Source organism: Xiphophorus hellerii, chromosome 4 (genome assembly GCF_003331165.1).
Source record: "Xiphophorus hellerii strain 12219 chromosome 4, Xiphophorus_hellerii-4.1, whole genome shotgun sequence".
Taxonomy (NCBI): domain Eukaryota; kingdom Metazoa; phylum Chordata; class Actinopteri; order Cyprinodontiformes; family Poeciliidae; genus Xiphophorus; species Xiphophorus hellerii.
This window is the reverse complement of record NC_045675.1, coordinates 24,415,365-24,671,907: the sequence shown is the minus strand read 5'-3', so window position 1 is coordinate 24,671,907 and position 256,543 is coordinate 24,415,365. Positions and strand designations below refer to the sequence as shown.

The 256,543-nt window shown below is 40.1% G+C and overlaps 8 protein-coding genes across 14 annotated transcripts; 3 read left to right on the top strand and 5 right to left on the bottom strand.

The window, feature by feature from the left end:
• Nucleotides 1–13,375: 13,375 nt before the first annotated feature.
• fbn1 (fibrillin 1) lies at nt 13,376–82,026 on the top strand. The gene is made up of 66 exons (XM_032560027.1): nt 13,376–13,679; nt 13,852–14,152; nt 16,660–16,742; nt 19,276–19,374; nt 20,087–20,182; nt 22,505–22,600; nt 31,728–31,925; nt 32,777–32,902; nt 34,413–34,538; nt 36,192–36,344; nt 36,450–36,686; nt 38,163–38,315; nt 38,393–38,512; nt 38,601–38,726; nt 40,489–40,611; nt 41,423–41,545; nt 42,866–43,018; nt 44,398–44,451; nt 44,611–44,736; nt 44,823–44,948; nt 45,433–45,552; nt 45,680–45,817; nt 46,900–46,950; nt 47,084–47,209; nt 47,295–47,522; nt 47,606–47,731; nt 49,408–49,536; nt 50,438–50,563; nt 51,762–51,887; nt 51,993–52,115; nt 52,749–52,874; nt 53,349–53,474; nt 56,521–56,643; nt 57,914–58,036; nt 58,132–58,257; nt 59,476–59,598; nt 59,679–59,801; nt 59,925–60,092; nt 60,900–60,968; nt 61,063–61,188; nt 62,635–62,757; nt 62,855–63,013; nt 63,094–63,165; nt 63,245–63,370; nt 63,496–63,618; nt 65,777–65,902; nt 66,011–66,127; nt 66,213–66,338; nt 66,429–66,548; nt 67,247–67,372; nt 70,139–70,291; nt 70,400–70,462; nt 70,559–70,678; nt 70,785–70,904; nt 70,979–71,101; nt 71,589–71,720; nt 72,618–72,743; nt 73,220–73,426; nt 73,515–73,640; nt 73,860–73,982; nt 74,441–74,557; nt 77,522–77,650; nt 77,736–77,855; nt 78,391–78,622; nt 78,701–78,884; nt 79,837–82,026. Exons 2-66 carry the CDS (start codon nt 13,962–13,964, stop codon nt 80,221–80,223), a joined length of 8,715 nt encoding a protein of 2,904 aa, XP_032415918.1. The 5' UTR covers nt 13,376–13,679; nt 13,852–13,961; the 3' UTR covers nt 80,224–82,026.
• dut (deoxyuridine triphosphatase) lies at nt 81,723–84,487 on the bottom strand. The gene is made up of 7 exons (XM_032560028.1): nt 84,270–84,487; nt 83,480–83,627; nt 83,155–83,246; nt 83,022–83,066; nt 82,854–82,928; nt 82,214–82,284; nt 81,723–81,869 (listed from the first exon to the last, which is right to left on the bottom strand). Exons 1-7 carry the CDS (start codon nt 84,382–84,384, stop codon nt 81,813–81,815), a joined length of 603 nt encoding a protein of 200 aa, XP_032415919.1. The 5' UTR covers nt 84,385–84,487; the 3' UTR covers nt 81,723–81,812.
• Nucleotides 84,488–86,569: 2,082 nt separating this feature from the next.
• slc12a1 (solute carrier family 12 member 1) lies at nt 86,570–100,308 on the bottom strand. Its single transcript, XM_032561412.1, has 26 exons — nt 99,768–100,308; nt 98,930–99,070; nt 98,608–98,683; nt 97,942–98,037; nt 96,316–96,455; nt 96,115–96,225; nt 95,907–96,018; nt 95,668–95,795; nt 95,500–95,584; nt 95,193–95,350; nt 94,950–95,057; nt 94,731–94,854; nt 93,853–93,954; nt 93,564–93,719; nt 93,372–93,471; nt 92,657–92,768; nt 92,265–92,405; nt 91,561–91,667; nt 91,377–91,459; nt 89,547–89,672; nt 88,852–88,980; nt 87,702–87,813; nt 87,492–87,578; nt 87,244–87,376; nt 87,076–87,143; nt 86,570–86,974 (listed from the first exon to the last, which is right to left on the bottom strand). The coding sequence occupies exons 1-26, from the start codon at nt 100,023–100,025 to the stop codon at nt 86,839–86,841; spliced, it is 3,129 nt and encodes a 1,042-aa protein (XP_032417303.1). The 5' UTR covers nt 100,026–100,308; the 3' UTR covers nt 86,570–86,838.
• A 5,774-nt stretch (nt 100,309–106,082) lies between these two features.
• ctxn2 (cortexin 2) lies at nt 106,083–109,032 on the bottom strand. Its single transcript, XM_032561413.1, has 2 exons — nt 108,545–109,032; nt 106,083–107,631 (listed from the first exon to the last, which is right to left on the bottom strand). Exon 2 carries the CDS (start codon nt 107,560–107,562, stop codon nt 107,317–107,319), a length of 246 nt encoding a protein of 81 aa, XP_032417304.1. The 5' UTR covers nt 107,563–107,631; nt 108,545–109,032; the 3' UTR covers nt 106,083–107,316.
• Nucleotides 109,033–114,968: 5,936 nt separating this feature from the next.
• myef2 (myelin expression factor 2) lies at nt 114,969–122,294 on the top strand. Its single transcript, XM_032560650.1, has 17 exons — nt 114,969–115,078; nt 116,096–116,298; nt 117,059–117,111; nt 117,985–117,992; nt 118,094–118,187; nt 118,982–119,173; nt 119,251–119,404; nt 119,490–119,539; nt 119,631–119,691; nt 119,898–119,999; nt 120,155–120,193; nt 120,280–120,366; nt 120,480–120,551; nt 120,697–120,741; nt 121,235–121,413; nt 121,728–121,779; nt 121,922–122,294. The coding sequence occupies exons 1-17, from the start codon at nt 114,969–114,971 to the stop codon at nt 122,083–122,085; spliced, it is 1,665 nt and encodes a 554-aa protein (XP_032416541.1). The 3' UTR covers nt 122,086–122,294.
• A 341-nt stretch (nt 122,295–122,635) lies between these two features.
• slc24a5 (solute carrier family 24 member 5) lies at nt 122,636–130,549 on the bottom strand. The gene is made up of 9 exons (XM_032560651.1): nt 130,198–130,549; nt 128,611–128,790; nt 127,142–127,225; nt 126,780–126,883; nt 126,529–126,629; nt 124,458–124,741; nt 124,160–124,366; nt 123,276–123,377; nt 122,636–123,202 (listed from the first exon to the last, which is right to left on the bottom strand). The coding sequence occupies exons 1-9, from the start codon at nt 130,352–130,354 to the stop codon at nt 122,880–122,882; spliced, it is 1,542 nt and encodes a 513-aa protein (XP_032416542.1). The 5' UTR covers nt 130,355–130,549; the 3' UTR covers nt 122,636–122,879.
• A 2,802-nt stretch (nt 130,550–133,351) lies between these two features.
• On the top strand, nt 133,352–136,072 carry rnf128a (ring finger protein 128a). Its single transcript, XM_032561198.1, has one exon. The coding sequence runs from the start codon at nt 133,786–133,788 to the stop codon at nt 134,869–134,871; it is 1,086 nt and encodes a 361-aa protein (XP_032417089.1). The 5' UTR covers nt 133,352–133,785; the 3' UTR covers nt 134,872–136,072.
• Nucleotides 136,073–162,348: 26,276 nt separating this feature from the next.
• On the bottom strand, nt 162,349–185,057 carry sema6d (semaphorin 6D). Of its 7 annotated transcripts, none has more exons than XM_032561192.1 (20): nt 184,865–185,057; nt 178,607–178,775; nt 178,042–178,153; nt 175,724–175,784; nt 175,450–175,512; nt 175,250–175,351; nt 175,016–175,106; nt 174,662–174,781; nt 173,393–173,481; nt 172,391–172,608; nt 172,181–172,312; nt 171,417–171,572; nt 170,167–170,340; nt 169,722–169,862; nt 169,435–169,512; nt 169,261–169,319; nt 168,634–168,690; nt 167,974–168,156; nt 166,198–166,454; nt 162,349–166,100 (listed from the first exon to the last, which is right to left on the bottom strand). In XM_032561192.1, the coding sequence occupies exons 2-20, from the start codon at nt 178,725–178,727 to the stop codon at nt 164,970–164,972; spliced, it is 3,345 nt and encodes a 1,114-aa protein (XP_032417083.1). In that variant the 5' UTR covers nt 178,728–178,775; nt 184,865–185,057; the 3' UTR covers nt 162,349–164,969. The 7 variants fall into 7 exon arrangements, with proteins under 7 accessions (XP_032417083.1, XP_032417082.1, XP_032417084.1 ...); XM_032561191.1 differs by lacking the exon at nt 184,865–185,057 and adding an exon at nt 183,918–184,201; XM_032561193.1 differs by lacking the exon at nt 184,865–185,057 and adding an exon at nt 183,918–184,200 and having other exon boundaries at nt 166,213–166,454.
• Nucleotides 185,058–256,543: the final 71,486 nt, after the last annotated feature.

The window sequence follows — 256,543 nt, the reverse complement described above, 5'->3', positions numbered from 1 at the left end:
GTAGTTAGTATGATGAGCTCAGCAGACTCACCAGGTTCCACCAGGAGTTTGCTAATTGCTGCTGCCGCTAGTCTGCAGGAGCTGAGTGGGGGAGTCATGAGTGGGGAAGCTGCAGGGGAGGGCTGCTCTGTGAAGGGGAAGCTCAGCTTGGAGACTGCAGATCTGAAGAGGAGCTTGGAAAAGGCGATGCTTTCCATGAGAGTAAGCATTTAGGCACTCCCAAATGGTTCTCATAGGAGATTAGAGGATTTTTTTTTTCAAACATGCGTAAAGGAATCAAATCAACACTCAATGTATGTTTTTATGAGAGAATAGCATTGAAACATGATATAAAACAACCCCCCCCCAATTTTACACAACGTCCCCCATCTAAGAATCTAAAGGAAATCGTTGAGTTCATCCTTGTGTTTGCATCTCTGTGTGTTTGTGTTCCTGTTTTTGGTTTCTCCTTGGGATTGTTACCATGTCCAACCTCGTCAGGACCAGATGTTCACTTTTGGAGTGAGGAGCATCCTGCTAAGTGTTGACATGCAGTAGTGGAAAGTCAAGGCTTAGATGTACATAATGAACACAGCCCATTGGGTTGTCCTAATAAGGAGAGCTGCACAAGTCTGTGGGTGTTTTCTGTGTAATACAGTAATGATGATGAGGTGGGGGATTCCAGGATACTTGTGCGAGGCAGTAGACAGATGTTTGAGACTAAAATCTAAACTCCACTGTTGGCAAGCTACAAAAAGAGCCTTTAACTCCAGCCTTGCTTTCTATTTCTCAGCTTGTGCTCTGGCCAGCAGCTCCAACTTTTCTCTTAGACTCTGACAGCGTGACTTGGACTGCAGCAACCAGCAGGAGAGAGGTTTCCATGATGGGGTTTTTTCCCCTCTCATTCTGCTCTTTTAATCAGTGAATATAACGACTCTCCACAAAAGCTTGTCTTCTGTTGTCACCTTGAATTTATTAAGTTTGCCTAATTTTTGGAAACTTTAAAAATGTGAAATGTTTATATCATATAGTGTTTCAGAAGCAGGAAAAAGAGAAGGTTGGTTTTATTACATGTGTTATTTAACAAAACAGTCAGATGTGATATTTTCCTTTCGTTTTGCCAGAGGAAATGTTATGGAGGTAAAAGAAAGAATGGTGGCAAAAATAACATTAAGGTTTTTTTTGTTTAACTATAGCATATTTAAACAAATGCTAACTAAGTAATTTGTTTCATAAGCTCTGGTCTAAAGACAACATCTTCTTCGACAAAGAAAATAGTAACATACCACCCAATTTATGCTCGCCACATTAAGGGAAAAATGTTTATGACAAAAAAATTATTCACACTTCTATCAAATTATGGTGATGTGGTAATTTTGGCTCTTGTAAATAAAAGTATATGTAAATGAAAAGAGAAGCCCCGATTTCTTTAACAACATCAAAAATACCAATAATTTCCATTTTTTGTGAAATGTTTTTCTTTAACTCCCAAACATACATGCACCTTTTGTTCTTTTTAAAAATGATCTTACTCAGTTGTACATTTCTTTGAATCTGAATATGCTATTTCCAATGCAGCATTTATTTCTCTTATGTTATAAAATTACCCCCCTGTACAGCCTCTTGTTCTTATTTTCTGTTTATATCATTTTTAATTTCGTGTAAATCCCTGTTTCTACTTTGCTGCAGGTACACCTGAATTTCCCCACCGAGGGAGAATTCAGGACATTTGCATCCTATTCTAGTTTAAATCTGTATGAAAAGTGGAAGGCATTTTTGTTTCTATGAAGTGAGCTCTGCTGGTCCTCTCTCTTTGACTCGAAGTCTCTTGCAGATGGTAGCTGTGAACAGTTGGTAGGAAAATCCAGCAGGGAATGCTTTCCATTCCTAAGATGGTCAGATTTGTGTGGGGGGCACAGACTGCATAAATCTCATGTAAAGGGGGGGTGAGGGTAAGTAGGCTGTTAGAGCAGCCTGGATACTATCCAGTTTGCCCCGCAAGGGATAGAGCTTGCATAAATCTGTGAGCATTCAGACACAGCATGTGGACAGCGCGACATTAACACCTGATATTATATTGCAGCTCAGTGTTACAAACTGAACTGCTGCATGCATGAATGGAGGACAATATGTCGTATACGTTCATCATTCACTGTTAAATATTTGAATTTTAGCGCAATAAAAGCTGCGGGTGCTTACCTAACAAAACATTTTCTCTGTACTGATCTAAGCATTTCCAGTGTTTCACACAATCTATGGATGCCAAGCAAATACCAGAGTAAAAATCTTGTTGGTTTCTGTTCATTGTGAATAAAAACAAATGTTAGGAAGAGATTTCAAGATACTTTCAACATCTGACAAGCGTCTGCTCTGTGAAGCTCAATGTGGATCAGCGTAGTGCCAACTCAAAAATGAAGTAAACCCAATGAGAGGAAAGATAAACAGTTATTGGAGTAATTAAAGCAGCAAGTTATATTAAGGTGGAGTCTCAGATTAAATTTGGCCTTTGTTAATTCCAGTACAAGCAAGCCATCCCATTCGTACTGCAGTTGAGCTGCTTGAGAGGAAACTCGGTGGTGAGGAAAACACTTGAAAGTGGATCAGTCAAATGTGCAGTGCTTGTTGCCACCTGTGGTTGTATTTTTGGGACGGTGAACGTCAGATGTGGAGGTTTTCTAATGGGGGAAACAGAATCATCATTTGCTTTGGAACAATCTTACGTTAAAACATTAGATCATTAGTTATTCAGTGTGTCATAGCAAGCGTAGTTTCTAATCATTTCAATCCGGTGCAGATTTTCGGATACGATTTAATGGCTTTTGGGAAGCTGTGATTCCAAAATGAGTCAGTTTTCTCTCATTTTGTTCCACATTAATCATTTCACAACGCCTCCTACTTAGCTGGGATCCTTGAAGTGCCGTGCTTCCCCAACGTCTCAGTTTTCGACTTATAAAAAACGGGGACAAGACGGCAACAAGCTTCCACAACTATGCTGCATTTTCCCCCTGTTCACGATTACTTTGTTTTCATTATTTCTTTTTCTATTGGAGCAAAAATATACTCTGACCAGCCTCTCCGATGGACACTGGTGTGCACAGACAGTTTGGGGGTCAAGTGGTAATAAAAGGGCACCTTGCATTAAGTGACCACAGGCTTCTTTAGCAGTATACATTTTTTTTTAGAAGAAGTGCTTGAACATTACACATAATCATGCTGTTTTGGGCCTCATACAATACATTGGGGGGGAAAAAGATTTCAGACGGGCACTTTTTTGTCCAAAGGAGAAAGAGCAAGTATTTAGCACCTGCTACTGTCTATCTGTGCAGCTCCTTTCTGGTAGTCAGACTTATTCAGTTCCTTAGTTATGAGCTACAAAACACGTAGCAGTTTATTCATGCATTTAGGCATCAAAGAGAGGTAAAGGGAACTTATTGAAGTTTAATCTGAGCATTACAATGGAGAAAAATTTTAATTTAGACGACTTTGAACATGTCACGATTATTAGTGTCACACGGGCTGGTCTGAGGATCTCAGGTTTAAAATGATAGAAAGGCAACAGTAGTTTAAGGGACTTCTCGTCACAACCAGTGTATGAGGAATACTACCTCTGATTATACAGCATAGCGAAACCAACACTCTGCATTTGTACCAACAAGAAAAGATGTTTTTTTTCATTTGAAAGCTCATATCTGGAATAGGTGACTTGGACCGCTTCCCTCAATCCATCAGGGAATAGAATGCAGGTAATCAGATTCAGTATCATTTCAGGGCGTGACGAAGCACAAAACAATATCCAGGTTAAGAGCAGCCGCACTTAAACCCTGTTCCCAGGACGCTCAAAGATGACTCACTATCCAGCCTCGTGCTGCTTTTCCGTCATTCCTCTCATTGCTTGGAAACATCATCCTCTTGGTATTTGTGATTCACTCCCATGGGGAAACCACGGAGAGGGTGAAAGAGTGCAGACAGCACATACAGGTGCACGCAAGAAAACTGAGGAGACTGCTTCAAATATTTATCATTTCTTTGTTTATGCTGGCACTGGGGCCTCTACTATAAGTAATGTTTGTGTTAATGAAGGAGAGCTTTCGGGATAATAAACAGACGTTCTTAAACTGCTCAGTATTTTACACTAATAACCCACATAAACCACCGAGAGCACCAAACTCGCCTGTGAGCCTGTTGCACACGATTTTACGCCGAGTTTGTGTGTGCATGTGAGTCACGGAGTCGGAGCAGGAGGAGAGGGGAGAGAGTTGTTTGTGCTGCAGCTCATTTTCATGAAATATTTCACATGAATATTGGCACCAGTTGTGCTGCAGAAGACAAAAGGAAATGAACCGTGGCTGCTGGAGCCAAACACAACACACTGTGTGAGAAAGTCTGCTCCAGTTGCTGCTCCCAAAACGGCGAGAGACAAAGCAAGCAACGCAAAGCGTCTTGGCATGTATTTTATGGACGATTAGTTAAAAAAGAGGTAGAGAAAAATTGTGCTTGGTCATGTTTCATCGAAAACGGATTAAATATACAAAGTTAATAGTTACTAACAAGAGAGAAATGTGGCGGGCTGTAAAATTCACAGCACAAACTAGCTGGCTGCTTAAAGATGTTTATCTGAACTCTGTTTCAGTCCTCAGACTTTTTAGCTCTGCCATTTTAGGCACCAAGAGTAAACATTTCCTAAAATGAAACCCACGCTTACTTTCCTGAAAGAAAGGAGATTAACCGAGGGAAGGATGGGGACACACTAGTGGGCGTTTGAGTGGGTGGAGTGAAATGGGAGGGGTGTGTATCTTCCAGCAAATGACACTCTTTGTGTAAAGGAAGAGCAGAAGGCATCCGCTTTCTCCCATACTACACATCTTGTTGATGAAAAGCATGACCTGAAGCTTCCGAAGAAACGTTTCTGACGTCACCGCTGTGACTCCAGCAGGGTTGCAGGAGTTGTTGTGTGGAAGCATTTATTAGACTTTCATTAGTCTTTCACAATCTCCAAAGCACTGTTATCTGCTTGGCATATTGTATTTCTTGTTTCTCTTTCTTTTTCCTTTGACGCAGAGTAGAGCCACTTATACATCGACAGGACATGTTTTTTGCAAAATTATTTGCTGGTAGTCCCGCCACTGAGCTGCCACTGGGTTCCTTCTCCAAGATCAGGAGGAATTCAATGGCAACCTTACAAACATTTTGGGATTTGAATTTCTCACATCAGTCAAACCGTGCAATTAATTTAATAAAATGGTTGCTTTAAAAATGTGAAAGAGGTCGGTGGATCACTTCTGGTTTCTAGGAACCGTTCTCTCTCAGGACATGAGCTGTTTGGATGAAGGCGGAAGAGAAACTGTATTTCCTGTAAGTACAAGCTTCCCCAGGAGCTGCTAGAATATTCTGTACTGCCATCATTCAGTCTGTCCTGTTCTCATCCATCACATCACTGTGTGCTTTGGCTCATCCACAGAACTGGACAGGTCCAGACTGCAACAAACAACTAGATCTGCAGAGAAGGCCGAGCTTCCCTCCGTCTTGGACTTGTGCTGGTCTTTGGTCAAATAACATTGCTACAGATCCCACACAGCCACACATAGTTGTTTTTTGTTGTTGTCTTTTTTTTTTGGTCTGATGTAATCTAATTTTAAATGTCATGTTTTCATGAGCTATCAGTGGAAAACCATCATAATTAACAGAAATAAAGAAAGAAAGGCATTCAAACATCTATTTGCGTGTAATTATTCTAATGTTTTTCACTTAGTGATAAAAGTTCTTGAAATAAATGGGCTTTCGATGATATCCTGATTTACTGAATGGATCTGTGAGTTCTCAAGCAGACGCAGTCTGCTGCAAATTAATGCTGGATACAACAGCAAGACTTCACATCTGTGAAATTGGAGGCTTTGTAACAGCAACCTTGAAGCCAGTTGGTGACATACTGATCCTCCCCACCCAGTTCATGTATATGTTGCACAGGTTGATGTCTGCTATACTTAGAGAGAGAGAGAGAGAGCGAGAGAGTTGAAGCTCTTATATGAGGGAGAGTCCATCTTATTGCCAAAACAACGCCTCTAGTCCACAGTGGCCACTTCTCCCCTCTGCCTCTTCTCCAGACTCTCATTCCAACTCTGAACCTATTATCCTCTGACCAGCTGTCTCTTCTGTCAACACCCACAGCTTCTCTTGATTTAGCTAATTTGTTCACCTTTTACAGTGTTTTGGGGACATTTCCGTTGTCATTCACTCTCTTATTTCTCCAGTATGAAGAGAATCTTAATTAGCATTTTGAGCACTGGAAAGTAGGTCAAAATAGTAGCTCAGGCACAAAACCATCATCATTTACAAAAGTACAAGATGATAGACTTTGTAAAAGTGCAATGATCATGTTAATAAATTATTCCAGATGATGTAACCAGTGACTCCAGTGCATGAAATACATGTAAAATATGTAATTTTCTTCTCTTGTAAGATAGAAAAATATTAAATATACATATACTTAAAACGGAAATTTATCATTAAGGACATGCTCCATCTGCGATGGACTAGGGATCTGTCCAGGGCGACCCCGCCTCTTGCCTGAAATGTCTCACTGGAGATCGGCACCAGCACCCCTGCTGACCCCACTAGAAACAAGGGTGTAAGAAAATGGATGGATGGATGGATGGATGGATGGATGGATGGATGGATGGATGGATGGATGGATGGATGGATGGATGGATGGATGGATGGATGGATGGATGGATGGATGGATGGATGGGCGCTTATTTTGATTAGATCAGTCTGAATCGTCTTGTTTCATTTCATTTTTACTTAAGTTCAGTCCTCTTTTAGGTATTCTAGTTTGTATTTTTTCCTTGTGTCTAGTTATTTTTTATATTTTTAGATTAATTTCCCTAGTCTCCTGTGCCATTTTCTCCCTCTGACACCTGCAACCCATTTCTAATTGGCTATTTGTTCCTTATTCCCAGCACATCTACTCCTCATTCTCAGTTGCCCCTTGTTGGTTCCTCCGTTGTACTTCCCTGGTTTCCCTGCTGGCTTTTTCCTTGGACATGTGGTTCTTGTTCTGCCCTGGCTCCCTGAAGTTTCTTGTACGTTTTGCTTTGCGATTTTGGACTCTGTATTAAATGTACATTTTTTTTCATCACAGTCACCCAGACTCCATCTCTCACTTTGGCCCATTATCCACCCACAAATCATGACATTTAATGAGGAAGTATTAATAAAGCAAACATTCACCATCCAAAATACTTGCAAGTAATTTTTGGCACTAGAAGAAAAACCCATCTCTTTATTTGTCCTGTTCTGTTTTGAACTAAGCAATATGAGATGAACATTTTTATTTCGCCACCAGTGAGGAGGAACTTACATGAGATTTAACCAAATCTCTGAGCCGTCTGGTTTCAGAACCATCACAAGGAGTGTCATCTATGAGTCTCCAAGTCACCATGACAGCGATTTGATGCTTTTATTTCAATCAATTGTTCAAAAGTTGTCCCACAAAACCCCCTTATGTATCCTACTATCACACAGTTAAATGTTTGGAGCTTGCTAAATGCTACAAATACTATAAATGGAGTCAGGCACCTTGGGTTAGATGAGTCTGAGTACGAGCTTTTCTGCAAGGTTCCTCCGGGTGAGTTTGGAGTAAAATAAAGGATCAGAATATGGAAAAGCACAGTGAGGGATTTGTTATGCTGTGGCTCTGTTTCTCTTTCAAAAGCCATGGGAACCTTGCGCACGTGTGTGACATCATAAACGTTTTGAAATACAAGGAGATTTTAAACAATATTCTGGTGTCTCCTGCAAGAAACTGAAAATGGCTCATGGTTTTCTCTTTGAACAGAATAATGAGCCAAAACATCTGGACAAATGGATACCAAAATGTTCTACCATTCTCCATTCGTAGAAGTCAAGAGGAGATGAGTAAGTAATACCCTACTGGTATAAGAAGTTTTTATAAAGTATAATTATTATTATACCTATGATAATATACACTGCTCAAAAAAATAAAGGGAACACTTAAACAACACAATATAACTCCAAGTAAATCAAACTTCTGTGAAATCAAACTGTCCACTTAGGAAGCAACACTGATTGACAATCAATTTCACCTGCTGTTGTGCAAATGCAATAGACAACAGGTGGAAATTATTGGCAATTAGCAAGACACACTCAATAAAGGAGTGGTTCTGCAGTTGGGACCACAGACCACTTCTCAGTACCTATGCTGTCTGGCTGATGTTTTGGTCAGTTTTGAATGTTGGTGGTGCTTTCACACTCGTGGTAGCATGAGACGGACTCCACAACCCACACAAGTGGCTCAGGTAGTGCAGCTCATCCAGGATGGCACATCAATGCGAGCTGTGGCAAGAAGGTTTGCTGTGTCTGTCAGCGTAGTGTCCAGAGGCTGGAGGCGCTACCAGGAGACAGGCCAGTGCACCAGGAGACGTGGAGGAGGCCGTAGGAGGGCAACAACCCAGCAGCAGGACCGCTACCTCCGCCTTTGTGCAAGAAGGAACAGGAGGAGCACTGCCAGAGCCCTGCAAAATGACCTCCAGCAGGCCACAAATGTGCATGTGTCTGCACAAACGGTTAGAAACCGACTCCATGAGGATGGTATGAGGGCCCGACGTCCACAGATGGGGGTTGTGCTCACAGCCCAACACCGTGCAGGACGCTTGGCATTTGCCAGAGAACACCAGGATTGGCAAATTCGCCACTGGCGCCTTGTGCTCTTCACAGATGAAAGCAGGTTCACACTGAGCACATGTGACAGACGTGACAGAGTCTGGAGACGCCGTGGAGAGCGGTCTGCTGCCTGCAACATCCTTCAGCATGACTGGTTTGGCAGTGGGTCAGTAATGGTGTGGGGTGGCATTTCTTTGGAGGGCCGCACAGCCCTCCATGTGCTCACCAGAGGTAGCCTGACTGCCATTAGGTACCGAGATGAGATCCTCAGACCCCTTGTGAGACCATATGCTGGTGCGGTTGGCCCTGGGTTCCTCCTAATGCAGGACAATGCTAGACCTCATGTGGCTGGAGTGTGTCAGCAGTTCCTGCAAGATGAAGGCATTGAAGCTATGGACTGGCCAGCCCGTTCCCCAGACCTGAATCCGATTTAGCACATCTGGGACATCATGTCTCGCTCCATCCACCAACGTCACGTTGCACCACAGACTGTCCAGGAGTTGGCGGATGCTTTAGTCCAGGTCTGGGAGGAGATCCCTCAGGAGACCATCCGCCACCTCATCAGGAGCATGCCCAGGCGTTGTAGGGAGGTCATACAGGCACGTGGAGGCCACACACAATACTGAGCCTCATTTTGACTTGTTTTAAGGACATTACATTAAAGTTGGATCAGCATGTAGTGTTATTTCACTTTAATTTTGTGTGTGGCTCCAAATCCAGGCCTCCATTGGTTAATAAATTTGATTTCCATTGATGATTTTTGTGTGATTTTGTTGTCAGCACATTCAACTTTGTACAGAACAAAGTATTCAATGAGAATATTTCTTTCATTCAGATCTAGGATGTGTTATTTGAGTGTTCCCTTTATTTTTTTGAGCAGTGTATATTGGTGTTACTTAAAAATAATGAATAAATAAATATTTTAGGGTTTTTTTCCTCTTAATTTAAATGTACCAGAAACTTCCCAAACTGCGACTTTAAAGCAAAGGTTCGTACCAAATGGACATTTTTTTGTGCTGTAATACTTCAAGCTGTTTAAAGAAACATCCATGTGCAGAAATAAGGTCAGCAACATGGGATAACATCAGTCATTTAATGTTTAGGAAGAGCTCCAGAGTAGTCCTAATAGGACTTAACTAAAGAATGAGTAACACTCTATTCAAGCCCTCTATTTAAAAAAAGAGCAAAGCAGCAGAAATGCAGAGGTTTAACTCTGGGTGCCCTCTGACAGCAGGCAGTCTTGTGGCAGACTGCCTGCTGTCTGGTAGGTAAACACGATCTTGTCAGCAGTGATGGAGAGGCCATGCGAAGGGCAGGACTTACTGCTGAAACAGCATTAGAGTATCGACGAGGCTCAGTTTGAGGCGGCTGACACACTTCCAAGAGAGTATGTCCGAAAGACAAGAGGAGATCTATGCCAAAATGACAACTTGATGAAGCGAAGCTGATACACATCAGACACAGTGCAGGTGAAAGAGGGATTTTAATCATGTGCTGAAAAACCTTTTGTCTTCCTCAGAGCTCTTTCCCACATTTCAAAACAGAATCAACTTGGAGGGAGTGAAAGGTGTCAAAGCCAGTTAGCGGAGAAAAGAGGAAGAAACGCAGCGCACAGGGAAGCTGGTGTGGAATATAATGAAAAGTGACTGACTACTGCTGGATTCAGATAGGAAACTTCAGACTGGGGCTGACTGTATATTTACAGGGTGTGGTGACAGACATCAGGCAGTGTGAAAACTATCACTGCGCTGAACAAAATTCCTCAAATCACAGTCTGTGCAAGGTAAATAGTTGCAGGGCCTCCTATTGCAGCTCCAAAAGGCAGCACCGAAACCTCTTTTATTGTGCGTTTGTTGCAGACGGAAAAAAGTAACACAACTAAAGAGTCTTTGATGTGGAAGTCTCCAGAAAACCCGTTGACGTTCGAGCGAGCGCGACCTTTGGAAAAAAAACTTGAGCTGCGGTAATTTTGTGAGCAGATGTGCTTTAAAGCTACACTTTGGTGCTACTTTCCGCAGAGTAAGATGTTTGCCAATCGTGAGCCTAAAAACGGCTCACAGTAAAAATCTGCAGGTGCAATGTCTTAGTCCATCCTCCAGCAAATAGAGATTATCAAAGATGTTAGTTGTCTGAAGTTGGCAAGCCAGTGATATTTTAAAAAACTGTAGAATGGGTTCATGAAAAATGTCACATGGCCCAGTTAAAACGAAATAAAACCTTCTTTTGTAGGGCTTTGGCAGTAAGGAGTTTGCCTGTTGCGCTAGATCCATTTTAAAGAAGAAAATATTTTAAAAGATAAATGAAATAAATCCAAAAGCTAATTTATTATCTGACCCGCCAAAGAAGAATTTGTATCTCATAATCCTAAGTCAGAATTGGAATATAGTTGCTCTGTATCTCACAGTTATGGGGTAATGAGATTACAAAGGAAGAGGCAGTTCTCCCACTGATGAATAAAAATTACAGATATCATATGTTCTAATTTTGCGATGGCTCAAGGTGCACACACACACCTAGGGAGAATTTAGAGAGACCAATTAAACATGTCATGTTTTTGGACTGTGGGAGGAAGCCGGAGTACCCGGAGAGAACCCACGCATGCACAGAGAGAACATGGAAACTCCATGCAGAAAGACCCCAGGCCAGGAATCGAACCCAGGACCTTCTTGCTGCAAGGCAACAGTGCTACCAACTGCCCCACTGTGCAGCCTGGTAGAAACTCTTCAAATAATTTAGAAGATGCTACTTTTGCATCCTTTAACGTTATTTAACGTGTTGCTAATTACTATTATTATTTGGTCTGATATTCTTATCTTAAATCTTGTGTTTTCATCAGCTGAATGCGGAAAATCGTCCTAATTAAAAGAACAATAGGCTTTAAGTAAGACTGGGTGTGATTATTCAATTTGTGTGTCATTTGGTGAATTGAGTACCTGAAAGAAAATGCCTTTTCAGTAATATTCAAATTCATTGAGTATGACTGTAACTATGATTAGCAGAGGTGGGGACTCGAGTCACATGACTTGGACTCGAGTCAGACTCGAGTCGTTAAAATCACGACTTGAGACTTGACTTGAAAAAATGCTCAAAGACTCCGACTTGTCTTTGACTTTCATGCCATTGACTTGGGACTTGACTCGACTTGAAGCTGTTTACTTGAAAAGACTTGATATTTTTTACTCAAAGTCTTAAAATTTAAAACACATTATTTATAAAGTGGCGTCATTAATTAATTTCACTCATTCCGTATCAATATGCGCAGACCGTCACTATGGTTTTCCTCTCTCCTTATGTATGTATGTGTACGTAGCTGCAGCACAACCAATCAAATTAACAGGATTCGGACGTTTAAAAAAAAACGCGGCAAAGCTACAGAGCTCAGGGAACGAAATACGAAATAACCGCTCGAATATGCTTCCGCGAGTAATTTCTTTTGGCTACGTAGGTTATGAACTTTCGACTAAAAAACGAACTGCAACTTGTAAAACATGCAAGAAGAGAATAGATGCCACGACGTCCAACTTTGTCCGGCATTTGAAGCTTCACAAAGATCGGTAGGTGGCGCTTTTCTTTTGCTGTAAGATAGCTGACTTTAGCTAACTTCGTGTTAGCATGTGTACTCCGGGTTAAACTGGTGATGATTTACCATAAATCCGGTCCTTCAAATGCCTCCACAAATAATGTGCACCGTGTTAGCTCAGGAAGCCGGTGGATAGTGAGCGGGGCTCCGGAACAGAAAGCAGATTCTGGACCTGAACACAGGGAACAGAGTCTCTCTGTCCCATCATGATGATGAGCGGGTCTAGTATCATCTAAGGATGGTTGGTGTATTTGAAGACATCTACGTTGGGAAATTATATTGACAATATATTGTTTACTGCAGTCAGTGCATTAAGTCAACTGTTTTTGACTTAATGCACTGACCGGCGTGACTGTCACATGTCGCACAGAACCCATTTCCAAGTAGTATAGCTTTGCTGGGAAAAAAAAAAAAAAGACCAAATACAGTGACTGTCCCAAATAAATTTTGTGTTTAGAATATCTGTCCCATATTTACGGAGGACTGAAACTAACATACTTAGAAATAAAAGCAGAAAAATGAATGCACCAGACCTTCCTGAGTTTACTTGTGATAACTTCATTTATACTTATTTCATTTTTTGAAAACTATGATTGTTGTAGTGTTGATGTTTATTTATGAATAGAAGGAGTAAACTGAAGTCAAATGTAATTCATGAAAGGCTGTAATTTATTTTCTGACATCTGTTTATTTCTGACAGATTTGAAGAATACCAGATGAATAAGAGGATCACAAATGAACCTCAAATACATATTTTAAAAAGAACAAATGGTCTAATATTTGAATTTTATGTATAATTGCAAATTATTAAAAAAATAAAAATAAAAACGACTCGAAATGACTTGAAATTAAAGGTTCCTGACTTGAGACTTGACTCGACTTTTGCGTGTCTTTACTTGAGACTTGACTCAGACTTGAGGACAGAGACTTGAGACTTACTTGAGACTTGCAACACAGTGACTTGGTCACACCTCTGATGATTAGTCTGGGGTGAGGGGACGGAGGGTGGAACACGCTTCCATAGCTCACTGTGAAAGTTTAGGTAAGATGCCGTTTTAAATGAACCCACGCTTGCTTTTGTATCGCGAGAGCCCACTAAAAAAAAAAAAGTTTTTGGGGAAAGTTGAGCAGAGCAGGGATGGGGAAAGAGCTCTGCGGAGAGAGGGGGAGAGACGCAGAGAGTTTCACTATCCTCTGGAATGCATCCTCTGCTCTGACTTACCAGTGCAGAAACCAGCGCTCAGCTACGCGCGCATGAGTCATCTCCCAAAAGTTACAATGCGCATCCACTTATAGCAGCCGCAGGCGAAAGCTTTAAGTGACTTTTCCTCCTCTGCGCAGTTTTTTTTTTCCTGCTCAGAGCGTTTATTCAGCTGTTACCTGGAAGTAAGAGTGAAGCGGTCCTGAGTCGCGTCCAAGGCGAATCTCCTCTGGAGAGAAGGTAAAGCACCCTGTTAACTTTGATTTTCTTTCTTTAAAAAAAAAAAAAAAGTCTTATTAGATGATGTAACTGCGAGTATAAGTTGATTTTATTTCATGCGGATTAATCATCTGCGTCTTTTTATTTATGCGTTTGTTTTGTTTTGTTTTTTTTAATAATATTGTTTTTCCAGCTTGCCTCCAGACTGCAGAGGTCCTACGGTGCTGGGGGGGAGAAACTAGTGGAGTCCGTTAAGTTATTATTATATCACCGAGCACCGCAGTTGCGCTCTGTGGAGAGGACATGCCGGGCAGAAAGCGTGCAGGACGGCTGCTGCAGTTGGCCGTGGCTCTGCTGGCCTCGCTGTCGCTCCTTGGCGGACTCGGAGGCGCTGCAGAGGAGGTGGACACCGAGGACAGCGAGGCGGTGACCAGGCACACGGACACCAGAGCCAACAGGAACAAGAGGAGAGGGGGGACGGATATCCTCAGAGGGTAATGCGTCTGTCGTTTCTTTTTCTTTTTCATTTGTTTCTTTTTTTTTCTTATTTTTTTTTTTTTTTGTAATTTAGATGGACATCATTTTAAGCTGTTTTATTTGAACCTCGGAGCAGGTGTCATTACCTCCCGTCCTGCTTTTTGTTTTTTTGAGGAGCACTGTAGGTCAAAATTCATTTTTGTAGGCGTGCGCGCGCGCGAGCGTGTGTGTGTTTTTTAATAAGGCATGCTGAGACCTATGGGTGACATTGTGTGTGATGGGAAGTTTGGAGCAAAGTTTAGTAATTAAATACTGGCAGGAATACCGCATTCCTGCTGACTGCAATAATAAATTACTTCCAAACAAAGAAGGCCATTGGTCTTGTGTGGCTGTGGCAGAAAGAGGAGGGGTAGGTGGAGGGGGTTGAGGGAGTGGAGGGGCTGGAGATGGGGGGTGGGGGAGAACTAACAGCCTAATCCTCCTTTTAGTCAAATACACCACACCCCAGTTGTGGATAAATCACATCTGCAGCTGTTCACAGTGGGTCATTGCTGGAGAGGTTGTGTGTAATGTGATTTTGGGTGGGCGTGTGTGTGTGACAGAGAGAGAGAGAGAGAGACAGAAGGAAAGCAATAAAGAAAGGAGCAAATGCATGCGTCCAGTGATGACAGCAAACAGCTGATGGAGGTCAGATAGCAGACAGCTCCATGAGCTCTCTCTGCAGGCGTTTCTATTTGACATGGCTAACTTTAATGTGTCGCAACATCTGGGTTCAAAGGCAGGAAGTGCATTCAGCCTGCACACTGTGTCACACTGACTTACCACTGTTTCACACACCCGAGCCGATCATTATTCACCTCACGGATCTGCTCCGAGTTACGACGCACATCGTCCCTCCGGGACCAGTGTGGGCTCAGCGGGTGATCACAAGTTCGCACATGTTGACATGTCCCAGGCCTGTAGGTGGCAGGATGGTCACGGTGTTTTCTAGGAGGATGTTTTCCTTATGCAGATGTGGTAAACAGGAAGTTGTTGTTTTTTTTTACCTTCAAGCTCACACCAGTCCGCCTTCTTCCTGCCAACACGTGCAATAATCGCTGTTTCCACTTATGACCAAATCCCATTTCTCTTAAGGACAGTGCCTCATGAAAGAGAGGAATGTGCTGCAATGCTCAGAGAAGGTAGTTTTGAATCCAACTACAAGATTGTCCAGATATATGCGTAGCCCAAACTTTTATACATTTTTCTTAAACTCCAAAAAGTGCCATCAAATTTTCATGGAAGTCATTTGGTGTTTTTATAGACCAAAAATCTTGGGAGTTCTTAGTTTTGATTGATTTTGTGAACTGAAATCAAAGGGCAGTTGACCCTTGTTTTAAGTTATAAATGATCTGCGTCTCAGTGCTAACAAAACCACCCAAAACAGTTTTTACCATTTGTAGATTTTATTAAGAGCAGAACAAACCACAAAAAACATTTTGAAAAAGAAAAAATAGAATGAGTTCAATATACAAATATATTATATGTAAAGCACAATAACTTAGAGGGGTTGTAGAGATGCTCCAATCAACTGGTCAGAGATTGGAATGGAACAACATTTGGGTCAAGTGCTGGTCCAAAGATTACAATGCTCAATCTTAGCTCATTTGATTTAGTTGTCCTATTCATTGGGCAAACCAATACTCAGATTTTGTGCCAAAATGATTCAATCCAAATAATGTACTTTGATGCACTTTTTCTGAGCATAATAAACATCACACAAGGATTAGAGGATTAGGGACGTGTTGTTTAATGCATAGATGGGGAAATTGTTTCATTTTCAGCTGGATTAAAAATTACTACTGCTTTCAAGAAACCTGCACCATTTTATTTTTTTTCATTTAGCTGCAACTGTCAGGAGAATGAAATAAACTGAAATTAGCCGGGCAGGCTTCAAAGAAAACCAAAAATTTATATTTATTTGGAAAATCCTGATTATTGGCTCTCTTGGGTTGCGTTTTTATTCTAATGTGACTGTCTGTTCGATTTAGATAAACTTAATGGCAATCTGCATCATAATTAATCAAATAAACTTTGGAAGGAACTTAGGATTTTAGTTACTTATTTAGAGCTCAAAAGTAACGGTGCATTTCTGCTTCTTACTGTCGTTGGTCTTAAATCACAAACATTCAAAGAAACTCATAGGCATTTGTCGTATTGTTGTGCATTTGCACAGGATATTACGAGCGAGAAATATTGTTGTCTGGCTGTGTGTGGGAAGGAAGAACAGTGTTTGATTTTTTAGCTCATTTCTATAAAGAAAAACAAATTCCCTACAGAACCTTGACAGAGATGAAGGTGAACTAAATCACTGGGATTAGAATTGAAATCCTCGTGTTATGGCTTTGTCTAATATGTTAAGAAACTCGAGCAGAGAGCAGCTGTGAATCCGGAGCTCACGGAAGCTGTCAGCGTTATACACTTTAGAGTCACTTTGGACAAATGTGTGGACAACAGAAACCTAAAATGGCCTTGTTTTTCACAGACCGAATGTGTGCGGCTCCAGAAACAGTGCCTACTGCTGCCCAGGCTGGAAGACTCTTACAGGAGGAAACCAGTGCATTGTTCGTAAGTACCTCCTCCCACCATTCACTGGTCTTTGATTCGAAATGTCAAGACAGGACTTAAGTCCCGCTTCGCAATTGGTTCAATTAGATCGTCTGTATTTCAGTTAATAATCAGCGGCAGCGGAAAAGTAGCCTCGGCATTCTTTGACTTGCTGCAGCAGTCAGCAGAGTTAATGAAAAAGAGCTGAAGTAGAGTGAAATAAAAACGTAGAACAGCAGCACCAGAGGTTCACTGCAGTTCAGAGTAAATTGTGGTCCTGTCCTTTCGGATCCATTGTGATCCGTTGCTTCCCGTTGCCACTCCCACTTGTACTGCCACACTTTCACTGACAAAGTGTAGGAAACGTCCTTGTTTATGAAATGGAGACAATAAATTAAATGCTTAACAATTTAAAATAGCGATGGATGACCTTCTTATTCTAATTTGCATAGTAGTTTTTAAATAGTAGAAGACATAAGTGAAGAAGACTTTATTTTCTAACTAATAGCTTCAAAAGTTTAAAAGAAAGTAACTTATTGACTTGTGGAACGTGTTCTTGCAGGACTTACAGAGTTACGTCAACTTCAGTTTTTTGACCAAACAAAATCCCCTCTCCACCTCCACAATTTCAAAGTTAAAATTGATTTCTTCATAATAATCACAATTCCATTTTTTTTTAACACAAAAATAAGTAATTGCATGAAAAAAATTCACCCCCTTCAAGTCAGTATGTAGTAAAAGCTCCTCTGTCTCTGCTTGGAGATCGGCTGTGAACACCTTTTCAAGTCCAGACACAAATTCTCAATTGGATGGAGGACTGGTCTTGGACTAGGCCACATCAGAGCAGCCTTTTCTGTTGCTATTTCATAGCAAAATTAATGCAAGCAGGTCCAGTTAAATGTTAAATACGGTCAGTTTGTAGTTTGATTCTTTCAGAGCATTTTGGTGCATAGCGATAATTAAGCTGCTATTCGTTAAAATCAAAGTGTGTCTAAGGAAGCCAAAAGACAATGTTCTGTCCTGAGTGTGGAGATAAAAGTAAAACTAATAGGAAAATACCCTTGATAGATGAGGAAATTTGTTTCAACTGCATGGTGACAGGAACGAGAAGGGACGAGAAAAGCTCAAAACGCACAAACACTTGTTACGCAAAATGAAAATGTAGTTAATGAGCAATAATTGAATACCCACATGAGAGATGTAAGTATTTCCCATGTGTGTCCATTCTCTGGAGGAGAACATTATGAGGTAACTCTAACTACAAGTGTAATTTCTAAGGAAATGCTTCAAGCCTAAATACAAAGATCCAAAACGTTCTGCTTTCCAAAACTGTAAGCTATGATGGCGACATGGACTTAAAATTTTATCTCTGTATTTTGTAGTATTTATTGGTTTAACAATAAAAGTGATAGTAAAAAGGCATTTACAACTTCTTTGGAGTCATTTTCTTTAGGCAAACTGTTTGGCAATGACATGCAGTCACAACCTCATAAAGACAAACATAGCTCCTAAAATCTGCAGTTAAGCTTATTTGGGAATTTATTCACATTTATTAGCCGAACCAACAGTGGAGGAACTAGAAAAAAATAACAATCCCAAGAATAGTGTCATTATTAATTGGAATGTGTTGTTGTTGTGATTAATCACAATCGTTATCACGGCAATAAACTTTTCATGACAACAAAGTTCACGATAAATGCCCGTCCCTACTGGAAATGCACAACCAGACTTAACTCCCATTTTACCTTTAACTTTAGGAAGATACATCTATCTTCCTAAATAAAACTCCTTTATCTTGGAGTTTTATAAGTTTTTTTCCTGATGTTTGTTCATGTGCTCCACATAACTGGAAGTAATACAGCTGTTGAGAGTTCGAGCAACGTTGAAGTTGGTTCTGATGTTACTTTTTTCTCCCAGGCATTGTTTACCTATTGCTTTTTCCCCCCCTCCTTCGTCTCCCGGTGTTTTAATCCGGAGACATAAAAGTTTGAGGAGTTTTCAGAGCTGTGTGACTGAGCTCAGGCCGTACAGCTGGCAGGACTCCGGACCCGGCTCTAATGACATGGTTTCTCAGTGGGATTCTTAGAGAAGGGGTCAGTGGCAGGACTTCACCTGACAGCAGCTGGGAGCAGTGGACCTTGCCAGAAACAGTCCGGGTGGAAAAAAAAAAAAAGGAAGCAAACGAACAGACTGTGACAACTGGAAACACTCTCTGGCAACTAAACTCTAAGCAGAAAATAGCTCGGCTGCCAGGTGTGCTTTGTCAAATTTGAATATTGTTTCTGCGATCCTTCTTGAGATTTTACGAATGAAAGCTCAGTCTGAGGTTGAGATCATTGTCTAAGCTGCACCAAAGGAAACTCGTAGCAGAAATTTAAAACCTGCAGTTGACAGGTTGACAAGCGACAGACACAAAACATACATTTTCTCACATAAATAATAACGACAAAAGCTGGCGCCACAGCTCTAGAATCCCACAATATTTTGTCATTTGAATTGCGGAGGACATTTCCACAGCGTGTTGTTTGACCAAGTGTTTTGTTCCCGTTTTCAGCAATCTGCCGGAGTACGTGCGGAGATGGTTTCTGCTCCAGACCCAACATGTGCACCTGCCCCAACGGACAGATTGCCTCAACCTGTGGATCGAAGTCAGGTCATTCAGCAATGCCTCTCTTCTTGATATGTTTAAAAAAATTAAAAAAAGAATTATATTTAATGCATCGGTCAGAGTTTAACTGGCTCTACACCAATAGATAAGAATGGAATGAATTTTAGAGAGTTCAGTCCAAATCCCACCCTTATCTTTACATTTTTATTTGGACGAAATAGTTTTAAAATAGCATTTAATCATCTCACAATCAGTAAGAATGTGTAGATCACGAAAATATGCAGGACCGCTAGATTGAGTCTTAGCTCTAGTAAATATCAAATTTCCTGAGCACTGACTAATGTGGCAAAAATAATACTAGGTCAAAGAATCGTCTGAACACATCCAGGACGCCGCCTCCAGATTGGAGCAATGGATACATGTTGCAATCACGTTTTTTGGAAGAGCAGCCAATCTCTTGGGCTGTTGTGTTTGAGTGCATGTGTGAGCGGGGCTATCTGCGGTTGTGTGTGTTTTGGAAAATGTCCACAGTCAACATCTCCTCCGTCTTTCTCTCTCGCAGCTGCCAGCACTTCAGCACTTCATATGTTTAACCAGCAAAAAGAAAATCTCTTGGATATTATGTCTCAGCTCAACTGTTGAGAAAACGCTTAGAGTCAATCTTGTTTGTGCTTTAAACATTATTACATGTTTGGGTAATCTGTGAACAGCTCCAACGTTGGTTTGATTGTGTGTTTTCACTTTGTTCAACCCGCAGTCCAGCACTGTAACATTCGCTGTATGAACGGAGGAACGTGTGCGGAGGACAACTGTCAGTGTCAGAAGGGCTACGTTGGAAACCACTGCGGTCAACGTAAGAACGACCGCCACTGCTTCCCATCTCCTCCGGACAAACAGTACAGACCAAAAGTTTGGACACACCTTCTAATTCAATGGGTTTTCTTTATTTTCATGACTATTTATAAGGCAAGAAATCCCACTTATTAACCTGACAGGACACACCTATGAAGTGAAAACCATTTCAGGTGACTACCTCTTGAAGCTCATCAAGAAAATGCAGAGTGTGTGCAAAGCAGTAATCACAGCAAAAGGTTGCTACTTTGAAGAAACTAGAATATAAGGGGTATTTTCAGTTGTTTTACACTTTTTTGTTTAGTGCATATTTCCACATGTGTTATTCATAGTTTTGATGCCTTCAGTGTGAATCTACAATGTCAATAGTCATGAAAATAAAGGAAACTCATTGAATTAAAAGGTGTGTCCAAACCTTTGGTCTGTACTGAAGATGTGCTCTCTAACCCTCCAACGAACTCCTACTAAGTATTTAGCACATTTATTTTGCTGATTGACCTACACCATCAGCTCCATTCAAAATATGGGCGTAAGCACTTGGGGGGGGGGGGGGGCAACACCCACTGGGTTGTGGTTGTCTTAAAGCTGTGGTTTTGGTGTTTTGGCTGTTGTTGTAGCTGATTTATGGAAACGGAGGAAAGGACGTTAAAGAACAGAGTTCATGCCTGTAAAGCAGTGACTTGGTCATCACAATAGCAGCATATTGCACAGCTTATCAGCTACTTGACTGTAAGTGGTGCCGTAATTTGATTTGAAACTGATCTGGGTTACTGAGTTAATAAATCAGTAGAGAATTAAGGCCACATTTTTCCAGACTTCTACACAACCTAATACTTATTTTGGCAACCACAGGAATCCAGGCGCATGAAGCAGACCTTTTTTTACAAGGGGTGTGAGAATAGACCGGGGGGACAGCAGGGACCTCACATTTATTAATCTCTTAACAGCTACATGATATCTGCAGAGCGGTAGTCAAAATAATTTCAGCCCGTTTATGACTCTTTGTGGGAGAAACCGTGTTCATTAATGACAACATATTAAAAATCCTGATTGAGACCAGTGAAATATTTATCTGCCAAAGTGGCAAAAATCAGTAAACAGGTCATAAGTAGTTCCATAAGTCTTGGTCTTACTTATTAAACACATTATGAGATTTTTAGAACAATACTTTTCTAACTTTTTATCACTGGTAACTGTACTGCAATGTGAACTAACTTGTCTTTGATTGTCTAACTAAGAAGAGCAGGAAAACAAGCTCATATTTGATTTCAAAGAGTAATACTCCATACAGACATCTGGTTTCTGCTTATCTGAGCTTATCCAATCAAGGCAGGTCCAGTTGTTTAAGATGGAAAGTGTCTCCTCCATTGTGATGTGGGAGGAGACACCCATAATGTCCTGTTTCTCAGTCAAACGCCAGAAGAATGGGCTTATTCCTGTTCTAACTCATCATGCTAACAACTGTTAGCAACATACAATCTCAACCACACATTTTTCCACATAAAATGTGGAAAAATGTGTTCATTGGCTTGTTTCAATGGATTAAGCTTTTTCTGAAGACACAAACAAGCGGACATGTTTATTGGACCAGCGTGAAGATTTCAGTTTTGTCAAGAGAGTAAAGGCATTGTTATGGAGACAAGACTGGCTAACTAAAATGTGAGCAGTATGCTTGAAATTCTCTGGTTTGTCTATGTTGATTGAAATTTTTAAAAAATTAAAGCGGGGAATTTAAACTCTGATAAAAGCAAAATGAGAATGAAAACAGGACTAATCCATGCACGGTGTAAGGAGCCGCACAGTTTGTTAGTAAAATGTAGTGACCTGGTGGAGCTAACATGAATTGTATTTAAAAACGCTGTCAACACCAGTTCAAATATTAGCAACATAAAAGCAGATTGTGAACAAGTTTTGATGGAAATGAAGCTTTAGCTATGCAAATAACAGGATGTTATATCTGACAGTATTTAGACTAAACGCGTCATCTTATACACAGAACCTAAAACCCACTGTGCAAATGTGGCTTGTTCTCCCATAAAAAGGAATAAGCTGTCTTGTCCCCTCATAATTCACAGAGATCCTGGGAAAGACTTTAGCTCAGCAAACAGCTGATTAAATCATTGAGCGCTTAGGTTTGAAGAGTTACTTCCCTTCAGGGATGCAGAATCAAACCGTGCCCCTAAGTGAAATGAAAACAGCAAAAACAAAAAACAAAGTTTATCTGCTTTACACACATGTTCACAATCATTGAGAAAACTTTAATTTGGAATCAATGTCTTCATGGTGTCTCATGGTTATTTTTTGCCTTTTTTCTCTCCCTCAGCGGTTTGTGAAAATGGCTGTCTGAACGGAGGAAGGTGCGTGGCTCCCAACAGATGTGTTTGTACGTACGGCTTCACCGGAGCCCAGTGTGAGAGAGGTAATGAATCCCACACAGCTTCTCTCTCCTCCTCCCCTTCATCCTACATCCATCCCACTTTCGATTTCCTCCACATTCCAGACTCGCTGCTGCTTCTGCTGCTTCCGGACAGGTTTTCAGATCAGCACGTGCGGCTTTTGTAAAAACGTGACTCCACGCTGATCGTTTTGTCGTTTCCTCTGACTGGTCGGTCACGCCGCACGATGCAAGAACTCGGTTTGTTGAAGACCATTTGTATGTCAGGCTCAGGTTCAGAAATGACCATTATTTTCCACATCTGCTCTGAAACGACACTCTGGGGAGCGTAACGACGCTGTGATCGTGCACTGTTTGGTAACTGAAGACCTCCCGTCCTCCTGTGGTTGCTTTTTGGCATATGTAAGCAAAGACTCCCCAGTATACAAGCACACTCAAAGTACGGGCAATCAGTGCTGCGTTTGAGGTGAACGTGCATGTGCTCGAGCTTGTTCTCGTGCATGTTGCAGCAGTGACCTGTAGGGGTCAGTGTGATGGCCTCATAACACCAATGTTTGGACTGACAGTACAGCTCTTAATTAGTTGCGTCCTTTTAACAAGACGATTCTTCATGGACCTCTCCGTCAGATTTGTCCTGTAGTTTACATCATTGTTTTCTTTAGACCATCTAACTAATGAGTGCAATCTAGTCGCCCCTCAGTTTGTTGCCATGCCTTATCTTGTTGAGCAGCCTGCTGCGCATTCTGGGTTTGTGCTTTTTTCATGTGAAAGTCTGTCTAGATGGTGTGTAAGGACTACTACACACATGTTCATGGCTACGGGCCCGAAAGCAGAGTCGAAAGGCACATCTGGTTTTAAAACTTAGATCTGCTAAGCAGAGTGAGGAGAATGCAAACAGACCATTTGCTCTCAGCTGTATTTATATCTTGCATCGAAATGTAACTTTGACTCTGGAATCCCGTCGTATTTTTTTTGCATAAACAGTGTTCTTGCAAACCCAACCATACTCCTTGACCTTGTTTCACACTACAACCTCAGATTTCAATTTATTTTATCTGGAATGGTATGTGACAAGCCAACACGAAGTAACACATGTATTGGATTTAAAATTATACGCGATTTTCATTATTTCTACAAATAAATACTTGAAAAGTGCACATCCGTCTTTCGCTGCAGTTTCAGCTGCGAAGTCTGTTGAGGTCTTTCTCAATCAGTCATGCGTAGCTAGAGGCTTAAATGTTTTGCCCATTTTTTAAATACTTGTGGCTCTCAGTCGGATTTGAGCAGAATGTTTTACGTTTGGCCACCGATCCCCAATTAGATCTAAGTCAGACCTTTACCAGACCGATGCGTTTGTGCGACTATAGGGTCTAGTTTGGCTATTAGTAACGATAAAAACATTCTTAGGCCAATTATTAATGGAACTATTAATTTGCCAAGTTGGACAAACACTTAATTATCAAGAAAATAACAGCAAAGTTGTTCAGTCTCAGTTATTGTCTATAAATGAGGCCTCATGTTTAGAATAACAGATGAAGGCGTAAGTTCAGCACTGGCATTTTTTGAGCAGAAAGATACTATATGTTCTTTTGATAATAAACATGAGTTTATTAACAAAGAAGACTTCAGCCTTAAAAAACACTTTAGTTAACAAATTTACTATACTAGTAGCCTCAAACTAAACTACTGAGAAAAAGATAAAACATAAAATAACATAAAATGATGAAACATATAAACTACTAAAAGCAAAAACAAAGAAAAAAAATATAAAAACATAGCCAATAAAATGATACAACTATGTCACATGAACTGTAAAGGTTGAGAAACCAGTCTTGTTGAAGAGGGATTTATAAGTGGCTAAGTTAGTTGTAACTAATTCAGATTACTTTGCACCAAAACGCTTTGATGAAAAATATTTCAGTGTAGCTCTATGTTTAAGCTCGTCGCCCTGCAGGAGGATGAACCTAAGATCTGCTGCAGTCTCCAGCAGCTTGTCTTCTGGGTTTACAGTGTATTTAGTGCCGTCTATCTCAGCATCAACTCTGACCAGCTTTCCCATCTCTGCTGAGGAAAATCATCGCCACAGAACGATGCTGTCACCACCATGTTTCACTGAGGGGATGCTGTGTTCAGTGCCATGAGGTGACGTTAAGTTTTCTGCCCACATAGCAGTTGGAATGTAGATCAAAACGTTTTGGTCCTGTCTAAACAGAGCATCTTCTTCTGTGTTTTCTGTTTTCTCACATGGTTTGTGGCAAACTGTAAACAGGACCGTATATGACTTTCTGTAAGCCAAAGCAGGCTGGGAGCCACTCATCCACAGCAGCCAGACTTACAGAGTACACAAACAATAATTGTCTCGTGTGATCCTTCCACCTAAGCTGCGGATCACCTCCGAAGTTCCCATGTTTATCTTGGATGCTTTTCCGATTAATGTTTATCATTATAGGTGGATCGCCAAAGCTCGGTAGGTTTGTGGTTGTGCCATGCACTCTTCCTCGTTGAATGATGACTTAAGCAGCGTGTTAATGAGCAGTTCAAAGACTGTGATCATATTTTATAACCTCAATCTGCTTCAAACATTTTCCATGACGTTCTCCCTCAGCTCTCTGCTGTGCTCTTTGGTCATCCTGAAACACTTTGTTCACTAATGTTCTGAACGAACCTCAGAGGTCCTAACGGAAGAGCTGGATTTATACTGAGAGTAAAACACACACACACACGGGTGGAGTCTACTTACTTATGGTTACTTTCAAAAACAATTTAAAAGCTAGAGTGGATGGGGCTAACTTTACATCACAATTTACAAATATGCATCTAAAAAAATCCATGTCACCATTTTGTGCTCTTGTGATGTGCTATTACATAAAATTTCAGTAAAACACATTGCTTATATTTGCAAAGTCACTAAATGTAATAAAAAGTTAAAGGGCTGTAAATATTTTAGCAAGTTTCTGTGATCCTTTGTTTTATAGCACGTTCTCCTGTTTTGGTCAAAATGTCACACTTTTGAGGCAAAAAAAAAAAAAAGCTTCACATCTTTAAATATAAATAAGATGAATTCATGTGATGCGAGGTTCCAGCTACAGGAAACTTGGACTGATTTAATCCAGCTTCACCGCTCTAGGTGTTTGGAGGAGAAATCTGGAGGCCTTGGCTGGTATCTGTGCTCAGCCCATAATATCTGTTCATTTAAAAAACCAACAACCCTTCAGGCTCAGGTAATGAGCTGCTTTCAGCCAATATTAAAAACAACAGTTTTATTTGCTGAGACGCTGTTTAGAGAATTTATGTCTCGGTGTTAACAATGCTATGGCAAAGGTTTTCGCTCTTTATCCTCTTCCCCATGAGATGACGTCATTGTGCATGGCTTCCTGATTGCTATCCTTTGGCTTGATATTCTGCATAATGTCCTGTGGTTGTTGTCCTTTCGATCATGCTGCAAAGTTGTGCTTAAGGTCAACCGGTCGGTTTCTTCAAGGAATCACATTCAACCGATCTCATCAATTACACAAAATCTTCCAGGTCCCGAAGCAGTAAAAACGGCCCCAGACCATCACAGCACCGTGTCTGACTGTCGGCGTGTTGTTGGGACCCAGTTCTTCCAAAATGTTCCACTTTTATTTGTCAATCCACTGAATATTTTCCGAAAACTCTGAGGGATCATAAAGAGGTTTTTGGCACATGTCTGTTGAGGGAATTTGTGTTCCTTCAGGTTCCTTTAGCGTTTTACACCTTTGTCCATTTCTGCCCACTCTCATTTTCAGCGTTTAATCATGACCTTGGACGAGTGGATAAGTGAGATTGTTCCATATTTTCTCTATTTGTGGATAATGATTTCAGTTCAAATTCACAAGCCACACCGTAAAATGTGGTAAATCTCAGTTAATTTATGATTTGAAAGAGTTTTTCCACAGACCTCAAGTTGGTTTAGATCACTTTTTCCCTTAATAACTGAAATCATTTGAAAACTTCCCTGCCATTTGCCTTTTTTAAGCTTATTTGATACCTTTAAGAGCAAAAAAACAAAACAAAAAAAGTGTGAGGGAGGAAATAACTTTTAAAGCGTCGTGTTTTGGGTGCGTCTGTCTTTCACATTAAAGTTACGTTTTAAATTCACAAATCTTGTAGCAAAATAGTTGTGAAGGGATTCCTCCATGACATTCTCTCATGTTCATCTTCATTTAGCATTTTGGCTAAACAAAAAGACCTAAAGGATGGAGATGTATGGATGCAGTGGTATTTTAGGCTGACTTTTCTTTCTGGAATCTCTTTGGCCGGAATCCATCGTCTCCCTGAGGGAAAGTCATTGTGCTCTCACATAAACACAAGCACATGCATAAAGCACATGTGTTTGCAGACCCCACTTGATTTTAATGCAATTTACAGAACTGTGCTCCATTATGGCTTGATCTTATCACATTAGCAAAGTCACGAGGTTTCTAAACACATGTGATCCGAGCAGCAGTCGCACTCAGGACTCCTGAGGTTTTCTTGGATGTAGGAAAATGGGACGAAGACTTCACTGCAGCAGAGAGACGCACGCTGCCTGAGTGACTGATGACCTGCTGACTGGGAACAGCTGACTGCTGCTTCAGTGTGCTCCTTTGTTGGTTGCAAATGCGATTTAGGTTGGAATGAGGAATTTCTAGAGACACGGCCACAGTCCGGCTCCTGTTGCATCCATCGCTGTTTCCTCCTGCTGCAGTCATTCGGCTAAGGGGCAGTAAAATAAAGCATTAGCTATGACGCCAGTGAGTTCACTTGGGATGGTGGAGGAAGACGGGCCAAAAATGTGCAAACATGTGAGCTACTCAGTCAAAAAAAAAAAAAAAAAAATAGAGAGAGAGAGAGAGAAAAGTCTGCAAACAGAGCACCGGAGGGAAGTCGGTCAGTCAGCTGAGAGACGCTTTCGGTTCCTATGCCTCACTGACTTTCTTCTGTCAGCCTCTGTTTTATTCTGATGCAAATCTCAGTGGATAGATAACTAAAGTGTGTCTTTTCCGTCTGTGATTGACTTCATGCTCAACTAGTTTGTTCTGGGAAAATGGAGAAATCTGTTGACCTGCCAATAAGTAAACCCCACCCGACTATATAACCCAATAATGGAAACACACAAATTACAAAAACTCATGCATGCACAGCTGCGAGGGTAGAAATTATCTTTATTCAGGGGCATCAAAGTAAAAGTGCGTGAGCACAATGTGGAACAACTCCGAAAATTATATGATTTTTGTGAGTATAAATAGATCATATTTTGGACTTCCAGGACCCTGTTTTGACCCACTTCGAAGCGGGGATTCCTAAATTTACCCCGGCAGAAACATTTCTGCATGGAGTCACCACAAACTTTCCTCTGTCCAACATTTCTATAAGTTTGTGGTGTGTTTTGAGATTATTGCTGGCTCTAATGAGCTGCAGTTCTGCATGCACACGTACGATTGCTCCCAGATGTACTTACATGACTCGGGTGGGTCCCCCCAGCTGCATGCAGCAGACAAAGACACAGAAGGATGACGAATGAAATGACACCATTTTCACCCTACAGCTGTCTGCCTCTCCCTGTTTACCTCAGCCGACTCTTAAAGTCCCGTGATTATATTTATTCCCCCTCTAATATTTCAACTTAATGTCCTTTTTAATCTCTCGCACTAATTAGAGCTTTAACATGTGTGTCTAGTGTCAAATATTCATGTGTGACAGTAAAACAAATATTACATCTGAAGTGCTCGACATACATTAGTGCCACATGAGAACTTTCCAGTTTATTTGTTATTACTGATCACACAGTACTTTGTTGATATTGTTCATTTAAAGTTGAAAAAGTGTACATCTAGGAAGTAGTTTGCAGTCGTGGCGCTGAGTATTCAGGAATGAAAAACTATAGCCAATGCTAAGACCTAAAAATGTAAATGCAATTGAGATAAAGTATTTGTTTTTTAGCCAGAACCTTTGAATGTGAGGTTAAAGAAATATAGCTTTTAGGTTTCCTTGACTGGGTTTTGAGAGTAACCTTTTGCTAGTACTTTTGATTTTGTTTCACCACCAACATCCGAAGCGTAGGGATTGAAGTACTTACCCTTCTTCTCATTTCCGCTTGATTTTATTTATGTCTGTAAGATAATGGGATCTGTCCGTCTTTACTCTTCTGTATCTTGAACAAATAACAACATGCTTAACAAAGGTGTCCAAGTCTTACTCATATTGGTCTCCTTTAAACATATTGACCATATGGATCTATTTTAAACAAAGTTAATGTGGCTTGAGATCTCCTGATATTGAAACTACTTGATTTTGTCATCTAGACACGAGGAAGCCTTAATCAGTGGCAGCCATCTTTACTTTTTGTTCATGAGCAGAATAAAGAAAATGTGAATTTTCCAAAACCAGAATTGGGACTGGAGAAATCAGAAATAAACAGAAAATCTATTAAATAAAAACACAACTAATTTTTGTATCACTATTTAGAATTGAAAGAATACTTTTGTAGATGTTGAGTTGATTATTGGTTGTGAAGTTCTTGGAATGTGACGTGTAGAGGCTGATCGGTTTGGAGAGTGATTGAAACGCCGCTACTTTGTAGCTGTTTGGAGACGGACTCGTGGCTGGAAGGAAAGTTGAGTTAAAATCAGAAAGCATTTGGACTCCAGTCGAGCCTGAGCGGGAGGGAGGGGGACAGAATGAGAGATGACCCAGTTCTGTTTCACACAGGACCGGTGCCAGAGGCACAGAGACCGTGGAGGCTGTGGTGCACGTGACGTGCCTGGGCTGGGCCCCGGTCCACACGGGAAACGCACAATGTCTCGTTTGTTTTAAATGACTGTGCTGTTGGAGCTGGTCTCCCTCTTCCCTCTTGCTGTCTGCTGCGAGCTCTGAAATGTGGAAATGATTTTTGCCCTTGGATCGTAGCCAGATCGTTTTGGGGACTGATGTGTTTTTCCTTGTCTTTCTTTTCCGCCATCAGTGTTTTACCATCTTCCAAAATCTTTCACCTGATAAAACTCTGTGATTTTGTCAAATCGGCTGGGAGTTTTCAACTAAGGAGTGGCATTTGGAAGGAGAATACAAATGCATACCAGCCGCTGGCTCAGGGGAATGAGATCTGAACCGGTTTGAAGGGGAGGAGAGGAGAGTGGTCTTGATGGAGGGACTTTCTTCACACTATCATATTTGTTGTAAGCCATTTAGTTTTACCTCTAGGGTGCTGCAGTTAGTGTGGAAATCACCTTCTATGTTCCAGAAACACACCCTGCCAGCCAGCCTCTGCTGACTTTAAGAACTTATCCCCTATATTTTGTATCATTGGAAAAATAAAAGTTCTCCAAACTACATGATACATGTGCCTCCCACCGGCCTCTGCCACTAGACACAACACAAGGACTGAAGTAGTGAAAGGGAGTTCTCACACCTGAGGTGTTTTGCCCATTTAAAATGAACTCTGGTTCCTTTCCCTCCTTGGTGTGGTTTGTTTGTGTACCCAGACCATTTGGAGGAGGTGGGCTCCGTATGCTTCCAAACGGAGCATACAGCAGTCCACGGTCTGTCGTGTGAATCTGATGGAGACGCAGCTACCAGGCGCAAGCTTGATCTAAGTGCCTTGCCGTAGTCAGGTTTGTGTTGCGTTGTGGGATGCGGTAGAGTAACCAAGCCAACAAACAGTGGCGGCGCACCCTTTCCTATGCAACTGTTAAGACATCTTCTCATAATCATTCAGTATGGATTTTTGCCTTGGATTTTTCTTGATCACCCCGCCCCAGCCCCCCGTCCTCACAAAAAAATGACTAGTTATAAAACTCATCAACTGATTTGGACTGATTTGCTGAATGTCTGTACACCAAGTGGTGAGGTTGCTGCTTTAGCAAACTGTGAGAGCTTCATTTTTTCAAAAACAGATATTATCTGAGTCGGGTGGGAAAAACACACCAGGTTTTATCTTGGCAAGCTTTGAGTTTGATCACAAAGGTGGGGAAAACAAACTATGGTTGTGAAATCATCCTTAGATCACACATTTTTAGGTGGTACTTACATTCTGCAGCTGTCTTCTCAGATTATCCAGAACTCCTCTCTATCTCTGGTTTTTCTCAAACACAGACAGATAAGTGCAATGTTATAATGTTACATGCACCTGAGAGTCTGGCCAGCACAAATGTCAAGAACAGACAATGAGTTCATTATAGAGAACCTTCCTATACAATCTGTGGCCCTTTCATCACGTTTGATGGAAGCGCGCTGCAGAAGCTGGATTCAGGCTGAGCGCTTCTGTTTATGCCTGACATAGATACTATGCCTGTAATCCACCGATGTTTTACTGTCTGAATGGTGAAGTGGTGTAGGGTGTAATGAAACATCCAGATCTGACATTGGCTTTCAGAATACAAAAGGAATCAAAATCTTCTTTTGGTTTAGTTTGTTTGTAAAAGGTTTTACGAGCCACAAAACATTGAATGTTCGAGTCGAGGTTGTCCCCATGTCAAATGCAGACTCAAACTGCAACATAGGCCTACGATGAGGATAGGAAGCTTGAAAGCAGATGCTAAATTAGCTGCTGTTAGCGACGAATAATCTATTCATGGGATTCTCACGGTGCTTCTAAATCATTATAATCTTGTAACAATATTATTGGCTTGCCAAGTGCCAAAAATACTTAGATATAGTATTTAAAAACGTGGGAGGTTTCTTCAGTGGCTTTACCAGGCGGAGAATGGCTTTTTTAGGACACCTGGTTGAGAAAATACTACAACAAACTACTGTTACAACTCTAATCAAATATTGACTGAGATTAAAAAATATTTAATTGGTAGTTCAGTCAAACTGCAGTAAGATTCTCACTTTCAGTAGTTTTAGATGGCAGGAGTTTACTCTGACATGGCCCTGCTCGGAGTAGGTGTTTGCTTTTCTCCCCAGGAGATTTTCCTCCTAACTCTGAAGTCGGATCGCTACCGTCTACTGCACTGCTAGGTTCTTCAACAAGTCCAACTTCAATCCCACTAACATATTCCTTTGGCTTTCTTATCACAGTTTGGATGGGTTTTTGTTGTGTCAACATGCCCCACTGCTTACTGAGTGTTATAACCTCTTTGCAATTAGTGCTGAGGGTAAAGAGGTAACTACTCATTTTGAGTTAAAATATATTGTTGGTTTCTCCTGGCAGACTACAGAACCGGGCCATGCTTTGCCTCCGTGAACAACCAGATGTGCCAAGGCCAGCTCACAGGGATCGTCTGCACAAAAACCTTGTGCTGTGCCACAGTCGGACGGGCGTGGGGTCACCCCTGTGAGATGTGCCCCGCTCAGCCTCACCCCTGCCGAAGAGGGTTCATACCAAACCACCGCACTGGGGCGTGCCAAGGTAAAGTCTGTTCATAAAGCCTGAATCTCTTGTTTCTTTTTCTAATTTAGTCCTGTTTCTTTGCCTCTGTCTCTTTTCCAAGTCACTTCTATCCCTTTGTATCTTAACTCGCTTTTCCTCCGACTCTTCCCCTCTTTTCCTCTGTCATGCCCTCAAAGCCCGCTACAGAGGATTAGCTCTAATTGGGTTAAATTGGGTGGGTGGCAGTGCCTCCCACATGTGCATGGAATGCCCACAGACAGACACCCGCTGTGACAGGACTGTCAGAATTGGTAACACGGGTCAGTGGCAGTGCCACGTGGGAGAGCTCATTTCTGGTAAGACGGCCCTGTGCCTCGCTGCCTCAGACCCAATAACATCAGAACCTCCGCAGGGGAGGCGGACCTGAGCCAGAGACCTACTGGAACATGGAGTACTCTGAGTCCACTCAAGGTCAAAGCGTCCTGCAGATTTTCTGCCTCATTTCTTGATTTTATTTGCTCGAAATTGTTAAATGAATTAAACTGAGTCATCAGCATAGCGCATAAACCCGTTGCACTGTCTCAGCGATGAGTATCCCTTCAACCTTGGTAATGTCCCATGATTGAGGGTTTAGCGCTCTGTTAAACTCGACACCCTGCTTCAAATACTTTGCTAATGTTTCTTCACTTTTCTTTGCTTCGCTTTCTGTTCCTCCTGCAGGAAATCTTCTTTTTCTTTCCTCTTTTTCCCTCATCACAATGATGAACAAAGAAAAGTCAAAGGAGGACAGACCCAGAAAAAACGTACGCTGCCTAATGTGTTCATTTTTAGTAACTATGGAATGGGAACTAGGCATTAATTACATGTTTTTTTGTTTCTTTTTTGTCCAGATGTGGACGAATGCCAGGCCATCCCCGGCATCTGCCAAGGAGGCAACTGCATCAACACAGTGGGGTCCTTTGAATGTAAATGCCCCGCTGGGCACAAATTCAACGAGATCTCGCAGAAATGCGAAGGTGAGTTTTAAGCTTTGAGTCGTGGTGGTGAGGAGGATCATGTGAACTGACTGACTTTCAGAGTCAGCTTGAATGACAGAGTACGCTAAGAAATATTTAAAAGAGCCTAAACATTAAGAGAGAACCACATCCGTCTCTGTGGTTTACTTCATCTCAGTAATGGTATTTGGGTTTTTACTTTGTGGGGAAAAGACCACACACTTTTCCCTTAAAATAAGTTTAATTAAACCAAAGTAGCAGTCAGTTTTCTGTCAGCTGTACAGCTCTTAAAGCTGAGGTTTAGAGAAATGCTGCTTTATTATCGTTTTGCTCTACATTAAAGTTCCCTCATAGTTACAGTACAGATCTTCTGTTTTCACTGTTTGTCGTACTAAAAATATTTCCGATCAGGCAAATTTAAGCTGACTAAAATACAAAAAAGCTGCTTTGACATGCTTATTTAATTTATTTAGGGTGAAAACTATCCTAATGGATCCGGCTCTGTTGGAAAAAAAACTTTAACCTGGTTGTGTCACCTGTAGTGGCAGATATGTGTTGTACTCAGTGGTGGGTATTTATCGCATCGCTTATCAGTTTTTGTGATAAATTTCTTATCATGATAAGTATTTAGATTTATTGTTGTCATTATGAATTCCAAATAATAATAATTTTAAAAAAAGTCCATATTGTCAAGATTACTTTATTTTCTCTACTGTTTCTTTCAATGAGTGTGTCAATAAATACAAATAAAGTAAAAAAAAAAATTAAAGTAAAATGCATTTAGTATGAACAGTCTAGTGATGCAAACCAGTCACATTTCTTTGTGTGACTGGTGTCCTAAAGAAACCAATTACAAATGGTTTCATGAACAATATTTGTATTTGTTGGGAAACGATTGCTGTGCCATGCAATCACAGCAACACAGTTAACTGCAAAAGAAGTAACAGATACCCCAATATTACCACAAAATATCATGAAAAACTTTAAGACCATATCGCCTACCCACTGTGGAGTTTTCTCAGCTTTAAATAAGAAAAACATGGAAAAGACAAAGTTTTTATGTATGTATAGATAAAACTGATTTGCTGAACATTGTGATTTTAATTCCACCCTATTTTATTAATCTCTAATTTGGCTTCAGAACGACCCAGAATGTGTTAAATGTTTCCATCTTCGTCATGACTTGAATAAAACATGTCTCCTCCTCTGTAAGTCTGTGAGAAATATTGGCTCTGAAACGCATAAATTTTGATCATTTCCAGACCAGCTTTAAATCTGTTATCCTGGCACTCTTCTTCAGAGAGAATATGTGCTATTTTATGCCCAATAATAATTGCCGGAAAACCTCTGGACTGTGTAAAACACATTTGACAAACGTCTAAGTTACAGTGTGTTCCCTAAAAGATGCCGTGTCTGATTATGAGCGCTTCAAGGAAAGTTGAGTTTTGCTCGCACAGGAGAGAATCTGCCGTGGCCTTTGGATTTTAATATCCTGTGACCATGTCTCGTTTCCATCCTCTCCTCTGTGCAGATCTGGATGAGTGTTCGAACATTCCTGGTCTTTGCGGCGTGGGTGAATGCTATAATACCATTGGCAGCTACTTCTGCAAGTGTCCCCAGGGATTTTACACCTCTGTCGATGGATCCAGGTGTTTGGGTGAGTTCTGGGTCACACCGACTCTCATGCCCCATTAAAGGACAAACAGGTTTATTGTGTCGTCCGCTTTGTCTTTGTTTGTCTCTGGCAACTCAAACACAGAAAGTAAAGCATTTCAGTCAGGAAGGTGATGCTTCAACCTCTTTCTTTTTTCCCATGAGTCCTATGTTTGGCACTTAGGGAAGAAAAAATTGAAATGCATCCATCGTTCCATCTGGAAGAATTTAGGTCAGTAGTCACGTCCCTGTCTGTAGTTCCCCAACAATGGACTGCAGTACAGTGCAAAAGTCTTTGGTCATTCTTTATTTGTTTTATATATGTGCATTTTTAGACTTTTATTGTTGTAAGTGATCTTCAGGAATAATTTATCAGGTTTTTCTTTTAAAGTTTTTGCTGTTATTTTCCTTAATTTGTAGTCCAGTGCCAAATCACTCTCTAAAGACTTGTTTTTGTTTTTTTTCTACTTGATTAACACTTAAAAAATTGAGAGATAAGTCCAAAACACACAGCTTCAGAACCAACTAAATTTGTTCTCTTTAAGCTTTTTATTTATTTTTATTTTTTACCAGAATACTGCCAAGAAACAAATTAAGTTTCCATTATCTAACCCTAACCCTCTATGAAAAGGATCAAAGATAGTATAGTTGTTAGGACAAAATTGAATCACTCAGCAGTGCTATACTGAATCTTGAAGACTCATTCCCTAAAATCCGACATATAGTAGATTGTCAACAGATGTTTAAAGACTGGATCGGAAATCAATAAAAAAGCATACACAGTTCGAAGAAAGATTTCGATTAACCTTCAGAAGGTTTGGGGTAATACTAAGAAACATTGGCTTCTTCGAAGCAAACAATAAAAAAGACAAGTTTAAGCTTTTGGGGGAAAAAATGACATATTATGAGACGAGCTTGACTTTTGGAGGAAGATAAATGTGCGTGCGTTTGACTGTCAGTCCACCGGAACTGCGATGATGATTTCCAGAAAAGCTGAAAAAGTCCCTCCTTAAGCTCAGTTTCAACCAAAACAGACCGGGGAAGAATGCGAGTCGGAATAATCCATTTGACCTTCAAGCGCATTATCACCCTCGCATGCATGCACACAGAAACATATGCAAACACACGCTCGCATTACCCCCCTCAGGAGAGCATGCTTGGAAGGAATGTCTGAGTCTTCCGTGCCAAAAAGCTGCAGTGCCAAACATTTTAGTCTACTTCCCATGCAGCAACGCTACAAGTCTAGACCCTGAAGGACAGATTTTTTTTCTTTTTAATGCGCATTTTTCAGTTCATGCATACCTGGAATCATTCAAATTAACCAACGATAAGGTGATGGAAAATAGCTCTATGCTGGCGCACACTGGTTTAGCTGGCAGGAAATGAAACAAGAACGTGAATTTTTATGTTGATAGGCAACTTCAGTGTGACTCATGCTGGAGCAAGGAGCCAGAAACTGCAGGATGGAGAGAAAGTTCTCATAAAATATGAATTGATGACTTTTGGAAGTTGCCTCCATCCCCAAATAATGGAAAGTCTGAAACGACGACCTCTGTTTGATTCTACTCTTGCCAGTTTCTCAACATGCGGACAGCGCAGGTCATAATCATGGAGCATGATTTGTTTAACTTACTTCACGCCGTGCCATTTTTCACAGATGCTCGCGGTGGATACTGCTACGGAAGCCTGGTGGACGGACGCTGTGCCAGCCAAAACTCACAGCTGATGACTAAAATGCAGTGCTGCTGTGACAGTGGGCGCTGCTGGTCTGACGGTTCCACGCCGGAGATGTGCCCCATTCGTGGAACAGGTGGAGTCTCGGATGACCTCACATCAGCTCAAAGTCTTAAAAAAAAGAAGAAATAATAACCCGAATATTTTACTTGCATTTTGTTTGTAATTGTGATCGCTGTAGAGGAGTACCAGAGGCTGTGCATCCAGATACCCGATTCTAACAACGGAGTGGTGATTCCCGGTCGGATCCCTGGGTCTCCTGACCTGCCCCACATCTACCCAATCCCAATACCTGGAGAAGTTCCTGGTCAAATTCCCATCCAGGTTCCAGGTCACATCCCAGTTCACAGACCGGTCGTAACTCCAGGCCAAGGTCCAGGGCCGTATCAGCCACAAGGACCTTTTCCTCCTCTTCCAGGTGATTTCTGGTTTTCTTACGAAAAAATGTAGTTCGTTGCTTAAGCTAACAAACTAGAAGGCATTTGAGATCATTAAACGGGTAAAAGTACTACAGGTTTATGGGCAGAATATGTCTAAAAACAGTTCTAAAAACATTTGAAGACTAATATTCTTAAGACAACATATTACAATTTTGTGCAACTCTGAATTATTTTATAAATGTAGAATAAACCAGCCTTCCGTCTCTGGAGACTTTTTGCTCTTCTGTCCACATTTGCTTCCAAAATATTCTTCGATTGTTCTGCTTATAGAAAAGCCATCAGCTGCATTACATTCTCTGAAATGGGACAAGACAAGGGAGCATGTAGGTTATCTTATTTTATGTTATTAAAATTGTTTAGAAATCATTATTTGGTGCAGTTCTGAATTACTTCTATGTCTCCATTTTGACGGTGAATTCTGCAAGTTCTTTTACATTAAAACACGTTTGGATGTGCCAAAGGACACTTAGCAGGCAGTCTTAGTTAGGATTAAATGGGGAAGATTTCACATATTTAAGCTCTTAGTTGTTGGAGAGGAAGAACTGTTTACTGGCCACATTTCCAAGTTGGCTAAAAGTCCGTGTCTAATTTAATGATCAGACATGGTTTACATGATCTGGTCTTTGTGTGAGAGTAGCAGGTGGATTCATATGGCAGCTCATATTGGAAACGTAATTTATCATCTCTGGATATTCCTGGTCCATTTCATAAGAATGCTCTTTCCTACACTAATGTAGAAAAGAGCATTGATCTGTAGCTTAACCAGTAATGTGTTGTTGACAAATAGTTAATTTTCCTGAAGGTATCAATAGGAAGTAGACATTGATTAATGTTTGATCTGATTTTTCCTTTGCAGCCTTCAATGGGCTTTAAAGTCTTCCATGTTTATTATATCAAAAATTATTAATCATAGGAATATAAAGAAACCTGCTCTTTTTTGTGAATGCAGTTGTGGACGGAAAACCGTATTTCACATTTCAGATACAGTTTATCGTGTTAAAAAGTCCTGGAACTGTTTTTGTTTGAAACAGCTTATTTTGTTTTGTGAATTTTGTACAACCAAAATTGGAGACTGGTTGTCTTATGGACATAAGATTTAAAGTACTACATAGAGACAAAATACTATAATTTATTTCAAGAATGCATAATTGTGCATCTCAACTCTAGATAATACACATATGCTTGATGTAAATATGTTTGCTTGCTTCATTTGATTGCTTTATTTCTGAGTTTCCATGTTTATAATGGGCTGTCTTAGAATTCATGTATTCATTTTGAGCTTGCACGTCCTCAGAAACTTGAACTCTATGCACCCTTGATTCAACAACCTTTTACAGCAACACAGCTCTGACTTTGTCTAAATGCTTTTTGGTACCGCATAGATTGTTATACAGTATGAAACTATGTTTATATTGCCAGTTGTTGAATGTATGTGTTGTTGTTGTTTCTGTCAGGTCCTGTTATCATCCAGACACAGAATATCACCAACATGTGCCAGGCTTTCCGTAACCTCTGCCTGAACGGCCGGTGTATTCCCCTGCCGGGCGTTGGATATCGCTGCGAGTGCAACATGGGATTCAAGCTGGACACCAGGGGCGAGTGCATTGGTAAGAAGTGTTTAGCTGCCTATTTTCAGCTAGCTTTACGTGAGAAAGCTTTTTGAACCCCAGTGTTTATTCTACAGATGACGATGAGTGCGACAGAAGTCCTTGTCCACACGGTGAATGCATGAACACCCCTGGTTCTTACATCTGTCAGTGTCCTCCCGGATTCCAGACTACTGCGACTCGGACAGAGTGCCGAGGTGACACCCACACTCACCCACCCTGCAGAAGCGCAGGCGTACGCTTTAAGAAGCTACGTGTGTTTACTGTACTTTTTGCCGCTTGCAGATCTGGATGAATGTGTCGCCAACGGGCGTATCTGCAACAACGGGCGCTGTGTGAACACCGAAGGCAGCTTCCACTGCGTCTGCAACGCTGGATTCGAAATTTCAACAGATGGCAAAAATTGTCAAGGTCTGTCAATTTGTGAGATCTACATTTCCGCAGCAGAGCCAGATTTTAAAGGGTGGTTCGCTTTAATGGTCACAGTAGGTGTGGCGTTTATTTTTAATGGAGCACGGATTCGTTCGGGGTCTGGAATACAGTAGAGTGGGTGGGATTTTAAAAGATCATGCTGGCAATTTTATGTGGATTTCAGCTCAATGAGCTTTATAGGACATGCAAAAGTCTTTACCAGAGTAATTAATGTTATGGAAATACTTGCACCATCTTTGCTGTCTGTGAAATCCTTTATTGTCCAAGACTATAATGTAGGCTTAATGTGAACATTTTGGATTTTAGTTGCATTACAACTCTCTCTTTGCTTAGTTGCTATTTTGTACGAGGTTGTCTTTCTTCCTTTTGGTTCAACAGTCTGTTAGTCTTTATCCAACAACTAAGTGCAAAACATTAAAAACCTTCAACCAGGTTGAAGGGTAAAATGATATGCTGCTGGCATTGTCATTTTATTATCAAAAAGCACGGCCAAAATAGTGTCTGTGTATTCCTTACAAAATGATAACTCCTAACTTTGAGATTTTCAAAATCCAACAGTTTTAGTGACAGATTGAAATCCAAAAATTATAAAACAGAGCAAATTTGAAACATATATTTCATTTACTCTTACCGCTATCTGCTGAAAGTCTCCGTCTCTTTCACTCCCCCAACCTTCTGAATGAACCGCAGACATGCCTCGACATACCATAGAAAATACTGTTTCCTGTAAATCGTGGGTGTGCAGCTCCAGTTGTCATGCCAGTTTTAGACGAGTCTCTGCCCAAACACAGCTGATCCTAATAGTCCACAAAGTCCTACAGAGACCTGCTGTTGTTTGATTCAGGTGTGTTGAACCAAGAAACGACTAAAACATTCAGGTCACCAGACCTTGAGCACTGACTCTGGACACCTCTGCTTTAAGTAACATCTTACATCTCGGCGCTTTCCTTCAAAACAGCCTACACTTACAGGAAATATCTAACCCTGAGTCTTTTTTGCACAGTACACCAAGTAAGTCAGCACATAGTAAAAACATATGGTTCAGCCACAGAACAAAAAGATCACGTTTTTACATTTCCGACTGTTTGGATTGAGCTGAAAACTTGCAATTTCTTTGTAGCCTATGTACAACCCATGCAGTTTTGATTTTTAGTTTAGCTATTTTGCCTTCTGATCTAATTAGACAAATTATTATTGGAGCAGAGGTGTTTACAAAAAGATGTTACTAATGTGTTAGCTTCGAATTTCTACATGCCTGTATTACCGAGGAGAGTTTTAAGAACTTTCTATTAAAATATTCTTGATTATTGATCTTCTGCATGTTTTTACTTTCACTTTACATGTAATCAAAGCAAGCAGGTTTGGTGACAAACACGTTGCAAAGAAAATATATGGAACCATGAGGCGGCACAGCTGTTAGCTCAAACCCTGGTTGAAGCCTTTTGGTGTAAATTGTTTCTCTGCTGGTACTGCAGCTCTCCCCATACAAAACCAAAAGTTTGTTAGGTAACCATACTAAGTTACTCATAGGTTTAGTGTATGTTTGTATAGTAGTCTGACCTGTTGGTTTGTTATTAAATGCTGATTCGCCTAAGTTGACCGAACTTAGGCGAATGAATTAGCCCATTGACTGATGAAAATAGGCAAGTTTCCCCAAAGATCCGGCTGGCTGGCTGGATCTTCAGACTCATTCAAACAATGTTACCTGGAACCTTCGCTAACAACCTCTGTTTTCCCACAGACCTGGACGAGTGTCTGATCAGAAACATGTGCCTCAACGGGCTGTGCATCAACGAGGACGGCAGCTTCAAATGCATCTGCAAACCCGGGTTCCTGCTGGACACCAGCGGACGCATGTGTGTAGGTGTGTTGGTGAGATGGTTTACTGTTCAGCTGAAAGTTTCCATCAGTTTTTCCTTTTGCATAGCATGTAGTTTGCTGGGTGGCTGACTCTCTGGTATTTTATTGCTGCTTTTAAGTGAGTCTGAACAGATGGGGTAAAAAGCAAAAAGTCCCCCTAAATGTCTTGGGGGAAAAAAAACCTTTTGTTTCCTGACAGGACCGCTGGACATGTCGGCAATCAGGATCTGCCTTTTTCTGCCTAACTCTGCCTCCAACAGCCTATCCAAACCTATTTGGAGCGAAGAGAAAATGCATCTGGCCTCTTTTTAACATTAAAACAACAAAATAACTATAGAATTCCTTGAACAGATTTATATACATATCTTTACTTGACATTATCAGATGCAAAAAATGAAATTCCCATGCCCTGTAGATAAATGGGAAACATTCTCCCTTCAAATGTGTCTTTCCAGGGTTAACTCCCCATACAGCCATTTGATCTCAGAGACGCTGAGTGCATCAAGTCATATTAGATTAAACAAACAGAACAAGGGTGTGGGAGAAGTGTGCTCATGTATGCAGTCACAAATTAAATGTGTAGCTTAAGAGGATCCTGGGGGGAGAGAAGGGCGGGCAGAGGGGCTCATTGTGTTTCAGTAAAATCTGGCTCAATTCCTTACACATAAACATGAACACAATGGCACACAGGCCACATCGCTGCTAGGAATTATGACTGTGACAGACTGCCGTTAAACAGTGAGATGCCACAAGTGTCACTGAGACTTTGCTGCAGAAATAAGAGAAGAAAATAAATGTTCTGCTTCTGTTTGTAGACATTGATGAGTGCGAAACTCCGGGCATGTGTATGAACGGACACTGCGTCAACACAGAGGGATCGTTCCGCTGCGAGTGTATGGCGGGGATGGCGGTGGGTCTGGATGGACGAGTCTGTGTCGGTGAGCTACCATACTAGAAGTTTGGATTGGATACGTGATTCATTTCCTTCACTGTAAAATAAATATGGCAAGCAGAAATCTGTCACTATTTTTTCCCTGCCACATGGTAAAAATTCGTCTCTTGCATCGTCTAAAGTGATTGATGTGGTTCAGTCATACTTATTCTACATGTAAGCAATGTCTGATTTTGATATTCTGAAGTGTTTACTGTACCATCACAGAACCACTACCATACTTTACAGATGCACTGCGAGAATGGTCAAACTTCCTGTAAACACGGGCTGGGATGTGAACCCACCTGTGAGCTAACAGCTCAGATAACTATTCTGCCATGCAGCCCCGCTCCTGAAGTTTTCCATCAACTCATTAAACTTTTATTGTCAACAGGGACGAATAAATGTTTGTCTGCTGGAGGTTTGTGTATCTCTAGTTGCTTAGTCACTGCTGACTAAACTGTTTACTGATACGTCAGTACACAGTTTAAATTCTTTGTGACTTCTAACCCTGAATTTTACCTTTTTTCCCTGACTAGTGTTTCCCTAAACTAGATGAGACGATCCGCCAGCCCATGTGACAAGTGAACAGTTTTTGCCGTTGTTGTTAAATTAGATATTATGGCCAATTTAATCTCTCAGGATGCTACAGTGAGAAAAATAAATAAATCTCCTGCTGATTCTGACTTCCAACAAATGTAATTGTATGCCGCAGAGTGAAATAACTATTTGAGCTCTCATAACAAATGGTGCACCTGTAGACAGAATCGGTTTCTTCTGACAATAGTCCGGAATATTTCAGACATGTAAGCAGATCTGCTCAAGTGTTTTTATTATTCTCCACTAAAATTAATTTATCCTAAAATTTATGATGATTCCTTTTTAGACAAGGGGAGCTTAATATGAAGACAAGAAGGATTTCTGCCAACTATCTGAATTGATCGTATTTGAGCCTCTTGGCGCTCACCTCTTGTTGGGTGCTTATTGAAAACTAGAACTTCTTCTGCCTTGATGTTTTCAACATTCCAACATTTCCAACAAAATGACACTGCATTATTATTTGTGAGACATGTCGAAACGCTGTTGTTCTCCGGGTGGGTAGTCATAAAGATGATATCAGTGCAGGAGAATGCCTTAAATCCAGGGAGAGTACGGATAGAACAGCCATTTGTTTTCGCTAGTGTGAATGTTTATTGGAGTTGCTGACTGTTGCCATTCTTTTCCCTCCGTGTTGGTCTATTTTCACCCGCTTTCAGGATCTTTTTTTTAACCTTAGTTTTGGTTTCTCACATACATGCTGTCATGTTTTTTTTCTTCTCCAAAACAGACACACATATGCGCAGTTCTTGTTACGGTGGCTACAAGCGCGGGCAGTGTGTCCGACCTTTATTTGGAGCGGTGACCAAGTCAGAGTGCTGCTGTGCCAACACGGCATACGCCTATGGAGAGCCCTGCCAGCCCTGCCCACCAGAGAGCTCTGGTACTGGAACTTAAATCTCTTTTCCTCTGCAAATGTATTATACCCGATTATACCCGACTCTTCAGACGGACTTTGAAAGCATTCTTTGCACAGTGCGTTTAGTAACTTTTACTCAAATCAGAGTAACTAGAATCCATTACCAGATGAAACAATCCTCAGTGAGCATTTTCCTGTTGAAAATCCAACCAAACGATGTCTAAACGCCTCGAAGCTTTTTAGGCTAAAACTGGTTTGTATTTGATTTAAAAGCAAAAGTTATTTTGGTATCTGAATTTGTTTTTAAGACATTATATAAGTTTAAATGTAGACCTATTTTAGCTGAGCATTAAAAATAAAGAATGAATTGCGCTGATTGAGAACTCAAACATCTATTACAACACGGCGTTTTTTTCTATGTTCACATGCACAATTAATCGCTTGTAATTGCCAATATGTAAATAGTCTTTGACATGCCATTTTATGATAAAATGAAGAAAAAATATAATTCTTTGTAAAAATGTATACATTATATCGTTATAAAAGCATCTTTTAATAATCTTTAAGTAGATAATAAGCATGGTTTTCATAAAGCCCACAAAAAGTGTTTTCATTTTTCAGTTTGATGTAATATTCTAATCTTTAGCATCATGTTTTCATTAGCTGTAAGCTGTTCACTATGAAATACTATGAAAAATTAACAGAAAAGGCTTGAAAACATTAGCCTGTGTGTAATTAATCTATATAAGTGGCTTCACTCAGTAAATTGAATTAATGAAAATAAATTAACTTTTCAATAAGCATCTATAATACGGAATACAACTGTGTTATATGAAAGGAAGAGGATGTTTTATTCCTCTAAATCAATGCTTTTTTGGTAATGTTTACATGGTTACCGACATTTTTTTTCGTCCTTAAAGATTTGAAGTTATTTTTAAACTCATCAGCCTACGTTAAACTAAATCTAGACTTAGACATATAGGTCTAAAACAGGGCAGTAGACTCTATATTGACTTTTATAAATAAGTTTTACATGCACTCTAGAAATCAGGTCTATTGTTCAGTGTTAGCTCACCTGCTGAGATCGACTAAGAGACATGTCATCTGGTCATGAAACGCAGGACACAACTGTGTATATCTCGTGTTTCTTGTGTTGCAATATAATTTGTTTAGTTGCCTCTCATTAGTCCTGCCAGTTAAAGAGTTTAAATTAAAGGACACCAGAGAAACACCACATAAAAGGTGCTTTATATATATTGCAGCAAAATAAGAATGCTTGTACATGGATAATGGTATGGTACGAAATGTCCTTGCATTTTCTTAAACTCTGGTAAAAGCTATGTTTTCCTGCATTTAAAATTATTTGCTTTCTTCATCCAATGTGTGTTTGTGTTTTGTTGCAGCTGAGTTCCTGGCTCTGTGTCCCAGTGGTTCCGGCACAACAGGCGACAGGAGAGGTGAGGAGAAATATCCTGACTTGTCCTTAACTGTTGTCCCGGTTAAAGAAAATAGCAAACAGTTGCATGTCAGACAGGCAGTGCTGCTTGAGCTGAAAGTGGGTTGTGATCTGATCATCTTCCCTCAGATGTTCAGCAGGCTGTTCTTTGCCTTCTCAGATATAAACGAATGTGCCCTGGACCCTGATATCTGTCAGAATGGAATCTGTGAGAACATGCTGCGGTCGTTCAAATGCAACTGCAATGCCGGCTTTGAGGTGGACCACACGGGCAAAAACTGTGTTGGTAGGTGAACTTCAGTAAACTTGTGCTAACAGAAGCCCAGAGTAGAAAAACTGATGGCATGTATTGGTTTTTGATTTGTCCTTCAGATATTGACGAGTGCTACACGAACAAGCTGCTCTGTGACAACGGCCTGTGCAGGAACACTCCCGGGAGTTTCACCTGTCAGTGTCCGAAAGGATATCGCTTTGATACCGAAACCAATGCCTGCGAAGGTTAGACCAAAGCTCAATCCCTGGTGCAGTGCATCGTTACATATACAGTACAGACCAAAAGTTTGGACACACCTTCTAATTAAAATGGGTTTTCTTTGTTTTCATGACTATTTATAAGGCAAGAAATCCCACTTATTAACCTGACAGGGCACACCTATGAAGTGAAAACCATTTCAGGTGACTACCTCCTGAAGCTCATCAAGAAAATGCAGAGTGTGTGCAAAGCAGTAATCACAGCAAAAGGTTGCTACTTTGAAGAAACTAGAATATAAGGGGTATTTTCAGTTGTTTTACACTTTTTTGTTTAGTGCATATTTCCACATGTGTTATTCATAGTTTTGATGCCTTCAGTGTGAATCTACAATGTCAATAGTCATGAAAATAAAGGAAACTCATTGAATTAAAAGGTGTGTCCAAACTTTTGGTCTGTACTGTATATTTTCTCTTTCTCTGTACAATAGTGAATAACTGTTTGTGCCCACAGATGTTGATGAGTGTGACTCTTCCCCGTGTATCAACGGAGACTGCATCAACAGTCAGGGGTCCTTCGTGTGTTCGTGTTCAGTGGGCAGCACCTTGGACAACACTGGACTGGAGTGCATTGGTAAACAAGGAGTGGCTTTATTTCAACGCCATAACCACAAATATTCTTTAAATGAAATGGGCACTTTTTTTCCCCCCTACACGTTAAAGTATTTGTGTTCACTACGAGAGTTTCTTTTCTGAAACAGAGACGACTAAGAGCACCTGCTGGCTGAAGATAGTCAACAATCGCTGTGAGGTCAACATCAATGGAGCTACCCTGAAATCGCACTGCTGCGCCACGCTGGGAGAAGCCTGGAACAGTCCATGTGCTAAATGTGAAAAAGGTGATCGGCGTTTTCTGTATTTTCATGATGCCAAGGCTTTGTCTAAAAAAAACACCGCTAGCTGAAAACTGACGGTATTTCTGGATGTCGATTGAGGAAATATTCCACCATATGATGCCTGACGAACCAACTGCTAATGTAACACATGTATATTCTGCATCAGAAGCTACTGAAATACTGAAAAGGTGGACTAGTACACACAGTATGAATCATATCTACATTTTGTACTGTTATTTGCCCAGGCATGTATAGAACAAATCATGTTTGAACAATTTCTAAGTGTTTTTTCCATAGCAAAAGATAGATTTGCTCTTTAGAAACATGTTTTCCACTTCTGTCACTATTACATGTTTGTCTTTAGATCTGTGAATATTTCTGCTGACCGTTCTCATCTAAAGTACCGTAAACAGCACCAGGGTAGAAATCAATAGCTTGGAATAAAAGCTTAGTGATAACAATCAAATTCTATACACATAAGCTGAATTAAATTGAACTGAATTAATACAAAAATAATACTTAGGTGATATAGTTTTATTATCAAAATTATTTCATATTAAATTAGATGCTGTTAAGTTGTAATAGTATGTCAACAATCTAGTAATTTTTTTTTTTAGTTTTACCATAAAATAGTCTCTCAGCATAATTACTGTATCATTTTTAACAATGTTTATTATTAACCAACAGTTGCTGTGAATGAATCATGTCTGTTCCCTCATTATCAGCACAAATTTCACTTTAGTTCTGTGCTCCTCACTGTTTTTTCTAGGTAATTTCATAGTAACAAGTTTATAAATTAGCACATATTAACCACATTTTAATGACAAATAGTATTTTCTCTGTATATCACCACAGCCTGTGGGTTTTCAACCCTTATTTCCTAACCTCGCTCATATCTACAGCAGTAATTAACCCAGTTTAAAACAACTAAAACTGTAAAAAGCAAAGCTGTGTGGCTCTCATAGTGAGCAGAACGATTACTTTGATTAGCCTAACATTGACTTCATCAACTTGCGGTGTCTTCTTTGATTCTAATCAGACATCACTAATGACTAGCTTTGCATTGTACCCCTTCCTCTCTTCAGATCCAATCTGCGGTAAAGGCTTTGCCAGAGTCAGAGGAAATAACTGTGAAGGTAATGGGCTGCTGTGAGGACTTCATGGTGCAGAACATTGTGCTTTTACCTTTGAGTTCAGTAATGTGGAGCACTCAGCTCGGCTCTCGATGTTGCTTTTTTCTTTCCCCCCTCTCTCCCGGCTGACTCTCAGATGTGGACGAGTGTCAAGTGTTTCCGGGTGTGTGCATAAATGGCAAGTGTGTCAACACACTGGGATCCTTTTTCTGCCAGTGCCCTCCAGGGATGACTGTTGACATCAGTGGAAGGATGTGCATCGGTAAACCTTTCACTCTGTAACTGAATGATGTATGTATTATTTAAATTAAGATATCTAATGCATGTTAACATTCTGTGATTGAAAGACCTGCGTACCGAGCACTGCTACCTCACCCACAACGACGAGCGCTGTGGGACGCCCATATCAGGGAAACACAGGGTGGACGCCTGCTGCTGCTCCGTCGGTGTTGCTTGGGGGCCCGAATGTGATGAATGTCCAGAACAGGGCACACCAGAGTTCAACCAGCTGTGTCCTCGGGGCCCTGGCTTCTCGCATAGAGGGGACTTCATTATTGGCAGACCCTTCCTCAAAGGTATTGTTGGTAGAGTGTGAACCGAGAAAAGGTGCCCCATTGGTTGAACTCTAACCGGTTTCTCCTTCCGCTTTAAACCTCAGACATAAATGAGTGCAGGATGATAAACACTGTGTGCTCTAACGGGAGATGCAGAAACACCATCGGCAGCTTCCGCTGTCGTTGCGACAACGGCTATGCCCTGGACTCGGACGAGAGGAACTGTACCGGTGAGCGACTTTTGTGAAAGTTGTCAAACAAAAATGTGGAACATCTGGTATCACATTTGTTACGATCCATCCATCCGCCCATCCACCCAACAAGCTACCTTTGGCAAATTACACATTTATAGCTTAAGATCTGTGGAAACATTCAACAATTCACTATGTTTTTCACACTTGTTCTTTTAAAACTTTCCAAATATCAAAATCAGAAGTAATACTAAATTTTGATATAAAAAATGGGTAGGAACTCTGTAAAAAATTCAGAAATCAGTGGTTCAAAATGCCTTTAGACCTATTTTTAGCTTCTATATTTGCGTTAGGAGTCTGAAGCTTATTCAGTTTGGCTGGCTTTCAACAATTTTAGCCTTTCTTCATCAGTTCTTTTCACTCCATCTTTCTGCCAGCTCTAATCACGTTAAAGCGATGTTAAGCCATTACTTACACTCAGCTCATTCAGTCTAATGGGAACGTGGCTGCTGAGGATATGCTGGAGCTGGTCCCACGATGTCTGGTTAACTGCGTTTCTGCTGTACTGAAATGTACACACATCACTTCAGGTTTAAATGGCCTTACAGTTTATGGATTCTGAGCTCTTTTAAAGGCTCTGAGTGATTAAATGATACTTGGGATGCGTTACCTCAGGTGAGTGAGATCCCAGCCTGATTTCTCAGTGTAAAGCGTTTCATAATGCGGCTTAAAATCGAAAAGGTCAAAGCTTTTAGACTGGGGAGGAATCTGAGAGAGGAGCCACCTTATCTTTGCTTAACTTCACTTTATGGTGTTCTTTTCCTTCAGCTAATTTGAACTTTTATGATCCATTAGCTTGGCATGCAAACGACCTACCTTGGCTTTTTGTGTTAATCTATTTTTTAACAAAATAGGAATTCATCTCCAATTCAGAAGCCAGTTTTTCTTCTTGCACACTTTCCTAAAATTTTACAGCAGCTTGTTTTTCCGTACTATTTGATAGTTTAATATAAAAATATAAGCTAGAAGAAGTAGATCAGTGGTAATGGTATAAACTGACTCCTACAGGGTATTAGAGCTGCAAATAGTAGTCACTTAAGAAGTGTTTATATAAACTATATTACCAAATCTATGGCGTCTTCCCTCCAAATTATTGAATTCAGTTGTTCCACTCAGTTTTATGGGTGAAAATCCAACACTCAGACCGCCGACTGCGTCAACAAACCTTGTCTGAGGTACTCGGTGAATTCCAGTGTAGTACGTAATAGTTCTTGTGCAATAAGTCCAGTCATGAAACTTCCTCGCTCGCTTAGTCATGGAAAAATCCCAGTGTGGAAGACAGAGCAACGCCGAGGTCCGCACTGTGCAGAAATCCCCAACTACCTGCAGAGTGAACAGCCTTAAAGCTCCAAACTTCATTTGGTTTTCACATCAGCTCAAAAGCTAAGTAGAACGGATTTTCAGAACCAGATGGAGTTGTGCAAAGCATGCCGCCGCAGCACTCTAGAGCAGTGGAGATGGGTTCACTTGGGCGACAAATTGAGGAATCTGAGTTTGGTCAATTTCATGCTCCTAACTTTACAGGAACAGTGAGTTTATAGGAGCAATGCTATGTTTCAAATTTTTTGACAAGTGATTGAAATAAATGAAGTAAATAACTTGTTTTCAGTATGTTTGGTAGAATCTAAAATGTATTTCTTTTTTTTCCCCTGTAGACATCGACGAGTGCCGGATATCCCCGGACCTTTGTGGTCAGGGCAGATGTGTTAACACACCCGGAGATTTTGAGTGCGAATGCTTCGAGGGCTACGAGAGTGGCTTCATGCTGATGAAAAACTGCATGGGTGAGCAATGACTCGATTTAATAAGCGTACGTCAGATCAGCTCTGCTGCTGCTGGTAAATTGATTGAGCAGTGTGCAGAAATGAAAGGTTGTTTCGTGTGAGAGCAGGAATGATCTTTTTAACACGGTTAAAGCGGTAGGATCTGAAAGCAGGGAGCTATTGCAGCTTGTAATAGTCTTCAGCTACAGGGAGGACCTGCAACACAGAGCCAGCACCAGAGCTCCCTTTAGGTTCATAAATTCATGATGAGGTGCTTATAAGCCCTTATGCCAAACGTGGAGCAGCCCACTTTTGGGTTGGGTGATGTAAGCTAGTATTACTTTGGCTGTTTTTACTCACATATTACATACATGTTGGAGCAAAATGGGAGTTAAAAATCATTCTTCCACCTGATTTGTGTTTGGAAAAGCCCCAATTTAGGCCTCCCAAGTTCCCATAAGGGTGGTCCAGATTTCTAATTATTAAAAGACAATTCACGGTACTGGACCTCAAGATGGAGCAAATCAGCCGGCCCCCGTCATGGCTTCACAATACTTTGCATGCTGCTTTTCTTTTCAGGTCATCGATGGCACTCAATTGCATTTTTGTTATTCTCATGAATTGCAGAGTTTTCATCTGAAACAGCAAGATACAAGCTGTATTTTTGTGGCAATGTTGGCATTTGGAAAGGGAAGTAATAAATCTAGTATTATAATTATTTATCGGGTTAGGTAGGTAGACAAAACATGCAAATGGTAAATACGTTCTTGCTGTTGATGCAACAAGCTTCCCTAAAGCTAATCCGACATGTTCAACCCAGTTAATATTATTAGAAAATTTGAAGTTGTGAAACAAATATGTCAGAGCCAGAGGTCTGACATAATTGTTATTTTGCCTGTGTTGTGTGTTCCTCTGCTGCCAGACATTGATGAATGTGAGAGGAACCCTCTCCTGTGTCGTGGAGGTGAATGTGTAAACAACGAGGGCAGCTTCCAGTGCATCTGCCCCGAAGGACACGAGATCGCCCCTGATGGCTCAGCATGTTTGGGTGAGCAATAACATCAACTTCCTCTTTTTTCCTTTTCTTTTCTCTCCCCTGTTTAGGGATTTTTGTTAAGGTGTGTAATGTCCTACGGATGGTGATCAAAAGTAGGATGTAGGAAGTTACCGATTGGGACTGTTGGAACAGAGAGGGAAAGAGGAACGTTGGATCATCTGGCTGGGTTTCTGTCTGCATGTGTGTGTGTGTGCGTGTGTGTGTGGCCTCACTGAGCCTTGTAACACCTGCTAATGTGCATGACGTCTATTATTGGACAGATGCGCTGATGGTGCATCAGTGTGAACGATAATATTCAAGTTGGATCTTGTCAAATTGAAGAAAACCCCATTTTAGTAATATACTTTAGAAAGATAAAATACATTTTTTATTAATTATTTTAAATTTAAATATATTCACATCTAAAGTAAATATATATTTTGAATTACTTTTCACTGTTTTACAGGATTTATTTTTTAATTACTATTTTGTTTTCATAAATATGTTAAGTATTTTCAAGCTTGGTCGTCTAGTTTTCTGAGATAAAATGTGGTCATTCTGACAGCAGCAAAATTCAGAAATAATTTTAGTCATTTTTTGGTACAACATTGCTCTGTGCATTAAAAACATGGTTGGATTATACCACTATGAAATTTCACTTTGACTTAAAAGTACCCTGCAAATCCCAGCAAGACTTAAATAGCCACTGACATTAGCACAAAGACTTCAGAACGGTTATTCAGTCGCATTGTGTTGTCTAAATGTGTAAACAATGTAAATGTTGCTTGGAAATACCAAAATTATTCTAAATTAGATAAGAACCAAATGTTAAAAGCTGTAGCCATTGTAAATATGTAGACAGAAATAAAATTTAAAAATCCATCTTAATCCAAACCTCTATGTTGTTTTTTTTTCCACATACAGTTAGTGCTGCAGCATAGCTGACTCCCATGGGAAGTTAGAAAAGTTACTTATTGCCTTGTGCCATATATAGATTTATGTAAATGTCTTTCTTGGTCTTTTGATTGAATTGTGCCTTGTGAATGTTATTTTACATATGCAAGTACATATACTGTTTATGCTATTATATGACTAATCATTGATATCTGTTCTCGTTGTTAATTCTACTTAACGAACCATTTAATATGTGTTTTTTTTTTATTTCATTTTAAATTTGCCCAGTTTTCATTGAGGCTTTCTTCTTTTGCAGATATAAATGAATGTGAGTTGAGTGACAGGTTGTGCAGGAACGGCCAGTGCGTCAATATGATCGGCCGCTACCAGTGCACATGCAACACAGGCTACAAATCCAGCGAGGACAGGCTGGACTGTGTTGGTACGTGGTAAAATATGCGACTGGTTCACTTGTGATGACCGACTCTTTCTGCTTTGTTGATTTATTAAACCATTTTTACTCATCTTGTTTTTTTCTGCTGCTCAGACATTGATGAGTGCACCATTGAGAACGGTGGCTGCGAGTCTTTCTGCACAAACTCGGAGGGCAGCTACGAGTGCAGCTGCAACAGCGGCTACGCGCTCATGCCTGATCTAAGAACCTGCACTGGTAAGTAGGTGTATTGTGTTTTGCAGTGTATAAGAAAGTTGATCTTTTTATTACTTATGGACTATAATATGATTTAATTTGCATATTTATTCCTACTTTCTACTTCTAATCTCGAGACGAGATAAGAAGCTGACTGATTCTGACTGGCATGTTTAACGCTTCAAATTATCCTTTGTTTGCAAAGTTACAGAAGTTCTTCTATATTTCTGAGAGTGTCAGTGGTAAGAGTAGTAATAGCAAGCTGTAGTGATCAATTCGCTACATGGTTATGGGAAACCTGCACTCAAAATGTAAGCCATAGACCTACAAAAATGTCTTCTTTTGTTTCCTACTTTGAAATGTCTTCAGGCAATGAAAGATGTTGTTCCCTCACTATTATCTCTTTCTAGCTTCAAAGCTGGCTCACATCTGAATATGCCTGCAGGTTGCATATGCTGTTCATAGTTTTGTTCTCACTCCTTTAATTTCCAACAGAATTCAAGGCTTTACCGTGGTAATTTGAGAGCAATGTTTCGGTGTCATGTTTAATTTATGCTCTTTCCTGGATTGACCCGACTAAAAACACACCGGCGTGTGTGCCGTAAAGGTCTGTGTTGCAGCTTTGATTTGCCTCTGTGTGTCTTTAATCTTCAGATATCGACGAGTGCGAGGAGAGCCCTGAGGTCTGCGATGGGGGCCAGTGCACCAACACCCCAGGGACGTTCCAGTGCCTGTGCTTTGATGGGTTCATGTCGTCGGAGGATATGAAGACCTGCCTGGGTGAGCGAGCGAACGCTACAGCTCTGACCTTATTAAATCCAGGAGGTTCAGATTCTCTGGGATTTACTGAGACAACGTAGTGATCCACTTCAAGGGTATCCAAAGTATGAGTCATGAGAATGAGTTTTAATGACTCATTTCTGTGAGTGTGTGCCTCTCAGAGCAGGGAGTCTTTTTTTTGTTATTGTTGTTGATTTATGGGCTAGTGAGCGTTGTGTTATTTTCACCAAGGAGGGAGGAATGTGTGACATTTAGACGTCTGGCTTCCCTGCACGAGAAACAAGAGCTTGACACCCCTCATATAAAGGCGTGTATTTGCGCAAACACGCAGCTGGGATTTTCAAAACAAACAACCTTTATTGTCACAAAAACTTTTATTAACCATCATTAACCTTCTCTTTATTGCAGGTCTGTTTAAGCAAAGTAACCGTGCCTGATTGTTTTCCTGCAATTCTCCTTCCTGTCTCCATCTAGATGTGGATGAGTGCGAGCTGAACCCCAACATCTGTTTGAGTGGAAACTGCGAGAACACTAAGGGGTCGTTCATTTGTCATTGCGACCTGGGATACTCTGTCCGCAAGGGAACCACGGGTTGCACAGGTGAGTGTAAGCATGTAGGACTGCACACCCTTCCGCCGGGAAATCGGGGATGGAGGTGAAAAGGATGTTTGCGTGTGAGCAGAGGTCTGCTGCTTGTTAAAGTTGTGTTGTGTAACTTTTCTAAAAAAACAAAAAACAAATAAGAAAAGATTTTTGATGATTGTTAAAAATATCACCATGCCGTGTCACAATGGCATGAAACAGACAATAATCTGTGAAAAAATCAAGCTCCTCCAACTCCTCCCTGAGCTATTATTGTGGTCTGCAGAAATGCACCGCTGCCCATCAAAAACAACCAATCAGAGTCGGGAGGAAGGGCTTAGCGCTGTCAATCAACCTAGTTTATTGTTAATGTGCGAACGACGGATAAACAGCTTACCGTTCCAGGAAAAGTGTTTGTCCATGTTAACTAGGCTGAGCTCTGCTGACGGGGAGAAGCTGTAGCTTAGCAGAGCGAAATGGGGAGGGTGTGAGCAGCGCATACACAAAGGTTATTAACAGTGCTAAGATCCTCACTCTGACTCTGGGAGCACTGGAAGAAGGCAGAGCAGCTTGATTTTTTCACTGTTTATCTGTCTCTTGTACACAAGAGACAGATAAACTTGCATACTCTTGCATAAACTTGCATTCTCTTGCTTTTAATCACGAGCATTGCGTTTTTCTGTCGCCCTGTGGGAAGGAAAGAACCTAGGAAAGACGGGGCAGAACGCTAGGAGAGTTAGCAGAAGTGCCGCCAACATCACCAATTCCCCTCTGAAAGCTTCTGTCTGACTTGATGAGAAACACGCAGATAAACACACGCGAGTTAACGCACTCAGGCGCCCTCTGTAACAGCAGCAGGAGCAGTGAGATCACTATCTTGCATCAGATGCATGCATCATATTGCACCTTTGTTTATTCCTGGGTTGGTCTTTCATTAAGGTCGGTTAAACATTACGTGATTGTTGGAACGCCTCACCGGCACGTAATCACCTGTAACGGCTCCAGAACACATAAATACAAAGTCCGTCCGGCTGCTTCGACAGTTTGCTAGTTTGGAGCTACTTAGCGTCCAACGAGAATTAGGTCTGATTTATAACACCACTTAGTTTGTGATTAAAAGCTAGTTGTAAGTTTGGTCAGTGATTTTTTTCTGGCTTTGTCTTTAAAATGAGCCAATGAGCAGCAGCAGCAGGTCTCACTTAAGACACAAATAAACTCGTTTGTCAGAATTTGGACGCGGCCTGCCCCACTTACTCTCAATGACGAGTGCTTCCAAACACAGACACACAAACACTCTGGCTCGTTTCTAATCCCATTAAAACATCCATATAGAATTCTCCTTGTGCTGAGAAAGCTGGTGTCTCAGCAGAGCGTTTGGGTCTGAATCACCCGTTTGGAATTTCATCCCCAGTCTGGAGAATTACGACTCCAATTCCTCTCAGCGAGGCAAGATGTCTGATGGACAATTTGACAAAGTCTGCTACTCTTTGTGGAACATGCCTCCTACCGGCACGTTGATTTGTGTAAAGGTTATTGAAGACCCAGATTTGGCCCAGCTGGTGGTTAAAGCTTTCCCCTGTTTTGCTCCATAGCAGAGACATCAAACTTCAGCACTGTTGTGTTGTGGTTATGTTTCTTCTAAAGTTTGGACAAGGTGTGGGCGAGCTTACTTAAAAGGCATGAGTTTCAAACTTAGCAAACATCTGTATCAACTGCATTTAATACACAGAAAGGCAGGCTCCAGATTTAACTACAACTGTTGACGCACTCTTCACATGCAGCAATTTCTGAGTTGCACTTTGCTTTTTCCTCTCGCGTGTCTGTGCGTCTGCTGTGCTCTCTCTGTCATCAAAGCCTCGGTGGGGAAACGATCATTAATTCCATCTGTAATCCAGGGAGATTCGCTTGCTGCCAGCCCTCATATTAACTCCATGATCAAATGTAGTGTAAATATACCGTACCCTGTCCTCAGGAAGAATGTAAACCAGAAGCGGCATAATCTTTAATTGACAGTGTTTCTGAATTACTACCCTCTCAGAGACCGACACGCGGAGAGGGGAACGCGTCTCTCTGGCTGTTAAATCGCCAACATCTTGACTGAGTTCACAGCATGGCTCGCTTTTGATATGCGGGGGACACGCAGTCGCGCTGCTTCCTTATTCTCAAGGCCAGGTATTGTGTCGGTTCAAGTGTCAGGAGGTCGTTTGGGGCTCAGATTAGAAGTCGTTATTGTGTGTTGTGGCCGTAAATAGGATCTTTTTTTCCACTGTGGTATTTAGGTATTCCTCCGAGAGTTCCCTGAGAGGCAAGAGTTACGCACTCCATTCATTATATCACCACCAGCTGCTGCAGTGAGGTCTTTATTAGCTCTACTCTACAGGATGTGCAGAGCTTTATAGGAAGGGCGCAATTTAATAGTAGTCAAAAGTAATTGTTCCCGTTATGTACTGTCACTTGTTTATTAGAATCCAGGGCTCCCACACGTCAAGTGAAGGTTTCGCATTGACATGAACATCTTTACATCACACTTTCAAAGAAATTGTGCCTCGGAAAAATTTTGTTTCTATGTAGAACATCTGGAATGTTGAGAAAAACAGAACATCAACGTTATAAAAAGTAATTTAAGCAGCGCAGAGTTTATAAGTAAAGCAAAAAATCCTTATACCCTCAGTAATACCAGTTCAGAGGAAGCAGACAGACTGTTGCCTCAGGGCGCTGTTCTTCCACATGTATCTCTTTATTTCTCTCTTGCCACGCTTCAACAATCAATTTCCAGCTCATTAAATCCTCATAGGATGGCTGTTAGTATCGGAGATCAAGAGAACGCCACAATGTCTTTGTGGCCTGAAATGCAGCTCTCATCAGACCAAACTAGCGAGCCGGGAACATTTAGATCTGTCGCCTGTCTCTTTATGCAGTGCAAGCCAAGCATCAACTTTGGTCACCGTGCCAAAAACTCCAGCAAAAAAGCAAAGCAGACTCAAATCAGCGGACCATCAGAGCCTGTTTTTTTCTTTTTTTAATTTTTTTTTCTTTACTTGGAATTTTTTTTATTTCTCATCAGATATCAACGAATGCGAGATTGGAGCCCACAACTGCGACCGGCATGCGTCCTGCACCAATACAGCGGGCAGCTTCAAATGCAACTGTGCGCCAGGTTGGATTGGCAATGGCCTCAAATGCACAGGTAATTGAATGAAATAGGCAGAGGTGTGGATATGGTCCTTTTTAAAAATGTCTTATATTTGCAATTGTATCTTGACAAATCAAAGTACCACAAAAAAATCTGACAAACTCAACAGTAAAACGCAAATTATGTAGTTTTATTTGTGCTAATTTTGATGATTATGGGCTACAGGTAATGAAAACCAAAATTCTGTTTTATCAGAAAATTTGATCATTACATTAAACTGAATGAAAAGACTTTCAACACAGCAGTGATGTGGACATATTATGGCAGAAGACTGATGACTTCAGGTCAGTGATACCTTCCACGGGGACAGAAAACTTCACTGCTGAAGAAGCTGGTTGTGCTGCACACAAGCACATTAGTGGAAAGTTAATTGGAAGGAAAACATGCAGTTGAAAAACATGTGTAATAACAGTCTTGATTGTGATGCAAAGCCTCTTTACTAGTTTGTAGGAGATTCACAAGCCACAGACACCAGCCTCGGTAGATACCACATACAGACCTACCAAGGCATTCACTACAGCTACTGCATCCCTCGAACTACGCCACTCTTCAATCAGAGACAACATCAGAAAAATGGACTGCGTTTCAGTGGCCCAGTGTCATCTTTTCACATGGAAGTACACAATGCATTCTTTTGGAAATCAACGTCCCTGGAGCAAAAGCAGAAAGACAAAAAAATCCAAGTTGGTCCTGTCTAATAAGAAACTAATGATTGGGTTTCTGTTAGCTGTAAGTCATAATCCTCAAGATTAACAGAAATAATCACTTGAAATATGTCTGTACGAAATCTAAAATTTGAATTTGAGTTTTTAAATGGAAGTAGCTATTTATTAACTACAGTATGTGGGAAAAGAAACAGAAGATTAAAAATAATCTGCACTGTGATCCTTCTAGCATTTGTTTTCTTCCTAGATAAAGGTCAGTAAAGCTTGAAGCTTTTATTTATGGCCCAGTTCTCCACAGTTATTCAAATGCAAATGAAAACCAATTTTAAAAAGCCTAAAATAAATGAACCATCCATCCATCCATCCATCCATCCACACACAAATGCTCCATGCTATGTGCGCATGCAGGATGGAGCATTTGCTGATTAAACTCATTTGGTATTTTTACTTCAACAAGGAGACTCTAAACACTTTTGTGTTTTTTTGTGATTTACCAATATAATTAGTATAGAATAAAAAGGATCAAAGACATGGACAAGTTTAAAGGAAATGCTGAAAATATGAGGTTTTTTTCATGGTTGTTCTGTGTTTTGCATTAGATTTGGATGAGTGTTCAAATGGGACACACAAGTGCAGCAACAACGCCGACTGCCTCAACACCATGGGCTCGTACCGCTGTGCGTGCAAGGAAGGCTTCTCAGGAGATGGATTCCACTGCTCAGGTCACACAAGCAAACCAAACAAACACAAGTTACATCAATTTTTTTTTTTTTTTAAAAGCCCAATTGCGATAAAGTCCGTCTGCTCACCTCTGCAGACAGCGACGAGTGTGCAGACAACGGCAACCTGTGTGAAAACGGCCACTGTCTAAATCTCCCCGGAGGTTTCCGCTGCGAGTGTGACATGGGATTCATCACCACTCCGGATGGGAAGGCCTGCGGGGGTAAGGCGCCGCTAAATATGGACGTTCTGGTTCCAGAACCTCTGAATTTCTGGCCATATTTGTTGCAAGTGTTAAAAATGTCCTGTGTTCACTCCTGTGAATGGCTGCTTGTTTTCCCGTTTAGAGAAACAGACAGTCCAACGAGAACGGGGCTTTCAAATGTGACTCATAAAACACAGTTTTGGATACAAGAAGTTTGCAATGTGCTTAGCATTAAAGTGGCTTTAGTTGTTTACTTGGGAATGACACAAGTGAAACTTGCCTCACTATGTTTTGAAATATGGCTGATGATTTGGTGTTCCAGCATTCCAGTCAGTACTGAGAAATGATCGCTTTGGTCACTGAAAAGTTAAGTGTCATAACTTATCGATGAACTGTGAAAGATGTTTTCTCACTTTTAGTAATTTGTTTATCATGTAAAGTGCCAAAGGAGTAACTGATATCAAACTTCAATGTCTGTTTACCATTAATTATACTTATATATATATATATGTATATATATAATTTTTTTTGCTGAATTTCAAACTCGATCTGCTGTCTAAAACAATGCAAGTGTCTTATAAAAGTCAAAAGTATATTTTCTGTGTTTTTTTTCTTCTAATGTTTTAATATTGACGGTATTTTTTCAGATTTTTGAAAATCTTCACATTGCTTTACTAGCCCCCTAGCTCTCACACACCATTTACATAGAAAGTTTTACACAGATGTAGTGTTTTAGTGCGACAAATTAGACTAGTTTGTGACCCAAATTTCACAGTAATGTCCAATAACGACCAATCAGAGATTTCACTTATACCTCAATATGTTTAAGGCTTTAAAATAAGAGCAAGTCTGACAGGATGACCTATTTTTGAATTACATTGGCTAATATTTAGCATATAATGTAAATAATGTAAAAAAAAAAGACAGAGATTTCAATGAAAAGTGAACTACCTGGTCATGATGCAGGGGAACACTGTGAATCCCACTGTTGATTTCAATACACACACACTTTTCAGGACAGGAGTGCATCAAATGCAACACACACACCAAACCAACATGTCAGTACTTGTATGTCTAATAAAATTAAATCCTCACTTTACATCAATTTCACTCATTTTTTCAGTACACCAGCATAAAAGATATTAAATAAGTGACACAATCTGAAGCTTTTAAAGGGTATGCATTAACCTTGAGTAAACTGCTGAGTCCATCTCTCTCTCTCTGTCTTTCCCACAGACATAGATGAATGCAGCTTTGATGACATCTGTGTCAATGGACGCTGCCAAAATATCCCAGGACTGTTCAGATGTCAGTGCAACCTTGGATATGAGCTGGACAGGGGTGGAGGCAACTGCACAGGCAAGACACATTGAGCAGGGAACCATAACTGAGCTGAGGAAATGGGGAATTTCACCAGCTTCTCTTTGTTTTTCTCTCAGACATCAATGAATGTGCAGATCCAGCTATTTGTCTGAGTGGAATCTGTGTCAATATCCCTGGAAGCTACATCTGTAACTGCCCACCCGACTTTCAGCTGAACCCCACTCGGGCGGGCTGCGTAGGTGAGACTCAACGCATCATCTCAACCAGTCGGGGATGTTTATTGTTAGACTAGCAAGGAGAAAAATCCGGAAAAATCCCCATACATATATACTGTATATGTGTGTGTGTGTGTGTGTGGACAGACACTCGTACCGGAAGCTGTTATCGGGATGTGCGTTTCCGTGGAGATTCATCCGAGAGTTTGGACTGCTCCAATGAGATTGGCGTTGGGGTTTCTAAGGCGTCGTGCTGCTGCTCCGAAGGCCACGGCTGGGGGAGTCCATGTGAATTATGCCCACTTGGAAATTCAAGTGAGTTCACACTTTGCTACATAGACTTAAAGAGAAAAGATAGAGGGATCTGGAAGAGGAATAACACATACAAAAAAACACTCCCACTATTGAATCTTAAGAGTTATATCATATTTAATTTCTTAAGAGTTATGTCAAAGTTCTATCATAATTTTTCTATAAGATATTGAAAAGATAGAAAAATTTAAAAAAGATAAAGATATATTATGGCTTCAGGTTTTTTTTTTTATCAAGTTAGTTCTTTTTTAAAAGTTTTGTGTTACTCCCAAAGGTTTAGGATTATGGTTACTAGGGAAACTAGTAATTCAAAATGTTGTTTTATATCCATTCAGCCAACAGTGCAGTCAATTCCTCCCCTTTTTATTTATCATTTCCAGTAGTAACTCCAGAGTTTAACACAAATGTAAATTTCTCCTCAGTGCAAGTTAGCTATTTTCATGCCGTGCAATGAAGGTTCGCTGTAATTGTTGCTGCTGGTAAAGATGAGACAGCTTTGTCCTGCTAACATAGAAATTACCACCAGATGGTTCAAAACAATGCAGGCAATGACTCATCCCTTTCAGCTTGAGGATACGCCGGCTGCTGGGACAAGAACAGACAGTTATCTCTGAGAAGTGTCCAGTCCAACAGACTCCGATATTCACTGGCAGATCTCAGACGTCTGATTAGAAGAAAAAAAACGAGCATCTTTTATGTGACCTAGTTTCAGGCAACTGTTCCCTGCAGATCCTGGAATGCGGCAAACTTTACTGGTGTTTGGTTGTTGTGTGGCTGATGTTTATTGTGATTTGGTATTACATGTTACAGCTGAGTACAAGACACTGTGTCCTGGAGGAGAAGGCTTCAGACCAAACCCTGTCACAGTCATCTTGGAAGGTCAGACAAACACATGCTGTCATTTAACTACAAGCCCACAGCCAAACACGGTGCCACTGATATTTTGTTGTTGTTTTTTTCCCCTCCTCTGCAGACATCAATGAATGTCTAGAACTTCCTGGCCTGTGCCAGGGAGGACGGTGCATCAACACATTTGGTAGTTTCCAGTGCGAATGTCCAAGAGGCTTTGCCCTGAACCTTGAAACCAGAGTCTGCGAAGGTATTACACATGTACACACACTCATAAGGAACACACACACAAACACGCACCCCGTACGCACACACACAGGGAACCTATCCCTCTCAATCAATTGCCCTAGGATGCTTTCGTGAGAAAATTGAGGTCATTATGGAGAGTAAACAAGAAAATAAAAATATTGGACCATTGCTCCTGAGTCTATCCCAGAACTTCTCTGTTCTGGTTCCTGTCTGCTATCCCAGCAATGCTTGGCCAAGAGGATGAAGCAGCTGAGTTCATAGCTTTCAGAGGAGGGGTGAGAATCTGATGTGGTCAGCCCTCTCTTCAGGGAGGTGGACTCGGTTTCTGAAAGACAGGCCAAAGATGATAGAAAATGGGAGGAATGGAAAATCTAAATAAAAAGGGTGTTTAGAAAACAATAATGGGACCAGAGGGGAAAGGAGGAACCTGTGGGTAGGACAATCGCACGGCTGGTGACATTTTTATGTGCACATGTTTGTTTGCTGGACCATTAAGAGCGAATGAGGACACCACATCCGTTCATTCTTAAGAAAAAGAAAAAATCGCTTCTTTTGTTTTCCTGCAAGTAAAGTGACTGCATTAATGTTGATGCGGAAATAACTTGTGCTAAACATTGTTAGTGACTATGATTAGCATCCAGTCGTATTCAGTTTGAATTATTAGCATTGCTGTCAGGTAGTTTCTCCACTTTTACCTTAAAGGAAATGACATCACATTTGCAAAACTGGTATTTTGTGTGTATGTCTGGATTAAATTTTAAATGTAGATTATAAATTCTTACTGCAAAGAGCCACCAGTTTAATTAGTTAATATGAAGACTTTAACGGCATCTGGACGTCATTTCAGACGTTTTCTTCCTAGTTTTGAAGGATTTTAAGATTTTTTTTTCCCCCTGTTTGGTTGCTTCTAAATATTTTCACACATAAAAAAATTTATAAACCTAAGGACAAAAAAATGCTAGTATTTTGTAACCATTCAGTGAATGCGCTCATAAAAATTCAGTTCAAACCTATTGTTTTGGAATTGTGTATTTAAATCTTGTTCCCATCCAAATTATGCACATCTGCATCCAGAAGAGGTAGAGAACAAATTTAAATTCCGTTTAATGGAAAACTTAGAAAGTTTTGCTGCAAAATATATAGTTCTGTTTGTCCCTTGCTGCTAAATTTATTTTACAAAAATACCCATTTTGCACCGGTGAAGCACTTTTCTGTTCTTTTAATGTATCAAACCCAAAATCTGTCTCTAAGCATATCAAATAGCATGTTCCTTAAAACTTAAATCGAAATAATCTTGAAAACTTTTTTGCAACTTACATCGGAGTTTCTGCTGCAGAGTTTTATCAACAAGTAAATAATAGAAATATTTACTGGTTGTTATTTATGTGTTTCAGCAAGTGCAAACCAGACACATACAATAACATTTCCTCTCTGTTTCCGGATGAAGATATCAACGAGTGCGAACAACCGGGAATCTGCGGCCCCGGTCAGTGCTACAACACCATCGGCAACTACACCTGCATCTGCCCCACTGACTACATGCAGGTCAACGGCGGCCACAATTGCATGGGTGAGTCTGAATGCTTCACAGGAGCAGGAAAAATGTCTCGGACCTTTGGTGCCAAACTCACATTTGGCTGTTTTTATTTCTCCGTATACGCACAAAGACATGAGGAAGAGCTATTGCTACAGGAACTTTTACTCAGACAACAGGACCTGTGATGGAGAGCTGACCTTCAACATGACGAAAAAGATGTGCTGCTGCTCCTACAACATCGGCCGTGCTTGGAATAGACCGTGTGAACAGTGCCCTGTGCCCAGCACCGGTGAGATTCGATGCCTGCGTCTGTTCTTTTGGTATAAACATAATCTTTCCCTAGTTAATTCATGATTTATGTACACTTAGATGAGTTTGCCATCCTCTGCGGCAGTGAGAGGCCAGGATATTACATCGACATCACTACCGGACGGGTTATTGGTAAGATTTTACAATCCTACTGCTTGTTTATGGAAAACAAGTTTTTAAAATTATCCTCTGCGTTGTTGTCATTCCATAGATATCGACGAGTGCAGGGAAATCCCAGGTGTGTGTGAGAACGGAGTGTGTATCAACATGATAGGCAGCTTCAGATGCGAGTGTCCCGTTGGCTTTGTCTACAACGACAAGTTGCTGATTTGTGAAGGTGATGTCCACACTCACACGTTGATCAAAGACATTCTTAGAAATTCTGTCTAGACAAAGGAGACTGACTAATTCAGGTCGACTGAAGTCTGATCTGTGTGAACATGCTGTCTTTACGGATGCCAGATATTGATGAGTGCCAGAACGGACCCGTGTGCCAGCAGAACGCAGATTGCTTGAACATGCCTGGAAGTTACCGCTGCGAATGTAAAGCCGGATACCGCTTCACCTCCACCGGACAGTGTCTGGGTAAGGATGGACACTTCAGGTGCCTTTAGAGTGGACGCAACACTAAAACCGCCAACTGGGTTGCTGTGATGCTAGAATTTCAGACTCTAAGAGAAAAAGGCTTGATACTTATGAAGTTTTTTGATGACTACTGTGTCAGAGTATCTTGAATCACAATATGAAATTTAGATGATCTGCTTCAAATGTTTGTACTTTTGCCGTTTTGGTGGGGAAATATCAGACTTTTGCAGCAGCCATTTGCCATGGGACATTTCAAACCTGTGTCACTATGGACCCACTTTAAAAACAAGCGTAAAAGGATGTTTTCACTCTACTTTAAGTCAAGGTCATGTGGTTACATGACTCCCTTAAGCATTCACTCTCAGCAGGGGGCTGCTTTGAGTTATGTCATCTGATCAACTGAGTCAACTGGTCCATACACGGATCAGAACCACAGTCAGGAAACAGGTTGCATTGGGAAATCTTCAGAAAATAACATACAAATTAAATTATACATGGAATTAAAGGCTAAAATGTGCAAATATTCTAGGAAATAAGCTGCTGTACGATAGTATTTATGCATTAAATGGAGTGAGAAGAAGCTAAGTGGTGAAGAAAAGTATTGGGATTGGCAAAGTAAGACATTTGTGAGGAAAGGTAAGCTCTGATTGGAGGGAGGTTGAGAGCGAGACACCATGGTATCTAATCTCGTCCACTTGAAGCGGAGACAGCCTGCTGACCCACTGGGAGCGGCCCATTTTCTGACTGTGCCCTCAGACTTGAAAGAACTGACTCATCCGCTTCACACTCGGCTGTGATTTGCTCGAGCGTATGAAGAACCGCTTCACAAACAAAAAGCAAGGACGAGAGCCTGCAGTTTGAAGCTCTGCCCAGGAATAAAACAAAGGTCGGAGACGAGGAATGCATGCTCTAGATACAGCTGAGGCTTTAACCTTTTGAACACGTTTGTCCCGCTCACGGTTGAAACATTATTTTTATCCGACGTCAAATCAGAGCATTGTGACAGTGATATTTAACCCCAGAAACAGCAGAACATGCCTATCTCTACTCCTTTCCTTTATATCCTTCCTCAGCCGAAAGAGCCAAAAAATATATTTCCTCAGTGAGATAGGGACACATTTATTTCTAAAAAAATTGTCTAGTCTTCCTCACTTATGAGAAAGTTCAACTTTATTTTCCTTCACGTGATAAGCCGGAGTTGAAGCAGCAGAGGAAGCTCGGCGACATTTGGGGCCGAGCAGGAGTTTTTCATGGTGTTCTTGATACTAACGAGGAGAGAATGCGAAGCATGTGTTGAGCTGTTGAACATGTGCTTCAGCATATCTGAAACATGTTTCTGTCAGGGCGATAAGGAAATGTTAAATCAACATCCTGTTTTGCTTCCTGCTTTTCATGCAGTTCCCAAGAACAAAACAGACTCGTGATAAAAAGCTTTCAGGGTCGGATTGCCTTCCAACAGATTTGGAGTGTATTTATGTTGCAATTATGCCAATAATTGAATTTGCATAGAGCAAAAAAAAAAAAAAACTGATATTAAAAACTGTTCTTTTAATTGACTTTTATCAACTTTGACTTCCTCTTCCGTTTCCTTTTTGTCACATTTATCAGCATCAATTATAAAAATGGCTTTGTGTAAAAAAATTTTTGTGAATTTTAGCAAATTTGCATAAACATAACCTTGAATGTTGTTCTGACTATATATATGGAAACATTTAAGTGTTTTTTCACTGATATTTTCTAACAATAAATATAAATCTGACATTTCTTAAATGGTATGTTCTCTTATCCTCTCCATTTTAAAAAGTGGCTAACTGCCCTGGGAAACAGGAAGTCATAGATTACTATTTAAAAAGTACTCAACACACTTAAAAATCAACCTTGATTAAATTAATCAAGGTTTATTAAGTTTAGATTTAATTTATAGGATTTATTAAGGATGCCTTTCATGTAAGCTCTCATTATTTTGGTAAAAGAATAAATGTTCATGGGTCAGAATATAGTAATGTATTAAAGGCTGAATTTATTTCAAGGTCTAAGACATAATACAGACAATAAAAAATGAAAGCTGATTTATTCAATTTTTTTATTTGATTTTATTTTTTTCAAAAATGCCCCTCAGTTTACCCCAGTGTTGACAATTGTCTTTCTCTGTCTTCAGATCGTAATGAGTGCGTGGAGAACCCCGGCATATGTAATCCTGGTCAGTGCATCGACACGCTGGGAAGCTACCGGTGCCTCTGCCCCAACGGCTACAAAACAACTGCCGATCGGTCGATGTGTGTCGGTACGTCCTTCTATATTTTATTTTTCTTCCTCTTTTGCGCTTGTTGTTCAGGTTTTGTCTTCATTGAAGTGAGAAACGTAAATGTTGTTTGTGATCAAACCTTGTCAGACATGGACGAGTGCGAGAGGCAGCCCTGTGGCAACGGGACCTGTAAGAACACGGTGGGCTCCTACAACTGCCTGTGCTACATCGGCTTTCAGAACTCGCACAACGGCGACTGCATAGGTGGGCGCTGCCGGTCACTTTAGCGAGGATAACAGAAAAGCTCAGAGTCGGTGCATTCTCTGACACGTCCCTGTGTTTTGATCAGACATCGATGAGTGCTCCACGCAGAGGGGCTTGTGTCGAAACGGGCAGTGCTTGAACTCGGTGGGAAGCTTCTTTTGTGTGTGCAACGACGGCTATGAGATCACATCAGACGGCAGACTCTGTACAGGTAATAACCTTTATCTTTTTCTTGTGTTACTAAACGCAGCTTTCGTTAGTTTTACTTATTTCTCTTTGAAATATCTTGCTTTTTTCCCAGACATCAATGAATGTGCAGTGAATCCCAGGACTTGTGGGCTGGGAACTTGTCACAATATGGACGGCAGCTACAGGTGTATTTGCCCACCTGGCTACTATCTCCACGAGGAAACATGTGAAGGTACAGGAAGCTATAGGGACCTTGAACACAAATAACAGCAGGAATCTGCGTAGTATAAAAAAGCATACACACACGCATCCACGCCCACACATACAAAGCGATAATTTTCACATGAACAAATTTGATCTTAGACCAATTCTGCTTACCAGTGAAAATGTCCCCTTTGAGTAGACCTGAGCCAGAACACATGTATTGTTTATGCAGTGGCTCTGATGAATGGATATTCAGCAGACCCAAACGCATTCCTGCTTCTTGCCTTGTTCTTGAAAGCGGGGAAGAACTGCAATGACTTCTCTGCAGCACCAGGAGTTTATATATATACAGTATATACATATATATATAAAGCATTTAATTTTTTATTTAACTTCTTTTGACTAAATCTGCAAACAAACACCATTTTGTTGGTTGTAATATGTAATCATATTACAAATAAACATGGTCTCAGCAAAACAGTTAAAAAGTGAATAAATGCAAACCAAATTGCCAGTATGGAGAAAATAAATAAAAGAATGAAAACACAAAGAAAACAATAGTAGAATAAAATAATATCAATACATATTTAGCTGTTGATTTTGCCAATTTCAATCCTACAAATGTTTGTGACATCGAATCATTCCTAAATAAATGTAATCCAAATGTGTTTTCAAAGTTTTACTTTCTAAGCACTGTGGCTGATGACATTCCTAATCCTTTGTCAGACATTGATGAGTGCGTCCAGACTCCTGAGAACTGCATGTTTGGAAAATGCACCAACTTCGAGGGAAGCTTCACCTGCGAGTGCCCCGAGGGTTTCCAGCTCTCTGCGTCGGGACGCAGATGCTTAGGTGAGCGCAAGTGGATGAAAAGAGAAACTGTGATGCTACTGCATGCATCTGCTTCACGGGACAAGGTTGGGAAGCTCTCAGCAGAGAGATGAAGTAAAGTTTTCTGGCTGTTTCATGACAGCTTACTCTGTTCCAGCTGGTTCTGCTGCCTCAGCCTCGACCAGACCAAGGGTGGCTCTGAGCAGATCAATTTTCCATTTCCTCACTTGCATGCATGCAGGGGTGTGTGTGGGCATGCGTGTGTGTGTGTGTGTGTGTGCCTTTACACATACTTGGTGTGCGCTCTTAGGCTGGGTGGGGTTGTGCTGAGTTCTCTATAAGGGAGTTCCCTCTCCAAACACTGAAGTGATGACTTCATCAGTTTACAGCTTGCGTTCCACTTCTCTCTACGGTTTTAGAAAGTGCTAAAATTTGAAGCCTAAGTCTGGCTGTCAGAGAAAATGTGTTTCTGTTAATAACGACAGGGAGGCATTTGCTAAGATCACAGAGATTTATAAAGTTTATGGTAAATTTTATATCATATACTTAATTTTCTGAGGTCTTTTTTTAAAATGTTTTTCCTGAACCAGTGTTCTAATGGGGTTAGCTCCACTTCAGTGAACTTCAACCACAGCTGTGCATGAAATATTCTTGTGATTTTAATTTGTGTAAATATGTCAATCTCTGCATTTAGACTAGGGGAAAACGAATATGTTGACATTTCAAGTGGCATGCTCAAAACTATTTTCTTCTGGAAAAGATGGTGAAATCCTTTTTTATTTCCTCAGATTTTCATTTTTAAGAGTCAGTCATCCTCACTGTTATTTATCTCCATATATTCAGTTTGTAAAGAAGAAAATTAGGTAGTACGTCACCATCTCTGATGTCAAACAAACTGGTATGTGCTCAACTTTTACTGACTGTGTTTAATATGTTTTCATTTACTTCTAGTCAAGGTTTTTCCAAGCTCTCGTTTATTTCAAAACCTCATTTTGAGCTTTTTATTTATTTTTACTCTTTAAGAGGTTGTTCTTGCTTCTGATTTTTTTTTACAAAACTGTCTTGTCGACATTTTTGTTTGCCACATCGTCATAAAGCTCCATCAGTCTCCCCAAAGGAATGGCTGAAAAATCACGGCTATGGCGAAAAGAAACATGACACTATTGAACATTTTTCTCACAGCACCAGGTGTTCATGTTTGTGGTCTTTGCCTCTGAGCCAGGTGTGTGTGTGTGTGCATGCGCACGGGCGTGGGGGTGTGTGTGCGTGTGTGTGAAGAAAGCTTATTTGTGTTGAGTTCAGTGAAGGCCAGAGATTGCAGGAGGGCACTGCCATGTGCTTCTCATTACAAGAAAGTCGCTGCTTAGTCAAAGAGGAACAAGAAAAACACACAACTCTGTGCATGGAATTGTGCAGTTTATGTTCTTGAGGGGGAAAAAATTAAAACATATTTGATTTATTAAGGAAAAACACTAACTTCTTTTAATACACGTTATGAGAAAAACAAGACCATTATCATTAGGGCTTCAATTGAATGTTCGGTGTACACAGTTAAACAATGGCCTTCTGTTTGGTCCCCGCAGCATGACTATTACCATACTTCTAAGACCTAACAGAAGTTTTCCGAATTAAACTCAGCTCAGTTTATTTATAGAGTGGTAATTGACAACAAATGTCACCTCAACACACTTTATCCATCTGTGTCGTATCCAGTCGTGTTGAATTCAGTTCAGTCCAAATTCTGTTTGGATCAATCCAGTTTAGTACAATTCATTCAAACTACATGGTCCGATTCGGACCCAGTTGAAGTTCTTGCTGAAATGGGGCACTGGGTGAGACCAAGAAGTCTCAAAAAAGTTCTTTTTTTGTAGTTAGAATAAAAAAAATTTAATCTGGAGCATTATGAAGTATTCTTATGAAGTGTAAAATGCTCTGCTCTAAATACATCCACTTCAATTCAACTTGAAATAAAATTCAATTTATTTTAGTTAAAGTTCGCCTGGTTGATGGCAGCATTAGCTCATCCATTGCTGCTTCCTCTATCTAGGAAAAGTTTCCCAGCTCACTTTTGACTGTCTTGCAAAGAATTTACATACTGAGAAGTTTGCATTAATCCAACCAATGCAGTGTTTCAGAAATGAAAAATTTGCATTTACCTGTACAAATTGCTCACGGGTATTAGTAGTTTGGGAAAAAAAAAAGAAGTGATGCAAAGAAGTGAAGAATCGACAGTAAAGCTGGACCAATGTATTCACTGGCTTTCTGTCCCCGTCAGCCTCCTCTTGTTTTAGAGATCGCCTTTGAATCTGAAACAAATGATGTTTTTGGAGGGCTTATGAAGAAGGTGATGGGTTAGATGGAGATTTCTGTCTGTTTCAGTGATTGTGGGGGGAAAAAAAGGTCCACCTCCCCGTAAGTTTAACAGCTTCTCTGAAAAACAATGGTCTCCCCTCCTCCTCCCTCCTGGTTTGTCACCACACTCTTATTGTTTCACACATAAGTTACATATATTTCACTGACATATTTATAAAAAAAAACAGCTACATAATGTGTGCAAGCTGCATTTAACTGGTTCAAGGACCAGATGGAGCCATAATATGTTGTTTTTATCTTCTAATACCTAAAACTTCAGATGTGGTATGAGATAGCTTTACATTTAGGAACGAACTCCCATAAATTTATGAAACAAATGTTTTTCTAAATTCCTGTAGAACTTTGTAAAGCAGAATCAGTAGACTTCCTTTCTGTCTGCTACATTTGTTCTCTTTTGTGGGTTTTGACCCTCAGATATCCGTGTGAACTACTGCTACACCAAGTTTGAAAATGGACGCTGCCTGGCACCGAAGGCTCTGAACACAACCAAGGCGGAATGCTGCTGCACTTTCATGCCTGGCCAAGGATGGGGAAGTCCCTGTGAGATCTGCCCCAGGAAAGATGAGGGTGAATATCCTTCCTGACACACATACAAAATCAGCAAAGCATACAAATGTTGGAAAATGGCACAGATATTATCTTTAATTTGTGACTTTTCCTATTTCTTATTCGCAGATGCCTATCGTGTTCTGTGTCCTAACGAGGGATATAAGCGGGGACCAGATGATAGCCCTAAAGGTTTATGACCATAATCTAAACAAAAGCGTTTCATCTGCTCTATATTTCTTGCATGTGATGAAGTTGTGCTGATTTATTTATTCATTTTAATTCCAGATATCGACGAATGCCTCAACGACCCATGCATTAACGGTCAGTGCATCAACACAGACGGATCCTTCCGCTGTGAATGTCCAATGGGATACAGCCTTGATATCAGCGGAGTCACATGTGAAGGTAAGTTTATTTGGTTTCACAGTGTCGGCATGTAACCCAATCTTATTTACTTGTCTCATTCCCTCGTTCCTGTAAGCCAAGGTTTAATCAACTCCCTTTGATGCAGATACAAACGAGTGCGAAATCGGAAATCCATGCGGCAACGGCACGTGTACTAACGTCGTCGGCGGGTTTGAGTGTGCGTGCGATGACGGCTTCGAGCCCGGGCCGATGATGACCTGTGAAGGTATGAGAGTTGGCTCCTGAAAGTCCATCCTCTGTCCCACAGTCTTGACAATTGACTTTTTCTTGATTCCTTAGACATCAACGAGTGTTCCCAGAATCCTCTGCTGTGTGCGTTCCGCTGTGTTAACGTGATCGGCTCCTACGAGTGCAAATGTCCCACTGGTTACGTCCTGCGCGAGGACAGGAGGATGTGTAAAGGTGCCTCAATGAAACCACTCAGTCTCACCGTTTTTTTCGTATGTGGTCTATTTACTAGGTCATGTAGTGTTGGTCGGAAACTTTCTGTGCCCCTCAGACATAGCGGCCCCACCTATAAAGTTGCATAACTTGTTATCTAAGCGAGATCCTCAGTGAATCTCTGTCTGGGATGAACTTAAAACAGTCTGACAACTGCAACCAGTCAAGTCCCTGTTTATACTTCCACTCTCTAAAATAGCTTAGGTACCATAGCAACAGATGTATTTGTAGAGAAGCACTGAAACAGGAGGAGCCCATCAGCAATCGTAACATCACTGTTTAGAGTAAAACTTCAAACAGATTGTTAAATCTGCAACTTCATGCCTGCTGATGCAGAAGACCTCAGAGTTGGAGTATGTTGAGGATTATCTTAGTAAGGCCACTGATAAAGTTCCTATAAAAACACTCTGCTTCTTCTTCTGACTAACCTTGTTGTCTGACTTTCCAGACCAAAACGAGTGTGAAGATGGTATAGATGACTGTTCCAGCAGAGGAATGACTTGCAAGAATCTGATTGGTACATACATGTGCATCTGTGCACCAGGATACACGCGGCCGCCTAATGGAGATGGATGCATGGGTAAATATTACACGGCTCTGGCTTTGCTTTCACTGACATTATCATGATTTTCTAGTTTCGGACATGGATAAAAAATAAACATATGTGCAGTTTTTAACATAATCCTGTCTCTTTGGGACTGTTCAACTAAATTTACTCTTACAAAGATTGGCGACCAGATTACAAGAACTTGAAAACAAAATCTTAAGAGAAATATCTCTACACACCTGCCCAAACATTTAACAGAAAAAAACAACATATGTTCGTTGTTCACTTCAATTCTTTTCAGTTTATTTAAAAAGCTCCCATTCAGATCAATCCAATGTCAAAGAGCTTCCAATTTATATCTTGTTTTGTTTGGTCAAATTTCAGTCGAAATCTATCCAATTCATTCCAGTTCTTTGCATTCACATCGTCACTGTGGAGAGGAACCACTCCCTTTTAACAAGAAGAAAAGTTTAGGCTCAGTAGGAGAAGCCATAGGTTTGAGAAGGCAGAATAAACAAAGAATAAAGTGATTCACCAGAAGTACTTCCTTTAGAAAAAAAAAGAGAACACATACTGTAGCTAATGTCAGCGATAGTGCCGTCAAAAACTGAGCCGGTGAGTACTCCCGATGTGAAAGGAAAACAATGATAAATGCAGCAATAGCTTTTGAGATGACTCATTAAGAAAGGAGATAAAGCGAAATACAGGAACAGTGGGTCAACTGTAACTTTTATGGAAGTCTGATCTAATCCAAGCATATTGAAAGAACACTAAAGACTTTCTTTGGCAGTGCAGTGTGTTGTGACAGCTTTACCCCCAGAACCTGGAATAATAATAATAAAAATCTTATCTTAGCACACTAAATTAAGTAAACGTGACAACACAGCACCAACACATAATTTCTGCCTTTTGTTGTGGTTTTTGTCTTAGACCTCAATGAGTGTTCGGCTAAACCAGGAATCTGTAAGAACGGCCGCTGTGAGAACACGGTTGGAAGCTACCGCTGCAGATGTGACCAAGGATTCGTTGCTAACCCCACACAGACAGAATGTATCGGTATGTAGTTGTTAATCCACTGTGCATGCCTTGTTAACCCTCATTGTCTTAATTTAATTGGAGTTTCACTTCATTGTTTGGACGATGCTCAGACAGAGACGCTGCTCTTACTTGTTACATCGTTGAGTGTTCTTGAAATGGCTATGCTGTCTTCGTGGTCAGTGGGGCCTTTTTTCCTCTGTCTGCTTCTATCCAGACAGAGACAAGGAAAAGCTCTCCTACCTTGTCTGAATATGCACGTCTGGGCAGCTGTACCATGTTAAGCTTGGTGAGAAAAGCTCCTGAGGGACATTTTAAATCTCATGTCTGTGTAGCTATCTTTCTCCTCACAGACAGCAGTGATAGAGGCGTGTGGGTTATCTATCTATGTCTGGCGTGTGAAGTCAGGTCCCGTCTGGGTGGTATCGTCTGCTTTCCACAGGCTCTGCTGGTCTCTCCCTCATGTTTCCGTCCTCCTTGCCTCTCTCCTTGTTCAGATAACCGCGAAGGCTTCTGTTTCACCGAAGTTCTGACCACGCTGTGTCAGATGAGTTCTAGTAACAGGAACCTGGTGACCAAGTCGGAGTGCTGCTGCGATGGAGGTAGAGGCTGGGGAACCACCTGTGAGCTCTGCCCCCTGCCTGCCACCACCCAGTACAAGAAGATGTGTCCACTTGGACCTGGGTTCACCACTGATGGCAGAGGTATTCCAAATTCAAGAGTTTTGCACATTACTCCCATATCTGAGCTTCATAAACTTCTGTGGGGTAAACCTTTCTTGTTTCCTTCCAGACATTGATGAGTGTCGTGTGATGGGAAACCTTTGCAAGAACGGTCGGTGCCTCAACACTTTGGGCTCCTACAACTGCGTCTGCAAACCTGGATACACCACTGACATCACTGGCACACAGTGCGTGGGTAAGCATGACCTGCACTCCAATTGTTTAATCCTTACACACTCCGTTCCTTCCTCTTGTTCTTGTTTCTGCTGTCCAGTGAAGAGTTGAAACTCTGTTGGTGAAGTTCTCCCAACCCAGATCTGCCGGTCTCCATATGCCCCATTATGGGGTTGCTAGCGGCAGCATTCAAACTCTTCTGCCTTTTTGTTTTACTCTGTTTTTTTTGCTCACGGTTTAGATGTGGATGAGTGCATACAGGCACCTAAGCCTTGTAACTTCATCTGTAAGAACACAGAGGGAGGCTACCTCTGCTCCTGCCCCCGAGGATACGCCCTGCAGGAAGACGGAAAGAGCTGCAGAGGTGATACATAAAACATGAATGCACGTACAGTGAAACACAACCCCGAAATATTCAAAGAACCCTTCCATGATTTAGCTTCCAGGTTAGAGCAGCTGTAGTGGGTGTGCATGTGTGTGTTCAGGAACTGTGATGCAGTGCATCCGCCTGTGTCTCTGTTTATCGAGCTTTTTCACAAGTCTAAACAAGTGTATTCATGCTGTCCCTTTTTGAGGGCCTCTTTCATCTTTATTTACTGAAGCTTTAGTCCTCCCCCCTCAGCAGTATCCCTCTGTGTGTCCGGTGTCTGCTGCCTTTGCAGTTCATTTGTAGGCCAAAAGCTGTACAAGCACAGCGATTTAGTTCAGAAAGGAGCGTGCAAGTCTTTTCACTGTATCTTAAGCACATTAGTTCAACATCTGAGCAGTTTTGAATTATCTTGAAAAGCAAATGCTTCATCCTGTTGAACCTCACACTTTCAGATCTGGATGAGTGCTCAACCAAACAGCATAATTGTCAGTTCCTGTGTGTTAACACCATTGGCGGCTTCTCGTGCAAGTGTCCCCCTGGCTTCACCCAGCACCACACTGCCTGCATTGGTAAGTATTACCTCATCATCCACCTGCATTTTAATAATATGCATGTCTTTGTTTGTAACATGGCAATGAAAACCTTAACTAAAGGTAGTTCAGTGTCACTGTATTTCCTGGTCTTGGTCTAACTTGAGACTAAGACCAGACCAAGATTTTGAGTGAGACGAAACAAAGACCAAGATCAAACCAATGACAGGGTTTTCCACCAGCACAGTCCAAAGCTCGAGCCAGTTCCCGAATGTGATTCTGAACCAGTGTCCTGTGTTTTCAATGGAAGAATGAGATTCTTGAGTGCCAAATCTGGTTCAACCATCGTTTTCAGCGCAAGCCATGACATCACTGCTGCATCACTCATGGGCCGGTTTAACTCTACACAAAGAAACAACAATCACTGTGGAAAACATGGTCTGCTCAGGAAGTCCACCAGTTGGTTATATTCTGGGCTTGTCCAGTGTTTCAGAATAAACCCAAGTCAAGCACCCAGAATGAGAAGCTATATGCTGAGCTGGTTCAACAGATGGAAAATGCAGGATTTTCCTACCTTTTTAAACAAAGAAGTAGCACTTGAAGGGCGTCAAGGTCCGCCATCTTGCTACTACCCTTTTCTTGTACGGCCCTTCTGTGTTGTGTAGAAAAAAATATATATCTATAACTTTTTTTTTTACTCTGAGTATGTAGCAGCTTGCATTACCTCATATCAAAACTAGCACAGGGAACCCTCAGTTGGGACATCAGGAATGACCTCAACAAGGCCTCATAGAAGATGTTGAGGTCTGAGAATGTACAAGTAATGAGGTTAGAAAAATATGGGTGTGACATGAATAATAAAAATTATTTCTTGATAGAATTGCAACCTTAAGAACCAAAAGGGTCTTTCATGTGAAAGCTCTTCAGTGGACACCTCTGAAATCTCGACCAGCTGTTAAAACATTGAGATTGCTCTTTTGACTCATGTGTTCAAATGTTTGTTCATTCAACTGAAAATTGTTAAGCCCGTTGAATAAAACAAAGCATTCAGGTTCAATTAGAAATTTTTTTTATCAAAAGTCTAAAAAAATATTGTTTCTTTGCAACCTTATATTAGCATTGATGGAGCGGTTCGCAGCCGAGTGTGAAGCGGCCGGGATGGGGATCAGTGCCTCCAAATCCGAGGCCATGGTCTTGAGCCGGAAAAGGGTAGAGTGCCTTCTCCGGGTCAGGGGGGGTGTCCTGCCCCAAGTGGAGGAGTTTAAGTATCTCGGGATCTTGTTCACGAATGGGGGAAGAAGGGAGCGGGAGATCGACAGGCGGATTGGCGCAGCGTCTGCTGTCAAGCGGGCGCTGTACCGGTCCGTCGTGGTGAAGAGAGAGCTGAGCCAAAAAGCGAAGCTCTCGATTTACCGGTCGATCTACGTTCCCACCCTCATCTATGGTCATGAGCTTTGGGTCATGACCGAAAGAACGAGATCGCGGATACAAGCGGCCGAAATGGGTTTTCTCCGTAGGGTGGCTGGGCTCTCCCTTAGAGATAGGGTGAGAAGCTCAGTCATCCGGGAGGGACTCAGAGTAGAGCCGCTGCTCCTTCACATCGAGAGGAGCCAGTTGAGGTGGCTCGGGCATCTGGTCAGGATGCCTCCTGGACGCCTCCCTGGTGAGGTGTTCCGGGCACGTCCCACCGGGAGGAGGCCCCGGGGAAGACCCAGGACACGCTGGAGGGACTATGTCTCTCGGCTGGCCTGGGAACGCCTCGGGATTCCCCCGGAGGAGCTAGAAGAAGTGGCTGGGGAGAGGGAAGTCTGGGCCTCCCTTCTGAAGCTGCTACCCCCGCGACCCGACCTCGGATAAGCGGAAGAAGATGGATGGATGGATGGATGGATGGATGGATGGAATTTTCACACCGTCAAATTGATCAGATCCAGAACTGTAACGAAGAAAGCATGTTATATTTCAATTCTTGTGTTATACCTATGCAGACACAAAAAAATGACGTGATCTTTACCCGATACCAAAATTATTTAAAACTTTTCCATCTTCAGAACAATATTAGAACCTGGTCAGTTTTATTGAGGCTTCATGCCAAGAACTGACTGAATTTCACATAATATTCTGTGGACCTTAGTTTGCCGAAGTATTCATGTTGATCACCTTCTTGAAATACATATTCCGTACTGATTTATAAGCATATTTTAAGATAAAACCAGATATTTTCATATGCTCTATTAGGCTACATACAGCCTAATACATATGAAACAAGTAAATATGGTACGTGTTACCATATTTATCCTATTTTCTAAATGCTAAAATGATAAGTGAAACAATTTGTTTGGACTGTCTTCAAATCCAGAATTTTACATACATTTCCCTAGCATTTTGTAGAATCAACCTTCAGATTATATGGCTTGTGTCAGATGTTTTGAGTCTTCGTCCACAACCATCTAACCCTAGTTTATTGGATTCTTGTCCATTCCTACTGAGAGAACTGATGTAACTAAATCAGGTTTATTGGCCGCCTTATTCACACGCACCTCTTCAGTTCTGCCCACTAATTTTCTATGGAATTGGGATCTGGAGTTTATAATGGCCAGTCCAAAACATGGACCAATTGTCCTTAGGGTAAATGTCCATTTGGAAGACACATCTGTGTCCAATATTGAACTTACTGACAGATGTCTTGATCTGTTGCTTCAATATTTCTGCATAATGTTTTTCTTTGTGATGCCATATTTAGTTAAATACACCAGTTGAATGAATGAAAGTATGAATTCACACTTTTAGTCATGTGGATATTGAATCCAGGCAATACCTACACTAGCATTGCATACATAAAACTGTAAAAGTTTTATCTGAATTCATATCAGACAGAAAGGAGAAAAAAAAGGATTTAGTGTCTTTTTAAACAGTGAACACAGCGCATGGTTTCAGCTGTAAATCCAGGTCACAATCATCTTCCCGTTCGCTCCCCTGCCTGAACCTCCTCTTCCCTCTGCACAGACAACAACGAATGTTCAACTGACCCAAATCTGTGCGGTTCCAACGGGGTCTGCCAGAACTCTCCGGGTAGCTTCAATTGTGACTGCCAGCGGGGATACTCATTAGATCCCAGTGGACAGAGCTGCGAAGGTCTGAAAAACAAAAGAGCAATCGATGGACTGGTAACAGAAATGAAACACTTACAGTCATGGTGATTTGTGCTGGTCTCTGGCAGACATGGACGAGTGCGACGGAAACCACAGGTGTCAGCATGGCTGTCAGAACCTAGTGGGTGGATACAGGTGCAGCTGTCCCCAAGGTTACCTGCAGCACTACCAGTGGAACCAGTGTGTTGGTGAGCACTGTTTTTTTTTTGTTTTTTTTTAAATGGCAACATAAAAACCTTTTGTGACACAGGATGATGTAGTTGCTAAAATATCAAACAGAGGCTGCGTTTTAAGAATGAGCTGTTCAAATGTGTTCAGTGTCACGAGAAATGTAAAAACATTTCTTACTGCCTTCTTGTTATTTTTGCTTAAAATCTTTTATGACTTAAATAGTAAATGACCTGTAAGTGTATATCACTTTATCTAGTCCAGACGACCCAAAGCGCTTTAAAATACATTGTCATTCACCTATTTAAACGTTGACAAAATAATATTCTAAAACAACTCATTAAGCTAAAAATTGTTGCCCCAGATAGAAATAATAAAACCAAAACTGAATCACGAGATTTTCCACCACTAGCCAGGCCCCTGTTTCTAGTTTAGGTCTCTCTACATATTGACGAGATTTAGAACAGATTTTCCCAGCATTGTTTGTGTCCTTTCACTGGAATGACCTCCCCCCCCCCATGTTTGTTTGCTTCCCACCAACTTCCTGTGACCCAGATGAGAATGAGTGTCTGAACAGCCAGATCTGTGGGGGAGCGTCATGCCACAACACCCTGGGGAGCTTCCGCTGCCTCTGTCCCACCGGCTTCAACTACGAGCAGTCCACCGGAGGCTGCACAGACATCAACGAGTGCTCCACCAGCCACAACCCGTGCAAGTTTGGCTGCTCTAACACAGACGGGGGCTACCTCTGTGGATGCCCGCCCGGATACTACCGCGCTGGACAAGGGTACATTTGAGACATTCGAAAAAATAAAAAGCGGCCACTGTGTTTTCGGTTTGACTGATTGCTTTGATTCTGCTCCAGGCACTGTGTCACAGGTCTTGGCTTCACGAGTGGCAGTGTGAGTGGTGGACAGGGAGGTGAGGAGGATGACAACTCACTCTCTCCAGAAGCCTGCTATGAGTGTAAGATAAACGGGTACCCGAAGAAAGGACGCAAACGCCGCAGTGTCAACTCGACACACGATAGTGCTGGGGAAGACATGCAGGTAATTTGTTTGAAAGACTGGAAAACTTGAGAAACATATTAGTTCAAAAACTTCGACTGTGGCAGCATGCTTGATCTAGTGTTGGTAGTCTGTCAATTGTCGAATTCAGTTTGTGTCTAGAAGTATAAAAAAGCCCTTTCAAGGTTGATTTGGGTGCTCAAAATATACATTTCTGACACATCATCGGTTCGAACTTCGAATTTGTATTCATATGCTGTTAAGATGAATGAAGGACTTTTTATTTAGACACATCTTAAACATGGATGATAAGGAGAGATGCGTTCTTGTAAATTCACACATATCTAGCATGATGTGAGCAAACAAGAAACCAGAAAATCTAAAGTACCTTGTAAAAGCACCATTCTGTTAAAAGTATTTTGTCACAATTCAACCACAAACTTTAGTGCTCCAGTTGTACTTTAGAGATGCTGCCCTGCTGGAACAGGAACCTTAACTCCTTATGTTTTTTGCTGTCTCTAACAGGCTTGTCTTGTGTTTGCTCAATCCATCTTTCCATCAGATCTGACCAAATCTGATGGAAAGATGGATTTGGTCAAATCTATCTCTTTTTGAAAACATGTCCCTGTTTTAAAAAAAAAAGAAAGGAGCATCTACACCGTACAAATACTGCCAACACCATGAATAGGGAAGGTGGTGCAGGGTGAGGTGGATATTTTATTTTTATATTACTGCATCACCTGTGTGTTTCAAATTCAAGTTGGCATCACTGAAGACCACAATAAAAGGGTTGGACTGCAATGCTAAGTGATTTAACAATTAGCTAAATGATTAATGAGGACATCTCTCAGCATTTAACCAAATCTCATTAAATATATTACAAATGAGCATAAAATCATGTTGGTGCATGACTGAAATGTGCAGCGTGTGACCTGACTGTAGAATTAGTTCTGTTGAAAAGTGAACTTCACAAAGTATTATTTTAATTCTTCAGCTCACTGAGGATAACACAGTAAGCCTGGCCAGCATGGACATCGAAAACACGCTCCAGTTGCACCTGAACGTCAGCGACCTCAGCAACCGCGAGCACATCCTGGAGTTCACCCCGGCCTTGTCCACGCTCAGCGACCACGTGCGCTACAGCATCGACAACGGGAACGAAGAAGGTCTCTTCAAAATCAACCAGAGGGACGGAGTCAGCTACCTGCATTTGAGTAAGAAGAAGGTCCTCCCGCCGGGGGCGTACGACCTTCAAATCAGCAGCGTCCCTCTGTTCAGGAAGAAAGAGCTGGCCGAGCTGGAGGACCAACATGATAAAGACTACCTCACAGGACAGCTGGGAGATGTACTGAAGATGAGGGTGCAGCTCATCCTCCATTAACCATCACCAGACTGAGAGGGGCAGATGTTGCTGGCAGCTGCTGATCCAGCGTCATGCTCACGCTGCCTTAAAGGCCAAACAATTGAGACTCTGAATAAGTAGCCAGGGGCAACTAGGGGCTCGCCACCAAAGAGACAAAGTGGGAAGGGGGGATTACGACACCATTTGATCACCAAAGATGATTCTACATATCATAGATCCAGGTTCTATGAAAGGAATAGCAGCTAAGTGAGGAAATGTTTGCTTGAAGTCTAAGGAAACATATCTCCAGCTGTGTTTAGAGCACTATCGAGAGTGTGAATAGGTTTTTATTTTACTGTTAAATGTCATATGATATGTGGAATCAGATGCCACTTGGAGGGGCGTGTGGGCTGCAGAAAGCTATTTTATTAACTCAACTTGGTCGAAAGAGAAGAATGGGTTGAGTCACAATAGTCTATCAATTTATTTCATCCCCTTAAGAAGTTAAGGAATGTTTTCTTCCCCAGACGCTGAAAGATGAAAACGGTTGAAAAAAAAACGTTTAGGAGAGGGAAGGAACCCACTGTGGACTATTGAGATGTAACCACATCTGAGCTTGAATGAATCCTACTGCCTATTTAAACTCTGCTTTCCCATCTTTCCCACTGATCCAATAATCCATATCCGTATTGGTGCTAACAACACATCTACAGACTTCTGAATGCACTGCACTACAAACCCAAAACCTTAGTAGTCAAATACGATCCCGACGGTCATTCTGAAGATTCCGTGTCCTTGCCGCTGCAACAACTAAGTCTGTCCGCTCTCTTCTGTGTATGTAAATTGTGTTTATACTGTAATAATCAGTGCCACTTTTAATCTATAAAGCATTTGTAAACTATAGGAAGCCCCTGGATTAGAGGGGGTCATAATGGTGCTTATAATGACCAACTACTTCCTTTGTAAACAGTGTATACAGACATGCAGTACACACACACACACCACATTTGATGATGCCAAACCTGGGCCTTCATGATTATGCACTGAGGTCGCTGTGGCCACATGTTCTCTCACAAGTAAAATCAGTGCTGCATTGTTACAGACCAGCCTGTTCTCTGTTCACATCAGTGAGGGTTTAGCTGTAAATCCACACAATAAAAACATATTTTTTTGTGTATGCATGTGGTTTTATTTCCTCCTCCTCCTCTTTCATCCAGGTCAAAATAACAAGAAGTTACAACAGGCGAGCCACACCGCTCCTCCTCTTGCTCCAGTTGTTTGATCGAAGTTAGGAATGTTTTGGCCATTGTAAGTCAGATTAAGCCAAACAGCTGGATGTGATACACTGAGGTATCTCACACTTTCACCCCATGTTGGAGAAACGCTGCACTTGCAAAGGAATGTGATTTGAAGCACAAGTTTGAATTCTTGTCTACTACTGCCCCCATGTGGAGGTTTGGAAGACTTTCGCTTTGTGGAGGGCTATTGAATGAAACAATACGACTGCAATAAACTGAAATGAGTAAAAATACGTAATCTTTTCTGTATAAAAAAAGAACTTTATTAGCACCTAATTTTATTACCATAAAAGAACAACTTATTGCTAATACAGTAACATTATGGAGCCCTCAGTTGCGCCCAGTAGATCCAAAGCCTCCAGCACCACGAACAGTTTCATCGAGAGTCTGGGGAAAAAAATTGAGCAAATTAAACAAGCCGAATAAAAATTATTTAGCTTACTTATGTATATGTAGACAATTTGGAAATGTATGTGCAAGAATGTTTAAAAACCTAGAAAATTTCCTTGTAAAAGTGATGCTATTAAACAATTTCTGATCGATGCATAATAGCTCTGTTTTGTTTTTTTTCCACTGGAGGCACCATCAAGAAGCAAAGGGTTAAAACTGTAACCAGACTGAACATTCCCCTTACGTTTTCAGTTCATACCTTGCATTACTTCAAGTTTAGACTAACTGGAAACACCTGAAAGGCAGAGGTGTAAATGAAAGTCAAAATGGTCGCAGTTTACCTCTTCCTCCACCAGATCTGGGTAGCAGATTTTCTCACACACCAGCTGAGCAACTCTGTCGCCCTTTTTCACTGTGAAGAGCAACACTAATGATTAACTTGGACGACAGACAGGATGTCTTTTATGTCATTCTGCACAGTAAGCTCTGCACCTTGTCAATTTCCTGGTTGGTGGAAAAAAAACATTACCCTGAGATAAAACAAAGTTATTGTGTTGTTGGACATTTGGGCAATTACTTTACATAAACAGCATCCTTCTAGGGATAAAAACTTTTAGTACAGATGTGAATTAAGTGAAAGGCACAAATTAAATTAATTCAGTGACATGGGCAAAATGTTGACAATTTTAAAATTGAAAACATTTATTTGAAATAAAACTCGACATTCATTTTACATTACCTTTTAGAGAACACAACACACGCAAAGAACATTAAATTGAATTTACAAAAAGTGTGATTGAACATTCTAGCTTTTAGATCACATGGAAAAACTCACCACCAGGGGAAACATTTCAGGCTGTTGCCACTGTATTCCACCAGGGGGCATAAAATTCATTTGATCCAACAATGACATCAAGTGTCTGTCAATGAGGGGACCATTGATAGACCTTCCTATGCCTAAATACCAATGACAGAACTCACCTTCAAATGTTTCTTTGCCAAAGTTGAAGAGCACGACTCCTACATTACCCCGGTAATCTTCATCTACAACACCAGCTGTGAACACACACACACACACAAGCAGTCGAAATGCATAAATGCATGATCTGATTATGCGAATCAGAGGCACACATTTCTGCTCAGACTCACCACCAACATCAATGAAGTGTTTAGCTGCCAGTCCAGATCTTGGTGCTGAAAGGAAGAAATATCAAAGCTTGAATTCAAATGAGCCAAACAGGAAGTGTGACTGAGGAGCACAAGCTGCATGTCAGAAACTCACCAACTCTGCCGTAACAGCCATGAGGAACAGCAATCTGGATGTCTGTCTTCACAATCGCCTTATCCAGGGGACCAATGGAGTAATCATAAGCACTGTTGTGTCAAATGAAAAGCAATGCAGTTATCCTTAAAGAAAGCATTAAAACAGCTTCACACACGATTCAATACGTGACAGTGCAGAAAACTCTACAACAAATAAGATTTCTAGACACAGAAGACTGTCTATTCTGTTAAAGCAATGTACTATATCTAGAATTAAAATTAGCTGTAAAGAAAACAGAATAGCCCCACAGCAAAAAAGAAAAAAAAAGAAAAGGAAAACCAACCTGTAGAGATCATATCCTGCTGCTTTTGCAGAACCTCGTGTAGGTGTTGTTGCAAGATCCGAAAGTTTAGAAAATCTAAGCACGTATTTTTCATCTTCAGGCTTTGTTTCTGTTCTTGCTCTCTTGGATGGAGATACTGTGGACAAGTCTGTAACATCCAGGACAGGCATGATGGCAATGTGATCCCAGTATAGAACTGACAACAAGGTAATTAATTTAATCTGACTAAAACAACTACGTGTCTGCAAAATTAACGCTAAAAACTGCACCGTTATCGACTATGACCTGCTTCCCTAGTTCCTTTTTCCCGCTTTTTACAATTGCTCCACGTCACGTCTGCATACGTCACAAAACGGAAACAGAATCATACAACACAAAATGCTAACTTTTCACCTTTATTATCTCAAATAACCTGCTGTAATACAAAACCACATAGTCATAAATTGGGCAAGAAATAAAAATAAAAATATGGCTAAATCACAACGAAGCTTTGTTACCATAGCAACTATAAATGACGCTAACAAAGATTCTCGCGACAGTTGCAGGTATAAACAAACTAAACCTTAAAGCTACATTAGCTTTTTGAGTAAAACCAAGCCATTTAATTTGTACATTAAATAATTTGTAAATGTGCTTTACGTTAATGACATACTAGAATCAAACAAAGAAGGTGACGAACAGACTGTCTGAGCACAATATGTACTGTGACATTAGATTAAAACCAAAGCTTGTCAATTACAAAATGCTAGGTAGGCTAGCTAAGCTAACGCTGCGTTTCCATCTTGCTTGCCTTTGTTTTGAGAGAGCATCTGCGTGTGAAACTGTCTTTCAAAGAAACGCGGAGCAGTTTTGGACACCGATAAGCATCGCAGGAGGTCGTTGACTCTGACCTGTATTCCTTTCATTTTTGGTTCCCTGATAGCAGCTCACATCAGCTCAGATCCTGTTAGACGATTCATACTCCCTCCTACCTCTTTCCCTTCCAGCACGCAGCCAAAAGAGGCGTTTTGCATAGTAATGAGCAGAGACATAAAGCTCACTGACCTAAACGCGCTAAAATGCATAAATATTTGTGTCAGCTCACCGTGAATTTTTATTTTGGAGATATATCTATATATTTCCATGCACAACATTTTCTCTTATTCAATATGCGCACATGGCCAGTTCTATGTGAAATTGAACGTTTTCTTGCTTGAATAGAAAAGCCACATTTTCCATGGCTGTGTCTTAAAAGCACACCAGTTTTATTTTTATTTCCGGAGATTTTCAGATTTACTCCTATATTCTACTTCCAAGATGGAAAAATAGATGTACTCCTCGTAACATGTTGGTCTGTGTCATAATGAAAATGTATTTGCAGAGGTATATAGGCAGTTTTACAAAAATATATCTTGTGAAGTCCACACAGTATGCTATATTGAGATTTTATTTGACACATCAACACATGGCAGTGCACTCCTTGGAAGAAGCCGGTGGTCTGACACATGTCAACAAATCTGAAAAGTTTATGCTATTTTGCCATTCTTCTTTGCAAAGAAGCTCGAAATCAGTCAGATTGGATGGAGACAAATTCCTAATTGTATTTAGAATTGGGCATTCCATCTGCTTTAGATTTAAATCATTCAAGTTTTAGTTCCTGTCATAATGTCTCCTGCTGAAAGCAGAATGTCTGACCCATTCTCAATAATTTTGCACCCACTTTGGCTTCATCCATCTATCCTTCACCGACATGTGACATAATGAAGCACATCATGTTTATCAACACAGACAATTGTTTCCCTGTGGTGATGATGTGTTCAGTAATGTGCAGTGTTAGTTTTACATAATCTTTTCATTTTTTTAGATGACAGATCAACCGATAGAGTAAGATGTTCAAAGTTTGGCATATTGGTTTATAGCCACACACTCGTTCATAGGTTCACAGCTTTATCCCCGTCCTGTTTGCAGTGTTTCTTGGTCTTCATTGTTCTCAAAATTACCTCTGAGGCCTGCAAAACAGCTGGATTTAAACTGAAAACAAATTAAAGACAGATGGACTCCATTTACTATGTAGGTGACTTCTGAATACAATTAGATTTATTTTTTTTCCCCGTTTCTAATCTGTACACTACTGTGTGGTCATATTACATCAAATCCTGATAAGATGCACTTAACTTTGTGGTTTTTTGAAAGAATATGGGAAAATCATTTTGACATATAATCACTTAAAAAACACGGGCATGGAAAAAAAAACATAAAACAGAAATAATCAAGTTTTTTTTTTTTTTTTTATTTCAAACAATCCCACTTATTTAAATATAATCACAAAATGATGAGTAAAAATACCAACAAAAAAAAGAAAGATATTTAACAGTGCCTTTGAATCACTCAGCTTTCTTCAAGCAAAAGAAATGTGACGTGGTAACAAAATTAAAACGTTGAAGCAAATTTAGGTGGAATGGGTAAACAACATGATACAGTTTTAACTTTAAGAATATTAAAAGTAACTAGAACTAACAATGTACAAAAACGAATTAAAGCAGTACTACTACAGTGAAGAAAGTATTTCTAATATTAAAGTAGCCAGTTTCATAGCTTATTAATAACCTCGTCCTGTCTTATCTCTTTCACCGACTTTCTTTGCCACCACTCTGCTATTCGCCTTGTTCCTCTGACTGTAACTTCCTGACCCCCATCAGAACCAAACATCGTACTCTCGGGCGTCGAGCCTTTTCTGCCTCCGCTCCACCCCTCTGGAACTGTCTTCTTCATAACAGGAACTCAGACTTTTCACCTACAAATCATTACTGTTGAACCTGGCATAACCATCATAATCCGCTTCTCAATTTTCAGCTACTTGTTTTATGTTGTTTGTGTTTTTCTTGAAAGGCATCTTTGAGTGTAATAATAAGTGCTATGTACGTTTGATGTGTTATCATTATTATTATTGGTAATTATTAAAGCTTTTTGACTTCAAAAAATATGCACTACAATATCCTATTTACATTTATATTACAGTCACAGTCACTCGGTTTAAGCACTCCAGCAGCGTCTTGTGTGTGCTGGTTCTGTCTTCTCTGTCTTATAATAAGAAATGGTTGCATTTCTTAGTAGCCACTCCAAATCAAGCAGTTTACATAGCTGCCGTATTGTCTAAAGCACACCATCTAAATCCTACTTTCTGTCTTTTTTAAATCTATTGTGCTTTCTTTGTTTACTTTCCCAAATTGATAATCAGAGTATGAATATATGACTGATGTGGGTCTGGAAGACAGTGTCGCTCATGTACTTGAACCCTTTATGAATATATAAATGAAAGTATTGCTTTTGTAATCCCCTTTCCAGCAACATTGTTCTTCAGAGTTTGGCCTTTGAGGTGCTCACGAGTAGAAAGTAAGAACACTCTTGTGGTTTCCCCGGATGAGCAAGGTGGGTGGGAGGTCCTTTGTCAAGATGTCCAGCCAGGCCATGTAGAGAAAATCAGAGATGGACCCCTTACGAGCGATGGGCAGGCTCCTGCAGAGGGTTAACCATACAGAAAAACGTTAAATTAGATCAACTTTTGGAGTGGAGTAGGCAGTTGGATATCATCTGGCCGTCTGACACTTTATACTTACAAAACAATCAGGTTGGCCGATTTAGAATGTTCCTGAAGGAGCTCGTTTAGTCGTACCTGGAGGTGCGTCTGTAAAAGAGAAGATATGTTGTTTTCTTTTCTTTTTCTTTTTTAATTAATGACATTCCATTGAATCACCAGGAAAGAACCGTAATAAATTATTCTTCACCTTCTCCTCAAAGCTACTGAGCTCTGCATCAGTGATTTTCCAGGGATACTCCTGGATCCCCGCAGCCTGATCCCTGCCTTTAGACCCCTCACGCAGACGGTACGGCTCAATCATGTCTTCTAGTTTCTTTATGCTGGACGAAAGGCAGACAAGAGGGTGAGCTGACTTTCATAATGTGTGGATGACTAAGCATTTAAACTTGACTGTAACCGTTGTACCACTGCACCCGGCAGAAAGCAGCTACTCACTTGTCATTGCGGGGTTTAATGTGGATGTCGTCGATGACGGTGATGTCACTGCTCTTAATTCTGAATTTGTGCAGCAGGGACCTCATCCTGCAAACCAAATCACCAAGCAAACAGATTCAGCTTTATTCAAACACATGCTGTTATTTCTGGCATCTTTATGTTCACATGATACGTTTTCACTGATACTGCCACATGAGTTTGTTTACTCACTCCTCTTTGTCTATCTCAGTTCGTCCAGGCTGCCCTGCAATAAAGATCCTTAGTTTACAGTCTTTCCACTTCTTCCTGGTGGTGAGGATGTAGGGGAGCAACAGCGTCAGACCTGAGAGAAGGAAACATAAGTAGGTTGTAGGTCACTTGAATTGAAAACAAGTTATTGTTTTCCAAGCATGTGACTTTTTTCCCCTTGTCCATTGAAACCGGTTTATGACATAGTTTTAAAACCATAAAACACATATAAGGTGTTTTTTTATAATCTTGTTCTGGTTGTACATAACTTTGAATCCAGGAAAAAGGGACTAAGGCTGAATGCCATTCCCGTATCCTAGGATCACGTCTAACCATCCTTTTCTCGCTATTCCTTGGCATTGTATAGACTGTGTAAAAAGTTAATCTTTCAGCAGACATTATTCTGTACTGACCACAAAAGAACAAAAATTGCATATCAAAGGTAAGTTAATGAAAAAATCAATGCGCTTTCTAAAAGGATTCAAATTATTGGCACAGTACAGCTAATATACCGACAAGTTTCGAAATAATAAATGCCGAAAACAACAACCCTGCAGCTTTGCTTAAATAATTGAGAAAATGTAATATACCTCCTGCAATTATTATGTGATAGCACAGTACATCAGATTATGCATTTAGCTAGTGCTTCTCAAGCTTTCTATAAATGCTTCTTTTCTATATATTTAGGAGTACTACCTCACCATACAAAACACTTTGAAATGACACTACAAATAAAGATGGAATTTGTTTGTTATGATTTGTATCCCATGCAAAAAGAGTATGTTGTCACTGCTTAGAAACATAAGATTGAAGGCTAGGAAGGATGTTTATTTGGCTGAAATTGAATTAAGCCCAAAAATGCAAAAGATGTAGGATGTAAAAGCCAAAACTGCTAATACAGAAATATTCACTTTTTCTTTCTAACTTTTCCAAACAGTTGGTAATTATAATATTTGCTTTATTAACTTTTTTTTGTTTTGCAATCCTTTATTTTCTATATTATTTTATTGACTACCTGTGACTTTTTACCTTTATTTTTGCTACTTTTGCTTTCAGGGAGGATCTGATGTCTGTCCCGATGAATCCGTCACACTGTGAGAAATGTACCAACCAGAAGGGAAGTGACACCTACCTCCATCATCAAACAGCCACCACACGTCAATGGTGCCTTTAGGCTGTTTCTTTTTAAATTGACCACTGGCCTCCACCAGCTTCTCGTTCATTTTGGCGATCTGAGGAGGCGGGGGTCCACACACCGACACTGGCAGACAGCAAGAGAGAGAAAAGACACAGGAAATGAGATTCAGTAAATATAAAGGTACATGGAGAATTTACTTGGATGGTACCAGTGGGACATTTGAGGTGGACTGGTCATTAATACATCCGGGGGATGTAGATGGTATACCAATGAGTTTCACTGTTTTTCCATTATGTATCTCACTGTTGATTGTGTATGATGCAGAGACATAGAGTGATAGAGTGGGAGGCTGCAGGTAGCCTCTCCTGTCTGGCTTAACGGACTGCTTCTTAAGAGATGCTTCTTAAAGTGGAACGAATGGGAGCATATTATTAGATTACACCCACAGAAATGTCTTTAATAAGAGCAGCTGATTCAATTACACCTCAATAGGAATATGGGGAAAAGTTCCACAGAAAACGATGCGAGTTCATTGACTTCATTTGTTAAATGCATGTTATTTTATTCTTTGATTCAGCCGAAATGTGTCGAAGAAAGTTTTCACGCACACTTAAAAATCTTAAATGGATGTGTCCTCTGCTTTAAGTCGCATGGATTTGTCTGTGCTGAAAGGTCATGTAGGTACATACCTCTAGTTGTGAGCACTTGCTGAGATGAATGCCTGGACTTCCTGAAGAGTCCCTTTGTTTTCCCCCCGTTTGGCATCATCTCATTATCCAGGGCCTGCTGCTCCTTTGCTGCCTTCAGCATTTCCTCTGAAAGGCACAATCAGGTAACCGGTCAGATACAGAGAGTACTTGTATCATTAATCAGAGTTACCCAGAAAAGAAAGAAGGTACCTTTATTTAAAGGTAGTGCCTTGGGACATTTATCCGCTTTTTATTGGTAAGTTGCATTCTGCTTCCATTCCAAGTCATTTTAACTAGAAATAATGGAACTGCTGCTTTCTTTTATATGTTTTACTGCGTTTCAGTTGTGACATTTTAATCTTATTCAAAGAATTATATGAATAACAGCCATAAGGATGAAATCTAATCTTTACAAGTTCCATTAAAAGCCATCTCTTTTTCTCAGAAGGGAAGAAAAGGGGCGGTCATGACAGATCTGGTTGTAGTTTCCTAAATGGGAGCTTGTATTTCTGTTACTGGTCTGGTAAAATGAATAACTTTAACAGAGCATTTTTACAGGTGATAAAGTTAAAATATATCTGAATATTCACTTTTTCCAGGAAAGTACAAACAAACTTTACAATACTATAAAGTTAGTAGAAATGGGCATTTGTCAATGATTGATCAATTACTGGTGAATCTGGGATAAATAACACAAGATAAAAGTACACAGCAACAGCTCTTTTATGTACTTTTAAAATATTTTTTCATCACATCTTTTAATTTTTGATGTAAAAATGCTTTCATAAATTTACATCCAAACATTTTTACATTTTCAAATGTCATCTTATAGTTCCTATGAAATATATATATTTCTTTGGACAGTTTCCTGATTTACGTTTTGATGGTAATTGGTAACAGATTACTATATTTGTTGCCAAGCGGAAATTTCTGTGCACCTGAAGAAACCCCCGCCAACAAAACAGGTAACCTATAATTGCTTTATGGCATCATTGCAAGTTATTTATTTTATCTGAAACAGGCCGACCACTGTAGATATTCTGTAATCTGCAGATCAAAGTTCCATGTCAAAAGTTCCTTTCATATTAGGTCAACTACAATTCCTCTTTTATTTTAAAAAATATATTAAAATTTGTAGAATTCAGCTTTAGGATTAGTTATTTTTTACTTTTTCTTTACTATTTTTTATTATTTTATTTTGTACCTTAACAATCTCAGAGAGCCAAAAAGACTTGAAATATTTTTTAATGAATCAAAGAGCAACATATTTGTTTCCCCAAGTCTCCAGTAGATAAATTATTTCTCCCAACAACTTGGTGTAAAAATCTATCAATGTTTGAAAAGTGACCAAAACACCTCTTTCTATCATTGTTCCTGAAACTCAAATTTGCTATGTTGAAAAGTTATTTCTATTGAATTGTGGAGAGAAGCTGTGCTGCAAATCCTACCAGCAGGTAAACAACCATTAGCTTGTCGAATAATCCTACATCTAGCCAGTATTGTTAATGAAAACCTGTTAAACTGTGTAATTGTTGTGGCATTCACTGGTCTTTTACAAAGGGAACCACACACAGCCGGTTTAACATGCCCATCTGTTTGTATTATTGTTACCGGCATGAAATGTGGTATTGGATGATAGAGCTAACTTTGCTACTGTGGTAGCAAGGTCATATTTTTTGGTCAAATTTACAAAGAGCCAAAGCAGACGGGTTGAATTCCAGTGTGCGGCTCCACAGTAATTACCTTAGGTCAAGGTAATTGCAAAACCTTGACCTAAAAGATTTTAATTGAAATGCTGTATCATGAATCACACAGTAACATCATGCTGACCTTCTTCTTCTACAAGATGCGACACATCCAGTCCCTGGTTCATCCGCAGCACCACTGTCCCATATTCAAAGTCAAATGCATCGCTGTCATAAAGACCAACAATGGTTATCATGCAGATCTGTTTGAAATTTCTAACTGCTGACATTGATTTTAGCATGTTTGCATGTTCATTTTGGGTACGTACTGCAGTATTCCCACATAGCTCTGCACTGCTTTTGTTTCTGCCGTTCTCCAGTTCCTCTTGAAGCCGATCATTAACGTGTTGGGCTTCATGCGGCCAAGACCGGAAGCCTGCGAACAAAACAGAAACCTTCTTAAAACCTCAGCTCGGGTCGAGCCGTTAGCCGAAACAATAAGACACCTTGTCACGCTGTGATACAAAAGGCTGATGGACTTAAAACTACTTTCAGAAACTATTTAAATGTCCTTCTTGTACACAAGAAGGCCGCGACTCTGTTTTACAGTCAGAAGTTATGACCAGAGAAACCATCAGGTTTCTCTTTGTCTGCAGGGACTCGTCCACTGCAGCGTTAATCAATTATAGCTTTTAATCTTCTGTGCTGTTTGAAGTGAGTGATCCTGGCAATGAACAGTGTCCTTATCTCTGGAGTATGATAGTCAGAGCCATAAGAATGTTTCACTGTTTCTCAATAACTCCCTACTTTTCTACCTGCTGCTTCGATGTCCTGACAAGTTTCAAGTTCAAGATGGGTCATTACAAAGTAATTCACAGGCAGTAAAAAGAGTGATATGAGCTTCTGCACATTTCCCAGGTTCCTTTGATAAGATCCCGCTGATTGCACATTGTTCTTGTGGACAATGTAGGTTACTGGCCTTTGTTTTCCTGCCTCTTTACAGACATATTGTGTAAATGCCATCCACACTGACCTGCAGCAGAGTTTCTGCACCTTCCCTGAAATTGTCGCAGGCCACAGCAGCAAAAAAGGCTTTGCGTTTGTTCTTATGGAGCCACATCTGGTTCTTTTCCATCCCATTGTTCATCTCTGGCATGATTGCCGATCTCGGACCCTGAAAAAAAAAAGTCAGAAAATGTAAAGCTTGGATCAGTCCTGAGCACAAGACTTCCTGCACACATCTCTTTCGCATTCAGGACACACACCTGAATGCGAAATCAGAGAAATGTTAGTCTCTGATTGTCCAGAGCGTTTACATTTTTCTTATTCTTGCTTTATATTCTTTGAACCATACACTTTGTGTGAAATCAGCACTGTTGCATTATTTTGGGGGATTCGTAAATAATAAATTCATTTGTAACCTACCACCAAAACATCACAGCTGAGACAGAGTCCGTAGTTTTTGGTGAAGGAGTGAGCTAGATCTAGGAGGGCTGGCCTGGCCCGCGCGGACCCAGTTAGAACCAAGATCTGAGGCCTGAATAAGAAACAGGAGCGTGTCAATGTTACACTGCAGATCATCATCAAGTGTAATGCTTTTATTATACCATTATATGACGCACTGCTTTATTAGGCACATTTATTCAATTGCTTCTTATCACAAATAACGACTCTGCCAATCGATACATTTATACATCTAAATGTAAATATCCAGTGAGTGGTTGCTGTGTGGACAAATGTGCCTTGTTTATGTCAGACAAGAATGGAAGGAGCTTAAATAGCCACGTATTACTAGGCATGAGGAATGCCATCTCTGCCTGTGCAGCACATAAAACATTGAATTAGATGGATTACAGCAGCAGAACTGAGGCTACAATTAGAACAGAACAGGCTCAACAATTATTATATTTGTTTTTCAAACAGATTTGAAAAACTGCAGCAACATTTCCAGCTGTAAGGTGAGAATGTGACATAAACAACATGAAAGCCCGGATGCGTCGTCCTTGTATCAGTGGTCAACGCAGCTGGTGATGTAATGGCGTGGTGGACATTTTTTTAGACAGCGCCGAAGGCTAAGGAAGGTCGACATTGGCAAGTTGTACCTAAGTACAAATGGGGTAAAAGTGCAGCAGATTGTTACCTGAAGTTCTTGACATGATCTTCCACACCGGACAGAGACAAAGCGTTGCTGACTGCGCTCACAAAGGACACCGCCTGCGTGGACGACCCCCAGTTCACATCTGCACACAAAGGTTTAGATCCATCAGTGGTTAGTTCTTCTTCTAATATTCAGCAATCCCTGAAGCATTTCCAGGCTCACAAACAAGCTCACCCGGCTTCTTGACTGTGACGTAAATGTAGAGCAGAATTTCAATGCCATATGTGAGCAGAGCTGCCCACCAGTTGATGACAAACATAACAACACAGCAGAGCAGGGCTCCCACCAGAGATAGCCACATGTTGTAGTATTTATACGCCGGTCTCCAGCCTGGGGAAAGCATCACGAAAAGGTTTAGTTGCTTAAACTCAGTTATGCATATTAAAACAGCTTTGTTTTTCTCTGGCTTTGTATTTTCTAAATAAAATACTTCTGAGTTTTGAGCTGCTTGACGGAGACTCACCAGGAGACTTGGCATAGGAAGCATGAAAACAAGAGAAATTGATGAGTGCGTAGGATGCCAGGAAGAAGTTCGAGATGATCGGAGCGATGGTGTTGAGATCACCTGTACAAAGAAGGACTAAATCTTAAAATGTACAAGCAGAAGCTTGTGAACTAAAACAGAGTATGCAATGATGAGATTAATATGGAATCAAAAAGTCTCCAACTGGAGGTGAAATCCTCGGTTAATGTGCTTGATTGACTTTCTTTCTTTACAAAAAGGTTTGTGACGCTCACCACACAAACTGCTCTGGTACTAAGATAAATGGTCTGCTGGTGTTTGGAACCAACTCACATCTACTCTGATGGAAAACACCATCAGTGTGTGAAGAAGAGTTTATTTGGGAAGTTTCTTTGTGTGCACTGAGATTGCGCAACATCAACAACGGATTATCTGGAGGCATTTACTGACATGAGGCCTCTATGTGCATGTGAAACTTAAATGACAACTGACTTAAATTGATTTAAGATTTTTGTCTCAATCTACATTCAGTAGAGCTCTTAAACAGTGTTACTAAAGCAAATAGTTGAGGTTTGCATGAAAGTTAAGTTGAAATGACCTTCTGGTTTATTGGCACCCCTTCTGGTAAAGATACGTAAAACATATAAACAAAACAACCATTTATTTTCATCGCCTCACAGTGAAATCAATCAATCAATGAGCTTTGTAGATGCTCATTGATTGGACATCAACTCCCATCCTCCTCAATAAGCATGCTGACAAGATTAACTTCCATGTTTATACAACATTATGTAAAGTGGGATTTACCAGGAGCGTCAGAAAAGATGTGGACATTGTGTAACAGCAGTGTAAGGATGTTGGTTGACTAATTTACTGACCAATGAGAATGAAGGCGACGGAAATAACGAAGGTGAGGACGTAGCCTCGGATTGGCTCATTGTTTTTTCCGTGTCCTTTGGCGAAGAAGTGCAGAGCTTTGTAGATGTTGTCTTTGCACAGAGCCTGAACAAAAATAGAACTTTGATTAGAGACTTTGATGACAACAAAATTACCTTTTTTTTTTATTACAATGTATTTTAAAAAATTAAGTTCCCTACCTGGAAGACTTTCGGAGCACTAACAAGAGAGGCCAGAGCTGACGAAAGTGTGGCTGAGAAGGTTCCTGCAGTGATGAGGGGACCAAACCCAGACACCATGGTCATTACCTGAAAAAAAGGGAGATGATGAGAGCGCATTAGGGGAGAGCAAAAAAGCTTGTATTCTATATGAAAACGCAACTGTGAAGGATGCCCTTCTGTTGTGAGATGACATAACACCAATGTGTTTGAAAGGTTTCCTACCTGGAAGTTGTTCATCAAGCCAAACTTGCATGGCTCTGTTTCGCAAGAAGAAAAATTATAGCCAAGTTCACAGGCAATTACTGATGAGCCGTTACAAGGCACCCCAGGAGTAACAAGGTCGGTCATGTTTCCTGTGGCATCCCGGACAACGGTACCGGCTGACCAAAAAAAAAAAAAGAAAGACGTTTTGCCTGTGAGTTTTTCATCAAAATGCTTTGAATCTTATGACAAGTAAATCTCAATTTGTTAATAAAATAGAGAAACAAGTTATAGTTTGAGAAAGGTGGAAAGACTGCAGGTCACTTACCGACACAAAGTGCCACGCCGAGGTAAGTGATACCAGTGATGAAAATGGCCAACAATGTACCTTTGGGTATGGCAGCCTGGGCGTCCTGTAGTTTAACAGACAACATACGTGTGTGAGCAAACGTTAAAAATGTTGACTTCCGCAGAAACATCTGCTTTGAAAAATTACCCGCAAGTCTCCAGAGATGTTTGCTCCAGCCAGGATACCGGTGGCCGCAGGGAAAAAGATGGCAAACACTGAGAAAAATGTTTCACCATCCCTAAAATCTGGCGTAAAGTTCTCCATAAAAAGTTTTGCTGTTTAAAAAAATAGATATTTGGAAAAGAAGAGTGTATTAGTTTATACTTCGGTGTATAAAATTTCAATATTTTTCGGGATAAATTTGAGGTAGATTAACGGGATCTTACTGTTGTATCCAAAAAAGCCCTTTGATTTCTTATCTTCAGTTGCAGGAATTGCTGTTCCTACAAACATATTCACTATGGCCACCAGCAAGATCACGAGCAAAACAATTTGGGCCTTTTGGGGGGGGAAGACATAAAAAGGTTTGAGTTAAGTTTAATCCTTTACAACAAGTACAGGGTAATCACAAGAAGCACGATGTTAATGCCTCACCTTTGCCTCCCATTCCATACCAGCCACCGAAATGCCCAAGAGCAACACCACTGTAATGCAGCCAATGATCCTGATGTCATTCATTTCATCTACCATCAGATCAGCATATTCCTGAGCAGAACAAATACAGGTAAGGTAAGTAAGCACTCAGATACCTCGGTGTGTTTTCTGTAGCACTCAGATCGTTAAAGCATTACGCACCTTGAGCAAATCCACCACCGTCTCTGCAAAGCCCACCACATACATGGCCACAGCCACTGCATTGGCGAAGGCGAAAATGAGTCCAATCGACCCTCCAAACTCTGGTCCCAAACTGCGTGATATCAAGTAGTAAGCTCCGCCTGATGTAACAAAATGGTTAAAAAAGATTCCCTTTTAGTTTAGTTGGTTTAGTTAATTTTAAGACTCTTGTTTAAAAATAAATGCATGTTTTCCAATGTCCTGTCATGGAAGTGTTTTTTTTTGTTTGTTTTAAACAAAAAATTAGATGATGTAACAGAATGATTTACCATTTGAAGTAAATAATACAAAGAGCATGCAATCAAACAGAATTATCAATATACTTATTAGAAGACAGAAAACCTATAATATGATTCTTCTAATGGAACAGAAAAAAACTACATGTGTTTACGAAACTGAAAAAAAATGTAGGCGTGAAAGTCATGTATCTTTTTATGTGTGGGTATGACAATAATGCCACAAAGTTAATTTTCAGCAAATTAGGAAATATAGACAATAAATTTGACTCATCAGCTCTATCAACAGTGGAGATGTAATATTTCTGTTATCATCACCTTTAATATGAATAAAATTGTTAGGATTGCTTTTTAATTTTGTATAAATTGATGACAACGATCATTAATAACAGTGTTGATACAATTGTGGATAATTAAAAGAATGTGGTGATATTTTTGCTTTTTGTGTCAAAGAACATTATTAAACACTTTTAGAAAAATGTGTGCATATTTAAATGTAGACTTATAGAACTGCCTCTGGCAGCAATTGTTCAAGAATACTGTCAAAACTGGATCTCTTCTCATGATTAACATTTCCAGCAGGTAATTACAGCAAAAGATTGCTCTTGTGGGTGTTGAATAACTTTGAGACTGCATTATATAGTAAAACTGGGGGGTTAAATTTAGATAAAGCTCTTGTAATATCAGCTCTGTTGAGCTTTGAAAACTGTTTCTTTTTTTTGAATCAGTTGTAACAGCAGCTGGTTTGGATATAGTTGCAGATGATGAACCAAATTTGCAGTCATCATTGAATAATTTTAGTTATGAGTGTGTATTTAAAATCAGTAATATGTCCAATGATCAGTAGTGTCCTTGCTTCAGTCGCTGACACATTTCTAAACACTTAGTGAGAGAGCTTCTGGCTGGTGAGGGTATCTGCAACAGAATCACATGTTGTATTTTGCCACATACATGATCAGGGCACATCTGAAGACTGATATCGGTAGTGGATTATTAATCACTCAATCACTGATTGATTGATTGATTATATGTCAGTGCAAAGCTGTAAAAGAGGGAAAAAGGCTTGGAAAGGTGACATTCAGATGTAGTCTCAAGGCTTTGTGACTTTATCTGCAAACACTGTTCTTTTGGTCACTTCATTCTACCCACTGAAAGATTTTGTGTCACAGAGAGGGTGCGTTATCGCAGCGAATACTTATAAATAATGTTTTACTCGCCCAGGCTGGCTGCGGTAGCAGTTATAAGTTATGAATAATATACCAGCATGGAAGGTTAGTCAATAATTGCGCTAAATTATCCCGTCACTGTGCTTTTCTAAATATGAAATACGGCAGCCGATTCGCTGACCTACCTCCTCTAACAACTCCATTAGTGCAAATGGCGGACATGGAGAGGCCTGTGATGGTGGTGACCACACAGCTGAGAGCGATGACCACGATTCCCAGACCTGAAATGTTAGCATGACACACTTCAGGATTAGGATGAATTAGAACTCAACCAGCATGTTCAACAAGATAGAAATAAAACAGTGTTTTATCTAAAAAAAAAAATCCATCTTATAGATATTTAGAAAATGTTAATTTCTGTTTAGGGCCAAAATTTTTGATTTTAAAATCATTAACTATTATTGAATAATAGTATTAAATCATTTTATGCAATTCTAAAGACCATTATATCTCAATCATTCACATTCACTAAATGCTGCTGAGGAGACTTTTTATCTGTTGAGTGGAGCTCAGAAAGGCAATGAAAAAACTACTCCAAGATATTTCCATTTCAGCTTTAAAATGTGTCATTTTGTAGTGTTCCTAGTCTCTTCATTTACAAAAACCTAGCACCTCTGATTGTTCTGAGAGAATTTAAATAGACAACACTATGAGCCTGGACCAGAATTTTGTAAGAAAGTCAAATAAAACTCATTAAAAATGCTAAAGCTTTGATTTGGAAGTCACCAGTAGAAAAAGGCAAATGGAAATAAATGTTAAGACTGTGTAAAGAGTATAAATGTTTCACTTACCCCAGCCTGCCTGACCAAAAACCCAGGACAGCCGGATGAACAACATGACACCCCAGATGTTTAACATGCATCTTACCTGTGAAATAAAAGAATTAGATAGCATAGATCAAGATTTGTTAAAGCACTTTCTATGGCAAGTGTAACATATTTCTTATTTTTCTGTTAGCAGAACCCATAATTACAGAAAAACATATACATAAAAATAATGTCAATTTGCTTCATACTCTAGTTTTTGAGACACAGAGTCATTATGATAAATATGCAAATACCTTTTTTGCACAGATCTGTGTTACTCAGAGGGAACAGCAAGAGCAAAACTCACCAGAACCCCCCTTATCCAACCAAACTTCACTGCTCCTTTGTTGACATCAATCGGAGCAGCAGACTCCAGATCATCAGAGGGGGTCCCTTCGCTCCCCTCGCCATCGTCTGTCACCGTTTCAGGTACAGAGATCGTCCCATTCTTTAAAAGAAAGAGAAAAAAATAGATAATAATAAGTAGTTACATTGGAAATTTGTTTCATCTGTATTCGACACATTCACAGTCACATCTGTCCTCTGTCTTTTCATGAAGGGAAGTTTATATATTTCCTTTCCCTCTGTGCATCACGTCCTAAGGATTGTTAGTAAAATTTCTGCGATCTCTTGGATGTGAATTTGATATTTGGATGGTGCACATCAACATCTTACAATACAGTCTTTTGCAAAAATCAAAGTTCCACAATTGTCATTGGAGCGCCTGCTTAAAGATCCATCATTTTTATATCCATTCATAAAAGATTATCTAGTACGATGCTATAAACCTAAATGTCCTCATCATGTCTTAGGCAATAGGGCCAAATAAACAGCAGTAAAAGCAAATAAAGTGTGTCAAGTGTGCTGATCGCTGCTTAGTTTCAAAAATAACATTTTAACAGCTTAGTTTTACAAGGTTTAAGATAAAGAGTTAGCTGCAGACAGATACAGACACTGTGAATTTGTTTTATCATATAAGCAGCAACACTCACTGTACTCTGAGCGTAACTATCTCTCAGAAGAAAGTTGCTTTCGGAACAAAAATTTTTAGAGTGAAAAGAAGGCACAACAAAAGAGAAAACAGGATTCAAGAAAAACAAATGTCAGCTAGTTCACATCGAGCATCATGTCTCCAACAGACTCACCTTCTGGAAAACATCATGGAGTTCCTGCAGGGAGGGTCTCACCGCTCGGTGACCACTCACGCTGCCGGCATTACGGTAGAAGTCGATGTTGGGTACCCGGTCTAAAGTGTCGTGCCCGAAAGCACTCATCACAGAGGGTCTGACCGTCCGGTGCTCATTGTTGGAGAATTCGGTCTCTTCATAGATTGGAGGGTCACCGAGGTTGGAATCAAACGCTGAGTTGACATGACCCCCTCCGTTTGCCTTCAACCTCTCCATTACGAATTCTGGACAAGATTCTCAGAGGTCAAGTGTGAAAATAGTAAAACAGCAGTCTTCAGACATCCAACGACTCAGTAGCAGGTGTAGACCTGAGTATCAGTGATCCCTGACTACTGAATACAAAAACTAGGCAGTGATTCTCTGCTGCTGTGTCGCGCTCCAAACGCATAAACTTGCCAACTCCCAAACGGCCCACCTTTATAATCATGGTCAGACGCCGACTGCCAGCTATTGGTTAACTCCTCGGATCAACCCTCAGAAAATTTAACGAAGGGGGTCAGATATGTCCTCCATCCTAGGGGACACAAAGACGTTGCTTAACCATTAACCAAAGTCATAAACGGTAAACGAGAGATAAAGGCGCTCATTGCTCGAGTTCTGGAAAATTGATCACTAATATTATATGCTGAATGGCACATGTTGTTCTGTGGTTGCACTTTATGGCACTGTGAATAGTATTTCCTCAGATCTGGAGGCTCTTTGCATGAACCACCAGGACATATAAACATATGGAGATTTCTGAACAAATCTCCATATGTTCGTAAATCTCCAGAAAAACGCTGGAATGTTACAGTAGGGAAAGTTTCAAGGTTTCAAACATGGATGACTAATAGCCTATTGGTTGACAGAAAAGTCCTAATCTTTTACAACTGGCATTTCTGTCTATATATATATCCCAGTGCAATCAGTAAAGATAAAGACAGGAGAAGTAGCCTGACATGTACTAAAATATTAAACCCATAATAGTTATATAACTGACTGAATAAATGTCTCTAATGACTCTCTATACTCTGTTTATTGAAAGAAGAAAGTTAGAGCGAGTTAGCTGGCTCAAGAGAAATGTCCTCATTTGTGAGGAAAATGAGAGTTAATATAAGACTACAAATTACAGGAATATGCCCAAGGCACTTCACATGACTTCTAAAGAGCCTTTAAAGGCCCTCTTAACAGGTAAACTTCCTTATTACTGATACACCACAGTGATTTATGTGCACAGTGAAAGCCTGGCTAATGACTTGAAATCTGACCTTGGCTGTATTGTTTGCTGACAAAAGAAACACGCTCCAGCACGTGTTTTTATGTGAATACTGAAAGAAGACAAACAACTGTACAGCAGGGCTCACCAGCATCAAAACAAGGTTGGAATGATTCTCTGCAATCGTGATAAAGGCCGAGTCATGCTGGAGAAAGGAGGACGTCAGTGTATAATGGACTAACTGCTTAAGCACAACTCCTAACATTCGTCTTCTCAATCAGAGCACGACAGTTTGTTTGCACAACAAATATGTGAATAATCTGCTTTGTTATATTTTGAGCTTGTTTTGTGGTTGTGTGCCGGGAAGGGAAGACTTTTGCTGATTCACCAAACCTTCCCCTGTTTTTTGTTATGCTAAGTAGTGGGATATGATTTAGTTCTCACTATCCTTGGTCCAATAACACCTCTCTGTCCCCTATTCACCATTCTATGTGGAAGAAAACCATTCCCATAGTATAATGGTGCCACCATCTGTATCACCATGAGGATGTTGCCTCCAGAGCAATGTGAGTTAGTTTTCCAACACACCTAGATCATAATTAAAAGTTACTCTCTCTCGGTCCGTCACATAAAATCCCAACAAATACAATAAAGTCTGGTTGTAATGTGGCAAAATGTGAAAAAGTTCAAATGGTATAACATCTTTCGTAAGGCAAATTATCTTGCTTATCGAAAGAGTGGACTGGTGTCAAAGCTTGGTTCGTATTTGTAACAATAAGTCCGGCTCATTTCCAGTGAGAATTGGACTCCAACAAGGTTGCCATTTGTCACTAATTCTGTTCATAATCTTTATGGACAAAATTTCTAGACCCACTCAAGATGTTGAAGAGATCCATTTTGGTGACCTTGGTGACTGTACCACTCTGTCGTGGTGAAGAGGTAGCTTGGTTTACTGTTTGATCTACATTCGTACCCTCATCTATGGTCATGAGCTTCAGGTAGTAACCAAAAGAACAAGATTGATGATACCAGCGGCTGAAATGAGTTAATGAGTTTCCTCCACAGGGTGTCTGGGCTCTCTCTTAGAGAAAAGGTGAGAAGCTCGGCCACTCAGGAAGGACTCAGTGTAGAATCACTGCTTCTCCACATTGAGAGGGGCCAGTTTGAGGTGACCTGGGCATTTGGTCTGGATGAAGTGATCTGGTCACGTCCACCAACAGGAGACCTAGAGGACGACCCAGGACACGCTGGAGGGACTTCGTTTCTCTGCTGGCCTGGGAACACCTCAGGATTTCTCCTGAGGAGCTGGCCCAAGTGGCTGGGAAGTCGAGGTTACACTGTCAAGCTGTTCGCCTCACAACCCAACCCCAGATGAGCGGAAGATAACGGATGGATAAGACTACAAAAGTTTAAAGATTTTGGAAAATGCCATCACTTTCTGTTTGCTTTGTTGCCCAGTGCATGTCAAAGGAAAAAAAAATAACACATGCTCTTCAGCTGTATACCCCACATAGAAACACACAAATCTTCTAAAAGAATCTGGTGTCATTTTAAAGCTTGATAAATGTTTTAATGTTAATAAACTCTCTGAAATTGCTCACTCTAAGGTCTTCAATGAAAAAGTTAATATTCATTTAAGGTAATGGCCAAAAACCACGTAGCAGAAAATCCAAGAACAGTATGTATTAGCTCAAGGAAAAGTGTAGCTTTGAATTGATTTAAAGTAAATAATTAAACTTAACAGTTTTCTAATCATTAATGCCTATTATAAAACATGAAGATATGTCAAAGTTGGTAAGCATTATGTATCTCTCCTCACAGGACTCCAGAGACGACTAGAGGGGTTGAGTTTATAAATCAGATTGAGAAAAGTCTCAATTGATTTAAGATTTCAACTTGCCTCACCAGGTCCTTTCACCTAGCAACCAGGGGGTTGTTATCTGATTGGACAAAACAAAACCTAATAAAGCTTAGCAATTGACTGCCGTACTAATCTCTACAGTCTATATAAGTCTATAAATATATTAATCACATAACCTTTGATGACTAAAGTAATAAAATATCTATTATATCAGCTGGCCTTAACACAAAAACCATCAAGGAGAAAGCCTGTGAAGTTCGAAGACCACAAGTAATAAAGCTAATGCCTGATAATCAGCAAAGTTAAGGTCCATTACTCTACCACCTCATCAACCTGCTCTATGAAACAAGAAGCTCTCATGAGCACTTACAGAAGTGCAATTATTTCCGCACAACAAAACAAAGTAGAAATAAATAAGCAGAAAGATAAACAAAACTTCAGAAGATTTGGATTATAGCAATTCATTGCAGTGCGTAGAACAGCGAGAGAGACTAAAAGTGTAATTGTTTCATGCAGCAATCTGGAAGCTTTGATTCAGTCAAGAAAAATAAATCGGATAATTTATGGTTTTAGTTACTGATGAACAAAAGCAGATTTTTGGTCATCAATTTAATGTCTACCTGCAAAAGAAATTATGTCAATTTTGTTAATAAAATATATTTAATCAATCTGTGATATTCAATTGTAAAAGAATCACAGATTCTAATGGATTAGCAACATTAGGCTTCCTAGTTTCATTTCAAAAGGTCAGCATGAGCATTTCATTCTGTCAGATTTTAAGGAGAAGGTCATGAGAATCATTATATTACCTGCAGTAAGTAACTAGTTGAGTTTTGGAGAAAAAGCAAATACCTTGCCAGAGAGGTTGCGACTAATCGATGGTCAGAGTGGAGCCGATTGCTGTCTTAAAACAACTCCATTCTCACAGTGTTTGAGCACTTCATGGAAATATTATTTTATACCCGTGAACCACTGTTAGTAATCGTTACACATCCACATGATCTCACTCAGTGTGTTATTTCTATACGTATGCACGTCTACAGCTAGTAGGGTAAAGTATGTCTCAGACTTCTGTCATCTCTGACAGAAGTCTGATTGACCAGTTAGATTTTTTTTTTCTTTTGTAAAATCCTGCAAGAGCTTCAAATAGGGGAAAAATCCAAATATAGCAGAGCATTTTATAGCTCAGACATCTAAATGTGACCCTGAACTACACGGGGTAAGAAGCCAAAAAGGTAGGAAAAAAAACTAGGTTAAACTTTAACCACGGCTCATTTTAAGAGCCCTTTGTATGGTGTCAAAACTTTATCTTCAAAGTAAATTGTAACTAAAACAATCAAATAAATGTGTTGTGATGAAGGAAAGTGCAATAAATCCTTAAAAGGAGATTTGTATTGAAGTGAAAGTTTGGTTTTGTCCAACCAACATAAAACCCACAAAGATTTTTCTACAAAAATGCAACTTTTCTAACAGTAGTTCAGTGAATTATTTTGCAATTTAACTTAATTAAATTGAAACGCAAGAAAATGTAGGAGGAAGAGATTTATGGCTCAGTAATCCTTGTTTCATTCATTCAGGCCTGTCGCAGTAGAGGAAAAAAAAAAACAGTTTTTATCTTGCTGCAAATATTTAAAGATAAGACTGTCACATAGGTGATATAGGTAATGGTGCAATAACAATTGCATTCCTGACTAACGATGCGGGAGGAGTGCCTGGGATGAGCCCAGGATGTGTCCTACTGCAGCTGGATAAAGGCCTGAGTGAATCCCTCTCAGCTTTCTTCCACAAATGTTTTACCCAGTAGTCACATTTATGGCTTTTGGGCTTGTAGTGTCATGAAGATTATGATGAAAACGAAACATTTTATCACTCTCTCCTTTTTGGACAAATATTTAAATTCCTAATGTGAAAATTTGATGTGGAACGGGTCATGGTTACACCACAGATTATAAAGTGCTCTTTGCATTAATTGGCAGCTCTGGTAAAGATTCAGGTTTTACTTGAATAGGATAATCTCATATTAAAACCTGTTGGAGAAACCTGCCTTTAGTTTCAAGGCATTTATTCAAAGGAAAAAAGAAAATTAATCTCTGAAAGAAATACGATTCTGTCGCACAATTATTGGTATCCTTTTCAAATAAATGTAAATTAAGCCATTTTTTTCAGTCATATATTATTTTTCTAAGTTGCTCAAAGTTTCTATAAACTTGTAATTAGTAAAGAATAACTCCCCTTTATTTTGAATATAAATACAGCATTGCACAGTAGCCCCTTTCTCCTAGCTGCTAGAGAATAGACTGGATGATTATGATGTTGTTATTTTTATGTGATTTCTGCACTACTCGCTGTTAGATAACTATGACAAAAACCTCAGCATAATGACCATTAGAAGCTTCCACAGGCCGTTTTTGTGACGCATGCAAGGAAAAAGCAAGTTCTGTCCTACCATCACAAAGGTAAACAAGTGAAGTATGATCAACTCTTTTGGGACTTTAACTTGAACCATGTGTTCTGCACAGTGAGAGTCAGATCAAGCTTCATATCTAATGTTAATTATGTTGGAGGATCTCATATGCTGGGGGCCTGCTTTAGTTCCAATTGATCTGGGAACCTTCTTAGATTTGTGAAGTCTTTGAAATACCAGGATTTTATTTATTTTTTTTATCTGAAAACTGTACACGGGTCACAATTTCGGCAGGCTAAAAGACATAAAAATATATGGCCAAATGAGCTCAGAAATGGTTCAACAGACAACAAAATCATCTTTCTTCAATGACCATCACAGTTCTCAGAAAACCAAAAGAAAACCTTAGAGGAAGCTGAAGAGAAGAGAGTAGAGAGGGCTTGGGATTGTGGGCTAACTAGAGAGATTTCACAAAGAGAAATGATCTCTTTGGTCTGTCTCCAACTTTTCCAAGTTTTTACAATGTTATAGAAGAAGATGATGTGATGTCCAACAGGAAAAGGGACATGTAAAGTATCTGCAGCAAAGCTGTCAATGACATGGCACCAGTGATTTTGATAAAAACAGCTATTTCTTCACGTTATAGATTCCTTCCTTCTTAAATTGTGTGATTTTATTTACATTTTCTATATGAGAACATGCTACTGCAACAAAATCTGAACTTTTTTAAAGGCTTTTTATACATCTACACTAGGATATGCTAGTAAACATGTCCATTAATCACCCAAACTGCAAAAACGCTGAGCTGAGACATTAAAGTGAATAAATCCTTTTTATTTCACATCATCAAATCAAATGAATTCAATGCAAAATCTCTATCACCAGCGGAGCAAGCAACTGGCCTGTCATTATGATGTGACACTCACTCACAGACACACACCCTCCCTCCCACACACCCACAAACAGGTGCTCTAATGTTTCTAGATGAAGGCACATAAACCCATTGAAGGTCACAGTAAGGCAGATTCACAGCACTAAGGAGAAACAGTAGACCGTAAAAATTATCAACGGAACAGTCCAGACTCTAAACGGTCTGCTTTCCGGACCGTTCCGTCTTCCTCCGAGTGGAAGGAAGAGATAGGGGCAGGGGGAGTTTTGGGATGGTCTGAAAATATGGTCAAGTGTAGAGCTGACAAACATCCCATCCTTGTTTTATATGACACCTCTGCTGAGCTAGCTCCTCCCAGTGATCTGGAACAACAGTGCTGTGAGTGGGGGAAAAAAAGTCTCTTGTCTTATGCTCATCAGTCAGTCAGTCCATATAACTTTGGCCACTTTCAGTTCACCATCGCTCTGACGCAGGAGTGGTACAATCTCTGAGCTCATTTTGCATTATTTAGAAACAGGAATACCACAATGTAGGTCACAGTTTGCTTATTTGCCGCAGGACGTCAGGAAGCAAGACACCAGAAAAAGGACCGATCCAACAAAAAGTGGCTGCTTTCCTTTAGATTCCCGACAGACTGGGTTTGAATATCTCGCAAAGCACTAGATTGACATAATACCCTGTATCCATCCAGGTGCAGTCTTGTGCTGAACTGTTCCGCTTGTGCAGAAGTGCAACCGTGCTGTCTTCTGTTCTAAGTTCGTGTGAGGCATCTTGTCCCTGAGTCTTCAGTCTCCCTCCCTGTTCCACAGAAATCCACCTCGTCGTGACATTCACCTTGTTGGTGTGGGTTAAAGGGAGCTACAGCCAAGTTCTGTGTCAATTGATGAGCTAAAATACACACCCTCTGGCAGAAGGTCACCCAATGTGACACAGCATCTGCCTCACATCCAGTCAGACACACACACACAGTTCGCATATACTCACATACAGTAAAGGCTTTCTCACCTAGCAATTCACGCACATCACACAACACACACACAGCTTTGCAGCTTGAGCTTGGTTCATCACTTGGGGGTGTCTGAATGGGGGTGTCAGGTGCGGTGGTTGTGCAGGCTTGGGCATCTTTTCTCGTAATTTGTGTGTATTCTTGTCCCATCGTTAGGTGAGGGCGTACTCGAATGTCCCTTTCTCCAGCCCCTCGATGCCATCGGCCCAGTTGGAGGAGGGCATGCTGCTGTAGGGGTCCAGCAGGATCCTGAAGCAGCGTATTATCAGCAGTCCCAAGAACACCAGCAGCATCCCCACGAAGGCAAATGCCGTCTTCTGCTCCAAAGTCAGAGAGTGCGCCATTATGTCGTTTCCACTCATGGCAGCAAGGGAGTGGTTGAAGTGGACGCTGCTCATGGTAAGCCCACGTCTAGGTGCCTCATCTCTTCACAGATGGGGTCAGGCGTTTAGAAGCCTGCATGTCACCTGGACAGGGGTTAAAGGATTTATTTGTATTAGTCCTGTTTTGCCTCTTGCCTGAGGGAGATCTGTGTAATGCACCTCATAACTCACAATTAGCACTGACAACATGAGGAGGAATAAGAGTGTTGTGAGAGGCATGCAGAACTTTCTTATTTAAGTGCAGATCTGAATAAAACATGAAGGACTACAGGTATCTTTAAATAGCTCCTTCTGATTTAGACATCAAGCAGATGTCCAGAGATCTGTCCAGCTCTCCCCCTTTGGGAATTGCTCTGCAGAAAGCTGCAAACAGCAAGCAGGAGCACAGAGGTGCTGCGATCAAGACTTCCTGCGAACTGGGTGCAGGAAAATGAGCCAAGGTTGTGTGGCTGTATGCATTCATACAGGTCAGGTTAGAATGACAGTGTGTCGCAGTGCACAGCCAGCCGTTAAAACACAAACAGAGCTGATGTGCGAATTTTTAAAAAAAAACAACAACAAAAAGCGTCACCTCTCATGAAGACGCAGCCCTGCATGTGTTTGGCTTAGGAGGATCACATCTCTACCTGTTGCGTGTGAGCAAGATGCCTGCCAGACAGTGTAATTCTGTTAGGCAGTGAGAAGAGAGCGACTGTAATTGACCACAGATAATCACAAAACTGGCTCAGTCACAAGTCTGCCTCCATCGGTCAAATTTGCTTCTATGGCAAGCAGCAGGTGGGTGAAGTTATAATGGGAGGTGGGGTGGATGGGCTAGGAAATACACACGAAGAGATGAGAGGGGGGGACGGGGAGAAGGAAGTGGAATGAGGAGGAGGAGGAGGAAGACGCTGCACAAGTATGCTGAGGGAGGGAGTGGGGAAAGGGTGAAAGAGAAGCACTGCATTGACAGATTCTCTAGTTAGGATGTCTGAGGAAGAAAATGCAGGTGCCTCACCATCATTTCCATGCCATCCTTACAGACCTGTTGCTGCCGATTCCTGCAAGCAACTCTTCCTCCTCCTCCTTGGAGCTCTCAGACGTGTATCCGTTAATCCACCCATTGCTGGCATACTGGATGCGCTAGGCTAGCAGTTCACATCTGAGCAAAAAAAAAAAAAAAAGCTGAGGGTAAAGGGAAAAAAAGGAGAAGACAGAGGAGCAGAGGCGTGGGGCTGGATCAATCCGTTCTACATGTTTCTCCTGAGAGATGCGGCTCCTGTCCTGGCGCTCGCTGCTGCCTCCTGCTCATTATCATTCTGTTTCTCTATCTCTCCCTCCAGAAGCACGCACGCTTGCTCCTGCTGCATGGCAACCACTTGTTAGTCTCACTCAGCTGCTCTGCTGCCTCACTCATTCACAACAGATCCCACACACACACACAAACACTCCACACCCATCTCAGCAATGCCAGGACGAATGCAGCAGCAAACAACAAAGCAACCTGCATCTTTCTGTTTATTGTAGGACAGGAGTACTACGCTTTAATGAAAGCATCCCTGGCTGCTGCTGCCCACGAAAACCTGCTGCAAAGGTATTTTTGGTACAGCACAGCCTGGTTTTATGGTGTGTCTGTAATTGGTGCAGTTGTCTGGGGACAAATTGAATTAGCCCCCCCACACCACAGCTCAAAAGACTTACAGATGCAGGTAACCTAAACCTGCTGAGGAAAAAAGTGGAGCATTTTCAGAAGGGGATGAAAAACAGCATCACACAGGAAACCAAACAGCAGGTCAGCTGTTTGTCCACAGTAAGATATTGCAGCAGAGAGAAAAACCCAGCAATTTGTTTGCTGTCAGGCGTTTCGAATTGAATGATACTATTCTACAGCTAACAAATGACATGAGGGAGGTGCTCATAAAACTGGATGTGATGTACAATAATTCATGCCATCATTAATTTTTCAGATGTGCACAGCTGGACGATTCCCAGAGATAATATTCCCTTTCAAGTTTATGCATTTTCTTAGTACCTATCACACACACACACACACACACCCCATATACCCCCCCCCCCCCCCCCCCCCCCCCCCCCCCCCACACACACACACACACATATATATATATATATTTGGATTCGACAGCAGTTTTCAGTTTGCTGTGTTGCAACTTTGGAATACGAACAAACGAGCTGCATTTAGATTTCATATTCAACTCAGACTTTTCTTGCAACAAAATAAGGCTGTTTTACACTGTAATTTACTGGGAAGTCATGAGATGTCATGACATTTGCAGTATATGGCTTTCAGTAATGAATGGTCATAAATATTTTGATTAGACTATTACTTTTTTTTTTTTTTTTACAGTGAGTGAACATTAGAGACTGGTTTGAAATAGTCTGTTATTATTATTGCCATGAGCAAGCAGCTTATAATTAGGTCAGATTTCTATTTTTCTATATTTGTTTTCTTGATAACATCTGAAGAGCCGGCCAGTGGCAAAGCAAGCTGAGCCGATGCTCATGTCCCTCAGAGGGGCAGGGGGCCCATACAGCATATACTGTATGTTCAAGAGCTTTTGTTTTGTTTTTCATTGGTCATTTCACCTTTTTGTATATTTGTAGTTTTTGTTGTTTTATACCCCACTTTTGTGGCTAACTTGTGTTCCAGCCAAGTGTGAATGCATACGCCAAGGTCCCATTTCATGCTTGCTTTACCAACTGTTGAAAATATATTTGTGTCTGCTCCAAGATAATGGGATTAGATGGCACCGTTTATAATATACCAGCAGGAAGTCACTTAGAGTTGTTGTGATTTAAACAGGGAGAGAGGAGAAAAAGGCTTTTATGACTGCAGTTCACAAAAGGTGCAAATTTGAGCTATCAGCAAATATATATATTTTCTTAAATAACAATAATGTTTGGGCTTCAGTGTTATCATAGTAAGGAGGGTCACAAACATCCAGAAAATGGAGAAGCTCTTCTCAACAACATACTTTTGTTTTTACCTTGCTTAATTAAAGGCTGCTTGTTTTTGCTTGCAGGGCAGATAAAAAGAAAGAAGCTCACATAAACAACTGTGTATTTACAGAAGATACTTTCAACAAAAAGGTTGGCCCCACTGATAAATCATTTCATGCTCAGGTATCTAAACTTTAGGTACATAAGCATGAAATAATTTGCTTACAGAAAATGAAGAGAAGCAGGAAGATACCAAATGGCAACACATGGCTATGAAATAGAGGCAAATGCCAAAGAAACAAATTCACCCAACACCTGACACATGCTCTATGCTTAAACACACAATGCATTGATCATTGTAGCTATAGGTTTTTTGCAGCTCTGCATTTTTAGTGTTCATATCCAAAAAGGGTCACATTCAAGCACACCAATACGGTTTATAAATAAACCTCGACGAGTAATTGACATTTCGTGCTCAATGTTGCGTAGATCCTTGAAAGGACAACCAATTAAACTTGTTTCTTCCTTTACAACTTTGAGTTTGGATTGAAACGCTGCACGCTGCAAATGTGTATGTCTGAGAAATAAACTGATCTGATCAAATTTAACCAGTTAGTTCATTATTGAAAAGTTCATTTCTTTCAATAAGTCAAACACATTACATAGATTAATTACACAAAGATATTCACACAATGTGCAAGCCTTTACTTCAGTTAAAGACAGAAATATGGGCTTAATGAAAGATATGTTTAATAGCTGTTATTTTAAAAGGTACTTTTGATCTGACAAACGAGCTTCATCAGAATTCTAGTTTATTGCCTACGACTGTAAACAATTTATGTAAAGTTTTCACCTTCCTAAACACTCCATATGTTTTTTTAGATGGCAAATAATACAGTCTGATTTACATCGCCAAATAACAAGGGAACTCCTTGTTGGTTGATCTATTAAATGGAGTGAGGTCAGTTCAGTGAGTGGGGGTTTGTCCTGTATGAGTCGTTGGTTTGAACCCTCTCTCCATCCGTCTCCATGGATATGTCCTTGGGCAAGACACTTATAAATCCTGGTGGTTAGAGGACACGGAGGCAGCAATGGTATGGCAGTCTCTTTTAACAGTCTGCACCAGGGTAGCTGTGGCTACAATGTAGCTTACTACCATCGATATGTGAATGTGTGTACGGATGGGTGAATGACTGATCTTTGTGTAAACCACTCTGGATTCTTTGAACTTAATAAAGCACTCTACAAATGCAGGCTATTTACCATGTAAAAATAAATAAGAAAGACTGAGCTGTAGTGACTGATGGACAAATGTCCTATCCAAAGGTATGCTCCCAAATCAGATTCTCCTCAGTACCCAATTCAACTTTGGTCCACTCCTGTCTGCTAGTAGACAAAAGGAGAACGCCTTCTTTTTTTGTGTCTCGGTGCAGAGATTGTAATCTTTTGGCACTGAAAGAGAAACTGCAGGGCCACAAACTTGTTGCGTTAAGTATACTTCAGTGTTATCCAGCATCCAGAGCACATATGGAGAAAAATTGTTAGACTTTTATCTTACCCAGACAACAGGTCAGGAGCAAAGCTGATACTGGAAACTACTGTATAAAACATTTGTCCAATAAAGTGTCCAATTTAAAGCTACAGGACATTATGCTGCACCAGTGCATAATAATGAAATATTACAAGTAAGTACAAAGACAAATGCTGATAAAATTGCAGACATTTTAAATGCATCATCAGTGACCCGCCCATCCCACTAACACAATTGAAGCCATTACTAAACTAAATTTGGCCAAGCTTCATCAAATATACATAGCTCAAAGAAAAAGAAAAAGCTTTAAGATATTTTGATGTATGACTGTAATGAAGTAAGTATTATGCAGACTTAGTTTTAAGGGCCGCAACAGAGAGTGGTATTTTATTAACAAATCACAGTGAGAAATCTGATCTACATCCACCCCTATGGTTTCTCTCCAAGTATTAAAACCTAATTATCTGCAAATGTGACAATATTTTCAGTTTCAGTCGGACCGAGTTTCACTCCAGGGTTGCAAATCAGGTTTATCTGTCAGGCAAGCCGACATTATTTCAGTGTGCAGCATTCAACTGCAGAATTCCTACTGAGAGAACATCTCGTGAATCATGTTATCAGTTTATTGACCTTACAATTTCATTCACAAAGTCATGCATGTACCTTACATGTTCAAAATGGACTTTCTTACTGTACTGTACATCGATTGCTTCTGGGTTTGTGATGGAAGTTTCTCTTTGGATTAGTGTATTTCCTTTTTATTTGCTGATGCTAAACTAATAATCATCAGTCTGCTTATGAAATTCACTAAGTTGATGTATTTTTGCTACTTCGTGCAGCTGTTATCTAATTGTCACATTTCTTGTTCAGAACAATTGTTTGTTAACGGAAAAGTCAGCTGTAACTGTATTTCTTTGGTAGGGGAGCTTTCTCTGACTTGTTTAATAGGCCTCTGTAGATATTAAAGCCGTGCGTATAGAAGAACTGAAATGATTCCTCCAGTGAAGAAAAAGTGCATCAGTCAATAGTTTCAGGAATGATGAATTGACTTGGCTGTATATTACAATCAATAAACGAAAGCATTTAATCTGATACTGTGACTGTGCTGCCTAGAAAATTGTAGGCTTAAATTGTAGGGTTAAGGCAATGCCGGAAGTATGAATTACTCTCCGAAATTAAAAACAAATAGAATGGTACATTGAAATATTTTAATATTCCCCAAAAGGGAAATTAAAATGCTGCTGTATTATAAATCTTATATAAAAATGAAATATAATTTACAACCTATTACACAAGCAGTTAAGGAGGGGTCACCTTTCCTGGCACTAGGTGTAGCTGCATTTAGGTTTTTTCCGGTGCAGAAAATATCTCCTCTGCATGCTCTTTCTGCAGCAAAGCAGAAACTCGCTTCATTTTAAAATATTTTTTTTCAGGCAAATCCCACCGACCATTTCAAAAGATTTTCTGTTTACTGAAACGTCAGTAAAATAATTACATCATCGTTTTCTTGTCTTTTTACAGGGGTTTTACTGTCTTGATAATAACTGCATAATTGGACAGATACCTTAATAAGGGATTTGTCTATAGGAGGAGAAACCCCAGTGGCTCAGGGCCTCCTGAAGGAGAAGAGAGTTTCTGAGAACATTCAGAGAGCAGTCTCTGCCCATTCTTGAAATGTTACAAAATCCAGGTTACTCTTTGCTGGTGTGCAATTTGAATCCACCAAAAACATAAAGAAAATGTCTGAACTACCAATTTAGATAAGGATGAACCTTATCTAAATTGGCACTCATGACATATGACGACAACAGCCTTCAGAAGAAGTGAAGAAACACTAATAAAACAAATTCACATACCGGAACATCAAAATTATGATGGTCTAATAAAGGTGTTGAAAAATGGAAAGGTGTTCTCACTTGTGTCAGCAAAGGTTTCAAGGATTTAATAGTTGCTTTCAGCTCCCTTCAGATAATCTGTTGAGCCAGGTGATGTGCTTACCAACAGCAACCCTTCAAACATGGGCACCCCAAGATTTCATTTCAGGTTGTTGTTTGTTTTGGTTTTATAATTTCACATACTAATTAATTGTCCAGTCCAGATGTACTGTATATAGATCCCTATACAGCCAAAGCAAGAGCTGTTTGCTTTCCTCCGCCTGAGCTGCCCTTTGTGCTCTTGCTGTTTGTGTCGTTCATGATCAGGACCTCAAGGCGTAGTCATAGAGAGGGGGTGTCTTTCTCAGAGATCTCAGTTTTCTCATCTTGACTGTTTGTTTGCAAATGATTTGGTCCTTTGGGGGCGTCTTCAAACCACAACCTTTAGCATACACTGAGGCACTCCGCAGGTGAGGGTGAAAGGGCTGGAATGAGAGTATTGCCCTCCAAGTCCGATGCCGCCGTGGTTCCGAGTTGGAAAATGTGGATTAGGAGTCAGTGTTTGCCTGATGAGTAAAAGTTATAGTATATTAAATTATTGATGGAAGGCACAGGAAATGAAAAGACAGTTTGGGGCTCTGTTGCCTTCATTGAGACATTAATCCAGTATGTAACGTATGGTAGTGGTGGTGGTTTTCTGATCAGGATGCCTTCTGGATGACTCTGGAGTTTCTTGCTTGCACTTTTTTTATGTTGTTTTATATAACAACATATATCTTTTAGATTAAACCTGTGCAAGACGCTTACCTCTGCCTTAACGTCTAAATGGAACGACACAGATGCAACATGTTTGATTTGTAATTGTTTTTAATCCTTACTAACTATGCTACCTTGGTCACAACATGTCCACCCCGTAAATGAATTTGACTTCCTCCCTGCAGGTGGCAGTAATGCACCTTTCAGTGGGTTTGCAAACCTCCAGTTACGCGCACCACGAAGGAGAGGAACAAAGCCTGCACATTTCAACTGCGTAGGAGCATCTCGTGAAGTGTGTGAGATTGCTTTAGGAAAATCTCAGCATGGCAGACGTTGCAACTGCTGACGAGGAGCCGAAGCAAGAAGAAACTACCGCATCCGTCCTCTCCGAGACGGATGAGACATCCCAGGAAACACCCAACGGCGTGAAAACGTGAGTAACAATGGTGCCGTGCTCCTCCCTGCAGGAGCTGCTAACCACATGAGCTAAAATGGAGGCTTTGGGTGCTAACTATTGTTAGCCTGAAAGTTATCGACTTCTGCTGCAAAAAAAAAATCTATACTTTCGGCTGTGTGCTGGATTTACACACCGTCTTAAGTCAGAAGAGTTGCTGTACAGATTTTAAGAGCGTGGTGCTAATTTAAAACACATAGCAGCGGGTATGCTATGCTAATTATCAGTTCGCTGGAGCTAACAAGGGTTTGCGAACACTTAAAATTCAATGCTTGGAAACAAGTCTTGTTCAGTTGTATAATAAACTTATATCAGGCTCGTAGATAAAAATGTGTTGGTCGAAAGCACGCAACTGCAGCGCTGCATTAACCCGGAGGTGTGTTTTCTGTGGCGGTCAGGTAGCGAAGATTAGCTGCCCAGTGATGATGAGCTAGCATATTAGCTTGTCAAAATCCCACAGCATACATCAGGTCGCCCCGAAAATTTGAGAATGAGAGCATTTACCAGATATATAAAAATTCAATAAGTCTTTTTTCAAACATTTGTTCTGCATTATAAACGTTAAAATGTCAATTTTCACACACTTAAACGTAATCAAATTCCTATTGTACAATATTTGGTCAGATAGAATTGTTTACATAATATCAGCATCTGTAATAAAAAAACAAAACAAATACGTCTCTAACTCTCTGGGAAATTTTAATTTAATTGAGACTTAATATGACATTATAATGATGATTAAATTTATTGGTTTGGAATTGGCAGCACAGCAGTGTTAAAAAATATATCACTCATCTTGTAATTTGGTGTAATTGTCTCACCTATTCTGTATTAAGCAAAAGTACTATTAAAATGTGCTGACTTTAAAGTGAAAGATAATAAAAAAATGCTATTACTTATACTCGTATTATTGCATAATACGACTGCATGACTACAATATGTTGTCTTGTCTATTGATGGGTTGTTCTTTAATGTTTGGCTCTTGTCGCTCCTTAGGGACAGCGAAGAAAGCAAGCAAAGCAAGGAAAAGCATGATGGGAAAGAGAAATCGTCCACCAGCAAAAGAGGAAATCGCTATCATCCATACAAGGAGAAACATGGAGGGGAGAAGAAGAGTGCTCATAGGAATCGAGTGTTCATCAGCAATATACCTTATGACATGAAGTGGCAGGCAATTAAAGATCTCATGCGTGATAAAGGTAATGTCCCCAGGGATGGGGGTGGTGTCTTCCCTTCTATCGTCTGATCTGACTAGAAGTTCTTGACCTTCTGATTACCAGATGGGACATCCTCCTTCTAGTCTTTTAGTTTGTAGTTTCTCTGGTAGTTCTTATAGCAAAAAAAAAAAAGAAATTAAGAAATATAATAGTGTGATTTTTAGGTTATTGGTGTTTTAGTAAAATTCAGTTTGGGCTGATATGTGATAAAAGGGAGATGAACTTGGTTACATTGTCACTTGTTTTTTTTTTTTTTTTTTTTTTGGGATTGTCAGCTCCAAAGTGAATCTCCAAACCAGTCTTAGAATTGATTGTTGAATGTTTATTTACTTTTTGTGTATGTGCTGCAAGGCAAATCTTGATTGTGAATCAAAAATATTGTAATGTTTTCACTTTTAACTTAGAGGGGAGTCAAGAAGCCTTTTTTGAGCTTAAATGACAGCATTAAACACTCTTACTGCCATGAATGGAATCTGTTGCTAAACTGATCATGTTGAAGTGTTTTGAATTTCCCAGGTTGATTGTAGCTGTGTTTCTCTCTGGCCTTGGCCTTTGGGTGTCTCAGTCACTGCCCAGAAAGGCATGGTGTTGTCTGGTGGGATGTTGGTCTGGGCTGACTGTTGATCATTAATGGGACATCTCCATCCGTAGCGGCATTGCCAAGGCCAGCGGCGACTTGAAGATTTGGTGACTTAAATTACTTTTGTTCTTTTGGTATTTTTCCTTTGTATGTCTCATGTAGTTGGTGAGGTTACATACGTGGAGCTCTTTAAGGATGCTGAAGGAAAGTCAAGGGTAAGTGATGTGGCCAACTTGCTGCACGAGGTTTTAAATGCCCTCAGCAGGCTCTCATTAATCATGTGCTCTTTTAGGTTCTGATCCTTTGGCTCTACTGAACTGGAGATACTGTATGTTGTCTTTAGAGCCTAATAGATGGATAAAGATCGATTTTTCATTTAAATGGGAGATGTCCTGTAGACTTTTGGAAAATGTAGCGCAAAGAACTCTGCCGAGTAAATTTTTGCATTTGTTGTTGTCATTTCAATTGGTATAAAAGTTTGATTGTTTTTGGCCATTTTTCCAAACTGGAATGTGGGTTGTGGGATTTTTATCTGATTGGTTGAGCCTCATGTCAAAGAATTGTATTTTTCACAATATGGCACAGCTTTCTCTTCAGTGGAGCGAAACTGTTTTGAACTTTTTTTTTTTGTTTGTTTTCTCAGTGTTTTTATATTAATTTGCACAACTGCATTTCAGAAAGTAATTGCATACTAATGTAAGTTTCCTTAGTTGCTAAAATAATTTTTTCGTTAGTGTAATTGTGTTGCAGAGTAAAGGCTTTAATTGATAGTAATATGCTGTGCATATGAATGCCTTTTTAAATGAATTTGAACCAAAGTGTCATGTTTACTTCTTAAACTCTACTGTATATTATCACAGATGAGCTCAATATTTATAAAATTATGCTTTTAATGTTTTCAACAAACAACCAAAAACCTCCAGCTCAAGCCAATCTACATAGTATGACAATACATCTCTGAATATTGTACAAACCTGTTGATGCATACACTACATATATTTTGTTCCATTTGACTTTAAACATGATATTAAATGTATTTTGTTTACTCCTTGGGTGCCACCTGGATTCTCCTGCTGCTTTCTGTTCAGGGTTGTGGGTAAGAATCTACTTTATATTTTCAAACATCTTACATTTTTTATTTTCCCCTTTTAAAAAAAAAATAAAAAAAATGTGTTTCCTGTTGTCTGCTTATAACAGTGTGGTAGAGTTCAAAGATGAAGAATATGTTAAAAAAGCTGTGTCAGCTATGAATAAGCATGACTTAAGTGGAAGACCTCTCAACATCAAAGAGGTGAGCATAAATTATTTTCTGTCTAAACATTTTATTTGTGATGAGTTTTAACCAAATGTTTTCATGGTTTGCTTTTAGTAGCGTCCTAATTTAAGGGGAAATAATTGAGCGGATTTAATTGTCTCTAGCCATAACAGATTTCAAGTTTGAAGTTAAGTTTGCAATGTGGATGTAACAATACATAAAGCTATAATGGTTCACAAGAACAAAAAATATTCTAGGAAAATTTAAAGATTATAAATGTTAATCATGTAGAATATTTTAATCCAGGAATGATAGCTGTATAAATTTATATTTTATGCATGTACAATTCTAAGATTCTCTTAACGTCAAAAGCTGATTAAAGTCTTCCTTCTTGTTTTTTTTAGGGCCAGGTTTCAAACACAAATATAAATAAAATGCATAAATGCCTACTACCAGAATTGCTATGGCTAAAACCTTTGTGTTTATAAAAACAGAGTCTGATTCATCAGTTTAGCCTTTTTGTAGCTGCAGTGGACTCTGCAGCAAAATATGGATCATGTTGATGTTGTGTAAACTGATCTCCACATGATGGATTGCTCTTAAGACCACTTTGTTGATGTCCTCATAGAAGATTGCTGCAGCTTCCAAATTTCTTTTCCCGAGTGACAATCTTCATCCTTCAACAGCTAGGTCATCAAGTTACATCCAGTGTAATAAAAGGCTGCATAATTAATTTTTGCCAAGTGGCATTAAGTTTAAACTTTAAGCCTTTAGTTGGAGATTATGTTTTCATTTGTTTTTTTTGTCTTGAAACATGTTTTGTATTTAAGGACTATGATGGTGAACACGCCCGGCGTGCTCTGCAGCGCATGGGAGGAGGTCAGCATGGGGGTCGTGGGCAAGACATGGTGCCTGGTGGGATGAACATTCCTCCTTCGATTGCCAACAACCCCAACATCCCGCCTGAGGTCATCCACGCGCTGCAGGCTGGCAGACTGGGAAACACCGTGTTTGTGGCTAATGTAAGAACAGAACCGCAGGCCTTTGCTCCCTTCCAAGTAAAAAAAGGTTTAGTTTAATGTACATTTGTGTTCTGCAGCTGGACTTCAAAGTGGGCTGGAAGAAGTTGAAGGAGGTGTTCAGCATGGCAGGTGTGGTGAAGCGAGCTGATGTAAAGGAGGACAAAGACGGGAAGAGTCGTGGAATGGGAACGGTTACTTTTGATCAGCCTCTGGAAGCCGTGCAGGCCATATGTATCTTTTAAAATCTAAATATATAAAAAAAAACCACAGCCCTGCAGATATCTCATTTTACTTTTGTCCTTAACTAATGTCTCAGCCATGTTCAACGGCCAGATGCTTTTTGAAAGGCAGATGCACGTTAAAATTGTATGTTGAATTTAAATCGTTTTTGAAATTATTGCTTCTAAACCCTGGCAGAGATCATAAAAAATGTAACATTTTGTATATGGCCTTGTAGGATGAAAAGTCTCTTCCCCCTGATGATTTCCTTCCAGTAGAAAAAGCACCACAGTTGCCACGTAAGTGAACCTTTTGCGCTCTATTTTTACTTCAGAAAATTCAAATGTAGATGTTGAAAATATTAGAGATGTTGGTAAACGGAAAGCACCTTTGCAGGACATTTTCATTGTGATCTTTGAAGTGCAAAACATCATGAAAGAGGTGGATGATTTTAAATTGCAACCTTTTTTCATGGGATTTTTTTTCTTGTTTTGCTGTGTTTCAGGGGGCCTGGGTGGCATTGGCATGGGTCTGGGGCCGGGAGGGCAGCCCATTAATGCAAACCGCCTTAGTGGTGGAGGAGGAATGAGCACCATGGGACCTGGAGGTCAGTCAAACACATGTTTTAGTTGGTTCATACTGTGCTTCATACTCTTCCTAATTTGATGCAAATACAAACTATCTTAAAGAAGATTTTCATAAATGCATAAACTTTTGTGCATCACTTTGATGTAGCCTCACTGAGACATTCTTCTGCCACAGGTATGGATTCAGGTTATGGAGGAATGAGCAGGCTTGGAGGTAAGATTTTGTTTATAGGGTTTAGGTTAGTTGTAATTGTCCCTGTTAATGACAAAACTGATCCCAGTTAATGCTGTTTTTAACAGGAATCAGTGGGGGTGGAGGCTACGGCAGCATGGACAGCATGGGGGGCTTTGGAGGCAGGGACATGGCGCCAGTTGGCAGAATGGGAGGTAAGTGGGCATTTTCACTCAAAATGCACACAAATTAGAGTCAGTTCAGTCACATGTACTAGCCACTTCAGGCAGAGGGAAGGTTTTAATCTGTGGAGATCTGTATCGATCAGGAATGGGCGGATTGGATCGGGACTTTGACATGCCCATGAGCCGAGGATTTGGGGACTCTTTTGGAGGAATGGGTAAGAGTGAAATTCATCTGTCGATTTCATATTCATTTATTAATTTGTCTAATGACTTCTTTGAATTTTTCATCACACCTAAAGTATTGTCTAAATTAGCTGTTAAATGAATTAAATATGGACCAATGTACCTTCTGTCCTTTAGGTGGTAGTTTTGGAGGAAGCATGGGACACATGGGAAGTGGCTTAGGTACAGTAAGAACTCAAGCCAATTATTTTGAATGTTTCACAGCTCTCTATCTAAATGCATATTAATATAAAGCACAATCCTGTACAGTAGAATCTGAAACAAGCTGTGAGGTCATGTATAACTTGAAATAAATATTTTTATGAAAGTCATTTAAGCATCATGACATGTAAAACTCTAGTCTTTTTAACCTTAGTGTGGTTCCCAAATAATGTATGGCTTTCATACATTTGCAATAAAAATGGCCACATTTTTATTGCAAAACAATGCTATTTGTGTGACCATTTCCATCCCTCTGCATTTTTATTCATGTTTAATTATTCTTCAAACTACAGTTTGTTTTAGCTTGATTGGGGCCTGGTTATTTCAAATAGAATAAAAAGCTATTTGGGCACTGCCCAATGATATTTAGTATAAAAATCACTCATATAAAGCATAAAGAGTGTACTGCTGGAATCCATTACCTTGGTAAAGCATTCATGTTTCTGCATAACAGGTGGTGGAATGGGCACCATGTCCATGGACAGAATGGGCCCCAGCTTTGACCGTGTAGGCATGTCGGGAATGGACATGAACCGTGGCTTTGGAGGCTACGGAGGTGGCGGACACATGGGTGGAGGCATGTCGGACAGGGGCTCAGGGTCCAAAGGTGGCTGTCAGATATTTGTACGAAATGTAAGTGTGGCTAACGGCTTCAAAGGCTGCTAAAATCTCATTTAATAAATATTAGTAATGAAACTTTCAGCTGACTGATTCTTTTATTACCATTTTATTAATGTTTGTAGCACTTGTATGTTTGTGGTGTACTGATCAGGGAGTCAGATTTTTCAGTATTTGACCTTTCTGTCACGAATTGGAGCTGATCATTTGAAAATTAGCTAATCTTAATCTCTGCTTGAAAGCATTGGTGCATCTCTATCTTACATATTTCTTTTCAGCATCTGCATTCTGTTCTTTGCCACATGCTGAATGATAAATCTGTGTTGCAGCTGTCCTATGACCTGACATGGCAAAAGCTGAAAGACAAGTTCAGTCATTGTGGTATGAATTACATTTTTTGTTGTTTGATCCTTTGACATTTCATTGTGATTGACCGATGAACTTCTATTCAGCCTTAACATAAACCATTTTTAATTGACTCTAGTTGTGTCATTCAGTCATTGCTGATTCTTGTTTCCTGCAGGTCAGGTGCTGTTTGCAGAAATCAAAATGGAAAATGGGAGGTCAAAGGGTTGTGGGACGGTGAAATTTGATTCTCCAGAGACCGCAGAGAAAGCCTGCAGGATGATGAATGGAACCAAGATCAACGGCCGAGAGGTGGACGTCCGCATTGATCGCAACGCTTAGTGATTTTGTAGAAAGCCCCTCGTAACTCACTTTACACTTTCAGACCCCCGTACCAATCATTGTTTTGTTTTAAAAACACTATGACTTCATGTTTCCCTGATTTCATTTGTTTTGTTAGTATACGACATAGCTGTTTTATCTTTGTTTTATAAACCCAGTTATGATTTGTCAGTTTATTTGAACAAATAAACTTTAATTTTTAAACTGTGTGCTTGGAAACTTCTTCAACTTGTGAGCTGGACCTAAGATTTTGCTCTCATGAGTGTCATTTCTCAACACCCTTGTGTGTCAGTTTCAAATTGGTGATATTTATCAGGACACTAGTAGATGCAAAGTTTTGTATATTTGAGGAAGTGGGGGAGGATGAACTTCCATTGTTTTAATCATCTCGCTTGATGATTTTTACATTTAGTCATAAACATGAATGACGTGTCAGAGTTTAGGATGGTTGTAACAGGATAAATGGAAATGTTTTACTATTTATGGCTTGTCCTCCCTGGTGATAAAACCTTATCAGGCTGCATTTCTGACAACATATTGAAAGGTGATACTCCTTAAGATGTTCAGTTTATTTTTGGACATGTTTATTTGAACTTGTCACACTTCCACCTTTTGTTAAAATCTTGCATAGTACAGATCTAAAGAGGTAACCAAGCATGCATCCGCTTGTGTGGTAGTTTTGTAATTGGTGCCTTTGCTCCTTGACATTTGTTGATCTCAACAGCTTAACATTTTTGGTGGATGCTGGGGCTGTTGGCCTCAGAAAATGTCTTCAGTCCTAAGAAGGTCAGGTCTCAGTCACTGCACAACCGTATGGGGTTATTCCCAATAATCCCCAACTCGTATAAAATGGACAGAGTGGCGAAGAGGATGTAGCAAATAAGACTGACAATTCCCAACTTCCAGTCCAGCCTCCATCCATTGATATGCACCGCTACAAAAAGGAAGACGATGGAGAGAAGTAGTGTGGATGAAGTGAAGATCAGGCCAGTGCTGTTGACCTCGACTGGGGTGTTGGTGTCCACAAAGGCAGTCTTGATAAACCAAGGCAGGCCCAGGCACAGCATGTCAAAAACATTGGAGCCCACAATGTTGGACATGGCCATGTCGGCTTTGCCTGAAAAACAGAAAATGTGGTTGGATGCTGTTCTGATTCCACTCCCATTGGCTGGGTTTTATGACAGTATTACCTTCTCTAGCCACCATCACACTGGCAACTGTGTCTGGTATACTGGTTCCAGCAGCGAGTAAAGTGAGTCCCATCACTGTGTCTGGTATGTTCAGGGTTTCACCTGTGAAAAGAAATCAGATTACATCTCCTCCAACAAAAGCAGGCTTGGAAGGAGTTACCATAAATCTTATTGAATCTCTACAGACCTTCCAGAGCATGATATCTAAAAGAACAACCATTCATGTAATCAGTCTTCATAGTTTGCTGTCTCTTTAATCTGAAGTAATCAGTTTTGCAGTTCATTAGTTTTAAAAAACATACATAATTATTGTCAGTGCTCTTTTGTCTTCAGTGTGTTCTTCTCTGATGGGATACTAATCTCATGCTTCAGGAGACCTATGGCTCTCACATGACATCTGTCCTGATATCTTAGTTCAGCTTTGTAGTTCACTTCCCTATTGTAAATAGAGACTGAATCTGTTCGTAAAACACTTGCTGGGTATTGTGTGTACATTCTGCGCTCACATGACTTGCTTTCCTCAGGGTCGTAATCCTTCTATGACTGGTTTGGCACACAGCCCATTGGAGCTACACTGTAATAACCCCCCATTCTCTGGGACAATGGCATCTCAGGAATTAACCAGCAGACCCACATGTGACTCTGCAAAGTAGACGTTTTTCTCACAAGTCTCAAACACTTGTGATCCTCTATGGTTTGCTACGGATCCTGCTGGTTTAAGCCTTCCTTATACTGAAAATGCACAACTATGGAGGATAGGACAATAATGGCTTGTGAATTTGGGTAGTCTAATTTTAAATTTTGAGAAATGCTTTATATAACACTGAAATAAAGTGAGGACCTTCCAAAATTGTATTGAGATCACCTTAAAACAGGCCATTTACCTACAACTGTGACCATCCAGACCAGCACGTATGTGAAAGCTGAGATCCAGACTGCTGACATGAAAAAGGTTATCATGAACCATTGTTTCCAGAAGCGTCTCCTGCAGTCGGGGATGGTGATGAAGAGCAGAATGATGACTGGCAGAGACAAAACCCACAAGATCCTTTTCAGGTCGCTCTGCGGCACAGCAAAGACACTTCTTTGCTCTGTTGGGATGAAGGTTGACAATAAGATCTGAGACACAGGATTAGAGCTGCAGTCAAAGACATCATGCTGAGAAGGCCTTGTATTTTGTACCTTCACTAATCTCATTGAGACCATGTAGGCTGAGCGACAGGTGAGAATACCCTGAGTCGTCTTGAAAGATGCCGCTGTCTGTTCTGGAGCGTCCACGGACTCGCAGGCTGGTATCATCGTTCCAGCCCATTAGGGGCTGCGTCTCACGCTTCTCAGCAGAACCTGAACCTAGACAGGTGCAGCATGGGCTCAGCTTCCTCAGGACAAACTCGCTGATGCGGAGGTCAAAGCACAGAACCACAATGTAGACCCCATAGATCAGCAGTAGACAGGCTGCCTCGTACCTGTCAACAGAATGGATGCAAACATTCAGTACTGGCTGAAGAAAAATCCCTTAATGATGTGTTTCATGGAGAGCCTCACATCTTTCAGTTAAGTTTCTTCTTGTTTAAGGGAAACTTTCCCCTCAGGTTTCGCAACATGAATGGTCAGTGTGAGGGATTGCCTCAAAGCCAATGACCATGCATGTGACTGTCTACTGTCCCTACATGCTCATCTAGGAAAAGTGAATACTGCAAGTCAATGACTCGATGCAATCTGCTGGGTTTTCTTAGACAAAACACTTTTTAAACCAGTTTGAATAATAAACTCAACTTGATAAGTAGGTTCAATTGGAATGTATGTACTTTACTTTGAATGTGTCTCCATGTGTTTGGACTGAATTGACTTTTCATTTTGCTGTAAGTTCCTTGGGATGATGTTGAGAATTTGTGCTGTATAAATTTAATTGAATTGATATCTGAATCGATCTCTGTGGGAGGCTCTCCTCAGAAAAACCCCAAACATTCATCGGTCTTGTGCTACTGCAGTAATTCACTACTTGAGCCCAATGCACCCTGGTCCTCCCATCCATAAACTACATGTCACTAAAGAAGAAAACAATCTACTGATTTAAAAAGCTAGTTTAGGAATATTTTCAGGTAAGAATTTAATTTTGGGGCACTGAAATTTGCAGAAACCAGATTGAACTGGTGCAACTCCAAATCACAACAGAAAAAGCAAGGTCCACCTTTATATTGTTTCCAGGACCTTTGAACCCAATAACTTATGGTTTATTTCAAAGAAAGGACATGCGGTGCCATAAAAAAACAGGATTTTCACCTCTCATATGTTTCTTAAGTTCATACTGTTTTGGCACTCCTAAATGTTTCAAATCATCAAACTAATTTGAATATTAGGCAAATACAAACACCCAAAATGGATAAATACAAAGCACATTTTCAAATGATATGAAGGGAAATGCTTTCCAAACCAATCTGGACAGGTTGGTAAAGAGAGAAGTTGCCACTCTTGCCCCCTGTTCCATATCCAATATGGCTGCTGCACATATAAAACAAAGTGAAGGGTGCAGGTATGAACTATTTATCAGCACTACTGATGGTCTGTAGTGACACATATAATATCATCTACATACACGAAAATGTTCTTTCGGTTTTTAAATCTATAAAATAGAGAGAAACAGATAATAGTACATTTCACCAAAACAACTTTGGCGTGACGTTTCTCAGATCTGAGGCAAACTGAACCAAGCATAAAGCCAAAATCTATGGCAGCATCTAACTATGCATGTTTCTTTAAACAATAAAAATATTTTTTGTCCAAAAGTTATTGTCTTGTATTTTACATGCGGTTGTTTCTAGATTCTTATTGCTGTCAATCATGCTTGAAGTAGAAGAAAAATAATAGAAATGTTTTTATGGAGCATTTTGTAGAAAAAAACAAAACAAAACAGTGTTTCCTGATCTGTCCTCCTGTCTGTTGAGGTTCTAGTAGGATCAGCTGATAATAATACATATCTTTTGACCTTTTACTGCATGTTTGTAGTTATATTGTCATGTTGATTGTTTTATTTTTGGACTGACAGTCTGTAAGCAATCAAAGTAATACAAGAAGGGTAGGAAGAAGACTGTGCATTTGTTTTGTGATCTATTTTCATATTATCTAGGTCACAGGTTTGCAATAAGCATCTGTATTTGTCTTTTATAACCAACCATCGTATGTTGTGCAAGGTCTGAAGATCATGTAGCCGTCAGGTGCAGTCACTGCATATAAATCAAACACAAAAACTCACCAGAACACTTTGTTATCGGAAATGATCCCAATAACAGCGGCAACACTGATTCCGTATGCCAGGCAGTCTCTGAACAGGGGCCAGCAGGTGAGTCGCCCTGCCTGATAAGGGAAACAAAAATAAATGGTTTATATTTTATACAGAGCAACATAGCCAGACAATCTCTGACCTAGTAAAGACGCTGCTCTCATACACAAGGAGGTGATAAGGGGGTAATCTCTACCGAGATCTTTGGGTTTGTTAAAATGTACCATAGAGGCCAAAAGTCCACAGGCTGCACAGATTCCGAGCAGGTTGTACACGGCGGATCCTACAATGGTGCTGATTCCAATGTCCCCCTTGGTTACAAACACCCCTAATAAAAGAAACACACAACAAAGTTTGATGTTGGATCCAGGAGCAATGAGGAAGTATTTCTAAAAATAGTGAAAAAGACAAAGAGCATGCAAGGTTACTAGGTCACACCAGACCAGGTCGGGGAACATACAGTACAGACCAAAAGTTTGGACACACTTTCTCATGAGAAAGTGTGTCCAAACTTTTGGTCTGTACTGTATACCCAAACTACATAAAGTATAGTGTACGTACAAATGTTGTCCCTATACATGATTACCAAGAAAAGCTGTGACCAATTCAGGTGCAGAACTCCCTGCTGCCATGAACGTAGCTCCTGCCACATCCTGAGAAAGTCCCAGACCTGAGAGAGACCCGAGAAATAAAAAAATAATAAACTATTTGTCTAAAAAAAAATAGCTAGCAAGAAAGATAATGTGTAGATTTCTACTGTAATCCATTTACTTAAGTAGGAATACTGAATTTCTATCTGCAGTGCCGGCCCACAACATACTGAAATCTGAAATTAAGCAGGGAGACACAAAGATCGCTTTTGTGTCACATATATTTTAGAAAAAGGACGACTTTTAAGCTTGATGATTATTGTACAGCAGATTTTAAATATTCTGAAGTATTTAAAATTATATATATATATATATATATATCGTATATACAGTATACAGTACAGACCAAAAGTTTGGACACACTTTCTCATTGAATTCAGCTGATTGAAGCTCATTGAATTCATTGAATTCAATGAGAAAGTGTGTCCAAACTTTTGGTCTGTACTATATATATATATATATATATATATATATATATATATATATATATACTTGACAAAACTTCCAAATGCATAAGTTGTAAACTTACAAAGAAAAATGTTCATAGTTTGATAAGTACGCTCTAGAGGTCATAATTTATCGCTACGCCTGTAGTCAGCTCTGCTGCTTGGATTTCTGCAGGGATCAGATTTTCCTAGGCAATTGTCTTGCAAATCATTGTAATAAATAATTTACAACTTGCTATTTGAATAATTGGCTTCTCCTTTTTGAAGGAGAGTAGAAACCTGTACTGCCACACCAAATGATTATATCAGAAAAACAATCTTATCTTCACAAATATTTTTACAGCTGGAATCTTCCAATCACTGCAACTGAGTTAATAAGTAATGTGAGCTAATAATTACAAGTGCTTAAAAATAACTTTATGCAACATCGATAATTTAAGTGGTTGTGTGAAATGCACAATGGGCAAATGGATTGAGAAACATCGGCGCTGTGGTGGCTGGTGAGGGACGAACAGGAACTTCAGCACCAATAAACTGAGGTTAAGCAAAAGTCCTAAAACAATGCCAAGGACAGCGAGCAGCTTACACAACCAGCCTCTGTAAAACACGCTGGCGAGCACTTTAGTCCTGGCACAGCAGTTATCAATGAAAGTCACAGGCCGCCAGGCAGATTGAACACTAAATCGTTTTTAACTTAATAAAGCGAACATAGTCTGATTTGCACATGATATTAGGGTAATACAACCACTCCAAAGTAAGACCATTTTAAAGTTTTTGTCTTACTTTAAATAATAAATACTTTAAATAATTAAACAGGAAATAATTTATTGATTGAAAGTAGAAGTCGATGAACTCTTGCTTGCCTAACAACTTAAGGACTAAATGTGTTACAACCACATGATGTGCCATTCGCACGTCTTCAGCAAACAAATGTTCAATTACATATTCATGGCCCTTACGTTCACTTATTACTTCTAGAGATGGCAGAAAGTAATCGTCACAGACTATGGAAACAGCCAAAAGCATGTAGAATATGAGCATGAAATATATGACCAGGCCCCCATCTTTCCTCTCCTGCACTGTGAAGAAGCCTTCAGGAAACTCAGAGGCTTGTGGTGCGATGCATTCTGTTTCATTCTCTAAAACGACAGAAAACACACACAAACACACTCCTTTAGAGCCATCACTGGGAAAATCTGCTCAATCAAACAACTCAAGCAGTTTGGGGAATCTGGGAAGATTGTCTGAATTCTTGATGGAATTTACTCTGTGAAAAATAAAATGTCTGACTAATCTTTAGTCCACGATTAAATCTTCTTACAACGATACATTTGGTTATGTTTCACGTGTTTCTGATGGAAAAATCTAAATGTGCTCTTTGTACAAAAGGTTTACAAACTAGCTGTGTTATTATACAGAACTCTGCTGATTTTAGGTCACATGAAAAATCTGTGATAAGCGATGACAGGGGTATTACATGTTTTATATAGGACACTGATTTGTTAGTTATGTCATCTGATTAAGAAATATGTTAATAAAACGATATTCTGTTTATGGATGCAGGAAGATTTTCACCACCTGGGGAAAAGACAGATAACAAATAATGTAATTATGTTTCCACTTTCTCAAAATTGTACAAACACTTGATAAATTTCCAGTCGTGAAGTTAAGAAAACATCCTATATCATCCCAAAACTTTATATATATATAATTACATTTTATATAGTGTAATTTGATTTTTACACATTTCTGTTTTCACAACGAATTTATTTCACAAGACCCATTTTAAAGTACTCAATGGCACCTTACAAATAGAAAAGCAAAGCAAGATTGCACCCTTCCTCTTACTGATGCCTTTGTGCAATGATAATGATCCTCTATATGTGTATCACATTTACCAAAGAGTCAAGTAGGGTAACTGTAAGTGCAGCAATTTAAGCCAATATGACAAAATATGGTTACTGTTTCTTTAAGAAACTCATTGAACCACTACTCCTAATATTCACCTTCTTGTAATCCACTTTTTTGTCGACTTTTATTTTACTATTCCTGGGAATTTTATGGCATTGTTGTTTGTTGCGACTTTATCTTACTATGATGAGTCTGCATGTTCCTTAATTGTTTTTTTTTTTTACATGCAACATTTGCTGGTGCGATGCAAATCTGGTCTTTAATGTATTTAAAGGGATTTGGGGAGCTCTCTCAAAATACCTTTGTAAAAGCAGGCCTAGATGCCATAGTCTGTTTGTGTTGTTTAAACTATTAACAACAAGCTACATCAGAATATTCAATTTCACTCTCAAAAGGACATTTCAGAAGTTGGTCACAAAGCTATAGAACAAACATAATATTTTTAAAATTTAAGATTTAGCCAAGTTATTCCAACTCCATTAGTTTAAAAGAAAGAAATGATGACACGTTAATTCACATGTTGCTTTAAAAAGAAATCTTATGGAATTAATTAAAGAAAATCTATTTCTATAGAGTTTTGTGAGTAGACAAAACCTTAATCTACCACACAAATCCGAATATTTGCATGTGCTTACCAAGAGCCCGGCGCACCCTGACAGATTGGTTCTCCTGAGCAGTTTTTGCTGTAAATGATACAAGATGAACACATGCATACAAAAAAAGCACAAAGCCCAAAAAGTAAGGTATAAAATCCTTTCTCCTTTTTTTCTGCACAGCTGGAGGGTTATCCATAATAATTTGACAGATAAATAAAATAAACTGAAATTAACAGCTCTTCCAGAGAACCATGTGTCGTCTTAGTTTAAGCAGTTTTCAGGGATTTAAAGAAAGTTGAAACTGCTTGTTAAAGCTGCATCTAACTCTACTCTAAACTACAAGCTGCACAGAGAGGATATCAAAGCAGGGGAAGCATCCTTTAAGGTCTGGTGGTACCACAGTGAGAGTGAGGGGGGTGATCACGAGTTGCGAGTCATTCCACTTGACTTGAACAGACTCCTGCCTGAGGCGCATCAGAGGGTGTAATTCCTCATAAGCAGGCTTTAGCGCAGATCTACCACTTTTTAAACAGGCGGAAACATGTTATTCTTTCAGTGGTGAAAGAACCACAGTGAAAAAGGTCTGAAGCTGAGGATTTTGGGGTTAACGCTGCCATGGATTAGATTTCACCTTTGTCCCAACTGATGGCATAAACCTATAAAAATGAGGATAAATAATTATTTATGGTCTTCATATCTTCGGCAATTGGATTTATCTTGACGTATATTGAGTTGACATCCTGCAAAGTCACCTTATTGACAATAAAAGTAAACTCCTAACTAACAAGACATCCTATCCACATATTTTTCACTACCAGTCTTGTGCCAGAAGAGGGGGTGTGTTCAGAGTCTGATGGACAGGACTTGTTTGGACATGCCTCAAGTCACCCCGAGTTTGAGCAGGTAGCATTTCCGAAGCTCTCATTCCTGATCCCTGGTAATATCGGGAATCATTCAGCTAAGAATGAAGGTCTACCGCACTAATCCACAGAAGCAGTGGGTGAGTTTGCCTGTTAGTTCTCAATGCGAGTTACTCTTAAGATTGCTTGTGGTTTGTTCTGCAGGAGCATTTAATATCAGCAAAAATATATTTTAAAGAGGTAACGTTGATCAATTTATTGTGTGTGTTGCATGATGGTTGGCCCATAAAGCGCACGCTTATTTTGTTGTGATGGGTCAGTATGGATGTACAGTATGTAAACAGCAGCGTGCATTTCCTCCTGTTCATAAATATCTCTGAGTCAATGGCGCCCCTTAGTGGATTTGAACCGTCATGTCGCTTGGTCTGTTGCTGAAACACACAGAAACGCTTGATTCAGTGATTCTCAATAGACAGACCCCCATTGCTGGCGCACAAGGTTTATGTGACTCCTGAGATCACACCATGATTGAACCAAAAAAAAAAAATCCAAAAAATATGTCTGGCACAAAAACAACACTGGAGATTTCTAACAGAAAATTATCTTTACAGTAAGTTATTGTGGTGATAGGGCATCAAGCTCTGGGATTACTGTTTTTTTTTAATCAAAGCAGATAGAACAATAAACAGTTTCAATACAAGTTTCAGTGCTAAAAAGCTGAAAGTGTGAGTGCAGTCATACATATATGGGCCAGCAAAGCAATGGCTTCACCAAAAGAAAGTAAATTTTTAGAATGGACTAGCTAGTGCAGCGTTAGAGCTGACAGAAAACCTGTTTGGTCACTTGAAGAGGGGAGATTTCCACACAACTTGACAGAATTTGGGAACTTTTGAAATAGGTTGTATTGTAAAATATGTAGACAACATGTGATGTGTTTTTCTAGAGTCCTGCTTCTACAAGGTGCTTCAAGAAAGTATTGGTTTAAAAATACAATCTCATTCAACCGGGTTATACTGTAGCTCTTTTAACATTTTCTTCTAACATTACACATTAAAGGTGGAAAACAAAAGATTTGAAATCATTTGCCATTACACATTCTTTTATTGAAAAAAACAAACACATTTTAACAGACATTCGAGAAACACCATGGGCCTTTATTTAATAGGTTTTATAGCTGAATGTTGTACTTTAATGCCCAGATGTCTTTGAATTGGTTTAAGTTGTTTCACTGGTTTTCTTAACATCCAATCAACTTAGTCATTGGATCAGTTAAAGTAATTGTCTTTTAGTGTGGTCACCAGTTTTGGTTTTGGTTCCTCTCATGTTGTTATTATTTGAACCAACATGGGACCTAAAAAAGAATCTGATTGCTATTTTTCATATTTTGTCTCTGAAACTCCGGCATTTCTTCACTTCTATATCTCTTGCCCAGAGGAATTTCTGCTATCTTTATTCCTATAAGTGCCTGCTTCTCTTGCCTGCCCCATATCAATGAGTCGAACTGGCTACTGAAATGTCTCTAAATATTTGGACATTGAAACCACTCCGTTGCCAGGGGTTCTTATCTGGTCAAATTGTTCTCAGTGTGGCTTGCACAACAGTTTATTGCCCCAGTCCAGACCATTAAAAAAAACCAACAGATGCCAGCATTTCAGCAGAAACCTGTGCTGATAGTCTAAAAAGTTTCATCTAATTCCACACAACAGGAGAAATTAATTAAGAGAACAAAACATTGTTGTTTTAATTCATTGTACGCCACAACCTGTGTTGTTAGGAATTTGAGGGTCATAGTTTCTTTTGTCAAGAGCTGTGAGCTGCAGTTGCACAAAGAATAAATGCAAGACTTTTTTTATTTGCAGATATTGCTGCGGTCATGTTTTATTATAAGCAAGTTATTCAGACCTGCTGCCTTCTGTGGTTTGTGTTCTTGTTGGTGGGCTGAGGTACAATATCAGCTTGGCAGGAAACCTCTCCATCTCATCTGTCACTGGAATCCTCTGTGTGTGTGTGTCTATCTCTCACTGCTTGTGTGTTTTCACTTGTGCGTAAGAAGATACAATGGAAACTTAACAATGCCCAGTTCCATCTCAGTTATCACCAGCGTGGTGAGCCTCCGTTCGTCTCAGTAACTTACAGTCATTTATAAAATTGTATGATTGAAAAAACAACAAGGATTTTAATAAAGTCTCAAGAGGAGGCGGTCTTTGCTTGGCTCAACCATGACGTGAATAGTCACTATACTTGCCAGTTTGCTTTACATAACAGTGAGTCTCCCTTCTGAGAAAAAGGGGAAGGAAACAAGCCAGACGAGAAAAACTGGTCGAGTTGCTTTGGTCATCATTACAAAACCAAGTCAGGAGCTTTTATTAGTCTTAATGTTTCGCTCCGAGTTACTGATCTACGAATTTCTCCTTATCAGTGGACTTATCCCACCTTTTCTTCTAGAACATCATTCCATTCCTTTCACTGACAGCCCACCTTTGACTGTATTTTTTCGTACTTGTTGAATAGCACCACCCCGCCCTCTATGCGGATCGCTTAGTGTTCAAGGTTCAGGAAGATAACGAGAGGTGAGTGGCTGACGCAGAGCTTGTGTTATGTTACCAGAGGATCATATTACCGGTGACAGCAGGTTGGCTGAAACTTTAGCTGCCTTCAGATCGCTGTGACTTGAAGCAAAACAGGAACTGGGACTAATAAAAGGAGTTATTAAGAAGATTTTCACAACTCACAGACTATTTCCTGTTGTTTGAAGGCAAGAGTTACCATGGGTGAGAAGACACAACCGTCGTTGTTGCTAATTTTGCTGTGTATGTCGGGGCTTGTTCCTCGTTCTGCTGCTTTCGTGTTTTGGACAGCCTTGTTGGAGACACACTATTATCACAGCAGCAATGACACCGTGGTAAAGCTGTGTGAGTGTGGGGTGTATGGCCGTAACTCTGAAGTGGAGAAATTCTCAGGCTATGTGGCTGTTCCCAAAGGAGATCCCACAGGCTGTAACCCAGACACTTCCTACGGCCGGAACTCCAGCCAGGAATGGATCGCGCTGGTGAAAAGGGGGAACTGTACTTTCAGCGAAAAGATCAACACCGCCATGTACCAGGGAGCAGCCGGGGTGGTGGTGTACAATGTGGACGGCAGTGGAAATGGCACCACTTACATGTCTCACCCCGAAACAGATGACGCTGTCGCTATCATGATTGGCAACATTCAGGGCACAGAGATCGCCAACTCTGTGAAAAGTGGAACTGTTGTGTACATGTACATTAAAGTGGGCAATCCTCACGGGCCTTGGATGGACACGTACTGGCTCTACTTTCTGTCTATCGCCTTCTTCATCGTGACAGCCGCCTCAATCGCCTACTTTGTGTTCATCTCCGCAAACCGTCTGTACAGCATGAGCAGGCACAGGCGCACCGAGAACAGGCTGAAATCCGAGGCCAAGAAGGCCATTGGGCGCCTTGAGGTGATCACACTGAAACGAGGGGATGAGCTCACGACGTCTGACTCTATGTGTGCCGTTTGCATTGAATCCTACAAAGCGGGCGAGGTGGTGACGGTGCTGACCTGCGACCACGTCTTCCACAAAGCCTGCATCGAACCCTGGCTGCTGGAGAGGAGGACCTGCCCCATGTGCAAGTGCGACATCCTGAAGGCTCTGGGAGTGGAGGAAGAAGTCAAAGTCGACATGTCTATGAGTTCTCCACCAGAGGTCACTGTGATCACAGTGACAGGAGGAGACTCTCTGTATGAAGTCCCACTGAACGAGCCCATGAGCCATGAACCAGAGCAACAGCAGAATCTCTATGACAACATTGCCTTTGTGGAAGACTCTGAGACAGCTAGAGGATGAGCAAAAACAACAGGAAGGAAACAATGAACAAGAACAACTGTAACCCTTTACAGTTGAATCAAGGTTCCAATCAAAGAAAATGATCTTCCAATCCAGACATACTTAAAAAGAAAACAACTTGAAGAATTTATGTGAAGAATAAGGATGAATTAGGAATTAGGTTTCTGTTATTTTATTCCTTTGGTTATAATGCATGAATGACATGTTTTCACAGATTTATCAGTAGATGGCTATGAAAACCAACAAGCTGCAGAGTGACACAAGTGTCACTTTTCTGTTTTGCATAGGAAGCACAGTCATTGTTTATGGACTCAAGGTGTGGTTTAGGATTTGAATATCTGTTTGCTGTTGGGGCCAAATTTCTTCCTGTAGCTCGAGTTACTCTCAGCTAATACACTGATTCCTTATGAGCAAACCAAATGTCTGTTCATCGACAAACTTGATTATTTCACTTTCTTTCTGTCCCTGTTAAAACTGGTCTGGATCTTTCCATTTTCACTCAAGCAACAGGACATTATCTACATACACTCCCTCATGACCACGCCCTTGAGTGGAAAAGCAGGATGGTTCACGTTGCACTGCTACGACCAAAAAAAAAAACAAAAAAAAAACCAACACCTGAAATCTGTGAAGCTTTAGTTAGAAATGTTTGTTCTGGAACTGGCGTAAGCCTAAACACGGCAGTGAAATGAATGTCTTTTAGCCTTTAGAAGACCTTATAGAATTGTTTTCTTGGGTAGTGGGGAAATAATGCATTATTGTTCTTTAAATTATGTATATTTAGACCTGTTTGTAATTTATAATATACATTTTTTTTTGTTATTATAATAAGACGATGCAAAATGTTTGTGTAATCTTCCATGTCTAAAGAACAGATTTCCAAGCACAAAATCTTTGTCTTCCTGGTTTTCATTTGACATTTTAGAGTTCATTTGGTGAATCTGGTCTACCTCTTAATGAGCCAATATGAATCTCAATACAGGCATGTTTCTCTGTAAATGATGGAGCTTTTTCCTTTCTTTGATTGCTATGAATGTGCTGAAAATGGTACTTAACAGCCCTTTTCTATTGCTGATTTATTTTCGCGGGTATTTTACAGGAGTCTTAAATTGACTTGTAAACACAAATATTACTTCTGTATTAAATCACATTGATGTTTATAAGAATTCAATAAATCCCTCAAAATGAGGCCAACTCTGAACAACAGATGTCTGCATGGATCTGTGTGTAAATGAGGGGAGAGTGTATTGTGTGCATCAGAAAGGTGTGTGCGTGTGGTGACGTTTGTACTCATTTAGCGAGTTTTGGGTTCAGCCGTTGGAGAGGAGGGAAACAATAATTACCTCTCCCCAGGTGGGAACAGAAACCATGAACTTGAGCTGGATAATCATCACACTGCACCAGTAAAGGGGGCCTGACAGGACAGGTCGAGATATGCAGCTGCATGCCGACCGAATTATTAAACACAGAATGTTTCCATGAGCTTTCTGTCAAGCGTTTGAGTGTCCTCACAGTCCAGCCGCTAATAGACCTGAGTGGTTATGAAAGCCTCTGGTAATAATTTATTAAAGAACTTTAGGTGGGTGGTGTTTAATCTTCAGACTATTTATCTTGTAACGTCATGAGTTGTGGCCACAAATGCGAAACTCTTTGAGTCATCCCTTGCTTCCTTATGTTTGGCTTCCAGAAAGTCCAATAACCCCAGTAATCCCTTAATGTGACCTTCACTAACAGTTCTACAGGCTTTCTTATGGTCTGGCGAAACATTTATTTAGAGGTGGGCAGCTTTCTTTTTTTTTTTAACTCCGTAAGCGTTAGCACATGGCAGATTATGATCAAGTAAAATGACACAGCTCTCAGGTGATGTGTCAGATCTTTTATGAATTTCCCAAGCGCATGACTTTAAGATGCAGTTCATGCGCTGTAGTCAGTTTTTTTAAAGCTTTATTCTTCCCCTTTTTTCCTGCACTTCTGTAATTTTTTTAAGGTTTTTTTTTTGGCTCTAGTGACCATTACTTGAAAGTGCTGAGACACTTTTAAGTAATGAGAGAGAAGGAAGACATGTGGTAAAAGTCACCAGGCCGGGATTCGAACCTCCGACGGCCACGTCAAGGACTAAGGTCTTCTTATGTGCCATAACAGCACCAACTTTTCTCGTTTTTAAGTATACACTGCAAAAAACAAACAAAAAAAAAACATAATCATGATCATGAAAAAGATGTACTTTGAAAGATCTCCAGAAAACTCAGACAACTTGTACCTTGGGCTTCTAATTAGGATTTGTCTTGGAAGCATAATAAAAAGGGCTGATTTGAAACTTTTGCACAATACTCTGCTGCAGACAGTACCTCAAGTGTGAACACAAAGTGAGCAGTCAGATATTTTAGGGATGTCTCTGGCTGTTAAATTCTATTTAAACATTTTATTGAGAAACATAAAGAAGGAGCCACAGTTTTAAAGTTTAGAAATGCACCAATCAGGCGTAATGAATGAATAATGGAATTATAACTATTTACATGTCTGCAACAACTATCTATTTATCCGTAAAAAAATAGGATAAAGAAGAATTACAACCTCTTGCTGATTTATCTGTGCTTCTCAACTTAACCAATCCTGTCACAGATTCTAGGCGAAGATCACACGCACAATCATTTCCTATTAAATAGTACTTTCTGTGCCTCAGGGCCTTTCGGTAAAGTCAGATGTTGATTCATTTCAGCGCTACCTGTGCGAGTGCTGAGAAACGCTGGCTGAGAGGTGTTGAGGCAGCAGCAGGTAGAATAACAAGCCAAGATGTTTCCTGTGACAACACTACAGTCGGAAAGCACAGATGTGGGTCTCGCTTCTCATGGTGTTTCCTCTTCCTTTCTGGGCAGCATGTTCTGAATTTCAGTTTTCTGCTGCGAGTCTTGCGCTCCCTGGTCAGATGGTTATATTGGCACAACATCAAGACAGAGAATCGATAGCGAACTAACTGGCTGGGTTGGAAACAACTGGCAAGCTCCGAGTTTAGAGGCACTGCTCGGCTCAGCAGTGTCGCTCCTCTGATTTATTGCCGTTGTTAAGGAGAAAATTGAGTCAGAAGGTTTTCATTTAATGGCACAGTGGTTGGTGGCTGTGCCTTAGTTCCAAAACTTGACCTTCAGTTTCTTGATAAGAGTCAAAATGCTGGAATTAACTAGCTTATCTGCTTTTTTACAGCACAGGAAATTCAGTTGTCAACAAATAAACTTGAATGTTGGCTTGCACCCGGGTGACAAATACAGAAAATGGAGAAGTGTTTATATCTAAATACACTCAAACCTAGGTCTTCCTTCTCTGTGGATGCAGTTATGGCTGTCTTGCAGCACCACCTAGTGGAAAATGACTTGCAATGCATTTAACTGCCTGGCCTTCCTATTTTTGCCGTGTAGGAATACCAAGGGATTTTCCAGTCAAAATGCACAGAATAATCACATTTTCTGCAGTAAAAATAGAAAACTTAATTTTATGTAAAGTTTAATGGAGTTGTGCCGGTCTTCATCTTTTTTTTTTCTCGTGAACTTTAAATCAGCTCACAGGCCTCCCTCATTTTCATCTCTGCTTGAGCGCACATCCGCGCACACACATATTTGCGTGCGGTGTCTCTTTCTGCTGCACTGCTTCAGCAGGGCAAAAAGACAGTCTTCCTAATCAAATTACAGTAAGTCTTGTCTCAGCCTCTCTCGTCCCAGACTGTCTTAGTAATTATCTAAACGAGGCAGAGAAATTAGATTACAAAAGTGCAGTAAGACCTAAATGGATCCATTTTGTCTTGCACTGAGTAATTTACAAACCCCAAAAACATTTATATTTTACTCAGATAAACTGATGGATCGCAAGCCTCTTGTTTGTGCGGAACCAACTTAGCTTAGTAATGAAGTGAAAATGCACAGAAATGAAGTTACAAAGAATGCCATACAAAGCTTTTGCTCACATTGTCGGCTAAACTGTAGCTTTGCTGCTGGTATCATCGATGCATGCATTTAATGAACCGACTACAGGTGCTGAATTTCAGGTTTGTCCAGGAGGGAAACTTATAGCCTCCACTTGATGTCTTAAGCTCTTCCTTCCCATTGTTATCTGTCCAGCAGAACAGATACTGCTGAGTGCACCGGACAGGGCAAATCTCATCCGGTGTCATTGTTGCTACTTCCCCCTGCTACCCTGTCCTTTGACATGTTTCCCGCCTCAGTCCGCACTGCTCTTTCTTTCCTGCTGACAGAAAAAGGGCAGGAGAGCAGGGTCAAAGCGAATCAGAGGATGTCTGAGGAAGAGACACCTCTTCCCCTTTGACTCAATGGAAGGAAGCATTGTCACAATGTGAGAGGACCGTGTAGTAGGTGGAAAAAACTGGCCCTCATCGTCTGTTTGTCTGCTTCTTGTCATTATTGCTGCTCTGTATTCATTTGAACAATTAAATCTAGATTATTAGGAGTCCTTAATAGACTACAGATATTTCTAGCCTGCCACCTACTGGAGAAAAGTAATTGCACCTCTTCTGGACTGAAAAGGTGTTTTCCACCTTACAAATGTGTTGTTTTTGCTTTTTGTCATACTTAGATCTACCTAAATGTTTTAGATCATCCAACAAAGTTTTAATATGAAACGCAGGTCAGCTGAATTCGATTATCAAGGGAATAAACAAGCCACGTGAATATGACCCTGTTAGAAAAAGTAATTGCCCCCTAAACCCAAAATGCGTCCTGGTTGACAACAACTGATATTAAGCGCTTGTAGTAATTGGGAATGAGTCTTTTCCATCGTTGTTTTGGAATATTGACCTACTCTTCTTTGCAGAATTATTTTAATTCAGCCATTTTTTAGAGTTTTAGTCAATATTAGAGTTAAAGTAAAAAAAATCCTTAATATTGATTTAAAAAAAAAGTTGTAGTTCCACAGGCAGATTTTTCACTTATGAGAATGATGTCCTGTTATATGTTGAGCTGAGATGTTTTGGGCATTTGATCAGGAGGCCTCTCCTGTTCGCCTGCCTTTGGAGGTTTTCATGCATGTCCCAGAGATAGGAGACCCCAGGAAAGACCCAGAACTCACAGAGGGACATTACATCCGTTCTTGTCTGGGAACCCCTTGGGATCTCCCAGGTTGAGTGTCGCCAGAGAGAGGGATTATTGGGACTTGGATCTGTGACACCCAAGATCCAATCTTGGATAGTCGGAAGACAATTTATTAATGGATGACTAACTTACAATAAGTCCAGCCAAATTTCATGACAAGCAGTGAAGAGAAGTAGGTTATGTATGTTTTTTTCCACCTGTATGTGTTGTAATTATGTGGTTTCAGCTGTATATTTACGCTGCAGGTCATTATTAAAATGCTTCCTGGTTAAACAGGTGTTTACAGATAATGTAGGGGTTTTACAGCAGACTACTGTGATAGTTAGTTTTGAGATTATGACCAGGCTTAAACCGTGTAAAAATTTTGAAAATGTAGTTAGACCCTATATAGTGTCTTCCTGATGTTGTTCACCCTGCTGATGCTATGAAAGCAGCATGCCTCATCACAGATAACAATGAGCAAGAGGAAGTGAAGCTGCAGGTCATGTGGTGCTATGAAAACAGTTTCTCCTTGAATGGGACGAAAACAGAGGTTGAGATTCATGGACTTCAGGAAGCTTTGCAGGGTGCACATGCCCACTTAGCATCAGGCGATACTGCTCTGAAAAATGTCATTAGCAACAAGTTGATGACGTTTTCGTCTGTCATGACTTGGACTGCTGTACCGATATTTAAGTCTCTACCTAGAAAGCTCAGAATGCTGAGAATAGAAAAGGCAAAATTTCCTTTTTTCATCAATTTATTACAACAACGTATAGCTCTTAGGAGCCAATGTCTCACTCATCATCTCTAGCTGTCACAGAAAGCATAATGAGAGCAGAGGACAAGCACACCCTGACATGGTAGGGGTGTTATAAGATCAAAACATTTGGGCTGACCTCTTTCACCGTTCTCATTATGCCTTTTCATCTTCTGCCTTTTGGAGGCGGGCTGTCCAAAGATGTGGACCAATTAAAGTAGTTTTAAAATGGAAAATATAAGCTCCAACACACATTATTCATCTTGTATCAACTTTTAATTAATCAATGTTTAATTTTAAAACTAAAGTAAATAGGAATGTAAACATTACCTTTTACTGAAAAGCAGACTTGGAACACGCGTTTATTAAAATGTATATGTGTGTGTGGGCGTGTGTGTGTCACTGGTAGCTAAGTGCTACGAAGTTGAAAAAAACAGAAACATTTTCATTTTTCTGCCAAATTTATCACAACTGCACAATTCTTGTTAGGTAGTATAAAATAAGTAGTATTTAAAAAGAGCAGAAGAAATCTTATGTTTTTTGAACAATAACAATATTTGTTGTTAATCTGTTGCTAAGGGATGAGTCTGTTTCCTGGTAACCAAGTGCCACAAAGTAAACATCTGATTTCTACTTTTGCAAAATTTACCAAATGTAAATTTCTTGTGTCTAAGCAGATACGCAGTATTTCAAAAAGGGCTTATGATTTATAAACAATAATTAATTTGGTGTTGAAAGATGAGTGTTTTTTTCTGGTAACAAACTGTCACAAAGTATATGTCATATTTTTATTTTTGTGTTGAATGTCTGTTTTATACTATATTTACCACCAATTAATCACTTTTTCGCAAAATTCACCAACTGCAGAAATCTTGTTAAGTACTATATAAGTAATATTTCAAAAGAGCAGAAGAAATGTTGTTTTTTGAATAACAATATTTGCTGTTGATCTGTTGCTAAGAGATGAGCGCGTTTTCTGGTAACCAAGTGCCACGAAGCAAACATCTGATTTTTACTTTCAAGTAAAAATCAGGTGTTTGCAATAACATTAGCACAAACATTGCTAATGTAGCTACTGCCCACATTAGCAGTAGCCTTTTCAATAAAGTAAACGTTTTATTATTTATTTATTAGCCATGTTTAGCACACTGAATGGAAGACGTCGATGTAAGACAACATGCTAGCGATACCCCACATGCCACTGGCAGCATTTAGGCTAACATTAGCATTTTGGCTCACTTTAGCTTATACACTAATTTTAACATGCTAAATGGAGTAAGTCCATGTTACTCAACATGCGTGTGACTCTCCACATGCTATTGAGTACATTGTAGCTAACGTTAGCATTGATGCTAATTTTTAGCATCAGAACGCTGGGTTCCACAGCGTGGCACACTTTAGCAGGCCCTGTTTAAATTTTTTACATTTTCTAATAAAAACCTAATCTTTTGTTTTGACCCATAAAGTTCCACATCAATTCCCAACTCAGTTGTAGCAACATGATTCATGTCCTTCTCCTTACTTTACAAACAAGTATCTTTGCTGTTATTGTCCCAAATGGGCAAGTTTTAAAAATGGACCTAATTTTCACATCTATTGGCACTTCAAGTTTTAAAGTATAAAGGTGTTTTTAAGGATAATTTTAACTAAATATATACACATATTTAAAAAAGCAACCTACATTTGTTCAGATCCCATAATAATAATAAACATAACATTTTAAGTTAATCAAAGTTTCTTGGAGTTCCTGTTTAGTAGGACATGTTTAGGAAGCGAGTTAAGAAAAAAAAACCTTTTCGGTCCAACCAGTGCAAACGTGGATTATGTAATTGTCCAGTTGGGTCTGGCATTTAAAAAATGAAGAATATGTGGAAAAACGCCCATGCTCTTTGTTGAGTAGGTTGGAGGACCTGTGATGCTGTGGGCCTGGTTTTCTTCCTTATAGTCTGCATAAATTGAAATCCATTTGTTTTGCATAAAGTGATTACTGTGCTTGCCTTTGAGTTTGTTATTTTGCCACCAGTCCAACCGTGACTAGCTGACAGTCGAGATACTGTATCTCAAATGCGACATTCCTCGTTAATTAAAAATAAATTTAAAAAAATCAAGTGCGCAAGTGTGTTTGAAATACCAGCACATTTTAAATTAAAATCCGCAAAACCATACCAGTGGCATGAAAATCCAAGATGGTGACCCAAATTAACACCGAGATAGTTCACCAGACAAAACCTGTCGGATGAGATGAGACTAGAAGAGCAGAAGAGAGATCATCCAAAAACAACTGGTCAGCCTTATGCTAACCTTGTGAAATGTGGGAAAGTTGCATTCACAGCAGGAAGTTCAATAATTTTGCCACTGATGATTTTATTAAAGATTTTTTCAAAGTTGAACTTTTCCATTTTGTTCAGGATCTGTATTTATTAATTCATATTAACTAGTTGACCTATATGAAAGGGAAAAAACACAATTGAACTGTAAGTTTCTAAATGTAAAAAAGTTGAGATACATTTGAATATTTTTTTAAAGACACAGGACATTATGGGTCACTATTTTCCAAATAAAAAATGATCTATGGGATCCTTAGTTTGAGTCAAACTTTGTGAAAATATTTAACGAACACAACTCTTTGTTCTTTCTGGGTGTTAATGTTCCATCTGTGATTGTCTTCTCTTGGTCCAAGTGCTAAACATTCCCAACATTTGTGTTACTGCCTCTGTCGCCATTAAACATATTTATTGCACAAATGTTATCCACATCAAAGATGGAGGGAAAGTTAATGTCAGTCAACAAAAAGAAAAGCTCTGTGTGTCTGTACAGAAGCTCATCTTTAAGTCAGAAACACTTTAAGACATTCGTCTGCTTTCACAATAAAACTCAGCCCAAACTGATGCCTCAGCACTGAGCTGTACTAACAAGTACTGTACTTCAAACAATATAAATCCAGTCTTTAGAAATCCTGTTTGGCTTTTCCCGTCAATAGTCTTATTTGTATACGTTGCATAAAACCGATTTGTCAGCACGGTTTAGCCATAACACTCAACAGCTGAGCCGAACACCATCAGGAGCAAGAGAATATCTCCTTTTTACTCTGAATTCTCATGGCCTGAGGCGAGGATTCAAGCTAAATTTCCGCGTGGTAAAAACTGCCACTCAGCACAGTTTGACAACAGGAGTCAATGATCAAGCTGCTTTTCATCAGCTCCTGCCATTTGCTGTAATTTTATTCATGCACATCTTACTGGAGGCTCCCTTCTCTGAAATATCAATAGTCGGCATTCGAAGGGTGTGTATGTGTGTCGCCGTGTTTCCCAGCAGTCCATCCATCCAGCCTGATTAACTCCTTGTGTGTCCTGTTGCCTGCAGCGATTAATTAATGACCCATTTGCCTAATTGCAAAGAGCCGGGAGGACAAAGAGAAAAGCAAAAGAGTGATTGCGTGGGGATTAGCAAGGTAATGTTTATCCTTTGGTTTGGCTGTAAGGGAAAGTGGGTGTGATGCTGATACGGATGCAAAGCTTAAGATCAGGTGCCAAAAAAAGTAAACTGGCGTGTACAAGTCCAAAAATCTCCTGATTGCAGCAGGGAGTATTGCTCTGTCGCAGCGTGCATGTGCGTGCCTGCGAGTGTGACCCGCTCTCCTGCGAGTGTTACATTTTTATGTCTGTTGCGAAACTGCAAAAAGCCTCAGGTTTTTCTCAGCCTCCTTGCGAGTCTTTGTGCTGATTGTGCTTTTCTAAACGCTGTGCCCATTCTCAAAAGTCACCCGTTCACTCTGACCATCTGTCGCAGGCCTGCTCGGGCTTTCCGACACAGTTTGTCCACAAGCTGTGTCTGCCATTTGGTTCATCACTGGAAAAAAAAAACAAAACAACTCTGTGTGGAGTTTGTCCTAATTTTTGCTCAGTAAGGGTCACTGCTAAGAAATGACTCTACTTCAATCTTAGCTTGAGGAAATCTGATCATGATACAGTAACAAAAATAATGTATAGAAACAACATGGATTATTTTCTTTAGGAGTTTAATTTGAAGAAATAGATTTTTAGGTGTAATCAGACTCAGCATGTACTGTAACTTCCACACTTACTGACTCTACTAACAATTCCTATAAAATAAATGCATGCACTGATGCGCTGTCCTGGGGGAGCTGAGATCTCCTGCTAGCAGCAGGTGAAACTGACTGTGTCAACCGCAAACAAATGGAAAACCTGTCAGAATAGATGAGGAGGGAGGAACTCTACCTGTTTGGCAAAACGTCTCATTGTTGCCCCAACAGTGGACCTGTAGGTGAATTCATTTAAAGTCAGGAGCTGAAACTTATTTACAACTCTTTCTGACCACATTAATATGCAAAACATTTACCTGATGTAATATTACAGTATTATAAATTTAAAAAATGGTAGCAACAATAAATTCCAATTAATGATCTTTGAAAACCCCAAGATTGTTGTTGGTTTTTTCTTCATTGATGGTTCAGTGAGAGCATCAGTAAATATCAATAAATGCAGCAATATGATTAAATGTGATTGCTGTGTGTGTGTAGTAGTGGAAAGAATCTCACTTTTTTATGTCATCTGTGTCCTGAAGAATCCTGATGTGCTTTGACTGCAGTGATAGGCAATTGTATAAAACAGACTGAAAAATATTTATAAATACTTTATTGCCACTTCTGTTGTAATCGCAATAAATTCCACCAAATAATAATAATTCCACCCATCTCTAAATCATGCTTTTCTTTAATTACTGCATCAACGTTTCTTAAGTGCAGGGTTATAACGTGCTATAATCTGCCAGGATCAAATTCTGCTGAAGCAGAGAGAAAGATTGTTTTCTCTCACTGTAACCTTTGTTTATTTGAACAAGGATTTTTTTTTTTCTTTCTCAAAAATATCAACCAGCCAAGAAAAGAAACCAGAACCTTTTTTGTTTAGGAGTATTAAGGGGGAATTTGCTTACTGGCATGAATAAAGACTCAGTTCATATGTATGTGATGAGGATTGTGGCCTTGTTGAACACTGCAGATTTTCCATGTGGTGCTGCAGGAGAAAGATATGTTTCTTCTTGAAACTGGCAGCAGGTTTGGGAGTTTGGGATTTCCTGTCCATCTTCCTCTTAAATGGGGTCCAAGCAGCTCATCTTTAATAATAGCGACTTATGTAGTGCTTGTCCTCCATCTTCCTTGGGCCTGACTCAAAGTGATGCCCTCTATTCAGCCGCTAGCTCATCCATCTGCTCCTTTAGAAATGGATTTTTACACTTTTCCAACTTTGCAGTCTGTGTGAGCTCTGTGAGGTTTTTTTTCCAACTCAGGTTACAGGTTTGCAAAATAGTAACACTAAAAGGTGACACAGTGTTAGCATGGCTAGAATGTGTAATTTAATTCCTGAGGTATTCTGTTTGTACCCGTCTGTTGTCCACTGCCCAGGTCATGGAGAAAGTTGGGGACAATTTTCAAACATGATTAAGTTATAAAGTAATATACAAAAGCTTTAAATATCTCACAAAGTACTGCCCATTGCTTTCTATGAAAATAAAAAGAGTATGGATCAATTACCAACCAACCAAACCATGACCTTCATGGCTTTAATTGACAGGCTTCGCAAGGAGAGTATTTGTCAGAGAAGAAGCAGCCAGGTGGAAGAATCTGCAGGACATTTATTACTGTTGCAATGCATTCCAAAATTCTAGCCGATGTAAAATTGGCATGAAGAAAGTTTTTGAAGACAAAAAAAAAAACATAAGTCGCATTCGCGGTTTGCCACAAAACATTTAGGGGACAACAAAAACTTGCGGGAGACGCTGACGCAGCAGACGCTGACAGATCAGATGAGATGAAAAGTGAATCCTTTGGCACACATGCAAAACACACTGTGTGCTGTGGAAAACTAACACCACGCATCCATCTGAACGCCTCATTCTCACTGGTGCTTCATGCTTTTATTCAGCATTATGCTTTTCCTCAGCAGGTATTGTCCCTTTACTTACCATCTGCAGCCCTGTCGTATTTTTACAACTGTAAAATGTCTCCTGTTCATAACACGAAGCATTTTCACTCACGCCGTTTCCTATTACACAGATAAGCAGAAAACAAAATAAATGAAAGAACGTTTTTGTGATTCGACTCCTGTTAAAATGATGTGAGAATAATTTGTTGAATCTGTGTGTTGAAGGTAAAATTCATAACATACTATATGGGGCAGTACCTACGTAATGTCTGCCCTGTTAAACAATCGTTCTCTATGATAATGTTGAAGCAGGTGTAAAATGTCTGTTTTCTTCGTCCTCTATTGTTCTGTCTCTCTCTTTTGCATCTGCCATGTGTTTCTTTTAGTAATATCAGGTTCCTCTGTGCTGATACCCATGCCGTGCCAGCCTGGGGTTATGGTTTGCAAATGCAGCAGATGCTTCCATAATGTGAGAGCTTCCTTCTGTTTTTTTTTTCTTTGTCGCACGTAAATGTTTCAGATTATCATTTGCAATTTTAATATCAGGCAAAGGAAACATGAGTAAATGCAGAAAGCAGTCTAGTTTTCAAATCATTATTATATATTAAGGAAATTCTGCCAAACCTAATTGGTCTAATGTGAAACAGTAACTGTTACATTTTTGGATCAGTTTCTTGTAATTTTCCTGTTAAACCATCCAAATCAAGCTGGTTTAACAGGAAACCAGCTTGGTTTCCTGTTAAACCAAGCTTTTAACAGGAAACACATAGATATAATCTAAACACATAGATATAATCTATCTATGTGTTTAGATAGATTATATTAGATATAATCTATCTAAACACATGAGGTAGGCTAAAAGAAAAACTCAAAAAGACACACCATGCCCCGATTTAAAGAAATTCCTCAAACTGCAAAGGGTTAAAATGTTGTTACTAATTCATTGGGACTCCGGACAATAACAGTGAGAACCGTTTTCCACAAAACAGGGAAAACGTGGAACAGTAATGAACCTTTTCAGGAGAGGCCAACCTACCAAAGTTACTTTAAGGCAGAAAAAATTACTCATCCAGGAAGTCACAAAAAGAGAAATCTGGATTACTACTGGAAGCACTGAAGGTCAGTGGTCAAAGCCATTGCTGATTAAAAAAAATCTGTAAGACTTTTGGGAAAGTATTCAGTTGACTAACAAGACAAAAATGCTACTTTGTTGAAGCCTCTTGTTATATCTGGTGCAAAACTAACAGAAAAACATTTGAGATGACGTTAGTTGTGAATTGGAGCTATCTAAGTACACTGCATTAAATTGAATTGAGACATGGTGGTGTTGTAATGTCTCGGACTGTTCTGCTGTTTTAGGATCCTCTATTTTCTTGACATGACAAGGAGTTTTGGTCTTTAGCAGAAAGTCTTGTCCTACCATCAGTTTGTGAAACACACTCAGGTTATGCAGCAAGTCAGTCACGCATAGTAAAACAGCAAGTGCACATTAAAAATAATGAAAGTTTTGGGATGTTCTAGTCAAGGTCTAAATTGGATTGAGCTATTGTAATATAACGTCAAGTCATGCTGAAGCAAAATGATTCAAAACTGAACAAAAATAGAAACAACTTCTTCCTCATATAGAACCAGCTTAGTTTGGATTGCTTTTCTCTTTAACAAATGTAATCACTGTTTGAAAAGCAAGGAGGCAGATACTTTTTTCTCTACACTGACTGAACCCTGGATGGTGAACAAGGCTGAGGTAGTGAGGCCTTCAGTTTTGGTTTTAATATTCTGAACTCCTCGACTCATTTTCGAGAAACAGCCCACAGTGATCAACATCTAAGTAGCATTTCAAAGGGTGTTGTCTCAGGTTCTTATCTTGTTTGTGGAAGCAAAATTATCATCACGCTGCTTTCTTATGACCTCAGCATTTACGAAGAGCAATTTCGTTTGATTCTTGCACACATTAGTACTCACGTGGCAATCAGATAAACGGCAGGTGGGAATCCAAAGTCAAAGATGAGATTGTGATACCAGAAACTCAGTGTTATTTTCTCTTAAGATATTCTGATTATATATTAAATTAGCTGATGTCTGATAAATGTGAAATGTTCTGCAGTGTTCTGTGTTGCTTCCATACCCCGATCTCTATTTCTTTTTCTTTTCCAGTAGATTTCAAATTTGTCAGAGGGGAACAATATGTGTTGCTGCTGCAGGAGAACTGGAAGCTTTGTTGTGACTTTTCATAGGTGCAGGCAAAATTACCTCTCAACAAAGTCTTTGTCCAAGCAACAGGATACCTGGTCTATGGCTAAGCTGAAGCCCGGGGTGGGGTGGAGGGGTGTGGAGATAAATCTGGGAAATGGATAGCTTCAGGTCGGGTCATCGAGAACAACCCTGTGATGCTGCATAAATGACGAGGATCATGGCCTCAGGCTGGGAGACCATTGTTACATCAATGTCACACAATGGAAGCGTCACCTGGCAAAGTTTGTTTGTGTTCATATTCTCTTCACCACAACCGCAGCTAGTCCCAAGTGTGGCCGAGACAGAACAGGGATTTGTGGTTAAGGTGACAATAGGTTGGGACTCAAACCGCAGATTCTCTGGGTCAAAGTTTTCTAACCACCAATAGATCTCAGGTTTCCAGTCATTATTATACAGCTAGCATGATGTCTGGAGGTGAAAATTTGGTGATTTGTTTCAATTGTCCAGTATTGCACCATTAGCTTAAGAATGCAACAATATTTCAGTAACATGCAGTTAAAAAATAAAGAGTTTAATTGTTGCTCACAACTGTGTGTAGTTCAACACAACCATAAAATCTACATAGCGATAAAAATGATTCATTTTATAATTTCAACAATGTTTCCATTATTAGAAAAATAATACCAATCACATGATGATTGATCATTTAAATTTGACAAAAATTTAAATTATCTTAATCTACAATTAAGATGAAGGTCCGATTTAAGTCATGAAGGGTTAGATTAATTAGCCAGCACTTTACTGCTCACCATACCTGTAAGCCACTTAGCATGCCACCTGTGCTTTTTAAAAATAACTAAATAAGATTAGTGACTGTTGATCTTTGGTTTTCACACCATAATGCTCAAATCTTCCAACTTTTTTCTTGTAAATTATAGAAACTGGAATTGCACTGAGAACAGAAAAGAAACTGCAAGAGGAACCGCTGGAAACTCGACTTACTTTGAAACTTTGTTTTGAAAATTAGTAATGGAGCTTTAACCCATAAGGAAAGTATGACCAGAATCTTTGGTGGGTTAGAAACCTTATTTATCCGGGACAAAAACTCCTACGTTTTGAGTCAACCGCCCCATGAGTAGTGCATGGGTGTGCATCCATTTGGGCAGAACTCTTCCATGGAAGCAAAGGGGAATTATGGGTGAGTAACCACGTAGAACCAGAAACACGTGTGGTCTGTAAATATGACACATAACACAAGGGTCTTTTGACTTTAAAATAAAATAAAAGGAAAAGGTCTAAACCTGTTCTTGAGGAAAGTATCCCATCTCCCACTCTTTCTCTGGCACAAGCAAAACAAACCAGGCAAGCTGCGGTTCTGTGCCGCATCCTGCAATTTCCAGAGCTAACTGGGTCTTGGCTCTAGCTTCATTTTGTCTTGTAGATATGCTTGTGGATTCAGTTGTTTTTGCAAGCCAAAGAAAAGTGGTGAAAGGCTCACAGTTTCTTTAACATACTGCCTACAAAGACAAAGCGGCTGTCAGGAGGAGGAGGATAAACACTGGATGCTTTCACAACCTGGGAACCCCAAAAGTTGTTATGTTGGTACTTTAACTTTCAAAGAGGGTGACTTATTAGAAAGGGGCTCTGACTAGGCTTGAACACACACGACGCGGACACCGATATAGCACCGGCACATTTTTCTCCTGCTCCCGATCCTCTTCGTAAATAAATCTAATTTACAGCTGCTGAGAACAAGAGGTCTTCTGAGTTCAGGCACAGCTAGCCCAACTAAATCAACTTTAACGGCAACAGCTCCCGCAGCAGGCCGGTCATCGAGGAACGGTTTGGATACCAGATCAATGGCAGAGGAGCAACAGAGAAAAAGAGGAGAGACAGACAGAGAGAGACGGCTTGAATTGTGGGGGAAGGAAGTTGGGAGGGATAGCTAGACGTCCTTCACTTACATGCACACACGTTTACACACGCAATCTCACTCTTATCGATAGCCCGAGGGTGTCAGCAAGAGTCGGCGAGGTCTCCTGCACAGAAATAGTCGCCATGGCCCTCTGCGCTTCTTGATTACTGCTTTAGATCTCAGCAGGTGAAGGACAATATTGTTCAGACACTGGAAGAGAAATGTAGCTTCAAACCCACAGCTGTACCTCACATTTGCATTTGGGTCTTTGCTCATGAACTCATGGATCTCCAGGCTTTTGTGTTGAAATCCCCTGGGAGAATATATGTCGTTTCATTATTCATACTTTTAAAACTTGTCCTGAGGGACATTTACTCACTGATCAGCTTTGGTAATGATTGCAGGCGTGTGTATGTGTGTGTGTATGTGTTGTACATTAAACAAGCCAGCCTTTCTGGGCATCCATGTGAAGTGATCTGTAACTGTGGTAACTGCAGGCTATGATGGGACATTTTCCCTGTGAGTGACTTGGCCAACTTGTCATTCCCTCCGGCTTTCTTGCCCTTCAAGTCGGACTGCATGTGTGTGAGGGCGCGCGTGCGTGTGTGTGGGGTATCATGACTTACTTTAAGTGTGTGTACGTCTGTGGAGGGTGAAGAAATGGGTCTGTCAGAAGTGAATGATCAGATTAATCAGGTGGAACGGAGCAGACAGCAGGATTAAGATATGGTGGAGAGGGAAAGCCCAAATACAAGCAGGAAAGACACATTCATCTGTGTTTGAAAAAAAGAGAACTGTAGACCCCCTAGTTATGCGCTCAATAATAAGTCCTTGTTTTCATTTCCTACTGTATGTCTTTAGGATATGTTTAAAACATGCTGAAAAACCAGCAACTGGGTCTATAGTGAAACATCTATAATACTTAACCCCTTAATTGTCACCCCAAAAACACCAAAATGTTATCCAATGGGTCCCTGAGGACACCAGCGTCAACGTGACAGTTTTCAGGTTCAGCAAGGTAGCCCTTTTCTAGCAAAAGTTGAGCTAGAAAAGGAGGAAAAGGAACCTATTTACTGTTTTATTTTGTTTACATCACAGATCATATTTCTTGAGTTGGGAAGTGTTTTTCCAACTCAACCGGAACAGCTTTGGCTTTCTGGAGAGCATTTAGCTTTGTTCTAATTCAAACATAACATTTTCAAAACCATAACCAAGGACATAGTCCTAAAAAAAAAAACAGAAAAAAAATGCAATTCCACTCACAATTGCCTCAATGAGGGGAAAAAAGCTGAAGCTTTACTAAAAACTATGAGCTCAACAAATCCACTGAAACGGCATGACGTTTGCAATTTTATTACTGAAAATCCAAAGGGTCAGCTCATGTTAGCTATGGAGGTGGCAGGTCCAGTTTATTATTAATAGTTTATGCGCTGTTGGATAACACATGAGAACTAGAGTTACACAATATAATGACCAGCAGTTTCTGGAATCTACGAGTGGGGCTATTTGATGATGGAAAAACAATAACCAGGATTATTGCTTTGAGACATGAACATTGTCTGATACATTCTTGTTGTAACTTCCCCTATATACTGTATATCTATATATATCTATATATATAGATATATATATATAATCACACTTGAGCACAGATTTGGAAAATTGTGTTTTCAGGAAGATAGAAAGTAAATGTGCTGCAGCAAGGTCAGGTTCATAGACAAAACGTTGCACCATCTGGCCTTAATAGCATTAACTGTGAAGCAGAATGACTTTTACAGCAGTAAAGCCTTACATGTTGTTTACCATTACAGTCAACCTGTTTAACATAAATGAACTTTGCTAGCTTAAAAGGATAGATCATCAGGCGGGGTGAGATAACAGCCTGTGTTTATCTCCCCCATCCATTTAGTCTTTAGCTGATGAATGTATACCTTGGTACATTTATTGATGCTTCTTTGTTTGTTTGATTTTTTTAATTTAATGAACTGGATTAAAAACATTCATCAATATTAATGACCAGCCTATTTTTGAGATAATGCTCACATTCATTACCATCCATTAATGTTTGTTTACCTTATTTTATTGGACTATAACCTTCACACATGCATATAATGCACTGCTCGGCTTGCCTGGATGTGAGTAATCCTGATGGAGTGGAAGCTAATTGAAGGGGAAGTTGAATATATTCTGCCTATGTTACTTCATTTTTCAGTCGGCGGGATACTATCATTTGGGTTAACCTTGATCAGATTTTACGTACTGTTGTATTCATCTAGTTACATTTCCAGTCGGACCTGCCCAGAGTTGCTAAAATGTGCAAATTGATTTTTGTTTCTTTTGCTTTTCACCAGCAATTATGTTGGGGTTTTTTTTCCGCTTCTTATTTTAATCTTGTCCAACCTGCTCATCCTTCTCCATCTACTTCTTCCTCTTAGGTTGTCTCTCTAAAGCTGCTCTAATTAAATACAAGGTCTGCGGTGGTGCGGGGTCTTCCAGCCGAGCCGAGGAGAAAGACTCTAATTCCAGCTCTCAGGATGAAACTGTGACACACAATGGCCCTGCCATCCTCTCTGCCCTCCCATAGATTCCCAACTGAAAGTCCTCTCCTCAGGCAGCTTTTTAATAGGCCTCTCTTTCCTTTGCTCTAGTTCATATACACACATTCATAGCCTGCACGCAAGCACACATGCACCTGTGCACTCCCACACGTGTACAGTGCGCGGCATGCATGCACACAAGCCCGTGACCCCCTGCGAGTGTCTGTCACTTGTGCTGCAGCTCACACTGCTTTGGGCTTTTTGAAGTGTTCTTAAGGCCAGACGACAGCCTTTTTACTTCCCACATCGTGCAGAGGCACAAACGCCAAGCCAGATTCGGTACTCCACTTGCCAGCATTGTAAAGGCAGCACTCAAGGGCATGCAGTCGGGGCCTAAAGGTTTTGGCCATTTTCCCTGCATTATGTAGTTTTTAAAAAGCACTTGAAGCATGAAGATTTAGCATGAAATATATTTGAAAAGCAGGTATTTGGAACTAAAAGGAGTTTTCTGGTGAGGGCATTAGGTTTTAAAAAAAAAATCAGTTGCTGTTCTTCCTAATGGACTCCATTTATTCCAACACAGGGTGCAAATTTTGCTCTTGGCCAACATTTAGTTGTCAACAATGCTGCTTTTTCCAGGTTCAGAAGTCACTATATTTGAACACAAAGTTTTTGTTGCTCGAAATCAGATGGTGTCATGACAACGAAATGTAGCAGTGGATGTCTTTGTCAAAAAACAAAACAAACATTTTTTAGCCAGGTTGTACTAGTGGTCTGCTTTAAAGGGCTAGATTGTGAGGATTTGGTTTTTTTCTGTGTATTCATCCCAGATCCGCCATGACCTTTGATTGTTCCTGGCTGTGTCTCATTTCCTTGATTTGTGTATTTAATCCTACCTGTGTTCCTTGTCGAGTCCTCGTCTTGTCTTCCATCTATGTCTTTGTTGTCAGTTCCTTGGTACCAGTTTCTACCAGTTTTTTTTTTTTTTCCTTATGCAACTGCAGCAATGAGAGCCGATTTCGGCCTGACAATGCAACATCCTTTAGACTTAAAAGAGCTCCAGAGTCACTGCTGTGCATGCTGGAGGCCATGACCTAAGGAAGCCATTAAAACTATATCATATTATGATATAGTTCTGATCCTAATTTTCCCAAACCAAACTATATTGTATGCGATTTTTTAAAAGAGTGCTCTGTAGTAAAGTTTGATTGGTTGACAGATTTTGAAAGGAAAACACATTCAATGATTGTATTTCATTGAATGTATTGCTTTTATCTCCTTACTTGGGATATGTTTTGTCATTACTTCAAATAGGAAGGAGATGCTGTGGAAAGAAGCAAGATAAGAAATTTTCTGCCTCAACTGCAGACATCAGAATGGCTGGAAGCTTCTTTTAGATTATGTGTGGGTATGTGCTGGTGGGGATGGGGGTGGCGTTAAGCTCTATCCTGTGCACCCAGGGTTTTTGGATCTGTGTCGATGTGTTTTTGCCCTGAATGATAATGCTGCCTGTTGGAAAGACTAGGGCTTGTTGTGCAACATCTTGGCACTCAGCTCTTCCCTCCTTTTCGTGCCATCCTCTCTCCCCTCCTTCGCTCTCTGTCCCTGCTTCTCTTTCTCCTTCCAGCTACCCTTCCCTCACTCTTTTTTTTTTGCGCTGTCTGAGGCCGTAGATGTGCCTTAGCAGCACAAAGAGACAGTGTTCGGAGAGGGTGGGAATAGCGAGAAGGAGCTCATCTGCTCAGTGTGGCGCCCATTACGTATTGATCTGGACTTCTGGGCAGGGCGGCGAGGGCAGGTTTATGTTGGTAGCTAAATAGATAAAAGAAGAAAACCGCAGGAGGATGTTGGATGTGCATTTGCCCCAGTGTGCTGCTATCATTTTGTCTCAGTGACGTGTAAGGTTGTTTGCCGGACGACTGCAGAGTTGAGGTTGAAGTTTTGGATACAGTCGCCTGCGTGTAAAATCTGCCCATTGGTGCATGTAGCCGTCTATGAGGCTTTGATATGATGGGGGAATTAATTTGCTCCAGCACTAATGCAGAAAGGAGCAAACTTCATGTTACTAGTCGGCGTCTGATCAAGGCTATGTTCACTTAAGCATGATAACAAAGGGAAAGGAAAGCATTTAAGACCACCACTTCATCTGATCCACGGGACATAATTAGATCTTGGTATATTCCTCACTCATTAGTAAATAGTGGTTTTCTTATTTGTACAGTTACATACATTTATAGATTTGGCTAGAGTAGTAATAAAAAAAGTTTTAGTTTTTTTTTAGGTGAAGAACTATTGCTTTAATTTGCTGTAAGCTGTTTATCTTTATTAAGGCGTGCTGCTCACTCAGCCAATTTATTTGATTGAAGGTGGTGTCAAATTAAAAGCTCTTTATGGGTGTTTTTGTGCTTTCCCATGCGCAGGTTTTTACAGGTGATGACTGTCCGTTGCCTAGCTGCGTGAATCTCCTCGTTATCCCTCAAGGCAGGGCGTGTCTGTCGGTGCGTCTCTTGGATGTGTATCTGGGAATATGCAATTTCCCAATGACAAAGTCCCGTAATGGTAGGGTAGGTTGTAGTCATAAAGCAATTGGGATAATCTACTGGTTTACCAGCAAAGCTCTCAGAACACCCACACTGTAAATGGTCTGAGTGGGTTTCACTCGAGGGTTGAGAAAGACCTAAAAAAAAAAAGGAAGAGAGGGTTTTATATCTTGATAAAAACAGATTAATGGTCACAGTGTTATATCTTCTAGATGCTGTGTTGTGATAATCCTAAATCAGGTGGACACATGATATCTCTCACCACAAGCGTCGGACTCTGTGAGGTGTTTGAGTCCCAGTCAGTGAGTGTGAGCTTGATAGGCTTGCTGCAACTTGCTCTGCTAGCCCAGCTCTTCTCCAAAGCCTACACTTTCATCACACACAAACACATTCACACATCTTGGTGAGCAGATTAAATCTGACAGATAAGCACCTTTCCTTGCAGGTGCTGGAGCAGGTTCTGCGAATCTTAAAAGAAGCACATTGGACAGATATTAATCTCACTCTCCCCCTCTGTGCTTTGCATTGCTCCCTCGCTTTGTCTGTTGGTTCTTTTTATTCGGACTGGTATACATCCTTGCTTAATATGTTGCAGCAGAATGTTAAATTATTTAAATCCTGACCAAATAACATTGTCAGTATAAGTGTCCCCTCTTGTTGGCTAACCTCTAGACTAGCAAAGAAGAAACAAAAGTATTTCTTAGATGCACCGATTTGGGATTTCTAGCCAATAGTTGTTTCTGCCTATTCGATTTTTCAACTGTTCATTCTGCCTTCTAAGGACAAAAACCAAAACATATGTGGCAGACTTCAGAGCAGGGAGTTTTGAATTCAACAAAAATGAAAGAATCACAATACCTTGAATCAAAAGAAAAGCTTTTGGTCATTACCTTCACAGACCAAAACTAGATGTAGTTCTTATGATGCTGGTAACTATTAGGGAGACAAATGGTTTCATCAGTATTTTTGTATTTTTTTTTATTTTTTTGAGTTGATCATCAGTCTGATAAATTCAGGGGAAAGCTGGCAAAATCTACTCTCAGGTGAATTGACTGGTGCGTGTGTAGTTTTTCCAGTCATGTTTTCTGCAGAATCCGTTGTGCTTCTATGGTTCACATGTGTGGGAGATTTCTTCTTGCTCAAGGTAAAGCAGGGAAATTTCAGCTCCTTTGAGGTGATCTGTAATGAGGAGGAGGAGGTGGCGGGGGGAGCGGTGGAGGGCATCTGTGTTTATTGCAAAACAATGAAGATAAGCTAGCATCTCACTTGCTTATTTGAATGCCCCTAGTTTAGAGAAACGGGAGTCGTTTGAATGGCAGGATCAGGCTAGGCCGACAGCAGTGGAGGGGCTTATGAACTATCATGCAATTAAAATGACATTTGTTTTAGAAAGGGCAAAATCTGATTTGAAATCTGACTTTAACTCTTCCATCCTGTTAGCTTGATTCTCCAACGAGAATTTCTGAAAACTGTTTCTAGAAAGTTGTCTACCACAGATAAAACGCTTACCGCTAATGACAGCTCAGTAGAACTCCATTTAAAGAAATCTCTGCCGCATTTTGTCATAAAATGTTACGATCTATTTAAACAATGCTGAACATTGTCTTCTCCAATTACTGATATCAAAATAAAAACAACCTCAATGTGAGATATATGTGTCCCAGTTTTTTTCTCTGTCCTCTCTGCCTCACTGTTTTTATCTCTTGTGTCAAAGGAACTGATTGTAGCCACTCATTTACAGGGGAGTAAGAAATGTGAATGCCAGCAGCGGTTTTTTCTCTTATTAGTTTGCTTTGTTTATAGTTTATATAACTATAAATTATTATGAGTTAATTCAATTGCCTGAATTAACTCATAAAAGCCCAGGCGGTGCTGTTTCTTTTCTCTCCATGCTTCCAGTCCTTGCATTTCAGCAATCTCCTGTCTTCTCTCTGCCGCAGCCTTTAAAGTCACTTTTGAAAGCAATGACTGCCATTAACCAACTGTCAGTGTGAGGTGGATTAGATTGTGATGGGGTATTTTTTTTTTCCATGGCTGTGGATGCTGTACTGCAGAAGTGTCAAAACTTTCTTCAATCCAGCTTAAAGGACTTTTGGCTTCTCCTTCCCTGTCATTTAGTTCTACTTTCAAATAACCCATTTCCTGAACACTCGGATTTTAATGCATCTAAAAGAACGAGCGTTCTTGTTTAAGCTCACAGAGAATCTCTTTTACTGTCCCTGTGGCATATAAAAGTAATGGTGGGTTTTCTCCTCTGGGCTTCTGAGGAAAAAGGACAGGAAGAGGAGCAGATAGTCTGGATGACTTTTAGTTTAATCATCATCCTTTTCTCTTGAAGAGATGTGGTGGGTAGAGCCGTAAAGTAAAGATGTGGTGCTGACTATTTCCCTTGAATGCGCTTTTTGTGGCTTGCGGGCCTTTATTCTTCTATTTTTGTGTTTCGTGTTTGCAAGAGAGGCAGATCTTAATCTAAACTTTTAATGTAGACAGCCACTTTCATCTGGCTCCATTTAAATGAGTGACCTTGCTGTGTTCCACTTATACGTAATGAAGGGATGTGCTTTGATTTTTTTTTATATTACATCTGCTCTGATGTCCTTTGGGATACTGAAAGTACGCACTTGTCCACGCAGAAACGTCTGCATGACAACATGCACATGCTATTTGTCCGGGAACGGTCGTTGCTGGTAATGAGACTAAGTGTGGCGAGGCGGACAGACAAATGAATGAAACGGCTACAGAATCACTGGCTCTGTTTGATTTGCCTCCACTAATTCAAATAGACCATCTGATAAATTGAGAGGATGGGATGTACATCAGAATAGCAAGAGGCGTCTCTTTGTTGTTCCCCATTCACAAGCAAATCACACCCCAACCCCCGCGAGAACACCCCGAGGGGAGAATGTTTCCTTATGTGTGTGTCTCGGCGTGTGGGGGTGTGTGTGTGTGTGTGGGGGTGTGTGTGTGTGTGTGTGTGAGAGAAAGAGAGAGAGAGAGAGAGAGAGAGAGAGAGAGAGAGAGAAAGAATGAGCCTGGTTGCCAAGAGGTGCGAGTTTTCGGGAGGTCCTGTTGAAAGCAAATGAAGGAGTACTTGTGTCAACATTCTGACAGCAATGATGAGCCACAAAGCCCCCTGGCCAAGCAGCCGAATGGCTCCAACACCAGCCTGTAAGAAAGCAGGAGGTGCTCTCTCACGGCGCCCTGACGTTCACCGCGTCCTACATCATCGGCTCATTATTGATCTCAGGCTGCTCTGCCTTTCCTGTTCTGTTTGAATAGGCTTGCAAATTTTGTAAGAGAAATGGGGAAACAAAAGTTTCAAACATTAGAAACTCAAATGCTTGTACTGTAGAAGAGTAAATGTTGAGTTAGTCTGCATGCTACTTTTGAAAATGGCTTGACTTTGAGGTCACATCCTACAAAGACGCTGTAAAAACCTCGCAGTGCCTTCCCTCTCAGCATGCAAAAAATTTGGTATGCTCTTCAGGAACTTATGCAAATTTTTAACAGCAAACTTAATCATCTGCCATAAGCTTTCCATACTCTTTTTTTTAAAGGATCTGGCAACTACAAGAACTAACGTATCCTACCACTGTTCCCAAGGGTCTGAAGAAGATCATCTGGGTCAGAATTTACCCAAGACATTGACCCTATTAAGGAGCATTTTGATTGTGCAACTTGTTCCATTTTGCTGTTGTTCTTTCTCACAGTTTCTGTTTATCAAAATTCTTACGCAATGTGGGTCACTCCTCCCATAGCAGGAATCTTTGACAGTGTTTTACTTAGTACCTGAATGTGAAAGAGATAGAGGTTCCTGTCACAAGAATACAACAATAACCAATAATTCTGTCAGCAATAACATTTTATGACCCATATAAAGTCACAAAGTCCACATGAAGGTGAACTATGACAAACATTATGGGGATTTTTGCTGATACGGACTGCATGTTATTTTTGTTTTTAAAGAAGAAGGAGAAGAGACGGTTCTGGTTGACATGGATTTGCAGAAATATTAGTCACAATTTTTACCATGTGAAGCTGAATTATGATGACTGCAAGGTCAAAAGAAATTTAAGACATTCACCTAGATAGCATTTTGTCTAGAGCTTTAGAAGGTAGAGATGTTTTAACAAAAGTGTTTCAATGAGTTTAAATTCTTCCAGAGCACATATTTTATTTTGTTAACTTTAACTGCATAGGTCTTAAATAACTGGCTGCTGGTGTCGGTTATCTGTGGAGACACGAACTAAAAAGAAAACAGATTGTTAGCAGGTGTTGATATTGAAGCAGACCAGGCACACAACCATTTAGTGACATGTCCAGCCTAATTTATTACAAATGTGATAAGGTAGCATGTTCCTTCTGTTTATGAAGGGATTCTTGTTTGGTTTCAGAGGGTAATTGCTGTAAAGAATTCAGAAGCCGGGTGGTAACTCAAGAATCAGGTTGTTGTAATTCCGACTGACATTTTCATTCATCTGCCTTCCGCAATTAAAACCTTTGCACAGAGTATACAGTCACTCTGTTTCAGTTTCCCTGTCAATTGCTGTGAAATTATTATTAATAGTTATAATTGAATTGCTGAAAATCATGTCATTCCATTTTCACCCGGGGAGTATCTTTTTTTCCTTCGTCCTCATTATGCTGTCCAACAACCATAATGAGGCAGATAGAGGAACAAAAGTCTCGATATCTATTAGTTATCACGTCATAAATGACGCTGGCAGTAAAAGTCCAGACAATAAATAGTCCAAGAGAGGATTTAAGGGAGGGGTTGAGGTAGTTAATTTCTGGCGGAAATTGCAGGGAAGCAAACCGGAAAGCTACCTTTAGCTTTAGTCTTAATCACCACAACACAAAGTAGTCTCCTTGTGCTGACTCCATCATTATGTTTTGTTAAGTATTTGGTGGGTAAAATGTAAGTTAAACTATGCAACCCTACTGATACCTAGTGGACATTGTTTACATATTTAATTTGGTCAGTCAAGCAGAACTCCTCCAGCTGTACGATTGGTGTCTTCGTCTGTCCTTCAGACACGTTTGTTCCTTGGACACCATTTATCTGTAAGTTCATTTTATTAATCGTTATTCCAGCATTGTGTAATATTTTGTAGGAAAGTTTTACGTTTCCCAACCAATATTTAAAGCTACGGTACATCTTTAGCTAATTGGAGAGAATTGGGAGTCACGTGTTCGCCTAGTTGTTTTCTGTATCTGTAGCTGATGTATACTTTTGTGTTTTGTTACAGTTTTACAAAATAAAATAAAGGAAAATAAAATAAAAGGAAAGAAAAACAAACCAGCAAAGAGTTGCAAAATAAAACAAGAAAACTATCAAGGACTGGATTATTTTCAACTCAAGTGTTAGCTAGCTGTCTAGCTTTGTAAGAGCAACACATGGTGAGGGCAGCATACTCTTGTTTTAAAATAAAAATGTTCTAAAGTACGAGGTGTTTTAAATATTTCAGGTTTTCTATAAGTACAATTATTTCACAGAGCACACTAACCTGCTCTTAAGATTTTGGAGACTATGTTTCAACAATAGATTTGTTCAGTTCTGAGTGGTGAAGCTTACTGCTCCACTCTGAAGGAAAATACGAATGTTACTCCTGTGCAATTTATCTTTTACACCACGTTTGCATCCACACGTCAGAAAAAGTCTCCTCTCGAGCAAGTTAAGTTTTTGACTAATATTCATAGCAGTTATCTTGGATTGAAGAAAGGTAGGGTTTTAAGTTTTGTGTGATTTTTAATCTGTACACAGATTATGATTATTTCTTTGACACAAAAGTAAACAGTTATAAAATCTGTGAGTGTTGGAGGGTTGCGAGAAATGAGACTTCATTCAATGTCTTCTCACTTTACTCCTGTGTCTCAGATCTCTTATGAACAATTATATGCAGCTGTTGGAATCAATGCAGATATATCTGTCTACTAAATGTCTGTGTATATATATATTCATAGATAGATTTTCAATTCACTCGGTGTGGATGCATGGAAAAATAATCACCAGTTATCCACTCATCTTGCCTTTTTTTATAGGTGTTCGGAGATCTTCTTAGTAGAGAAATGTCTGTAAAATCATGCCTGTATATTATCAGTACATGCATCTGAAATGACCACCGTTTGTACATTCCTCCACAACTCATTCGGGCTTAGATCTTAAGCCCTAAGAAGTAGTTTGTCCAGATGTTTGGGGAGTAGAAGAACATATTACTTTGGAGTATTTCCCACATGCTGTGTTGTGTGGCCGACTCTGTGCTGACCTCAAACATCACAACAGCCAACATCTAAAAATAGGCTTAGTCGTTCCTCAGTCGTGTGTCTGATGGGCTCACAGAAACCAACTGAGACAAAGCATCAGGCCCTCATTTTCATGCAATAACAAACCAATACAAATTATGGTTCCCATGTCAGATTCTAAGGATCAGATGCATAATTGGTATTTTTTTTTAAATAAATGCAATTTTTATTTTTTTTTATTTTGTTGGCTGAAAAACACCACAGAGAAACAATTTCTGTGCAGTAATATTTTATTTCAACTATACGTGCCGAGTTAAAAAAATCAACAAAAACATGAAACAAAAAAAAACAAAACATTATTTACACATTCACAGTACAACTTTACACATATCTACACGCCCAAATACTCTGGAGATAAAATATACAGCTGGCTGTGCATAGCCATTATGCACAGTATTTAAAACAAACATACGTGAGATAAAATGTTTCATCTACACATACATTAAAGTCTGACTGAAATATAAAGGCTTCAGTTTGGATTGCAACGAAAAGACCCAGGTCATATTGCAATGTACAAGGCAGTTGAGCAGTGTTTGATGAGTGCATGTCTGTGATGTCGGTGTGCATGTGTCGAGTAGAAAACAGAGCATAAACACTGGTTAGATGACAGGCAGAAAGCCTCTACATACAATCATCACTTGTAAACAAAACGTGGCTTTGGGCTAACAGGCAACTGACACTCAAAAAAAAAAAAAAAAAAGACTGCAAAAGTCACCCAAATCATGTACTCACTGCTACAAGAAATGATCCCCCTAAATCGTCCTTTCTGGCAAACAGAAACAATCCCCCTCCCAACATGTCTCGGGAATTACAGAATCTGCACCACTGCCGGCTATGCCAAGGGACAGCTTTCATCTGAACATTTGAATACTGTGTTAATACATTGGCAGTGAGCAGGACGGGCTGGACGTCGAGCCTTCTACTCAACAGCGCAATGTCTTGACTGCCCCTACATCCCGTAGTTATGAAAGTACATTCACTGCATGGCACCACTTTGTCGTGGAATATCACAAATCTTCGCAACACTGGCAGTAAAAGGGAATAAATAATTTTAACCCAATAAGTATTTTCCACTGTCCTTTTGGGGGACTTAAACTCCCAAGTGGAATTAGTTAGAAACTTTTTTAGACAGACATCCTGCTAAATTTCAAATTGCTTGTATAAAAACATTTGCAGAACATGTGACACATACAGAGAACCAATTAACATTGCCAACAATATATACTGTACTAATTTGTTTTGTGAATAAGGCACACAATGCACAGATTCAGGTTCAGTTGCCTAAAAATATTTATACCCTTTATTTATATTATTTAAGTATATACAGGACCTTGTCATTCCCAGCATGACTTATTTGGACACATTAGTGAATGTTGAGTTGATTGTACACTGGCCTTTTGCAGAAAAGAACTGCACTAGAAACACAGGCTGTGGAGCACATGACAAGAATATTATGTTGTTGCACTGTACTGAGTTCAGATTCGTTTTTCCTCCTTAGGTTTATTGCAGGGGCAAACTCCTGGTAGCCTTGTGTTATTAGGGGGCATAAGTCTAAGAGAACAGAAGTAAGCTGAAATGTCAACATTGTATAAAATTCTTTTGCTACTTTCACAGTGGTACATTTAATGAGAGACAAGAAACACTTGAAAATAATGTTTAAAAGTATTTCAAAGCGGGGCGATATTATGTATTTTTAATACTACTACTAATGAGAGAAGACCAGTAGAACTCCTAGACAAGGGCAATTAAGAAAAGGATGCATTTCAGTCCTGGAGAAAAACATTCTATCCAATGTTTTAGTCTCAACAGTGTGTTGATCTGTACTTTTCCACCTCTGTTTACAGTATAACACACAGACTCAGACACAAGCAAATGTCCACACCCATATCAGCTGTCCTAGCATTGGTTGAGGAAACAATGCATTAATGACAAATGCTCTGTCTAAAACCCATAGCAGCAAATGTCAAGAAGTCAAATTTCCCAGTGAGTAACAGAGTCCCTGCTTTCAGCATACACCCAACATAAGCAACTTCAGCCCAACCCAACCAAATGATCATTAGTGTGTGACACAAAAATGGATGCATCCTTGATTCAGATTATAATGTTGGAATAAAAGACAGTGACTCAAGTCTTCAACCCATCTTAAGGTGCTTTCACTGACATGTGGAAACTCAAGACCAAATATATACGCTACTTTTTCAGAAAGCTGCTTCTCTGGTCGACCAAGACACATTCAAGCATTCACATCCTTTTTCACCTTGCCTGGTACTCAGTTTAGTTGCTTGTAGTCAGATGTAGCTAAAGCAGAATGCACACAATGAATATTAACTTTCTTTATTTCCCCAGGCGTATCACAACCATGGTCATCGCCTACCTCTTCTCTGATCAGTTCACATTAGTGGGAAATCAGTGCTCAAGGGCAGTGACAATTGAGAACCATTCTTCAAGTATTCTACTACTTTTGCCCACACGTATGCCACACTGGCCTGTTGAGGATGCCCTAAACCTTGTACCTTACATTGGAACAGGTGGCACCAAAACCCAGGAACAATGGTGAGCAGCAAATTCACCACTGTCTGCTATTCATTCCCTTGTGGCTACTGGGTGCAGGGAAGCAGTTGGGGTTGGAGGGAGGCCCAGTAGGTTTCTTTGGCCATGTGGTGTCTTGCCTTTCCAGTGCAAGTTAATGCACATGCCATTTAAAGAGCATTTAAACACCTCAAGGTGATACACAAACACACACAAGGCCTTATCCCATCCAGACATCCCAAGCCCTTGAGCACAAAGCTCTGCAGACCAAGAGCCTGTTTAGAAATGTCCATGGTTGTCCATGTTAATAACTGTACTTGTTGACCACTCGCATCTGTGGAGTCTGTGGAGGAAACCCATTGGGTTTTGGGGGCACATCTGGCTTTAATGATGGGGTCCTTTTAAGCCCTGTTCGGGGAAGCGAGCCATGCCCACTGTAGCTGCTCTGTCGAGAAACAGAAGGTGGGTGGGGTGAGTGCATCCCTGATGCCACCATTGCACCATGAGAGTCAAGTCTAGAAGGGGGTGTTGGGGGCATGTATCCCCCTCTGTTCATACTGTGCTGACGAGACACAGACACCCCCATGGTTACTCCATTTGGTGAGGTCGATAAGGACTGCCTGTGAGAGGCACTCCGGTGGAGTTGGTAACCCCCTCTTTGTCTTTCAAGGGTCCCACCCATGCTTAGGCTTCCTGTGGGTGTAGTGGGAGTGGAAGGCATGGGAACATCAACCCTTTTAGTGGGACTGTGCCTTGGTAGAGAGGAGGAGGGAGAATACAAGGAAGCTTCACGGCTGGGCACAGCTGGCGGTACTTCAGTCAGTTCCTCCATTGGCTCCAGCATGAGATGAGGCCTTGGGCGAGGCCCTGATTCTTCTTGTAGAATGGCCTTTGGGTTGGCCACAGAGTCATTAAGATGTTTTAAAAGATCATTCAGGGTATTCCTGGCATCCACAGACCTCTTCTGATCTTTCCTGTTTCCTTTACAATCTGGAATCTTCAGTTGCTTTTCAGAAGAATGTGGCAAAGTTTCATCACCATGGTCAAGGTTAGGCTGGTCATGTGTAGCATTGGGCAGCACAACTGCACTGGGGATGTTGGAGTGTCCCAGGGCAATATGAGGGTGGTTGGAACTTGCATTAGCAGGTGCAGGTGAAGAAGAAAGAAACTGTGGACTCTTTGCTGATGGGTTGGCTTCCTTATGGGGTCCGCTGACCTTTCCATGAGCCTTTTCCCACTGGTTCTTGATGGGCTGTAGGCCTTTCTGCTGAAGTACAGGAGTGGACTCTGGAGTGGGTAGAGCAGCCAGTTCCGGGGGCTGACAGCCATCCCGCAGAATCATTGTCTTGGTGTCACCATTGGGCGTATTCAAGTCTTTACCATTGCTAAGCAGATTGGTGAACAGCTTGGGAGAATCGATGTTGGCTTGGTATTCCTAAGAACATAAACGTAAAGGAAACACAGTAAGATAAGACACATCTTTGCTTAATTTTTAGGTACTTGTTGCCAAAACATGTTGAAGGATAAATTACGTTTTCTTGTTGTACCTTTACAGGGCTGTCAAATAGGCCATTGAGTTTGACAAAACTCCCAGTTGAGTCAGAGCAGGATGGTGCAGACTCCATGTCCTTGTGGACGTGCCTTGGTTTACGAAGGACAGAGTCTCGATAGCAGAAAACAATCAGCCCAGCCAGGAGAGCCCCCATCAGAAAAGCAGCAAAGACGCAGGTGATGAGGATGTTCATGTGGACCATCTGGTTACTGTCACCAGTACGGATATCCCATACACCTACAATACAGTGACACAATGGTTAACACCTCAACGAATACACTTGCCATTGGGGTTATTGAATGACACACACTTCACCATATACCAGAAGAAATGTTTGTGTGTAAAACAATCATGCTGGATTTTTCACTTTTACGCTTCTCCCATACAAAGCACCTACATGCAAGTCAACTACTTTCACATTCTTCAAACTAGTAAAGCACAATAAAGGACACATGGTGAAATTTGGCAGTCACTGCTCTGTACCTGCATCCATTTCACCATCAGGAAGCACTGTTAGTTCAAAAGAGTTGACTTGACCAGCATTCCACAAGAGGCTATCATGCTTCTAAGCATCAACAGGAAAAGAGTGCTCTCTTATCTGAGATGGAGCCAAATTGACTTTTTTTTTGCAGCAGGATCTTGGTTGGAGAATAGAGATGCAATGTTTGCATTCAGAGCATTCAGGAAGCTTCTGCTCTACACAAGGTTTGTTAGTAACCACAGACACGGAAGGGGGTTAGTGATCCACTGTACAGCCACAGCAGTGGTGTGGCACAGGAGGCCCAGTCAATTATCTACCAGCCAGGATAAAGTGTCACTAAAGCTAGCCAAAAGATTTCTAGAAAAAAGGATAGAAACAAATAAAGAAAGAAGGTGATAGGAAGTAAATAACTTGACAGGAAACAAAAAAAGCAAAGAAAAAGAAAGTGGTGACACAAAACTATAACAGACAAAAGCAACACAAATAATGTAGAAATTCTGTGCATTAAGTGCTCTCCACAATTATTGGCACCCCGGGTAAAGATAATGACAACACCAAAAATCATGGAAACACATGTTATGGAGACATTTGCTGAGACATGTGCTGTTCTTTTTTTGTGGTATTCAAACAGTTGAGTTTGGATTTTGTATGTTTTTCAGCCTTTTTCTAATTGAAATACTGCTCTGACTGTGGATATAGATAAGTTCAGATGAGTATCTATTATAGCCATTTGCTGACTTATTTAGATCAACACAAATTTGCCTACCTTTAAAGACACTCTCCTGTATGCTCCTTTCAGAAAAATGACTAAGAAAAAAAGGGTTGTGTGTCATGTAATATTCATACCCCAGGTCGTGGATTACCCTTTAAATACTTCTAAACTTTATTATCAACTCAATAAAAGTATAAATAAATATAAACAACTGATTTGGTTACATTTATTTATTTATTTAAGAATAGGCATATTCATGAACCCAACATATATGCATATATTTATATACCTACACATACTCACATAATACACAAAAAAAAACATTTATTTAGTATGATTTTTGTGTAAATTGTGACCCTGGGTATTCAGCAAGAAAGTAATTTGATAGCACTGAATAAATGTAGTCAAATTAAAGTTTGTTTTCTAAAAGCTTAGGCATTTTTAAGGCTTTCAATCTATCTCTACCAAGGTTGCCAATAGATATGAAAGACTCTTCTTGCTTTTTGCTGGTAACTATTAGACCAGCTTTAACACAGCATTTTTGGCCTCCCTATGAGCCTTACCCTCTGGCCCCCCTGGGAGAGAGTTTAAAGAATGGGATGTGGCTGGGTCATCCTGTAGCACAAAGCCTGAGCCGTAGAGCTCTGGACGAGGCCCTGAGCTGGGGCTTTGACTGGGTATGAGTACTGGGGGCTGTATGGGCCCACTGGGTTGGACAGTGACTGGTGCAGATGAAAACGCCATGTCTGTGGTGACAAACAAACGGTTAACAAATTGTGCAGGAGTGTAAAGCATACTGTTATCCCAATTAGTAGGCATGAGCAGAGCATTTGTGAGAGAAAAAAACTTAAAAAAGCAAAACAAAAAAGAAAAAACACATTTACAGAGCCAAAACAGTGCATCATTGAATATTCTAAACAAGAAGAAAAATATTAGATTAAAGTGTTGGCGTTGGTACACAACATTACGGATGCTAAGAGTTGAATGGTTGGCATGCATAAGAGAAGATGGATGAATCAGGAAAGGAAGTGATGCTATGAGTGGTTCTGTGCTGTGGTTAGAGCACCTATGTGGACTACGTTGTTTGTGACGGTGAAAAATGAAGCGTTAGCATTCAGTAGTTGTGTGGAACAAGAGATGAAAAGTAGCAAGGATGGAAAGAATAAGGGTGGGAAACGCTGAACTCAAGGAAAGAAACCAGTTGAGTAAAAGATCAAACTAACCAGAGGTAGGGTCGCCAAATGATTTGTAATCTGGCGCTGAGGTAGTGCCCAAAAACACTAAAAACAATTAAAAGGACAAGAAATCATTATAAGGGAATTCAGAGGTAAAAATAAAACTGAACACTTAAAACCTGCTTTGACAACTAATATTTAGCTTCCTAGCAGCTTTTTTTTGTTTTTTTATTTATTCTGACTGGAAGCCCTCTGGTTCTGATCAATACTGAGGTTCAGCCTTGGTCATGTTTAGCCAATACACATGAAGAGAAAAGTGCATTTAAGTGAGATTCCTTAGGATTATATTTGTCCACTCATAAAATGTAATAAGACTTCTGTCATTTGCATGAGCTAAGCATGACCTTTTAATTGTACATGTCCATGTGTGGCCTTACAGGCAGCCATAGTTACAGGTGGCCATGTACTGTATGTAGATGTGTGTGTTAATAATGCGAATACATGTAAGTGGTAAAGTTACTGGAGTGGTTACTGGTTGTGAGTGTGCAGGCTTATGGTGTATGCAGAGATGGGTTTGTGTTTCATTTGTGTACAGTCTGTATAAGTGTGAGCATAAGTGAATGTGTTTGTCCGCATTGCAGGATCAATGGCACGGCATGGCGATGAGAGTCATACCTTGACAGTCTCCAAGGTGAGTGGTATTTCCATATTCAACATCCTGTTCGTATCCTTTCCTGAAAATATGAAGGGAAAAGCTTGGCTGTTACTTAAAGAGTTGCAACATGCAGTCTTGTTTTCTCATATTTGGTATTTTGTTTTCTTTTTTTGGAAACCGGCGCTTGAACTCACAAAACACCAGGCTGTATCCTCTCACAGGCTCCATGAGGCTTCCAGCCACAGTAAGGATCTCTTGATGCAATGCATGACCTGGCACACAAACACAGTGAAAAACAGGCTTAATGATTATGGAAAGAACATCGTTATCATTTGTGACTGACTGAACATTAACCATACGGCCGCCTAAGGTCAAACCGCTATGATGCCCTTTATGATGTTTACGTGAAAAACGCCTCAAATAAGGTCAAACACCTATGAGTGACAGTACAACCCCATGCAATGAGTACGGTCTCACTTACTTTTGGCAGGAGGAGTGCCTTTCACAGCGACTCAGGGGAATACGGATGACACAGCTTGAAAAGGCAACATAAAGGCTGTGTGTGTTATTGTCCACATGAAGCGAGAGGACACGCTTATCATCCTCACGGTTAGACGGGCACCTGGAAGGAGACGATAGAAACCTGTCAGCAAACTCAATCCTCTAAGTGACAGTAGATGGGGACACTTAAGGTGTAACCTTTTGTCCAAGCCTAACAGCAATTTAATCTTTAACATGTGACGCTTCATCAGATAAATAATCACTTGCACTGCAATTGTGGAGAATGCAGGCAGGCAGACGCCGCCATGTGTGCCGGGCGCTTTTATTTTAAGAGTTGCTGACTCACCAACCGAAAGACACAAAGGGGAAGAGAAACAGAGAAGAAAAGCAAACACAGAGATGGAAGAAGGTTAACGTAGACCTACTTGGCCCTATTGAAGACATCAATCTCCTCCAGCAACAGACTCTCATTCAGGGATAGAAGGGAAGTCTTCGCTAAGACCTTAAGGACGACCCCCGACTCGGCGCCGATGAAGACCACCGTGTAGTTCTTGTGGGGTCCTGCTTGGCCGTCTACAGCCAGCGCTGTTAGTCGGTACCTTCATAAGTAGCAGAGAAACATCAGTGAAATTATTATATATCTAAATAATGTTTAATCAAATGCTAAGAATCAAAATACAAGGCAAAGCAATAGCTCTCAAGCCAACACTTTTCTTCATAATTCACTGTGTGTCTAGTCCATTACTGCATACTCTTACTGATATTTAAACATGAGGAACTTCAACTGAATGCAGCTTTTCCTGAAATTGCAAAACAGCTATCTATTTGGGAGTGAACCAAAGATCTACAGTGGGAAACATTTAAGGCAAACAGAAGTGTCACATCGCACATCCCTGCCTCTATATGGACCCTTCATTTATACCACCTAAAGGGGGGTACAGCCCAATTAGACGCACGGGTGTCATCTTTTATCTAGGTGAATATTTTGTTTAGCTTTTAAATAGAACCGGGATTTTATTAATTCCCAGTATTTGTAAGTAAAAAAATGTAAACTGGAAAACATGTTGGATAAACTTTGGGCACCAAAAAGTCGTGATATTTACCCCATAAAGATAAGAGCTTGTTTTTTGTGCATGTTTCATGTGTGATTCCAAGTTTTGTGAACTTCAAGTTGGGGTTGTTTTATATTTTGAAAATACTGCTTTTCACTATAGATATTTTGGTGAGTATATATCCATTACTTGACTAATGAAGATCAACACAAACCTGCCTTACTAAAAAGGCATGTTCTTTTCCCATAGCCATCTAAACTGCACATAGTTTATCCTAATGTGAGACTGTTATGTACAGTCTTGTTTTTCTTTTTGATTTAGAAACCTTTCAGTCCCTCTAAAAATAGTCATAACACAAACGACGTAAAAAAGGAAGAAAAAGAAAAAAACTAGAAAAACATTTTAGGTTTCAAACAGGTCAAACAGGAAGCCTTTATCCACAAAAGTGACATATAAACATGTCAGTAATGACATAAAAAACTTGGAACCGTTCTGTATATCTTACTGGCACATACACCCATAAATGTGTGTGTCAGAGTGTAGGTCTTGTGTTTCCATCGACAGATGTTTTTCCATGTATATGTGATGCCCACGGGTGTGTGCATTTTTCCATGTATGCTTACCGGACACGTGTCTTGGTGAACCAAGGCTCGTCCCCAATCGAAGGCACAGCTGTGTCCATAAGGGGGTGGGACTTGATGAACTGCAGGGTGTCGTCTGGAAACTCCACAGAGCTCTTAAAGGATGCAGCCGGATCATGACCTGCACAACTCCCAGGCCTAAGATATGGAGAGTGCACATGCACAGAGGGCAAAAGGTCAAAGATTGGGCCTATACCGTCAAACACCAAGGAGCAATTATAACATACAATGAAATGAATGAAAAGCGCCGGGACAGTTTAGGGAGGGGGAAGTAGCAGGTGTCTTTTGGGGTATGGAAAAGGCCTCAGCTGGAAACATAAAATATACATATGCATGATTATCCCTCATCAATGATTTACAGGGGTAATGAGGTGCAACGCGGACTTTGTGTTTTGGACGCAGGGCAAGGCAGCCGATATAAGCGCCAACACTAAACTAGCTAAATATTCAATGCATTTAATTATGCCAAATTAATAATTTAATCACCAGCAGATGGCAAGTGTGTGTGCTGGGTCAAAGCTAATAACCCGGTGGCTTGCTTGTGAAAAAGATTTGATTTCACTGGGTTTAACCATGACAAAGAAGGACTAAGAAAGAGAAAATTGAGGTGGTTAACAGCTGCTGCTCAAAAAAAACAAAAGTTCAGTAATTCATAACACTCTTTAACCACCTTACTGCGCATGCCCTTTCCCTGTTCGGATTGTTTATTGAACGGTGGGCGTATTGCCTTGAGTTAAAATTCTAACCGAGGTTTTGGCAGCTTCTCCTCTGGAAACGGCGTCCACACAGAGTCAGGGGTCTTCTGCTCCTTGAACCGGCCCATGAAAACTTTCTCTATATCAGTCATGGAGAAGGCACACACTGCTGACCCCGGAATACTGTGGAAGGGATATGACACCAGTGAATAGGGATGTTTGAAGAAATATACAGCCCAAGATCCTCCCTCTGTGGCTCACCTGTTCATCTGTGTGGTGAACACGCCCACCACGGAGGGAACGCCGTTGACGTCGATGATGTCGGTGATGGACTGAAGCACGTCGAAGTAGAAGAAGGACTCCCCCGGCACGGAACAGTTCAGCCTCGCCTTCACGAAAGAGGTCCAGTGCTTCTCCAGCACTCGCTGCGACCCGCCGACGTCATTTTTGCAGATCCTGGCCACTCGGGAATAAACAACCTGTGGGGGGATAAAAGAAGGTTGGAGAGAGGACTGAGGCGAGCGGAAGAGGACGGCATCTCCGTGAGTGTCACTAAAAACACTTCAGGTTCTTGAATAATAAATAACTCCATCCTGTAGCAACTCAGCACAAATCACTTAACACACACACAACTCATATTTAACTCCGTGTGAGGAGATTGTTCACCCCGAATGAAACAAACGCAAAAAAATGTACTTAAAGCAGCACTGTGCGAAAGTGTGTCTGATTGCACATATTACAGGGGCAGAGAGCATAAATGAGGTACATGAAGCAGTCGGCTTAGACGCTTTTAATAATTCACCAGTGCAAACCTCCATCAGAAGCCAGGTGTCACCCCAGCATTAGTAGAGGTAAAATATTTAGTAGCTAGTGGCTGATGGAAGACGCCGGCTTCCTGTGGCCGGCCCAGCCCAACCCAGGGTGAGGTATGGTCAAACGCAAAGCTGGTCTCCAACGTGGACCGTCCTAATTCCCATTACATGACTGTGTTTGTTGGAGTGTGAGGGAGATACAAAATACAAAGCCTGTAGGGGGCAAATCCTTTTACTGTGTAATGGTCTTACATTTGAAAGTCATTCCCAGTAAACACTGGATGTTGAAATTTCCCTTTCAACTGGGATGTGATTTATAGCCGTCTTTCCATCACCACTGAGGCTCATTTATCGCAGCGATTCTAACCCGTCCACTAAAGCAGGGACGTCCTGCACACTGTGTTTTGGAGGAACATCCATGGTGTTTAGATCAGAGGTTGCACTGTCTTACCTTTCCCAGGTTGCTGTGTTCCACGGCAATCTCCCGGTAGAAAAAGTACACGTAATTCCCAAACTCGGCTGCATGCAGGAAATGAGGTTCTGAGGGGAAGAGAGAGAGAAACGGGGGGAGACGCAGGCAGAGAGTTAAAGTGTATTTCTGCACCGTCACCACTGCTGTGGATGTTGAATATTTCAGAGATTTGTACAAGGCCGTATATGACAGGGGTGACCTAGATTGCCTGGGAGAGAACAGGCCATACTCCCGTGAAGCTTGGCAAGGCAGGAAAGCTCTCTATCACTCCAAAAACAGCTCTGACAGTCACGTACGTACATGCACCATGGCATTTAGATTTTTGGCATGTATTTCCAGAGAAGAATTCAGAGTGACGGATGGCTTTTTTTTATTATTAAATGATACGGTACTATAGTTTTGCTGGAAATGTTTCCTCCTCTGCAACAATATTGTCAAGACTTGGTTGAAATTTAGCCAATGACATGAATCACCTTCCCTTTAAGGGGTTTAGTTTAGAGCTTGATTTTTATTCATACAGTTCAGTTTTTACGTGAGGAGTTTTTACATCTTTTTGATTGATCACAGAAACGGCACTTTATGGAGCCCAACCAAACATGATCAACCAGGAGATGAATCTGTATATCGTATATAATAAACCTCCTCATGCATTGGCCACACAATGAGATTTCTGGTAACTGTGTCGTAAATTATGAAATGGACTTGTAGGGGACTTCATAAAACAAGCATGTGTGGAAGTAGTTTAATGAAAAAGCTTGGCATGCAAGAAACCTCAGCTGGAAATTGTCTCATTTACATTTCCTGCACAACATTTCAAGTTCAAATCAGTACATTAAAGTATCCAAAATGGATATCTGGAATATTGTTGTCCAAAGACCTACTTTAAGATCAAAGTAGATTTTTACGGATGCCACCAAAGTGACTCTCCTTAACACCTCAGCAGTCAAAAGCTCATCATCTGCCATGTTGGTTTCCAGCAGTGGACAAACTATCTAGTAGACTGTATTAGGGTTATTTTTTTCTGGCTTTATGTAATATGCAAACTTTCTGAGAAACTACACTTTTCATTTTTATTAGCCACAAGATGCAACCGTCAAAGTGAATAGAAATGAAGGCTTGAAATGTTCACCCACTGTGTGAAGGAATCCACATGTGTTAAGTTTAACGTTTTTACGATGTTCTAATTGACTGACGTCCACCTGCACTGTTCCGTACAATTGAAAAGCACAGAAAGGGCCATTTGCTCACCTTTCAGCCATTTGGAGTCGTATTTGATGGTTCTCAGTGCTGATCCATCACCCATACTACGGTAGATGACAGAATCACTGGCCTGGAAGTCAGCAACTGTTGCAGAATACAGCTTCCCCTCTAAGAAGCCAAAAACAAATACATAAACGGTCACAAAAAGTAGAAAGAACAGATACCACTGCTTCTCGCTGCTTTTTTCTTTTATAACACTTAATTGGCTGAGCTGTTATCGCCGCAGGCAGTTTTACCGTAGCAAAGACACGGAGGTGATAATGAGAACATAAGTAGAAACACATTAGTTGTTCTCCTGCAAGACTACATATGCGCGCCGGCGGGTGTGTGTTCGACCCGTACCAGCGAAGAGGGCCACGTTGGTTTGCTTGGAGTCGAACGGGCACCGCGCCAAACCATTGATCTCTTCTCCGTCAAACTCGAGGTTATCCAGCTAAAGGAAACACAGAAATCACCCACACATCAGAGGAGACCCAGCGGAAACATGGGCACATCTAAGCGGCTGCATAAATTTGTGAAATTTGTGCAGCTAAGCGGGTTTCAAATGAAAAACTGAAATCGTCCCGGTCCACTGACCCTGTAGTATCTGCACATGGGGTTGAAGCCATTGGTGCCACAGATGAACACCAGGTCATCATTTCTGGGAACCAGCACTTTAATAAAGTTGTGGCACTCATCCTGGAAACAAACACACGCACACACATATAATGAAAATCCACCCGCTTCTTTCCTCACATTGGACACTTTGTCAAGTCCCTTTTTTTCCCCATACTTACTCTATGTTTTCCCTTCACAGCACACATCTCTCTGTCACCTTGGCCCGATCGCCATGTTAACTTCTGTAAAGACGCACACAGCGCATTAGACATGTGCATGTCAAACAAAATACACAGACTTGCACTCAGATACAGCCCCCCTTCTTCCCCCACCTCAGTTTTTCCACTCTCATTTTACAACCTGTCCAGTTTGTGATGAATGTGGCTCAGTATTTTCTGAGGAGCCCTTTCAGAGTCTGTGGATTGAGAAAGCAGCTTGTGGCGAGAATCTTACCCGGTAAGAAATGATCTCATTCCTGTAGGATTCTCTCAGACTGACGAGGTACACCTGATCCCTGCAAACACACAACAACGTCACACGCACGCTTCCGTCAGAACAACAACGAAAACACTGAGAGGTTCAAATGGCATGGTTGTTTTAATCTTCTTTTTTTGCGATTTTTCTGAGGCTCTGGGTCAATTCACAACTTCATCAATTTGAAACCCAGTTTACATTACAATTTTCACTATTCTCAATTAGACTTTACACCTGTAAAAAAAACAAACTCCTTTTGTAACCTCAAACTAAAACCACAAAGAATCAGGATGTTAGCTTTTTTTTAAAAAAAAAGAAATATACTTAAATAGGTTTTCGTCAACATACTTTAATCTCATTAAAATTTTAATGCAACCGAAAATTACAGTATGAACAAAACACAACATTAAACTGTAATTTCATTGGCTGCAATTCTAATTTGCATTGTGATCAGTTGTTTCTTCATGACAAGTTGCGATCCCCAGATCAAACCAAAGTGGTCTCCAACTGGTAGACAATATTCATTTAAGTCATGGTCTAAGTAAATATTCTGACAGAATATGGAAAATCAATATCCGGTATGAAACATTTTTCACACCTGACCTTATTTTAATTTTAAAACTTAATTACAGATTCAGAACTCAGTCCCAGAAATGCTCCAAATTGATACTAGGTGGAAAAAAAACACAAAATAAAATGGTAGACATATTCACACATTTGAAACCTCACAAGTCTTAATATATAGATCCGGTTTACTCCATATTGTTGAAGGTGTTACCTTTGGTAGCAAAGCACAGAAATTGATCTTGAAGTGGAATAAAACCAAATTAAAATGTTAGCTAAAATCATGTCCAACTGGACCACAAACTGTCACTTTGTGGTTTAGCTAAAAAACACTCATTGTTTGATGTGCTGGAAAGACATTGCTTATATATTTTGTACAGTCCATGCTGTATAAACATGCCTCCACATATAATGGCAAATATTTTGCCTGTCCAACCATTCAGTCTTCATTGAAGGAACTGAGCGGTGTTATTCTGGAGCATCCTATTTATAACTTAATCATGTCAAAATGATACCTTTAACAATCATACCACCCAATGTAACTATGCAAGTGAAGGATGAGTTTGCCTTAGTAAATGATAAACTAGAACTGCCCGACTTCAAAATTCCCTGATTATCTGTGTCCTATTTATTGAGAAACATTTCTTTTCTTTAATCATTACTTTATCCATGTTTGATTTATATGAACTATGTTCTGTTGATAATGGCGTGCCAATAGAGACCATAATGTCTCTCTTGGCAGACAGAAGGTCTTAGGACTGCAATGTGGGTAGCATATGTCTACAACATATTTTATCTACACCTGCTGAGCTGGATGTACACCGCCATGACTCAATGTTAAAAACACAAAGGTCAAAGAAAAATGAGGATTTTAAATAACAAGCAAGATCATCAGCATACAGGGAAACTTCATGTTCAGGATTACCTCTCTGAATGTCCTGAACGCTCTCTCTGCATGAACATTACCAAGGGTTCGATAAGTTAACTCAAATGTCGATGGCTTGTTTAAGGTGGTCCGTATAAACAAGCAACGGCGGGTAGATACAAGTAGATAATCAATGAATTATAATTTGAAAAGGTTAGTAAAAACCATCCCAACGCAGCAAACAGATCAATATGGTTAATGGTTTCTTTAGCATAAGGAAATGAAAAAATGCTTTCCAGCATGTTGTCTACCATTGAAATGGCTCTGAAGAAATAGAGACAGGCAACAATTAGGGCTTGCTTTGATTGCTCTTGATTTATTTTCATTCATTTGACGATTGATCAGCGCTTGGACAACATATTTCTGACTCTTTTTTTTTTTTTTACTGAAGGCACAAACTGGCAGGAATAGGATCACACCTGACAACAAAGCACCATGTGGTGGCTGCAGGGACTTTAGAGAGACGTTTCATATTGTTGATGTCAAAGCAATTTCGAGCAACAACATTAGTGCTAGCAGTCACGTTAATTCCGCTGGCCATAAATACAGAAAAAGACATGTAAGGATGCCAAGAAACCCCCCTGAAAGCACGTCAGGCGGGTGTGATGGACGCCTTCATTGAATCAATACCAGCCATATACATCAGATGCAGGGCTGGAAGCCACAGATCCAATAACACTAAGAGCTTTTTCACCCGTATGCTTGTGTTTACGTGCCAAGCAGTGACTGAGTATATTGATGTGGGGGGATGTGAGAAAGGGAAAGACGACAGATCGAGATGGCAAATGTGTGTGTGCGTTAAATATACCTGCCAGCGATGAATAGCGTGTCCTGGATTTTGGTCATCAGCTGAAAGTCGAGGCGATGCTGGGAGTCGTTGACAGAGGGCCTGCCTCTGAACACAGGGTACCGCCGTGTAACTGCAGAGAAATCACACACACGCACTTTCAGTCGGAATAAATAATCTCACTCCGTTAACGTGACTGCTCTGATTAAAATTAAGTTCAAACAAAGGCTTGTATTTAAGACACACTGCAAATCACTATTGCACTGTTGTGTACGTTCTCAACAATCAAACCTGCATGTCATTAGTTTCCTGTGTTAGGTGGAGGCTGCTTATGTCAGCGTTTTTGCTTCGTTGTTCCAGTGCGTAGCGGAAATGGAAATGAAATCTTCCCAATGCTACAACTGGCCGTACAGCAGAGTGATTTTATGAATGTGGCACCATGGAGTGTGAACTGCTGACAAGGCAAAATGGATGGGACTCTGCCTTTTGTGTTAATTCGGTGTAGTAAATGAAATGAATAAAAATGTGGAGCCTGAGGTGAAGAGGTATTACATGTGATATGAGAGTTTTGTGCGTGTCCACTCACAGTGCGCGTCAACGACGTCTAGGGGCACGATGTCCTCCGGGAAGCTGACTGCGAGGAGAGTGCGCGAGGCTGCCAGCAACAGCAGAAGCTTGCTGAGCAGAAGCGCAGCTCCCTGGCCCATGGCTGCTCACAGACGACGCTTCCTGTTGCACACTGCTGGAGATGTTACCTGGAGACATGGAGAAAAATGCAGGTTTGTTGTTTCCTTGGATGTTGGTGGATTTCGTGCTACGGCTCAACGGTGACGTCAACTCTAGTCCTACGAGATGCGTGTGAAAAGCAGGTGAATGTATTTTTAAAAAAAGTTCAGCTGTGACGTAATGATGCACACTTAACGTTGCCTCTGATTTATTGATGACTGGGTTGTTGATGGTGAGGCTTGGCCACTTTCCTCCCATAACCTCTTGCTGCATCTGCTCTCTAAAAGGAAGGTCAGCCAAATAGAGTGGTGGGGGCGTCTCGGTGTGTGTTGGAGACAGCGGAAGTCCACCCTGCGAGGGACGCCTGCTGTCGCCGTACATCTGTGCTCTGATTCATTTCACTTGGCCGGGCCCATCACTAATCAGCGCATTGGCACTTTATCACCACTGGTAGCGCAGCCTCTGCTCTGACCTTAGCAGAGTTTTATCAGTGCTCTGCTGGCAGGTGTCACTCTGGGCTTTCCGTGGAGCTGGTCTGCTCTATTTTTATCGCAAGACAGTGATTCCCTCACTTGCGTCTGCACTGCGACATGTGTACAGTTGTTTTGACACGGTTGTAATTTTAGGAGATAATGGTTTACACAGTGTCTGATTGGAGATATGATATGCCAACGGTTGCAACGGCAATAATTTATCGTGGGCATGGCGGGGGGTTTAATGTGTGAGTCGGTGTGTGAAGGAGTACTTTAGGGACAGACTCTGTCTGTGCATATTAATGACTGGTGTACATTCAAATATTTATAAGGCAAACAAATTATTCATGGAGGTAAAGCCTGAACGGATATAAACAATTTACTGAGAGACGTCACACAGGCAGGGGGATGGATTAGCTTGGAGCACACTGAGATACCCAGACGCATACATGAGGCTGCGCATGCATAATCGCACTTTCAAATGCTAGAATGCAAGGGCTGTGTTGGACGCACAAATAGGAACGCACACACAGAGAGAGAAAGTATCGACTCATTTTTCAATTAGCCCCAAACCACACCTGCTCCACTGCTGTCTGTGTGCCCGGCCCTGCCAAGCCATTAGCGCTTTGATTGATCCACACAGGAAACATGGCTGATCAGCGGCCAGAGAAGACAAATCTATAGCCCTCACCCTAATCACTGTAGCAATGTGAAGACATTGTAAACTGAAATCTGATTGGTTCAACTTTTCAAAAGAATCACATATTTGATGCCGGCGCCGCCGGAGTAATTCTTCAGGTATTAAAAAATACCTACACCACATGGTGGTCAGGTCCCAAATTAGACTGTATAATCAAAGTAAGAGCGTCATGTGAGCATGCAGAGTGCATAAAGACGGCCTTTATGCTAACACATTGATATAAAACATGCTGCTTTTTCACTCTAATCCTGTGTTGATCTAAACAGTTACAGCTCGCTGATCAAAGGGAAGGGTTGTTAGCTGGAATCAGAGTAAAGCCCATGTGTTTTAGTCATGAGCAGTGTGTAATCATGGCTATTCAGCGCTCTGTGGGATACTGAGGCCTTTGAAAGAGCAGTGTCATTAACTCTGAGTAATGTAATGCCTGTATGAGATGATGCTTAAGCTTCATCAGTCCACATAATAGTTAAATTAGGGGTTTGATGTCTCAGCAGAAATTGAAAGATTTCTGGGACCAGAGGGTTATTTTCACAGAGATCTATACCGAGCACCTGTTAGGATCCTAATCAGAAGGAGAAGTGATGTTGCTGCTCTGTAAAAAAAAAAAAAAAAAAGCCTGCTGGTGTCCCTTAAAAGCATCACATCTTTTTTTTTTTTAAACTACCTTCTTTCTTTGGATGCACTCTTGCACTGAGAATTGTGCTATTTTAAAATCTCGCGCAATAAACTGCTGAGTTTCGAAGAGAAGCTTGAGACAGGAATAGATACCAAATGCTCAACAGTGGGGGGAAAAAAGCGGTAGAGCTATGAAAAGTAAATAAACTGAGCTGTGCAGTTCTACTTTATGGTGCTTTCATGAAAGCTGCAGGCTGTACACATATCCCAAACTTGGCGGTGTTCGCAGGTAGCTCATTTCTTCACTTGTCAAAAATTTTTGCAGCGCTTCTATTCATTGCCTCGTCAAAAACATTCCAGTTTTTCTTTTTTTCTTTTACTAAACAATCCAGGAGGAAAACACTTCAGGGTGACACTCAGATATAATCTTCCTTGCACGGCTATCGCCACCGAACTCTGAAGGAGCTTTCTATAGAAACTTTAGTGTAAGGTCAGTGATCTAAATTACTTCTTATTCTCTTATGAGGCCCAGTTTGTTTTCAGTTGCCTTCGCGCTCTCTGGTTCCTGCCCTCCAGTGTGTGCACGGGGCCATGTGCACGGGGCCATGTGCACGTAGGTGTGTGTGTGCGTGCGTGCGTGCACACACAACGCCTCAACAAGTCTGGAGACGCTCGGCTTGTCACGCAACTCAGTGCCATTCAGCGCTGCCTCGCTCTGACTCTGTTATTACAGGCTTTTCAGTGTCCTACAACCACGCACTTTCACTGCCGACGCCGCTGGCTCCGGTCCACGGTGTTATACATGGGGAGGGGGAAACAGAGAGGGGGGAAGGGTTCTGCTGGATTTCTGTTTCTACTGACAGTGGGTGACTTGGGTCTCTAGCCCAGTTATGGTGGTTGCAGCTCCAGCTTTAATGTTCCAAGCTTAACGCGACAGATTAACACTTATCCTCCTCTTAGCTGTGTTTTCACTGGCACATGTAGCCTCACCTCCATTGTGACACTGGATGGAAGTTGTTTTTTACTTGCAAGGAGGTCCTTCTCCGAGGGATTGGGGATCATAAGAAAGAGAAGCAAACAGCAGTGCATGAGATTTTGTAAATTGTGTGTGAACTTGTGGCGTGGATGTAATCCCAGCAGAACAACGGCTGCTGCTCGGGGGCTCCTCCACTTGTCATCTCACACTACGTGAGCGGTGAACCTAACACAGGAAACCAGATAACTAAGGAGTGGGGTTTCAGGCATTTCTCTACCCTGTGCATGTTTAAAAACACATGCAAACATGCGTGACTTTTCAGGCCTAAAGCTGTGTACATCCTGTAACGTGGTTTTTGGTGCTCTCCTACTTGGCTCGGTGAAATTAATCCAGATGCAGCTCCACTGGAAGGCTGAGTCGGCCAGATGATTAGAGCAGCTACCAAACACGCACAGAAATGAAATCTATTCCCTTCCCACTCCAGTAATAAGCATAGCACTCCTAACTGCCAGCTATTTATGCCAGGATTACGTCTGACGGGCTTGGTCGGACTTGTTGCTTCAGAGATTTGGCATAAAGGGAAGTTTTTTGCTTCCTTGAATGCATGCTTCCAAACTTTTCCTCCATAGCTCGACGAACAGGGGAGTGAAACAGAAGAAAGGCTGCTCTCAGCGGTAGTTCTGCACAAAAGCCGTACGTTGCAGGTGTGACGAAGACACAAAAGGGGGCTTTGGGCAATAGAACACAATAGAACCGCACCCCCCTCTGGCCTGTGGATCCATGTTTATTGGATATTTCTGATCACTAAACAAACAAACTGGAGCCAAATGTTGCGCACATGGTCAAGCTTTTACCACTCTGTCTACTTAGCCCAGGCAATCAGCGATCAGCATTTTAGGGACACCATAAAGGGATAAAAGTGGTCACTGTATGGTTTAATGGCGGCTGTTCCGGGGTTACGGCCGGCTGTAGAGGAGGTTAACAGTGGTCGCTCTGGTCACCGAGCTCTGACCCTGTGTCCAGCCAGGCGAAAGCGGGACACAGACCAGCTGTGCTGTCCGGAAAAGGTGGAAAAAATAAAAAAATAAAAATTAGGGCTTGTTCTGATGTTTCATCTGGCCCATGGTGTGGTGTTCCTCCACTACATGCAGTTTGTAATTACAGCATCAGCTAAGCTCTGTGATCTCTGTGGCAGGAGTTCAGATCCTTTAGACTTTTGGGGATTTAGATGTATTTCTAAAGGAGAGTGCGAGATTATTTGGCAAATATGGAACCAGCATTTAGATCATGAGTCAACTATCATCATGCTTAAACATTCATTGAGAAAGCAAAAAGAAGAATCAAGTTAGTTTAGGAGTAGCTGTGTGCATTTGTTAAATAATAAATAAAATGATATGAAAAAAAAAAACACAAAACAATATAAGCACTTCCTGTTGCTTTCTTCATCAAATTTGCCCACATTTTCTAACACAGCAGATTGTGGAATTACTCCAGAACTCTTTCTGAAATCCCAATCCGCATATCTCTTCTTTCACTCCAAATGTTCCAACTTTGCATGAGGATGTTTCACCCCTGTCCTGACTACAGAGTCCATGCTCCAGCCCCTGCTCTAATGCATGCATTGTGCAGACCGGAGCATGAAGGCATTCGAGTTTTGTCCGTGGTAAATCCTTTCATAGCCCTTTTAGTCCACATGTAGGACTCATACAAAAGAACAACAAAGACTCGGGGGACAGCGGTGGAGTGACAACGGTGATGGGGCTACGTTTTTTTTTTTAACTGCCTTCATTGCGCTTTATTCATGCCCAGAGCTGGGCTTTCATGCCCCCTCTGTCTGCGAAAAGGTTAGCAGCGCTTCTGCTGTTTACTATTCAACGTCAAGATGGCTTTGAAAAAAAAAAAAAAAAAAAAAGCTAGGATGCTTTAAAAATAGCAGAGGCATCAGAAAAGGAACCACCTTCCTGGTAACTGTCCGCCCATCTCCTCTTATTGTTTAACAGCCCACTCTTTACCAACCCCTCCAGTCATGTGCACCGCCACCAGAAGTTGATTTTAAGACATAAAAATAAGAGAAAACACTTTCATAATTTTACTCAACATTTCATCAGCAGTTTGATTCATTCTAGTAACAGCAAATATGGATGTTTGTAAAAAAATAAATAAATAAACGTTGGAATATAGCTTCAACGGGCTGTAACCCTTTTTCCACAGTCAATCATCAACGAGAAATACTTTTAATTTCATGGACGTTCCAGCCATTGATTAGCTTTTTGGATTAAAAAAAAAAAGAGCAGTAAACCGTCCAGTTAGAAATTTAAGGTGCGCCTTGATGATCGCACACAGCTTTGGTCTCAAAACGCAGGAAATTAGACACTTTATCCTTAAGAAAACCCCACATGTCACCTACCTTGAGCAGCCAAATTCACGCATGAATGAGATATTCCGACTGAACGTTATAATCCTTTGATAATCCATATGCGAGGAAAAGCCCAGCCTGTGATATTCCTGTTGTTTTAAGCTCCATCCGGAACCCCACTTTTTTCTTTTTTTTTTTTTGTCCCTCCTTCATCCAGATGCACTCTGTGATTTTTCAGCTCCGCTCTCCGCACGCAGGAGCATTCTGACTCGGGCTCGGTCTCCGTTCCCCGGGCCCCCCTTGCGCTCTGATGAGTGATCTTCAAAGCTCTGCCACGACCACACAGCCCCCACTATACCATCATCCCCTCCCTCTCTCTCTCTCTCTCTCTCTCTCTCTCCCTCTCGTACGCCAATACACCAGCCCCTTCCACTACTATTAACTTTGGAAACCAGTGAAGAAGGGCATAAACAGGAACGATCGTTTCCTGACTATCCAGCTTTCTGACTTTATTTGCATGAATTGATTTGGAAAGAGCAGCGCGCAGGAATAGCTCCCATCCAGCGATGTTTATCGCAAACTAATCACTTTGTTTATATAAAGCAGTCCAAGTTGCATGTTTACATCAACCGCTTTCACTTATTTAGTTGTCTTATTAAAAGTTGCGGGCAAGTATCAGGGTAAACAATTCAAACGTGGTCCCGTCTTTCTCCAACGCTCAGTGGGAAGAAGCGTCCGAGCTGAGCAGATTAATTTTGTCACCTAGAAATAAATAACAAGCAGACTCTGGCTTGAAATAAAAACAGTCCAGAGTCCCACTATTCCCCTCAGTGTTTTTTTTTTTTTTTTTACAGATCAGCACAGCGCCCCTGTCAGAGGGAATATATTATAGTTTTCCTAGGAAAAGACTTCTCTAGTTTTCCTCCCTCTTCGACTTTCACCGTACAGTGTGTGGCGCAACAAAAAGTACATCCACGTATCATCTGCAAGGGACTCACCTCATCTGAAACGGCTTATATATATATATATGTATATATATATTTTTTTTATGTATATATATCCTTTTTACGCGCCGCTTTTGGTAATCCAAAAAAACAGAAAATCTCTTGTGCGCGTCGTAGTGAATCAACTTCTCCTGGCTGGGAGAAAAACAAACTAATGCACGGCAAATGGTGTAATTCGACCCGAGCAAAGTCAATCCATCCACTGCGAGGACCGCAGCCTACCAATAAGCAGCGCTCTTGCTCCAGTCCCTCCCCCCCACAGTCATCCATCTCGCCTCGGTTGGTTTGGGCTTCTCTCTCTCTCTGCTTTACTCTGGCTTCATTCCCTTTCTTTCCTAAAGCCTGGAGAGAAAGGAAAAATTGACCCCCCTTTTTTTTCAGTTCTGCTTGTGACCCTATATTGCCCCCCTCCCCCTCCCTTCCCCAACTTCCCAGTGCTAAACCCCATCCCCCCTTCTTGAAGTCAGAAAGAGAAGGGATCCCATTTAAAATCATTTCAGCTGAGTTGTGTCAAGTCAGTAAAACAGCTTAAGACCTGTTTGGGTTAAAGAAAGAGAATTATCTTAAATGTCCTTCTTCTTCTTGAGAACTATGTTTTTTAAAAATGAAAATAGTGACTGAATCACTTAGCTAATTGAAATGAAATTTGAAGTTTTACCAGAATTACTTTTATATGAATTCTTTCCTTTTTTTCTCTGCATTGTTTTAACATAGACGGAAAACAACAGACGCATTCAATCTCACAAAATAAAAGCTGTTGCAAACAAGATCTTCAATTTCTGTTTTAAGGTTATAAGTGGGCCATATCTTATCAGTCGAGACATCTCTCTTGACCACTTTAGGTGCCAATGCAAATCAGAAGATATTCACACTGATCCAGATGTTTACATACACACGAGTAACGCATGTGATTATCTAAAGCTCGCTGCAAAAGTGAGATAGTTCATGATTTCCCAAGCGAGGTTACGTGAAAAGGTTAGAAGTAGTTAATATGTTACCTGAAGTAAGTAACTTATTTGTCATTTTCATTTGTTATAAATTCAGATTAGCTGGACCTGGAAGCCAAAGTTAACATACCAGGATCCAGTTGGACACTTACAGTCTTGAGCTATGCTTAATACCCCAAAGTCTGACTCTTTAGACCAATTTTAACCTTTCTAAGATATTTTTTCGCCAACAGTTTGAGGATCACAAACACAAATTGTTCTTGTAATTCTAACCCAGCCTACATGCTTGGCCTTAAACCAGATACATATCTGATGTATTTAAACGCAGCCACAGTCTGTGTGACAGCTAGACAACGTTTCCGGTGAAATCTCTCACCTAAAAGTGAAATGTTGGGGAAAAACTGAAATATTTGATCAGTTAAAAGAAAATGTATCTTTTTGAATTGTGAAAATGCCTTGTTTTCCTGGATAATCTGGCAGAAAGCGCTTTTGCATATTTGGTTCTTTGTTTGTGTTTCAGAGAGGAAGATAAATGGTGGCACAATGCCTCCTACAACAGATTATCCATATAAATAATCGTCTGCTTCTCTCTAAATAAGAGCTCAATGGTAACTTAACAGTCTTAAGGATTCACAAAACAACATTCACAAATTATGTTTTTAATGTATAAACATTGTTAACATGGTAAAAGTCCACTTAGGCCCACTTAATCCAAGTAGCTGCTAGATTCGTCTAGAATCAACGACAACTCTGGATTTATTCTAAATTAAGCTATCAAGAGTGTTTATCTGCTGCAGTGGGATAACTTATTTAAAAACCTGAACTATCCCTTTAATCAACCTCTCTTTGTAGCCAGCTTTTACACACACACGTCTAGCGCATTTTTGGGTGTGCATGTAAACATCAACGTATCAGTGTGAGCATCTTCTCGTTTGCATGCGAATCTGAAACGGTCCCCGAAAAGTGACGGGTCGTTCCAGTCGGGTCTGCGAGGCCAGACAAAGGAAGCCCATTTGCACCGAGTTAGAGAATCAGGTTAGCAGATGCGTGAGAATCCACCCGCACTGAACTTCCTCACCCACCGGCACACATGCTCCTGACAGCCCCCATTATTTGCTCCAATACTCAGATCTGCATCTCAATACTTGCTGATCCTGGTTTGGCATGTTTTTGCCCTGGCTTGCTCCACCCTCTTCCTCTCTTTTTGAGTCTTTCACAATATTCTATCTGTTCTGATGCAAACCCTTTCTTCTCCTAAGGTGCCACATGCTGTTGTTCTCAAACACGGTCTGATCTCGCTGAGGTTATCTTAGCTGATGCGCTTTCTTTTGTTGTTTATGTGACTTTCAATCAGCATCTTATTGTCGTTCTCTGCACCATCTAATCATTCCGGTGTCGCTGTCAGTCCTGGTTACGTCGGTGTGCCGTCCCAGTTTCCTGTGGGGACTGAATCAGCATGAGACTCTACGTGGGAGAGGATGTATCACATAGATAAATCAATGTGTCTAGCAGAGGGAGGTCTTATCTGTCAAAATGGATGAATAAATATCTGGATCTGTGGGTGTGCAATGATTGGCTTATTGATTGGCCTTTGTATTGCGGGGAATTGGCCATTTAATTGGTTATGCAATGACAATGTGATAGAATTTCAGTTGCTGGAGTATCCGTTTCAGTCTTACTCTAAATACTTAAGAGCCGCATTTTCAGACAAACCAGTTTTTACACAGATAAACATTTCACATTAGTCCCTTGCAAAAGTGCTCAGTGTATATATGAATTTTATATGACCCACTTAAAGTGTGGCATCATTTTTGAAATAATTGCAAATTGATACCTGGTGTTTTTTGTTGTTTTTTACAATATTGTAAAGGTTTCGTCATGAATCTTGCGTAATTAGTGGTGCTCATGGTCACTGTAGAGAAGCTGCAGAGATGCACAGCTCAGCTGAGAAAATCTGCAACTATTAGTCTTTCACTCCACATGTCTGACTGATGTGGTTGAGGGAAAATCAAAAGAAATCTAATTTGTTGTTTTCCAAGAGTAGTATGGTAAAAGCCAACAAAGCAGATAAAGCAAATCAAAACTTAAACTGAAGTTTTTGGTGGAAAACTAACTAATCTCCATGGACACATGGTGGATCATGTCGATGACAGCATTATGCTTCCTAGCTTCCTATAGAAGATAGGAAACTTGGTCACCAAATTAGGGCTGCAAAACAATAAGATGGTGGATGTTCAGTCTCCTATCGAGTCATAAAGAGTATTCATGTGTTCGAGCGGCCCAGTCAAAGTCCAGCACTGAATTCATTTGAGAATCTGTGGTGAAACTTAAGAATGACAGCTCTCCATCAAATCTGACTGAACTTGGAATATTTTGGTAAGACAAATAGGCAAACAAATGTTTGAATAGAGATGCATTGTAAAAACAAAAAAAAGTTTGAAAACCATTCATCCTTCTTTTTCAACCAACTACTTTCATTGGACTACTCCATAAAATCCCAATAAAATTAAAATCTGTGGTGGTAACACAATAAAACGTGTCCACTAATTTGCTGTAGATAAACTGTGTGCTAATTCGACTTGCTGAAATCTCATCATGTCTTTTATTTAAGAAGTCGAAGCGATCTCCTGAGTGAACGGAGACGTGATTATTAAACGGCGACACAATTACAAACATGGCGGCAATAAAGGTGAAACAGATGGGTGAATCACAAAGGTCCTTAAGCCTGGGAGGCTCACACAGATAGCGAGAGTGGACAGATGAATGAGTTGATATTTGGAGATGGGGGAGATAGATGGTGGGAAAGTAGAGTTATGTGCATGGAGGGTGGAGGGGTGGACAGAAGACAGAAGGCCTGTGCTACTCCCTCTGTTCTGATAAGCTCCCCCTGGGACCTCACAGTGTCGGTCGACCCCTGGGGGTGTGAGTGGGTTGGCCCAGGGGTGCAGAGCAGAATGTGTGGGGCTTGGCCTTAAGATGCCTGTACAAGAGAGGTGTGCTACCCTCCACTCCGATATTTACTGACTTCATAGCTCGTCCAGATGGCTTTGAGTCAAAGTTCGGTGCCAAGCTTAACCGCGATCGAACTTTCGTCAGCTGACTAAACAGCTATACAGTATAAAATTTAAACATATCACAACAGAGCGACCGATTAGAAAAGTCACTGAATTTAATCTCAAAAGGGGAAAAACAGAGGGACAAAAACAACATCCTTAATGGTTCCGCACTGGCTAGAGTAAAAGCTCCTGCTTCTTGGCTTGGCATTAAGTGTTCTGTCAGATGGCTGCCTCTGACTGTGGAGACAGTCTGGATTGAGCCTACACGCTGACCCCTGATTGATTAAGAGGCCATTTCTGGCGCTCGCCTGGCCTGGGGCACCATTTGTCACCTGACTGTGCACTCCTGTCGAGATGCCTCGCGTCCTCCAGTCTACATGCAGACTTCTTTCCACTAAATCCCCATCTCACCCTGATCCACCGGGGCCACCCGTGTCAGAAATCTGTCCCATCTCTCTGGTGTTTTGGATTAGAGCAAGCACCAAATGCTACTCTATGCCACAGAAATGTACAAACGCCGGAACACTTTCCCTGCAAAGGATGCGTCACCGTTGCCGTCTCAGTAGGCTGGAAATTAAAACGGGCCTAATTAGGAAAGAGTAAATATTATATGTATCTTTTAAGAGTAGTAGCAAATTATTGAGCACTTTAGCAGAAATGAATTGCATGAAATCATGCACAGACTGTTGAGGTTATTGGAGTCGTGCAAGCATGAAATTTGACAAGTCAGACATTTGGTATTACTAAACACTCCTGCGTGAGTAGGAATTTCCTTTTGAAGAGGTATAACATGGGTTATTGGAGATATAAACATTTATCCTAACAAAGCATCTGTTAAAACACTATCTGTCATCAGCAGATCAGGAAGTGAATTATTATTTTGGTTATTATTTCTGCCATTTTTAAAACAACATACAAATTCTCTATTAAAACATTTCACTGGAATATTCCTTCAGTCATATCTTTCAAAAATAATAATAACAACAACAATAAAACAAAATTGTGCTATGAGATGAAATGTGCAATTTGACCTGATTTTCATGGACCAGCTTAGGTTTAGATAAAGTGGCCAACTGGTTTTGTCATATTTAGTCAAACCAAGTGGGCCTTATATAAACATGTTGGTTGTGGGTTAAAATTTATATTTTCTTCTCAAAATGTTGTTTAAAACTTAAACAGAAGTTTATCTATGCTTAAAATTAAATTTAACTGATATGCATCTTCCAGTTGATTGATTTTCCTGATCTTTTCAGCTAAGATGGGAAAGTTTATGAGCTTTTTTTAAAAATAATTTCTAAGGATACAAGTGAACAACATTTTAAACGAGGCACCCGATGTGCATGTGATGTACCTTCAGATATCCAAATTGCCCTTTTCCATGCAGTTTGAAACATTCTTAATGATTCAGTGTTTAACAAAGAAAATTCCTCACCAGGAAAGCACGGCATTGCCTAAAGTCCAGAAATAAAGGTTTATCTACTTCTCAATAGTTTTATGATTTCAATTTACTATGACTAGATGTCACTAGTCACAGTGTCAATATGAACAAAAACCTACAAGAAGATAAATCAGAGCAAAAGTCACAGAGCTAACCCAACAGGCTGCCACCATGAGTCTATCGCAATTCTAGAATCAATAAATTATTTAGTATTATTTAATATTAATCCTAATGTAAAAAAGAAAAGTGAACAAAAATGGAAAGATTTAACCTGACTTTCAATCATGAGTTCATTATATTTTCAGGAATCGTAATGACTCTTTTTATGAGGTTGTGTTGTAGATTGATAACAAGTCTATCAAATTAACTATATGAGATGCTGTTACAGAAAACGGCTCCTTTACAAAACGTCTTCTTTACAGAAAGTCACAGGAAGATGGTTGGGTTCACGCTTTGTGCTTCCTGTTGTTTCATGCTTTGACAGCAGGTGGAATCGAAACATACATCTATAATTTACAAAATGACCTGCGCTCTCCTTTCCCACATTGCTCCTTCAGCTCCGAGATTAGATTGAGGGAGTGACGAAAGCAAATCTGTTTTGTCACAAGTTGTATTCCGCTGTGAACCTGAGGAAATTACAATATTCCGGCCCACCTTGATATAGGAACCACGTCGACTGCCACATTAACTCCAGGAAATACACAGAAAGGGAAGGAATAAATCCTGATATGATGTAATTGTGTTTATCTGAAATTTTCCAGGGGAAATGAGAATGTAAATCGTATTCATAGCTGCTGCTGTGGGCAATTTGCCACCGCAGATGAGCTGGGGGCCGTATCGGTGAAATTCTGATGATTGAGTGGCACACATGACATTTTTTGACTCATTATTTATTGATCCCACATCATTTCCCACCTAAATGTTTAAATCCGCTTGGCCGTCGAGAAGCTCTCGCGCATGTGGGAAGGCGTGCGAGGTGGGTCGCGAACCAGAGTTGACGGTGACGCGGTCGCCCCGTTTCACATGTAGAAGATGAATGATGAGAGGCTGATAATGTTCTGCCACCTTGGCACCATTAAGATTGCATTCCTACCAGTTCAGACAGACCATACCTAACACTGACATTCACCCTGCGTGGGAGGAAATCCGACGTTCAGGGGCAAAACTTTTATTGCGCCTGATAATGATAATAAATGCTTCCACCCACACACTTTGCCCTTTATTACAGCATTGATCTCTTAACATCTCAATAAAAATCCATCACTGTAAACCAGTTAATGAATCCCCTAAACATTGCAGTGAACCACACAGATGATCTACGACCTTCTCTTTTGTGCTTGATAATAAAAGTAAGAAGTTAAACAACTCGGTAGGAGAAACTATGACTTTTTTTTCTTTTTTTTTTTTAAGTGTAAATAAGATTCCCCTTGTCTGGCCTGAAAGCGCACAGATACAGACATTCGCACCAACTTACACATGCAGACAGGTGCCGTGTGTTGAACTGACTGTACAACGAACAGCTGGGCGTTGGAGCGCTGACCTCAGCTGTGGATGCAGACAGACACATGCTCAGAGGGCAGCTGCAAGGTGCCAGTCAGGAGGCCCCCAAAGGCAACTGCACCCACCGCAAGATCCGCCTGCGTCATTTGCCCCAGTCGTCTTCTGCTCGTTATCTGTACCATCAGGGGAATATCCGTCAACTGTGTCCAGTCACCCAAAAACCTGCAAAGGAGTACACATACTGTAAATGCTGGCCTAACTTACTTTTTTTCCCCCACCTGCTTACACAACAGCAGCTCCATTCATGAGACCCCAGTCCTGTCCCAACCTCCCGTTCTTGCTGTCACTCGCCAGTTAAGTCCTTGGTGCTTTGGGACTATCTGGGATTTGAGGGAAAAGCCTTTTATCCTGGACTTTCTCCACAGCAAATGTCTCATGTCAGCAAAACACCATAAATACTGCAAATGGCATCTTTTGCTGCCTCCTAAACCTTCCACTGCCTTTTTACTTCCACAAGCACAAGTGTATACACGTGTGTGTGTGTATAGGTTTGTGATTTTATGAGCTAAATAAATCATCAGAAGCAGCATGAAGTGTCTATTTACTCTCACGATAATAAAACTGATTAATATGTATTTGTTAAATATCCTTGCAGGTATTTCTACTTGTGTGGGTGTACGGGGAAAATGTGCTGCAGGGATGTGATGCTACTTGCCGATTAACCCTTAGGTGGATTTTAAAGGCTAATCTAGGGGAATTAAGTTCCCAGATCTCAGGAATGCCGTGGGCTTTGAGATCCAGACCAGGTGTCCACACATACTCAGCAGGGCGGTGTGGGGGTGTGTGCGTGTGGGTGTGGGGGTGTTGGTGTGTTTGTTGATGCCTTTGTGTTGTTGCCTGTTACTGCAAATGACAAGAATGGCCTCGCCTGCATGACAAAAGCAAATGGTGGGTCTTTTACGACAAGGGGGAACCGCTATGCAGGAATTCGCTGGACCGTCCTCAGCTCCCATCACATTCACATCAACTCTTTATATAAACGAACATGTTTTTAACCGCAGAGCAAATGTTTACGCGTACGCCCACATCGTATTGCGCTACCCCATTTCTCGCTCTGGATGTTACCCACTCCACCAGCTCCATTACTTGTGTAATCAGTTGCACAAGATCCCCACTTATCTTGAGCCAGCATGCACAGACAGAACCAGGTGAACCTGTGAAGTACTGAATGCCTTCAACACAGTGTCACATATTCTGAGAGCAGAAAGTAAATTAGGGCTGTGTTTGTTACCCAAGGTGTTCCTGGGATTAATCTTGCTCTGTGCCCTGTTAGTTGGCTGTGACAAACCTTTCGGCCCCCACTGCGACGAGGAGGAGACGGTGCCAGCATCTCCTGTCCCTGTAATAAAGGTGGCATTAGTAGAGGCAGCTTTAACAGGGGCAGCTGAAGAAGGTAATCTCTCCAGGTCAGCCATCACACAAGCTGCAGCAGGCCCTGTTAACTTCAGCCTAATTAACACACACCAACAGGGAAATCTTCTCTACTTAGGCCCACACATCCAGTCCTCCAACCAGCTGTTTCAGGGTTCTTACTTCCCTGGTTCCACACTCAGGAGTTCGACCAGCTTCAACTTGCTCAGCTTTCTGTGTCATGCCTCCTCGGGGAATCACAAAACACATTGATAAACTAGGATGGTAAATCGTGCATGATTGAGGTTTTCCAGGGAAATTTGTATTGTGTGTGTCACAATCCTGCAGGCGTGGGTGTGTGTGTGTGTGTGTCAATGTGAGACCAAATGTTTTCATGTATCCTTTTGGGTCAGCCAAGCATTTTAAGCACTCTTTTTTTTTTTGTTTAAAGGAAACATTCTTGTGTTTGTTTTGAAGAAGCTGAAAGTAAATCCAGTGAAACATAAATACTGTGATCATCGTTAGCTGATATTTTTTACATAATTGTCAGGTCAATTTGAAAGGAATTTTAGAAATCTAACTAGAAGGGGTATCACATGGTGGAGCAGTAGACTATAGATGCTATAGTTCTCAACGCGACCGTCCCGCGTTCGATTCCCAACCTTGAAACCTTTGCTGCTTCTCTCTCTACCTATTTCCTGTCAATTTAGGAAGCCCCCCGAAAAATCTGAAAAAATATATACGGAAAAAGAAAATGTCACTAGAACGAAATGTGAATACAGATCTTTTTTAGCCTTGTTTTGCCTGAGTAAGTAAAACTGAATATTATTTTATCGACCTGGGCAGCTCCAGTGGGGAAGCAGGTCTGGGAAAGAACAGTGGCGAAGTGTTTCGGTTTGTTACAGTCAGAGCCAGCTCAGTGCCACATCATTTCGTCACTAAAAATATCCGTACCAGAATTTGTCTCAAACAACCTTAAACTCACATCTTAATGCCAGTGCTAATTTAAGCAAGATGCAGTGCTTGTAAATGCAACACTAACCAACATTTTAAATCTAGCTTATAAACCTTGGTGAGGAGTTACACACATTGTTTTTAAACAGGATTTATAAACGCCTCCTGGTGATTAAAAAGAGATCCCAGAGTGCGCATGAACATACTTTGCTTATAAACCCAGTTTATATTAACTCACTTTGTACTTTATTACTGCAACTCTGTTTAAACTTTGATTATAAACTCAGTTGAAAATAGGGACTACAAACACAACTTAATGTAGAGGCCTGACCTACATTCACCATATAAATGAACAAAACTGAAAGAAACAAAATGAGAAAATTGATGTTCTGTTTGTCCATTTCATTCCATTTGTTCATGTCAGAATCAGAGCTTTTAGTTTTGCAGATTAAAAACAAGACTAAGCTAAAGGTTTTAAACATTTTAACTGGATTTTGGTCTCAATTAAGCCTTGTTCACTAGCACCTTTACAGTGCAGTTTGACTCAACTTAGCACTACTGTACATAATTTGGGGATTTTTTTATTAGAATTAAGTAACAGCTCTTGTGGGTTTATCGTGGGCGGCCCCAGAGTGAGAAAAGTAGTGGGACGTGATCTGTATGGGACATAAACACAACGCAACAATGTGGACATGGAGGCCATGTTGAACAGTTTGTTCAGTCTGTGGCTTTTTGTCTGACCAGAACCAGAAAAGGCTGCTGGCAAAAGACCGCCAGCCATTTCTCCTTCTAGCGATAGACACGTTTGTTTTGGTTGTATTTTGGTTTATTACCCAGCAGCCCACTTCCTGCTTCTGGAGTGGACTCTGGCATTCAAAGCGCACCAGAATTCACTTCAGCCGAACCGAGATCTGGGTTTTTTGGTGGACCAGAGTTTACATGTTTGGTCCTCATCAGAATTCGATTGAGCAGTCACACCGCCCCAATCAAACTGGACTTTCTTGGTAAACAAACCACAGTTCAATTAAAACAAACTAAACGCTGCTGGTATGAATGCTCCCTGAGAAAATACAGCAACAATTTTGAAAGTTTAGAAAACAAGAGAATATGGACCTAGAGCAGAAATTATTAACACTTGTTTGTTTGTTTTTTGCTTAGGGACTCCTGTGAAACCAAAAGATAAATTGGTTATTGGTTAAGTCTTTTATTCAAGAAAGGAAGAGCAAAGCAGATGAGAAGTTTAACAGATGGGAAACCACAAATTCTGAACAGCTGATGAGTCAGAAGATGTTCATCTGGTAAGACTCAAACTGTGAGAAAGTCACTTTTTCTCATGGGTCAAAAAAAGGAACCCCTGTGATAAGGAATCCAAAGACATGGAATGATGTGCATGTTGTGCACAAAATGTAGGACTGATTAATTTGCTATCAATGTCAAGGCTCAAGGTTTTTTTACTCCAGCATGAAGCAAGAAGTAGAATGAGATCTTTATTAATTTGTTTACTCTCAATCAATAATAAAACCATCCAGTAAGTTACCAGTAACTGGAAAAAAACCCTAATATCACCATTTACTTTTGAACAATCTTAAAACAACAAATAGTGAAGAAAATAAAGCTTCTGGGTTATTTTAAGACCTTAATAATATGTCCAGTGTTTTGGTTTAGCTGTTGAAAGGAGAGAGGACATGTCAATCTATAATGGAAGAACTAAATCTTGAGGAAAATCGAAAATATTTTCTGCAAATATTTTTTGCAATATTTTCGAAAATGTTTTCTGCAACCCTGTAAAAAAGACAGCTGTGTATGTCTTATTTATCCAGATTGTGAGCTATTGTGCAAACAGAAACTGCTGCATATTTATGCATTTCGTTATATGAGTTTTCATGTCTGGACCCATCATTTTAGAGTCACATCAAGGAAGCATAGAAATATTTTGCCAGCTGAAGGAAGTTTTATTGCTATGGTTTAACATTAACATGCCCCTGAAAGCCCAAAGGCAGTGAAACGGTGCCTCTCCTCTGTTAAGGGCATGTCATAACATCTGAACTGCACTGCTGTCAAAATACCTTAAAGTTTCTGAGATTTTACTCAAAGGCCTACTGTTAAAAATCTACGAAATTACGTTTCCTATGCCGTCTAATATCTTTACTCATGTAAAGCCTAATTGCTTGCAGTGCACCGACATGTTGCAAGAATGGTGAAAGGAAAGAAAAAATAATACGTTTTCCATTAAATCTCACTCTTCACAGCAGTGAGAGTTCATTCCCTTACTTTTACATCTGCTTGTACTTTCTATTCATGCAGTTTCTCGTTCATTTTGTACACCAGTGTTCAAGCTGACACACCTTTGTCTGCTTAATGCACTGTGAGAAAGGGCATGGGTTTTATTCGGAGTCAAAGTTGAGCAAGATTCAAAATTTGGCAACAAAGGGAAATAAAAAGCACGTCAGCGTGCGAGTGAGTGAAATCTGATTTCTACATCAGCTAAAGACGTGGCTTACAGTTCCGGTTGTTTTATGACTTAATTAGCTAAAAGAAAAGCTGTTTTTTATGCAATAGGAATCCACCAAAATGCAAGGATAGTTATTCTGAAATCTGTGCTGGAAACAGGCTTTATTTGCCTCTCAAATACAAACTCACATCGTAACTCTTCTGTCCATCACAGAGGCCCACTTTTTGGGAACGGGCCCCTGTGCATGTAATCCCATTGCCCTGCTGGAAGATATAGGCAGGCTGCAGCTGTGAACCCATTGACATGCTTCCTTGTTTTTTGCAGCTGTTTGAAATTCCAGCACACAACATACACACAAAAAAAATAAACAATGGTTTTCTAAATATCTATAAGCTGCATATTTTGGTCTCTGGTGATGATTATGTTATACTGACAGTATTTATAGGTCAGTCTTTTTTTCTCTGCTACAATTAAATGTTACCTTAATCTTAAAAATGGATTCTTCAGCCACTTAGTAATCATTACTCTTGAACTGAAGCCAAAAATTGCCCTAAAACTGGTGAATATTAAAAATGAATGGAAATAGTTACCCAGCAAAGAACAGCAATTCTGACCTGTTTTAACCATCCACTATTTACTTGTTTAATCCTTTCAATGTGTTGATTGTAGTGTCATGTTTTGCGATCATCTTTTCAAAAAAACTAAACAAAAAAACAACAAAAGCATTGATATTTTTGGGGTGCATGCAGTCACCAGTGGGATGTTCATAACTATGAACCACCCAGGCCTCCTGCATGAGTGGATGGGCAAACACTGATGCATGCAGCTTTAACCAGGCTGTTGTTTGAACTCTTTCAGCTGTGATGAATGTTTAAAGCAGACATCCTTATTTACGCTGCCTAATTTCTGTAACCTTAAACAGACCTCAGCTGTACAATTTCTGCACAACCAAGTCAGTCTGAGACGTTCACTCTGACTGTCACACACCAAGAAGAGTGGAGACACTTGGAGACAGTTGAATGTGGCGGCTGGCGGGGGGACGGAGATGTTGCAGCCCTGGCGTCTGATCTCCCCTCCCCCCTGTTTTAACCCTCACTCCTCTGTAACAGCACTCAGCAGCCCCCACATCCCACAGCCCTCTCTCTCCCACACAGGCGCTGGCTCAATGACGCTGCGTGGAGGAGGTGTCAGGGTGGGGGTGATGGTATCAGGTGTCATTTAAAAAAGCAGTTGTCAGGGCTGGCTGAAAACGGAGCATGACTTTATTCTGTCTAAATTGCATCCCGGTGAAACAGCGTGTCCTCTCGGTGCCCTCGCCGTAGTGGAGTGGCCATTTCTGTGTAGCTTTTAGATTCACTTTAATGGAACTCTATTAAGTGCTCTGTTTTTATGGGATTGATTTGTCCTTCCTGTTGTGCCAAATGAATATTTCTATAGATTTTTGGGTTCCTGCAGAATGCCAGATAATACTGAATAAAATGTAACATTTTATGTCTCCCACAGGTTGGTTGTGTTAAATGATGCAAACCTTACTAGTTGTTCTCTTAAAAGGGGCAGTATTGTGTATTTTTTAAAAAATATATAAAATTATAAATATCTAAAATTAACTTTTTAGAAATTTTACTTTCTAATTTAATGCCTTGAAATTGGGTCTCTGCCTCTTTAAAAATGCCTGCTTTTTCTGAAACTCTGTCTTGAGGAAATAATCACAACATGGCTCCTCTATTAACCCTTTAATGATGTTTTTACCAGCGTTGGAATGAGTAGTAGCTCGTATAATGAGCTCAGCAGAAGTGCCAGTTCCACCAGGTGTTTGCTAATTGTTGCTGGCTAGTCTGAAGGAGCTGAGTGGGAGGGGTGTCACGGGGGAGGGCTGCTCTGTGAGGCAGAAACTCAGAAGCATGGAAACTGCAGCTCTGAGCAGGAGCTGCGTCTCGAAGGCGGCACGAGGTCCAACCAGACGTTTTGCATATCGGAATGGTTGCCATGGGAGATTAAAGGATTTCTCAAACATGCATGAAGACAACATGCTAGGTATATTTTTGATGAGGTAATAACATTTTAACAAGATGTAAAGCTAAAGAAAAAAAAAGTCCATTTTACACAATACTGCCCCTTTAAGCTGACTGATTTCAGCAGGCGTATGAAACGCAGCACTCTCACGCGATCCACCTTCAGTTGAGCTTTTCTCTTCCCGTCTATTAGCCTCACACAAAAGTGCATGTAAGCGTACACATCCAGATGGTTGGGATTAGAGGAGAGGAAGCTGTGTGAGCACACAGGGTTTTGGAGTCACAACAACAGAGCTGGACTTGACCTTTGACCTGCATGGCCATTCATCTGTTGATAACATCAGCCAGCTCCATGAGTTAGCTCAGACGTGTGTACAAGCGGTTAAAGCACACAGACAAACAGACAGAGAGACAGAACAGAAAACCCGCGTCCTGGAAGGATTCAGCTTCAGATAGTGATGACTATAAAGTATAAGGATGTATGATAATTAATGGCTTCCATTAGAGGGAAAACCCTTCCTCTGCACTTTTCCTGGTGGAGGGAGAGCTGAAGCAGCTTAGCTAAGGGGGTTTTGTCCTACAGAGGACTGCAGATAAGTGGCCTCCTGCATGTTAAATAAAGATAACCCCTCACCAGTTTCTGATCCCTGAATCCTGATCTTAAATCAATACCTCCTTCTAAAAAAAAAACATCTTAAAAAGTGATTCATTCCCTATGAAAATGTTCACATTTGATCACATCACAGCCATCAACTTTAATGTATTTTACTAGGATTTATTAGGATGCAAAGTAGTTCACAACTGCCAAGAGAAAAGAAAATGATAAATTATTATATTTTTTTTAAATAAAGCTTCTGGGTAAAGAAGAGTACATTCTTATCCAGTCCCCTGAGTCATTTCTTCGTAGACAACTTCTGTGCTACTGTGAGAAGTGAAAATCTTCAGAGGGGAAGGAGAGACTTTTATTTAGCTTTGCACATCTGACATTTTCACTCTTACTTCTTTTACACAGATTCTCAGTTACATTTAGCCACAGGTGTCCAAAGGGCGGCCCTGGGGCCATTTGCAGCCCCTGGACTGTTTTTGTCAGCTCAGCAGGTCAGGCCGTCGATGGAGCGATTTCATTTGTCTGATAAGAACAAAAGTTTTACAAACTGAAATCTTTCTAAAATGGAAAATGTTTGGTGCAACAAAAAGTATTCATCTTTTAGTATTCATGCTTTATGCGCGCTCTACAATTTCATAGGAGCACAAACTTTTACTAAAAATCAGACTTTGTTGTTTCCAAATCTGCATTTAATTACTTTATGTAAGTTCCCTAAGTGTCTTCAAAAAAATAAAGGCCCAGATCATGTTTTCATTTCTAAGAACATCAAAATCCTTCACCTTAATCCCCCTACTAAAATATTATGTTTACTTTATCAAGTAGAGAAAAAAACAATTTGAAAGATTTTTTTTTTTTCATTTTAATGAAGAAACACATAATTTTGTGGCCTGTAAGTATTTTGGACTTGACGGTTTTGGCCCCTGTGGTAAAACGTTTTGACAACCATGAAAGTGATTTGATACAAACCATTGCCTTGCAGCTCTAGTTCTTTGTTTAGATTCGTGTTCCTGTTGGAAGCTGAACCTCTGGCCCAGTCCTAAGTCTTCTGCAGCCTGCAGCACCTTTCCTTCCAGGATTACTCCGTATTTATCTCCCACCATCTCCCCATCAACACTGACCAGCTTCTCTGTCGGCGCTAAAGGAAATGATTCCCACAGTGCGGTGCTGCCCCCGTCATTTTTCATGTCAGGGGTGGTGTGTTATTTTTCCAGCCCACATATTGACTTGCATGAAGGTCAAAACATTTAGTTTTAGGTTTATCTGATAAGCGCACCTTCTCCATTGTGTCTGCCGTGTCCAGCACATGGCTTGTGGGCAAATAAAAAAAACCAAAAACACGACTAATAGTCTCCTGTTTATATATTCTCCCTTCTGAGCTTGTTGCTCTCTGCAGCTCCTCCACACTGTCAATGCCTGTGTGCTTCTCTCATTAATGCTTTCATTGGCAGAATCAGAATAATGAATAAAGATAGAATAAAATATCAGGCCAGTCTGTTTGGAGATGATGTCCATGTATTGGTAGGTTTGAAAGATACGAGACAATCCTTGCATTTAACTTTTTCAATCAATCAGAATAATCAACTGAACTTGATGGCGTTGTTTGATGACTTGGATGAGTTTGAATTCATGTATGATCAAACTGAATGGACCTTTTTGTGCGTTGAGAATTGGTGTTATATAAATAAACTGAACTGAATTGAATTGTCTGGTGATGGACTAAAGAATGCAACAGTAGTGGGAAATCTTTAGGCACGTTCAAATCTCTCAGTTTAAATTACAAAATGGATTCCAGAAAAAAAAAGTGTGTGTAAAAGACATCCTGGTTGTACGAAAACACAGACAATAAATACCTCAATCAAAATAAACTAAAACAGTATCCTTTCAGAAGGATACTGAAAAATATAATCCATCAACTTCTACATATTCAGAACAGGGATGTTTGACCTTATTCTCCAAATCAGTAACTAAACCTCAAGCACTTCTTAGCGATCTGCTATTTTGTTGTCATGTTATTGCACAATGTGTGTGTCGCAGTGTAAGTAAAATGTCTTTGCAGTGGGATGTTTTATATCTAAAGCATGCTTCATAGTGCGAAGGTGCTTGTTCTTAAATCATTCACAGTAGAAGCTGAAATAAACTCTATAATTAGCTTCCCTTTTTCCAAATTAGGTGAGTGTGACGGCATCATTCGCTCCATGGTCCTGTGGATGACGGTGTCAGGTGCAATCACTTTCCAATCAATCAATTAATCAATCAAATTTTATTTGTATAGCACATTTCAGCAGCAAGGCATTTCAAAGTGCTTCACATCATTACAAACACAGAAACACAATGCAAGATAGAATCAATAATCAAAACAGAGCATTAAGTCAAGTTCCATCAATAAATTTGTAATTGATTGCATTTCAAATACAATCCTAAACAGGTGGGTTTTTAGTTGAGATTTAAAAGAAGTCGGTGTTTCAGCTGTTTTACAGTTTTCTGGAAGTTTGTTCCAAATTTGTGGTGCATAGAAGCTGAAAGCTGCTTCTCCTCGTTTGGTTTCCACCCTTTCCTCTTCAGGGTGGAAAGGTCTTTTATTGTTTCTCATGATTATTGTGCTTCAAAACATTTCGGCATAAATTGACTTGGCTTGTATGTAGTGAGGCAGAGGCTGCAGCTTGTATTTATTGCTGGTTTTGTTATATGTTCAAAACCAGATCCCCAGACGCATTTTTTCCCCAATTCCCTTAAAATTACATCATAAATCAACATAAGAAACTGGAGTTTTGATAGTTGTTAGTTGATTTAGAATCACTTGCAACTTGATGCGTTGAGAAATACGGCTGATGCCCAACACCCACAGTGCACACCGAAAAGATTGGGGTGAGATTTTATAACCTTAGCCTGCCCAACTTCCTCTCTGAACTCTCTGCTGTGATCCTTGGTCTTTATGATGCTGTTTTTCATTAATGTTCTCTAAATCCTCTGGGGCCTTCATATAACAGCTGGATTTTTATTGATAATAAATTGCACTCAGTTGGACTCTGCTTTCTAATTAAGTTACTTTTTCAGACATTCGGTTGTACTTAATATTATTTGAGGGTAAAGAAATAAGCTAGGTTAAAATGCACATGGCTCTATTTTCACATTTACATTTGCAAACATATGAAGCTACAATTATGCAATATTTTGTGTGGGTCTGTAGCAAACAATGGCAATAGATTTTTGCTGTTTTATGTGAGAAAGTTCAATAGGAGTTCGTATTTTATCTTGGTTCCTTCTTCGCTAAAAGGAGTAAATATGCATAATGAAGGAGTAAATATAGATTATTTCAGTCTTCATAATGTACTTTATGAGTGTACGATTTTATCTTTGCAGAAACTAAAGTTATGGGTGGCAATGTACTTCTGCTAAGGGACATTAATTTTATCATCTACTGGGCTGGGTGGTGGACCGAGTAGAGTCATTTACCAAAGGTTATGAGCTGCAGTCACTGATCTGAACAGATGATAAGTCATACCAATGAGCTGCTTTATCCCCCAATATCCCTTTTTTAAATTCAAGGATTTTCTGTCTGCTTTGTTTTTTAAGCTTTTTCCCTTTCTTTCATCTCTGAAATCCCTCTAATTCACACATCCGGTGCTTGATAAAGGAGAGCTGAGCAGCATGTAGCCGTCAGCTGGATGTTGTACCATTTGCCATTTTCAGCGGATCATGGTATCAGCTATACCATATCATGCTATGGAGCTTTGGAAACGAGACAGCAGCTCTCAACGGGGGCTTTCAAAGCAATTATCTGAACGCCACATTCATGGGACGATGACGCTGTTGTCCAGCGGCCTGCGCTTTCTCATCTGTCTAAAAGGCAAATGCTGCTGATGGAGCATGTTTTCTCTGCATCAGCCTTGCCCTTGTTATAAACAGAGCTGAATGCCAGCCTTCTTTGTGATTGCTTGTCCTTGTGTTAGGAGTCCAGCATCCGCAACAACAGGTATTGTGCGACAGTGAAGGTGGGAGGCGGGGATCTGGAGTTTGTTTGGCAAAATAGAGCGTGGATGGAGTTTTGGAAATGAGAGTGGGGGAAAATGTGTAAAAGGATGTCAATTCCTGCCAGATTCATCATTTATTTTTATGGCAGCCAGACTTGAATTTTCTCCCAGAATTCACAATCTGTTCATAGAAAGTTGGACAGACCCATCTCAGAAGTTAAGCCAGTGAAGAGCAGACAAGGTTTTCTCCAGAATGTTCATCAATTATCAGGGCAACCCGCACTGTTGAGTTTGACATTGCTTTTGCAAACATGGACACCGAAGTGACACTAATTTTAGTGACCTCTGGTGTAACCAGGTGTCATTACCACCAATGTGAATAACAATCTTATTTATTCTTATCCTGAGCTTACCCTTATCTGGTTCTAGGTAAGAAGAGCCTGCTTCAGTGCTGCAAAAAAGTGCAGCACAGAGAAACTTCCTGCCACATAACTTATTCATTGCACTCGGGTGAAAGCCAATGAGTTATACACCAAGCCCCTTTGGTTCTGCAATCCTGGCTTCTTGCTCTAAAAACAATAAAAGTCCCTGTAGGTGCTAAGGTAGCAGACTGGTTAAACTGGTGTAAATTTCCTCCTTTTTGCAAATGCAAACGGTCATACTAGACTATGATGTTTCTATATGTCATTCTGTTAGTTAAGATAGCCAACTTGGCTGCTGCTATGGTTGAGTTTGAGCTAAAATTTTAATATGAAAATCGTGAAACACTTTTAGAATATGTCAATAAAGTATCTGTCACATCTATATGAGATCACCCTCACCTGCAGGGGGTAAGCTTGAGTGTGCAGCACTTACGGTAAGCTAACTTTCAATGCTTTCCTGAACATATCTGCATTGACAAGAATAAGCTGAACTTGAACTGGCTGACGTAGCACATAAGAAATTATTTAAAGATAAAGAAATTTCAAGTTCAAAACCCTGAAAGTGGATATTAAGGAAGTCGCTAAAGCGCACAAATGAGATGATATCGAAAACCTCCCAAAACTTGATAAACTTGGAGTGCCATTCAAAAAACATGTATGGACATTAAGAAATATGCTTTTGGGGCTCTGTCCATCTTTGTCTCAACAAACTTATGCAAGCAAGTTTCCTCGAACATGAACTTCATAAGGTCTCACAAATGAATGAAAGCCTACCATCCTGTGTGAAAATCAGTCTCATCTTACAACCCTGACATTGGCAATTTGATGCCTACATGATTTGATTTAGTGCCATGTGATTGTGTCATTCACTGTAAGTGTGTGAAAAATACGTTGAAGGCGTATCTAATGAAGTGACGGGTGAGCGTTTTCTCCCCACGTCCTCAAGCAAACTTGAATTCTTCTTTTCAAATCGATTTTTTTCCCCCAACATCAAAATTTAAGGCCTGTTTTGACAGATTTTATGTGGGCTCTTCCCAGTTTGTGACCAGTATCTCACCAAGTGTATTTCTCAAAAGCCAACATGTTCCTGAAAAATATCTGTTCCTAGTGTGTATTGCTGAGTCCTTGTGAGCATTTCATCAAGAGTAATTTTTTGTTGTTGTTGTTTTTGTGCCCCTGTTACATGTAGGGGCAGGACTTCTGGCTTGAGAAGAAGCATATGTGGGTGAAAAGTGAGCTAATGTGTATGAACAAAGTTCTGACTACGTGCTTATGAATCAGTCTGCAGCCCAAGGGGGGTCGAGCCTGTGGTTTTAATCTTCTGAGCAGAAGTTGTGATTAGGCAGCAGAGTCAGACTGATTTGTGTGTCAGTGGCATGACAAACCTTATGTGAGCCCAGGATGAATGCTCTGTGGTAAGCTGGAGTTCCCCTACATCAAGCTTCCAGTCTTTTCAGATCACTGTTTTTAGGTACAGCTGTTGGCTTGTGATCTGGACATGAAAGAGGAAGAAGGACGACATCTTAACGCCGGGACCCAAAGAGCAAAGAAGAAAAAAACCCAGTCATTAATTCAACCTATTCTGTGCGGCATACAGTCTTTTGATTATGAGAGACAACATTGCTGCCTCAGCATGCCCCGTGCTTGAGGCTGCATCCCTGACACACCTGGCTGAGTCAGCTGAGTCAGGACATGTGTGACTGGAGTAATATGGGTGTGTGCATCGTCATTTGAGTGAGTTAGGGATGAATATGGGATTAGAAGGATTTTCTCCTCCTCGCTTGCCTGCTCGTTCTTTGTCTTTCTCCCCCTGCGGACTGTTGTTGTGCTTCTCCTCCTTATGTTGTAATAGCTTATGTTTTTCAAGGCTCTGTGAGCGGAAACAGGCCCTCCATTGTGGGTTTGTGTTTTCACAGCCCCGCATCTCACTGACCACAGGAAAACACCCTTTGTTCTCCACTTATGATTACTGAGTGGGTACTGCTTATTTTGACTCTTTGCCGTGTCAAACATTTGCTTTTTTGCTATGTGAAATATCAAAAATATCAAAACTCCTAGTTTAACGTTTCATACCCACTTTAACAACTGACCATGTGAAATTATTTTCTACTTTTGACTCGTGGCTCTCACTCAAAACTGGCACTAATGTCCTTCCTGAGCTGAATTACGGTGTCAACACGCAAGACTCATTGAGGACAGTTTCCTTCACGCCATCTTAATAAGTGGTTGGGAAGACTTATAACAACATTAGTTTAGGCGTTTGAAGGGAAAGCAAACACTGAACAACCACCAACTGACCTAAAGTGACACATTCCTCATTCCTAGACAAAAAAAAGAGATCGCTAACATCCTACATTGCCAAAATCAGCACTCTTGTCAGCTAGTTTGAAGAAAATTTAAGATATACTATAAGAATAAGTCTTTTTTCTGTTAAAAGTTTATATAAACTTTTTGGAATCTTCCTCAATGGAACAACAATGTAAGACTTAATAGATGAGTTGATATCAGGACACTACAGGTGTACAGAGAGTTTTTCTGTACTATTTAGATGCTTCGACATTTTTAGACCCGATTGTATCTGTTTTCAACTTCTTTAAGAGCATATTTCCACATATAACCACTCTGTAATTTCAGATTATATGACTTGATCCATTAAGATCATAATAAGGGTTCATCTGGCATTAGAACCAAAATAAATAGCAACAGGTCGAAACACAATATGTTAAAGGAGCAGTATTATGTAAAATCGACTATCTGAGCTTTATTCCCTTGTCAAAAACATACATGAAGTGTTGCTTTGACTCTTTCATGCATGTTTGAGAAATCCTTTAATCTCCCAGGGCAACCATTCAGCTGTGACAAACGCCTAGGAGGACCTACTGCCTCCTTTGACGACAAAGCTCCTCCTCGGTGCTGCAAGCTAAGCTTCCAACTCCACGACTCCACCAATCAGCTCCTTCAGACTAGCCAGCAGCAATTAGCAGACAGTTGGTGGAACTGCATATCAGCTGAGCTCATTATGCAAGTTACTTCTCAAAGCAGCGCTGGTAGAAACCTTGCTACAGGGTCAATGAAGGAGCCATGTTGTGATGACTTCTTGAAAGCGGCGTTTCAGAAAGAGCAGGAGTTTTTAAAGATACAGTGGCCCAATTTCAAGGTGTTAAATTACAAAGTCAAATTTCTTTTAAATCATATTTTATATACATAGCATTGTTATAACAAGCTATTTGATTGTGCTACAAAATGTCACTATGTGGCTGGAAAAAACATAATACTGACCTTCTAAGAAATTAATATTCAATTAAAACAAATTGAATGTGAAATTTGATAACTATTTTCTAACTGATTAAAAAAACTGTCTACCACAGAGAAAAATAAATGAATATTTAAATGGTTAACCACGTGGCTACAAAACTGGATTGGAAAGCAAGAAGGATGACGTGTCAACATGAAATGGAGAAATGGGGTGTAAACTGGTGGAAGGTGAACTGACCCGGAGCCCAACTGAGCATTTAAAACGTGTGACATCACACAAATACTGCGCTCCCGTGTCTCACACTGGAGACAGAAAATGTTCTGTTCCTTGGTCTTTCTTTTGGACCGGAGCAGTTCGTCGTGAGGAGAAACCTTGAGAGCTCCCAGATTTCCAGAGCAGACTCTCCTCAACTAAAATCATTTAGTGGCCGTTTTGTTTTCCCTCTTCTTCTTCTTTTTTTTTTTTTTTTCGCCGCTGTGTGCGATGTAGGAAATGTAGGAGATGTTTGTCTTTTCAGGCGGGTTCCGTCGTCTTTTGTGTGTCTTGTCTGAAACAGCATGTCAGCCAGGCGGGGCAGCTCAGGGGAGGATGCGTGTTTGTGTGTGTGAGAGACAGAGAGAGAAAAGCGAGTGTGTGTGTGCTGAATGAACGTAAAAAACCGGCACGCCTGCTTGCACATACACACACACACGCCTACACACCAGCCTTTGGCCTAATGGGAGCTGACACTCTGACAGGCTCTCTGAGCTCTTTATCTGGGTCTCTTGCCTCAGATTTTTTTTTGGTGTTTGTGTGTGTGGGCGTGCATGTGGGGGCGTGTGCGTGTGCATGTTTGTAACTAGTGTGTTTTCGCTTGCAGGCGTGTGCACGTGCATGTGTGACCAGAGCGGTGGTAGTCGCCAGGCCCCTAGAGAGTTCTTTAACCTCCTAAGAGAGTTAGTCTCATTTACATTGAAATGGGAGAGTGGCAGGGCCTCTTTATGGACTGTTTGCTTTTTCTCTATAGAAAAGCCTCAACTCCTCCTCTCCTCCTCGCACACAAGTGCACCCACGCCTACATGCATGCATACTCACCCCCACACACACACACACACGCGCGCACAAGCACAAATGCAGACTCACATTAGATACATGGGAATTTGCTCTGCTGCAGGTCACACAGTTTGTTTTTTAAACTGTAGGGCTTTTTACGCCCTTGTTAAAGGCTGGAATTGTGTGTGTGTGTGTGTGCGGGGGGGGGGGGGGGGGTTGCGCGTGCGTGTGTGTTTTTTATGTAGATGTGAGTGGATGCGTGAGTTATGATAGTGCTGTTAGATGGGGTCTGTGTGGTTAGGGCCATGAAGCTGTTAGGCGGGTTGTTAGTTCTCCTAATGAGTGCTAAACAGAGCTGATTTGAAGTTCACCAGGTTCCCATCAACTAGCCGGTCCCACACTGCTGAGGGAGGGAGGGAGAGAGAGGGGGCTCTAAATCTGAACATGTGTCTGTGGCTGTTCAAGGCAGAGTTCCCAAAGTAGGTGGTGGTTTGTCAGAGAGAGCCCAGGTCTAATTATAGCAAGCAGTAAGTAGGGGTGGTGGGGGGAGCAACACTTTGATGATCCATACAATCATTATTATTCTGTCAGGGAGGTAGTGTGCTGAGCAGGGCAGCATCTGTCCCCTCTCCCTTTGCTCAAGTCTGCTTCTCCCATTCAGAAAGGACTCTGTGCTCGTTGCAAGCTTTTCATGCCTTCGTGTTTTCCTCGCTGTCTCCCTTCTTATCTTTTCGTAAGGGTGTTCGATAAACGAAAAAAAAAGAGAAAAAGCAGAGCAGAGTGCGCCGTTTGAAGTCAAGTGGTCGGGGTAAAGAGCAAACAGAGCTGATGTTTTCCACCTGTCTTGCTCTCTGTTCTCTAATTTCTGCCCTGATAAATGATCGCTTGCACCAGCAGCCGGTCCCCTGGCTGCGGCCGTGGCTGTGCAGCTCCGGAGCGGGTAACAATGTTTCTGTTTTAAGATTGCAGCGAAATGCACGCCTGGATGTGTATTTATATCTGCTCTCCATATGAGTTTCACACAATTATACCGTCTGTGTTTACGGTGTGTTTCGCATCCGCAGACAGACACTTCAAAAAACAAAATTGCACCGAAGCTCATTTAGTCAACATAAATACACGAAGCAGTTGTTTGTTTGTGTAGATCAAGTTAGTGTCTTGCAGGTGGTGCAAAAAATGACTACAAAGCCATCTACAGTACAGACCAAAAGTTTGGACACACCTTTTAATTCAATGAGTTTCCTTTATTTTCATGACTATTGACATTGTAGATTCACACTGAAGGCATCAAAACTATGAATAACACATGTGGAAATATGCACTAAACAAAAAAGTGTAAAACAACTGAAAATACCCCTTATATTCTAGTTTCTTCAAAGTAGCAACCTTTTGCTGTGATTACCGCTTTGCACACACTCTGCATTTTCTTGATGAGCTTCAAGAGGTAGTCACCTGAAATGGTTTTCACTTCATAGGTGAGCCCTGTCAGGTTAATAAGTGGGATTTATTGCCTTATAAATAGTCATGAAAATAAAGAAAACCCATTGAATTAGAAGGTGTGTCCAAACTTTTGGTCTGTACTGTAGTTGTGTAGCTTCAGGTGGTGAAGATGATTGGCTATAGAGATTACATTTACATGAAACAAAATCTGTAGAGTCCTTCTGACTTTTCAATAGAAATAAATAGAGAGAGTTTGAAAACTTTACCAAAAGAATAAAGCATGCAATTTAGTACTTTTTGGCTGAATAAAAGCTCTTGAATATTCTATAGTGAGTTTTGAGTAAGGCACATTTTTTACCCTTTTTATGAATGGGACACTGCCCTGCACAGGAATGCTCTCGCAGTTCTTAGCTGGACCTTTAAAGGATTCTACAATTATTTTAGGTACTGGTATACATGTTGTAGCTGCACACCACTTCCCTTTCCTGCTTCGGATGACTCATAGTGTGTGTGTGTGCGTGTGTGTGTACAGAGTCCAGTCACCGCAGCAAGAGCAAGCCACTTTCGGTCTCCCTTTGATGAGATCCAGATGGGAATTTTCAGTGGATTGCCCATTCTGGTAACCATTATAGTTCCTGAAATGTTTCCAGAATCTTTTCTTTTCTAATCCTAAAGTCTATTGTGCCTTAGGATAGTTTTATTCTGCAATATACAGTGTTGTTAACTCGAAAAAGTTAAACACTCAAGGTTTTTTTTTCTCGTTTTGCCATATTTCCTCATCAGGGCTGAGTTAATTGGCGATTCCGAAGTTTACCTGTGTTCACTCGATTCTTCGGGTGAGAGAAATGTGTTGGGTTTTGTTCCAGACTTTCTCCTAGATGCCTCATTTGAACCACCACAAACCAGATCAAAACGAGTGCTTCATGTACAATCGTTTGTTTCTAGGAAGCTTTTTCCACAATCCAAATATGCGCTAAAGCATTCAACCCACAGAGGGACAGTCACAGCCGCTCTGAACGCACAAACAGAGTCATGCACAGTGTTTTGAGTAGAGGCAAACAGACCCAACGTCCTCCAAGCAACAGAGCTTTCAAGTTTGGCCAAGTGGTGTACCGCTCATTCTGTCCGTCAGCTCTCCTCCGGGTATGAGAAACAGATCCAGGGTCAACTTGCTATTCACAAAAGCCTATATTCAACACTGAGTCAAGATGCTGCCTGAATAGTGCGGTGACAGATTTCTTCCTAGTTTTTTGTCTGGACTTCCTGCTTGGGGATTATTGTGTTTGACTTCCCTGGTTAGATACCGCAACAGCAGTTTCAAAAGGAAAACCAGATAACTTAAATATGCAGCATAAAATACAGGTATTTTTCTTTTGGTGTATATTTACTTATTTGTATGAAGATGAGATACACGTAACAGTCTGAAAAAAGAATATATGGAGTTGCTATGGGTTGAATAAATTGTGAAAGTTTAAGTCTTGTGATCCAGTAGAAGTAAAAAGTGTCCCTCCTGCGTATTTATTAAGATGTCCTTAACACTGACTTTTCAGCCAAAGAAAAATCAAAGGGTTTTTGCTACCTAATATATAAAAAAATCTTATTTTTCATCAAGGAACCATCATATTTTCACTCTTTATCAGGGTGCTATATCACCCCATTTTGCATGCTTGCACTATTTCTAGAACCCATCCATCCATCAGGGTCCGTATCGATGGATGGGTTCTGGGTCTGAAAAGACGCATTCAAAGGGAATTGTGCAGCTCATGTTGTATTTTACCGACACTTGTAGCATCTTGAGATGTTGTAAAATTAACACCAAACACCTCAGCTGGCTCCAACTTCAAGGTTGAGCCAGAAGTCTCTTTGACATGGCTTACGAGTAAATATTTTATTCATATAGTCTCTGTCCCGGTCACAAAGTTAAACATCAATATTACTTGTTCCTATGTGTAAAAGGGAGAGAAATTTTGTGGCTACAATTTGGCATTTTTGCAGTGACTGTTACCATTGCTGTTTTTGGCTTTATTATTAGTTGCTTTAAGGACAAATGGGAGGAGTCTACAGATTTTTTCAAAGCAGGTTTTGCATTGTTCTTTGATAAACACCCTTAAAAGTAAACCTCCAAATAAATATATGATCTGTGCAATACTGTTTGAGTCATCATGCTTTGAAATAAATCCATAATGACTCCTTTCCGGTGCGGCTGTGTTTGTTTAGAAAATCATTTATCTGGATCGGTGGCCTCCGGGCCAGAGAGCCATGTTTGCATAAATGAACGTTCGTGCTGAAAAAGGCCAACAGCTGATGAATTCTTTCCTGGTGTGACGAGGTCAGCCCGTTACTTCGAGAACACATGTATGCCTCCTCCGTGTTGTGCACTAAGACAAAGAATAACAACTGTACATTTAGTTTAGTGGATAAACTAAAGGACATGCCGAAGGAACGCTGCAGTCCAAGATAAGGTTGTGCTTACCAGCAATTTTATAAGATAAACCTTTCAATTTCCAGGTTGAACACCCATAGCATTCCCTTAATTCAACCATACAGATTCAACAATGTGTCATTAATATTCCTCTGTGATTCTTAGCTATATTAATGTGATGACATCACACAGTAGTTCCAGATTTGTTGGCTGCACATCCATTCCACTACTATATCCAAAAGGTTTTCTATTGGACTGATACCTGGTTACCAGCAGTAGACTGACCAATAAGTTAAATCCCGCTCCTTCCACGTCCTGACACTGAGTTTGACGGCCATCTTCGCCTTGTCAGAATTCAATATTTGGCGTCTAAACGCATTCACTTGCTGCCATTTGATTGACTGGTACTCTATTCGTGCTCACACGCGTTTGACCAGGTGTACCTAATAAAGTGGCCCATTTGTTTGTGCCATGGACAAACAGAACCAGAGCGAAAAATAAAAACAAATCATGAATTTTTTATCGCCCCCTCTACTTTTCCTCTTTTACAGCCAGACTTTGTGCTTATCTCCGGCTCTGTTTCAACTCTCCCCGCCTTTTACTGCCTACTAAAAACTGCAGCTGCAAACTTTGCTCAAACCTCTTTACAGCGGTGACCTCAAATCTCAGCAGGCGGCCAGCCAGGCAGGCGGCGCACTGGAGTCGTTGCGTAAATTTGTGTATTTTCTGGGGTTTTTTTGTTTTTTTTGTCAGACTTCAGCTGTATTGAATAATTCACCGGCAGGTCTATATATGGGGAGATGGCTGGCGGGTTTTGTATTTTTAGCTACCTCCTGGATTTATGTAAGGCTCTTTATGTAAGCATAAGGTTTAATGGTGCGTTTTGCTGTCAGACCTCACTCATGATGAGCAGATATAGGGACGGGGGAAGTCATTATCCATCGCTCGTAGCAGACGTGTGCAAATATCCAAACAGATTGGCCCACTTATCAGCTCCATATATGTCGTATGATGTGTGAGTGGACTGCATGTTTTGTACTTTTAGTACGCTGTAACTACGTGTCAACTTTGCCTCCATTAATCAAATTCAGCAAAAAAAGCTTGCATCACCGGCTTTTATCACGCGCTGAACAGACCTCGGCAATGTCACACCTCGGGCCTGTCCTGCACTGATGAGATTGAGTCATCAGCCAGCGTGCGCCGAGCAGCCTAAACGGAGGCCGTGAAAGAGTTATTAGTAAACACATTTATCTTCCTGATGCTTGAGGTTTGAAAAGGCTCTCCAGTCGACATGTTCCGGCATCCTGCAGTTTCTTATCTGAGGCTGAATGGAAGTCGTGGTGACAACCACAATTAAGCGGGACAGCACAGGATGGGAGCGGGTCACACGCGTTGTAATTACTTAGTCACCGCGGCGAGGCTGGTAACACCAAAACAGCTCATTGAGGCTCACTGCTGAGACTATCGAAGGGAGTGATGGTCACTGGAGGCTTGTGTCCGACGCAGTGCCTCATAAAACAGAAATGTGGAAATGCCTAGTAATTAAGATTAAATTAATACACACACATATAGCCATTTGGAAATATTCACATATTGTTGTCTGATGCTATTTGTTTGGAAAGTAAATGGATTTAAAACAACAAAAAACTACATTTGTTTAACTTATTAGACAAAATACCTTAGCAAAAATATGTTTTCTAGCTGACGGAAATGTTAGCATATAACATCTAGTGTTCACCCACCCTGGAGTGAGACATTTCTTGTTGGCACCTCCCAGTCTCTTAACATCAATCTGAGAAAGGTTGGCCCCATTTCTTACTTTAAACTGGGAGATGACCATTTCTTAATTCCCAGAAAATGATCTTATTGGTCACTCATGTCATGTAAGCTCCAGTTTATTTCAATATATACATATACAGCTCTGGAAAAAATTAAGAGACCACTTAAAATGATCCGTTTGTCTGATTTTACTTTTGATAGTATGTTTGAGTAAAATGAGCATTGTTCTTTTTATTTTATGAACTACTGACAACATGTCTCCGAAATTCCAAGAAAAATTTATCATTTATAAAAATGAGAAATGGTCAAAATAACAAAAACGATGCAGTGCTTTCAGACCAAAACAAGTTCATATTCTTTTAGAAACAACAATAGTAACGTTTTAACTCGCGAAGAGTTCAGAATTCAATATTTGGTGAAATGTCCGTAAGGTTCTCAATGGGGTTCAGAGTCGTCTCTTATTTTTTGCCAGATCTCTATATAAATATGGCCTTAGATTTATGGTGGATCATATCACGGTGAGCTGGCCAGGTCCTGTTGCATGATAGCATCCTCTATCCATGACATTTCCAGCTCAGAGTTTCACAGACATGCTCTTTAACATCAATAGTAGCTGCATTCCACTGTAAGTCCCAAGATTTCAGTGATATCAGTGATTTTGGAGACTTATTGCAGCATCTTGCAGTCTGCTCTTGGGATGAATGGATGGCCACAGCCTGGGTGTGTTGGCGGTTCTGCTGAATGTCCTCCACTTGTCGACTGCATAGTGACCTCTGGAGAGCGCAAATTTTGTCTATTTTACATGGGAATAAATTTGAGTTTCCTATTTTTTTTTTCATTACCAGAAAGTATATTTCTTATTACATTTTCCAACAAGTTTAAAAAGTTTCCTTTGGTATTGCCACAATTTATGCTAAATATCCAAAGAAAAGCAAAAGCTTAGAAAAAGATGTCCTAATTTTTCCACATGGCTAAATCAGGGACAAAAGGTACGGAGATGGATTTAATTAAAAGATATTTGCCCCACAATGAATCTGCGCAACTTTTTAATTAAGGTGCAGAGAGTATGTTTTTGAGCCGGCTCAGAAATAAATCACAAATCAATTTAAATAAACTGAGTCCTGTTTGTATCCTGCGCTCTATGCTTCATGCTCACCTCCCCATCACTGTTTGCTGTTCAGCTGTGAAGGTGAAAGTATTGAAAGTTATCCCCAGAGTGAGTTATTATTGCAGCATGGGTCTGGGCAGGCCCCTCAGAGGTAAAACAACAGTCTTGGCTTGAAAGTCCTTTGAAAACAAAGCTGAACTCTTGCTGGCACCGGACATTTATTTATCCCACAGATACAGGCTTTGTTGCTCGGGGCTGCCTGATACAGCAAGCTGAGCTCCTTTTTTTGTATTTCCACTTTGGATACGCAGGCTCTTAATAGCGCTGCTCACAGTGAAGTATGCTGAGATGCTTCAGTTTGTGGGTGTGTGTGTGTGTGTGTGTGTGTGTAAGTGATAAGTGATGGAGCAGCTCTGCCTGAAGCAGTCCTACTTTGTTCAGTGATTGAACTGTCCTTTTCTAGTTTTTTCTGTTTTCACCATCTTCCCGTTGTTGATATTTGTTTGAAATCTGCTGCAGTATTTCCATTTCTTTCCCCCCAATACGAAACGCACTGGGGCTCCTCTGACATATTGATCAAATACACATAAGTCAGAAGGCAGAAAGAGATTGAAACGAAAGGCGTCAAAAAGTCCCGAACACATTTCACAGAGTTTGAGACTTGCTGGTGTGTGTGTGTGTGTGTGCTTGTTTTCCACTGGGTCAAATACATTCTCTGGGATATTTACACTGGGACCTGACTGATAACATAATTAAGGTCGTGTAGTGATCTGTGGCGGCTGTGTTCCCGCTGCACACTAAAGCGAGCCAGTAAATAAAGTCCTGGCTCAGGAGGCCATCGGGTGACAAGGCATATATTCAGCCCGGCCGCACGTACACAAGCAGACAAACAGATTTAAATGAGGAAGCAGGCAGTCATGTCACACTGCAAAAATGTAGCCGTTAACTGAGGTCATGCTTACGAGGTGAAAGTACAGTTTTGCTAAAATGTGACGAGATAAAAAATGTTTATTTAACCACACACATCCTTTTTACAGCCGGCCAAACAAAGAAGCCAAGAAAGTCATTGTTTGACGACAGATTAATAATTATTCCACTATGTACATTTAATATACTCAAGAATTATGTTTTTTTTTCTGCAAGTAAAAGACCAGAGGGTGAGCAAAAAGTAAAAACTTTAATTTTTAAAATTTTTTAGTAATTAAAATCTCTAATCCACATTAGGCATGTTGGGTAAGTCCTCAACTCAGCCAAGTGGGGTTCAATTCCTGACCTTGAGACCTTTGTTACATTATTTCCCTCCCTTCTCTCTGCCTGTTTTCTGACTGAGTATCATGAATAAACACCCCTGGTGAAATATTTTTAACTAAAAAAAGCTTACATAGATCCACACAACACCAATAATATTTAGATATATGCTCTTGATTTGAAAAAAAAAACCAGCAGGTTTTCTGCTTTCATCTGTACGGTTTTGGCATGGTTGGCTGTTTGACCACTTTTCTTGTTAAAATTTATAGAGCCTTCATTAACGAACATTTTAGCACCATTGAGATTCAAGCCATTCTGGATAAATGTGTTATAGCTAGATGAAACAAAGTTTACCCTATTTGTTCGTAAAGACAAGACGTATGTTTGTAGGAGTCAAAACTTTCCAATCGAAGAACACTGTACTCAGCAAAAAGCATGGCATCATGGCATCATGCTGTGGGACTAAGTCACTATCAGTGACACTGGTACATTTCACAGAGATAACAAAATAATAATAGGAATTCATCTAAAAACCTGAAGACATAATGAGACATAATGAGGTCTTGGAACGAATAAAGCAGTATGACAATAAGCTGCTCCAAAAATCTAAGTAAAATGCTTAAAAACTGTGCCCATGCCAAAGAACCAATTAGTTTAAATTAACTCCACAGAATCTGGTCTCACTGTGTATCTTTAGCCCCCTGTCGACTTACTCTCCTGTACAGCTGTTCCTAATCCCCCTGATTAACTCACCTGCTTTCAATTGTATTTTACTTTCTTCCCTCAGTGTAAAGACCAGCTGGTTTTCATTGTTCCTCCTGTTCCTGTGCCTGTGCTCCATGTCCTGACCTCCTCTTTCAAACTCTTCATAAGGGCAGTTTAATGAAACATTAATTTAAAATCCATATTCTTGATGTGTGAGAGGGACGTGAGCAGAAGGCGATAACTCGGAGAACATGGAGACTTCATTCAGAAAGACCCCAGGATGGGATTCAAAACTTCCTGCAAGGCACCGGTTACTATCGCTATCATAGTCTCAAATGGGTTATTTTAAAATACTCGTCAGTTAATAATTAAAAAAACAACATTTATTTGTTCCTTTTATAATGTTACTGCTAATAAGGCTTGAAGCAAATTACTACCTTCATTAATCCCTAGAATTGTCACCTTGTTCACACTTTTCATCCGATAGTGAACAGTGAGCATTTGCAGATGATGGTGAAGATTTCTCAAAGTTATGAAGGTACAAACACAAAACTTTAGAAACAGTCCATATGCTTATTTCCATTTTTGTGCACAGAGTTTGATTCATCCGGCCCCTGGAGTCTTCCAGTCAGGTCTGAAAAGATCTTTGTATTGATGTTCTGTATGTACAATACTGTGTCAGACTTACATTTTTTATGCCAGGAAGACTTAGTGGTACCGCATGGTATTCAAACTCGCCAAACTTTCCCAGTAAGACTTTGAGCAGCCTTACCATCAGAAGGTGCTTTGACTAAGGTCAAATTTAAAAACCATCCTTTGGTAGCTGGTGACCTAATGATGCTGTGAAAACTCTTCATTTTAAATCCAATTATTACGTACATGCTCAATACTCAACATATTTTCAAAGTCTTGGCGCTTTAATCAGACAAGCGGCAGGGTACAATCAGGTCAGCTTCCCAGGCCCAACGTGACAAAGAAAAGAAAAACATCTTCATAGCCGCACTTTTCCGGACCATTTGGAATCCATATTAACCTAACATGAAGGTATCTGGACTGTAGGAGGAAGCTGGAGCTCCCTGAGGAAACCCACACAGTCTAAACGATAAACATACCAAACAGAAAAGACTCCAGCTTTACTTTGAATGTACAGTACATGCTCTGACATGACACTGATAAAATCCCCGTATTAGTTGGAAAAAAAAAAAAGTCTGAGTTGTTTTTAAAGTCAAGTCAAGATATTCCTTCATCTAAATTCTGGAAACATATCCACTCAGAGTTCTGTCAATAAATATTAAATATTCTGTAGAGCACTTATAAGTTGTGGTACTGCAGAGATGGTGCGTTCAGGGTGATGTACAATGTTTGTTCTTATCCACTCACAGTAATTTGCATGTAGAGTTCAATTGTGCCTCATCTGAACAAAGCAACTTCTTCCACATGGTTGCTGTGGCCTCTGTAAGGCTTATGGACTGCTTACCTATTAGTTGTCGAAAGATTCTCACCTGAGTTTTGGATTTCTGCAGTCCCTGTGATCTTCTTGGCTGCGTTACTGATTTATCGTCTCCTTGTTTGGCCTGATAATTTAGGTGGACAGCAGTTCTGTCATGTATTTTTTTCATTTTTGAATGATAGATTGAACAGAGCTCTGTGTGCCTCCTTTCTGACGTTTCAGTGTCTGCATGATGCCATTCGTTCACTAAATGTTCCCTAGCAAACCTCTGAGGCCTTCATAGAACAGCTGCATTCATGCTGAGAATGAATTACACACAAGTTGACGACTAATCAGGTGTTTTATAAATTAAATTATTTAGCTGTGTAAGAGTAAAGAGGCTGAATAATTGTGGACACTCCACCTTTTGAGTTTCTATGTGCTAGTATTTTAAAAACCCTCCGCCTCTGCTTTCTTTCATTTCCCTGTGATAAGCTTGACATGAAAGAGTGTGAATACATTTAAAAGGCACTGTGCGCGCTCAGACTAAAACGAGTGCATAGGTTAAGATACCCAAGAAATTCCTGCCAGAGTATTAAGACTGGTTATTCCTTCAAATAAATGAGCAAAATTGTTTACACCGCAAACTCACGCAAGCTTACCTCATGTTGAAAGATCAAAACCTCACAATCATGTAAATTGTTTACCTTGCACGGTGATGCATATCTCTCCTCTGCACAATCACTTGATGCTAATCTTAACTACTAACCTCTTTCATGTGTTTGCACTTACTATAAATCCAGATTTGAATCTTCAAAGCAAAAGACCACTTCTCACACGATCAAGACTGACCAGCCAGCTGCTTCAAGACTTGCGAGAGAATTAAAGGAACTTTCTAACCAAATAGAAAAAAGAAAACCTCCAAATCTGAGCAGGAGCAACAAGTAGGATGGAAGAGTGGACAGAGCAATGTGATGTCTTGGCTGAGAAGACAAAGGAAACAATGTCACAGGGGTTAATGCAGTCCTCACTCCTTTGTTACTCAAAGATATCTTGCTTATGTGATCAATGACAGGTTCTGGATGGTTCTTCTGAGCTGCCATAAAATATGGAGGCATAGGATCAGATAGTGCTGTTTGTGATGTAGTGGAAGAAAAAGCTTCTTTTTTTTCCCCTGGGACTTTAGAGAAGTGATTTTCTTCAGCAGGAGCAGCAGGGAAGTGTTCAGTGTTGATCGGGAGATGGGTGGAGTTAAATAGAGGGTGATCCTTTAAGAAAACTCGTTAGATGCTGCAGAAAACTCTGAGCATACAACCAGAGCTGCAATTTAGCAGTTTAGCTCAAACAATAACCATGAGTTATATTGTCCTAGTAAAAGTCTAGGATCCAAATCCTACCTGGCAAATAAGGATTTCAAAACCAAACTCTCCAATATCTTTATTTCAAAGCATTTTAAAATATCATTGCCACAAAAAAAAAAAAAAAACTGCTGATTGGTGGCAATTTTCTGAAAAATAAATGTATCCTACTATTTTTTCCTGAACAAAAGTGTCCCTCCACGATTTCAAACTTAATTGGTTTGGATTTTGTCCTGCCAAATGATAGTTAGTTGTTTATTAAGTTGCTCAGTATCTAGTCCACTGAATCGTAATGTTCAGTCGCAATTTTGGTCTTAATTACGAAATAGCTTTTTTTTTGATGAGCAGGCATAAAGTAGCGTTTCTGTTTTATCAATTTGGCCAAATCTACATCACAGATGTTCTCAGTTTTACTTTTAAATAGCATTTCTCTCACTTGTGGTTGACAAATTGGTGGCTGTGCATGTAAGAATGCTAAAAAGAGGACAATAAAGATCTGCAGTGTTCCCCTGCAATTGTACCAGAAAGCAACTTAAAAAGACATTAAAATAAACAATATATAGTAACATTTCCTTTTAATTATGTATACCTCCATTCCAGTAAAGATAATAAGAAGGAGGAGGTAAAGTTTATTGGATACATTAAATCTCGCAGATTTGAATTTACTGGGTAGTAATTTCAGTTGCATAATATACAAATGAAGTTTCTCAAAAAAAAAATACAAGAAAAGCTCTTCTGTGAATAATCTGAGCCGTTAATCACAGCGTGAAATAAGTGTGAACGTCAGAGTGCTCACTTTTTCAAATTTGCAGCAAATCACTAACAGAGAGAATCCTCATCAGACCCGAATGGATGATTTAGATTCCAGATGTAAAGCAGTAATTCAAAGTTTGATTCGCTTATTATTAATGCTCAGGTAAAAATCGAAGAAAAAAAAAACTAACCTATTTTCAGAAATGAACAAATTTATCCTGGTTATTTAGCTAAAGAACCTCATAAATCACCCACTCCACACTGACGGTGCCTTTTTAAATCTTTCACTTTTTTATTTTACAACATTTAACGGCATTCTTTATTCTGAACATCCTCCACCCCGCACGTTAAGTAGTGGAAGTTTTTCTCACTACGGACAAATCAACTGGAACCCAGTGGCGTTTCTCCGCCCACGTACATCACACACGTCACATAGGATACAGAAAAATCAGGCTGGTGAAAAATCATTATTGTTATAGTTATCATGATAACCACATTTAAATAAAAATGTGTGAAGCATTTTGATAGTTATATGCGACAGTAAAGCAGCAAATTTGCTCCAGTAAAAGATGAATCTTCTTGGTTCTTCCCCATGGCGCCAGTTCTATTCTAAGAGTAGTTTATTGGATGAATCTTGGTTCTGTATTAAAATTCCCTGTTGTTAGATTTAATTCACTTTATGTTTTAATTTAATTCCACTTGGAATTTGTTTGTTTTCATCAGCATTAGTTTTCCAGCCAAATAAGCTTTTGAATGCTGAAAAATCCTGAATTGTTTTGCATTTTTCTGCAGTCGTGAGGGGAGACACCACAAACTATTTAAATGGCTAGCAGCGCCTCTGTTGGCACCGATGCTTCGGAGTAAGCATCGGTGCTTAATTTCATTCAATATTTCCAGTAATTGGGATTTTACCTTCTTTTGTCTGATCTACTCTTGGTCACTGAAGCAGAAATACACGGGGAAACAATATCCCAGAAAACAACTTTAGTTACTGAAAAGAATCTCAGAGTAGAAATGCAAGAAGCCACTCTTTGCTGTCTTCTGTAACAGAAATATTTTAAGATGTTTTTATGTCCCTTATGTACGTGGTGGCAAGTTAACTCTGATCCTCTTCCAGCCTTGCTTATCACAGTTCCAGTTGGATCAAACCTGCAAATTTAGCACAAGTAAATAATTATTTAGTTGTAACTATTTCTTGGTTTATGAAGATAAACCAGTGAATGACCTGTTCACTTGTCTTTCCCATTTTGTTGAGTGGTCAAAGTCCGGCTGATGGAGTGTGATTTTAAAACCTGTAGAGGGCTTAGTCGTATTAGTACGCCCCTGAATCCAGCCGCCCTTCAAATATGCCCGACTGTAAGGCCTGATGCTGCAGCAGAATCATGTCATGGTATTTTTGACGGATTTCAGTTTGTCAATAAAGAGACAGACGGCGAGTTCCAGATGTTAACACACTTATTATTGGAGCAAACACTGAAAGGAGGGAAAGAAGGATAAAGAAAAGGTGAAACTAAAAGTTGAGCAAAAACCCCAACAAATCAGATGTTGGTTGCAGCAGCACTTCTTCTCAAAAGCCATTTTATTTGTTGAAGGTTTTTTTTTAGTGTGTGATGAAAGTTATGGACAATAAATACAGACTGTATACCAGGGAAACAAAGTCTTTTATTATTATTATTATTATTATTATTATTATTATTATTATTATTATTATTAATCAACTTTCAACAAAAAAGCACTTATTGTTAGACTTATTACAGAGAAATTTTGATAGATTTTTTTAGCCAATAAGAGTATGAATGTTTTTCTGAATATTTCTGTTTGAGATTATTCTGCTGCCATAAAATGTGATTTTACTGTAAAGCTTGTGTCTGATTTTTATTGGGTGATCAATGCAATTCGTCACAGGCTTAAAGCAAGAATTTGAATTGTTTATCATGTAGTGGAAAGTAATTGGATCTTTCAGCCAAAATTTAACAAAAGTACGTTTTCTTATGTATTTAAACATATTTCAATGTTTCTTTAAGGCTAGAGATTTTCATTCAAAGCCAAAGTTGGAAACAAAAGTTAATTTTGCAATCTAAGAATAGCATTAGATCTACTGAATGAAGCCTTCCGCTAAGCCTCAACAATAACATGTGTCCAGTGTATTGTCGCCCTGCAAAAGTCAACCACTGGATTTCTAAACAAAAACAATAGGCCTGCCAAGTGAAAGCGGTCATTCTGTAGTTGTTTGAAGGAGGCTCTGTGTTAGCACATCAAGTTTTGTGGGACCTGTCTAGAGCTCAATTCACAGAGACTGAGGGGCTTTCATCTCTCTAGAGCCTATCACTCTAAGCTGGAAAACAGGAGCTAAGGGACTCTCAACTCAGAACCCCGACCCGGCTTCCCCGTCCTCAAACCCCTCCTTCTCCTGCCTGTCACAGCAGCGGCCCCTTCTCAAAGGGAGTCTTTCAGCTTTGTTTGTGGGACCCCGGCTCCAGGTCAAAGTGAGCCCAGAGATGTAGTGCTGCAGCCTGGGAGCAAACAAATAGTTTGCTTGGTGAGCTTCAGACGTTGTTTTAGATATGTCATCAGACCGAAGCTATTACTGATTGAAGTATTTAGTGTTGCTACACCAGAACTAATATGACTGCGGTGACGGAGGGTCTGGGCTCTACGTTAGATTCTATTGCTTCATCAGCGGAGGTGGGCTGTAGGTTCACCAGCAAAAGTTCACACACTTCTTATTGATGTGGCAAAAACTCATTGGACACGTCTCAACAAAATGCCACGGAATGTCTAAGATAAATTAAAACTGGTGACACCTGCTGTGGCATTTGCAGAAACACAATTATACTGACCTGGACGGGAATGGCATTTAAAAGAAACATGTTTGCACCCATCAGAAGGATTATTGCAACAAATCCCGTTTAATAGACAGACTAATATAACCTGCGCCGGGCAAAGACCTTGAAGTATTTTCCCCAACATTAGGGCTGAATTAGTTTGTGTCCATCAGAATGTTCCTTCTTTGATCTGCGCCATGATGGGGCTGTTTGCTCATGTACAAGGTCGCGTCCTTGTGCGGTGTGTGTTTTGTCGTGCCCTCTACGACCCCCCTGAGTGGCAGCCCAGCTTCATCTGGGAGACACCGCCACTGTCTTCCATCTCCTGCTGTCTTTGCTCAAGCCTTTGTGTGAGCCTCAGCTGCTGATTGGGCTGTATAATGTGACTGATGTCCTCTGGGCAATCTGCTGTTGGGACAAGGACGCGCTCAGGTGATCCAGAGGCTGATTGGCGCCGGGCTAATGGAGAGGACGCCGCGACCTCTGGGGGTGCCAGGTGCCAAACCGGGCCTGTTAATTATGCATCGAGGAGCTGCTGGAACCAGCCTCCCTCTGCTCATGTGGCGTCTAAACAAACAGAGAAATTCACTAGTAACGCAATCTTGCTAGTCTGGGTACGTGTGTGTGTGGGGGGGTGCGTGTGTGTGTGTGCGTACACCAACATGAGTGTGAGAATTTAGACCATCTGGTGTCATGCTGAGCTGTCTCTCTGCGCATTGTGTGAACATCAGAGAAGAGGATACTTAACTACTGTGCATAGGTGTGTGAAATGTCCATATTTACCTGAGTTAGGATTTCACGGCTGGGCTGGAAGAGCCAGCTGATCACTTTTTTTTTTCCTTTTCTTTCTTTCCTGTCTTCTGCACCTTATTCATCCCTCCCTCTTCTTCTCTTTCCAGCATCTCGCACTGTTTTAGCTTCAGATGGTCTGCTAGATAGGCTAATTCTCCGCTACTTTATCATCTACTATAATCAGACAGGCGTAAAGAAGTTGTGTTACATGTAGTGCAGTTTGTGGGCATGTGTGTGTGTGAGTATGTGCTGGACTGCGTTGTTAGAGGTTCTGGCTGCCAACACTATTTCTTTTAGACAGACAAAAAGCCTTGTTTTGGATGAGGTATGTTTATTGTTCATGCTGACACCGCTTTTATGACAGGATGACTAACGAGTACATTTTGTGTAAGTGCAAATGTGTATTAGTGTGGCACAAGCACTGTTGAGAACAACAGGAATTAGCAGAAGTCAAAGTGAAATTTATGGTTTCAAAATTCTGGGGTAGCTGGAGAGCAATGGCTCGTTGCAACTATACACATTTTTTAAAAGTTAAAAAAAATTAGGATTTATCTCCATTTACACAAAAAATAGTTTAACATCTACAAAATGTCATATGTCCAAACTGGATATTGCTTTCCAAAGTGTTTATGTTTTGTTTTTTTACATTTTTGTTGCATTGCAATCAGAAACCAATCTAACACAGATGTGTTTCCATATAAATAATCCCACTGTGGATTTGTTGTGTCATTTTCTGCTAAAAAGGAGACTTCTTAAATCTTTCGACACCACCAACAGGTTTTCTTCCAGGACTGCCCCGTACTTATCTCCATCTGCACTTCTCATTAACTTTGACCAACTATGCTCTCCCTGCTGCTCAGCTTCCTCCTCTCAGGATGATGTTCCTGCACTGCAGCATGGGTAAGGTTTGTTATGGGTGATCTTTCAGACGTAGCTGTCATCTGACTGCACTACCTTCTTGGACAAGTTCTCTGTGTACCCCAAAAATTTGAAACAAGCCTTCCTACGGCATTCTTTCAATGATGGGTTCCTTCTTGTCAGTCTAACAATAAAAGCCAGATTTGGGGAATGTCCAACTAATGCAATAGCCCTCAGGTTCTCAGTTGTTGTGGCTCTCTGGTTGAAGGCAAATATTAGCCTACAACTGTTTAAACTTCTCAGCACTTTTCTCCCTGACCGGTTTGCTGCGGATTTCTGCTTTTCTTTGTCTTCATGATGCCGTTTGTTTACTAATGTTCTCTAACAGAACAGCTTGATTTATACAGAGATCAGTTTACACACAAATTGACCTGATTTACTAATTAGGTGACTTCTAAAGGGGGTTGAGTTCACTTGATTTTATTTAGAGAGATTAGAGTAAAGAGAGCACGTAAACACTATCAACGATTTATTTGGAGACTTTGTAAACCATGCATCGCTGTTGTTTCACTGTATTTTGTGCCTGTCTGCTACATAAAACCCTTATGAAATCAATTTATGCTGGTGGTAATAATGTGATAAACTATGAAAAGGTTCAAGGGGTATGAGTATTTTTGCATCATATTATCTTTTGTGTAACATTTCTTAAAACACTAATTGCTCACGCGTAAACATTTCTAGTACACTCGTTTCTTTGCACACGTTGGGCAGTTTTGACCTTTACATTAATATTACAAAAAATACTTGATAATGAGTAGAGGTAAAAGTCAGACTAGATGATGTTGGAGATACAGTAGAGGTGTTCATATTATTTTACTTTGGAAGTATTTTTCCTTTAATTCTCATATTATTATTCTGTGACTGTATCGTTGTACTGGAGCTGAGATAAAAAGTATGTTGTAATGTCTGAAAGCAGCTAGAGGTCCATTACGTAGCTTACGTCCAGACAGAATGATGTCATTAGGAAGAAAGCCTAAAAGGATCTGGTCTGAAAGGTGATTCTTTTTTTATGCAGCTCTGAATACAAAGCAGTTTGTTTAGATTGTCCTTTTTTAAGAGCAAATTTTATCAGCTGAGTAGATTAATGTGTAAAACATTGCTGAATAAAATAAAAGCGAGTCAAGTCATGTTGTGTTTTGTCTTCATCAATCCATTTTTAGTACCTGCTTAAACCTTACAGGTTTGCATGGGGAACTGGTTCCTCCGGTAATCAATAGACAAAATTTGGAGTACACCCAAGACAAGCCAGGAGTCAATCATAGAGACACACAACCATGCCCAAACACACATTCACAACTGTAGACAAGGTGGAGACAGCATTAACCTCAAATGGAGGGAGAACAGAAGGAGGAAACCAAAGGAACCAGTGAGAACCCATACATGCTCATGACCCCAGCTGGGTTCTGAATCCAGGATTGTCTTGCTATCAGATGAAAGCACTAAAACAGTTTCCTTGTGCAGCCAATAACACAATAAATCAAAGAAAAGAATTGACATTTGCACTAGGTGATGCAACGAAATGACAGAAGCAACATTGTACAAGTGAAACAGATACAGTGACCTTTGTGATAAAAAAACAACTTTAGTTTCAAATTTAAAAAAATCTTTGGGTTCATAGTGTTTGCTATGAACCAATAGCAGACATGGGTTCATAGCAAACATGGACCCAGTTTAATAAGTAATACAGCTACTCAAAAAGAACCTTCTGTTCTTGCCAACTCTGTTGTTTTCTACTAAAAACAATGTTTTATTGAAAAAGTTACTTCTAGTCAGTGTCTGCTGTTTTGGCACTGAAACAACTTAGCTGTAATTAAGTAAATGACTAGACCACCTTAATATGACTTTATATTGCATTATGCAAGTATCTATAATTGGATTTCAGGCATAGAGAACCTGAATGGATGTTACATAAATAATCACTAAAGGCTTATTGCAGTACAGGGAGTTATTTGTTGCATACATAAAGCATGCAGTAGTAATTAAAAAATGATAGATTTGCATTATATTATGTGACTTTACTGCTTACTTATGACTATTACTGTAGTGGTTTATGATTTTCATGCACAACAATCCCTCATATTTATGAAAAAAAGGAGATGAAATCCAGTTGATTGAGATGATCATAAGGCAACCATAACTCAAAAAACACATTTCTTACAACCAAGGAGTACTGAGTCAACACGCCATACCTTAAAGCAGATGGGTTTTAAGTTACCTTAAGAGTTGCAGAAAACTATACCAGGTGCCACTGCTGAATGTTAAGAACAGAAAACCGTCTCTATAATTTGCACAGGCTCACCAAAACTGGACAATTAGAGACTGACAAAAAAATTACCTGGCCCCTGAATTTCTATAGGAGCAGATCTTTGCGTTAAAAACATTGAAAGCTGAATCCATCCTGCCTTGGATCAGTAGTTCAGGCTGCTGGTGATGGTGCAATAGTGAGTGGAATAGGCACCGCTTTGTATCAATTGAACATCATTTAAAGGCCACTGACTACCTGAATGTTGTTACGAGCCACGTCCATTTATTTAAGACCACACTGTACCCATCTCCCTGCTTCCAACAGCCATCATATTAATATGAAAAAGAAAAACTCTGAGGAGTCATTCAGAGACTAAGACATCTCTAAGCACAAAATGGGAGTAGTAGCCAGGTGTGCCTAATAAAGTGGCTACCATGTATGCATTTGAAGAATTACCTTCATTTTGATTTAACCGAGACAGTCCATACAGACAGGTGGGAGAAAAAAGTAAAAGGATGAGATAAAATGATAACTGTGAACTACACATGTTATCACCCGGCTTGCTGTAATTACTGAAAAATGTTTTTTTTTTCATTCATTTTAGTTGATTAATATATACCAGAACAATACTATGTCATAAAATAACTTTATATTCTTTCTCACAAACCCGGAATAACAAGTTTTAGTGTTTGTTGAATTTGTATCTGCATAGTCTAGGGGACATCTGTGGTTTAATTCATTAGAACAGAGCAGTGTCCTATTGAGCATTGTCATTTATCTATTTTCGTAGGCTTACTGCTGAGGTCCGACCCCTCTAATGGCGGGAACTTTCCATCTAGTTAGAGAAACATAGTAAGTAGAGTTCTGCAAACTCCCACACAGCTTGAAAAGCAAAGTATGTCACATTTGAGTTATTGTAAGAATGGCGGATGCAGTTTTTGTAGCTGCGTTTAAAAAGATTAAGTTCTGAAGTCACACCGAGCAAACATTAAATTCATTACTCTACATCTCTCTTGCGGCTTTCCGGGGTCGTGTTTTCAGTTATCATATTTCATCTACGTCGACAGAGAGAGTGAAATACGGTGTGATAAATGTGAGATTTGTGCGCAGTCGAGTGCAGAGGAGTTCATAATAAAAAGTTTTATTGTCTGCGACATTTTTGGTTGTTTGGCTCAGACTCAGTTATCTGACAGTGGCCTTGACAAATAATCCGTCGTGCAAATGCTTCAAACTCCGGGTCATTGTCACAGAGGGGAATGCTTGTGTATTTGACGCCGTACCAAAGCTCAAACGCATTAAACAGCAGCTTAAATTCTTCGAGTCATGCCAGCAATGAGCCATGACATACTGTAGGTTTGGTTAAATCCTCCATGACTGGAAGCTTTGATGTGACTTTAGATAAGGCTCTGACAGCTTTTTCCATAGTGTGTGTTTTTTTTCCTGCCACGTTTGCCTCTAAATATTCCCAACTGTCTCAGTAGATTACTAAAAGGCATAATTCACCCAGATTTCTACTATTTCTACAGAACCTGGATGGTTATGGTAATCAGAAGAGTGATTCCCAGGTCATCTAAAGGATTATTTATAATTAAATATTACTGATCATCGAGACATTAAGCTTAAACCTTAAATCATGATAACTAGAGATATCAAAGGCAAAGCACAACTCTTAACTTTTATACTTAACTTATACATCAGAAATATCTTTATTGGCATTCTACAAATCTAAGCCATGTTATGGTTCGTCAGCAAAGATGATTTATTATTTCTGATGAGCTCCAAGTCTTTGACATTGAAATGCATCCTTGCTCTTCACCCCAAGCTTTAGCTCCATTCACTAATTTTCTGACAGATTCAAGTATGAACTCTGCCTAGGCAGATCTGAAATGTAAATATTTTTGTAACCTGAGCATTTCTTCACCTCTTTAGTTTTTTGTTTTAGGTCTTTGTCAAGCTGACTCGAACAATGCCACGCAAGACTGAGTTTCTCTGCAGACTGCTTGGTTGAGGATCTTGATGGAGTCCTCTTTCTTCATGACACCGTTTACTTTAACACCCACATATTTGAAATCCATAAACACGCTTGTGAGAATGCCATTTATGTGCCGTACTAATAAAACATAAATGGTACCCCAAAGGTAGCAGATAAATGCCATATAGGACTCTATAAGCACACCTTTGAGTGCCCAGTATGGACCAGGTTGTACAGTGAATAATTATAAAAATATAATGTTTAATTTGCTTTTGTGGGCAAATATTTGTTTTAACTTACAAATTCCTAAAAAAGTAATTTTTAGTTGGACAAAAGAATCTAAGAAGTAATGATTGATTAAGGTACAACCAGCACTGATGTCACAACATTTCTGTATATTTGAGGCAGGCTGTGTTTTCAGAGAGCAGCGAGGAGTTGTCAGTAGAGATTTAGAAGAAAATAAAGCACATTCCAGCAAGAAAAACGATGCTGCATAGTTTAATAGAGTAAGGGGAACAGATTTTCAGACAGTTTTAGAAGGATGCATTTAGTAGCGATGACAACAGGTATGAGAATTTATATCAAGGGGAGCAGCCATTTGAGGAAATTGTATCTCTGTTCATAGGGTAAACAAATATTATACCTTAAACTATTTAAAATATTAAATATACAATTGTTTTAATGTTCCTTTCATACTCCTTTTCTTGGACTAGAGTTTATCCTTTATATCTGTAACCCAGGTTATTTGGGACAACCCAGATATTTTTAATAATTGAGGTTATGCCTCCTTTTGTATATTTTATCCTGCCCACTATTCTTGAAGAAGCATGAAATCCTGCGAGATTTTGTGGGATTTGAGTTTTAAAAGTAGGGCGGTGCCTAATGTTTGGTCTGGGAGAGCATGTTGTGGACAGGGACGTGCAGGTGAGCTTTAAATTGTTTTAATTTATTTATTTTTCGTTTTTGGTTGTGATATGCTTACTGGTACGCCTTTAAGTTTCTAATTGTCTCTAATCTTCAGGAGAATCGGTTTTCTTGGGCTTAGAAACTGAACATAACAAACCAGTGAGTGTCTGTCAGATTGTTTGGAGCATGCTAATGCTAGCATTAACATGCTCCAATGTTAGCATTCTTCTTTAATGCTAACATTAGCATGCTATGTTAAGGTATGCTTGGTTGTTGACCTGTGGCCATTGAGCTAATTTGTTTAGCATTTTGTTGATAGAGATGTTTATATATTGTCTGATGATGCAATATTTAACATTCAATTCTATAACATTAATTAAGATGGAAAAGTACTCAGTTTGAATCATTGTCATTATATTGGGTTATGATAAGCAGTGAAGTGAATCATGTTCATGCATATTTTTTATCTAATAATTAAATTTATTTATTAGAAGGAAGTGTGAATGGTATTAATAATGGCTAATATTAAGAGGAAATGGACTTAATGTTGGTCATATTTATACAGGCCAGGTCCCCATTTGATGGCGAGCTACCATTAGGCCTGTGGCCCAAAGAACTGGAAGTTGAGCTGCTGGTTCTCCATGGTTGTGGTAAGAAGGATTGTTTTATTTAATTTCTCTCTGGGATCAACATTGAAACGTACTAAAACTGGTTCAGTCTTTTGATTCTTGAATTGGTTACTGGATAAACAGAACTGGACTATTCCCACTTGTGTTTTTATCTTCATTAACATATGGACTTTTTTTTTTAAAGAATTTGATCATCAACTTATTGGAAATGCCATGGTTGATGTAAAATTTAACCAGTTTTGATTATGAAATGTATTGTAAATATGTATGTATTGTAAATAGTTTTTCCATCTATAACATAAATCTGCACTACTTTTCTGTCTGAGTGAAACGCAACCCTGATCCTTCCCATGTTGTATCTCTGCTCTTCTGATAAATAGTCCCTTACTTTGAATACTCATCACCTCTAGAAGTAGAGTGGAAATGAGTATTTGTGCATGTGGCCCAGTATTGTTCTTGGTAATAATTGAAATATTTAATAAAGTAGATCCTGGAATTGATAAAACATCATGTGGTGGAGCTTTGTGGTTTTATGGTCATAATCTAGAATTTTTTTAAGGGTACAATGAAAAGGCAATTACCAAAGTGTTATCATGGTTCAATATATTGAGCTTAAAACTTCCCTTTACCTTTTTTTTTTTTAACCAAAAGTCGATTATTATTTATTTTTTTTACAGAATATTTTCCTGCATCCATTTTACCTTCTACTTTTACAAGCCTTCCACGGCTGATGCCGAGAGGCATCTCCACAGCATGATGCCACCACTGCCATGCGTCTCAGATGGCGGTGTGTGTTTGTGTTGATGTTCAGTGTTTGGTGTCTGCAAAGCATGGCGTCTTCTCCCACTGTCACAAAGCTAAATTGTGCTGTCATCAGAACAAAGAGTTTTCTTCACCTTGACCACGGCGTCTCCCACAGGAAACTCTCTTTGGGAAACTCAGATCATGCTATGTTTTCTTTGTGCTTTATGTGCTTTTTCATTGTCGCCGTCCCATAAAGTTTTGATTGGTGAAGAATCTGGCCAACAGTTGTCTGCAGTCTCTCCCGTCTCAGCTGCTAAAGCTTGTGTTCTGTGTAGTTTGTTTGTGAGTATGGTTTGATTTAGTAATATTACATTTACACATATTTCATATTCCTTTTTGAATCTCTGTTGAATTGGGTCAGGCACTTTAAAAGGGGTGAATATTTATGTATTCACTTATTTTTTGTAGCATATTTTTACTTGTCATTATGTTGTAGAACATCAGATAAGTTTTGTTTGTCCAAAATTCCTGATAACAAGACTGATTTGTAAAAGCAATAAAAGGGTCAAACTTTCAAAGGGACAAATACTTTTTATAGGCACTGTATTTCTCTTGTCCCTTACATAAGGACTGCAATAAAGTCTGGCTCCTTGGAAGCAAAATATAAAGAAAATAGAGATGACATATGTTTTTTATAACTCATAAAATCCACATACCGTATCTTCAATACAAATATTTCTCTTTTTGACTTTAATATAGCAATGAAACGGAGGCTTCAGAGATGCAGACAGGCCGAAAGTGTGGTGTTGTGCCTAACTTTAGGTGTTGTAAACCAGCAATGTATTTTTATAGTTGATTTTCAGACTGAAAAAACAGAAGAACCTAAGCATAAAAAAAGTTGCAAACCTGTAAAACTAGTTTATCTGAACTAATGTAGTGCGGTTTGTAAATGTAGCCCAAACCGATTTAGCAAAATAGACTTCCGCTATAATGATTTTGCTTCTTCCATAGAAGTGAAAAACGTTATCATAAAATAAAATAACCCTGTTATCTTCTGTTTTTCTGTAGTGAAGAAAAGCATAATAGAAATAAGAGATGTTCAAAGAACATTTGAGTTTTGGAGGGATGATAGTCTTTTCTAAAGTGAAGCAGATTAGAACAATGAATCATTCCCCACGGTACATGTACAGTAGGAATTTTTAGACTTAAAAAGTTGTCCTTGTGTACTATAATGATGACGCGGCTTGTCTCCAATTACAGTAGGTATTGTGTAAGCATGTACACTCAGGATGAGAAGCTGTTCCCCTGATGCTGAGAGCCAACGTCACTGTTAGAGACAGAAATAACACACAATCTGTTTCAGATATAAATCCTCGGGGGATGCAGGAGGATGTGCTGCTCTCCTCTGTTGCACCGCTGGAGTCATACATGAGATCATCCTGACACGGCCTTAAGTTGAGCACAAAATTATTTTTACATAGATTTTTTTATGATGATGACATCAGAATTAAAACTGTAAGATATGTGAAGCAAACTTCCAAGGTCGCATCCAAGGGCGAGTCAGCTCAAGGGATGTTGCAGATATTCGCCAGGTGTGTTTCCTCCTCTTCCTTTTCCTGCTGCGGTTTTTCTTTTTTCTTTTTTCTTAGTCACACATATTACACCCACTCTGGAGCTCTTCTACAAAATCGGGCCAATCTCCTCCTGTCTGCAGAGATTGAACTGCTCATCAGAGTCTGTTAATTACATCGTTCTCTAAAGGAATGACAAGTTAAGCCACTTTCTTTTCGTGGTTGGGTTTTGAGACGCGGATTCGCCCCTAAAGGCTAACACGAATAACCCATTGGGTGAAAATAGCACCGACGATTGGTTAGAGGGAAATAACTATCTTAGTGTTGTGCTGGCTAAGACAGGAACATTAGGATTCAAAATATGTCCCTGCTTGGCACTTTACAGTTGTGGTCTTCCCTCCTCACCCTCTCTCCCCTGCGGGCTACTCTATTACAGAGAGAACAAGCACATAATTGGAATTTAATACAGTTACAGATAGAGAAGACATATGATTGTCTTGTGGAACTTAGGGACTCGTTAAACCTCAACAATGACATGTCCAACAAAGCCAACGGGCAGTAGTGATCTCTTCATGAGGACGGCATTACGTTAAACTTAAAGAGCCCTGTGGGATTATTAGAGTTTGAGCTGCGCTAAAGGACTCTTTCTAATTCTTATAGCTATCGTAGACGCTGCTGTATGATGGCTGAGCTCAACCTAACAAGATGTAAAAAGGTCAAGTGATGCATGCACTCTAACCTCCAATAGAGTGCTTTTAACTTGCACAACCATTCGTTTCCCATGTAGTTGTTCTTTGTAACTTTTCCAACACATTTCCCCTTTTCTCCATCAAGTTTCCAAATTCTGACATGATTTGAATGTTGCCAGTAAAATATTCAGTTCAGTTTTACATTTTATCAAAAAAAAATATTGATATGCTTCTCAATAATTAAGAGGAAAAATGCTATTGGAATTACATTAATCAAACCCTTCTTATTTTTGAAAATTTCTTCGATGAGGAGCTCCATGTTCTTCGTGGCATCGACCTAATCCTTAGCTCTCTCCACAGATTTTGTATGAGGCTCAAGTCAGGACTTAGACTAGGCCATTTCAGAGCATTATTAATATTTCAGTCAGAGGAAATAGAGATTTTTTAAAATATTACTTTAAGCCTAAATCTTGCAGGGGTGTGAATAATTTTTAACTTGACTGTATCTGTAACACACTGCATGAAAACATAGCCTAACTTAAAAATTGATATTTTTCACAGATATAGAAAGCTTCTCAAATCACAAACTGTTTTGAAGAATCTGTAATCGGCAGACAATAATCCTGCCTTAAGACCCTTTGAATAAAATTTTTTTTGCGCCTTTCTGATTTTTATTTATTGCTCCCATAGTTAATTGTTTTCGTTGATGATTTAAAGTAACAGTTTCACTTTCACCTCTAGATCCGATTAATATCTGATGTATCCAAAGAAACCTCTGTCTGAATGATTATGTTCCATTTCTTCTGACTCTTGACTCATTGCTGCGACATGTTTACAGGACTCCACTCGAGTCAGAGGGTCCAGGAAGTGGAAGATAAATTGCAACACGAGCATGCTGATGTTGTGACTGGTGCTTTGTTGAGTAACTGTACCTCACACCTTCGTTTGGAGTTTGCAGGTTTCAAATGTGTGTCTTCACTTGCACTGCATGGACAAAGCTGCTATCACATGCATCAAATGAATCACTTCAGCTTGGTACGTCCTTTCATTACAGCCAGTTTCCTTCAAAATTAACATTTTTAAAATGAAATTATTCATAAATATTACAAAATTTCACAGTGGTGTTGGCTCAGATTGCACAACTTCGTAACTGATACAAGCACCTACCCATTGTTGTTTTTTCCTGTATTCCCATATGTGTGGTCATTGTTATTCCAATAGTTTTTTTTCAAGTTGGGAATGTTTGGTCACCTTGAAACCCCATCATTAGTCAACACCAGATATTTGTTTTAATATCTTTGCAGCATTTTCTTTTTAATAAACCTGCTCTATTTGGGTTTTTTTTTTGTTTTTTTTTATCAATTTACTTTGAATATTAGAATAAATAGGTCTTTGTTTCTTGGAGATTGCGCATATGTTAGTTGAAGTGAGTATAGTGTCATTAGGTGTTTGATCAAACGTCACAGGAAAAGCCCTGGATAACAAAAGTGTTACTCAGGAAATTGAATCTTAGAATATGTCTGAATGTCATTCTTTCTAGTTTTCAATACTTCCCCATCTTTCTTCTTTGTAGGCATACATGACTTCATGCCTCTCGCAAGGAAGTCCGTCTACTTCAGGCATATTTTCTTACAGCCCAGCAAATATCAATAGCATCTGGATGATATTTACTGGTGTGGGGAAGATGAATGTCCTGCTCTAAATGCTTCAACCTCATTGCCTTTTGGAATATTAGTCATGTAAACAGCGTCTGCTTATTAATGGTAAAAGCTTTTCCTAATGATCCACACCTCACATGAGCCTGAAATATCAAGTCAGGATATAAAGAGCAGCCATAGATCATCATAATGAATGATGGGAGGCTGGCGGAAGGCTGGGGGAGGAGACCCGTCTCCATGCTAATTCACTCACTAGCTCCCTTCTTGATTCATATGCTTTTTGGTCAATGCATCAACGCTGTATGATTCTTCCATTAATGCAGCGAGCTTTGCCTTCACTTTGCTGATGATGATTTGTCAGCATTATAGAGCACTTATAACCTGAAGATTTCTTTCAGGTCTAAAGGAAGAAGACGTACAAGTCACTGTAGCTGCTCGCAAGGTTGAAATCACAATCCGACGTGCTATTTACGAGTCGAGTTATTCTGCCTCCTGAAGTGAACTCCACAAGGAATGGAAATAATTTACAAACCTAATCAAATGTGTTCAAAAGAAGCAGTATGTGTCTTTTAACAAGCGCTCTGAAATCAGTCTGACACAATCAGTCTCCTGAGAGAGACCATCAAAGCCCTGTTACTTTTTATCATGCTGGATGATTTCTATGAAAATTGGCATGACTGTAAATTTGCTTCTTGTCAAACGTTGAGTAATCAGAAGCCAGCCAGCTGTAAATAAACAAATGCACTTCACTACCCCCTGGCATACTAATCAGCTCAATCACAATATTGCTCATAATGGGGGGTGGTGGAAGTATTTCCTTTCATGGTGCTGCTAAATGGTCAGTGTTAATGACAATTCTGTAATGAATCACAAATATACCTCTGAATTTGCTCTAACGGCTTCTGTCGCTTATCTGCATCCGTGAACAGATTGGCTTTAATGCGACCAATCTCTGTAAAACACCAACTGGTTCACATCACAGCAGTGCAGTAATGAAAGTGCCTATGGGAGCAATGGTTAAAGGGGTCACATGTCTGTAGTGGTGCATTAGCCTCCCTGTAAGGGTGTAACACTACCTACGATGCAGGTGGATGTGTCTGTTCAGCCTCTTGTATGGAATAATTTAATTCTCCAATTAGCTCAAAAGGTTTGGAGAAGGTAATGGATGGGAAACTTAAGTGGCGTTAAGCCCATCTGTTGTCAGTTCTTTTTTTCTTTTAAGCTTGTGCTATTGAACGATAAATGCCCCTGATATAATTATGAGGATGTTATCTGCTGTCACTCAAAAAATATTTATTTTAAGTTTTTATTTTGTAAATATAGTCTCATCTGAAGGCAAACTGGTCCAGGTTGCATACATAAATATATAATTAAATCATACAATCGTTTCTGCATCCCCAGAATAAAAAACGGAGAAGCAGCATCCAGCTATTCTCCTCAAATCTGGAATAAACTTCCACAAAACTGCAAAACAGCAGAAACACTGACTTCCTTTAACAACCCACCTGCTTAGAGTTTTACTTTGAACCATAATAAATGGAACATTGACCAACATATTAGATGTGTATTAATGACTTTTATGATTGTACTTTACAAAATGCAACGTCTGTTACTGGTTTTCACAACTGTGTTTCTGATTTATGGTTTCATGATGTAAAGCTCTCTGAACTGCCTTGCTGCTGAAATGTTCTATACTGATTGGTATTGATTGATTGATTGATTTAGATTTTTGTTTAATTCAATTACATTTGTGTTTAACCTATATGTAATACACAGTAGTTGAATTAAGTTTGCTGTCAATTACTAAAGCATTTTTTTATGTTAGGAAAACTTGTTAATTGCACCAAGTCTTTCACTTTGCTTAAAACTTTATGTGCAAAATGTTTTCATTTAGATGACTTCATTTGTCATCTGTCAATGACAAATGAAAACATTTTTAAATAGCTTGCAGAACATTGTTTTATTTGACATGAATATATAATTAACTTAATTTAAAATATTCTCAACTTCACCTTCTACAGTTCGATAGTGTGTATAATTATTTTTCAAAGCTTAGGGGTTTATTTGTATGAACCCAATGATGAAAGACATTCTCTTGTTTGCGTGATGGCGTGTGTGTGTATGTTTATTTATTTTTTTGTATTGTGAGATTTATTGCTAACTTATCAGATCAGTAGAGATGAATAAATTATTTTACACTCCACAGATAATAAAGAAAAATAAACATTAAACGGGAAACAATGTTTTTGATAAAAGGCAGGAATGATCCAGGTCTTTAAGATCAGAATTATAAAAATGTTACCTGGATTTATTTTGACTGATTATTGAAATGTCAAGGAAAACTGCTACGAGTTTATATTACTCTGTTTATTAGTTAGTTTTGATTTTTTTTACTGTGAACCTCAGCAGGAAGTTTCTACCGTGTCTAAATGCATCGACTTGCTGCTTTCTGGTCTTGGCAGGTTTGCTTTTTGTGTTAACAAGTAATTGAACAGATGGGCCTGATAAATTGACCAGCGAGTCCAAATGGAGGACTTGCCTTAAAAATAAATGCACCGGACATGGAGGATCTCACAGAAACCTCTGTTGAATGGCTTTTTTTTTTCCATCTATGCACAATTCTTCTGCTTTTATCCTCGCCAACTTTATTCGAATTGAAATAACAAATCACTTTAGGTAACTTGCTTGTTGAAATCAGTGCAGTGTAGTTGTAATAATGTATGAGTGCAGAGCGGGGTAATACACGCCTAGACATGGATTCATGTTTCAGATACATTGCTATTCGGCCCACTGAGTCTGGATCTTTCAGTTTGCATAATCATCATCCGTCCTGTTGGCTGGGGAGCCAAAGGGAGTGCAGGAAATTAGCGGATGTCTGCTCAGAAAATTACTTTACGTGTTACTGTGGTGATTTCTCAAACGAGGCCGGTAACAAAATTTATAAAGTGGAAGTAATGTCGGCAAGAGAGGATGTTACTGTGCATGAAATCTGGTGCACTGAAAATTACCAGCATGGCATGCAGCATGTAGTTTAATTCACTTTTCTGTTCATGTTAGTTTTTGTCAGCCTCTTTCGAGCCCAGGATTATTCTAAAATCTAAATTTTCAAAAAGCCTAACGTTTATGCATGCGAGCAAATTTATCCACGCCCTTTGAAACGATGTTGTATTTCTTAATGTTGATTAATCTCTTATTGCAATAGGATAAGTTCTAAATTCGACATGCTACTGGCATGAAACAAAAAAGGAATATTTGGAAATTACCTCATTCTGTTCAGTATGATGGAGGATATGTGATTCCATGTGGTTGTTTCTTTTCCCAAAGCTCTGGGAACCTTGTTAGAGTGCACAGCCTCTTGGAAGATTTGAAATATTAGGACATTTTACAGTAAAAAAAAAAGAAGAAAAAACACTGAAAATGGGTCATCACTTGGTATTCGCAAAGGATAATGGACAACAGATATAAATGGTTCACTAGACACAAAATATAAAATTTCCCATTGCCTTCAAAACGACCAGAGGAACACGTTAAGGAGGACTCACGACTCTGGACAATTTAGAGAGATTTTGCCAAACAACAATTATCAAAGATGCCTCTTTCTTTTTGTGCTTGAACTTTGTGGTATTTTACAGGCTACATTTGTTCTATTAGAAAAAAAGGTTTGACCGCAGTGGTACTAAAATTAGTGGAAAAGGTCATTTTGCCAAAAAACGAGTTGCTTCTCATGGTGGGTGCAGTGCTAAGATTTTTTACTTCTCATTTTGTCTAAGGGACTGTCATTTCCAGTTGGAGCCTACCGTATCTGTATTGTTTACCAATCATGTAGCGCAGAGGTAAAGGCTAATGAGCCTTAGACAAACTACTGCAAGACAATTTTCCTTCCATGGACACAGTGCATCTTGCAGAAATGTATAGTTTGAAATCATCATATCATTACTTTGTGCTTCTTGCTCTACCCAGTTATTGTTTGATGTTGCATATTTTGATGTCTAGTTATTTTTAAGTGTTTTGCGACAATTTTCTGGACAGTTTGTGTGAACATGTCTCAATCCTTCATGAAGTTTAGTTGAGCTTGTCAAAGTTAGACACAACAACATGTTAGAAGCAGAGGAAAAGAAGAAGAACAACAAGAAGGAGAGAAAGGTGCAAGCCTCACCAGGTAATAGCTATTTCCACTCTGATCATTTTGGCCTAACTTGTCTACTTTGTAATGCACTTGGAACCTCTTGTAATTTAGCCTAGGAAGTAACTTTTACCCATCTGCTGTTATATTGATGGGTGAGCCAAAAAGCTTCATCCAAACATTCAAGTCCATTGTCCGAAGATTCCCTCATTCTTCGGACAAACTCGGGTTGTTCAGAAGAGCAACAAGCTGAGAGTGACAGAGAGTTGAGGAGAGAGGCTGCTAATCTGTTTGCTCGCTGATCGCCTGAGATCTAGACTGAGGATGATGTTTCCACAGATATGAGATAGTAAAAGTTCTGCTCATTAAATATTTCCCTCTTTTTCTTAGATTAGATATGATCACTTAAAGTAAGATAAGATCGCTGAGATCTTCTCATATTAGGTTTAACAAAACCCTAATGAAATCCGATAACCAGCAAAACTTAAATCGGCTGAACAATAAGAATGCTGAATATTGCTGTTTACTCATATCCCTTTTATTTTTGTCACTATAAGTAGATTGTTTGCTCATCGTGGTTTGTTCCTAGGTTATAATCAGTAAATACATGTCAATATAAATTAGTTTTGATCAGTAATGTCCTTACCCATTGATTCTTTTGGCAGCTCAAGGAGATATTTTTTCTCCATATTTGAATCAGGCCTTTTTCTGACTGTAAGTGGAACCGAGTTAAACAAAATGATTGATTTAATAACACATTAATATAAATTAAACCAGGGCTAGTAGTATAATAGATGGCATTTCTTCTTTGCTGATCAATTTTCTGAAATTGAAGTTTGGATTATTCTAAAATTTTCAGTGTGTGATTGATTTTAAGGCTGTTCACACATTTTTTTTTGGCCTGGGTTGCCAACAAATTTATCTACGTCGGTATTCGAGCTGACTGATCTGTCGCTGTTTTACAAAGCGGCAGTCAATATGCAACTTCCACATATGATAAACTGAGTGCCATGCATCATTTCAGCTCTTACAAAAACCCCGAGCCATGTCCGAGAAAGGCTGATCACACTCGAGCGCCCGGATTCAATCAACCAGACTCGCACACAGTGCATTACTTAAAACAGGAGAGCCACTTGACTCAGGAGTGGTCAAGATTATTGCTTTATTGGTGCCTTAAGTATGCCACTGGAGATGCAGCACAAGTAGCCAAGCTTTAAAAGCATAGTGGCTCTCAGATTCCCACGTGTAGAAGTGCTATCGGACTTGTCCAGCCAGCTCCGGCGCCTGTGCTTGCCTTGGCACTGGCACTAGCCTGGAACCGGGGCTATGCCTGGGGCCAGCAGCAGATACAAACACAGGGACTTATGTCCTGTGGAAATACAATACTGCTGCCCCTTCCCCCAGTGTCTACTTCTGAAGCCAGGCCCTTGGTTTTGTGGTTGGCTATAAGCGCCGGCGTGTATGTGGCTGTTTGTGCTATATATGGGCAGGATAAGCTTTAGGAGTCCAAGTGTTGAAAAGGACACATTGTGCCTCCGTATCATCCGATCTTTTTACTCAGACATGAAACAGATTTTTTTTTTCTATAAGTGTGACTTTCTGGATGTCTCACCTGTCAGAAGGGATTTTCTGTAGCTCTTGATGTGAAATTGTCTTTGCAGAGGCCTGACAGTATGCTGATACATGGAAAAGCAGCACGGAAAAGGATGACACAGGCTCACTTTGTTTCACCCCGTAGTCCCGGCCCGACCCTAGGCTGTATCATAATAATATCTCTGTGTGACAACCATACTGGTCCACTCAGAACAAATATGAGCTGACAGTTGCTTCTGTGCAAGGAGCTTGCTGGCTGCGGCAGTTGCTGTTGGCCTCTCTGCAGCGTCATTGTACTGTAGGTAATAAAAGCCACAGAGTGGTTCTATGCCAACACTGGTGAGCTACAGCCAGGGCAGATATTGCGCACAGCAGCCAAAGCATCATGTACCATAAATAATGCAGCTGGGTCTGGACACACGAAAGAGGACGGAGTCAGCAGTGACATATTCAGCGCGAGCGTCGCGTCAGAGAAAATGTAGAGCCAGAGTAAACAAGATCCATAACTCGGAGTGGTTTGTGTTTGATGCGCACGACCTCAAGGATAATGGGCTCAATGCAATGAAATTACACGCTGAGCTAGATGTGCTGGATTTATTTTAAACGCATGCTACATCTTCCACAGGACGAGGGGAATCCCCCAACATCTGAAAGGAACGACCCAGTTCGCTGCAGACTGTCCAGGTCCGTTAGGCTTTGACAGAGTCTTTGTTTGTAATGGGCATTTTGTGGTTGTAGGCTCACTGAGGGTCGAGTATCAGACCGCCTGACCAAACAGTCACCCCACTGTTCTCCAGCAGAGAACACTCGGAGCAGCCTCAATTAGTTTCTGCAGTAATCTCCCATTCCTGTCACATGATCTGGCCTGTTTGTAATAACACACAGGGGGCCCGGGCTGGTCTGCTCAGGAAATGAGATGATCCATGGCTGACAGCTTAGACACAGCTGCCATGTATCCGTTATTAATATGCTGCAAAAACAGTTTACTCTCTCCTGTCTGTGGGGAGGCGCATGCACATTTGTGCATGTGTTTGCCGGGACACAAACAAACGCGCGTTGGAGATCAGTGTAGATCAGAGATCAGAAGATTAGCTCTAAAGCTGATCAGATTATTGTGCGTGCTTCATATTGCCTGTGAAACATAAGCTGAGCTCAGTGATTTAGCTCCAACCTGTTGATACAACTCAATAGCATGGAATTTATTACTAAGCATGCTATTGTAGAAGCTTTAAATTCATTTTCCAGTCTGTTCCCTTTCCATTATCTCCATTAGAGACCTAAAATCTCAAACAATCAGCGCTAAAGCAAGCATGTCATGTTTTAGTGTTGATGATACGAGCATTTTTGCTGTCACCTACATCGCATCAATCCACGGCCTTTCCTACTTGCATCGGTTGTGGAGCGGGATGGCATATGATGACTCAGTGAAGTGTTCGCAGACTTCTCCGTAAGAGAGCAGAGAAATACCTCGACTGAAAAGCTCCAGTTCAAAGGCTGAGATTTGCTTCTCCTTGGCTCTTGGCAGAGCGGGAGATCAAAGCTAAATGCTGAGCAACAAATGTGTGTTTCTGTCACTGGTGATTTGTCTGTGTGTTTGATCAGCAGCCTCCCTTATCTGCCTGCCTCACTCTGCTGCTAATGTGCAGTAATAGACTAGACTGCCTTTCATGAGACAAGAGACGACGGAGTTGACTTGAAGGATGTGACGCATGAGTGGCGCAGATGGGAGCACACTTTGTGTTAGACTGATGCTGTAAAATTGCAAAGGAAATGTTTGACCAATGTTCCTCTAAGCCAGTTATGTGTAGTGTTTGATGCATATGGCGTACTTTTATATATATACAGTACAGACCAAAGGTTTGGACACACCTTTTAATTCAATGAGTTTCCTTTATTTTCATGACTATTGACATTGTAGATTCACACTGAAGGCATCAAAACTATGAATAACACATGTGGAAATATGCACTAAACAAAAAAGTGTAAAACAACTGAAAATAGCCCTTATATTCTAGTTTCTTCAAAGTAGCAACCTTTTGCTGTGATTACTGCTTTGCACACACTCTGCATTTTCTTGATGAGCTTCAAGAGGTAGTCACCTGAAATGGTTTTCACTTCATAGGTGTGCCCTGTCAGGTTAATAAGTGGGATTTGTTGCCTTATAAATAGTCATGAAAATAAAGAAAACCCATTGAATTAGAAAGGTGTGTCCAAACTTTTGGTTTGTACTGTGTGTATATATATATATATATATATATATATATATATATATATATATATATATATATATATATATATATATAATCCACTGTAGCAATATTTTGGAGATAGCCACACATTTCTGTGAAATGTTTTTACCCTCTTAAATGTTCCAGATGAAAACATTTTAGAACCAGACAACATATTAAAAAAGCAGTTTGACAGGATATACAAACAAATCAGGCCCTGTGTGGAGAGACATCATTTTCACCCCTCACACCGCTTGTTAAATCACAGATGAAGTTGAAAGTGGACATGTCATGCTTTTAAATCCTTCCTTTTCACATTTAAAATGTTCAGTTGTCTATGCAAAGTGGAAATACAATGCTTTGGTCTGAATTCGTCTTTATTGTAACTCCACAAACCTGTCTTTTTCCTCTGTTTTGAGGTACATCACACTCTTTCTTTTGTTCTGGTCTTTTTAAATCTCTTTTAAAAAGTGGATTTTGCATGATAAATTCCCTTTAATTATCAGAATTATTTGGTTTAGTTTCACTTGCCACACCTGTGATTCATTACTTTCTAAATATGTGCGTTGTGTGATAACAAAGTTGGCTCAAAAATCTCAAAAAACAGCCCCTCATCCCCTAAGAAAATGTAAGAACAGATCAGAAACAAACTCACTTATGTCCATCAGTCTGGAAAAAAATTCTCAATCTATTTCCAAACATTTTCAAACTTCAGAGAACCACCATAACAAATGATGAAAACTGGGAACAGTGGTGAAAGGAGTGCATTTTGTGTAGAACATTTCAGAGGAAAAACATCATACTGACAGTCAACCATGATAGTGGTAATGTAACATCTGGGGCCGAGTTGCTCCAAAACACATCAACAGGCCCACTGCTCCATGGCTAAAAAACCATTTTGGCATGGCCCAGTCAAAGTCCAGGTCTTGAATTTGAGTGAATTGCTGTTGCATGACTTTAGGCAAGCTTAATGCCATAAGTACTCAGAAAACCTTCCAGTGTGATATTGAACAATTCTGCAAAGAAGAGTGGACCAAAACTCCTCTTAGATGTATTGCCAGTTAAATCAAACATTTGATGATAGTTGTTGCTGCCAAGGATGACACAACCAGTTATTAGGGTTAGGGGGCAATAACTTTGTTCACATAAGGCTTTTAATTTAGATAACTTTTGTGCCTTAATAAAGGAAACCATCATTTGAAAGCTGCATTTAACGTTTATTTAGGTTATCTTTGTAAGATTTTAAGTTGTTTCATGGTGGGTTCATTGCTTTTACAGTGAGCTATTTAAAAAAAAAACAGAAGAACTTTACAAGGAGGGCAAAAATGTCTTCAGAGCCCCCTCCTTATTAATCCTACACCCTAATCTCAAGTACAGATTTTTTTTAGTCACCCCCTGCTGTTTGTCCCTCCCCTTACTCCTTTAAGACTTTGCATAAATTAAGACAACAGTCAAATAAAGCCCCTCTTTTACTTTACGAAAGGGAAATCCTGGCTTTGACCGGGTAGTTGTAAAATGCATGTAGTGGTTGGCAAAAGGAAAAACAATTCCCACAGGATGGACTGAAAGACTTGTTTTTTCATGTCTTGGCTGCCTTTGGTCTGGCAAAAGAGGAAATAACTTGGCTTTTCAAGTCACTATGTAAATACTCGAAGAAGTGTGCCACTGTGCTTTAGCAAAAAAAAACAGCATGTTGTTTTTACAGGTCATATTTAACTTCACAAGCAGGCACAGCTAATCCACACAATCTGCTAATCTGGTTTTTGGCTTGAAAGAATTAAACACATTCCTGTGGGTTATATGTTTGAAAGCCGCAGTACTTGCTGGATGTAGTATTTTCCTCCTATGGGCACATATTGTAGGTTTTCTCATTTAAAGGAAAGGAGTGTTTAAAAAAAACAACTAAATCTGGAGAAGCAGAGCAAATTCTATCCTTATTTCTGCTCTAAAAGTGAAAATGTGACACCATCAGACTCCCTGCTGGATTACTGGCCTCACTGACCCCTAACAACAGCATGATGGGTCTAATTAGAAAGGTTATATGTAGCTATAGTTTGAAGGGGACCAGTCCACAGAACAATTTGTTCATGCAGTCTTTGAGAAAACCCCCTGCTGATAAAATAACCACCCTGAAAAGAGCTGCTACAACCTACAGCCTCTTCTCAGAAATCACCTTTATGGTCCAAGTCTCCAATGACACCAGCTGGCTGGCCGGAGCGCAGACCGCAGGGCGTTAGGGATTGTCCACGTTCTCCTCCTCTTCCTCTTCTTCATCCTGCCAGCTCGGTCTCCTGCTGTGCACAGCTGGACAGGATCTGGAGCAGTGCTGTTTGTGTGGCGGGCGTTAACTAAGAGTGTGTGACGGTGTGACGGAGGTTGGGTTTGTTGTTGTTTATCCAGAGGGGCAGTGAAAGGTGATGTCAGACTGTGACCGTTTGTTTACGTCAGGGGTCACTGCTGGATAATTAGAACTCATCCCTCCACCCATGCCAGAGTTTTCTTCTTTCATCAAAGTCCTTATAGCTTCAATTACCAACAGCGATGATGATTAAATGCAGTTAGATATTTTCATGATAGAAATTGTCTTATAAAATGTTATAGCATCATACACATCATATTGTCTTCTGTTGTATTCGCTCACTGTTTTAACTATACCATCAGCTAAAATGCTTTTCATGGTTCCCTAGGTTTAGTCAGCCTAAAATAGATGATGTATATTTAAGATGTAAAAAAAAAAAAAAGAAACAATGCAAACACTCTTGTTACTGCTGACTCGGACTGAATTGTTCATTAATCTTCAGATGTCCTTTTATGGATGCAATCTGTTCCAAACTTTTGCTGTAATCAAAGGGCCCAGTTTGTTCCGAGGTAGACCGTCTTAGAGCCGCTCTGTCTGAAGCCTTTGATGGCTGAATCTCACCGTGCAGAGTCTTTATCAGATTTTCCTCTGAGCCAAGTGTCTGGTTCCAGGAGGCAAAGGGACTGAGTTAGCAAGAGTCTCATGGGGGATAAGGTAACAGGTGGGCTGAGTGCCATTCACGGGGGTCAGACTGCACAATGCTAGCATTTCTCTTTGATCCTGATACCATCATCCGTGTGTGTGCTCAGCGCTGCTCCCTATTTCACCGCTCAGCGACTTTACATCCAGCTGCCTCCGACTGTGTCTGCAGAACTGCCCTCAGATCCAATAACACGGCACCACTGTAAGACAATTACCCACTTTAATAACGGCCATCATTACACACCCAGTGGATAGAATATGAAATACTAATTTTGGATGCGAATGTGTTATGTGTGTTGTACTGTATGTGGGAGGGAGAGGAGCATCAAATCGCATCTGCACCCTTGCTGATTATTATGGGAAGTCTTTATGAGTTTAGTTTCATTAGACTCCAACACTCTCTTTAGTCTTCTTTTTTTTTTTTTATATATATATAGTCACCTTTCTATAACTAATCATCAGTGTGAATCTCATGTTTCAATATGCGGCTTCAGGATTCGACAAGTCAGTTCTAACAAAAGCAGAACCACAAGCAACAAAACAAAGGCTTTATTACCAATTTGGAGCTTTAGAGCTGCAGAACAGGTTATACATTTTTATTGGCCCCTTGGACCAGTGCAACCAGCCATAACATAAGTGAAGAAAAGGAACTGAGAGAAGGAGAAAGAGAAAGAGCTGATAACTCATTTATGCAACATGAATTATTGAAAAGCGCCCTAATAGCAGAGGAGAGACTGAGAACACACGATGACATCTGGACTTCTAAGATGTTTTGTCAAAACAAAGATCAATAAAATAGAATTTATCAATTTGTATGGTTTTAATTGACTTAATCAATTTAAGTGTTGGGCATAATAGCATTTCATTGCAATGCTTTAAGTATTGATATTATTTAAAAGTTCCTCTCTGCACAAAACTCTGAATCTGAGTAACAGAAGGAGTCCTGTTGCTCCTTCTGCAGATACATCGTTGATATTGAGTCCAAGCAAACAACCAGCATATTAAATGACAGAAAAGTGACGTAAGCACACACGACATCTATAAACTCACACCTACTTACCAAATTAAAGTGACCTCAGTTTGTCCACACAGGTTTGCTGTAGTGACGTGGCAGCAGATAAAGGTGCTTGGGATAGAAAGTGACCTTTTAAAGTAATCCCAGCAAAATGAATCTTATTTTCATTTCGTTATAAACTAAAAACATGGGGGTGCAGCATTTCAACCACTAGATTTCTCTATATTAGCCAGTATGTTGACATATCAGAAATTAGAAAGTAAATTAAAAACCGAGAGCATCATCATCATCAGGCTTCATCATCATCAAGTTTGTTTGTACAGCACGTTTCAGCCACAAGGCAATTAAAAGTGCTTTACATGATGAAAACACAATAACTAAACAAAAAATTATTACATTGCAATAATAAAGAGAAGTAATCCAGACTAAAACTCATTATGTCGAAGTAATTATTAAAATCCAACCCAGCTCTCTGATCGATGTCATGGTTAACGGTGTTGTATGCTGCACTGGGGTCCAAAAGGTTCTTTCACGGTTTTTGTTGATATTGATGTCATTGAACATTTTGATAATTTGAACATTTGAGAATCCAGACTGAAAGACATCAAAGTGGTTGGTCATTGTTAAGAAACTATTTAGTTGTTGATACAAAACTGTTTCCATTACTTTGCTGATGAGTGGAAGGTTCTGTACTTTTCCAATCGCTGCTTGTCCAAATTGTTTGTTTCATCAGTGGGTTGATAACGTCTCAGGTGTTTCACCCAGGCTTTAAAAGCAGAGTTGAGTTTACTGTTTTAATCGAACTAGATGCAATGTGCTGGTTATGATATTAACACCTCAGGAGGAGGATTTTAATCAATGTATGATTTCTTCTAAGTTTTTATAGTTGAGTCAATGTAAGGACACGTTCTCCAGCATTTCCTTAATATGTGTTTGACACTAACACACAAAATTTCAGCACCAGTTTGAACTGCTGCACAATCAATAAATTCAGATTTTATTTCTTGAAAAACACATTTGTCTCCTTTATATTTTACAAAACCTACAAAGAATTACTAAGTGTTTATCTGGGGTATTTTTTTTTTGTTTGTATTTTCTTTTAGAAATAGAGAGTACATTTCAGACACAATAATATTTTTGATGAAATGTTGGTATATCAATTGATTTTGATGCTGAGTCTCAGCTGTATAACTACTGAATCTAAATTCTTTTCTTTAGTCATTTTCCTACAGCTTTAATTCAAATGTAATAAAAATCTGTGCTCTCTGAATAAACACTTTCAGATAACCGTACCTCTGCAGTATAAGCTACAGGATCATGTCCCAAGCAGGTGTTTTTGTGAGCGAGTTGGCACCAAAGTTAATATCTGGGGTGAGGGGGAGAAAAAAAAAGAGAAATCGAGAGGAGAAAGTGAGAGATTCTGTCATGCACTGGGTCAGAGGAATGTCTGACTATAATCATCTGTGATGGTATAATCACAGCTCAGTCAAACTTTACTCCTGCCTCCTCTACCCCCTCCTCTCACAACTGAGCAAAGCTCCCTCTGATATGAGTGAAACTGGCAATGGGACTTCTGAGAACCACGTCTCAACTTCGTCAGAAGAGTCTTTATTATTCCCAGACTTTCTATTTTTTGAGGCTAATCTATGAGTTCTTTGCCCAATATAATCTGCGTCCATGTGTGAAGAGTGTCCCACTGCGGCTGCCATACGCTCAAAGATTAATGAACCCAATTTGCAAAAGTGACCTTTTGGCTGCTAAATCACTGCCTCTACTAAGCCTCTTAATGCCTGCTTTTTAAAAAAATGTTGTTGTAGAGAACCACTCTTCAGACAGGAGAAAGGAAATAAGCGCACTACAATTTAGAGGAGGAGTCTGGATTAAAGTCAAGATGATGGGGAGAACATACGAGGCCCTGGAGGAAAAGTTTCAGTGGTGAAATGGAAAAAATTTACTTCTCGGAGTAGTTTTACTACATCATATTTTTTACTTAACTTGTAATATTATTTTGAGGTAACATGAATCTTCTTTGAGTACAATTTCTAGCTACTCATCTAGAGTTGCTTCACTTAAGAAAGAATGAATGCATTTTAGCCAAAAATTTACCAGACAGAGACACAAATTTCAGGTGTATGTTAGTGAGATTTCTTGCTAGTGCTTTATCTACAAGGAGTTTGCATGTTTGGCTGTAACTGTGTTGTCAGCTGCAACTATAGAAAATCCAGCAGACTGGATTTTGCTGTCAATTAGCCATGCATCCACTGCAAACTAAGTAGTTAATAAAATAAAAAAGTTCAACAATGCTTTAGTTAGAAGTTACAACGTCTGTATGTAGAAATGTGACCTGTTTTTGGTATATGCTGGTGGGTGTTGGCAACTATCACCTTATTTTTGCCAGAAGTATAGAGATAAGTCTTTATTTGTAAGATTATTAAGACTCTCCATGTACTCTGGTTTATTAATTATAGCAAATGGGAAGCATTTGCTTTCAGCTGTTTGCAGGGGTCTTTTCTCGAGATCATTAAATCTGTTTAGCTTTAGGGTTAACAATGGGAGCGTATCCAAACTGGAAGGGTTTTGAGGACACCGTTGGAAACAAATGTACAAAACTGTCTCCACATGGGTTTTCAATATTACAAATAGAGAGATTGCAGTTTTTCTAGTAATATGTCACAATCTGTACTCCTCTAAATCCTCAATATCCGAGTAGTCATAGTCAGAGTTTTATAGTTAAGAATTTGTCACGCAGCAGCTGTTTTAAATTTGAATTACAAACTCCATAAGATGTTGGAATGACTTATTTTAATGTTTGATTTAAAAAAAATTATATTTTTATTGCTGTCTTTATTTATTTATTTTTTTTAGAATTTACAAGAAATTAAACATCTTTATTTGTTGATGCATTTAGTGTCTTTGTTGTGCTTATTGTATAATGCAGAAAAATTCTTGTTAATGCTTAAAAAAAGATGTCAAATTAGTTTTGTGTAATATAAATACATAACTACAATCTAGGACATAAAAGAACCCAAACTGGTGTTGTGAATTTAAATTGTTTTCAAAGTGTTAACATTTATGAAGTATTTTTTTAAGGCAAATTGGGTCAGGAGTAAAATGACATACCATCAACCAGTTTATGAAGCCCTGAATCAAACACCCAGAGCTAAACTGCATGTGGTTTTCTACTTGGTGCTGAATCTCTGGAACCAATCCTTGATCAGAAAGGAGGTAGCCGACAAACTCCACCCTCAATTTGGCAGCAAGAGACTCAAAACATCAAAGTAAAACCAGTCCAATTAGTCAGCTGTCAGCAGAAAGATAAACCAGTACAACTACATCGTATATGTTTGCAGATTTGTGTTTACGAAGTAGTTTCAGTAACCAGGGACAATTCAGATTTAAGCCTTAATGCATTTAGCTGTGTCCTACAAGTAGATTGAGAATGCCCTTGCTGGACTTTTACTAATAACATCTTATTCTAAGCAGACTGATTAGAAGAAGCAGAATCTTAAACAAAATAAACATTGTTGTTATAACTCTTGTGGCCTGCACTCACTGACATTGACTGAATAGCTGTGGATATTTGTTCAAATCTCTCTGAAAAGAATGATCCTAATTGTTAATAGTAGCAATCCAGAAAACCTTCATAAAACAATCTATGTTTAGTCCTAGGGGAAATAACATGTTAAATTCTGAATTTGCAAGCCTGTCTCCCTTAAAATTTTAACATGTTTTGGAATCTTAAATGAGTAAGCGGCCTCAGCCCGGTGTATCTTAACTAACAGCTTGTTTACATGTTTCTTCCCTCTCTCCGAGTTTAAACGGGTCGGAGAAAATAGTATTCAACATTTCTGACTTGTGATGCGACCTGGAGCCTCAATTTCCAAGATTCTGTTTCTGATTGACAGATTATGCCTGGTGGGGTTTCCTCTTTATGATATCTCGATTACCTACACTTTTTAGATTCAAACCTAATAATCCACCAGAAGAGCTTGAAGACTTGTCCAACCAGGACTGGACACACTCTTTGTCCAACTCTGCCCAAAGTTCTGCAAACTGTGTTTTCCCGTTCCACCAGGGAGACAACCTTCAGTCAAACCAGCAAGTTTCATGTTGATAATTTGTAGAAAGTAGTTCTAGATTATTTTGCCTAAGTCAAATTTATTTTTAAAGCACATTTCAAAGTGCTTTAAATCATAAAACATAATATAGAAATTAATTATGAAGGAAGCAATAAACACATTTTGTGAAATGTCATCAAAACCAAGCAAATATACATCAAATTATTGACTGAATGTAAGTCTTTTAATCAATAAATAAACAAATACTATTTTTATCACCATACAAAACAATTGTTCTTTCAGTGTTTCACTGAATCTTTCTTTGTAATAAATAAAGATCAGAACTGAGCATGAGGATCCTGTAAACAATATTAAAGTAGCCATCAAGTCTGACACATGATTTGTCCAGTGGTTCTGTATCCAGAACTGTAGATTTGCAGGTAGGAAAAGTATTTTAAGTAATCAAACATCTTATTCAGCAATATGGTCAAATTTACAATTACCTTTTAAGTTTTTTCAGTGATTTCAATTATAGCAGAAGTAATTGAAATCAGATTGTACAGGCAAATGGCCCAGGCAATCTGAAACTGTAGTTCCTGAAAAGTTTATTTATTTAATTTTTTTTTAATGTATTCTATTCTACTCCGTAGTTTTTGTTTCCTGGAAGAGCATGCAAAGATTCATGGTTCTGCATCTTAAATACATCAAGTAAATTCACTTTGAAAGGCTCATTTAACTGCAGAAAATGGATAATACATTTCTCAAACACAGACGTCTGAGCATATGGCAGATAAATGGGATGAAGTTGGTATCTATGGGAGACATTTTAGCATAAACATCTGGCATCTCAGTCTGGCTTAAGGGTAGCCTGCCTAAAAAGTCCTCTGAGCCATCACTCGTGCTATGAGGACATCACCTAAGCTTTTAGTGGTGTTAGGAGTGCACTAAATTAAGATTTAGCTGAAGTGCGCAGCTCTAGGTTTTCCATCATTTCTTGTATTCCCTTATTTAAAATGAAATAAATACAGTTGATTGGGCTAAACAAAGCAGCACTGTGTCTGACCTCACTTTTATTGCACACAAATTCATCAGGGTGTCTTTCTGTAACAGTGCAGTCACAACTTGATGCAGGATGGGTTTGTCATTGAGTCTGACATTGGCAGAGAGATTGATTGTAGCGTCATTCGCTCGACACAAATATGTTTTGAAGCAAATGAGTGAAAAATCATTTCTGTCAGGAATATTGATGAGGAGGTTTTTGCCGAGGCTGCCTGATGGCAGAAATAAACCACGTTGACTGGGGGTATTTTTATTCCTCTCAATGGGCTCCAGTTGTTTTAAACAGTCTGTCTGTGTTTGTGGGCTGCATCAGCTTTTGTCTGCGTGCAAGAAAGCGCTAAGTGCTCGAGGAAAGGCATGCTGCCTGCACAGTGCTAAAAAAAATCCTTCCATTGACTTCACCTTACCCAAAAAACTGATAAGGTGTGTGCTTCCTCTCTGTTGTGGTCCTTCTCTGTTTACCGCTAAGGCTAGAAAATTTTTAAAATCTTTTAAAATGTCTATCAGTTAGTTCACATGTTTTATTTTTTTCTAGAGGAATTACAACCCTTTGAAACTGCAGCATGTAGAAAGTGAAAATTTGTGACTGCAAAGACAGTTTTGCATGTCTATTCTGATCTAAGAATTATTGTTTTTAATTATTTGCCTCTTTTTACTTTCTTGCCTCTAGTGGCCTTTATTTGTTAGTAGTTGACAGTAAATGGCCCAGACTTGGGAATCGAACCTGGGACAGCAGCGTTGAGGACTGTAGCCTCGGTACAGGGTTCACCCGCTGTACCACTGAGCCCCCTGGTGCCTGATTTTTATTTTTTTTTATGTTTGAGCAAAGCAAGCAACAACATGAACATATAAAAGGTGAAGATTCAAGTCTGGCTCCAGTTGCAACACTGTAATTTATAAACTTGAGCAAAACATGTTTTTTTTTACTCTTGTTTTATGCCTGCACTTTCTATTCTTCTAGAAAGTTGGAGATAAAAAAAGTAACAATCATCTACGCCCGTAATGTATTTCTGTAAATCCAAGGTTGTAAAAAGTATCTTGATTTTTTTGCTGCTGTAGCCCTTTCTTGTCTTCTATTCATACAACCTCAAAAATATTTTCTGATTCCTGCTCAGCACTTTTTTGTTGGCAGATCAGCAAAATTGTGAAGAGAAATGAGAAGCTACAGTAAAAAGTAAATGGAGAGATGGTATTTTGAACTGTAGTTGGTTGATGGTAGGATTGCATATGAGCTTTAGACCACATAAGAAATTTGAATTACAGTGCAGTGTTCCTTCTTGTATCTGACTCAGCATAAATAAATGTTGTGTATTTTGTTCAAAATCAAGTTCAGTCACATATTTGAATTATGTCAGTTGAATTTTCTACCCCTCATTTTCTGCAGTGCAAGTGTATTGGTATAACTAGTGTAGATTTTAGTGGACATCTAACTCTATTTTTATTTTTCTATATTTAATGATTGTCTAATATCCGGGTATTAAAGTTCAATGCTGTATGTTTTCCTGCAAGTGGTCAAATTGTTACTGAATTAATGATAAAGTAGATTGATATGTTGTAAGTTTGAGCCATAGCAAGCATTCAGCATACTGAGGTGAGTGGAATTTTCATCAGTGAAGACGATGTCTGCGTAGCAGATCATCAGGTTAAGTAATTTTCTTATCAAATTATTAATGCATCAAATTGTGGAGATGTAACACATGTATAAATATTTCAGATAAGACTTTTGCACATTTGAATACCATCATTTTAATGCAGTCAAGCTGCAGAAGAACAGAAACATATTAATGATTGAGAATAACTGTCACTTTAACAATAAAAAAAAACCAGAATATTTTTTCATTATATATTTTAGTGGATGAGAATTTTAAAGTACTTTCTAATTATTAATCCATGACTTTCTGTCTCCCTGGGGCATAAATATGGCAAGAGACACATTCTCATGCTTCACTAGCAACTTGGCTGGGCGAAAAACCCATATTTATCTATCAAAAACATGCTGAGCAGGACTGTAAGGAAGTCTCCAAACCTCACTGTTGGAGAACTGCAGCAAAGTGTGACATTTTGTAGTCGCCCAGTCTTCACAACAACCATTAGACACTATCTACAAGCTAGCCTGTCATTTGTGTGGCTTGGTAGGGAGAAAGTGTTTTCCATCCTGTCACCACAAGTATTAAAAAAAAGTGACGTTTGCTAAACTCTACGATGACTTTAATTGCAGCTGTGTGCTTTAGTGAAAGAGATGAAAACTGCAGCAAACAGTAAGGAGAATTTGGTATGAAAAGAAAGGATGAAGATGCAGGAAAAAAAAAGCCTCATGCCTACTGTTAAGTATGGTGGAGGACATGTGATGCTCTGGGCTTGTTTCTCTTCCACAGACAGACTCAATAAAATAATGTGTACAGTATTAAAAGTATAATTATACTAATAATTATTTTGGCAAAAAATAATTATTTAGTATCATCGGGTGGGTGATCTCCCTACTACTTAAATAAAGTAAAGTAAAGGCTGTCTCTCGTAAAAGATTTATTTATTTTGAGGCTTTTTACACATCTTTATTCAGGGAGGTCTGCATACCTTGTGTTTTATCTATTTACTTGAATACATAAATTAACAGTAAATTTAGAAATTAAATATTTTCACTATTATGTTTGGTGTCGCGCTGCACTATGGTGTCAGTCATACTGTTGCATAATGCAAGAAGGTCTGGGGTTTAAAATTCAGCTTTTGGTCTTTCTGCATTAGTTTGCAGGCTCCCCCCATGCATGCACGACTTCTTTCTGGGTACTCCTTCCTCCCACAGTTTAAGAACAGGGCTGTTTGGTTAATTGATGTGTATAAATTGTCCTAAGTGTGTCTGCGATGGACTTATTTCGTATACTGCACACAAGCAATGAGATCAATGGCTCCCACCTTTCATGTGACATTCATGTGTTTAAATGCCTTTGCATTGGCTGTTTTTTAAAAACAAAACTTTAGAATGCATTAGACAACACTTGTTGGGTATTAGCGCTTTTCATCCTTTCTGTGTCAATCTGTTTGATTACACTAAGGAAGTAGCATAATGTTTTTTCCCTCTGGACAAGGGCAGTCTGTTGAGAGGGTGGTCGTAGGGTTAGGACATTAGTTACCCCCTCCTCATTCACACAACATGCTCACAGCAGCTCAGGCCCTCTCTTAGCAACCAGCAGAACGTTTCAGGGAAATTCTTCTGTGTGGTCGTGCTCCCCTAAAGAAATGTGATGATGATTCGACCTGCTAAACTAGAGCAACACTTTCACATTTTGGGGCACTCCTGTCAGACACACGGCAAGGCGTGGGGCTTTCAGGCAGGTGTCCTTTTCTCCTGCTGCCTCCTTTGGTCTTTATTCATGAGAGAATACTTTGCTTTGGGAGGTAAACACAGGCTGCAACGTTCTTTGCTATTTATTAAGTATTTAGCATCTGTGTCTCGACAAGAAAAGCTCAAAACTAATTAATACCATCTGAGAAAAGTGTGCAAAACTGCTCCCATGTCCTCACAGTGTGGGACTTGTTCACAGTGGGGAGGGGGGACAGACAGACTGAAAATTAATTTGAGACAGGAGTGTGCTGTGAAAATGAAAGGAGGAGCAGAGACAGATAGAAAGGGAGCAGAGAAAGCGTCCAGGGAAGCAAAGAGTCTGGGCCAGGCGGGGTCTCTGGGTTCTCCCCGTGCTCCTCTGTTTACACATAGAGAAATTTCTGACAATTTCACAGCTTCGCTTTTCAGTGGCCATTGAAAGGGACAGATTCCTTCCTGGTTACTCACCCTCTATCCACTGAGAGTGGTTGCTATCATGGGAAAATCCAAACCTTTGGCATCCTCAGTGGGTTACCTCTCTGCGTTGTGCTATAGCCTCAGTGCAAACAGCGGCCCCACGTAATGCCTGTGAAATCTGTGTGCACGCGGGGTTCGGGGCACATTGCTGGGATTAATTCAAACAGGACCCCTCATTCAGGGGTCCGCGCTGCAGCACTGGGGTCTGTTTGCATTCATGCATTTCTTTCAGCTCGGTCCAGTCGGACCGTTTCTATCTGTTTGCTCTGTGCAGGAGAACGTATTGTAAGATTCTCCCTAATATACGGGCTGACCCTGCCAGATGTCATGGCCACAAAAGCCTCTTCTCCCTAATCAGATGAGGGCGCCTTGAGGGCAAAGTGGCACGGCGGCCTCATACATCCAGGATGATGATGATTGGGGGGAAGCAGTTTAGCAAGGCACAGCCAGCCAAACATTACAACAGGACTCAACCTGGTCCATATTTCAAGATGGAAATGGCCACGTTCTCTTTATGACGGCCTTAAATATGCTTAAACTAGCTGCGGTCTC

Bases quoted from the DNA above. Each gene is read 5' to 3' on its own strand.
- dut (XM_032560028.1), bottom strand. From the start codon at position 84,384: ATGAAAGGAATACAGGTCAGAGTCAACGACCTCCTGCGATGCTTATCG. The intron at 83,247-83,479 runs GTTGGTTTTCCT...TTGACACAACAG, and splicing joins GCAGGATATGATCTCTACAG to TGCTTATGATTACTCCATTG. The intron at 82,929-83,021 runs GTGAGTCTGAGC...GTGTGTTCACAG, and splicing joins ACACTTCATTGATGTTGGTG to CTGGTGTTGTAGATGAAGAT.
- rnf128a (XM_032561198.1), top strand. From the start codon at position 133,786: ATGGGTGAGAAGACACAACCGTCGTTGTTGCTAATTTTGCTGTGTATG.
- myef2 (XM_032560650.1), top strand. From the start codon at position 114,969: ATGGCAGACGTTGCAACTGCTGACGAGGAGCCGAAGCAAGAAGAAACT. The intron at 116,299-117,058 runs GTAATGTCCCCA...TGTCTCATGTAG, and splicing joins AGATCTCATGCGTGATAAAG to TTGGTGAGGTTACATACGTG. The intron at 119,405-119,489 runs GTATCTTTTAAA...CTAATGTCTCAG, and splicing joins GGAAGCCGTGCAGGCCATAT to CCATGTTCAACGGCCAGATG.
- slc24a5 (XM_032560651.1), bottom strand. From the start codon at position 130,354: ATGGATAACCCTCCAGCTGTGCAGAAAAAAAGGAGAAAGGATTTTATA. The intron at 126,630-126,779 runs GTACATTTTAAC...TTCCCTTATCAG, and splicing joins GTGGACTTTTGGCCTCTATG to GCAGGGCGACTCACCTGCTG. The intron at 123,203-123,275 runs GTAATACTGTCA...TCTGTTTTTCAG, and splicing joins TGTGATGGTGGCTAGAGAAG to GCAAAGCCGACATGGCCATG.
- ctxn2 (XM_032561413.1), bottom strand. From the start codon at position 107,562: ATGAGCAGCGTCCACTTCAACCACTCCCTTGCTGCCATGAGTGGAAAC.
- sema6d (XM_032561192.1), bottom strand. From the start codon at position 178,727: ATGGGCCAGGGAGCTGCGCTTCTGCTCAGCAAGCTTCTGCTGTTGCTG. The intron at 174,782-175,015 runs GTACGGGTCGAA...TTGGCTTCTTAG, and splicing joins CAACGTGGCCCTCTTCGCTG to AGGGGAAGCTGTATTCTGCA. The intron at 173,482-174,661 runs GTGAGCAAATGG...TCTTCCCCTCAG, and splicing joins CGACTCCAAATGGCTGAAAG to AACCTCATTTCCTGCATGCA.
- fbn1 (XM_032560027.1), top strand. From the start codon at position 13,962: ATGCCGGGCAGAAAGCGTGCAGGACGGCTGCTGCAGTTGGCCGTGGCT. The intron at 65,903-66,010 runs GTACGTCCTTCT...AAACCTTGTCAG, and splicing joins CGATCGGTCGATGTGTGTCG to ACATGGACGAGTGCGAGAGG. The intron at 70,679-70,784 runs GTAAGTTTATTT...CCTTTGATGCAG, and splicing joins CAGCGGAGTCACATGTGAAG to ATACAAACGAGTGCGAAATC.
- slc12a1 (XM_032561412.1), bottom strand. From the start codon at position 100,025: ATGGAGAGGTTGAAGGCAAACGGAGGGGGTCATGTCAACTCAGCGTTT. The intron at 96,019-96,114 runs GTGAGGCATTAA...CCCCCCCAAAAG, and splicing joins GTATGGAATGGGAGGCAAAG to GCCCAAATTGTTTTGCTCGT. The intron at 93,472-93,563 runs GTGAGCTTGTTT...CTTTGTGTGCAG, and splicing joins CGTCACAGTCAAGAAGCCGG to ATGTGAACTGGGGGTCGTCC.